General features: G+C 43.7%; 2 protein-coding genes across 2 annotated transcripts; one reads left to right on the forward strand and one right to left on the reverse strand.

The window, feature by feature from the left end:
- Positions 1 to 19783: 19783 nt before the first annotated feature.
- GPR39 (G protein-coupled receptor 39) lies at positions 19784 to 208277 on the forward strand. Its single transcript, XM_058548846.1, has 2 exons — positions 19784 to 20898; positions 207769 to 208277. The coding sequence occupies exons 1-2, from the start codon at positions 20043 to 20045 to the stop codon at positions 208275 to 208277; spliced, it is 1365 nt and encodes a 454-aa protein (XP_058404829.1). The 5' UTR covers positions 19784 to 20042.
- A 322-nt stretch (positions 208278 to 208599) lies between these two features.
- LYPD1 (LY6/PLAUR domain containing 1) lies at positions 208600 to 243573 on the reverse strand. Its single transcript, XM_058548847.1, has 3 exons — positions 243190 to 243573; positions 241718 to 241855; positions 208600 to 208934 (listed from the first exon to the last, which is right to left on the reverse strand). Exons 1-3 carry the CDS (start codon positions 243239 to 243241, stop codon positions 208699 to 208701), a joined length of 426 nt encoding a protein of 141 aa, XP_058404830.1. The 5' UTR covers positions 243242 to 243573; the 3' UTR covers positions 208600 to 208698.
- Between the last annotated feature and the right edge of the window lie 27491 nt (positions 243574 to 271064).

Raw genomic sequence — 271064 nt, forward strand, 5'->3', positions numbered from 1 at the left:
GAGACCTAACATGTCTAAAAATATCTTTACTGTGTCCTCAATATAAATGATGTTTTAACTACACATAAAATTCTAAATCTAATTAGAAAATGGTCAAAAGACTGGAATAGACATTACACCAAAGAGTATGTATGGATGGCAGATAAGCATGTGAAAAGATGTTCAACATCACTATCCATTAGGGAAATATAAATTAAAACTATAATGAGATACCACTACACACCTATTAGAGTATCTAAAATAAAAAATAATGGTAATACCAAATGTTAATGAGGATGTGAAGAAACTGAATCTTTCATGCATTTGCTGGTCAGTATCTAAAACGGTCCTCTGGAATATAGCTCAGCAGTTTCTTGTAAAGCTAAACATACACTTACCATATGACTCAGCAATTATACTCCTATAAATGAAAATATATGCCCACATAAAAACTTGTACATGAATGTTCACAGCAACTTTATTTGTAATAGTCAAAAACTGGGACCAACCAAAATGTGAATGATTAAACAAACCACGGTACATCCATACCACGCAATACTACTCAGCAATGAAAAGGAATAAACTATTGATACACACAACAACTTGGATGGACCTCAAGGGCATTATACGGAGTGAAAAAACAAACAACTTCAAAAGGTCACATGCTGTATGATTCCACTGACATAACATTCTCAAAGTGACAAAATATAGAGATGAAAATCAGATTAGTGCTTGCCAGGCATTATGGATGATAAGGGGGAAAAGGATGGGTATGACCATAAAGGGGTAGCTTAAGGGAGATCTTTGTAGTGATAAAATAGTTCTGTATCAAGATAGCAGTGGTACTACATGAATCTACACATGCGATAAAGTGGCATAGAAGTATTTTTTTAAAAAACGATCTATTATTTGAACACACGTGTATACACACGTACACACACACAATTCTAATATCTAAGTTATTTTCTTTCCACTTTTTGAAAACATTACTCAGAAGTCTTCTTTTCTCTAGTGGTGGTGATGAGAAGTGTGATATCAAGGTGATTTTTGTATCTTTGTAGGTAATCAGCTTTATTTTTAAATCTTCAATTTCTCTTTAATGTGTCTAGATAGGTGTTGAATAATAAAGAATTCGTCTAGTCTTTGTCCTGGGTTTGCACATGGAGCTTCTCAAATCCTTGGAATTTCCTGAGTGATAGATGTGTCTTTGCTATACTAATGAAGTGGCTCCTGGTGAGCACCTAGATAGCATCAGGATGGGGGCTGGTCACCAGAAAGACTAACCATGTCATTAGAGAGTTAGGATTTTGAGCCAGCCTTATCTCCAGGGAGGGGAGGCGTAGCTAGAGATTGAGTTCAATCCTGTGGCCAATGATTTAATTAATCATGCTCTGTAATGATACCCCAAAGAAAACTCGGGATATCAATCTCAGTGGACCATCCTGGTTGGTGAATGAACCAATATGCCAAGAGGGTGGTGTGCCCTAATTCTACACGGAGAATGCACAGAAGCTCTGTGTTCAGGACCCTCCCAGATTTCATCCTATGTATCTCTTTATTTAGCTTTTCCTGACCTGTATCCATTATAATAAAATTTAATTATAGTTGAGTGTTTTCTTGAGTTCTGTGAGTCGCTTTATTTATTTATTTTATTTTTCGTAAGGAAGATTAGCCCTGAGCTAACATACATGCCAACCCTCCTCTTTTTGCTGGGGAAGATTGGCCCTGGGCTAACATCCGTGCCCATCTTCCTCTACTTTATATGTGGAATGCCTGCCACAGCATGGCTTGATAAGCGGTGTTTAGGTCTGCGCCTGGGCTCTGAATCTGTGAACCCCGGGCTGGTGAAGCGGAGTGTGCGAACTTAACCACTATGCCACCAGGCTGGCCCCTCTGTGAGTCACTTTAGCAAGTTATTGAACCTGAAAAGATTGTGGAACTCCCATGTTTGTAGCCAGTCGGTCAGAAGTACAGGTGGCCTCGGGACCTCTTGAACTTGTAGCTGGTATCTGAAGTGAAGATAGTCTTGTAGAGGACTAAACTCTTAATTTGTGAGGTCTGCACTAAACCCAGGAGGTTAGTGCCAGAACTGAATTGTGGTACACCCAATTGGTGTCAGAATAATGAGGGTTTTTTTTATCATCTTTTGTGGCATTTACTCGACCTTTTTATTCTAGTGATTTTCCACCTTTTATTCTCGTATATTCTTATTAATTATTCCTTCAAATATTTCCTGTCTTCTATTTTCCCTCTTCTTCTGGGACTCCTATTCTAGGCACTGGGAGCCAAGCATGAGGTTTATTGGCAGAGTGTTTTTGGGTCAACACCTGGTGGGGAGTGAAGAGAGAAGCACTGGGCAGAGGGAGAAGTTGAGCTGTGATGTAGTCATAGCAAAGGACTCAGCTGATCTTGCTGAGAGTAGGGATGGCCTTTTAGAATTATCCTCAATTAAAGCAAGGGGGTTGGACTTGTATGCCCCATATCTACCAATCAGTGGATCTAGGCTGACCTCAGAAGGGAGTATGACCTTGAATGAAGCAGCTCTCTTCATGTGAGGACGGTACTTGGAGAGGAACTCAACTGACAGCTGTCAGTCACCAGTCCTCCTATTGGGGGAGTATTGAGGAAATGTGCCTTTTATTATTTAATGGGGAGAATTTGGGTCAGGAGTTGGAAAATTGCAGCCCATGGGCCAAATCCAGCCTACTGCCTGTTTTCGTAAATAAAGTTTACAAGGCGTTCTCCCTGTGTGTGTGTCTATCTTCACATAGTCCTCCCTCTGTTTGTGTTCATCTCTGTGTCTCTTCTCCTCTGCATATGAGAACATCAGTCATATTGGATTAGGGCCCACCCTAAGATTTCATTGTAACTTGATTATATCTGCAAAGACTCTATTTCCAAATAAGGTTACATTCACAGGTACTGGCCATTAGGACTTCAAAATATCTTTTGGGGAGAGGGCACAATTCCACCCAAGACAAACAGAGAACATTACCATTTGCCATTCAATGAAAATTCTGCAAGAGGAAACCTCACATCCACATTGTAGGCGTAGTAGTGAAGCAGCTCTTTCCCATTGGCAGGTGTGAGAGCTGGGCAGGCAGGAATTGCACAGGTGATTCTCTTGTCTGTTGCTTTAGTGGCCAAAGGCCAGGGGATAGCAAATAGATTTCTCTCCAGTGCCTGACTGCTGAAGCCCCTAGAGTTGCTTAAGCTTATCCACTAATCACCTCAGCAGGCTTGCAAAAGTTTTGCAACGTCCTTCTTAAAAAAAAAAAAAAGAGAAAATCCAGCAGCCCTCAAGCTGTCCACAGCAGAGCCAGGTGACTCACTGCAAGCAGTGCTCTATGTGTCTTAGGAAGTCCTTATCATCTTTCCACCAACACTTCTAATTATTTTCTAAAGGAGCGTTATTCCTCGAGGACCCATTTTTTATGTAACATCATCCACCCCAAAAGTTAACCCCTGATGGATACCAACTGAAAGTTCTCTCTAGTGGTGTGCTGGTCAATGTTTAAAAACCAGCTCTCCATAAAGAAAAAGGTAGGGGGGAGCCCTGATTGGTAGGTTTTGCCAATTTCTGTGGTGTAAGTACTCCCACCATGATTAATTTCAAACTACTTATGTGAAGTCAGTGAATACAGAGCTGGGAAGAGATGTGTACAATCAGTTCCTGTGAGCTGAGCACATCACTGAGTATCTCAATACGGGGAGAAAGGAGTATGATTTGGGACATCCAGGGAAAACGTTCTGGAGGAGGTAGGATTTGCATGAGCCTTGAAGGGTGTGTATGATTTGGTGCTATCTCTACCACTACACATCCACATCAGTTAGCAATTTCCATCTGTCTCTCTCTGGGACTAGATTATGAACTTCCTAAGGGCAGAAAATGTGTCTAATTCATTATAATATCCCTACAGTAGGCATTTCACAAGTGTTTGTTGAATGAATGAATAGATGAATGAATGAATGAATGAATGGAAAATAAATAAATGGAAAGGGGCTGGGCATTTCAGGAAGAGGGAACATTCATGGTGTGGGTGGGACACAGGAGGAAGGAACAAATGCATAGGAGGTCTTGGGTTCAGTCAGCTGTCCATTCTTGCTGGAGCACAGTGTTGGGATGTGAGGTGTTCCAGTTACTACGGCTTCATAACAAACCACCCCAAAACTTAATGCCTTAAAAGATCAACATATTTATTTTGATCATGAATCTAGAATTCAAACAGGGCTCAGCAGGGTCAGCTCATCTCTGCTGTACTTGGCATCAACTGGGGTGGCTTGAAGCCTGGAGGCTGTGATCATCCGAAGGATCACTCACTCATCTATCTGGCGATGGGGCTGGGATAACTCAAACAGCTGGGGATTGAAATAGCCGGGGCTCCTCAGACATTTCTCTAATTCTATGAGGTCTCTTTGCGAGGTCTCTCCAGTATGGCAGCTTAGGGCAACTGCACTTCTTCATGCTAGCTCCCATGACGTGTATCCTAAAGATAATGAGCCAGGAGGAAGCTGTGTCCTTTTCCTGACCTATCCTTGGAAGTCACCTACCATCACTATGCCATGCTCTATTGATCAAAGCAATCACAAGCACCCACCCAGATTCAAGGAGAGGAAACCTAGACCCTACCTCTCAATGGGAAAAGCGTCAGCCACAACGTAATAAGAGCATGTGGGGTGGGGTGTATATATATATTTCCCATATATCCTATATATATGTTGGAGTGGCCAGTGGCCTCCTTTGGAAAATAAAATCTGCCAGACGTGGTAGATGTAAGGTTGCAAAGTTGAGTGAGGGCAGGTTGGAACAGGTATTAAATGTCATACCAAAGAGTTTGTTCTTTTCCCCTTCTGGGAGTGATTCATATACTGGTTGCTGATTATCCTCCAGGGTTTCGTATGTATAAGTTCATCATCCCCAGCAAGCCTGTGAGACTGACAGGCAGCAGCAATTGTGTCTTATGCATCCTAATCTTCCTAAATTGTTGGGGTTTTACACTTGATGGCTCGTCAGTACATGAAACCCAAGTGCTTGTCTGCCCAAGCTAGCAGTGATGGCAAATCAGACCAGACCAACCTTGCTCCTTGCCTGCCTCCCAGCCAGCACACTCGAGCTGGTGATACTGAGGCGGCCCATGATGGGATAGACTGGTGACAACACTGAATATCAAAATTGTCAGAGCACATCCAGATTGACTCTGGGCTTAATGCCCAAAAGCTCAAAGAAGAGACCAAAGCTACAATGTTGATTCTTGCACAACATGTAACATCTAACGCTGATTCCATCTGCCAAGGAGTGCTGGATCCAGGCTGGATGCATTTTTCATAGGCATGGACCTCGAGCCACTAGTGGCTTCCATTCAAAGCCTTGTCTCTCTCCGAAGGGTCTCCATCCAGCCTGTTTGAAGGGTGAGAGATGAGGACATAATTGGCTTTGATTGTTTTTTCCGAGACAGAGATGGGGAGGTGCTGCCACTTGAAATTGGATTAGTGGCCTCTGTCCCCATCCTCCATTCTCTGTTGACTTCTTTCTTTGCAACAATGGGAAATGTGTTTATTGCTGTAAGCCAGTCATTGAAAGGAATCATGAGAGCATTTGTTCTTCCTCATATTTGTCAAACTGCAGATATTCCCCAATGGAGAGAAGATGGTTGTAAGGACAGGGGACATTGTAAATAACACAAAGTCTTTCCTTTTGTTCCCAACTTGAAACGGATTGTATTCAAAAGTTTGGAACTCAGAACAAACATTATCCCATTGAACAACAGTGCTGACCTGGCCCGTGAATGCACATTTCACCCCTAACGGAAGCTGAGGGAGGAAGGCAGGCATCTCTCAGCTCACAGCTTAGCCCAGCTGAGGTGCCTGAGGCAGCCACCTTAAGCTGGCCCTGCCTTCCACAGCTTTTTTCCTTTCTGTTCTTTTGAACCCACCTAGCAGATTCCTCATAAGCTGCAAGCTCTAATGGTAAAGGCAATGAGGCTCTGAGAGTGGGAGCATGGGGGTGGCCAGCACTAAGTACAGTCATGTGTAGGACAAGGTCTGTCTGCTCTTTTAAAAACAAGGAACTGGGGCTTTGAGTAGCCGACTTCAGTTCAGGAAATTGGTGTGCTTCTTGTTTGTTTGCTTGTTTGGTTTGTAATGCACCAGACGGTTTCACAAGGAAGCCTACACTTAAAAGCGGGGAGTAGCAGGGATGGTGCTGCTTGTTCTGAAGCCTGTCAAATAGGCTGATTAACTACACCATCACACATGGGATACTAATGTGACTAAGGTCACGCTCGCAATCCCTCTTAGAGTGGCCATTTGATTTTATACTTAGGAAAAACATCGTAAGGCCACAAAATATATGTTTATGCTGGCCTGTTGTCACTTGATTGCCACAGCTCTGCAAACCACTCGAAGCTCATTTTTAGTGAAGATAAAGTTAGAGAGTATAGATTCTCTGTTGTTCAGTAAATTATCTGTGTTGTGTGGTCTGTTTGAACATAGGGAGTTCTGCTGGATGAAATATCTGGTTGTTATAAAGATTCCTGATATGTCATACATGCATCCCCAATTTTCAGAGACTTTGAATCGTCTCTCCTTTGAGGACAGATGCCACATTTAAATGTCTGTAGCTCTTACTGCCGCCACCATTAACTTGGCAATTGCTGTCTAATAATTTACGTGCTCCTGGCTTGACTTGCAGATAAACTCCGTCAGAGAAGTGACTGTCTTACAGCCTTATATTCCCCATAGTGCTTTCCAGAAAGGATATGCTGAATCAGTTTTGAGTGAAATTCAGCAAGATGTACTTAGCACTCTAACAATCCTAGTGCATACAGTAATGGTAGCTGGAGTGTGTAGAATGTGCCTCAGGACCTTGCAGGGCCCCAGGTTCATCAGTATGAACAGCAGCAGCTAACGGACCATGGACTTGACATTAATAATGGTTCACTCCTGCCCAGCACTTTCCCTGTGCCTGGCGTTGTTCTAAGTGCTTTGTGTCTATTATGCCATTTGGTCCTATAAATAACCCTTTGAGATAGGCACTGTTATTTATCCTCAAGTTGACAGATGAGGAACCTGGGATGCAGAGAGATAAGAAAAGTGCCCCAGGTGAGACAGCTAGGGAACAGCAGATCCAAACTCAGGCACTTTGGCTGCAGAGTCTGTACTTTCATCCACTGCCCTATATCGCCCCTTTGACAAGAGCTAATACATATATGGGTCATACTATATGCCAGACACTTTTTATGTAAATTCATTTAATCCTCACAACAAACCCAGGAGATAAGTGCTATTGTTATCTGCATTTTACAGATGAGGAAACTAAGGCACAAAGACGCTGAGTGGAAGGGCCCAGATGTAAACCCAAGGATTCTGGCTTCCAAGTCTATCATCTTAATCACCATGTTATAGCATTCTCAGGAAAGTTGGTGGATGGATAGAATGTCAATCCTGAATTGATTTGTGCAGGTTTACATAGCAAGAGGTGGTGGATCAAAGACTACTTTATGTGAAGACACCACTGAAATTTCCATCAAGGCTGAAAATTACCATAACCTTGAACAATCACTGGGGCTGGGGACATGCAGGGTTTCTTCCTAAGTGGGCTGGGAAAATAATGCCAGGCACAAAAAGATAGTTTGTTCTTTGCTTGCAGTATTTTAAGATGAGGAGGTCAAGGCCCAAGGGTCTTTGTTTCTTCGTAAGAGTTTGGATGAGGGAAAAGCATGGAAAGCTGAGGCACTGCTGTTTGCCTGTGCTCTGAGCATGCAATGTGCAGGGCATGCAACTGGGAGCAGCCCAGGTGTTAGGCATTTTCTGGTGCATGTTGGCCTGCAGCAGCCATGCAAAGACATAGAGCAGGGAAAAGCAGGGATGGGTACATGGGTACTTTTCTCCCACTGGATGCCCCTGGACTGAATGGCCAATCTGCTCTCAGAGACTGTCCACCTCCCAGCGATGGAAAGCCTACAGGTAACAGGGAGACACCCCTACAAACGAGGAGTCCATTTCTGCAAGCTCAAAATATCCACATTAAAGGAAGAAAAAAGACATGTGCTGATCTAAAACCATAACTCACCAGCTTACCCAACCAATGGGACACTTTTTCTTTTCTTAATAGCTTTTGCTAGATGAGGAAAGAAAAGGAACTTCACATAAAAAGTGTTTCAAGAAGAGAATATGCTTTCCCAGGAGAGATGTGAAGCCTCTCCAGAGGGCTCCCCTAAGAATCAAGGTGGCGTGGCATTCCATCAATTCCCGTAGAAAGACTATCAACGCACTGAGCCTTCACAAACACATGCCATTTTTCACAGGGCCTCCCTCATCTTTGTTCTTATGGGCCAGGAAACTGGATCTTCAGGCTGTTTTCCAGATGGCATTCCAGGGGTGAAGGAAGGAAGGAGGAAGTCTCCAGTTTACATGTTAACGGTTCCTCAGGGTCCAATTTGTCATAGCTCCTACACTCATCTAGACAGTGAGCACTGCAAGCAATGTGGACAATCAGGCTTCAGGCTCCTGGCCATGGACCAAGTCCCAAGTAGACAGGAGAGGAGGCACTTGATGGATGATTTACAGACGTGTAAATAGGCATAATGGCACTCAACTACTTTGAGCATTGAACAAGCATGGTGTCTTGTCACAGTAGGTGTTTAATAATGGGAGCTCTTACTGGTATTGTTACTGTGAGAGTGATCTGGTTGCAGCACTGTCATCCCACAAGGTGAAAAGCAGGGTTGACTCAGTTGATCCAACTGGCTAGGTGGGTGTTCATCCTTTTTAATATCACAATATTATGAAATAGAACATGCACAAAGTCCATAAGACATAAATAACTGCATAACAAAAAATCACAAAGCAAAGTATCATACAATTACTAGCATGTAACTACTACCCAGGTTAAGAAATAGAATATTATGAGCACTCAGAAGCCCCCACATCCCTCCCATGGGCGCTTTCCAGGTTACGCACCTTCACCTACTCACAAGAGGTGACCTCCATCCTTTCATGGAAATGACATCTTTGCTTTATATATAGATAAATAAACAAATAAATAAATAGTTTTATTATATATATCCCCATATATATGTTACATATATTACATATTATATATGTGTATGTATATATATCCCCAAATATTATTGTTTTTTCTGTTTAAATGTCGTATAAGTGGACTCATGTATTCTTTTGTGTCTTGCTTCTTTCATGCATCATTATGATTGTAAGATTCAACCATATTATTTTTGCAGCTGTGGTGTGTCCATTTTCATGGCTATATGGTAGCTCTTTATATGAATATGCTGCATTTTGTTATCTATGCTCCTGTAGATGGACATTTGGGTGTTTCTTAGTTTGGGGTAATTATTGACAATATCGCTATATACATTCTTGTACTACATGCATTCTGGTGTGACATGAGCTGTAGGGTATATACCTAGGAGAGGAATTGCTGGGTCACAAGATGTGTGTATATCTAACTTTAGTAGAAGCTACCAAACTCTTTTCCAAAGTGGTTGCACCAGGGCCGGCCCGGTGGCACAGCGTTTAAGTCTGTGTGCTCCACTTTGGCGGCCCAGGGTTCGCAGGTTCGGATCCCTGGCGCGCACTGACACACCACTTGTTAAGCCATGCTGTGGCGGCGTCCCATATAAAGTAGGGGAAGATTGGCACGGATGTTAGCCCAGGGCCAATCTTGCTTAGCAAAAAAGAGGCATCTGATGTTAGCTCAGGGCTAGTCCTCCTCACACACACAAAAAAACAAACAAAAAAACAAAACAAAGTGGTTGCACCAACTTACTCTCCCATCTGCAACATTATGAGAGTCACCATTACCCCACAGCTTCATGGACAGACGGTATTAGTCGTCTTTAGATGTTAATCAATCTGGTAGCTATGTAGTTGTATTTAGTTGTGGTTTTAGTTTGCATTTCCCCAACTACTAAAGAAGTTTATTATTTATTGTCATATGGATTCCTCTTTTGTGAAGTGCCTGTTTATCTCTTTGGTGCATTTTTTATTTTATTTTTTATTTTTTTTTTAAATTTTTTGTTTATTGCAGTAACATTGGTTTATAACATTGTAAAAATTTCAGGTGTACATCATTGTACTTCTGTTTCTGCATAGATTACATCATGTTCACCACCAAAATACTAATTACAACCCATCACCACACACATGTGCCAAATTATCCCTTTCGTCCTCCTCCTTCACCCCTTCCCCTCTGCTAACCACCAATCCAATCTCTGTCCCTATGTGTTTGTTTATTGTTGTTATTATCTATTACTTAATGAAGGAAATCATATGGTATTTGACCTTCTCCCTCTGACTTATTTCACTTTGCATTATACCCTCAATGTCCATCCATGTTGTCACAAATGGCTGGATTTCATCGTTTCTTATGGCTGAGTAGTATTCCATTGTGTATATATACCACATCTTCTTTATCCACTCGTCCCTTGATGGGCACTTAGGTTGCTTCCAAGTCTTGGCTATTGTGAATAACGCTGCAATGAACACAGGGGTGCATGTACCTTTACAAATTGGTGTTTTCAAGTTCTTTGGATAAATACCCAACAGTGGAATAGCTGGATCATATGGTAGTTCTATCCTTGATTTTTTGAGGAATCTCCATACTGTTTTCCATAGTGGCTGCACCAGTTTGCACTCCCACCAGCAGTGTATGAGAGTTCCCTTCTCTCCACATCCTCTCCAACACATGTTGTTTCCTGTCTTGTTAATTATAGCCATTCTGACGGGCGTGAGGTGATATCTCATTGTAGTTTTGATTTGCATTTCCCTGATAGTTAGTGATTTTGAGCATATTTTCATGTGTCTGTTGGCCGTGTGTATATCTTCTTTGGAGAAATGTCTGTTCAGGTCTTTTGCCCATTTTTTAATTGGGTTGGTAGTTTTTTTGTTGTTGAGATGCATGAGTTCTTTATATATTTTGGAGATTAAGCCCTTATCAGATGTATGGTTTGCAAATATATTCTCCCAATTGTTAGGTTGTCTTTTCGTTTTGTTGATGGTTTCCTTTGCAGTGCAGAAGAATTTTAGTTTGATGTAGTCCCATTTGTTTATTTTTTCTATTGTTTCTCTTGCCCGGTCGGACATGGTGTTTGAAAAGATGTTGCTAAGACCGATGTCGAAGAGTGTACTGCCTATGTTTTCTTCTAGAAGTTTCACAGTTTCAGGTCTTACATTCAAGTCTTTAATCTATTTGGAGTTAATTTTTGTGTATGGTGTAAGGTAAGGGTCTACTTTCATTTTTTTGCATGTGGCTATCCAGTTTTCCCAACACCATATGTTGAAGAGACTTTCCTTTCCCCATTGTATGTTCTTGGCTCCTTTGTCAAAGATTAGCTGTCCATAGATGTGTGGGTTTATTTCTGGGCTTTCGATTCTATTCCATTGATCTGTATGTCTGTTTTTGTGCCAGTACCATGCTGTTTTGGTTACTATAGCTTTGTAGCATATTTTGAAATCAGGGAGTGTGATACCTCCAGCTTTGTTCTTTTTTCTCAGGATTCCTTTAGCTATTCGGGGTCTTTTGTTGTTCCATATAAGTTTTAGGATTCTTTGTTCTATTTCTGTGAAAAATGTTGTTGGAACTTTGATAGGGATTGCATTGAATCTATAGATGGCTTTAGGAAGTATGGACATCTTAACTATGTTAATTCTTCCAATTCAAGAGCACGGAATATCTTTCCATTTCTTTGTGTCTTCTTCAATTTCTTTCAGCAATGTTTTATAGTTTTCGGTGTACAGATCTTTCACCTCTTTGGTTAAGTTTATTCCTAGGTATTTTATTCTTTTTGTTGCAATTGTAAATGGGATGGTATTCTTAATTTCTCTTTCTGCTACTTCGTTGTTAGTGTACAGAAATGTAACTAATTTTTGTATGTTGATTTTGTATCCTGCAACTTTACCATATTCGTTTATCACTTCTAAAAGTTTTCTGGTGGATTCTTTAGGGTTTCTATATATAAAATCATGTCATCTGCAAATAGTGACAGTTTCACTTCTTCCTTTCCAATTTGGATCCCTTTTATTTCTTTCTCTTGCCTGATTGCTCTGGCTAGGACTTCCAGTACTATGTTAAATAGGAGTGGTGACAGTGGGCATCCTTGTCTGGTTCCTGTTCTTAGAGGGATAGCTTTCAGTTTTTCACCATTGAGGATGATATTAGCTGTGGGTTTGTCATATATGGTCTTTATTATGTTGAGGTTCTTTCCTTCTATACCCATTTTATTCAGAGTTTTTATCATAAATGGATGCTGTATCTTGTCAAATGCGTTCTCTGCATCTATTGAGATGATCATGTGATTTTTATTCTTCATTTTATTAATGTGGTGTATTACGTTGATTGATTTGCAAATGTTAAACCATCCCTGCATACCTGGAATAAATCCCACTTGATCATGGTGTATAATCTTTTTAACGTATTGTTGTATGTGATTTGCTAGTATTTTGTTGAGGATTTTTGCATCAATGTTCATCAGTGATATTGGCCTGTAATTTTCTTTTTTTGTGTTGTCCTTGTCTGGTTTTGGTATCAGGGTAATGTCAGCTTCGTAGAATGAGTTAGGGAGCTTCCCCCCCTCCTCAATTTTTTGGAAGAGTTTGAGAAGGATAGGTATTAAGTCTTCTTTGAATGTTTGGTAGAATTCACCAGGGAAGCCGTCTGGTCCTGGACTTTTATTTTTGGGGAGGTTTTTGATTACTGTTTCAGTCTCCTTACTGGTGATTGGTCTATTCAAATTCTCTACTTCTTCTTGATCCAGTTTTGGAAGGTTGTATGATTCTAAGAATTTATCCATTTCTTCCAGATTGTCGAATTGGTTGGCATATAGCTTTTCATAGTATTCTCTTATAATTTTTATAAGTCTTTATAGTCTTTAGATGTTAATCAATCTGGTAGGTATGTAGTTGTATTTAGTTGTGGTTTTAGTTTGCATTTCCCCAACTACTAAAGAGGTTCATTATTTATTGTCATATGGATTCCTCTTTTGTGAAGTGCCTGTTTATCTCTTTGGTGCATTTTTTAAATTGGCTTGTCTATCTTCTTGCTTAATGAATTTAATCCAAATGGATACTTGACTGTCCCAAATAGCATTTATTGTGAAGAGTGGTGCCCTGGAACTCACCAGAGTTGATTGTTAAAATTTGAGGAGTTTTGTGAGTAGATTGTTAAAGTGTGGGTAGCTTGAAATCAGCCATGGTGGGAGTATTTATACCATGGATATTGGCAAATGCTATAAATCAGGGCATCTCTCCCTTCCCAGAGAGTCAGTCCACTACCACAGCAACGGAAAGAACCATGTCTTCTGTACTGTTCCACAGTGCCATCTCTGTCATAAATCCTGTCCATACACATGTGGATTTATTTCTATGCTATCTTTTCTGTATCATTCTTTTATCTATCCCCATGTCAAAACCACACTGCCTTATGAACTATATATAGCTTTATAAAAAGTCTTGATATTTGGTAGAGCAAGTCCTCTCCCCTGCTAAAAGTATCTTGCTCATTTTTGGCTCTTAACATTTAAAATTTTAGAATCAGATTGTCTAGTTTTTAAAGAAAAATCTTTTGAAATTTTAATTGAGGAAATTACATTGATTCTATGGATCAATTTGGGGAATAAATTCAGATTTTTATGCACTTTGAGTTCAGTGTGGAAATGACTCATTACTGTGTGATATCTATTGCATATATTTTCTCTAAGTTTGTCATTCGTCATTTACTTTTGGCTACAGTGTTTCTTGCCTTGCAGAACTTTATTTTTATTAAATAAAGTTCATCAACCTTTTTCTTTATAGCTTCTAGAATTTATGTCATAAGATTAAAAATCCAATTTAATCTTTAAAATTCTCTTGTGTTTTATGCTATCATTTAATGATTTCATTAATGATTAAAATCCAAAGATTTTAATCTTTGATCCACCTGGAATTTATATTACAATAAAGTGTGGATGTAGGTATCCAACTTTCTTTTTTTTTTTTTTTACAGATGGCTAACGTATTGTCCCAATACCAATTATTGAACAATCCGTCTTTTCCTACAGATTTAAAATGTCACCATTATCATAAATGAAATTCTTATAAGTATTTGAGTTTTTTCTTAGACTTTCTCTTTTATTTCATTATCTATTTGTTTGTAGGATCACTGCTCCATAGAAACATCATGTGAGCCACAAATGCAAGTCACATATAATTTAAAATATTCTAGTAGCCACATTAAAAAAGCTAAAAAGTTGAAATTATTTTTAATAATATATTTTATTTAACGCATTATAGCCATTATATCATTTCAACATGAAATTGTGGGGGGATCAGAATTGGCCACCCAAAAATGTGTCTCTTTGCCTTAAATATTTTTAAGAACAATAAACTCTGAAAGAAACTTTGGCCTTCCCTCTAATTGCCTAAAAGTATTTAAGATAGAAGGCCTGTCCCAGGAAGGAGCTAATACCATGAGATAACTATAGTATAATGTAAAACAGGTGTGATAAGAAAGGCACCAACAAGCCCATCTTATCGAAAATCTGTCTCTTGGGCCACATCCTCTATAGGTGACCCAGTAAACAATTGTCTAACACACATTTGATTTCCATCTCCGTGTGAATTGACTTCCTTACCTTTGAAGTCCCAAACCATTACTCCCAATATCCTCCGTTGCCTGTACCTGAAGATGCTATTTAAGATGACAACCTTGGCCAGATGGCTGAGTTACCCAGTTTTTCCTGAGTCTCTCCCATGTATACATGCTATAAAGCTTTGTTTGATTTTCTCCTGTTATTGTGTCTCATGTCAATTTAATTTGTAGCCCAGCCAGAAAGGACCTAGAGTGGGTAGAGGATAGTCTTCCTCCCCTACGAAATCAGTATATAAAAACAATTATATTTAAATTCCTTTTTTATATAAAGTTTTCAAAATGTGGTATAAAATATATACTTACAACACATTTCAGTTTGGACTAGCCACATTTCAAGTGTAACTAGCCACCTGTGAGTAGTGACTACTCTATTAGACAGCTCGAGTCAATGTCTTTGTTGAGGCGGGTCTAGAGTAGCCTTAGCTCTGTGGCTACTGTAGTTCTACTGCTAACGTCTGGCCCTCCCAGGGTTGGTTCAATGAGGTCTCTTCACTCATTGGTTGGAGCTTCAGCATCTCCCAGCTCTTTGAGACTTGGGGAATCCTTTGGCTTACAGCCCCCAGTAGTTGTTCTTTCCTCAGCAGTTACGCTTTGCCCGGTTCCTGGAGTCCCATCTCCACACGTCCACTTAGTATTGAGCCAAAGACTCAAGAGAACCTCTGTGTGGACTCTTTCTCTGTATAGCTCCCTCCCCCAGAACTCTGCTCTGTAAGGTCCAGCAGCCTCTGCCTCCTGAATGCCAGTCTGCCTCCTCAACTCAGCGAGATAACTATGCTCTCCTTAAGGTCCCCTCCCTGCCCCATGTCTGGCAAGTGCCTCCAGGCAGCAAGTCTGGGTGATCCTAGGGCTCATCTCATTAGTTTCTCTTCTCTGAGGGACCACAGTCTGTGCTATGGTGGGGTGGGGGTGGCAGGTGGCCACTCTGATACTATTCTTTTTGAGAATTTTTTTTTTTTTTTTTTGCTGAGGAAGATTCACCCTGAGCTAACATCTGTGCCCATCTTCCTCTATTTTGTCTGTGGGTTGCCACCACAGCATGGCCACTGATGAGTCGTGTAGGTCCGTGCCTAGGAACCGAACCTGGGCTGCCGAAGTGGAGCATGCCAATCATAACCACTAGGCCATGGGGCCAGCCCCAGGTACTAGTTATTCTTGATGGCCAGAAGCAGAAGTCCTACTTAAAAAAAAAAACAGTTTTGGGGATTATTTACTAGTTCTACTATTTAGTTCTTTCATAATTACTTTGATCTTTATTAGTCTCTATTGTTTTCCTTAATTTTATGCTTTTTATAGCTTCATTTATTTTTATTCTTTTTTGTTTATTAGAGCAAATATTTACAGCTATGAATATTTCTCTAAGGACTCCTTCAGCTGTTTCCCACAGGTTCTGATATGCACTATTTTTGTGGTCATTAATCTCTAGATATTTTGCAATTTTGGTTTTTGTTTTCTCTTTGACCAAGAATTGTTCCAGAGATTTAAAATTCTTTTGAGATGGTGGAGTTTTATGTTCCAGTTTTCTGGTTCTGTTATTCCTTTTTAGTTATTTTTCATTATAAATAAAGTTATCTATACTGTTTACAATTTTTGAAAATTATTGAAGTTTTCTTTGTAGCTTAATGTATAGTCACTGTGATTTTACCATGAACCTTGGTAAATAAGGTGTTATCCACTTTTTAGGGTATAAATTGTTAATTAACTTTAAATGAATAAATCTTAACAATTTGAGCATACCAAATAAATTTAAATTTACAAAAATACAATATATATGTATGTGTAAGTGTGTGCGTGTGTGTGTGTGTGTGTGTGTGTGTGTGTATTTTTACTTTGGGTGTCAATGTAAAATTTTATATCTTTTTTTTTTTTTTTAATGTGAGGAGATCAGCCCTGTGCTAACATCTGCCAATCCTCCTCTCTTTGCTAGGGAAGACTGGCCCTGGGCTAACATCCATGCCCATCTTCCTCTACTTTATATGGGATGCCGCCACAGCATGGCTTGACAAGTGGTGCGTCGGTGCACACCCGGGATCCGAACCAGCGAACCTGGGCCGCTGCAGCGGAGCGTGCGCACTTAACAGCTTGTGCCACTGGGCCAGCCCCTAAAATTTTATTTTAAAAGTGAGATTTAGTGCTAAAAAAAGTGTGAAAGCCACTAGCCTAGATGACCTCAAAGGTCCTTTAGAATGTATAAAATGTGACTATAAATTTGTGTAGAGCCTAGAGTGACCCCTGAGCAGAGCTGATATGAAAGGTACCAAAAGTAGTCTTTCCTCCCACTTTTCATTCCTTTTCTTTTCTTCCTCTATAAAAGTATGATAATAAAAATATCTAGATTACACAGACCCAGGCCAGGTGTTATACAGTCTGCTACCAACAAGTGAGAGCATATTAAACAGTTTTTAATTGGTCTTAGGAAAAGCAAAGGTGAAGTGAAAATTTAATTCTCCAGGACCTTCGTCCAAAATGCATTTTTCCATCTCTACTGTAAGGAGCGAATTTTAATTAGCTTGATTCTCACTGTTTGGCCAAGCATTTGTAATCTTTGTTCACACTTTGGGAAAGAAAAATTTGATGAAAGAAATTGGACAATAATGGAAATCTTGCCTGAGCAGAACAAATTGGAATTATCAAATGTATTGCAGGATGACTGGCATGTCACAGTTGGGGAGAGGGGGAAGCCTCAGGGCTGGTGACAAAACAATTCCTCTCCCCAAAATGCCCCTATGCAGCCTGGCACAGTCTGGTCCTGCACAGAGAGACGGCGTTCCAGAGTGGCGAGTGCTTTTGTGACAGGCGGACCTGAGTTTGAATCCTGCCTCTGACTCTTTATGGTGGGTCACTTAATTCCCCTGACTCTCGATTTCCTCATCTGTAAAATGGGGTAATCACATCCACCTTGTAGCCTTGTGAGGACTGAAAGAAATGAATTATATGAAAGTGCCTGGCACGTAATAGGGACTCAGACAATGCCCAAAAAGAGAATTTCAAAGGAAAGATGAATCTATGGCTGGGCTGAGCAATATTAATGAGGTTCCTGGCACGTTTCCTCTCGAGAAGACAGACGTGGGCAGGGGCAGGGATGTGTGTGTATGCTGGTGCTGGTGGTGGGGTCTTCCTTCTTCTTCTCAGCCACTCTGGGACAGCAAACAACCAGGGTCTTCTGCAGAGGGGTCTGTTCAGGATTCTCAGCTGTAGTTACAAAAGCCCCGAGAGTCGGTGTTTAACCACATGAGCTTTGTGGGATAGCTATAAGGCCATCAAGGTCCTTTAGCTAAGCACAATGCACCAATAAGGAAATGAGTTAGGAGTTTCCCAGCCAGCAAGTAGGTCAAATAGCACATGTGGGGTGGGGGAGGGCTCTGGCAAAACATAACATTTAGGGTGCTGTGGAGAGGTGTCAGAGAGGGAGAAGATATAGTTCTTGGCCTTGGAGCTTGTAATTTAACAGAGAACAAGTAGGAGAGAAAATAACTACAGCCACATTTGGTGCTAATTGTAAAAAGGCCAGGTGGCTTTTTCTCCCCTGAGACAGTGTCAAACTCAAATATTCCCTGAGGTCCTCAGACCATATGTCCAGGGTTGGGTTCAGAAAATACAGTCCCTGTTATCTTTATGTGCCTCATTCAGGACTCATTTCCTGAGCACCTACTGTGTTTCCAGAATGCCCTGGCTGTTAGGACCGTAGATTCAGGCTTTGACAGATCTGGGTTAATTTTCAAGTCTCTCACTCCCTCTGTTATGGCCTTGGGGAAGCACCTATCCTCTGGACACCTCGGTTTCTTCACCTCTAAAAGGATCATATCATAGGGTGGTGGTTGTGATAATTTAAGGATGTTTTTAGCCCAGGCACAGCTCAAGGCCCTTCGGATGAACAGATCAAGGGGATCTATTTTCTTCCTTGGAGGCCGTGGTTCTCCACCTGGGGCGATTTTGACATTTGGCAGTGTCTGGAGACATTTTGCTCTTACTATCATGGCAGGGGCATGTAGGTGTCAAACTTTCTACAATGCATAGGACAGCCTCCCTCCTCCCCGCCCCACCATTCCCTCTGATTTTGGAATTAGGAGACGAAAATGGACTCATTAGAGGTTTTCCTCTCTCTCTGAAGAAAGGGGATATATGATCCCTAATGCCATTTTCACTCTGGCCCTGTTGGGACAGCAGGCAGCCTCCTCCTGCTGTCCTTGATGTCCTGGCTGAGCTTCCTCCGGAGGACGTACTTCCTACCAGGCGCATCCTGGGGGACTGTGGCATCCTCATCCATACGCGTGGCCCCAGTTCAAGACTTCCGCTGCTGCCGAGAAAGGGGTCCGAGCAGTGGAGTGAAACTGAAAGGAGGGACCCCGCGCTTCTCGGGTCCCTCGGCAGGAAGGCGAGGCAGGGTCCTGCGCAGAACACAGGAAGGCTTTGGGGAAAGGCAAGGCTTTAATAGGGATCCTATTAGCCTGCTTGGGGCCACTTCCTGAGGCAGCGTCTCTAGGCAGCGCACAGCCCAACCATTCACTGGAAACACCCCAGGGCCCCGAAAGCAGGGCACCAAGGAGGCGAGCGCTTGCTGGCTCTTCCAAGGCGGCGCGGCCAACTGGCCCGCGACGGAGGCAGGCGCCCGGGTCCAGCCGCCCCCAAACTGGTGGTGGCCCAACCTTTGAAGGGACCCTAGGGCAGCTGTGGCAGTGGGGGTAGGGCAGGAGAGGGGAAGTTTGTTTTTCCCAGCCTCAACTCTGGACCCCATCCCGGGAGCGCACACCAGCTTCCCCCAGGCTGCGCCTCTCTGGGACGCGCGTCAGGGCAGACCGTGACCGCTGGCTCCGCGGTGGCCTCGGGGGCGGTGGGGCCACCTGTCGTCCGGTGCTCGGGAGCCAAGATCTGATTTCGGAACCATGCCTGTGTGCTGAGTCAAAGCCCGCCGCTGGGCTGAGTCTGCAGCGGCGCCGCTAAGCACAGTCAGCGGTGGTTAATAATTAATCGCTGACCACCCCGCCTCCAGCCGCTCCAGGAAGGGTGCTCCCTGAGGGTGGGTTGGGGCCGGCAAATGCCAGTAGCCCGGAGGGGAGCGGAGGGCTGCAAGGCGGAGCGTGCCCGGGACAAAGAGGAGAAGTGTCGGCGCGCTGGGGACTGCAGGGCTCACTCCTGCCCGGAGATTAGATCCTCCTCCCTCCGCGCTCTCCCCGCCTCGCTCCTACACACACACAGCAAAACCCCACCCCCAGGCCCCTCCCGGGCCTCTGCTAGGTTGGGCTGCTCCAGGAAGTTTCCTTGAAAGGAGCTGAAATACTAAGTGAGCTTTCCAGGTGATCTCGAGTGAGAGAAAGTCCTGCGCCCACTTTGGTGAGTTACAGCCCAGAAGTTTGGGCTCCGCCGAAAGGAGGAAGAGAAATTAAGAAGGTCTTTTGGACCTGGTGGCGTGGCTCTTTTCCTCATGGCTTCACCCAGAGGGCCCCGCAGTGACTGCTCCAATGTCATCGATCACAGCCATGTCCCCGAATTCGAGGTGGCCATTTGGATGAAAATCACCCTCATCTTGGTGTACGTGGTCATCTTCGTGGTGGGCATCCTGGGGAATAGTATCACCATTCGGGTCACCCAGGTGCTGCAGAAGAAAGGCTACTTGCAGAAGGAGGTGACAGATCACATGGTGAGTCTGGCTTGCTCGGACATCTTGGTCTTCCTCATTGGCATGCCCGTGGAGTTCTATAGCATCATCTGGAACCCCCTGACCACGCCCAGCTATACCGTGTCCTGTAAGCTTCACACTTTCCTCTTTGAGGCCTGCAGCTACGCCACGCTGCTGCACGTGCTGACGCTCAGCTTTGAGCGCTACGTCGCCATCTGCCACCCCTTCAGGTATAAGGCCATATCGGGTCCCTGCCAGGTAAAGCTGCTGATTGGCTTCGTTTGGGTCACCTCCGCCCTGGTGGCGTTGCCTTTGCTTTTTGCGATGGGAGTTGAGTACCCCCTGGTGAACGTGCCCAATCACCGAGGTCTCACTTGCAACCGCTCGCGCACCCGCCACCACGAACAACCTGAGACCTCCAACATGTCCATCTGTACCAGCCTCTCCAGCCGCTGGACAGTGTTCCAGTCCAGTATCTTCGGCGCCTTCATCATCTACCTCGTGGTCCTGGTCTCCGTGGCCTTCATGTGCTGGAACATGATGCAGGTGCTCGTGAGGAGCAAGCAGGGCACGCTGGCTGGGAAGGGGCAGCAGCCGCAGCTGAGGAAGTCGGAGAGCGAGGAGAGCAGGATGGCCAGGAGGCAGACCATCATCTTCCTGAGTGAGTTCTGGGTGGAGGGCAACCTGGGAGCAGCCCCCACCCCCATCTGCAACTGCCTGTGGTCCTCTTAACCTGTAGTCTTGCCTTAAAAGCGTAAACTTAAGTTCTTGAGGCTGAAGAGGCATTGATCTGAGTCTCTGGGTTTTTCTTGTCTATGTTTTGGGGATTTAGATTATGGTGAAAAGAGCACTAGACCAGGAGTCAGAAGATCTGGGTATATGCCAGAACAGCATCTCTGCGACCTCCAGCAAGTCACAAACTATCTTGAGTAAAATGGAGATAATACTACTGAGAGATGTGAAGGTCAAATCAGGTAATGCAGGAGAGGTGTTAAGTCCTTTGAGAAGGACCAAGTTCTGTGGAGATAAAAAGGATTCTTATCAAGCCCATCCTTGCCCTGGAGAAACTTTCTCAGGCAACTAGATTTTGTTTCCATTTTTCTCCTCCTTTGGAGAAGCAAGGCTGTCAGGAACACACACTCTCCAGGCTGCTACTTTATCCCCCAGAAGTGATCTCCTACCAAGTCTTAAGAAACCGGAGCTGTCAGACACGCATTCTCTAAGCTAGTTCTTGAGTTTCTGCTGTGGTGGGTCTGTTTCTTATCTGAGCAGAGAAACATGGCAGGGGGGGCTGGACTGTCTGATTCAAACAATCTGGCTTCACAGATTCCTGGGACTTGACTGATCATTCAAAATACCCAATTCCCATGCTGAGAAAGCTATTTGTTTTCCAAACTTTTGTTGTGATGAAAATATTTAAAGTCAGGTCCTTCTGTGTGTCAGGAGGGAAGGACCCATGGTCCACAGGCCCCCAAGCCTTTAGAAGAGGGGCCTGGTGGCTGCCCTCTGGCACACGGGGCTTTTAGGGGGACACATAAAATGTGTGCGAGCAGAGGGTTTTAAAAAATATATTTTAGCAGAAACAAGAGAAAGATGTTGTCGTGGGTGTGTGAGTGAGAGTCAAGAGGGAGCTGATATAACACGTTTCCCCTTCTCCCCTCTCCCCTTCCAGTGTGGTGTCAGGGGCTGGAATAAATCCTGAAGCTGTTTGTTTTGGTGTGGGAAACCCGAGTAACAGGTTCCAGGGCCAGGAGTTAGACATGACAGGAAATTTGAAGGCAGTTGAAGAGAGATGGAAAGAACCTGGTCTTGTCCCAGCCCTGTCCCTGGCTGCTGGGGTGTCCCTACAGCTGACTTGACTTTACTCTGTGTCTGGGCAAAATGAGAGGAAGGAGTTGGCAATTTGGGGATGCCCACTCTGCATCGGGGGCTGTGCTAGGTGATTTATATTTCCATTTCATAGAGGAGGAATTGGAGGCCTAGAGAAGAGAAGACCTAGTTCCAATGCACATAAGTACAGCTCCCAGATTCTCACCTTGCTTCTCAGGGCAGGGAAATGAGTGTCTGCCTGTGGCTTTTACAGGCTCGTGGTGAAGGGAAAATGAGATAAAGCAGGACTTTGACAAGGAAGGTGCTGCCTACATTAGGCTGGTGGCGTTGCTGCCTCCTAGGGCCAGCCTTTCCGGAAGTTGAAGGAGTCGGTAGCAGGTAACGTCATCTCAGGATTTGGGAAGGACACAACCTAACTCAATCTTTTTCTCCCACTGGCTGCTGCCTGAAATATTCCAGGAAGCAATGGACATTGGATTTGCTTGAATATCTGTTGAAAGGCTAGTTCTCTCTTTCCTCATATACCTTTAGGCATATCTTAAACTTTTAGCAGTAATTTATACTTTAGGGTGAATGAATTTCCTTGCTTTTTTTTTTTTTTTTTTTTTTTTTTCAGTGCAAGACACTACTTCCCACTCTAATTTAGGAATTAAGGCTGCATTTGACCAAGTAAAAATTAATTGATTTATCTTTGTTCTCTATTGGGCCAATCTCTGTGGGTTTTTTATATTTCTCTGAATAGATGTCTCTTCTCCTCCCAGTGGGTATTGTTCCAAGTTAAAGTCAGTCTCCACTTTGTAACATAAAATGAGAATGCCACAGACTCTTATTTCGAGATGAATAGGACCTTGGAAATCATCTCATCCAGTTAGTAATCGCCTGGAATGAGTTTGTTCTCTCCGCTGCTCCCATTCTTTCCTTCTAGTTCGCTCCCTCTTTCTTACAACAACTGTGTATTAATCACCCACTGTGTTCCCGCATAAAGATTGTTGAATGGCAATCAGGTGCTCAATGCACAATAATGTCTTGGGGGAATTTACTGGTTGCCTTCAGCCCATTTCCTCTGCAGTCGGTTTTCAAAGCAGTTCTTGCAAATATCCCCCTCTCCCAACGAATTTCAAAGAACTTTTAAAAATAGGAACCTCACTAATTAACTCAAATTAGGAAATAAATTAGGGCCGGCCCCGTGGCTTAGCGGTTGGGCGCCGCGCGCTCCGCTGCTGGCGGCCTGGGTTCGGATCCCGGGCTCACACCAACGCACCACTTCTCCGGTCATGCTGAGGCCGCATCCCACATACAGCAACTAGAAGGATGTGCAGCTATGACATACAACTATCTACTGGGGCTTTGGGGGAAAAATAAATAAATAAAAATTAAAAAAATAAAATAAGTTAATGGAGTGAAGAGGAAGAAATCTTGGCCTGCATCCATCAGATTAATACAATGCAATTTAGTTTGTGGGTCTCATAAAACTTATGCTTTGGGGCATTTTTAATCCAGAACAAATAAATATATAAATTGTTTACAAGTCGCTGAATTTAATATAGTGATTTAGCTGTCTTTTTAGCATTTCAGTTAACAGATATATCAAATTAAAGCAAATATTTGTTCATTTCAAACGTCTCTTGCATTTAATGTGAAATGTAAATGACGACATAGCACAAGATGTCTTTTGAGTTCTTGAAGCAATGAAAAAATAATTAAGGATTTCCCCCCTCACTGTTAAAAATGCTAACTTCTGCATAACAAAAGTGAAGTTAGTAAATCTACCCAAGATGAGGAAGTCTATGTAGAAAATATTAATTTTCCTTTCTGCATCTTTTGCTGTTGCACTTCGGTCTAGTCGAAGTGCTGGGCTGGTGAATAATGAAAACAAATTGGGAACTCTGGGAGAGAAAGAGGTGCTGGGATGTCTCCTAGCTCTCAAGCAGTTTGCAGGAGAAAGCAATTGTAATGTAAAGGTGCACATTCCTGGAAGCATGAGTGTCTCTTCTTGCCTCTTGTCAGCTCAGTGAGAAATCAGTACTGGACTTCCTTCCTTTTGCTAGGTTACAGCTAATATGGCCACGGTAATACTTGTGCAATGCCAGAACAGAGGTTGGTGGTCTGGATTCCTGCCTCTTCTGGAGGAAAGGAACTGGTATGTTTGGCTCTTTAATCCTTAGATGTTGAGGATATGCAAAATGAGCCTTCCTTCCCAGAGATTTTTCCCAGACCTTCCATCTTATCTTTCTGAACTCTCACTTGGAGTTATTCTCAATGCATATGGCATCCCAAACTATGGACACCCATGTTTGTGTCTATCGCACATGTGGCTTGCTGTCAAATGTCACCCATTTAAAGTGGAACAGCAGAGTAGTTTAAAGGAAGTATAGTTGTAATTTGTAACTTCCAAGCGCATAAAGCGGTTGGGACTGGGTTACAGCTACCTCCTAGAGATCCGGCAGGGCAATGATTGGCTTTCAACTATAGTTATGAAATTACAAAACTAAAGAAACATCATAGAAGATTCAGGACTCTATAATAGGTACACTTTTTTGCATTCTGATTTGTTTTCCTGAGTCAGAGGGAAAGAGAAGGAGCTGCATATAGTGGCAGGAATTACACATCAACTTGGGTTGCTCATGGAGAATATCTTGAGTATGGACGTCATCCATCAGGTGTGTTTGGATGGAAAAAAGATTGAGAATTGCTGCCATAATGGACTACTCTGAAAAGAAGGTTTATGTATATTTAGATATTTGTGGGGTGGGCCAGGGAGAAGCAGGGAGAAGGAGACCAGAATCATATCGTCTGAGTTTTTAGACCCCAGATTTAGAGGTCAAGTCACGTGCACACACGAGATAGAGGGGAGGAGAGAGATAGAGAGAGAGAAGTCGACATGTTGGAGTGGGTTCTCTTTATCTGATGATAATCAGTACCTGAAAAAAGCTCTTAAAGTGAGTTCCTTAAAATGGAATCCAAAATTTCATGTGAAAAGAAGTTCAATTGGGACTTCATTGTGAAAAACAATGCTGAAAATTATGAAGACAAATTTGTCTTCTGTTTTATAAAACAAAGGTTATAATTATATGTTAACTCATAATAATTTTTCAGAAAGAAACAAGTGCTTTTTTGAGCGCATAATTTTTCTGACAAAATTGCATGATAGCCTTTGTGAAGAGGGCTTTCTCCCAAGGGCTTCTCTTAATTCGTTGCTATTTAAATCATCCTCATTGAAGTACTTGTTTTAGCATCATCCTTGTCAATTTTCCATTCTTTCAGGATGAACTGGTCTAGTTCAGCCAGATCTTCATTCGTCAGTAGCTTGCCACTTGATTTACGTGGTTTTGCAGCTCCCCTTTCATTGACTTCATGAAATTCTGCACCCCGTGTGCAGGCCATACCCCAAAATATAATTAATAGAAAAATCAATCTGATATACACATACATTTGTGTATATCAACTGATTACATGGAAAGGGATGCCTTAAAATGCTTCTGAAGTGCCAAAAGAATTTTTAAATAGTTGTTTTCTTGGCTAGTTTAAATATTGTCTTACAATCACATTTATGTCATTAATTTTCTTAGCAAAGGCTTTTTCTGTGATGTAAAGGGATATGCCAATTCAGTCTTTCAGGGAACTATCATCAAAATTAGTGACTTTTTTACTGTCAGATATTATTTTGAGTCAAATATTTGGATATTTCAGGAGAAAGTTTTGCCTCAAGTATCAGGTTATTGCCTCTCTTCTCTTCCTCTCTTTATTGGTGTAGACGTGGCTGTAATAAATGGTATTTCATGTTTATTTTTCTATTTGTGATAGCTGTCATAAATTGCAAGTGTCCTATGATCATCCTGGCAGACAAATATAATAATGCTGTTTTATTTTTTTAATCAGGCTGTCTCAGAGATTTCATTTCCCTCTTGGCGAGATGCATAGTTCCCTGGGAAAGGAATGTTGGAATTCCAGTCCTCATTCGTTAGCAAGCCCGTTCATTTGTCTTAGTTGTACGCCCCATGGGGGCTGCCAAAGTGTAATAAGACAGCAGAAGCCTTAGTTGAGCAAAGCATTCAGCTTATTAATGCTAAAACCACTCAGATTAAAAGCCATTTGTGCATAGAGACAGCACTGAGGAAGAATATTGAATTGGAAGTCAAGGAGCCCCATCCTGCCCCACTAGTCAAGGTCCCCTGATCTACCACTTGGATGACACTGTCATCTCTCACTGCCTTTTCCTTCTGTCCACCTCCCCTGCTGGGCTGCAACCCTGGAACAACCCAACTGACTCTCCAATTCTACTCCTTGGCTGCTTAGCACTGGAGAGAAGACTGGTCATCATTGCTACTGTAAATTCTTATAAAGAGATAAGTCTTCAGCCTCACCTGGGTCCTGCTCTCTGGTGGGCACCTTCCTTTGCAAACACTTTCAAAATGCTTGAGCTCCTGGAATGCCTATTCTACTTTGTTTCCAGAAAGTCTGTTCTCTAGGTGAGGGACCTTGACTTGACGTGTCATCCCTGGAGGAATGTCTGCATCTAGTCTTGCCTTCTCCAGGCTGTTCTTCATGCTGCAGCCACTGGATCTCATTGACGCCCCCGCTCCCAACCCCATCAAATTCAAGCCCGTCAGTGGCTTCCCATGGCTTCTATGTCCAGGATGAAAATCCTTCACATAAGGCCCGTCATGGTCAGCTGAATCTCCAACTTTATCAAGCGCAGTTCTCCCCTTATATTAGTGTGCTTGGGCCGCCGTAACAAAATACCACAGTCTGAATGGCTTTAACAACAGACATTTATTTTCTCACAGTTCTGGAAGCTAGAAATCTGAGATCAAGGTGCTGGCAGGGTTGGTTTCTGGTGAGACTTCTTCGTTGGTTTGCAAATAGCAGCCTTCTCACTGAGTCCTCACATGGCTCTTCCTCTGTGCGCATGCAGAGAGAGATCTCTGGTATCTCTTCCTTTTCTTATAAGGAAGCCAGTCTATCAGATTAGAGCCCCACCCTAATGTCCTCATTTAACCTTAATTACCTCCCTAAAGGCCCTATCTGCAAATACTGTCACATTGGGGGTGAGGGCTTCAACATATGATTTTGAGGGGACACAATTCAGTCCATAACACCCCTTGATTGCACTGCCCCACTGGCCCCCTTCAGTTCCTCCAGTGGACCATAGCCAGGCTCTCTCCTACAACCTGGCCTTGGTACACGTTGTTTCCTCTGCCTGAGATGCTTTTCTGTCTTATTCCATACTCTCCCTGCCACCAACCAGCTCCTTCACCAAGTTGCATCTTCAGATCTCCCCTGGGAGCTCAGCCCATCCTCCCTGACTTGATTAAACGCCCCTTGAAACTAGACTCACTCACAGTTATGATTTTACATTTAATTGTGAGATCATTCAATTGATATCTGTCTTCTTTCTAATTCCTTGAGGGTGGGAGCTATCCCTAATTTTGCTCAACACTGTACCTCCATCCTAGCATAGTGCCTGGTACACAGCAGATATTCAGTGAATATATGTTAAATATTCATTGACTATTCAATGAATATGTAAATGAACAAGCCTCAGCTTAAAATTGGGAGACGATGTTCTGTTTCCCTTTGGGATGGATTCCTATAAAAGTTTATCATTCCTCAAAAATTTTCTGTTTAATTTGAACCTAAAGATGCTCTCTTTCAAAGGAATTTGATTCCTCCTAGACCTCCAAAAAGTCAAGCCATCATGGAGAACACTTAAGATTTTATCTTCCCTGAGCAAAGGAACAGTCTATGTTAATCAGCCCTGAATATCAGCTTTCACCATATGTACCTGCTAGAAGTAACCATGAAATGAAAGTGATCAGGGTGGTATTTAACAGTCCTGGTTGAACTCTATTTAACAAGATGTTAATGCAGTGAGACAACTCTAAGAATGATTTCTGAGCAGGCCCTTTCGCCATTAGTTAGCAGGAGGATACTCAAGGTAATGGAAAGAGGACGCAGTGGGGCCAATATTTTGAAAATATTCAGCCAATATGTTTTTATTTCCCCCTAAAATTGCATTGACTTGTAGCCATCTCCCTCAAGTCTGAGCCATGAGCTTATCACCCCAGGGAAGAAAAAAGCTGCCTTGTACAAGGGTATTGTTGATCATTTTTGAGTCCAGAAGCTGGATTCCTTGACCTCTTTAGCTAGGCAATTGTCTTGAAAGCCAGGCTTTGTGAAGGGTGAAAATGGATCGCTCCACTCCTCAGCTCTCCCTTGAATGCATAACGAGCCCAGCCTGGTGGACTAGATCAGCCACCACACAGCCAGGTCCAGATAAGACCATAGCTAAGGGGTTTGAAATTTCCTCTTGGAAGCCATTGAGCGGTTTTAAGGAGTAAAGCAGCACACTTAAATTTGTGGGGCCGCCCCTGGGGAGACGGTATTTGTTGCATTGTAATTTGAGTCAAAATTCAGGCCTGGCCCACAGTGAAATAGACAGCCCTTCATTGGGACACAATCCTGGTAGAGCCACTGGTAGTGGCCAGTTCTTCTCGCCACTAGCCAGCCCTCTGGCTCTTGGTTTTCCCGTGTCTTGCTCCTGTCGCAGCCCTCCACGGCCAGAGGATGACTCTACTTCCACTCGGCATCTTGTGTTTTCCTAGCACAGAGGCCCCAGCCCCCCACATTGCTTAGGCTCTGGTTAGGAGGAGCTCCAGGGATCTGAGCTCTAACTTATCTCTATTGTGCAATGGCTTGCTCCCTCTTCAATGACGATTTCCAGTTCCCACTTCTTCCTCAAAGCCTTCCTACACTGATCTTCCCATGAATGATGAGCCATCTGAGACATTTCTCACATGAGGGCACAGGTGTTGTCTCCCTGACTGTCCTTGGAGCTCCCTGAGATCAGGGATGTTACACGCTCACGTTTCTTCAATTTTCCCTGCTGGGCTGGGGACACAGTGGCTGGGCACTGATCGGTAAGTTCAAGGATTGAAATCCCCCAACAGTGGCTGCTGGTCCTAGAAAGGAGAGAAACCACACAAACTCTGATCCTCAGGAAATCACCTCATCTCTACCTGCCTTTGCTCTCCTTCCCTGTGGTAGACAGAAATCTGAGATGGTTCCCGAGATCCCTGAACCCTGGTGTACACACACCTGCTCCCACTTATTCAACCAAACACTAACCGAGGTGTTACAGTGAAGGGATTTTGCAGAAGTTCCCACATCAGTTGACTTTAAAATAGGGAAATTTACTGTGTGGGCTTAATCAAGTCACGTGACCCTTTAAATCTGGGTCTAGAGGTCAGAGATGGGGAAGTCAGAGATTCAAAGCATAAGAGGGGCTTGGTAAGGGAGAAATTTTCCATTGCTGGCTTTGGAGATTGAGGGGGCCACTGGCAGGGAATGTAGGTAGCCTTTAGAGCTGAGATCCAGCAAGGAAATGGGGACCTGAGGGAGCTGAGAGGCAGATTTCCCCCCAGAGCCTCCAGAAGAGAACTCAGTCTGGGAAACACCTTGAGACCCTGAGCAGAGATCCCAGCCATGTGGTATCTGCAGTTCTGATCTACAGAACTGTGAGCTAATAAATAGATGTTGTTTTAAGCTACTAAATTTGTATTAATTTGTTATATAACAATGGAAAACGAATACATTTCCTGAACTCTGATAAAGGGGTTCCAAAGTAAACACATGTCCTGCCTTAGTTATATCTTCCAAATCAGGCCCAATATCTAGAAGCTTCTCTTTGAAAAGTCCCACCTTAAAAGCACTGCACCTATGGCCCAGCCATTCCTTGATTCCCCAACCATTTATTGAACACCTGCTATGTGCTCAGTAATTAGGAAGTTTGCCAAGTTCCAGGGCACCATGGACTTTTCTCTGAACTTTTAGACTCTTGTTTGGGGAATTCAAAATTTACAGGTTTGAGTCCCACCAGCTGTAATTTTGGAAGCTGATACCTCTGTTGTCAAAGAGGAAGACTGTAGTGGATTCGTCTTCTAATTATCACCCTTTTGATATCTCTTTTTCCATGTAGCCTGGCATTTAGTAGGTGCTGGATGAATGTTTGGTAAATCAATATCTATCTGGGCAGGTGCTGCTTCCTGGAGCCTTCTTCACCAGAGGAGAGAGTGCCTACATTCTTCTTCATTTAGCTTCAAATGGAAAAAGGAGCGGGGAGCCACCACCAATGCTGGAAGCACGTCTGAATAAGAGAGATGTCTTGGGCTAACAGACTTTACCATTTTCTGACGTTAGGGTTTCTGCCAATTGAGAAACTTGACACAATTTCCTGTTTGCACTTACTGCATGTAAGAGCCATTCTGGCAGGCAGAATCTTTTTAGACATCTTATCACACTGCTTTACACGTCTCAAGGGTGGCTGGGTGGTTGGAGAGCAGTGGCGTTACCAAGATCTGACAGACGGGGATCAGGAGGCAGGGCTGCAGCATCAAATTGCTATTGTACTTGTGAAATGTGTAACTAGCTATGAAACCAAAGGCATGCAGAAATGGGAGTCAGGCCCAGTTGGAGTGATGAGGTTCATTGAACTTGTAGAGAAAAGCCATCCTCTTTCTCTAGTGAAGGGGAAAACAATCTAGCTCACCTTAGAAGTAAAAGACTACATACAGGGTGTTTGGGCAGAGCCCAAGTCATTTGGTCTCTGGCTTTATGTACATTATTCTTTGGAAGACATGATATACTCAACAGAAACAAAGCTTTCTGGAAACGTATGCGTCTACTTTCTGTAGCTGCAATTCTGAAGGATTAAACATCACGTTGAAATGACAGTTGCATATTTTGTATATTTAAAGGACAGCTGATGGGTCGTCACTGTTTTTCAAGTTCAAATTGGTCTTGACAGGGGAGGCAAATGGGAGGCCTTGGTGATTGAAGGTTGCTTTCCAGAGGATGAAGGAGACTTACTTAGAAGCAGGCTGTTTTCCTTCTTGGGCCTGGGGTTTTCCTTATTGTTGGATTTCTTGAAAGCCTACTTTCTCCAGGAAGCCTTCTTGGACTGGCTTTACCCTGCTCTAATCACACCAGCAGGTCTTTGCATTTCATTTGGTGCTTCATTCATCAAGTATTTGCAAAAGCCTAAAATGTGCATGGTATCATTTGGACTGTAAAGATCAGGAGGCCGTTACTCCCCTTCAAGCAGCTTAATATTTCAACAGTTGAAGCATCAAAGTATAGAGGTGGAGCCTTGTAGAAGGAAGCTTAAAGATACCCTTGATGGGGGCCTGCCCGGTGGTGTAGCAGTTAAGATCGTGCGCTCCGCTTCAGCGGTGGCCAGGGGTTCGCAGGTTCAGATCCCAGGCCAGACCGCTGCACTGCTTGTCAAGCCATGCTGTGGTGGCATCCCATATAAAGTAGAGGAAGATGGGCACAGATGTTATCCCAGGGCCAATCTTCCTCAGCAAAAAAGAGGAGGATTGGTAACGGATGTTAGCTCAGGGCTAATCTTCCTCACACACACACACACCCGCAAATACCCTTGATGAAGAGTGGAGGGTAGTAGCCATCTGTGAAGTAAACTGGTTCTAGACACCAGAGTTTTTAATGGAGTGGTTAACTGGATTTCACCCATCCCAGAGACGATGTTTCCAATCTTGTTATTCACAGTGTTGTCCATGGATCAGCAGCATCAGCATCACCTGGGAAATTGTAAGATGCAGATTGTTGGGCCACGGGCCACACTTGCTCAATTAGGATCTGTGTTGTAAGCAGATTCCTGTGGTTCCTCTGCATGCTAAAAGCGTGAGAAGCACTCATTTACAACACTTGGAGGGGATTCTGTAACTCAAAAAGTATAGAAAATCATGAATTGGGAGTGACTAAACTCACCATATGTAGTAAGAACTACTTGTAGTTGTAATAAGAACTCTGTATAGTTGTGACAGGTGGGAATTTGTTCCATGACACTTAGGCACAAGAAACTTTACATTATTTTTAAAAGAAACTTAAATCAGTCTCCAAGCCTCCATTTGCAAGATGGGGAAGATTTAGTCTCAGTAAAGGTTGGGGGGAGGCCTTCCTTTCCTCAGGTTGTATGAAAATTCAAGGGGCCTTTGAGGAGCCCAGAAAATGAGGCATTTGGTCCTTCATTCAAAGTAGTTTTGTTCAAAGTGCTTCCTGTTGCTCCTTCTGCTCTAGGATTCTGCTACCAAGGTTGGCGAGAGCCCTGGGACCAGCCAGCCAAAAGGTCAGCCTTCCTTATTACGTCACCATCCTGAGGGTAGAATTATCCCCACTTTTGAGAATTGCCCGAGGTCATCACCCATTGAGATTTGAGCTGGGATCTGACTCCAAAGTCCGTGTTCTTTCCCTAAGCAGAGAGATGGGCTCTTAAAAGAGCATGTGCTCCAGCTGGGGGGCTTGGTATGGGTGCTGAGGGATGCGGAGGGAAGAAACCACAATGCCGAGTCTGGTGTATGTTTGTCTTGCTTTTAGGCTCCCCAGGAGCTTTTGAGTACCTTTCTTATGTTTGGAGAATTTCCCTCTCTTTGAGCCCGCTTCCCCAAGGTGGTGGTCAGAAACCTGCTTTCCTAGCATCCCTTGTGGCTAGGGTGCAGCACGTGACCTGGGCTGCATCAGTCATCTGCACTGGCATGAGATTCTCGTTTGGGAGAGAGTGATGGGAAAGAGCAGCAATCACATGGAGTCTCCTTGGGGACAGGGCCAATGTGTGACAAAGTGGCACTGAGAGAGAGCAAAGACAGGAGAACTAAGGGCAGTGTCCTAGGCCAGGTGTTGGCAGTGCCTCTGCAGTAGGGTCTCCATTGGCACAGTCTGGTGGGATTATATGGTATGATTCTTGGTTGCATTCCCAATTCTCTGGCCCTCTGAGGGATTATGTGAAAAAACCAGTGGCCTCATTTCCAGTTTATACTGGAGTGGACTTTGTTGTTTGCACTAAGAACTCTGTATGTCCAGATAATAGGTAATAAAATAATTGGCTTGGAGTGGGAGCAGTGAATACTGAATCTAGATTGGAAAGTAGATTGGGTCAAATACGGAGGAAGTTGATAGCTAGCCTAAAGGATTTAGACTGCATGTTGGAGGCAATGCGGAGCCGTGAAAGGCTTTTGAGAAGAAGAGTGGCAGGAAGGAGTGCAAGAAGACTAATGTGGCCATGGTGTGTTTCAGGCAGCGTGAGGAGTTCAGCTGTGGAAGTGTTGCTGTTGCCTTGGTTTCTGATGATGGTGAATGGACAGGTTTGGCTGTGAAGGGTCATGAGAGGTAGTTACCAGCCCTGCTACACATTAGAATCACCTGTGGAGTACTAAACACTACCCCACTCCATTTACATCAAAATCTTTTGGGGTGGGGCCCTGGGCATCTGTATTATTTAAGTTCTGTAGGTGATTCCAACGTGGGGCCAGGACTGAGAGTGGGGGAAGATGGAGTTGGAAAGGCAGGCTGGGCCTGGCCTTGGAGACCCTGAGTTTGGTGGCTGTGCCCCAGTTCTTTGACTGAAAGCCAAAAACATGATCCTGACTTATTAAGAAGAAAAAGGAATTTTCTGGAAGTATAAGGAGTAGCTCACAGAGTCTGAGAAAAGGCTAAAGAACCAGACTGTTCAGGGATCTAGGGGGAAGAAATTCACGGACAGCCTGCTTGGGCTCCATCATGAAGGAGCTATCAGCTTCAGGCATTTTCGCATCTTTGTTGTCACTCCATACAGGGTCAGATTCTTAGGGATGAGACTCTTGGGCTGGTTGGGGTTGTGTGTCCGCTCCCTGGTGAGGCTGAGATGAGGGCAGCATGAGGGACAGTGCCAGCCAGACTGCATGCAATGAGAGGCATGGTCCCCAAGGAGAGCTGATGCTGTGCCCAGGAAAGCTGTGCCAGGAGCAGAAACATCGGACCCCTTGCAGAGGCCTCATCAAGCTTAGGGATTAGCGCCGTCATTGTTGAGTTTCTTCACACCGTGCAGCCTTTCCCTCACTCTTCTTGTGTGGTTATCTCTCTGCATCTCCTCGCTTCCCTGAGTCCTCGGTGATATTTCCCAGGGGTCAGGTCAGCGTAGTGTGTGAGTCAGAGGTACGGGGGAGGAGGGACCAGCTGCAGGGCCTCCCCTCTCCAAAATTCGGCTATCAGGAGGCTGGTTAATGCCAAATCCATGGTGCATATTTCCTGCCTGGGAACCTGACTCATCCACCCAGGTCGCTGACCAGGTATTGGATTGTGGCTTTTCGTCACCACAAAGTCAGTTTCTGTTTGAACCTTGGCCCAGAGAGGAAAGGTCTCCAGCCATGCCTCAGGGTGAGAAGTGCCCTCCGCTTCTTTGGGCATTTTCCAGTTCTATCTTAATATGATATTGGCCTTAAGCCTCGTTTCAGATGTAAATCCCACCTTTGATGTCAGGGATATTTACCACACAAAATACGGGGTAAATGAGGTGCATTCATTGCCTTCCAGAAATTCAAAAAGTTATTGAAGAAAGGAAAAAATAGTAATTTGTGAAGAGTTTTGTTGAGAAAATGTTTTAGTTTCATGTTGAAACGCTGATTAATCTTTGATTTTTATATCAGTTAGATTCTCTCATTTGGGTAGTTCCTATTTTCTCTCCCTGCAAGTTGAGAAGCGAGGAGGCTGCTCTCCAAAGCAGTTCCTCCTAGTCTCCTCTTGATGGTGAGTCCTGAGTGGGAGGAACCTGACGTGAGCTGTATGCACTGAATAAGAGAGAGTATGGACTTCACGGTCAGTGGACGGGGCCATAAGTATATAAGTGCTCTGTCTCAAGTGGTGTGAGTGATGGCAGGAGTGGTGTCCATTTCCTGTGGCTGCTGGAACAATTACCACAAACTTGGTTGCTTAAAGCAACAGAAATTTATGCCCTTATAGTTCTGGAGGCCGGACTTCCAAAATTGGTTTTACTGGGCCGACATCAAGGTGTCAGCAGGGCCGTACAACCTCTGGGGGGTCTTCCTTTGAGTCTTCCAGTCTCTGGTGACTGCTGGCATTCCTTGACATGTGGCCCCATCACTCCAATCTCCAAGGCCAGCATCTTCAAATCTCTCCTTGCTCTAGCTTCACATCATCTTCTCCTCTGTGTGTCAAATCTCCCTTTGCCTCCCTCTAGTAAGGATACAGCTGATAGCATTAGGGCCCATACTATTAATTCAGGATAATTGCTCCATCTCCAGATCCTTCGCTTAATCACATGTGCAAAGACCGTTTTTCTTTATAAGATTATATTTACAGATTCTAGGGATTAGGTCCTGATTTTGGGGGGAACACTTTCCAGCCTACTACAGGTGGCAAAGGGATGCCGGAAAGTATATATGTAATGTGGTACGTGAGCATAGTCTCCTGACCTTCAAAGAAATGCTGTGGAACAGCACAAAAGGCATATGTTCCAATTCCCTTTCCATCACTTACAAGTGCGTGTGAACTCGGGCAAATTTCTCAGCGGCTCAGAACCTCGGTTTCATCATCTCTACACTGGATGTACTCTGACCTCAAAGGTTGATTTGATCTTCAGTGGAAAGTATATGGAGGCCTCCAGTGCAGTGCCTGGCATGAAGTAGGTCCTTAATAAAAACTAGTTTCTTATAGTGACCTTGTCATATTATAGAAAGAATTCTGGTTGAGGACTCAAGAGAACTTTGTTCTAATCCTCCTGGGCCACTGACTTGTATCTTCTTGAGCCAATCCCAACTTACTTCCTCATGGAAGCGTAAAGGGGGTGCACTTGAGGAGTTTGTCTCTAACATCTCTGTAGAAATAACACAAGAGGTGGTTCTAGTCTTAAGTAATCTGTGGAGCGGAAAGTCTATGAAGTCTCCTCCTCTTTATTGTAAAGATGTGTGGACATTTGTGTTTGATTCTATCACGTATCATTGCCTGATGCAATATAAAACCTTTTTAGGTTCCTTTTCACAGAGTAAAAGTGGCAGCCCCAGACAGGTAATTCTTGATGGCTTTGAGGAGCCTCTGGAATGCTCTCAGGTAGCTCTAGCTGTATGCTCACCCCAGACAGAAGGTTTAGTCTCAGAAGCTCCCTGAGATCCCTATGCTTTTGAAATGGTTTGCCTTTGACCTTTGTTCTTTGAGAAGTTACTGGAAGAGCAAGAGCAGCTCCAGGCCCTGGCAGCCCATTCTGGGTTAGAGCTTTTGATTAAAGAACATGTTGATTTTTTTTCACATACCTCTAAGGCCAGAGCGTTATTGGCCATGGCAATCGATATATCAAAATAAATTTTTGGAAAAGTGTCATCAAGCCGAGCTTTATTTCCAAAAACACAAAAACTCAGCCCCGAGGAGGGAAAGATGACTTTCATTGTGAAATAAACAAAGTTGATGGCTTAGACATTACTTACGTCGTGCTGGTCGATCTGAGATGTAGGCGTCTTGGTAACCAATTGTTCCCAGAATCCACGTTCCTGATGCCCATTAAAACTTGTGGCGCTAAAATTATGTTCTCTCCATTTTTCCCATTTTAATAATAATAATGAGAACGTTAAAATGACATTCTGAATTTATATTGTACTTGTCCGCAAGGCGCTCTAAGCACTTTATAGACAGTGTCTCATCAGTCCTCATCACAAAGCAGCAAAATGTTGGTAGCAGGTAATATTTGTAATTATATTCCGCTTAGTAAAGAGCCCCCTGGGCTGGAAGAAATTTCGGTGACATGGGATAGTGTTGCCTTATGGGTAGAGAAGAAGCTGGAAACTCGGTCCTGGTTTTCTCTGCTTTGTTCATCTCTCTCTGCCTCAGTTTCCCTCGCTCAAATGGGATACCAGTAGCACATCCCCTCATTCTGCAGTGGTGTCATGTGGATGATTGTGAGAACTAATCATATTAGCTCACTTTTTGTTTTTTTGAGTACTTGCTATGTGCCAGGTGTTCTAAGAACCTTTGTGTATTCATTCACTGAATTCTCACAAAAACCCCATGAGGTGAGCACAGTTATTTACTAGACAGATAAGCAAATTCAAGTAGAGAGTTTAAGGAATCTGCATAAGGTAACGCAGCAATTAAGTGCAGAGGTTCATTTGACCCCAGGTAGACGGACTTCAGAGCTCATTTTATTACCACTTCATTAGAGTTGCTTGAATTTTTCTATTGCAACACAGTACACACATGCACACACAGAACAAACGAAAGTTTCACTGTACAATGTTCACCCATCCTTACCGTAGAATGTGAAATGCATTTTGGTCTTTTCTATTCATTTCATTAATGAAAATGCCAGTCTTGAGCCACTAAATTGCTTTTATGATCATGAGTAAGTCTTGACCCACAGTTTGAAAAGCTTTGCACTACACCACACTCCTTCTTGGATGCTCCCGGGAATGAGCTTGGAAGAGAGACGCGGGGAGTGTGTGTGATGGGAGGGCACGAGGGTCTTGGAGGAGACCAGAAAGTGTGAGGTATGGCCCCTGGCTCTGCTCCCGCAGCATCACCTCCTGGGCTATCATTTTGTGTCTGAAGGAGTGGATCTGGGCCTGTGGGTGACAGGTGATGAGCAGCAGCTGCCTCCCTCTCCCCTCCCGCCTTGCACTGTAATGGTCTTCAGTGTCTTCTCAGCCGGCGTGCCTGGGCTTCACCTCTAAGTCAAAACGAGGCATTTGCTGAGCAGTTGTTATGTGCTGGGCCTGTATGTATCAGGCTCTGTCTGGGAGGGCTACAGAGATGCTTATGGCATGGTTCTTGATGTCAGGGAAATTGCAAGCCCTCAGGGAAGGAAGACAGACGTGTGAAGGGGGAACCAGGGACAGCTGAGTGGTGCAAGGAGCTAGATAGCCTTGGATTCAAGACCTATTTGCCTCCTCCTACTAATGTGACTGTGGACAACACACTTGACATGTAGGAGCCTTTCTCTCTGGCTGCAATTGAAGCTTGAGTGAGATAATGCCAATGAAAGTGTTTGGTGAAACATAAAGTGTTGTGAAGAGGTTAGTAACTGTCTTCATAAGCAGTGTTGCCCATATGGAGAGCCTGGTGTACTGGGGAGCATCGGGGGTTCAGGGAAGGGATGGGTGTGCTGCAGCAGTCAGCGAAGCCTTCCTGGAGGCGGCAGCATTTGAGCTTAATCTGAAGGGGCATTTTCAGTCCCTGGCCAGGAGGATCATGGTTGCACTCAAGGAGTGGAGAAAAACATATGCAAGATCTAACCAGTCGTGTATAATCCATGCTTATGTATGATCAGGCCATAGCTCCGAGTCAAACGGGAGAATGCTGAGCTGCTTTCATGAGTTTTACATGCTCGGTTGGCCTGAGGTCACTGGCAGACAACTACTTAATTTGCTTAGACCAGGGGTCAGCAAACCACACACGGGCAAGACTTGTTTCTGTACAGCTCACAATTAAAGAATTGTAGGAAAAAAGAAAAGCGTACGTGACTAACTCTGGGGCCTTGTGAAGCTTAAAACATTTACTATCTGGCCCTTTACAGAAAAAGTCTACCAACTTGTGCCTTCGACCCCAGTGTGCACGATCATTGTTTCGTGTTTAAGGCTTTACTGAGTTCTGAATCACCGTTTAGTCATTCTCCCGTCCTTCTGTCACATCTTAAGGGCACACAGCACCTACACACTGCAGAGGAGGGAGAAATATGCACGTAATTGCTCATTTCCTTGTTACGTGGCTGTCAGGAATTCCCCTGCCTTCTTCTCACAGCCCATTAATATGTAGCACTGAGCGTGTATAGGTTTAGTTCTTTTGACATGTGGCACATCAGTGATTAGTGCCACATGCCAAAATGCTGGGCTACAGCCATGATGCCATTTTTAATAACTTTCGTAAGAATACTCCCCTGTGATACAGCTTTCCATTTTTCCTGTGTAAATAACCTGGGAGGCCAAATTGCAAACATGATTTCTCTTCACGCTCCACCTGGCCGTTTGTAATAAGCACGCAATGTGAAATTTGACCTGAATAAGCAGTTAAACCTGGAAAACCACAATGTAGTCAAGACCATCATTTATTTTAAAAATCAAGAGAAAACCAAAGGTGAGTGGCTACTTTTTTTTTTTTTTTCAGTAACAGCATCTTGATGACAAGCTAATGTGCAGCTCAAAATAAAGGTATTGTGGGTAGAAATAGCCTTTCAGACGTCACTAAGACAATATGCCAAGAGGTTCTTGGCAAATGGCTGTGAAGGAGAACAGATTACTTTAACAGCTCTGCTGGAAATAGAGAAGTTATCCTGTGCAGGCAGCTTAGACATGGCTCTACTTGACAATGGTGGGACTTTGTTACTGGAAAATTAGATGCCTTTGGCTAGGTTTGAGATTGTCCTTATCTTTTCCATATAGCAAAACACTACCACTTAGAACAGAAAGTTGAAGGAATATCCTGATTGAATGCCTGCCAGAAAAAGGATAGTTTTGGGAAAAACACTTTAATTTGCTTCAGTTGATGGTTTAGGAGCTCATTCCTGAAGTGGTTCCATTCCGATACAGTCTTAGATGGCTCTGATGAGAGAGGTGATTTTTTTTTTAAATCTTTGGGAACACACAGTGTTTATTCATTTTCCTGAGTCCTAAAGTAGATCTCACAATGCACAGCCTGGAGGCTGGAGGTAGCCAGATTAAGTTTTGTTTGCTTGGCTCAATGTTTGTTTGTTTGTTTTTTAAAGAATTTGGATACCACTAGATAGCACACACTGTCCCCAGTTAGCTGCGGGATCCCACTTCCTGGGGTGCAGCGCCAGGCTGCTTCACAGGTTTGTCTACAAAGGAATTGGAGTTCAAGATGCGTGGTCAGGGTATGGGCTGTGCCAAAACGTGGTACCTGCTTACGTCCTTCCTACGCCATCGTCTTGTGACTACAGAACACTGGCCGCGAATGTTTGTGGGCAGCAGGTGACTCCTTGAAGCTCAGCCCTAATTCCAGAGAAACAGCCCAGTGTCGCACTGTGCTGACAGCAGGTCACAAACCCCAGCCTTCTCCAGAAGACAGAGTCCTTTTCTTGCTGGTGCTACTGCTGGAAGAAATGTCGGACGAAGAGCTGGTGACGGTTTTCTGACGGTGGTTAATTGCACTGAGCACTGTTGTGGCAGAAAGGTCTGAAAAACCGCTTCCACCTGCCCCGCCATAGCCTCAGCTGTGCTTCTTGGCTAGACTGAGCCAAGGGGGTGCTGAGTGGAGAGCATGGACTCTGGAGCTGGACTGCTGGGTTCCAAACCTCCTTTTGCTACCTTCCTAGGGGTGTGAACTGAGAGGCGTGGGCAGCATCTTAGGAGATAGGCATGGTGATTTGGGTGATAGATTGATAGAGGAAAGGAGAAGAGCAGCTGAAGATGCCCTGGACGTTCATTTGAGTCCCGGGAGTGGGCAAGTAAATGCCAGTCCACTGCTTGGATTAATGACTTGATGGACACTAGAGAGAGATCCACCAGTTAACAAAGCTTAACAACCACTGACGTCGGGGTCAATGGGAAGGAAGGAATTAATGGTGAGCACAGCTAAAGCACTTTAGAGCATATTCTGGTTTGAAATCTTTTCCGTCATTGGGATTTAAAAAATAATTAATGGTAGGGTTGTCATTAAAAAAAAACAAAAACAAAAGACTGAAGTGGCTCAGTTACAGCTGACATCAGAATGGAGATGAGAGACACATGTGCCCCGTGTAGGGAAGACTTGAAGCAACTCCAGGGAGATCAGAGTGCTCCAAACTAATGAACGTTCCATCTGGCCTGTCCTCCTGGAGGACACTCTGTTCTCTTTTTTGTCTATGTGGGTGAAGGCCTTAGCAAACAGAAATTACTATTTAAATTACAATCCCAGGCAGGCTTCCTTATAGTTCATTAGAAGCCTGCCTTGAGTGACTATCACTATTCTTCATTCCTTGATTCTTTCTGAAAATAAGTATGCTGTTCCTGTTTCATGCTAGCCTCTGCTCTAGGCCCAAAGTGAGGGGGAATACCCCTCACCCCTCTGTGCCCCCTAGGAGCTTCCGGTACAGGAAATGAGGAGTGTATGTAAGTAACTAGGAGGCAAAACCCTTTGAGGTTTGGTAGTCAGGGCAGGCAATTCTCTGCTTACAAATATGCTGCATTACAAAAGTTAGTTTATAAACTCTTGGTTTAGAAACTGGGTTCATTTTCCAGTAGAGACCTTCTTTTCATGCACGCATGCATTTTTTTCAGATAGCAAATATTTATTGAGCGCCTATTAAGGAAGGAACTGAGAATATTGGGAAGAATAAGACTTTGACTGTCTTTCAAGTTGGGGAGACATCTGTACTTAACAAACCAATGCAATGAAATGCTGGGATTGGTGCTGTACGTTGGAAGGGGCTGTGTAAGGGCACCAGAAAGGGCCCTAATAAATGGAGTAATTAATACACTCAAATTACTTCTTTTTCTTCCTCTTCTTCATCAGCTCCAAGCTTCCATTTCTTCAATTCAGCTGTTGTACTAGGTGTTAGGAGGAAAGCAACTTGTTTAAACTAATTTAAATTTACATGTGACTGGGACTTATGGGGGGGGGGGCATTGTCAATAACCTTCTGATAGGAAATTTTCTGTATCTTAATGATCTAAGACTCAGATTCTCCAAGATTTGGCCCTAGAAAGAGATTCTTCAGCAGAGGACCATCTTACCTTGTGCTCTGACTCAGGCTCCTGAATTTCACCTGCTTTTTGAGATTATTTTGCTTCAACCCCCATCACGCTTACTCCAAGGGTGTTTCTCCTTCATAGTGAAGTTCTCTCTGATCTGGAGACTAGGTTCTAAAGTCAGTATAAAGGTAAAAAGCCTGTGTAGTCACAGTTGCCCTTGAAAGACAGAAAGGCACCACACTGGAGACCAACTACCCTCTTTCATTAAGTCCAACCCAATTACTTTTTCCTTCTGTGTTGGAACAGATCATGTGATTGTTCAGTTGGAAAGCAGGCAAAATAGTTGTTAGGAGAAAAATATGAATCTTGAGACATTGCAATTGCACTCGGAGTGGTGACTGCTCACGCTCTTGGAGGCACATGGTGGCAAGAGCCCATAGAGACAAGTGTAGATTCCCATGTGCCATCTCAAAGTCATTCCATGCCTCAGTGGCATGGAGATTCTGCAGTTTGGTCCTTATGTTTGGGCCTGAGGGGTTCCAGCCCTGGGCCTGTGCTTTAGAAGACACTGCATATCACAGACACATACACAAACTCAGTAAACACATAGACGCCTTGCCACTGAGTCTGGTTCATGAGCCGTGACTTGAAACGTCCGCTCTCTTGACTGGGTTTAACACTGCTCAGGCCTCAGGGAAATGCTTCCCCACATCTCTTGCTCTGTGTCCTTGAAACAAAAGGTGAGCACGTCTGACTGTTGTGAAGGTTTTTGGGTTATACCAGTGCAAACAACAGAGTCAGCCTCTGCTTTGGAGTGCAGGAAGATTTGAGTGGCAGAAGTGCTTAGGTAGGAGGAAAAAACAAATTAATTATCTTGTCAAATTCTTCCTTTCAGGTAGCAGAGACACAGTGCATTCTTGTATAATGAACACTGGTTTCCCAGTAGTGCTGAGTGCCCATTTTGTGCTTCTCTTTTTGTTCCAATTTGTGGTTCCAGGGATACTCATGGTTTCCTAACAGTTGCACATGGTGGCTAAGGAACATTTTTCAATATTAAAAATTTCGTATCACTGAACTCTGTATAGTTTTAGGTGATAATTGATTCTTTACATTGACAGCTAGAAAGGCATTGACTGCTACAATTAGGGATAATTTCATTTTAAAAATATTTAATAAGATTTAATTTAGATTAGAAATAAATTAAAATTAGCTTTATTTAAATAACTGATTTAAATTGGTATGTATACAATATAATTAATATTTTGCCTTTTAATTTTAATAGAAAAATTGAATTTTTATATTTACTGTAATTCAAATTTTTGATGGAAAATATGTTCAAATTTTATACACTGAATACAATTACATTTTTTTCTTCCCAAAACCCCAGTGTATGGTTGTATATCCTAGTTGTAAGTCCTTCTAGTTCTTCTATGTGAGGCGCCACCACAGCATGGCAACTGACAGACAGGTGGTGTGGTTCTGCCACTGGGAAATGAACCCTGGGCCGCTGAAGCAGTGAGAGCATTGAACTTTAACCACTAGGCCATCAGGGCTGGCTCACATTTTATTTTTTAAATCATTTAGATCACTATTGGCAATAGAATACACTCAACATTAAAACACTTTTTTTCTTTTTTGGTGAGGAAGATTAGCCCTAGGCCAACATCTGTTGCCCATCCTCTTTTTGCTGAGGAACATTGGCCCTGGGCTAACATCTTCCTCCCATCTTCCTCCACTTTATATGTGGGACGTCTGCCACAGCATGGCTTGATAAGCAGTGCGTAGGTCCGTGCCCAGGATCTGAACCCACAAACCCCAGGCCGCTGAAGCAGAGCTTGTGAACTTAAGCACTACACCACTGGGCTGGCCCCTAAAACACTTGATTTTTAACAACATAAATAGTGTTTTTGCTGAAATGAAGGGAAGATAAATGAATTTTATGAAATAAATATATAATAATTTATGGATTATTTATAGTTTTATTGTATCATTCATTCAGCATTGCTGGAGTATTAACAGAACACCCAGACATGTATAATGATCAGCAAATTTGTTCATCTTTGATATTTTGCAACTTTCAATCATATAAAAAACTTGAAACATTTAAAGTTTTGTCTTTATGAAGGTGTGTTTGTCAAAGAAGGAGGATAGAACACATTTTGTTGAATAATTTGGTAGCTTGATGTAACTTGTAAATACTTATATGGGTCTCCATTTGTACTCTTGGACTGATGCCAAGTCAGAATAACCCAAATTATTCAATCATTCTCTAGTCTCACCTGCAAATAGTTGAATTCTGTTAGCTACTAGTATACAGGGTTATGCGATTCACACTAACACTGTGATAGAATTAGGCTTCCAACCTCATCCATGTGCTAGAGTCTGGATTATACCTTCTTGTGGAATTCAGAGCAAGGGTGTTTTGCAGCTGCTCTTGAAAATTTATTAGGCCTGGTAATTGTTTCCAAGCTCACCATTGATGAAGTGCCCAGAGCTATCAGCTGAGAGTGCTGTGAAGGAGGAGGAATGGCTTAGTATCTCCGGTTTCTTTTGGCTTTGCTGTAAGTTAGTTCAGAGGAGCAGGGGCCCTTCCGGATTCAAATAAACTGAGAACATCGGAAAGCATCCAGTGGACAAATGTTAAGTCAGTCCTTGTTAAAGAAAAAAAAAACCTTTGAGTGACTGACACATCCCATTTACGAAGAACCAGATGACCTGCATGTGGCTCTTAGCTCACAACTCTTAGGTTCATCTAGTGACTCCAGCACCCCACTCCCCATTCGTCTTTTTAAAACTGGATGGCACTATTACAGTTTTGTAAAATGGTAAAATAGTTATTTGAAAATCATTCGTGATTCATCATCCTGTCACAACTGTTTTCATTGTGACATATTAACTTACACACGCACACTATTGCATTATTCCAATCAGTACGTGTATATTATTTATATTCTGATTTTTTGTTTGAAATGTTATGTATATATTTTTTTTCCTGTGTTCCCATAGTCCCCATAATTTCCATTTCTAGAGTCTGTGTAATACAGTGGGGTGATTTTAAATGCCATTTTTGTTACATGGAAATTTGAGAGCAAAAGAAGGGACTGGTTTATACCTCTTAGGGAGCTTTGAGTTTTCATTAGTCCAGGAGCATCAAAACCACTCCTTCACACCCCTGCTGATTTCAACAAGGCAAGAGAATGATTTTGTAATCAACAGTTTAACTAATAAATGCACATATTAGAGTTAAGCATATTTATTTTAGGTCAAATTTTATGATCTAATAAACTTAACCTTGGTGAATGAAGCCCCCATATAATTGCTGTGTACAAGCCATTTAGGCCTGTTTTCTAGGTCTTTTCTTTCATTGTTTTATGAGGCTTTTAAACTGTATACAGAGATTTATTGTTGTGTCTTTGCTTCTATGACAAATTGTTGGTCATACCTGTGATTTATTTTTTATTAATTCGTTCTCTGAGAACAACCTTGAAATGTAACTCTCCAATACAACCTTCACCCTATAGGGAAATGAGCTCTGCTTTATGTTGATCTGCCTTCTAGAAACTTCTAGGTTAAAAAGTAGCCACTGCTGTATTTGTACCAGGTACAAGTCAAGGGCAGGGCTCCTGTGCTGATAAGAGTCAAAGATCAGTGTCCAAGGGGAGCCTCAGAAGAGACTGGGGATTGTCAGGCAAAGCCCACTACCATGAACCTTCATGCAATTGCAGCAATCAGCAGAGGGAAGTTTAGGCGAGGGATGGCAAACCAAGAGTGATGGGGGCTGTTTTGAGGAAGGGGATGGAGTGCAGAGATATGACTCATCAGAGAAGCATGTGGACAAGGCTTGAAGTAACAGGGACAGTTAGTGGATTAAAGCAAACTTTTAAATCACATTTTCAAAATTCTCTTAATTGGTGTAGAGACCACTAGATGAGAGCAGCACATACATTTATGGGGAATCTGTACCAAGTGCCCAGCACAGCTCATCACTCATCTGTTGATGAGCATCCTCTATGTGCCAGGCATGTGCTGGGCCTCAGAGGCACAAGTCCATTCAGAAATGGCCTCTGCCTTCTATTTTCTTCTAGTTTAATGGGATAGACAGACACACAGACACATAAACAAGATGTTACAATTCAGAATGAAAAGTGCTAAGACAGAGTAGTGGTGAGGTGCCATGGAAGCGCTCATCCATTCATCAGGTGTCTATCAAGTTTTTACTGTGCGCCACACACTGTGCGAGGTGCTAGGGATACAGGAGAGAACAAAGCGGGTAAAAATCCCTGCCAAGGGGAACTTACAGCCCAGTGATTCTAGAATTCCCCCAGAGAAAGGATTTTGTTGCCTCTGCCTGGGTCCTGGAAGACTTCCTGGAGGAGATGCTGCCAAGGCTAAGTCTGAAGGGAAGTAGGAGAGGAGTAGCAGGAATGAAGGTGGAGTGGGGGCAGGAGTGGAGTGAGAGGGTCAGAAATGGAAGAGGGGAGGAATGAAGGTGGGGTGGGAGGCGGGAATAGAGGTGGGATGGGGCAGAAGTGGAATAGAGTAGAGGTGGGGGTGGAAGGGAGGGCAGTGATGGAGGTTGAGTGGCGGCAGGGAGGGAGGTGGAGTGTTGGGTGAGCAGGTGTTTTTCTGGCACAGTGTGCGTAATGGCCCTGAGATGCAACACAGCATGATTAGGCCTGAACATATGTTCCATTTGTAAGCAAAGAAACGACCCAATCCTGGTCACAAGGGGTGTATGATGGTGCTGGGCAGACAAGGTGAATGCGTGGAACAGGTGAAGTACTGCATGGCCAGGTCAAAGGAGGTGCTGAATTTTGCAGCTCTGATTGTAAATTGTTCATCAGCAGAATCTCAGTAGCCAGCCTGCTGCACTAACCTCCAGCCTGGTCTCTATACCTCAGTCCTCACCTGTGCCTATCCCTCCAATCATTATTAAATATTTCCTAGCACCTCCTAAGTCCTAGGCACAGCAGATTCTGCCCATGCAGAGACAAGATAATTTAAAGACAAAGTCTATCCTTCGAGGGCCTCCTAGCTATTAGGAGACAAAGGTAAGTTTGTACCAAGGAGTTCAGAGCTTTTTCAGGAATAGAAAACAAATCTGAGTGGAACATGAGGAGCTGGCCGACATTTTCAGTAGGGCTTTGTAACTGACAACACGTTTTAATTTTCTTAGGCTTCATGTATTTCCTTCATTCTTGACTCTCATTTTTGCTGAAGCCTGCTTCCCACTGTCTTGCTTGTGGTGACCCTCCGCTGTGGTCTGACCACAGTCCAAGCTCAAAAATTTCTCAAAAGGCTTGTATTGTAATAATTAACTGAATGTGTCCCAATTAGACTGCGAGCTGCTTGAGGACAGGAGACCTCTTTCAGAGCCTTCACTGAGCACAGTGAGGTGTTACAAAAGATTTTTGCAGAATTGGAGTCGTTAGAGAAGAATTCATGAAAAAAATCTTTAGAATGTCAAAGTAAAAAGAGTATAGCTTGTTTTTTTGATAAAGCTATTAACCCTTTTGATTCCTTTTGTTGAATGCCGGCCCTGCAAATAACACAATCCGTTATTAAGACAAAGCTGTGTTTATTATTTGTGCAGTAAGGGAGAACAACACCTCGACAGCTTTGGTGGTGTCTAAGAGGGGGAAGGCAGGGTTGGGATTTGCTGAGAACTGGAAGTTTGGTTTAAGGCAGATCTGGATATTTCAGTGGTGGGGACTGGATTCGGATGGGTAAGGATCTTGATATAACAGTTTAGGATTGGTGGAAACAGCAAGGTGAGGGTCTTTGAGGCAAGGGATCCAAAGAATTTTAGGTTGCAAGCTGTCTGTTGATGAATGCTGTCTATGGAAGAGTTGATGGGTCCTGCAGAAGCTCCTATAATGAACAATCAAGTTATTTGCCTGAGCAAGAGTTTCCTAGAATAGTAAGCTCGCAACGATGACAGTGGAGTCGTAAGTCACGCTCATGCAGACAGTAAGCTGTGGGTAGTGTGGATAGCTTTGGATTTCGCTTGTTAGGCAAGCAGGAGGCCATGGATGGTGGAAGACACAACGACGGGAAAGCCTTTCTCTACAGTTTTGTTTGGGAGTCTGGATTTTTGCTTCAGCGCGTGCAGAGGCAAAGGAGGCCTTCTGTCCATGAAAATGTGCTCCATGGATGAGATGAGATTAGTTGACACTGAGGGCTTGTCACATGCACGTGGTCTCGTGACTTTCCACCCTAACTCATAGCTAATGCCAGGCCTGCTGGAATTCAGAGACGCAGTCTCTATCTTCCCTTGTTCCTGTGTCACGTCTTTCTCTTGACATTTATCCTTCTAGAGGATGTTTACTAATGCAGAGAGCCAGCCACCTGATGAGGAGGTCTAATAACCTCGGGATACTTTATTTCCTATTTCATTAGGTCAGAAAGCTGCAATGCCTCTTCTATTTCATGCCCACTGCCACCAACTCACCTCTAAGTGTACTGTGAGAATCATTTCTTTCTTGGATCATGTGGCAAAATCTCACCCAAGGAATCTGAAATTGATTTTTCTCCCCTTCTGTCCAGACAGTGCAGCCCCAGACAACTTTTTGGTACCCTCCTTGGTGAAATGGGAGATCAGACTCCTGTTATAAGGGTTGATGCAAATTTCAGGAAAAATAACTTTACCTCTCCCAGTCAGCTCTCTGCAAACCCCCGCAAGCTGTTTGCAAACTGCAGCTTTTCAAATACCACCACAGATGGTATTAAACCCTCTACTTGCAGCCCGGAGTTGAGCACTGAATAGTCAAAAACAAGCGACTGAGTTTCTGAGTAATAGCAGGTGGGCAGTGACTGTAGCCAGAGCTGCCATCAACACTCTCAAGATTTCTGCAAACCACCTTCCTCACCAACAAAAACTTCAGCCCCATCGGTGCTCCCTTTCTTAATGGAGCTGTTTGAATTTCCATTTGGTTATCTTGGGGTTGAGGGCTTCTCATCAGCCCTTTCTTGTTATTTTTACTTTTCAAAAACATTCCACTTCAGTTCTCATCATCTTTGTTCCTCACTTGCACTGAGAGCAAGTGTGTTTGTAATGAAGCACTGATTCTTTTTTTTCAAGTGTTTTTCAGTGAGCCTAGATGATTGGCATTTATTATCATTTTTTTCTCTGCCTTCTGCCTAGAATATCAAGGGACCTTAGAATTATTTTCTCTCTTCTCCTAGAGGCACAATGTGGTCTCACTTCTTTTTCTACATTTTGTCCCCGTATCCCCTACCTCTCTTCCTTCCCTCAATCTTCTAGCATCCCCTAGATGCTAATCCTTTCAAGGCTCTTCATAATCTTTAGGGAAGAAGTGACTGGGCTAACTCAGGTGAAAAACAAAGCAGACTCAGCAGAGAGGGTCAGTGGCAGAATTTGGTCTGTGCACTTGCTGTAGGTGGCTGTGTGGCATGAAGCTCTCAGGGCTCCCATATGATAACTGATGTTCTCAGTTTCAGCATCCTTGGGTCACAGCCCAGGTCCCGGACTGCTTAAGGAAGGCCTGATGTGACAGGCTCCTGTGCTGAGGTTTGCAGGAGTGTGCTGGAATCGAAGCCATCTGATAGGTGTCTAGATGGAGCTCCTCAGTCCCTAGGTTGTAATTATGCCTGCAAAAGTCGCCACCGCTGACCAGCATAGAATCATGCAAAGCAGGTGGCTTTCTGCTGTCGTCCTCTCGTGATTGTGTTTCATAGAATCCTGCGGTGAGTGGGGTTGACCTCCATCTTCCTGCCGGCATCCACTTTGTAATGGGCATTTGATTATAGAAGCTTGGCTGCCAGCCCTGTATGTGTTTTGACGTGTTAACCTTCTGAACTTCCATTTTCTTACCTGCATTACTGTTATTACCTATGCCCGGGGTTTGTAAAATTTCGGCAGGAAAGCATGCATTAAGTGCCTGTCGTGGTACTGGCTCTTGGTGGCCTCTCCATAACTGTGTATTCCTCCCTCCTGGCTTCCTTCGCCCACACCATCTGAAGCCCAGCCAGACTGCTGGGTGCTAGTGGGTGCCTAGGGAATAGACGCCGGATTGAGTGCCCTGGAGAAGAGACGAGAAAGCTTTCTGCGTCATGTTTGAACTTCTTCCCTCTCCTCTGCCAGCCAGCTGAGCGAACATAAGATCAATAACAGCCAACCATTTCCTTTTAATTGGTATCTCCAGTTCTGAGGCTTCAAACAGCTCAGCAGACTGTGGGGTTTAGTTTTTAGTTTGCTTATAAAATACTCTGGAACCAATTTGGTGAAAGGTGCTGAAGTTTTCCTTAGCAACCTGACTCTGTTTGCCATATGAGCTTGATTTTCTCTGATTTTCAGCCCAGATTTCAGCTTTTTCTAGCGATCACAGGTAGAGGCCAAAGGAAAAGGGCTGGTGAGACCATGAGCTGCCCCCACGAGGTTGAGCAGAGATGATGAGGTCAGAGGGGAGAGGACCAGGAGGCTGCTTCTCAGAGTGGGGCTGTGGGGAGCATGGGAGGCAAACGGAGAGCAGATTTCCACTGTGGAGGGTGTGCACACATGCATGTGTGTGTGTGTGTGTGTGAGAGTGTGTGTGTGCACGTGTGTGTGGGAGATAGTGAGTGTGTGTGTGCACGTGTGTGTGGGAGAAGGACTCAAATGTACAGAGGTGAGTAAAACACTCCCTAAATATGGAGAGGGAAACCAGGCTGCCTAGATCTGGGCCTGACTAGCTCAGGCACTTGCCAGGTCCTTATCTGCCTCTGGATCTTTGATGTTCCATCTTTGGGGAATGCTTTGCCTTTTGATATTGTCCAGGCTCACCCATCTTTTCTTGCTGGCCTCCGATACCTTCTCACTCTTAGCCTCCTGTCACTCTCTGTCCCCATTCTGTTTTATTTTTCTTCATAGTGCTCACCACTACTTGGAGTTATATTGCATAGCTATTTGTTTATACTCCTACATAAGTAGTTCCCCCTTATGCATGGTTTTGCTGTCCATGGTTTCAGTTATTTGCGGTCAACGGCAGTCTGAAAATATTAAATGGAAAAATCCAGAAATAAAGAATTCATAAGTTTTAAATTGCACGCGTTCTGAGTGGGGTGATAAAATCTTGCGCCGTCCCTCTCCATCCCACCTGGGACATGAATCATCCCTTTCTCCACTGTATTCACACTGTATACGCTACCTGACCCCAGTCACTTAGTATCAGATCCACTGTCAGGGTATCTCAGTGCTTGTGTTCAAGTAACCCTCATTTTACTTAATAATGGCCCCAAAGCACAGAATAGTGATGCTGGCAATTCAGATATGCCAAAGAGAAGCCGTAAAGTGCTTCCTTTAAGTGAAAAGGGAAAAGTTCTCGACTTAAGGAAAGAAAAAAAATCACATGCTGAGGTTGCTAAGATCTACGGTAATTTTTATTACAATATATTGCTATAATTGTTCTATTTTATTATTAGTTGTTGTTAATCTCTTACTGTGCCTAGTTTTTAAATTAAACTTTATCATAGGTATGTGTGTACAGGAAAAAACATAGTATATATAGGGTCTGGTACTGTTTGCAGTTTCAGGCATCCACTGAGGGTCTTGGAATGTATCCCCCGCAGACAAGGGGGGACTGCTGTAATATGTCTTCCCCATTACGTGTAAGCTCTATGAGGGCAGGAATCTTGTCCATTTTGCTCATTGCCCCATTTTCAGTGCCTGGCACATATTAGGTGCTCAATGAATAGTCGTTGAATGAGTGAATGAGCGGGTAGGTGAGTGTTTTGAGTGTCTGGGACAACGAACAGCAAGGTGAGAGGTTATTATATGAGATAGGCTTGACAGCAGGCTAAACGGGGACGAAAGCTGTCAGATTAACCTTCTCTTGGTACATTCTTCCTCTCCTTCCTTTACTCTCATCCCCTACTCTGTTTCAGTGGTTATACTGTTTTCTTAGGATTTTCCTTTGTGCTATTAAATAATTATGTTTATCAGCTTTTCATGATACATTTTTACCTCTCAGCTATAGGAGATAATGAATACTGTAGCTTCTTCCTCGTTTCCTCTATAACTGTTAGTTCTATCAGATCTACAGTGTAAGGGTTTATAACATTTACAACCCATTTTTAAATCATAAATCTCAACTTGTTTTAATCTTACTTCACAATGAAAGAGATTCAGTATTCTTCTCTAGGAGTTTGTCATTGTTTCCCATTCATCTCTTGGGTGGCTGGAAAGTTCTTCCTCTAATACTTTCTTCAGGACAGGCTCATAGGAAAAAAATGTTTTAAATTCTCACATGTTCAGAAGTGTTGGTTTGCTACCATTATAATGAATGATAGTTTTTCTGGGTGTAAATTCTTTTGAGTCACACTTTGTTTTCTTGAGAATTAGCTACAAAGGTATCAACCTATGGTCTTCTAATAGTAAATGATGCAATGTTAAAATCTGAGGCCAATCTCTCTCTCTTTTTTTTTTTTTTTTGCTGAGGAAGATTAGCCCTGAGCTAACATCTGTTGCCAATCTTCCTCTTTGTGCTGAGGAAGATTCACCCTGAGCTAACATCTGTGCCAGTCTTCCTCTATTTTGTGTGTGGGTCACCGCCACAGCTTGGCCTCCAACAAGCAATGTAGGTCTGTGCCCAGGAACCGAACCCGGGCTGCTAAAGTGGAGCATGCCGAACTGAACCACTAGGCCATGAGACTGGCCCCACTAGGCCAATCTCTTTTTACCCCCATCTTAAATGAGGGGTACCTGGCTGCCCAAAGATTCTTTCTTTATCTTTGAAGTCTTCTACATGTACCAGATCATGTTTGTCGGTTTTTTTCTGGATTCTCTGTGACCTTTGATGTATCCAAGTCTTCTCTTACTTCTGGGAAGATTTATTGAATCATTTCTTTAAATATTCTTTTATGTCCTTTGCTAATCTTCCTTATCTATCATTTTCTGTTTAATCTCTTTAAGTTCTTCATTTATTTCCATTTCATTTTTTTCTCGTTTTTCCTATCACTGTCTTTTCCTTTCTGTGTTCTTAGGTGTGTCTTGTTTTCCTTGTGCTGCTTTTAATGTTGCCTTTATTTCTATAACGGTTTTATGCTTTTTTTTTTTTAATTTTACTTCTTTCCGGATTTCTACTAGCTTATGCTTTAAATTTTTCTGTGTCGTACAACATTTTCCATGAGCTCTTATATATCTGCTTCATTGTGTATGTGTATGTGTGATTGCTTCATTAAGTTTCTAAAAATTCATGGCAAAGTATTTATTCACTTTTTTTGTATCTGTTCCACGGCAATATTTTTCTGGCAAATATCTTTTGCCATCATTTTTCTTGTTCTTTTCCTTATTTTTCTTGTAATATTTTTTATAGAGCCTATATTAGTTCCTTTTTGATGACTTAGTTTTGAATTAGGTGAATTTTTTTCCCCAGACTAGCTATTAATAATTTGTAGGAGGTTTGTATAGGGAAGAAATCAGTATTCAAGGAGAGATTTTCCTTCATTCTGGTGTTTTGTTTGAGTCCTTTTAGTCTTCACCTCTGTCTAGTGGATGAAGACCAGCAACTGCAGAGCCATTCACAGTGTCAAATCTCTCTCCTCCCTCATCATGTGGAAAGACTGCTTCCTGCACACCTGACATGTCTGTGTGGCTCCTTATTCAACTCATCTTCATCTCCTTCTCGGAACAGAACTGGGTCCAGGGAGGCTCAAGCTGACGGCATTTACAACCTATTTCCATGGTATTGTTCTAAACAAGGAATTTTGATTCTATACCTCTTGGTGTGCTCCTCACCTTAGAGTGGGTCTTTCCTGTTCCTTCTGAAATGGCAGCCCAAGTGTATCCTCTCTCTGCTTCTGGTCTCCATTCGTATTTTGTCTTCACACAAAAGATAAGAAAAAATAAGAAGTTCCATGTCTTTTGGGCTCATCAAAGGTAGAAGCTGTGCTTATGTCTTGGTTTAGGGTTATTATCGAAAAAGGGAGAATGAATGAAAACTGTGTTCTACCACATTTAAAGAGTATCTCAGCTGTTTTTGAGCAATCTCTTTTTTTATTAACATAAAGTCTATTTTTTCACATTTCTGATTCCCCAGGATGCAGCTGTTTTCTCCTCCCTTTCTGGCCTTCTCCAGATTTCCAAGTGAGGTCAGATTCTTTGTCACCAGAGGGCTTTACCCTGACCATCTGCCTCTGAACCCCCACTGTTTCCTTACTGGGTGTGGCATCTACTGCCTTGCATGGCACCATCTTTTTATATGTATATATATGTCTTTAAATTATAGGGCATTGGGGGGCATAGTCTGGGGGCACAAATGTTCTATGTCCTCTCTAGTACTAGCACAAGTCATTCTGTGTGGTACGTGCTACATTCAGGATTATGTATTATCTCCTTACTCTATGGTTTGCTATGATATTTGGAATGCTTTCATTGTGCCTCATGAATTCTGAGTTAGTGTATTTTCTTCCAGGGCATTCTTCTTACTGAATTAGATAGCTGTATAATTGGCATGTATGATATATGACATATACATAGTCATGAAGATTTTATGACACACACACACTACCTCTGATAAAGAACTGTGGATAAGCACCCTCCTTGAATTTAGATGCCATTGGTCAGTGTCATCAGAAATAACTTGAGCTTTTAGTTGTCTCGAGGATTATGTAGGTCAGTACTCCTTTTAAAACCACACTCCCTAGGTAGAGCCTTTGTCATCATGTGATGATGTTTCTTGTAGACTACATCTTATAAACATTAGTCACATTCCAAAGTGTCAGACCTAAAAGTAAACGGCATCACTAAGCCAATGATTCTCATAGGAGCTCTCAACCTTCCTTAGGTAGAGGCATTTAGAAACCTGGGATTGTAGGGTACTTGAAAACAAACAAAAATCCTCTATGTGATCCTGATAAAAACCTCCTAGGAATATGTCTCCCCATCTTCACCCCCACTCCCAGACTCTTAAAGATAACTGATTTAGTCCAATTCCTGTGCTTTGTGCACAGAGAAGGATGTGACTTGCTGAAAGTAACACATTTTCTGTGCAATTCTTCCGACCTGCTTTGCTGCTCTTGCCCTTCCTATGACAATCCACAAACCACAGATGCACGATTTCTCTGATGGATGGATCTGAGGCATCTGAAGGTCAGCTCATGCTAAAGTCAGGCTTGGTGTCTGGGCTGGGCTGAGCTGAGTGGAGGGGGAAAACACTATTTTAGGAAAAAAGGAGCTATTGAAGCAAAATGGAAAATGTGCATTTGACACCAATTAATGAGCCTGTGCTCAAGCTGAGATGTTCATATATGATAAAGGGCTAGAGAAGCTAAAATGGTAATTCAAACCAGAGCAGGCTCTTTGACCTCAACCAGTTGGAGACTCAATGGAACAAATGGTTGCTTCTCCAAATAAGAAAAAAGAGGAGGGAAAGGTTAATTTTCAATTTCTGGGAAGGTGTGCCTAAAACATGATGGATTTGAAAACTCTGCCCATAATTTCTCTTTTTCTGCCTTTTCCTCCCTTACCTTTAACTTCTCTGTTGCTGAAATACTAGTCTTTTAAATTTCATTTAATATCAATAAGGCAACTACTACTGTAACCCCAGATGGGAAAGAGATGCATAACTACAGAGCACAACCAGATCTGGACAGGGGATTGGTTCTGGGTCAAGGCTTTGGGTATATGGGTCAGCAAAGCCAATAACAGGCTACCAGGGTGGATCCTAGAACTCATTGGTATAGCTCATGCATACCTGGCAGGGGAGTAGACTGGAGAGAGGGATGGGGCATCTGAGATGCTTGGCTTGTGCTGGGTTTTGGGATGGGGATCTCAGATGTATGAGAAACAGAGTGGGGCTGACCCTGCCAAGAAAATTTCAAAACCATCTGGCTCCTTTGATGACTCTTGCCCTAGGATAATAATGTAGGACCCTTGTGGGCATTATTCTCATTCTTACAGATGAAGAAAATGAGATGCTGATAAATGAAGTGGCTTGCCTGTAGTTACAAAGTAGCTTCTGACAGAGCTCAGTCTAGAGCCCTTAACTCTGGGCTCTCACCTTACAGTCCTTCCCACAGTATATCACAGCGTCCTCTGTTTCTCTGTATTGCTGCTAGTAGGTATTTCCTAAGTACTTGCTAAATGCCTAGCATCATACTAGAGGTAATGCCATGTAAAATGTTGTTACAACATTAATTCCAGCCTAACAGGAGCTTATTTTAAAATATTATTGAGTATATTTTCAATTTTGAAAGTGACATACCACATTTCAGAAAATTTAGAAAATAGCAAGAACAAGAAACATTTAAAATAATCTCGGCTTCTAACACAATTGCTATCATCATTTTGGTCTATGGCCTTCTGGTCATTTTCCTCATACATTTAGCTTTTTAAAAAATCTAGTGAAAACTATATTGCACATACAATTTCATTTCTTGCTGGTTTCACATAGCTTTTTGTCAAAAGTAATTTCCCCCATAACCACTTTAATGGCAGTAGGATATGTAGGATATTTGCAAAGAGCTTAATCACAAAGCATTTACTAACCATAGTATTAAAGCATTTTACTGTATTAATTCAGTAAACATCTGTTAAGCGCCGTGTGCCCGGGCTCTCCTGGCAGCTATTGCCTTGGTGATAGTCACCTTGACATGCTGAGGGGTTGAAACGTTCGGAACCACATCAGTGGGAGCCCCACGCAAGTTAGTGGGAGCCCCAGACTTTTTTATGGCCCTTCCTATATTAGTGGGTCGCCTAATGGCACAAGCCACATTCAGGCTGGCTGGGGCCAAGGGGTAAGGCAGTAAGATCATCAGAGGTCCATCTACTATTTCCATCTCTAATTGATCCTCATGACTATTTTAATCACCTCCTATTCATCCCCTTGGTGAGGGAGGGATGGCCAAACACACAATACCTGTCACCAGACAGATGAGATCGATAGCAGTTTATGTCACATATACTCCTAGTCTGGGGGAGGAGGACACTGCCCACCACTCAGGGCCATGCAGGGGTGCACTCAGGAACAGAGGGAGCAACCAGGGGCTGTGGGAGGCAGACTTCATACTATCAAGAGGGTGGGGTGCCCCCACTTTTTGCAGGAGGATGTGATTAGCTTGTTTGAATAGTTTTGTGAACCAGCACAAATCTGAAACCTACGACTCGCAATAAACAGGATCTGTGTTTGGTCTGTTTGATAAAGAGGACCATTTGGTGAGAGAAATCACCTAACACTGATCCTTAATTTTAGATCTTACACCCCAGTGACAGAAACTGCTTCCCCACCTCCCGCCCCTCCATTTTCGCCAGCTCTTCCTTCCTGTGTTTGTTTATTTAACACTCTAGGCTTTGCTGACTTATCTTTAAGAGGCTGTATGGTATGGTGGTTAATAGTATAGACTCTAAGACTGACAACCTGGGTTCAAGTCCAGGCTTGGCTGTGTACCAGCTGTGTGGCATTAGGTAAATTACTTCCCTTCTCTGTGCCTTGGTTTCCTCATTTGTGAAGTGGAGGGGATTGTAATAAAACTACTTACTTGTAGGACTGTCGTGAGGAGGAAAAGTTAACATACGTAAAGCTTTTGGAGCAGTACCTGATGTGTGCTGTGTAAGGACTGATATTATTATTATCTTTACTTGGGTTTAGTGTATAAGTTTCATTGTGTTAAGTTTCTAATAATAATATTATTCTGTTCTCTTTAGCCCTTCTTCCTACTCTTTTTCTCCAAGGCTAGAGTTAGCATAGACTCATTTCCAGAAAATTGTACTCTGTCCATTCATTCATTCATTTATAAATTCATCCATTCAGTCAACCAATATTTAAGAGCCTCTGCTGGGTACCAGATGCTGTTACAGGTGGTGGAATCCGTGGAAGAACATGACAGACAAACCCCTTGGGGCCTGAGGCTCACAACCCATTGTGGGGGTGGTTAGGGGCGGAAAGTAGGCAAGTGAATTAACAGGAAGATAATGATGGCTGGCAATCAGTGCTCTGAAGGAAGAAAAAGAGGAAAAGGACACCATCTGAGGGATGATTTATTCCCTTGTGCAAAACAGCTGGGAGAAGGCAGGCCTTCTCTTTTATTTTGGGGGCCTTCTCTTATTAAGGGGGTGGTCCTGGGTCCCCAAGGGCCATGGGTTCTCTGTTTCTGCTCTTGTTTTGTGATAGTGACAAGATTTATTAATATTGTCTTTCCAAAGAGTATGTATGTTTCCTTTGTCTTTTCTGATATCCTCTCCCCCATCTCCCTCCCTCCCTGCCAGGGAGGGTTTTGTCTTATTAACCCAGTTTATGCATCAGTTTTGGTCCTGGATAAAAAAAAAGTGGACAGAGAAAGACAGGGGCACAGAGGTAAGAAGAGAAGAAGGACCTCCTTTGGGGAGTCAAGCGCGATTTATAGAATAAGAAGCTTTGCAGGAGTGCAGAGAAAGGCTCAAGAAAAACAAACCCCACTGTTATTTATCAGTTATTTATTGCTGCATAACAAACCACTCCAAAATTTACTAGCTTGAAACGACATTGATTTATTATTTCTCACAATTCTGTAGATTGCTAGTTAATTCCTCTGCTGGTTTTGCTGGGGATCCCTCATTCAACTGCAGGATCAGTAAGGCTGGAAGATCCCAAATGGGCTCACTTACCTTTCTAGAAATTGGTACCAGCTTCAGCCTGGGCCACCTTTGTTCTCTTCTTCCAGGAGGCAGGACCAGTTTTCCTCATGTGCTGATGATCTCAGCGCAGCATTCTAAGATGGTGAAGGCAAAAATTGCAGAGCCTCTTGAGTCTTAGGTTCTGGAACCCATACAATGTCACTTCCACCATGTTTTGCTGGTCGAAGGAACTCACAAAGCCAGCCCAGATTCTAGCTGGGGAGACAGATGTTAAATAAGACATCACATAGCTGTTGTTATTGAAGCAGTGGTAAGGTAGCTGGAAAAGCAGTGCTATGTTAGCATATCTACAAGGAGTGGCATGCCCACGGCCAAGCCATCAATTGGATTGATTTTCTTCTTCTTGGTTGAGACAACATACGTACAGACAAGGCTTTCAGTGTTTAGTTGTGCAGCAAAAGTTTAACCTAGCAGGCCTGCTGCTGGTCTCCTTAGAAAGGTCTGCTTGCAAGTTGGTCCTTGGCTGGCATCTGAAAACTTGGATTTCAGGAGGGTCCGACTGTTCCCTAACTCAGGAGCTTCCTCACTGTGTCAGGACTGTTTGTACAGACAAGATAGTTTATGCTAAACACCTGCTTTCCTTGTGGGAGTCTGGAATTTTGGTTATGTTAGGTGGAGGGCGTGCTTGTGACCAGCCCCCAATAAAAATCTTGGGTACTAAGTCTCTAATTATCTCCCCTGGGCAGCAATGCTGCTGCGTTTTGTTTCTGGAGGAAGAGTGGGCTCTGTGTCGCCCCTCCTGGGAGGGAGAGAGTAGAGGAAGCCTGGGCACGGATTGCCCCAGACTCCGTCTGTGTCTTTTCCCCTTACAATCAAGCTGTGTCCTTCCTACATCACTGTAATAAATCATAGCTCGAGTACAACTATATGCTGTGTCCTATGAGTCCTTCTAGCACATCTCCCAACATAGGGGTGGTCTTGGGGGGCCTGGCACATTAGTCTTATTCTCTTATAGATGTTGTCTTCTAAGAAGATAGAGCCTATTCCAGGTGTCATGGGACAACACCAGAAAATCACCTTGAGAGCTTTTATGCCTGGACAGGAAGTAATGTCATGTTTTCTCAGAGCCAGGAGGTCCTAGTAGGCCTGGTGGCTTTAGACCAGTGTTTTGAAATGATGCTTTGACTTGCTTATTAGCAAGATTTGTTTGGATTTGTGAGTGTGATTTATATAATTGGTAATAAGCAGGTGGTAATTTGGAATATGTGGAAGTGATTGGTTCCCTCTGTACAGCATCTTTAACTAAATGAGAAGGCATTGATTGAGACAAAAACAGAAACAAACATAAAAGAAGCCACTTTGCTCTGGCCAGAACTCGACAGTCACCTGGAACAAATCTGTAAGGACAGATTACTGGGCCTGTCTCCAAAGAGGTCCTCTTTGTCCCGTGCTCCTAAACCAGATGGCAGCTGGGCCGGCCCGGTGGCTTAGTGGTTAAGTGCGCGCTCTCTGCTACTGGCGGCCCGGGTTCGGATCCGGGCGTGCACCGACGCACCGCTCGTCCGGCCATGCTGAGGCCACGTCCCACATACAGCAACTAGAAGGATGTGCAGCTATGACATACAACTATCTACTGGGGCTTTGGGGAAAAAAAGGAGGAGGATTGGCAATAGATGTTACCTCAGAGCCGGTCTTCCTCAGCAAAAAGAGGAGGATTAGCATGGATGTTAGCTCAGGGCTGATCTTCCTCACATACATACATACATACATACATACATACATACATACATAAATAAATAAATAAATCTGTTTAAACCGGGTGGCAGCCAACACCCAGTTTGCTGGAGCACAGTGGGTGCTGGGACATGTGACTATGACAGAGGGACAGTCAGTCACAGAGCTGTCTCCCTGCCTCCCTGCACCCTGTTTCGAGCCCATCATACTGGTAGTGTTGCTGATGAAGGTGGCTGTGAGAGCGACCACACCGTCAGCTATCACCAGTCCTTTGTTGCATCCCTTGCTGTTTCCTGGGGAGTCCCTGGGGGGCGAAGAACCTGGTGGCCAAGGAGGAGGCATATGAATCTCCCTCAGCAGGCTTAAGGTGGAGCCCATCCAACATGCTAGGGTAGTCACAGCTCTTAAAGGAGCACTGCTTAATATTTGAGAATGGGAAGGGGGTTGTATAAAAAGAAGAGTATAGAATTTAGAATTTAACAGAGATGGGTTCATTTTCTTACCCTGCCACTTAATAACTGTGTGACCTCAAGTAGATTAGTTAATCTCCCTCATCCTTAATGTCATAAACTCAGAGCAGTCGTGCAAGAAGATAGTGTGTATAATGCATCTTAATTGGTGCCTAGCACAAGGTAAATTTGAATCTTAAATTTGATTCCCTTTCAGGTGATGGGAATCTAAATGATGCTTCTTTTTTTGTTTCTATGTATAATATTGGCCAAATTTTCTGTAATGAGCAAGTATTTCCTTTATAATGAGAAAAAGCTTAAAGTTTACAACCCATTTCCTTGCCATGCCTCACATGTTGTCTCTCGAGCTGAGCCTCTCCTGGGTCATCCATTCTTAGCATCCTCTTGACCTTGAGTCTCTCTGAGCAGTCCTTGTCCGTGAACATCAATAGGGACTTGGAAGGGTCCATTTCTTAACTTAGTGACTGGGAACTATTTGTCACTGACACAGGTAAATTACCTCAAATATTTTCTCAATTTTTCGGTAATTATTATTTGAATTGATTTTTCATCCAGAATCATTTTCTCTTAGCAGGTTTACGACCAGGATATTAAAAAAGAGGGGAAAAAGCCTATTCTTTCTGTAGGATTGTACTTTTTTCCAATTTTATTTTCCTTGTGATTTAGTTTTTGTTTCCCTTCCAGCCAGTAATGAAATGCACTTTGCAGGAAAGGTCAGAGAGGGCTCCAGCAAGCTTTGTAGCTCTGAGGACTGTTCACAGGGCCAGGGTCAACCGAGTTCTGTGGAGTCTGCTAAGAAAATCTCTGGGGTGCCAGGCTTCTGGTAAGTACAAAGAGGGCAGCATAACCCCCAGGCTGGTAGGTCTGGGCCCTTTTCGGGAAACTCACCACATAGGCAGGGTAAGCCAAGTGAGAATTCCTACCGTGTGAAATTAGTTGCTGAGTCTTCTCTGGTATTCTCTTCAAGTCTACAAAACTTTAGATGGAGAAGGACTAGAAGAGGATTTCAGGGTTATTTTTTTCCTGGGAAACTTTCAGAGAGCAGAGACTGGTATCTGCCCTCAGACAGCACTTGCCCTCTCCACAGCCTCCCTGAGCTGGCACCTCCTGCCTTGCTGTTATATATTTAGGTATGTAGGAGCTCTCCCTCCCATGTTAGACTATGAACTCACTCTTCTTGTATGGCAAGGCTGCCCACTGTCTTCATGTTTTGTAATTTTTTAAATCTTGAAGAGTATTTGTCAAAAAATGGTGTTTATATGTGTTTACTAATTGACAATGATGCCCTAGTAGGAGTTGTAGAAATGTTAAGCAACAGCAAACATCGCAAGAAATTTCTTCCAACCTCTTTTGGAGCCAAGTGGAGCCATTATAGTGTCTCAGTCTTTATGGGAAGCACAAGAGTTGTGCGTCAGTCCCTAGGCAGCTGTTGAGCACAACTCGTACCTAGCAGGGCATCGGCCACTGGCAGGCATTCAGAAGCTTCAGATGTAATCTCTCCGTAGTCAAGTTGGTGAAATATGGGTATATCCCATGAAACTTTAATGGATAATAAAGGCAACGTGTAATTTAGCACTAAGCTTAATGGTATTAAAGTCAGCGAATGCAGGGAACACAGTGGCCCAGATTAGGAAGGTTTCCTGCGGGATGCTGGACTAAACCTGGGATCCAAGGGTCAGGCAGTGTCTACCTGGATTAACTCTTCATATCCCTTTAGAGAGAACCTGCTTCCACTTCTCTTAAACCTCAGAGAATTTCCCAGGAGAAATTAGTTGATTTACTGAGTAGCCCTGAGCTAATAGAATCTAGCTGTCATATTCCACCTCTTTCTCACACTCTGCTGAGTATCTTGTTGTATGTCTCCCATTTCTCAAAGCCTCAGCCCCTGGTATACTCTCCTTAGAAGTCCTGTCCCCCAACGCTCTGCTAATCCTCGGCATGCTGGGAGATTCTTTTCTCTGCTAAATAAAGCCAATCTGTGTCCAAGCCCCACAAAAATAAACAATCTTCAAAATGAAATTCTGCCTAACCAACATTTATTAAGCACTTATGGTTTCTCTATGTGTATATAACCCAGATGTTTCCTGTTCTCAAAAGAGTTTATCTTCTAGACTAGGAGAAAATATAACTATATTGCAAGATAGAATGTGAGAGAAGCTATAATAAAGAAGGAAGAGATGAACCCCTGTGGGGAAAGGCTTCATGGAGGTGGAAACATTGGGCTAGTCCATAAAGAGCATATGAAATTTAAAAATATGGAAATTAGGATGAGGGCAGGAGTAGGGTTCAACATTCCATCCAGAGGGCACGTTGTGAACAGACACAGAGGTGACAGGAGTAGGGAGGGTATAGTCCAGGTTTGGCTGAGCCTAGGGATGTGAATGGGGGTCATGGTGGTGAAGAGTAGAATGATGAATGGAGTTTGGAACATGTGGCTGAGAGGTTGAGCCCTATCCTCGGGGCAGGGAAGATTCTGGCAGAATTTGGAGCAGGAAAGAGACATGCACTTTAGGCTGGTTGTTCTGGCATGTAATAGGCATGTGTGTGGAGTGGGAGGGGGTAGGGTTGTGCATTGAGGGTGAGAGGTGGCTGGCACAAGAAGGACAGGTCAGGGTTCCTTCTGGCAGTAATCTGGTCAGGTGATAATGAAGGCTGAAAGTAGGGCAGTGGCAGTGGGTGTGGAAGGGAGGGGACAAGTGACAGAGAAGGCAGAGGAACCTTGTGCTTGTCTTTGCTCCTCCCCGGGTAAGATAACACTGTCATCTAGCAGTCATTTTAGGATTGCAGGAATCAAATGCTTTTGCCTACAAAGAGAATGGTGCTCTTGTGATGTGACAAGGAGGGCAAGAGTCTGCTTTGCTGGGAAGTTGTCCAATTGATTCAAAGGCCTTAGGGAGCACCTCTGGGACAATGGGTTTCTTGGCTTCCTGTGAGCTGCTCCGTTCAGGTCTTCTGGATGATGCCACCCCCTCGCCCCAGTGTGTGGCCAGAGGCCCATTCCATCACCTGCAGACAGCCCTGCAGATGCAAGGAAAGGGTAGTCTTCCATTTTTATCTTAGAGCACTTTACAGCCCCTACTGACAGATCCTATTCAAGCTAAAATGAGTGGCTGGGGGCAACTCATACATAATTTCCCTCTAGTTAGTGACTTCCTACACCATGGGGTCTGCATGATTTCTGTTCATTTAATTAAAGGTTATATTGGCAAATTGTTATTCTCGGGAGTGTGGGTGTGCGGGGAGCACTTTTGGAATACATTACAGGGTAATTCCCTTTGCCCTTTATTGCCTCTGCAGGCCATGTGAAATTGAATCGCAAATAACACATTTGAGAAACAGGCAGAGAGACTGAGGCCTCTGCTTCCTTTGGCTTTAATAAGACAGCAAGCGTGTGTATGTAAACGACCCTTGGGTTATGCAGGGGAAGTGGAGGAGGCAGAGCTGAATAACTAATGGGAGTGATTTCTCCACCCCAGACAGTGAGTTCAGCAGCCTTCACTCCCACTGGGAGTGTCTGAATCCAGTAGCTGGCTCTGCCTTTGAAACATCCAGAGCGCCCATTACTGTTAATAGGAGCCTCTTCTGAGCACCAGCTAGAGATGCCCCACTTATGCACTAACTGGAGGAAAGTCAGTTGATGCAACTTTCCTTTTCTAATCTCCCCCTCCAGAGGCGGCTGCAACTCTCAAAGTGCTTGTACACGAGAAAAATACCAACAGGTAGACGCTGTTATGGCAAAGTTACCTCCTCTCAGAGCAGATGACAAAAGTCTCTAAAGTTCAGAGGATGCAAAGTCTTTAACTATTGGAAAGTGATGGGCGAGGTGGGGGCTGAAGGCAGACAGTGAGCACATGAGGTGCTTTGGCTTTTTAGAACACTTACCTTATGTGTGGGCAAGGGCTGTAATCATGAGAGGATATGGCTGCCTCCAGTCTAGGATGCATTCATTCCTGAGGCTGAGGGACTGGGTGTTAATACCTTTGTGCCCCATAACATCCTCACAGTCGGTGAGCATTTCTACAGGGGAGATGTGAGGGGCTGCCATCTTGTTAGCAGTGGGGTTGGAGAGTGCTGTGGAGGGAGGAGATGAAGGTAGGCAGGTGTTAATATTAAGTTGTGTAGTTAGGGTGGCCTCCTTGAGAAGGTGACATTGAAACCAAGTCTTGAGGAGGCAAGGAAGTTAGAGGTGAAGATGTCTGGGGAAGACTGTTCCAGGTAGAGCATACCACTGGAAGTACTGTCAGGAGAGAGCCTGGCTTCTGGAGGAATAGACAGTGTGACTGGAGCAGAGAGGGCATGGAGGAAAGGTCAGAGACATGGGGTTGGGGACAGATTACAAAGTGCTCTGTTGGCCGCTATAAAGACTTTAGCTTCTACTCTGAGTAAGGTTGGGAGCCGTTGTGGTTGTTGAGCAGTGAAGTGATTTGAGGCAGATATGAAAATAGACAATCCAGTAAAATGAGGCAAATGTTTGGATCCAGCTATGTGAAGGAAGCACAGAGAAGGGACACCTCTTCCAGCCCAAGAAAAGGAGACAGAGAGGACAAGGGAAGGCTTCCTGGAGGAGGTGTCAGCATTTGGCCTAGGTCTTAAATGATGAGCTGACCCACAACCTCCTAACCCTCCACCTCACTTTCTTTGTGTACGTGTCACCAAGGCAACAGGGGATTGATTTTGTTCTCTGGATTCTTGGGCTACTACGGTAGGCCTGCTTGCCTGTGATTTATCTGGGGTCTGTGTCCATTCTCTCTGTGCAGGACTCAATCCATGCCTGATCCTTAGGGCATTAAACTCTGGCTTGGAATACAATTCCTCCCCACTGCCTCCTGGCAAAGCAGTGCTCATGTAGATGTCTTACCTAGCCTCATTTCCTTTCATGCTAATACTTTCTTGAGAGCTGCAATCTCAGGACAGTGAGGGTTTCAGGGAGAAAGGAAATAAGGAAGGGAAGGAGGCAAAGTAGAAACAAGGATGTCTACTACCAAGATGGCCACAGCATCACAAGAAAATATAACTACTTTCTTGGTCACATGCGACATCTCTGGATGGGCTATACAGAACCACTATGCCTTGGATTATTCCATCAGGGTGGAAGACAAAGAGAGAAAAATTTACTTCTTGGCACCTTTCTGTCTCCTATTATTCATTGGTAAAGCTTAACCCACGAGGATTTCTTTTTTTGCAAACTGATCTACTGGCTTGAGGAGCCCCAAGTGACCTGGTAGTACTTATAGCTTCAAACTCAGTGGAACCCTTCCTGTGCCCTCTGGTGGGTGTGACCTCCCTTGGAGCTTAGTAGAGCCCAAGCACGTAGGGATAGAAAGCACAAAGTCCACAAATGGGTCAGGGGAGTGTTGGTGAGGGGGCTTCTGCTACTTCCATCACTTGGTTCCTGGATCAGTTGATTCTAGCTGTTGAGAACGTAGTGTCATATGTGCCATTGTTTCAATACCTGTACCACCTCTTGAAAGGTAGCATCAAGCCCTGCACAGTTGTTTTCAAAGAGTTGGTGCCTTCACTGAGCTGTCAACAGGCTACTATGCCATTCTGTCAGGCAGTCTGCCTCTGGAGATGGTAAAGACTAGTTAACCCCTGGTCATTGTTGTACTTCCTTGGCTATCAATGGGTCCTTTGAGACAGTGTTATTTGGATAACCATCAATAGACCAGGCATTTTATAAGCCCTTGCTTGGGATTTCTGACAGAAGCATTGCAAGCAGCATGGGCAAACCCCTATCTGCAGTATGTATCTCTTTCAGCGGGGATGAACTCATGCTCCTTTGGACGTGAAAGGGGCTCAATGAAATCATCTGGCCACCAGGCTGGTCTTCCCAAGGAATCGTGCCATACTGAGAACTCAGCATCCATCTGTGCTGCTAACAAACTGGCATTCAGCAGTGGCAGAAGCGTTGGTGAGAAGGAGCCCATGATCTTGGGCCCATGCATAGCCTCCATCTCTGAACAAGCACTAGGGGACTGAGGGGAGAAGCTAACTCATGTCCACTAACATCTTGTCTAACTTGGTTATTGGAAGCTTTTTCTGGAATGGATTCTTTCTCATGGGCATAAATGTGAGATACAAAGATTTTCAAGCTTTTTGAGCACTTCTATTGGTCCATCCAGACCTCCATTTTTTATTTCCAGGTTTATTCCTCTCAGCTCCTGATCTATCAGCCAAGCTATTTACCACTTCCAGACGTTTATGTCTGTACTCAGGCCACTTTTCCCTTCATACGAAGTGGATGGCTGTATGCATGCTTGCACTTTTGCCTCCTTGCATGGGTTGTAATACAGCAGCAATCCATTTCAAATGCCAGCATTTGGTGAAACTCACCTGTGAACCAGGCCGAGTCCATCCTCCTCCATTAGTTGGTCATAGAGAATCCCCCATGAGGCCATGGGTATGGATTGGAAAAAAAGTGTTGGTACCACAGAAGTAAGTGACATGGTAGTCACCTGACCACAGAATTTACCTTTTCATGCAATTTATTTATGCTTGCTAGATCTGCTTGAGACTGGTACCAAATGTACCACTTTAACCATATAGTGGATTGCTACTACACCAGCTTGGCCTTATAACTCTGTGTATGTAGTAATGCTTAGCTCAGGATGGACAGCTCAGGTCACATAGTCACTACGTGGTTTAAGTTGAGATATTAGTTTCAGCTGGGACCCAGTAGCACATGAGATGTTTTTCAAACAAAGTAGTTCTTTGCTGCAGAGGACATGGTCTTGCTTAAGAACCCTACAGATGTGCACTGCAAATCTGATATTGGACTTGGCCCAGCATCCTTATCCATGAGGAATCCCTCCGGCACCATCCAATTGGCTGTAACATACTGTTCAAGTGGTGGGGCAGCTTGTGCCATAGTCTGCAACTGCTGCAGAGTCTTCTTGTCCTCTGACAGCCTTCTGAGTCATCAGATAAATAAATTTGAGGAGTTTTTCCAAGTGTGCTAAATGCTGCCTTAAAATCCAGAGAATTCCAACAGGTACTGTGCTGCTTTCATAGTAGTGGGTGTACAAGGTGCACTAATTTCTCCTTTACCCTAGAAGGAGGTCCAGGAATACCCCAAACCCCTGGAAGCACTAGAAGTGGCAGGCCCCAGGTATTTGTAGGGTTTATGTCCCATCTTGCAGTACGTGTACATCCTTTTATTAAAGTATCTAAAGTGCTTGCCACATCCTGCTCTCCAGTGCAATTAGTATGATATCATCAAAATAATGGACTAATGTGTCAAAACATTCTGCAGAATGTCAAGTTCCCTGAGGACTAGATTGTGATGAGAGAATTAATAGAGACCTAAAGCTATTATGGTGAAGGTGTACTATAGTCAAAATTACTTTTGATTCAATCTCTAATGGGTATGGAAAGAAAAAAAGCATTCATCAACTCAGTAGCAACATACCAAGTACCAGAGTGATCTACTTTAGTAAAGATATTATTATATCTAGCCCATCAGTTGCTGTTGAGGCTACTGCCTGGTTAATTTCACAGTAGCCTATGTTCATCTACCGTGATCCATCTGGTTTCTGCAGAGGCCAGTGAGGTGAATTGGGAGATGTGATGAGGCCCACCATCCCTGCCTCTCTGAAGTCTTTGGTTATGGCTTTAATGTCTTCAGTTCCTTTAGGAATGCAGTATGGCTTCCAATTTATTATCTTGGTAGAAAAGGGGGAAGTTGCAGAGGTCTGCATTTGGCCCTTATTAACATAGTGGTTCTCACACCACAAGTCAGGGAGCAAACATGAGGGCGAGTTACTGAGTGTGTCTGTCCCCATTACACATGTGGTGACTGGGAGATAACCACAGTGTGGTCAGTGGGCTCATCAGGCCCACTGTGACTTAGGCTAAAACTGTGCTCAACACATGGCTTCAGGAAGCCCGCACTCTGACCAGAGGAGCACAGTGGCATTTTTCAGGTCCTTTGGTATTAGTGTCTGCTCAGACCCTATGCTTAACAGTACTTGAAATTTCTAGATTTTCCCCTTTCTCAAAAGCTAACTTACCCTGACAAATGGTCACAAGTCTATTTGGGGGAAGAATCAGAGGAATATTTTCTGCATATATTTGCACTGGTGTTGCAGAATTCTTCCTCAAGGAGACCTAGCCTCCTCTTCAATCTGCTCCCACTACCCCTCATGGCCTCCAGACCAATAACCAGTAACAGGACGTATCACGGCTTGAGCCCAGATATACGGCCCTATTCTGGGAAGTAATAGACTATACCTCAAAGGAATTGTAGGGCTTGGCTAATATGTACTTTGTGTGTAGTGCTTTGGGTGTGTGAACTGACTTAAATCTGGAAAATAGATGAGAGGACTGTGATTTTCCATTGTGGTTGACATCAACCTTCTGCTCACCAGCTCTTGTGTGTACCACTGTGTGTCAGTGTCTATTTTATTTTTTCAGTTTTATTTATTTATTTATTTATTTATTTTTTGGCAAGGAAGATTAGCCCTGAGCTAACATCTGTTGCCAATCTTCCCCTTTTTGCTTGAGGAAGACAGTCCCTGAGCTAACATCTGTGCCATTCTTCCTCCATTTTGTATGTGGGATGCTGCCACAGCATGGCTTGACAAGTGATGTGTAGGTCCAGGCCTGAGATCTGAACCTGTGAACCCTGGGCCGCCGAAGCAGAGCATGTGAACTTAACCACTATGCCACTGGGCCAGCCCAAATGTTTATTTTTGATTATACAAATCAAGCAACACCTTAGTCAGCTGCCCATCTATCTGCCCCTTGGAACACCATGATCTATTACCCATCACCATAGATTGCTGTCAGTCAAGGCATCCCAAATGCTACACCAGCCTTGCTGCACATTATGATAATTGCGTCCCACTTGCCTCTCATGGTCAAGTGCTGCTTTCTGGCCTTTGCCATTCTGAAACCCCCTTTATATTAGATACCTTGGTTCCATGGCAGCATATTCATGCAAACTCCTGCCTACAGAGGGCGGCCACCATAAAACATCTCAATGATTCCTGTGCCCCCATCATTAGTACATTTCTTATTGCCTTATTGAATGAAGTGTCCTTTGAGCTCTCCCAGAGAATTTAATCATGTGCTGGAGTCTCAGGTTTTACACAGTAAATCCTGTAAATCCTGTAACAGTTCCACCTCTCTGAGCTTTCTGACTCCTTCTTCAGAGCTGAGCCAAGGAAGTTCCAAATTCATCCCATTTGCTGGAGGCCATCATGATGCCGATGTTTCTAGGACTCATCCCAGCATTGTGTTATGACTGGCTCTAGGTGTCCTTATCAGCTCATTGAATTCCAAGTCTCAGATGAGTCTCATGTCAATCACCATCCCTTATCTGTCCACAGCCCTGCGGTCTGTCATCCATAAGGTTCACTTCTGCACATGTGCGAAGTCCTACAATTCCTTTGGTGTATAGTCTATTACTTCCTAGAATAGGGATGTGTGTCTGGGCTCAGGCTGTGGTAAGTCCTGGCACTGGTAATTGGTCTAGAGGCCTTGAGGGGTAGTGGGGGCAGATCCTGAGGAAAATCAATGCCATTTTGCCATGCACCTCTTTAAGGTAAGATCAGTACATGGTCTCTAGGCAAGTTTGTAGGGAGAGGAGGGAGGGAACTATTTTCCTCTGGCAAAGGGGAGAGGCTTCCTCTGTTGGCCCAGAGGGTCCAAGATTCTCAGGCTTAAACACACAAATGTCCCCATCCCAGGTTTCATAGTCCCACTCTTACCTGTTAGGGCTCTGATTTTGACATAGGAGACATGTTGAGGCTGCACATTTAATCTCCTTTGCAAATCTGCCACGTGTAAAAATCATATCCTGGGCCTGATTTTCAGCACAGTCTGCCTTGCAGTTGCAGGAGATGAGAGTCTCTTTTAAAATAACATAGAGTCTTAACACTTTTAGAACATGCCTTAAGCTGGCAATTAACTGCCCTGATTTCATTTTCTTTTTGCGAGGTTTTAAATGTCTTACAAATAACCATTTCACACTATCATCTTTATAGTGATCATCCCCATCGATCAAATGATGCAGCCATTTGACCTTCCAATGTCTTGTGCTTTACCTGCACCTCATCTCAATCAACTACAGATGAGAGCTTTCCTAATTTGATGTCACTGTATGCCAGAGATTGTAACCATCCCAGTTGTGACCAGCAATGGAGTCTTTCTTTTTTCAGACAAGTGGGTGTCAAAAATGGTGACGAGTAAGATTATACTCTAGTTGTAAGCCAACAACTTAGCCTGCCGCAGTTTCCTGGATGCTGGCAGAAGACAGTCTTTTTTCTTTGACTCAGTAGGGCTATGTCGTTTGTAAGAGATTCATGGAGAATTATCTCCCAACAGTAGCATTTTGACTCCAAAGTCTTAGACTGAAGACTTAGACTTAGATCCCTGGGAAACAAAGCCTGAGGAAAGTTTATGCCTTAATGTTTTATTCAGGAATATAATGCCAGGACACTGAGAATGTGGGGAAAAAGGAAGTGAGGTGGGGATGGAGGGAAATATATGATGCTTTACCAAGCTGGCCGCAATATCACGAACAAATGTAAAGTTGTCACTTTTTCAGTTGTGTGGGACAGGCTGTTATGGCCTAGAACAGTCAATTGTGGGGAGGAAGGGAGAGGTTGAGTCTGCCAATTCCTTTCCACAGAGGCATTCACTATCCTACCCTCCCAGTTGTCGCTGCCAGCCTCTCGGGCAGCCTCTGAAGAAGCGAGATTCAACACCCCACATATGGTTCTGGGTGTGGTAGGAGGAACCGCAGCCTTTTGTGGTCCCTTCTGCTCCTGTTCTGATCCTCAAGACGTACCACTTCAATTTCCCACAGACTCAGTAGGAATAATAATACCTGCATTGCATGTTTTGAAAGGTTGTTGTAAGACAGAAAAAATTTGACAGAGTATAAATGCTGTAGAAAAGCTAGTTATTATTTATTCAACAATTTCTTAAACTTGAATCAGAAAAGCAAGAGGGAGGACTTGAACAGGACTTTGAAGCACAGGTAGAAGGTGCATAGATGAGGGCACAGGGAACGGCTTCTCAGGTAGAGCATTTGGCAGGTGCCAAGGGCAGAGATAGGAGATGGTATAAAACAGGGCAAACTATGGCCTGAGGGCCAAATCTGGCTCTCCACTCCTTTTGTAATAAAGTTTTATTGGAACATAGCCAGAGCCATTCATTTATGTATTGTCTTTGGCTGTTTTTGTACTACCGGGGCAGAATTGAGTAGTTGCAACAGAGACCATATGGTCTGTAAAGCCTAAAATATTTACTATCTGGCCCTTTACAAACACCCGATGCAAAAGAATATACCAAGTATAATACAATGTGGGTAATTAATACATGTGAACTGCCTTTCTCCTTTCATCTTCGCTCTTTGTCTCACAAAGAGTTGATGGCATTATGGCTACTTAATAAATACTGATGAGAGGTCTCACTCTTTAGAAAGGTATTTGATACCATGAATTACCAAATAGAGAGTTAATCCCAACAAGTTTACAAATTTAAAATGAAGACCATAACCTACAAAGACTGGAAGGCAGTTTATTCTATCCCCTTTGCACTAACCATATTAATAACTGAGAAACTCTCTCAAACATAATTGGGTATAGGACAAACTATTTGAAATCTGACTGTTCTAGAAAATCTGGATTAATTTGGACTCAGCTTTATAATGACTCTTAAAAAAGTCACAAACTGTGGAACACAAAGGCTTGTTTCTACAGGCACCAAGTGTAAGCCTGAAACATTTCCTAGATTCCTTGAGAAGAGGAATCATATCTTATGTGATTTGGAATCCTCAATCCCTGGCAAAATGCCTGGCAAATAGAAGGAATTTAATAAAGTCTTGCTGAATAAACGAAGTATCTGGAATAATGCCTGGCACACGGTAGGTTCTTGGTAAATATTTGTTGAATTATCTGGCAAAATTATTCATTCATTTAAATGAATGAGAATTTTCAGGCCACGGAACACAGACCATTGCTAGGCCCAGACTGAAACTCTCTGTGTGGTGCACACAAATAATTTAAAATCTACATTTAATTTATTTGTCAGATTGTTGTACAACCATTGGTTGGCTCCAAATACTGGATGAGCTATCCAATCAATGCTCTCTAACGAGAACATCTATGTGGCAAAGATGCAGAGCTCAGTTGGGAGGGACCTCATGGCTACGCTGCTTTAAGGCCAATTAACTGGTGCCTGACATCTTCCAGTAAATCTAAATGAAATGTGGTCTTGTGAATTCTAATTTCAAGTGAGTTTAATTGAACTTGAGAGGAAGCTACAATTTAGTGAGTAAAATGAAAATGAAGTAATTGAATATTTTCCAGAATTGTATTTGAAATGTACTCCATCAGAAGTTGTTTCAGAGCCCAAGTTACCAGCTGCGTGTGGTTAATATTTGGAAAGGAAGAAGGAATATTTAAATGTCAGCTTATAGCCACTAGGAGGGTAAATGCAACAGCTGGCTGTTCAATTACTAGACTTGGGGTCTACTTGATATTCAAAAAACTTTTTTTTTAAGTTGGAAGTTATATAATGTGATCAAGAGAATTAGGATGAGTCTGGATGACTGAAAAACAAAAACTAAAACCTTTCCCTGCTCCCCAACACAAAAAAAGAGAGCAGCACTGTTGACTTGCAATTGTAGACACTTTGATGGGCTTAATCAACTGATAACACATTAAAATGTTGAGTCCTTTATTCAACAACTATTTATTGAAGGCCTACAGTCTTTCAGGCACTGTGGGAGATAGATGATTGAACAGGACTCAGTCTACGGCCGTAAGGAACTCTCTGATCAGTAAGTAAGATGACAGCAGAGAATAAATCAGTATGGAAAAGGTAAATATGATACATATCATAAGAGCAAGCACTGAGTGCTGAGGAATGTAGAGTTCTGACTGTGAAAACAAAGGACTCCTCTTAGGGGAGATGGCGTTTGAGCTATAAATATTTTCAGGCAGAAAAGAAAGCATGAGAACTGTTTGGAAGATGATGAGGCATTTAATGGGGCTGAAGTGGAAGATTTGTGGAATGAGATAGTATTAAACGAGACGGACATGGTGCAATTATGGAAGGCCTTGAAATGGATTTGTACTTTATTCATTAGAAAGCCTCTAAAAGGGAAGAAGTTTGACCAGAGATAGGGAATAATAATATAGATGTAATGCTCAACATCTCTTATCATCAGAGAAATGCAACTCAAAACCACAGTGAGATACTACCTCACACCCATTAGGATGGCTGCTATCAAAAAAAAAACAGAAAATAGCAAGTGTTGACAAGGATGTGGAGAAATTGGAACAGTTGTGCACTGTTGGTGTGGATGTAAAATAGTGCAACCACTATGGAAAACAGTATGGAGATTCCTCAAAAAATAAAAATAGGATTACCACATGATCCAGCAATCTCACTTCTGGGTATCTAGCCAAAAGAATTGAAAGCAAGGCCTGGAAGAGATATTTGTACATAATGTTCATGGCATCACTATTCACAATGGCCAAGAGGTGGAAGCAACCCAAATGTCCATCAATGGATGAATGAATAAACAAAATGTGGTATATACATACAATAGAATATTATTCAGCCTTAAAAGGGAGGGAAATCTTGTCACATGCTACAATATGGATGAACCTTGAGGACATTATGCTAAATGACATAAGCCAGTCACAAAAAGGCAAATACTGTATGAGCCCACTTATATGAGATATCTAAAGTAGTGAAATTAATAGAAACAGAAAATAGAAGGGTGATTGCCAGGGACTGGGGGTGGGGGAGGAGGAAAAAGAGAGTTGTTTAATGGGTATAGAGTTTTAGATTTGCAAGATGAAAATTTCTGGAGGTCTGTTTCTCAACAGTGTGAATATACTTAACGCTACTGAACTGTACACTTAAAAATGATTGAGATGGCAAATTTTATATCGTGTGTTTATTACCATAGTAAAAAAAAAGAATATAGATGTAGCAGTGTGGTGTGAGTAGAGTGAAGAGGACATGGAAAATCAGTTTAGAGGTGGTCCCCTTAGGCCTAGTGCAGGGTAACTAGGGCAAGGGCAGGAGGAAAGGAGAGGCGTTGTCAAGGTAGAATTAGCAAGATTTGGCACCTACTGGATGCTGGATTGAGGGAGCAGGAGTCAGAGATGTCTTTAAGGTTCCCAACCTGTGCTAATGAGAAAATGATGGAGCCTTTCCCAGAAATAGTGACTTATGTGGGGAGATAAGGAATCTGATTTCAGATTAATTCTGACTATAGCTTGTGGCCGATCGTGCTGGAGCTGGTCTGATGACACTGTTTTAGGAGCTGTTGGAAGCTCTTTTTTGTTTGTTTGTTTTACATTTTCTCTCATTTTTCCATGTGTTTGACCTTCAGCTACTTAGTTGGCCTTGCTCAGTGGTTTATTCCTAACTCTTCAAATTAAGGTTGGGTTGCTCATTGTAGAATGTGGGTCTTGGATGAATTCTTTCACCAAATCCCTCAATGTGAGATTGAATGTTCTCCAGGAGTTGTGAAAATTAGGGAGCTTTGAGCTTCTTTTACTGCGAAATCCTCTTTTTCTCTCTTAAAAAAGTGTTTTTCCAGTCTCTTTCCTTAGAAACTTGATTTTCAAGTTGGTCAAATGGACAAAATGCCCTTACCTTTTTTCTATGGCATCTCATTCATCTAAGCTGGAAGCAGCCTCAGAGGTGTGAGCTTATTTCACAAGGACCAGAGGTTTACAAATGTATTCATGTCAGTGCTTTATAAGGTCACCACCTCTAGATTCCCGGAGTGGTGGCAATAGCAGATTTGTAATTCCAAATCTATGTTTTCACAGTCAAGAGAATTCTGTCGAGGATGGAGAAGGAGAGCAATGAAATTGCCTGATTTCACCCTGGCGTGGATTGGTCTACAAAGATAATCACCTATTTGAGTACCTCAAAGTGTCTTTTTAATGCTTGTGGTACCAGGAGGTAAAAGAAACATTTGGAGTTACTTTCCAAGGCCAGAATCTGGGACCGTAATGGGATGCAATTTTATGGGCTTTATTGTGTCATCTGTGTCAGAAAGAATTTTTATTACTGATATTTGTGAGCAAATGGTTTTGAGTGCTGATGTGAGATTGAGCTTTGTTTAACACGTTGCATAAATGTTTCATCCCTGAAAGGCTCAGACTCTTAGAAAATTCACTGTAGGCTCTGGAGAACAGGCTATGTTCTGAGACAAGAGTTTTAAAAACAATATTTGACTAAGAAATTGTAAATAACATTTTTTTTTGGAAATTCCAAATGTAATACATATTTTTTTTTTTGTGAGGAAGATCAGCCCTGAGCTAACATCCATGCCAATCCTCCTCCTTTTTTTTTTTTTTCCCTTTTTCTCCCCAAAGCCCCAGTAGATAGTCGTATGTCATAGCTGCACATCCTTCCTAGTTGCTGCATGTGGGACGCCGCTTCAGCATGGCTGGACAAGCGGAGCGTCAGTGCGCACCTGGGATCCGAACCCAGGCGCCAGTAGCGGAGCATGTGCGCTTAACTGCCAAGCCATGGGACCAGCCCCGCAAATGTAATACATGTTAATTATAGAAATTTTAGAAAATATAGATGAATAAAAATGGCCCAAATTCCCACCACTCAGGAATAACTCCTGTTAGCATTGTTGAGGTGTGTCTGTACAAGTGTGTGCGTATTTTTAGTGTGACCATACTATGCATATTGGTTTGCAATCTGATTTTTTCTATTAATATATCGGGTATATCTTTCCATATGCCTGAATTTTCTCTTTTAATATCTTTTTAAAAAGTTACCTAGTTTTTATTTTACACATCCTCCCTGCTGGACATTTAGATTGCTTCCATTTTGCACTGCTGGTTTACACCTACTATCACCAGGCTTACTGGTTAATAGCATTTCCTTTTTATCTCTAAAGTGTCCCGCTTTGGGCAATAAAAAATATGGCTGCCCTGACCATTAAGAAAAACTGTGAAAACAGTCTTATAACTTAATTTTTGTGCATATCCATTAATAGTTCCTTAGCATAACCCCCTTAAAAATAGAATGTCTATGTCAATGGCATATACTTTCAAAGGCATTTGATACATATCAACAAATCGCCCTTCAGAAATGTTATAAGGAGCCTCCAACTTTGGCCAGTACTAATCTTCCCACTAAATATATATCATGTTTCTAAATACGTACTTTCTGTTGACTTTGTTCAAAGTCATTTTGATCTCTAGCAAGTAGGAAAATAAGCCTGGATATTGTAGAGTATGAGGCGTTAGTGGGGGGAGAAGTGTAGCAAACGTTGGAGGTCCATGAAGAGTAGAAAGAGTGTAATCCTACAGCTCTTTGGTGGTAAACTGTAGCACCTTTGTCAGTCATCATTATCATAATAATGGCAGCTCCATTTACTGAGGGCTGAACACTTTCAATAAAGTATTTACTTCTCAAAGCAATTCTGCAAATAGATATTATTTTGTTGTAGACAGGATTGAGGCTCAGAGATGTTGAATAAGTACATTGAGCTAGTGAGCTCCAGAACTGGAATTTGAACCCAGGAGTGTCCACCTCCAACACCCAATTTCGTTCCCTTCGGCAGTACTTCTCTTGGTTCTCCAATCTCTCCTATATTCTGGATTTCCTTATTTTTTGCCATCAAACATTACAGATGGAGAAGGCGAAAGGTTGAGAAAGGGAGCCCATGGTCCCCAACTCCTTGTACTAGAAGGTTGCTGTCCAAGGGTCTCTCTAGGCAGCCTCAGGAAACCCACTTCACTTAAAGGGCTACCCAAATTTCCCTATAGATTGTTAGCATAGAATACTTTTCTCGATAATTCTTTAGTAGTCTGTTAGAGAGGCAAGATGAGGGGGAGGGAAAGTGCCAAGGTCATTGTTTGGCTCTCTTCATTGACTAGTTTAGTTTTACACCTGCTAGAGGACAAATTGAGATTCTCTGCTCCTTTGAGAATCAAAATATTAAAAAATAATGGTAGAGCAGACAGATGTCATTGAAATAAAAAACAATTCAGATATGCCCTTGACAATCACAAGCAAGCATTTATTAGACTCACACTTAACAACAGGTTGAAGATTTTGAAGCAAAGCATCAATTAGGTGGTAGAAATGGATTTATGTGAGGAGTAATATAACATTGACTTATTTCATTGCATGTTGATGGAATATCTCTCATGGAAAATTGTCCTCCATTTACAGTCATTATCAAGTTAAATATTGTGTTAAAAAGGAGCTACTGAGTTATGATGTACAGAAAATGGTTGAAATGGGACCCTGAAATGGAGCAAAGTTGAAGGAAAACACTAAAATGAAATTCAGGTTATCTTTGGATGCACTTCCTATCCAACAGCCTTCACTCCACTGCTCAACCTTGGATAAGAATATGATACTCACGGCAATGTCCCAGCCACAGCTTGCTCTCCCAGGCCTTCCCCGTGACCTTGTCAGGAGGTGCTTCCCTGAAGATTAAAGCTGTAATTACAGAATCTGGGCCATGGGAGACTGCCTTATTTAAACCCGTTAAATATTGACGCACACAGCAAAACATCTCTCTAGACTGGACAGTGACTTGCGGATCTTCTCTCAGTGTTGCTGATTTTTCCTAAATAATAGATTTGCATTGACCTCTGCCAGTGTCCCAAGTGTAAGGGTCAGTGCTCAGCTTCTCCTCCTGCTCGTCTGCCTCTATTTGCTCTCAACTGATCAGCATCTACTGGCTGTTAACTGATTAGGTCATAATTTTGGTCAGACCATAATTTTGACCTATTTCCTTTTCTCCCTTTCAGCCTTATGGACTCGAAGAATTTTTATTCATTCATCTTGTCCCAGTATTACAGGTTTTTACATTCAATATGTCTCTGTTTGGTGCCCCTAAACTCCTCGTTAACAAGATGTCTCTGGCATGCCTTTCCCTCCGAGATCCAGAATCACCGTCAGTCCTTTTTTTCAGAAGTCGCTGGGTTTTCTTGGGGGAGAGAGATACTGGAGCCCAGGCCTGGGTTTGCACAGGTACATGGTGGCTATTGGGGACAGGCAGGCAGCACCAGTGACAGCAGGGCTCAGTTCCAGAATGGGGTAGGATCTTTCACGCATGATGGTCATTCATTTGTACATTTGTGATATAATAATTTTTTTTGTAAGTTACTTATCTATATCCAAACCAAGAGCATCTAAACTTTTATTCTTCTACCTTTATTTGAGCACAGGTTTCTCCTGTTATTCATGTACAACAGCCTTATAGCAGATTTGACAAGCTATCCTATATATTATAACCTTAATCTATGTATTTTGGTTGTCTATTGCTGTGTAACAGACCACCCTAAAACTTAGGGCTTTATAACATCCATGATTTGTTGCTTCTTGTGATTCTACGGCTTGGGCAGGGCTTGGCTGGTGATTTTTCTGCCCGATGGTGGTGCCACTTAGCTGCGGTTGCTATCTGGGCTAGGCTGGAGGCCCAAGAAGGTTTCACTCTCGTCTCTGGTGCCTCAGGGCTCCTCCGTATGTCTTCTCCACGTGGCAAGCTTGGCCTTCCTCACAACATGGTGGTCTCAGTATAGTTGGGTTTCTTAGAGGATGGCCAGCTTCCAAGAGCACAAAAGTGGAAGTTGCCATCCCTTCTTAAGGTGCAGGCCTGGAACTAGCACAGCATTGCTTCTCCCACATTCTATTGATCAAATCAAGTAAAATTTGGCCAGATCCAAGGCGAGGGAAAGAGCTCTAGGTCTGGATGGGAGAGGAATTGTGGAGGCCATCTTTGGAGAGCACTACACCATGTATTGATTTACACTCCTGCTCAAAATCTTTAGAAACACCAATATTTTGATACTAAACCGTTAACACCTTTTGGGTGCCTGTTGTACCTATATTTTCAAGGCTCCTGATTTTATTACTCTAGATTCCTTATTAGTAGTAGATTACAAATCAATTGGAGCAAAATAGTTTATAACAATGCCGGTTTCTCCTCTAGGGCTTCACCTTGCTTTAACAGAATTTAACCTCGTCCGTATGTCCCGTGGAAAGAAAGACTCACAGTGTAAGTGCTTAGTGACTATTTAAACTAATCTACAGCGTTATCTTACACACAGTATTTAGTTCTGCAAGAACATCGCTACATGGTACACGGCAGTATAGTGGAGCAATTGAAAGCACAGACTCGGGGAAAAGACTGCCTGATTCTGAATATGAACTGTGCCTGGTATGAGCCGTACAACTTTGAGTAAGTTTCTTAAGCTCTTTGTGGCTCTACTTCTGTATCTATAAAATAGAGGAAATAATAATACAACCATATAGAGTTGTTATAATGATTAAATGTGGTCAGAGCAGTAGTAGATACGTAAGTAGTGTAAAGGATGTGTCAACCATTATTATTGTTGTTGTTATGACATAGGTTGGTCAGCACTGGACATTTAGGGCAGGATGTGTGTGGGATGGTTGGAGCAGCCAAGGGACAGGGGCAGCTCTCATCCATCAGTGGAAGCCCATGGATTCTGGCCCACACTTATGACCTGCCCCTTTTGCCTCATCCAGCTCACTGGTGGGTGCATGGCACACATGTCAGGAATCTGGGCAGCCCTCTATGTTGGTGTCACTTCCATGTAATGATGGAGTGCTGCTGTGCCCCTTCCACATCGTGATAGAACTCCATCACTCAGGCTGCGATTGGCAGTTCTGGTCTCATGGTTATATGGCTAGTGTCAGCTTTTCGTGTTACACCAGAGCCCAATAACGGGCTGGTCCATGGCTCTCATGAAGATATCTAACCCTCAGCCATTACTGGCATGGTTTTACTCCAGGACCTGCCTGCTCTTCGGTCTTTTTGCCCATTGGATATCACCAGTGGCTCCAAATTGCATCCAAATTCACCACTGAGAATTCTAGCCCTCTGTTCTCTCCCAGGGCACACGGCCCAAGCCTCAAGAAGGCCTGTGGCGTCTGGAGACCTGCTTCCCGGAGCAGGAATAACAGCCTTCCTGTGTTCTTTGGATAGAAACTACTGCAAAATTCTCAGATTGGAGGTGGCTGGGAACATGCTGTCCTGGAAATCCAAATAGTACATCACCTGCCCTCTTGTTAGTTGGTGGATCAGAGTGTAGGAGTTTTTCTTGACCTTGATAAGAATGTCTCCAGTCAGCCCCATATACTTAACCCCAAGGAATTGAATGCATAATACAGGCTCTGGATCCTGCCTGGGTTAATGACCCATCTTCAGTCCCTTAGGCAACTCTAAAGTTAAAAGTGTACTTTTTAGTGCGATTTCACCTTTACTCATGATCACTGGTGTGTTGTACCAGCTACAGGCATGTGGCCAGCTCCAGACGCCAATGTTCCAGTGAATGTGCCTGTGGCCAACTGCAGGATGTTAACATATCCTTGGGGCTGCGTGGTAAAGAGAATTCTGTGTCTTCCTTATCCAGCTGTTTAGCAGACGAGAAACACTGACGACGACTTTCCTGCTTAAAAGAAGTAAAAAATGCTGGCTAAAGCATTTACGAATATTTCAAAAGGCTTTGATGAGCTGGCAAAAAGTAAAGAAGCTTCGAGGCCACAGACTAAATGAAAGTGGGTATCAGAGAGGTGTTGTGATCCTTTGTGGGCATTTGCCAGATTAGGTGAACTTGACCGTTGGTTGGAATAGCTGTGGGAAACAGACAAAGAAGCCCCAGATGGGAAGTCGAATTGGTCTGTCCAAAATGAGAAGTCTAATTGGAGACACTATCCCAACCTACATTAAGTTAGGACCCCAAACAGCTGTACCCTCAGAGTAAGGATGAAGTAGAAATAAGCCCCGGGGGACGGCAAGGAACGTTGGTGGTCTCAATTCTTGATTCTGAAAGGATGGAAAATATTCTCACACAAGAGTTCATACACCTGAATGCCCTCACATAGGCGTGTAGCCTGAACTCACACTGTATGGGTGGTTTGAAAAACCTCAGGTGGAAAATTGAGTTTTAATTTGAAGTTCAGTTTGGTTGTGCCTCAGCCACCTGGCAGAAGGAAACAGATCTTTGGAGGAACTCACCTGTAGCCCAGGCCTCAAGAAGTTCTCACAGATAATGTTCTGGGAAAAAATGAACTTATACTTTGAAAAGAATTACAAAATCACATATGGAGACAAAGTGCTAAGAGTGAGAGCCTAAAAACAACAGACAGCTGAAGCCTATCCACAGTGATTGCAGACAGTGGCATGATAAGACTATAAAATAACAATTTTAAAGTAATTATAAACAGATTATAAAACAATAAGTTTAAAGTAATATACAAAGTGACTCAGAGAATAAGAAAGCCCATGAGGTTTTAAATGATCAGGCTGATTTGACAAAGAACCAAATAAAAATTTTCAAGGTGAAAATTATAATAGTCAAAGTTTAACTATTATATTTAACAAATTTAACAGCCAATTAGACATAGCTGAAAAGAAGATTAGTCAACTGGAATAAATTTAAAGAAATTATTCGTAATGCAGTCCAGAGAGGCACAGAGATGAAAAAATGAGAAGTTAGGAGCCATGTAGGATAGAGCGAGAATTTCAGGAAGAGAAAAGAGAATATTGGGAAAGAGGCAATATTGAAAGACAGAATGGCTGTGACTTTTCCAAAACTGATAAAATTAATCAGACTTAGGAAACCCATTAAATCTCAAGAAGGTCAAATAAAAAATTCACATCTAGACACATCCCAGTGAAAATGTAATACCAAAGACAAATATAATAAAAATAGCTAGAGAAAAAAAGTATGTAACTTTCTAAAAATCAGCCTGTTTTTAGATTCTATTTGCTTTCCTTATTGGCCAGCAGGGAAACTGAATGGTCAGTAGATAAATTACTCCTTTCTTCTGGACTTTCTTGATTGTGTGGTTATATTCTTAATTTTCCCGGAGGACTTTCTGGTGACCATTTTAGAGAGCTCCATGGACTTCACTTTGACTTGGTCGTCCTGGGTGAGGGAAACAATTCGGTGTGTGTGTGGGAATGGGGGTGGACAGGAAGGATTGAGTGGAACACATTTATTTCATCAATAATCATTAAATAAGAGTATTGTTACTAGGTGGATCAAACCTTTGTTCTAATTCTTTTCATATCATTTTCTTGTATATGGGTACTACAGTGCAAGAAATTGTGCCATGTTAGAAGTGCTATATGTTTTGTCCATTTTTAATACAAATATAAACCTAATCTATAACTGGAAGCTGAAAAGCTACTACTTCAAAGAGTAGAAGAGACTCAGACCCAAATTCCCTTTGGACACAGGCCAGGAGCTCGGAGGCAGAGCGTTAGCTCTGGTGAGACCCCCCGTGAGAGTCGTGGAGAGCTATAGGTCTCAGTAGGTGGTCCTCGAGGCACCTTGTTCTGGCTGCTTGTGTGCCTCTCCTTTCTCCTGCTTTCTGTCCTACCCAGTCAGTGAGTCACGCTGTTCAGCTAAAGCCCAGCTCATTGTGGGTGCAAAGGCCTTCGCTTCAGCTGAGAAGAGCCAGAGGAACTCATCGTCTCTAAGAACGGAAAGAGAAGTGGAAGGTTGGAAGGGAAGGAGGCAGCCTATTAATGCACGTATACTTTTCTTTGCTTCACCCTAGTGTTGGAGACAGCCGGGAGATGGTAAGGAAGAGGGGAAGAGGATGTTCCCACTAAGAAGAAAAACCCACTAAGAGTGAGCTATTCTTCATAATGTAAATAAATATAGCTTTAAGGCCAAATCCTGCTTCTCCTTGGAAATCTCTCATCATAAGTTCTGGATTTAGACTGTTAAATATCAATATTTAACATATATTTAATAGACTTCCATTATATTCCAGGCACTATTCCAGACAGTGGGATGTAATAGTGAAAAAGACAAAAATCCTGACCTCACAGAGCTGACAGTCTAGTGAGGGAGACAGCACAAGCCAAGAGACTATAGAGTGGCCAGTTGCTGGTCAATGCAGCCAAGAAAGATAGAGCAGGGGAAAGAGAGAGGAGTGAGGAGGGAAGGGTGGCTATTTTAAGGATGTTCAGGGAGGCCCCAGAGGCAAGTGACATGAGCAGAGGCGTGAAAAAGGTGAGGGAACACCAGAGCACCAGTCTCACGGGAGTGGGTGGGTTTGCTTCTTACTGGACAGAGCCCACATAGCCTCTGCTTAGCCAAGGAGGAGCTGCCCTGATGGTAGGCTCCCAGCTCCAGGAGGTACTGTTGTGCTGGGGAGTTCCCAAACATCCGCCCTAGGGTGAAGGGAGTAGAGATCAATGTGTGGGGCCTGGCGGGCTGGAAAGGCTCTGTGGAGGGCCATGACCACGTAAACCAGGCCTGAGAGGGGAATTCATAATGGGGCGCCAGCTCAAGTGTGAACCACGACTGGAAGGAACTGCTCTAATTTTCAAACCTTGAACCAAGCTGAGCCCCAAATTAATCTTTTTTTTTTTTCCACTGTGCTGAGCACTGAACCAAGGATTTTTCAAAACAGCAACACCTAGTAAGCCAGTTTGAACCAGAACCAAGCCTATTCATTTTCTAAAAGTATTGAACTGGAACAATATGGGAATATTAAAGTATCTTTCAAACTAAGCCAGAATTGAACTGATCGTTCACAAGTGGCCGGCTTGAGATAGAAAAAAATCTTTTTGGAGAGACAATTCTGCTTATATTCAACATCTGGCTTGTGAGTCTGCCCTCTTCACCACTGAATTATTCTGCCTTGTGACCTCTTTTTTTAAATTGTGATCTTGAACTTAATTCTTATGTTTAACTTTTAATTTGTACATTTCTTCACAGTAGGAGCCACATTTTATATTGCCTGGAGATCTTAGCACAATCGCTGGCACATGATACCTGTGTGGGTGTATATGTGTGTGATGGAGAAAGAGGGGTGGGCTAGGGGCATGAAACGACCAAGAGCTTGAAATTTATTCTGCAAGCCAGAGGAAACCATGGAACGATTTTAAGCAGGAGGTGGTGAGCTCAGATTTGAGTTTTTCAATAGATCACACTGTGGGGCAGCAGTGTGAAGAAGGTGGTGGGGGGAATGGAAGCGGGGAGATTGGTTAGGAAGTGATTGCAGTCATCTGGGTGAGAAGTGATAAAACATAGTAATGGTATGTGGGATCTGAAGTCAGAAACTGTCTGGATTGGAATCCTGGCTTCACATTTCCTTGCTGTGTGACCTGGGGCAAGTCACACAACTTCTCTGTGCCTCAGTGCTCTCCCCTGTGGAATATGAAGGCTAATAACGCTTACTCCATTATATACTTGTGAAGTTTACATGACACATTATGTGTAAAGTATGGAACACTTAGAATAGTGCCTGACATTAGTAAGTACTCAATTTTCATTAGTAGACATGGAAAGAAGGTAATAAATAAGAGATATATGCAGATGGTGGAATCAATAGGATTAGATATGGGGAGGAGTGAGAAGGAGGAGTTAAGGATGAGTCTGAGATTTCTGATATGGGCAGTTAAGTAGATGGTGGCCACATGAGTGTAGGGAATTAGGGAGAGGAACCAGGTTGGAAAGGATAAATTTAAACGTGTTGAGTGGGAGGTGCCTTGACCTCATAGGTCTGAATATTAGCAGAACAGTGTAGGTTGTAACGAGAGACAGACATAGGAGTCATTTGTAGAGATCTTGGGTATGTTGAATTCATCAGGGAGAGGATGTACAGAGAGAAGACAACATTCAGGGTCAGGCTGATATTTAAGAAGCAAATTAAAGATGCGTCTACCGAACTGATGGAGAAAGGCTGGCTGAAGAGGTAGGAGGAAAACCAGGAAGAAATGGGGGTCACAGAAGCCAAAGGAGGGAATTCCAAGTAGATAATGATCAACAGTAACAAACACACCAGCGCTTTCAATCAAATAAAGACTGAAAGTGTTTCTGGTGGCAGCTTGGTTTCACTGGCCCCGTAGCTAGTATGATTTCTCTGGAGAAGAGGGGCGGGGAAGGCAGGTTACAGGGGGCTGAGGAGCAGCTGGGAGGTGAGGGAGTGGAGAGAGCATGGGTAGGAAATTCTTTCAAGAGTCTTGGTCATGGGAGATGGGGCAAATACACATCCCTCAAAGAGTTGCTTTCCCTGAATCAGGTTTTGGATCCACTGGCCAGACCAGGAGATGTTACAGAAATGGTCCAAGTCTTTACCTGGCTGATGCCTCCACATCCTTCTGAGGGAGACCTTCCTCTGAATATCTATCTCAGGTACCCCTCTCCCAGTCTCTCTATTGAACCAATATGGCATGGATATGTTTATTGCCTCACTCTTTTCTAGTAAAATCCAAGATCGGTAAAGGCAGGCATCTGTCCCGTCTGTTCCTCTCTGTTTCCCCCTCACTAAGTAATGCCTGGCATTATGTTGGCATTAATTCCTGTTATTCACTCTATTACTCTATCACACAGGGCTCCCATTGTGGGACCCAGAGGAGAAGTTTCCCTCAGGCCTTAACTCCAGGCATGACTGGGCTTTTTCTGAGCAGTGGAGTTGTTTTCATCACATAGACACTATGCCTTCTTTCATGTTTCCCTCTGATTATGTTCCTCTCTTTGGTCACCAGACAACTGAGTCAAATTTGCATCCCACTTCTAGCAGATGATAGAACATTCTGGCACATGTTTTTGTGTGAATTCAGTCAACACAACTCTAGCTTCAGTTTATTTTTCCTCACTTTATTTTCCATTTCCCTGATTTCCTTACCCTGAATGCATTTTTCCAAGTTTCTTCAAATACTTTTTGAAACAAAATGAGTTTCTACATCAATAATGGGAAAGATAGGATGGTAACTAGAAGAAACTGTGTGGAATTGGTTTTTGAGACTTAAGAGAAATGAAATGGGGGAGAGGCTGAGATTACAGATGATAGGAGGGGATCCACGGCTCTGGTGGGTTTCCAGGAGATTTCAGCCTTGTTGTTGACAAATCAGAGACACTTGGAAAGGCATAATAATGTAACAAGGCTATGTCACCATAAATGGTTCAAGTGAGGAGCTATAGGGGTATTGGAAAGGAGAGATCATCATGTGTGGTTGGCTTGTTCTAGAAGGCCTCATGAAAGCCTTGAAGAAGGAATAGAATCTAAATAGTGCAAATAAACCTCATATTTGTTGAGAAAGAGTTGAGAATGGCAGTAGCCGCTGAGCCAGGTGGCAGGACATCTGGATCAACCTCTGCTGGGAAGAAGGCACCAGCTGGAATTAGGCTTGCCAAGGTCAGAACAGACGGGACCTATTCTCTCTTGCTTGGCTGTTTGACCTGCCTTTCCTGGCCAAGCTTTCTGGATAAGCATGCTTGTTTCTGCCCATTCTGATCTGCTTTCTTCACTGACCTCAGCGTCAGTAGAGAGGCCAAGCTGGATTGCAATTCTACTTAAGGCACACAGAGCGCACCTTCCTTGCTGACTCATCAGCCAGCAATAAATGGAACTTCTTGACAGTTTTAAATTTCCTACCAGGGAGCAGCTGGTGAGTGTTCCTCTGGAGAAGCAGTCTTGGAGAAGTTTTATCTGTATGTGGCTAGAGAATGTATTTTCTCTCTCTCCTCCTCTCCCCTCCTCTTCCCTTCCCATCTCTCCCCTCCTCTCCCCTTGTCTCTCCTCCCTCTCTTCCTCCTCCACTCTCCTTGCCTCCCCTTGTCTGTCTTACCTTTCAAGACTTTGCTCCTCTTCAGTCTCTAGCCACTGAAAATTAATTTAGGGACAAGGGAAGGCTTTCTCTGCACAGCCTGCTGAGTTACTCGTTACTGTCTTTAAGATTCAAAGAGCAACCCTGATTTTCAAGGTTCTTTTAATGAGCCATTTCAGCATTGGACTTCCAATTTGCAGCCCTGCCAGACAACAGCCACTGGGAGGGCCTGGGAAGCCAGTCTCACTTCCAGAGACGTGCAGCTATTGGGTGGCAGGAGCAGTATAATTATTCCCCATTAGTGCGCTATGAAAGTGCAGATGGTGTGCAGAGTCCTGATACAGTTTTGCTCGCCTTTTCCCCCTGTCACTGAAACGTTTTGGTTTATGCCCCTTCCTTGCAAAAAATAAGGGTAAGGCCTGGCTCAGCATGTTGACCAAGCTCTCCTGCTGGACAGGTTAATATCAGAGTACAGTGTCATAAATTTCCTATATGGAACTCATAATTACTTGTTATTTACTAAGGCATATGAAGACACATATTAGCCTCCAGCAGGCAAATGTGTTAATCAGAACTCCCTTTGCTGCTACAGGAAATACACAATCCAAAAAAAAATCAGTTACCTTAAAACAAAGGCAGCAGCCTGAAAAATAGCGCGGTGGTCCTTGCTAACAAGGCAATTAAAACAGAAGTGTAGATGTCATCCAGGGAGGAGATTTAGGCCTTCGCCAGGCTCAGTCATCCCTTTTCCCAAACCCTTTGTGCTTTCTCTCCATTTGTCCCCAGCTCCGCGTCTGTTTGAGATTAGAAGTATTTCTGACATGCTGTGCAAATACATGCAAATTCGATGTGAGTTCTTGTCAACTCCACTTTGTCGGTGTGGCTGGGCTGCCTTTGCTGCATGGTGCTGCCGGCCTCCTGGAAGGGCAGCAGTGTGGCCTGCATGCCCCGTGCCAGGAGCCGTTAGCAGCCTGGATGAATCGGATTAGGGAGCTCTGACGGCTCCCCGGTGTCGCTGAGTAATGCTGGGGCCTTTAGTGTGTGAAATAGCATAAGGTAATGTCAAAGGCAGGAGGGAAAGAGCTGACTTCCACTGATTCTTAAAATATGTTTGATTTCTGAGGTTTACTTTCATTTTTATGCATCCTCGGTGGAAATTTGCTGTTCTGACAGGAACAATTATTTGATGACATCCCTATTCATACGTCTCTTTCAAAGCTGGTCTTACAAGCCAGTGATCACTGCTGAGATTTTCCAGAGGAAGATATCCTGATGTATGGGTGGTTAGAGACCTCTGTATATACACGTTAAGAGTGTCGTCACCACGAGGTCAACATCTCATTTTCATGTGTATTCCAAATAACCAATATGTGGTTCCTAAAATGGACATCCTCAAGCAACTGGAACTTTCTCTTGATTTTCTTGAGGTTGTCATGGGTCCTCCTTCTCTGCTTTCCTCTGAGGTCTTTCTTCCTGCTCTTCACTTGCCTCCATTGCCTGTTCTTTGTAGGCTGAATGAGAGAGGAAGAGTGGGTTCTGGTTAGGTGGCAGAGGCCAAAGGAGAAAGGGGTGGGCAACGGGAAGAGAATTTTAAGAACTCATATGACTAGTACCAGCTTCAAACACGACTCTTCTTAAACCAGCCCCGATTGAGAGCAGAAGATCCTTTACGGGAATCGTAATCTTAACTTTCTTGCCCATATATCTTTATGCAAAAAGTAAAAAGATGAATGTTGGTCTTGTATAGGACTTTTGTGTAATTGTCGTAACTAATTAAGAGTTGTAATTATCTCCTACTTTGGAACAAAGCTCTGTCTGACACTTTACTTCGTGTGCCATGGTCTGGAGTGCATGTGCATAAATTCCTGCTGCTGCTCTCCCTGAAGCTGCCAAAGAAGAAGCATGTCAACAAATCTGAGCCCTGCGTTTGGAGTTTCTGCCCTAATCACTTACTGACTGTTCTCGAGAAACAGGTACTCTCTGCATATGTGTGAGAGAGAAGGGAGTGGTTTGAAGGTCTCTGCAGTATCCAGGGAATATATTAATGAAGATTCCTCTAAACTCTGCCCTGTTGAAATGCACAGCTGTTACCTGGAAAACAGCCTATATTCTGGGTCCCTGCCATAGGCTGCAACCTGTGTCATGGGAGCAGCATCACTCAGGCTCACTCTTCAACCACAGGTGACAATTGTGCCAATCTTTAACATTAAACTGATGCATGGTTCTTTAGCAAGTGAAAGTCTAAAACCATTGTTTGTTTCCTCCTGCCATGGCATCTAAACATGCATTTCAGATGTCTCCTGACTGGCAACAAAATGTCCCTTGATGAAACTCTGGTTTCCATTACTTGTGAAAGAAAAAGAAGCCACTCCCAACTGGCAGTCACTGGGGCTCTTGGGCCCCAGTTCCCGGAGCTCTGGTGGCGGCTGCCTGTCTTGGGTGCTCGAATCCTCCCTGGGCTTGGAGCCCTCAAGAGAGACCATCTATCCCGACTAGCTCTGAAATGCTTTTCTGGTGCGTGTCCCTCCTGCACCCTCAGAAGAGCCCGTCTCTCCTGACTGGCCCCACGCGGATTCTCCTCAGACTGACTTCACGATTCTTGCATCCTTCTCAGTTTTAGCTCTAACAAGAACATTTTGTGTGTCATATATTCTTTGCGTTTCCAGATAAAATAGAATTAAAGCAGTGACTTCAAAGAATTTAAAACATTTGGTGTCTCCGTGTCACACCTGTGAAATTCTAGCACAATTAAAATTATATGTAATTCATTTGTTTAAGGGTTTAAGATAATGTTTTCTTGGTATAAAAGATAAAGTGCTCCGGGGCCGGCCCGGTGGCGCAAGTGGTTAGGTGCGCACATTCCGCTGCGGTGGCCCGGGGTTCGCCGGTTCGGATCCTGGATGCGCACCGATGCACCGCTTGTTAAGCCATGCTGTGGCGGCGTCCCATATAAAGTAGAGGAAGATGGGCATGGATGTTAGCCCAGGGCCAGTCTTCCTCAGCAAAAAAGAGGAGGATTGGCATTGGATGTTAGCTCAGGGCTGGTCCTCCTCACAAAAAAAAAAAAAAAAAAAAAAAAGATAAAGTGCTCCAAGGGAACTTTTCATACACTGCCTAGCCTATATTTGAAGTGAGATCTCCTCAACATACCTCTCCAAATTTGGTGAAATACTGTCCAGCTGTTTCCACGAGATATGCTCATAAATAGACATGTAAATAGACAGTTATTTTATTTATACATAGACATGAAATATAGACAAATACCTAAGAAGTAATATTAGACAGTGCTCAGCAAAATGTGAAAAGGTGTGGGTCAGACCAGAGGATTCTGTATTGGGTAAGACCTTAAAAGAGACAGAAGTGGTCTTTAGCAACTGCAAGACTAAAGAAAAAGAAAGACAAGGACATAAGTTCCTGTTATGCCACTCGGCAGGGGGTGGGTCTCAGTAATCATAGATAATATTTGTGAGCGATCACTGAGCATTTATAAGGTGTTTTCACCCTTAATTGCTTTAGATGTAGGTGCTGAGGGTTGGAATGGATAAGAACTTGCCCTAATAGATGGAACAGCTAGAAAGTTCAGTCAGGGTTTGAACCCCACAGTCTGCAGTACAATTCTGACACCAACTACCTGGAATTAGGTGAAATTTCACAGGTTGAGAACAGTCCCCTACAAGCCTACTCTCACTTCAGACACCAGCTACAAGCTTGGGGGGTCCCCAGGCCACCCACACCTCTGACTAATTGGCTATAAATTTGGGTGTTCCCATGACCCCCTCAGGTTCAATAATTCACTAGAATAACTCACAGAACTCAGGAAAGGGCTGTACTTATGCTTAGAGTTTTATTATAAAGGATACAAATCAGGACCAGACAAAAGAAGAAATGCATAAGATGAGGTCTGGAAGGGTCCTAAACACAAAGCTTCTGTATCCTCAGAATGTGCCACCCCCTGGGCGCAATTAACCAGGAGTCTCCACTGAGCTTGGAGTCTACAGTTTTTATTGGGGTTTCATTATGCAGCCATGATTGATTGAATCATTGGCCACATCATCTAATTCAATCTTTGCACCCCCCCCCCCCCCCCCGCAATACACGCTTCTTCCCAGTGAGGTCAGGCTGATATCACTGGGCTCTAAGCCTCAACCCTCTAATCACATGGATGGTCCTTCTGGCATGGCCAGCCCCCATCCTGGAACTATGGAGGAGCCCACTATGAGTCATTTCATTAGCATAAACTCAGGTGAGGTCTGAGGGACCCACCTTAAATAACAAAGACATTCCTATTACTCAGGGGAATTCCAAGGGCTTAGAGGCTGTCTCTCATGAGCCAGGAACAAAGGCCAGGCAGATGCTTTATTACACAACCCTGTCTAACTGCAGAGGCTCATCTACAGGAGCCTCCTAAGCACAATGTCAAGCCTCTACAGAGTGCCTCTTGTCTAAACACAGACTTCTGCTTCTGAGGTCTTGCCTGGGCCCCAGGCAGGTGCATAAGTAGGACTGCCCTGTGAGAACTGGAGGCTGAATGCTCAGGGTCCCATTAAGTTTCCTAATGAGAAGATGCAGAGTTCTCCTGCAAGACAGGAAGCCACCCATTTGGACAGCAAGCGTTTCTGCACATTTAAATGGAACCCACAAGCCACAGGGGCTTTTCCCAGAGACTAAGCACAGCATCTTGTAAAGTGCAGTAAAAATCATATTTATGTGCCACTGAGGGCGATGCTGGGCTGTCACCTGCTCTCAGCAGCTGGGAGCCCAGGAGAGGCCCCTGGTTCACCATTTTATAGACAGAAATGTTGGTGGAGGAGGATGGAGTCACAGACAGCCTGGGACAGAGAAATGCCTTCTCCGACCCTCTGTCCCCACTGTCCACCGGTGCACACACGGGAGCTGTGGGACCCAGAGCTCCTGGGGGGCAGGGTTCTGGGTGCTTGGATTAGCCATTCAATTCCCAGGGTCCTCAGCTTCCCAGGAGAGGAGAGGCAGACACAGAGGGAGGGGCTCTCCAGAAATCCAAGTGACCAGGCTGTGCAGGAGGAGGCAGGAATCAGAAACTGCTGGAGAGGGTAAGAGAGCTGGGAAACCAGGGGGAGCTGTTTCCTGAATCTTCCCGATCACTCTGTCTTCTCCGCAGTGTGATTCATCCCCTCACCTCCAGACCTCGGCCTGACAGCCCGAGAGGCGGGCTGACTCTGGCCGGGCTGTGGTGGAGAGTCGGTAAAGAGCAGCTTAATATGTGTTGCCTGTATTTGCAAAAAAAACCCCAAAGCTTTCTGATTGTTAAAATAATATATGAGCATTAGAGACAAGGTGGAGAGAAGTACAAGGCAGAACAAAATCCCTAGACACTGCCTATTCTATACCTCAAAGATAACCATTTGATAAATTTGGTATTTTTCTGTCTAAAACCAATACCAACCTAACCCCAGACACTACACACACATACACGTGTACACACATGCTCACACACACCCACATATGTGTGCACACACTCATGCACACACAGTTGTACCTGCACACACCTCCAAGTATGTTCACACTCGTGTGCACATACACTCACACGTCACCTCCTATCTGATTGCTCATTGTCTGAACTTGAGAACCCAGTAGATTCAGACATGCTTATAAATAGTATTTTACTAAGATTATATTGTAAGTATGTTTTCATTCCTTATGATTATTTGAAAACAAAATTTTGGATAGCTGTGGCCTTGAGCAAATCCCTTAACTGCTCTGATTCTCAGGTTTTTCATCTGTAAATAGGCATAATGATCCCGACCTCACAGAACTGGCTGATGGAAGGTCTTAACCACGTGAAAGTTGAGGAGGAGCTGGCACTGGGCAGGTGGCGTGGCAGGTGCCCCATGACCATTAGTTCCCTCTGACTCTGTCCCCATGTTTTATCCCAGCCCTGCCTTGGCTCACCTGTCTGCACACACCTGCCCACATCCTGAAGCACCTGCATGGGACATGCTGGGCAAAGCTCAGAGGAGAGAGGCCTGTATGTGGCAGTGGGAGAGCTCTCAGGAGGCTGTTGGCCATGAATGCAAGGAATGACACCCAGGATGGGCATGAGAGAGGCGTTTCCCAATCAGTAACTTTATTTTTTAAAATCCATATGTCCCCCAACTATGACTAAGAGGCCCCATGGGGCCGTTGGTGTGGATCAAATGAATGGGCTCACCGTCAAGTCAGTTGGTCGGGACGTTTGTACACACAGTCCTGACAGGTTACTTGAATTTTGATTCCTTGCAAGTTAGCCCCTATGGTGGCTTAGACTGCTCTACAGTGTTAAGTCCTTTTTTATTCTTATTTTTATTTTGTCTACTTTACTACCACAATAGATCTGATAAAATAGATAATAAACATTGATGAAATATATGAAATAAAGGAAGACCATAAACATGATAATTCTTCAAATATGCCTCAAGATGATCTTTATCAGATTGTACCTTGCATTCGTTAGATCACCATGCATACATAGTACATCAGAGTAGCTCCCCAACTCCAAAGCCATTGTTAAAAGGAAAAAATAGAGATGATTGTATCTAATATGGCTTTTCATTTCTTCAGAATAACGAGTTTCTTTACCCAAAATGTGTTATTTGCAGATATGCCTTTAAAAAAACAAAGCCTAAGAAATAGGCCTCCTTTATCTCATCATCTAAAAGGAAAACACAAAAATTATAAAAATTAATGAGTTTACTTTTAAAGTCCACGTCGCAAGAATCCCCTGCGTCACACGGTGAAAGCAGGGTTTGTGTGTTTCAGATGCGGCAATGCCTTTTAATACAGATGCGGTCCCCAACCAAACCTGAGATATTATTTATTAACACTTTGGAATTTATTGTCAACAAATCACATTTTTCTTACATAATGAATCTGGAGTAAATTAAACTGTGTGCATCACTTGGTAAATGGAAATAAGTACAAATTTGACTACATATGAATGTTATTAAATATAATTAAAAATAAAATTTATAATGCATTCTTTAATACTCTACTGATCTGAATGAAGTATTTTAAACTTGAATTCAGTTCTGTATGATATTCTAAACAAAAATGACAACGTGGTTTTTACAGTTCTGGAGGCGGTGGTAAGATTATCTATTACTGCGGGCAAGGCTCATGAGGCAGAACATGAAGTGCCGCAGGAGGGCTCTGGAACACTTTTGACAAGCTTGTGGATCAGCCAACCAGAGGGGGAAGGTGATTAATTTTTCCTAAAGTAGCCATGTTAGGGTCAGGGGGCATTTGCTGTCTTGGCAAATAACAGCAAACACTTTTTTAGTGCTTACTATGTGCCAGGCATCATTAATCAAGCATTTCTTAGTATTAGCTGTTGAATCCTCCCAACCGCTCTATAAGGCAGGTACCCTTGATAATGTCATCCCCATTTTACAGATGAGGAGACTAAGATACAGCAGTCCACGCAAAGTGATGACTCAAACCCAGGCTGTCTGGCTCCAGACTCCATACACTGAACCACTGTGCTATGTGCTTAGCACAAAGCACACGGACTCCTGGTCGACTTCTCATGGTGTGTGTCTTGTTTTTCCTCCTCTTCAACCCTTGGCCCCAAATCCAACACCCTGTCCTTGCCAGGTGTAAGAAGCTGGTCCTGTGTTAGCCTGGGCTCCATCTTTCCTCTCCCAAGGGAATTCACCTGTAACTTGGCTCTTTGTCAGTCTAGGGCTAAGTGTGCAACTCAGGGGTGATTATATATTTCTGCCTTTGTGGTTGGGCACATGTAAACTTTGCAGGAGCTGCTGAGCTGTAAGTAAATCTAAAGCCTACAGTTATTAGGATGAGTATTGAACCATTTACTGGGAGAACAGGCCTGGGTAACTAGGGCTGGCTCAGCACGCTACCCCAGCCCAGCAGTGGGGAAGAGTGAAGGGATTCTGGAAGAGATACTCATGCAGAGACAAGGACACCTCAAAGGATGCCCTCCTTCCTGGCATTCTCTAATGGCCTCTTAACACCCCTAATCTTCGTATGGGTGTGTTCTGGCTGTCCTTGGTAGTTATGGTTGGTCTTTGTGGAACTCCCTCAGGCAGAGCAGAGTTTGGGGACTCCAGTTTAGGAATCAGGTTGGAATCTCTACTCTGCTCTTTATCTGCTATGTGACCTTAGGCAATTCACCTGACCGCTCTGAGCCTTTGTGACCCCATCTGTACTCTGGGGTTAACAGTAGTTTTCACCTAACAGAGTGGTTGTGAAGATTGAGTGAAGTTATGATTATAAAGTACCTACTAGTGCCTGGCCCAGAGTAATTACACAGAGTACTGTCATACACCTATGTACACTGCACTTAGCTGTTTGCTGTCTGTCTCTAATATATACATATGCAGCAACATATATATGCATACACACGCATATCCATATATGTAGGTATGATGCATGCATGTATTTCTTCTTTTTTATCCCCCTGGTGCTTAGGAAACAAAGACTTGCCAATTAATATTTTCATTATTTATTGCTACATAACAAACCACCTCAAATCATAATGGCTTAAAACAACCACCCTTTTGTTATCTCTCATGATGCTGGGGGTTGCCTGGGCTCATCCAGGCAGTTCTTTTGCTCCAAGTGAAGTCAGCTGGGGCTGCATTCACCAGGGGGCTCGACGAGGCTTGTTCTGTCCGAGATGGCTCAATCACATGGCTGCACCTGTATGTGGCCTCTGTGTGGCCTGTGGCTGGGTTCCAGGAAGATGCATCCCAGGAGTAAGGGATCAAAAGCCCTGGGTGGAAGCTGCAAGACTTCCTGTGACTCAGCCTTGGAAGTCAGGCAGTTCTGACTGCATTGGTCAAACAAGTCACTAAAAACTCTAGAAGCCAGGGGACATGCATTCCACCTCTCTCTTTGGTTGAGGTTCTCTCACCGCCGTGTCTGGAGAAAGGGACAGCTTGGTGAAGGCTTCCCCACATCGAGCTGAATTTCCCCACATCCCTCCCACCTGAGCTCCAGGTCTTTGCTAGCCACCCGATTTCTTCCTCTAGTTCTGCCCCTCTGCCTCTCTCAGTTCTTCAGCCCATAGGGACGGGCCTCAGGCTTTGCGGTCCCCCTACTGCATTGCCTCTGTCCCACAGGAGCTCTGCTCAGAGCTGAGCAGGCATGGGTGGAAGAGGACTCCTCTCTACTCTGAGAAGAGACTATGATCTTAGTCTCTGGGCTGGGCCCTAGATATTAAATAAATGCCACAAAAATTTAGACAAGTCTATCTCTTGACAGTGTCTGCAGTCATGATTAATGACTCCACTAAAAAACCAAAAATCCTATTTTGGTGACAGAAAAACCCAAACAACTCTTTCTTTCTCTTTGAGTTCTTACTAGAACAATTTTAATATTCCAGCTCAATCACCCACAGCCCCTCACACCCCCAACCCTACAGGGCAGAATAGCAACTTCTGGCTGCCATATAAGACAGTGCTTTCAAGGAAATGCAAAGGGAAAGTACAGTGCCCCCCACACATAGTCCATAAATAGTAGCTCTGATGGTGGTGATGGTTATCCTCCATCAAGATCTTCATTCACTTCTTGGTGCCAGGGACCAGCTCTGGTTACTCTGATATTAGCCTGCCATGTGACTTCGACAAGCCACCTGTGGGAGGTGGTGTTTTGCTGAGAGCCCCACAATGTCCCCAAGGCCCCCTCCAGCCTGCTGTTCCTCATTCTCTGACTGTCACCTGGCCACAGTGACTGCCTGTGGGCAGTGGGTGAGCAGGGAGCTGCTGACCACCTGACACTTAGCAGAGCTCTTCTTTTATTTATTTATTGACTGACTGTCTCTCCAACTAGAATGTAACCTCCCAAGGGCTAGGACTGTCACTGCTGTATTCCTAGCAGTTAAAACAGAGCCTGGAAGGTAGTGTACCCTCAATAAATGTTTGTTGAATACTGAGCGACTGTTGACTCCCTCCCGCTGGCCCTCCCCAGGCACCTGTCTCACCTGAGCCTTGGTTTCCACCTCCCAGGGCCAGGCCAGCCCACAGAGGCCTGCTCCTGTGCCCACCTCCTGCTCACCAGGCTTTTGGGGGGTGTGTATGTGAGATTCTCAGTGTCATTGTCATCGGCTTCCCTTTACAGGCCTCCTTAGCAAGATGTGCGTCTTGCCAGAGTTGAGGTGGTGCCTCTGAGCAGGGTGGAACATTTTCTGGCTAGCTCGGAGCTTGTCAGCAGATGCCCATCTCTGGGGAATGAGGAGTGGGCTCTGCTTAGACTTTGGTAGCAGAAGGATGCCTGGAATGGTCCAGAATATGGAATGCTACCTCAGGCTGCTGGTGAGCCTCAAGAAGAGGGCTTAGGTGTCCAATACGGGGCAGGAAACTACCTAAAAATGATGGAGAGTGTTTACATTTCCTGTTCTGACTCTTCCCCCACCACAAGCGTAGAGCATAGAATGTCAGTGCTGGGGGCTTGTCCAAGGCTAAGTAGGTCGGAAGTTCTCTGAATTTTTCAGCTGGTCACACTCTGATAACCTCCAGGTGGGGTGTTCTCCCATCAGTACCTGCAGTCACTTCCTAGAAAAAAATAGTGTGGGTTGTGGGTGATTCGCTCTCTGGCTCCACATGTAGCTGTATCCTCCTTCCTCTGTTGACCTGTGATGGGCCAGTGTGACGTAACCTTCACACTCAGGTACCTTAGTGCAGCACCTGGCACAGGTAGACACACAGTGAATGTGTGTGGAGCCAATGAGTGAATGAAAAAAGGCAAAGGGAAGGAGGGAGGGGGGCAGGGAGAAGTAAGTAGGTAGTAAGGAAGCAAGGAAGGAAGGAGAATTATTTTATATGGATGATGTCAGTGCTGTTTTAGAAGTCCCTAAATTTTTTGCAATAGCAAAAGATTAAAAAGAACCCAAATGCCCATCTGTAGGGCCCTGGTTAATTAACTGCATAATGAGCTACAATGCAGCAGTTAAAAAAATGCAGATACTCTCTATGTACTGATATGAAGAAATTTCCAAGATACTAAATGCAAAAAGCAAAGTCACTCTGGTGTGTGTGTGTATGTGTATGTACTAGACTACTTTTGTGGAAAAAAAGGGAGAGAAAAATAAGACTATATATTTACCTGTGTCATATAGGCAAAAGAAACTCTGAAAGAATACACAAGACCCTAATAAAAATAGTTACCTTTTTGGGGCTGTGGGGAGGCTAGTGGGTGGGGGTCCATATATGTTTTATGACTTTTATAATTTTTGCACCTGGAAAATGTATTACTCTTTCAAAAAATGTCTTTAAGTCCCTCAAGTCAGGGAAGCATTCTGGTTGAATTTCCTCCATCTAGTGTCCAGCGTAGCATGTGACTGGAGCTCTCCCTCAATCATGACAAAATTGATTTCATAATTGAATCTGATCCTCTCATTCTAGCCAATCTATCTCATCTGAATTGCTGCCCTCCAGTTATAAGAGAAAAGAGAAGGTGGATTGGGTTGAAGGAAATGCTTAGACACTGATACATGTTTTTAATTCTCAGTTGGAGTGAATTATGTTACTGATCTCCAAATTTCTGGTCAGTTTTACCTTAAAAAACATTCAGTTTTATAAGTGAATGTTTTTACCTATCAAAAGAATTGGTAAAATTCAGGTATGGAGACCATTTGCCACACTTTCTGCAAAGATGGCAAGTCAGAAACCAGCCTCAGTGTCAGTGCCTTTTGTGTTTCTCTCTCCTTTTTGTCTCTATCTTTCTTTGAACAAGCATCAGTTCAACATCTTTTATAGGTGAAACTTTAGATAAAGAAAGTCAGATACACGTATGGGTATGTGGAAACCAGTGACATGTCCGTAGGAGCTTTTATTTTTTTTTGCCATGTTTGGGGAGGAATGGTAAAGTATTATTGCATTATAAATGTATTGGCATAATAAGTGGTTTATATTCTTAACTTTAATAACAATTGGTAATTTCCTGAGTCATTATAATCAGGTTTTAACATATTAACTCAGTGAAGACTTGATCAATGTTGTTACTGAGAAAATATGTTACGACCTAGCACATTCCCATCTGTTATAATGTTCTTGGTCAATAATCGTAATTTTTATTGTAATTATTGAAAGCTGGTTTCCCCTCTCGTGCAGAGCATTGTGAATGCAGAAGCGTGAGACTGTGCAGGATCAAGGTGTCATCGTAATAGCACATTCAGCTGGATTTATGTCCCTCTCCAATTAGGGGACAATCAAGCTCAAATTAATTTTGCTCACAGCTACTAATGAGCAACAGCAAAATCAGCTCACTATAAAAATTGTTATTCAATTTTATTTCCTTCAACATGATGCACCTCAGTGCACTGGGAGATAATGCTGGCTTGAGGTCTGGAGGTGAGGGACCTTGGGGTTGTCTCATTGTCCCGTCCGTGGGTGTCATGACAGCTCCATCACCTGGTGGAGCAATATCTAATGAGTTGTTAGAGGTCCACAGAGATGGACTTCCTCTGCCAGTGCATCTGTGATGGCTGCCTTTTGAGTGAATTGTGTGGTCTGGAGCACTGTCTGATGTAAATATAACGTGAGCCAAATCTGCAATTTAAAATTTCCTAATAGCTGCATTTAAAAATGTTAAAAGAAACAGGTGAAATTAATTTTAATTTATTTAACTCAATATATCCAAAAGATTATTTCAATGTGTAAGAAATATAAAAATATTACTTAGGTAGTTTACATTTTTTCTTATAGTAAGTCTTCAATATCTGATATGAATTTCATGTTTGCCTCACTCATGAATTCAGTCCGGCCTCATTTGAAGTGAGCAATGGCCACGTGTGGCTGGTGGTTGCCGTATTGGACAGGGCAGGTCTGGATTGCATTTCTTCAGTTGTAACAGGTTTTATTTCTGTCTTTAGGGGTCTGCAGTTTGGAGTAGGTGGGCTTGGGCTTTGGGTGCTCAATGGCAATAAAGAATACACAAAACATAGCAAGAATGGGAAGATACTACGTTTTTATTTTTACTGTTAGTCTTGCAAGTCATTGGCAAATTTACAATCTCTATGAATTGGCTTACAGCTCCTTGTCACCATCCACCTTCCACACTAATAAAGACAGAATAGATCCTCATAAATATCCCGTTTCCTTATTATCAGAGCTTGCCTTCACCAATTGTGGCCTCATAAAAAAGAGGGGTTTTTAATATTATTATTATTTGTTGCCATGAAAAAGGCACATTTTTTTGAAGGCTGACTCTAGTGCTGTTGCTCTGATATCAGACAGAGCATGAAGCATATTGTCAAATATATGTTTGGGGAATAAGGAGCTGCTGTGTATTTTATCTTGCTGGCAATGTTTCTGAAGAAAGCGCAGACCTAAATCTAGGAGAGTATTTTAATTGTTTAATATTATAAAAGTTTTATAGGAATTCAGAGGCATAATGCAAGGACATCATTTGTCACTGAACTTGATTACTACAAATGAGGAGACGTGTGAAGTGAGCCTCGAGCTCTGGTCTTTTCATCACTTGGAGAGCCTCACTGTCCAATGAAATGGGATGCCAGGGAGAGAGGAGGAGGGAGAGAGCCACCATGAGGGCTGCTCCAGTGGGTGTTGATAGCCACGAATTAGGCTGCTCGTGTGCAGGAGGCCCTCTGCTGCCGCTCTGACAGGCTTCAGCCTGGCACCATCTCATCACTGCGATTTCCACCCTCTTTCCTCGCAGAGTGAATAGGTAGCTGCCAGGTTCCTGACTGGTCTCCCAGTTTCTAGCCACGTCCTCTTCAAATTCATCCTCCACACAGCCTTCAGAGAGATCTGTCTATGCAAATGGCAGCCCATCACTCACAGCTACAAGTACTTCAGATGGCTCCCCACTGCCTTTGGGTTAGAGACCATGTATTTCTTGACAGTGGTGTATAGGCCGTCCTGTGATCTGGCCCCTGCTAACTTCCCTTCCTCTCTCTTTTCCTCCCTGCTTGCCTCCCTCTGACTTATCATTTATGCCCCTACAACTCCGCAGCCCCACGTGCCTCTACCCGAATGCTCTCTCAAATTCTCCTCCTGAGGCCTCTTCCTCACCAAGAATTTTAGCCCTCCTCCTTTATGAGACTCTATGTGGGCTCCACCTCCTCCGGAGAGCCGTGTCCAAGCTTTCCCCACTTCACTTCAGACAGGTTAAATGCCTGTGCTCTTCAGTGCTGTAATACCCTCAGCAGACTGTACATGCGTCAATCATAATGTTTGTCTGTGCTCCGTCAGCCACCTGAATAAGACCTGCCTCACTTGTTTTTGAATCTCTTGTGCCAAGCTTGGTGCCTGATGTGTAGCAGGTGCTCAATGGGTGTCTGCTGATGGGCTGGACCAGTCCCATGATGCGGAGGTTTCTGGGCTAGGGTACTGCTCTTCCTCTCTATTAGCAGATGAGGCATGATGTCTCTTGAGGGTCAGCCGTTCCCCCTCAAGAAGAGACTGGTGACGAGGAGGCTGAGTCATTAGCCCAACGCCTGCTCACATTCAACACATGGCAATGAAAGTGGATTGCTTTGGTTCAGTCCCATGTGGTGTTGGGACCCCACCAGGAATATAGTGTTTGGAAATGGAGAAGAGAGGAGAGGAGATAGAAAGATGATGCCTGAGAGGTTAGGAGTTTAATCTCCATCTTGATGGCAATGGGAGTCATTGAAGCATTTTCAGCAGGGAGTGGGAGGGGCAGGTTTACTGGACCAAGGTCTTGGAGTCCACCCTCCACCGCACATGCGTATCTCTGCCAGTCTCTGATGAGGGAAAGTGCAGAGGATGGGGCCAGAGATAGGGACTTGTATCAGTTAAGAATTGCATTACACTATGAGTAAAAGGCATTTGAAAGAACAGTGGCTTAAACAGGACTGGGGGTTATGTTTCTCTCCTCTAATAAAAAGCCTGAAAATGGGCCAGTCAGGGCTGGCGCAGGGGACCACAATGTATCAGTGTCTGTCCTCCTCTTCTGCTGTTCTTAGCAAAATGGACTTTGTCCTCAAGGTTACAAGATGGCTTTACCTTTCAAGCAGGAACAAGGGGGAAAGGTGAAATTCAAAGTGTGAAGAGAAAATCTCCAAGTTTCTTTCCTGGATGGCCACCCAGTGACCTCTGCTGGCACCTCATTGTCTGGGTTGTATCCCACAAGCACTCTTGCATGGACATTGCTGGCTGTAAAAAAGCCTGGGAAATGTTGCCCCAATGAAATTGGGGTTCTGTTAATAAAGAAGGAAAGAATGGATATTGGGTGGGCAAGTGACCTTAACACCCTGACTTTCCAATGTCTGCCTGTGAGGTCCATTTTTATCTTCTTCATAGCATTTAACACTCCCTGGAATTATCTTGCTTATTTATTTCCTTTTTTGTTGGCTGTGTCCACCACTAGAATGTGTGCTCCTTGAGGAAAGGGGCCTCATCACTCTGTTCGGTCCTGCCTATTTTGCCCCTGACTCACAGCGTAGAGGTGGGTCTCCTGCACCTCCAGGTCTCCAGATCCAGAATAAGAACTCTTAACTTGATTCCCCAGTGGGATATTTGGGAGTATCTCCCAAGGGATCAAGCTTTTTCTGACATTTTGCACACAATTGATTTCACCGGGCTGGTTGCTTCATCTCCGTCTGTGGGACCTTTATCTTTTTTTGTTCTTATTGAACAAATTAGCCAACGTGACACTGGATATTGATTAGCAATTTGTATAGTGATTTTTTAAAAATTGGCAGAATTCCATTGTTTTGCTCTTTAATTCTTAATTTACATTTTTAATGTACTGTGTCTTCATTCACATGATTGGGTTTCCTCTTCTGTGTATGTCTCTAATGGAACAAAGTGTTCTCCCCCCTTAAATAATTATGAACATTGAAGAGTTACTCAAATTATTCTGTCTTGTATAATGTGAGCTGAGAATAATTATGGTCTTGCCTCTCCTTCCCTTTGTGCCAAGTTAATAGTTGCTTGTGTCAATGTGGCTCAAAATGTGGAGTGGGGTTCTGCTATTTCCAGAACATTCTCTATGGCCCTGCACCCTGGGGGATTTAGAGTACTTGTCCTGTAGGAAACCATCCTTAGCCTTTCTGTCAGCCCTGTACTGTGATGTAAATGGTCAACACGTACGTCCCCCCCTCCAGGACGCCTCTCATGTTGCCCTTCCTCCTAGCTCCCATGTTATCCTGTGCTTCTACAAACATAGTTTTTCCTCTATAATGAGATCACTCTTTATTTGTTCAAAGGAGTTTCTGGAGAGGAGAGACTTTATCCTATCCATCTCTGTCTTCCTAGAGCACCTGAGAGGATGTTAGGCATCAATAATGATTGTGAAGAACTGAGTAATAATAAAAGCCAACATCCAAGTGTATTCTATATGACAGGCACTGTTCTTAGTTGCTTTAAATATATTAATGCATTTAATCTTTACAACTACTCCATGAAGCAGGTACTATTATCCTGATTTAATGGATGAGGGAACTAGGCCAGAGAGAGACATTGAGCAGCCTGCCTAAGGTTACGTGTCCAATATGGGAGAGATCATGATTTGGCCCCAGGATGTGACACCAGAGCCCACCTGCCTACACGCTGCACTGCACTGCCTTCTGGTGTGAGTGGAAGCCACCACTTGTTTATATGGCATTAGGACCAGGAAGCAGAGCTTTCCTCTGTCTGACTCAGGGGCCTCCAAGTGGGGATACCAACCCACCCCCTTGACTCCAACAACCAGCTGAGAATAGAAATAAATGCAAATAGCAGGAAGTTGAGCTGATACGGACCTTCCTTAATGCCCGAGGACTGCCTGGTGGATGCCGGGTCGGATGGTGGAGAGAAAAGGTTCCTCACACTTCCTCTAGGCCTGTGTCTGTGGCTAGCAGCAGCCCTGGGAGAAGGAGGCTCTAACTTCCACATGGGCCCTCTGAAGAACGTGTGAGAGCCGATGGGTAGAGGATTGGCCTAGGGGGCATGTGGCTCTGCCACCACCTACTCACATGAAGAGTCACTCTGAGCCGTCATTACTCTGTAAAATGCAGGTGCCCCTTGGGTGCTGGGAGGCAGCGTGCCCGAGTTTCACAGAGCAGCATTTTTTTAAAAAAGAGAAAGGACAGAAATTAGGTCTTCACCTGTTTATTTTGCCAAGTAGGAACATTAAAAAAGGAAAAAAGTAAAAGCAAAAGACCATCTCTTGCCAACATACTTGATAGAAGCATTTTAACTCCCTAAAATAAAAATAGGATTATTTTAGAAAAAAAGGAACAATCCGTTAAATTGAGTTCAGATGGTTAACATGATGAAAACTCACATTGTTTTTGTTTTGTTCAGTTCGGATCTGTGAAATTCTATCAGCCATCATTGAGGGCCAGCTTTTGAGAGCAAGTAAGGTAGAGAAAAAGAGGAGCCCGATCCTAGCCCTGCTGCCCCCTGCTTGTGTGAACATAGGCAATTTATTAGCACTTTGATCTTCAGTTTCCTCCTCTATGAATGGGGGCTGCTTTCCAGGGGCTTTGTGAAGCTTAAATGAGGTGCACGTTGAGTACCCATTACCTGGGGGCGGAGTTTGGACCATGCTTAGAGTTTTTAGAGCAGTAATTCTCAAAGAGTGATCCCAACAGGCAGCATCAGCATCACTTGGGAACTTTCAAGAAAAGCAGATTGTTGGCCCCCACTCCAGACCTGCTGCATCAGAAACTGTGGAGGGGGAGCCCAGCAATCTGTATTTTAAACAGCCCTCCAGGTGATTCTGGTGCACACTTGGGTTTGAGAACACTGCTGTAGGGGGCGCTGCCATCTTTGTAGAGGTGGCAGCCGCTGTGGCGTAGCTGGGCTATGACAGAGCTCCCAGAGCACCTGTGAAGAGGAGAATGGAGAGGGCCTTGGGTTTCCCTTGTAATTATCCAGGTCAAGCTGCACGACCTTCACCAATCCATCACTCCCAGAACGAGGCTTTACCTGGTCGTGTTGATCATTGGTATCCTGCCTGCCAGTCCCTGTTAGATTCGTTGTGGGGAAACTTGGGACACTGGTGCCCACATTCCAGCCCAGCACTGGGGCATTGCTCTGCAGGGAGTAGGGGCCCCCTCCCATCTGGCTGTCTCTGACTTCCATGTGCCAGGAGCTGGAACAAGCTACACCCTGCACTTTGTTGTTGGCTAGCTTCTCCCAGCGTGTCTCTCGTCTCCTCCCTTGGATGAAGCTTGTAGTAGGTGTTGTGGCTGGTCTCCCTGTCTGCACACTCATTCTGCTCTAGTCTGGTGCTACAAGACACTGTCACAATCCTTGTCCCAAGGTACAGCTTTGGCTGGGTCACGCTCCCAACAAAGTGGTCCCTTCACAAGGCACCCACAGAATACATCCAAAGTCTTTAGCCTGGAACACAAGGGCCTACAAAATCTAGTGCCACGGATTGAATTTCTTTTAAAATAAATTTTGAAGCCATAGAAAGCACAGAGACTAGTATAACGCGTATTCAAAGTGACACATGTTAATATGTTGTCACATTTTAATTATTTTGTGTGTGTGTGTGAGAAAATCATTTACAGATAAAGCCTCCTTTCCCTTCACTCCTTCAAGTCACCCTTAGGGCATTCTCTTCTGCAAGTCACCTTCATATAACCTACACTTGAGCCTGACTGGACCACTAGGAATTTGCACTGGGAGCTGGTGCTCTCCTGCCTCCCTGCATTTGCCCCCATGGGACCCCTGATTGAAATGCCACCCCCTGCCATCAGCTGCCCCATCTGTGCTTGCTCAAATCCTGCTTGCCCTTCAAGCAGCAGTGCAGATGCCACACCTTCCGTAAGGTCCCTGATTCTCTCTTCCCACGTCTGTCATACCCCCCGGCCCTCCCACTCTCACCCTCAGCTGGGGAAAACTTCTAAATCCCTGACTTTAGAGCACAGGATTAATTTGGAGCACAAGCTTGAAGGCTCAGCTCAGCCATTACCTGAGTATTGTGTCTTTGACAGACTCAATGTTCTCATCTGTAAAGTGGGGATAATCATGTCTTCCTGACAGGCTTGTTGAGAGAGTGGGTCTGACAGCAGTAAGGGATTGTAATGCAAGTGATTTTATATTTAATCCGAGGTAAGGGATAGTTTATGTCTGTTTAATGCTCCCTGGTTCTCATCATCACATATGGAGCCACATCCACATATGTGAGCTGCCTGAGGGCAGAATGAATCCCTGGTTGACTCATCTTTTGTGTTCCCAGGTCTTGATGCTATGTACACAGTAAGGGGGAGGAGGGAGTGGGATTGTAAATACTGAGATTGTTTCTGCCCCATCTTGTTACAAGATGGACATATTGAACTTCCTTTCGGCCATCAGACGTGTAACAAGTGCTGCCTCTGTGCCAGGCCCAGTACTAGCTGGTGGTGGAGGCACAAAGTGGTTCTAGACATGAGACCAAGGCCAGTTGGAGACACAGGGCATGTGTGTGACAAAACACATGTGTTCCTTCGTGTTGTTCCTTCATTGTCTGAGAAGCAGCCAGATGGGGAGAGCTGACGGGGCTTTAAGGGGGGGGGAGGGCCGCTCCCTGGGAGCCTCTGAGATAAATGCTCCAAGAAAGCAGACATCGAACATTTCACAGCATCTGTCTTGGAAACATCCTCTTCGGTAACATCTTGAGAAATGGCCTCGGTGGGAAAACTGCCCAAACCTGAGTGAAAAAGGTCTACTATCCCAGACCCAAAAAGTTCTGGAAACTGGAAATTTACCATAACTTATTTGGCAGTAAAACCTGGACCATCCTGGTATGAGGCTATTTATGGTATTTATCAAACCAAGTGTGAAAATTCATGCCTTTTGCTGCAGAAATGTGTGTGTGTGTGTGTGTGTGTGTGTGTGTGTGTGTGTGTGTGAGATTACAGGACACTTTCCCGGAAGCTGCAGGGATGTGTTGTAGCATACAATAGATGCACAGTATCATCTTTCTAAAATCTGGGAAATTCTGGGTGGGCCCCGTGGCTTAGCAGTTAAGTGCGCGCGCTCCGCTACCCTCGGCCCGGGTTCGGTTCCCGGGTGCGCACCGACGCACCGCTTCTCCAGCCATGCTGAGGCCGCATCCCACATACAGCAACTAGAAGGATGTGCAACTATAACATACAACTATCTGCTGGAGCTTTTGGGAAAAAAAAAAGGAGGGGGATTGGCAATAGATGTTAGCTCAGAGCTGGTCTTCCTCAGCAAAAAGAGGAGGATTGGCATGGATGTTACCTCAGGGCTGATCTTCCTCACAAAAAAATAAAATAAAATAAAATCTGGGAAATTCTGAGTTCCTAAACATGCCTGGCCCCAGGGTTTTAGCCAAAGACTGTGGACCTCTATAGACCTCAGCAGGAAGGGATCCCCCCACCCTGTCCACTCTGCCCCCAGCAAGTTTTTGTTCCTATAGGCCTCCAAGCAAATGGTTTCCTTCCTCGTGGGGCAGGCCGGCCCTGGTATCTTCAGAATGCAGGCAGAGCCCAGCTCAACCTGTAGCTGAAGCCCAGAGCCGTTGTTTACTCATTTCAGAAGTGTATTTTTCTTAGTGTTCAAGACAGGACCTGGGCTAACAGGAAAGGGGGCTCCGTGCTGCTCACAGGATCCTCTGGGTCTTACTGGACGGCTGTGCCCCGTGTCCTACCCCAGGGCTTAATACTCCAGGCTGCTCCCCACACTCGACACCCGCGTAATCTGGGTTTTCTCTCCTGTCTCCCCATATCATGGTGTGTGGGGGAAATGTCCCATTTTCTGGGGGTCCTACTAGGTCCTAAATTAACTGCGCAGGTGTTGATGGGTGGTAGAGATATAGGCTCTGGGTTTAGATCTCTAGATGCCACTTACACGTTAGCAAGGATACTTCGTGCATTAACCCAGAGGGCTGACTAATAGAGGGTTTTCAAATAAGGTGCTAGACAATTAGGGAAAATATTCTGGGGCAGAAGAGTTGTTCTGATTATTTAGTGCAGCTTAATAAACTACTCCCAAACCCAAGTAGTGGCTTAAGGCAACCATTTTATTTTGCTCACAATTTAAATGTGAGGAGCGGGATGTGGGGAGCGTGTGGCTGGGTGGTTCCTCTCTGATCCACGTGAACTTAGCTGAGATGGCTGGAGCATCCACTTCTATCATATTCCATCCCTCAAAGTGGTCACTGGGCCTGCCCAGATTCAAGATGGAGGAAAATAGACCCCACCTTCTGATGGGGTGCGGCAGGATCACAGGGCAGGAGTGTGAGGGATGGGAGATACCTGACCACTTTTGGAAAAAGTACAGTCAGCACGGGAGGCTACCAGGCAGATCAGATGCCCGTGTTGAGGAATCTGTAATCCTAGGCCAAAGAATTATGACGGAGGAAACTTGTAGTGCAGAGAAGCCAAATACAGGATTGTTTTTCTTTACCTCTCTATGGGCAGAGAAAAAGGAAGTCAGTGTTACGAGCACCAAGAGATTCCATGTGCCTAACCCTCTGCTACATCCTACCCATCGCTGTCTCCCACACTTCCTATATATCCCCCATCCCCCACACTTCTTGCACCGCAAGCTCAAGGTGCTGAAAACTCCTCTAACACGTGCAGAACACTTTTCCTTTCACTGAAAAGTATAAAAGTTAGAATTTACTATTAAGGCCTATTAAAGCTGATAGCAAGGGCTCCCAGAGTGTTGGTTGTGAGAACAGGAAGGCAGCATGAGCCCCAAGGCCCCGGAGAAACAAGGAAAGGGACCCCTGGGGAGGGAGACGGTCAGAAAGGAGAAGACCCAGCTCTCCCCATCTCACAGGAGCACCGAGGGGGTACTGCCGGGCCAGCTCCTCGGCTCCCCCCCCACCCCCCACACTGCCAGCACCTGACTCCTGTGGGAGACCCTCCCACCCCCCGCCCCGCTTCTGCCACGTGGGTTTTAGGATCGCAGGTGTTTGTGAGCTGGAGGCTAGAGCATCACGTTCCAGAATCTTGGCTAGATTGATGGGCAGGGGAGAAAACCACCAAGGCTTTTTTTATTTCAGCGTGTTAAAACAGCCCTCGTCTGGCCACCTGGGCTTGTGGGTGTGTAATTTTATCTCAGCTGCTGCCCATCACTGCAAGTGTGCTATTAAAGGCAATCTTGCTGCCACCGCTGTGAATGCCAGCTGAGAGCTGCCAGTTTCCTGGCTGCCCAGTGACTAGGGCTACCACATCCTTTCACTCCAGAGTGTGGTGTGAAATCAGAATGGGGTTGGGGCTGGATTCCTTCCTCCAGATGAGCTGCTTTTGAAAGAAAAAGAATCCTTGCAAAACGGGGGATCCATCCAACTGGTGATGCTCCCAGGCAGGCGGCCAACTGCAGTCCTCCCCGTGGATTATCTGCTTGGTGGTGTCTCTGGGGTGACCCGCCTCAGCCTCTCCTGGGCTCCCCCTTCCCTCTGTAAATGGGGTCAGTTAAGGAGACATGGGCTTTTTCTATAACAAGTCTGGGCCTGAACTGGGATAATAGACCTTCTGGAAAATTAAAATCATATCCTGAATTCCCAAGGCAAAAGAAACACATTTTGGATATTCCATGGTTTTCTATTATCCGCACCACTAATTCTCTCCTTCATCGCTCACAACATTCAACATCGTGGAAAAGCTAAGGAAAATGATGTGGGTAGGCCAGTTCTGAGGCAGAGGAAGGGGCAGGAGTGTGGGTAACCCCAGAAAGAAACTAGGCAGAGGAGGACAGGGTGGTTTAGGGTGGGGCGGGGCAGAGGGCTTGGACTTTTTATCTCACTGATTGCCATGGCCATCTTGAAGGAGGCAGTGGCAGTTGGACTTGGTTTTTTTCCACCTAGGGCTTTGGTGTCCTCATCAGCCAAACAGAGATAACAGGACTATTTTCCTTGTAGGGTAGAGTGGAAGATTCAATGAGACAAGATGTGCAAAGAGCCAAGAACAGTGACTGGAACTGTCATGTGACCTTGACAAGTTCTTTAACCTCTCAGCCTCAGTTTCCCCTCCTGCAAAACAGGAAGATTGGAATAGCTGGTTTCTAAGCCCCTCCTGCTAGAAATGTTATGAACCTGCTATGAAAAATGCAAAATCAAGTAGGACTTCCTATCATAGATCTGGAAAGGGGAGGAAGAGATGTGGGCAGGGACGGGAGGGGAGACGTGAAACCCAGGGGTTGGCTTGGGATTCCAGAAGCATCTGTGTCGTCTCTGGAGTCCTACATGAATAGTCTGGGGCTAGGCAGCCAGGCCCTGTGTGGAAGTAGACAGGGCTGGCTGTGGTTTCAGCAGGACGCATGTGTGTGTGTGTGTATGTGTATGGGGGCCAGTCAGGATGGCTGCCTGGGAAATGTCCTCCAGTGAAAGCTGTCACTACAGACTGTGCCGTTGTTCTGAGACGCTTTACACGTGCCCTCGATCATTTGGTCAGTTTGCCTCCCCCTCACTGAGCACTGAGTGCCTCCGTGGGCTCAGGTCCTTTCTCCATATCCCCATGGGGTGAGCTGTTGCATCTAAGAGGCCAGGGGCCAGACTGTGAAATGGCCCCTCAGGCAAAAGGTGATGGAAATGCTGGGTCTTGAGAGTTGCAGGGAAGAGGAGGCTGGAATGGGAATTCTGTGGCCAGAGAAGTAATTGATGCAAAGCATAGTCTAGAGAGGGCCAAAGGGGAGAAGATGAGGGGGCTTCACAGCTGGAGGGGCCCATGGCTTCCCCAGCCCAACCGTCTTGTCACCCACATGGGAAAACTGAATCCCAGGTGTGGAGCAGCTGTGCAAATCTTCGTGTTCTGAGGTAGGTCTGTATGTGTGTGTAAGAGTTGTGGGTGCAGAGGCTGCAAAGCTCAGTATTTGTTAATGCAAGGGGTGGTGAGTTACGTATGCAGGGTGATCAGGTGTCCTCCCCTCTACGTCCTTGTCTTGCTCTCCTGTCCAGTCCCCACTCTCCATTATAGCTTTAAAAAAAACAAAAACAAAAACAGAGATGCCAAGCTCCCATGTGGCCTCACCTAAATGAGAAACATGGGTATGGATAGAGACTGTCCCTCAACATCCATGCCCTCTGCCTCCTTTTAGTAATAGAATCCCTTTGTTTGACCTGGACAGAGGGCCACCCAGTTAGAGTCTGCATTTCCCAGCCTCCCTTGCAGCTCAGAGGCAGATGACTGAATCCTAGCCAGGTGGATGTGGGCAGAAGTGATGTGTGCAGCTAAGGGCCCCCCTTAAAAGGATGCTGCTTGCCTTCCACCTCATCATTCTACCTTTTCACTACGAGAGCCCGAGTAGGGTGGTGGAGGTCCAGTTTCTACCCTGTGCGTGAGACGACATTGTAAGGATGGTGAGCTTGGGGCGAGAAGAGCCATGTGGGTCACCTGCCTGCTCAGACTTTTTCACGAGAGAAATATAAACCTTCTGTTTTGTTTAAGTCCCTGATAATTAGTCTTAGGCTAGGTTTTAGCAGCCAAATTAATATCATTAATACAGGGATGATATGGGAGGTGGGGGTGGGTAAAGAGTAGGGAAGAGGAATTTGTGATTAGCCTTGAGACAGTGCTAGTATTTAAAACAAAGCATGGCCCCAAGTTTGGGTTCTAGCCCCTGATCTGCCATCGCAGGAAGACTGGGTTGGGGGGCATCAGTGGTCATTTCACTTCTTGTATCCTTGCCCCCTCATCTGTGACATCGTGGGGCCTGACCTCTAGGACATCTCGGTAACTTGAGCTCGGTCTAGATTCCACAGGAGTCACTGTTAAGTTGATGGCCCTTCACTCCCTTTCCCAGAGAGGTTGAGAAATCAGCCAGGCCATCTGTGCCAGGCAGCTGCTTTATAAACTCTGAGAGCCTGGTCATTTGTAATTGAGAATGTGATGGCATTGAACGGCCCCCATCCATAAACTCTCTCAGATTCCATTGCACACCATGGGGCTTGAAAACACACTATCAGAGTTTATTCCCAAGTTCAGTCATTCTAGTCTTTATAAGTCCCTCGTTAAAAAAATCCTGGGGTCGACCCCGTGGCCAAGTGGTTAAAGTTCTACACGCTCTTCTTCGGTGGCCTGGGTTCACGGGTTTGGATCCCAGGCATGGACCTGCACCACTCGTCACCCATGCTGTGGCGACATCCCACATACAAAGTGGAGAAAGATTGGCACAGATATTAGCTCAGGGCTAATCTTCCTCAAGCAAAAAACAAAAAAAGAAATCCTGTGCCCACTCTTAGCCTTCATTCATCAAACATGTATTAATGCTGAGAGTGAATCTGTCTGGCCCCGCTCTAGATACCAGAGACTCAGAGTTGAATAAGGCCCAGACTGTCCTAAAACCACCTCACAATGCATGTGTGAGGTGTGCATATGTGTGTGCATGAGTGTGCAGAAAGCATCCCACTATGACAATTCTCCCCCTTCAGTGCTCCCATGAGTCACCTGGAGATCTTGCTAAAATGAAGATGCAGATCAGCAGGTCTGAGGTGGGGCCTGGGATGCTGCATTTCCAGCTGGTTCTCAGGGGATGCAGATGAGGCTGGTCCAGGACCACCCTCTGCATAACAAGGTACGACGAGACTCTGTGATGACTGTAGTTACCCAGTGCAGAGAGCTTACACAGGAGAGAGGGAGGGACTGCATTTTCCTGGCCAGCGGCTAAAGGATTAGAGAAAGGGTTCCCAAGAGGTTTCCCATTCAAAGAGGCCTCCGAGGATGAATAGGCCATCAGCATCAATAATCGGCATAAAGACTAATCAGACTTACATTTCTTTTCCCCATCAGCATTAATGAGATATAGCCAAGACACGTTTTTGTTGGGAGCTGGTGTGTGGAGAAAGATGGAAGATATTTATAGCAACAGCTCTCCAACTCGAGTGTGCATCAGAATCTCCTGGAGGGCTTGTGAAACCCAGATTACTGGGCACACCCCAGAGTTTCTAATGCAGTTGGCCTGGGCTGGGGCCCAGGAATTTGCTTTTGTGACAAGTCCCCAGTGAATTTTGAGAACCACTGGTTTATAGCAGGAGGCCCCTCAAAGGGCACACAGGCCAGGGGGAACTCACTGGGGTGGGGTGATTACTGGGCATAGCAAGGGCAGGCAGAGAAACTCAGAGAGGGGTTGCTGGAAGGGGTTTGTTCAGTCTGGTCCTAGACCTGAGTCTTGGCCAGACACAGCTGGTATGGACAAGATACTGAGCGCTGACCGCTGAGTTGTAAGCTGCCTGCGAGTGGTGGATGCTTATCGCTTGTATTCCTACCACTCAGCACAGTGGAGACATGGTCATCCCAACCAAAATTATTTTTCTTCCTTCCCTCCACTCTCTGAAGCATGCCACCTTCCAGGAGCCTGGCTATAAAAATGAAGACCTGGTCCAGTTCCACCAGGCACCTTGGGGGCTCATTGACAGCTCAGGGTGCTCTGGAGCTTAGGCAGAGCCTGCATCTTAAGAGGCTTTGAGATGGGTTGGTTTCCAGGGTGCAGCAGCCTCATCAGTAAGAAAGAGGCATCATACACAGATATCAAATGAAGGGGCGGGAGGGAGAGCCTGGCTAACATTTTGGCTGCCCCTGGATCCTCAGAAGAAAAACTACTAGTGCTTGAATTAATGTTAATTCAATGGAATATTTTCATAAAGTGGTCCTTGGAGTAGCAAGGAAATGTATTTCATATTTTCCACTGCCTCTGGCAAGTCATGCTGATGGAGGGTCACTGGGGTTGCAGAATGAGGAATCCCATTAATTGCATTATAAAGGATATTTGCCCACTATCTCAGATGGAATTGTCTCCTTACAGAGTCCTGTGGGGAGAGTGTTATTTCAGGTGGGGGATGGGAGGAAAGGGAATTGAAAGTAATTGAAATTTACAAATGGTATTTCCTTGGGCCTTAGACAAAATGGGTTCCATATGTCCAGCAGGGGGCAGCAATGCACAAACGTTAATGCTGGTCATGTGAATTGGGAGCTGGGAGTTGTCTCTGAAACAGCAAAGTAATGAGCATGGCTTATAGATGATTTCCAGCGCTGGTAAAGCTGGGCCTATCACAATCCCCCTTCCCCCACAAGCAAACCTTTGATTTTTCTCAGTATGCCGAGAAGTCAATAAATGTTTAGGTCGGCTGGGTTTTAATTCTGGAAATTTTCTTTTAATCTTTTGGCTGCTTTGTGTGATTTAGAATTTCTGCAGCCTGACTGAAAATTATAAGTAAACTAGGATTAATAAGTTGGCTTTATTAACATGATAGTTCAGTTAATAGACATTTAAAAATTGTAGTGCAATCCATCTCCTTCTGTAGGTTGAAATTTTATTAGAGCTATAATTGGTATGACACCCACACACCAAGTTGGGCAACTTCTTTGTTGATATCCATTTTAAAGTCGAGGAAATGAGACTGACAAGATGCAAGAAAACAAATCTCAAAGAATAGCCAGTTTTTTCTGATTTAGAGATAGAAAAGACCTATTAGTTTGTCCATCCTAAAACCAGGAATGTGGTCCCTAATATATTTTCTTAGCAATTTGTCAAGTTTGCTTGTAAATGACGTTAATGATAGATGCCTTTGCCTGCTTTGCTGGGCTGGAAAATTCTGCAGAAATGTCAAAGGACATTTCTCCTTTGGGAAGCTTCTCGAATCTTGCATAATATTTTTCCCCAACACCCGCTGCCATTCCCCTCCCCACCAAGGTTAATTTAATCCTGTTGTTCTTAAATGAAACACCCTAAATCATCCTCCTCCCCTTCCTGTCTTTCTCCTCACTGTTTAAACCCTTCAAGGATGTAACAGTCTGGAAAATATTCAATCATTGTGTCTCCTTTTCAGCTGGCCAGTTCCATTTGGTGTGCTCTGTGGCTTGTGCTGAAGTGCAGTTTTTCACAGCATTGTTTTTAGTTTAAATAACATGCAGTGCACAATTGGTAAAGGTCTTTGGAACATTCCACTTGGGGCTTGCCGTTCAATAATATTTTGTTGGAAAAGTAACCCAACTTTCCATAGAAGGAAATGCTGTTGGTTCCTAGCACTAATTGGCTATAAATTTAGCTCAAGGTCCATCTGCCTTGGGAGTTAGACCATCTTCTTTGAGCTCATAGTGCCCTGCATTAGATGTTTAATGGATAGACTTAGTGAATAAATATGTATTTGTAAGTGCATCATTTAGAAAACAGTCAAGTGAAAGGAATTTGACTCTGCTAAGCCAGCAAATGTAATTTTTCTTCTTTCTTTCAGTATCTTGCTACATGTCAGCTCCTCAATTTACCAGCTCTATGACCTTGCCTGTATTACTCAGCCTTGTGGAGTCTCAGTTTCCTCAATTACAAAAAAAAGAAATCAAGATCTACCATATAGGTTTGTTGTAAGGATCAAGTGGGGGGTACAGTGTTTAGCAGAATATAGAGTAAGTCTCCGAGACATAGCAGTGACTTTTGCTGCTATCATTATTGTTGTTCCTACTCCTCCTCCTATCAGTATGCAATCTAAATCCCATGGCTGGCTATCTTTCAAAGTCCCCACCGGCCTATACATTCTCATTTCTCAACACACATGACTTACGGAAGCCTTCTCTCACCCCCTAGACTAGGTCAGGTCCTTCTGTGAGTCACTGCCGTTGATATATATATATCTTCTAAGCATTCATCCCAACTGTAATTAAACAGTGGGTCATACCCATAAGTAGATGTAAATCATTGGCGATGTTCCAGGCTTGGGTTGGGTGTTGAGTTTCCAGGCATTCAGTAAATGCTTTACAAGTTGCATTTATGAAATATTTTTTGTATGTATCAAATACTGTATTTTAAAAAATTAAGAAACCAAAAACATGGATTTTGTAATTAATTCTTTTCTGCCTGTATCCTCTTTAGAATGTGAGCTTAAAGAGGCCAGAGGCTGAGTCTGTCTTAGTCATCCTTATGGTACCAGTGCCTAGAGTAGTGTCCTGCCATTAATAAGTGATTGAACAGATGAATGGATGAATGAATGAACTGGAATCCTTCATTCTAGTCAACTGGGCTCTTCACTCTCCCCTGGGCATGTCATGTTCAGCCTTTTTCCTATATCACCACCCTCAAGTGTTCTTTTCTTTCTAAATCCTATCCATCTGCCAAGTCTCAGAACAGCTGAAGTCTCTTTTTCTCTCCTTAATAGTCGTGTCAAGTGTACCCTCATATTCCAAGCTAGACTAGGAACTTCTTGTGGGCAGGAATCAGGGCTTTGCCTTTCAGCGGAGCCTAGGTTGGCACACACAGAAATGGACACACACAGGGCTGCAGGGTCTACTTGTGGGGCTCTCAGATGGTGATATCTTTGGTTCAGGGCAAGGTCTTACTCATCTTTGGTGCCCAGAGCATGTCACACCTGGAGTCTGTACATGGAGGGCATTCAGTGGGGGTTTGCTCTGTTGATTAAGGCTGCGTGTTTACCAAGCTTCGCCCCTCCATACATAGAAGTAGGTTTCCTTAGGGATCCCAGTGTCTATTTTAATATTTAACATGACTGAAAAGCAACAAGACCAAATCCCCACCTTGTTACTTAATCCTTCCATTTTGACTATGGACCATTTCTTTAATTAAGAGCTTCAGAATGACTTTCTAAGATACTTGCCCTAAGAATCTCATGTAACAAATCGTCCAGAACATGACTTCTTTTTAGTTTACCTACATTGGTGCCAAGAGATCAGTGTGCCTTTTTGTGATGCTCATAAACAATCTGTTTAATAATCCATTTTACATTTTTAAGGAAGGCTGAGGTCAGGATGAACTGCCCACGCATTCTGAAATGGGCGTTTCCCTGTTTCTGGACCTGGGGCATTTGCTAACTCCTGTCTCCTCCAGGAGCTTGTGGGAGTTACTAACAGATTCTCTGAAGTTTTTCTTGAATATTCCTCCACACTTCAGATGTCATTTTGCTAATCTGACACCTGATCACGTTGCCATAGCTTAACAATTTCTTCCTATCTCCCGGCTTGATGGGGACTTCAGCTGGTTTCTAAGACACTGGCTCTCCACTGCCAGATCCACAGACTCTTCTCATTGCTAGAGAAGATAATGGCCCAGTTGAAACTTTAACACTTTGTTTTGTGTTACCTATTAATTGTACCACACTTTCACCAATCGTTGGGTCTGTCCCTTTGTTCTGTTTGCTCCAAATATCATTTAAAAACCTTCTTTTGATGTTTTCTTTATTTCTCATGAACCTCAGTGAATTTGGGGATTTTATCTGGATCAAGGTCTTATAAGACCTTGACATATTTTTAAAATGCATCCTGACTTGCTTGCCTCTCTTTCCATCCTTTGCTCTTGCCTTTGAAACACCCAAGCTGAGCAGAGGTCCTTGCATGGCTTTGTTGCTTCCCTTAGAGGTTGTCCTTCTCCTGCCTTTTCTACTTCCTGACTCAAGAATGGCGGTGTGGTCAGAATTACATTTAGTAAGCAGGAAATTCTGATTACTGCACAGTGGCAGCTGGAGCAACTTATCCATGTGGTCTTCCTGCTCCTCCCAAAGCAGCTGCTACGAGGGTGATGATTGTGTAAGCAGACACAGCATTAATTTTCTCTCCAGGTGGGCTTATGAGGAGAACAGGAGAACAAATGAAGTTGATCATGTTTCCCTGGAAGGAGAAATAAAGAAGGCAGTGTTCAGGAGCAGTCAGGCAGAGGAGGGATAGCTACAGCAGGTGCCACGCCAGGCTCAGTCTCCAAGTGTTGGTGGCCCTTGGCCCTTCCCCACAGTGCAACTGGCAGGTGAGGTTTGCACTGGGCTTCCCTGCCAACCTTCATGAGGGCTGCTTACAGATGCTAGCAGTGGCCATCCCTGGCCCCAGCGAGTAGAGTCAGGAAGGTAGCACAGTCCTCCATTCACCAGAGTCTCACCTGTGCCTGTCACCCAGTGGGGCTGTCAGAGCATGTGGATGTAATTCTATTACCATCCCCCCAATGATGCCCTGGTGTCTCCAAACTGCACTCACATACTTTCTCACATATTGGATATTCCTTTCTGTTTCCCTTTTTTCTCCATTCTTGGTTCTGTATGTTTTATTTTTTCTTCTCATAAGGCCAGATGCTTCTCTGGGTGTACTTATAGTCAGGGTAAGGGTCACCCAGAGTGTGCAAACCTTCATGGCTCCAAGACCTATGGTCCCCAAGCTAAGAACCCTCCTCCTGTTTCCCAATCTCAGACTCTTTTTTTTCTCCACCCTTGTACCTACCATTGTCTTCCCAAACCAAGATATGTAGTTTCAGCTGAGAGATGCTCCTTAATTCCTATATCAGGAGCCACTTCCATGGATGCATATTTTTGTATTATTTCTTCTGCATTGAAGCTAAAATATATGAGTAAAGTGGCAAGGTGGAAATAAATGTGGAAGGAATGATAGAATTAGATAATCCCCGTTTTGCAATCCCTGGGGAAATAATTGATTCAGGCAACGATCATCGGTGGGTGAAACCATTAGTTAAAGGTTGATGGAGAATTTTACATGGGGAGGAGTTGGCTGTCACCTCCTGAACCCGCTCATTAATGATAGCATCACTAAGAGAGGAACAGCCGGTCACTGTGTGCCTCCTGAAATACAAACCATTCAGCACCACCTAAGAAGTATTCTTGGCAAAATAAAGTTGAAACTGGATTTAATCAACCTGCAAAGCTAAGTTCCATTTACTAAAAATACAGGGAACAGAGGAACAAATAAAATGACACCACAAAGAGGCAAGCTGACAAACTCAGAATGTAAGTCATTCTCCATATGTCACTGCAACAGTCAAAGGCGTAAGACTTCAGAGGCATAACAACCAAATGTAGCCAAATATAATGCAGATCCTTGTCTGGATCCTCATTTGAGCAATCTACTTGTGAATCCAGTTGAGCAATCCAATTGTGAATCCAAATGTGATTTGTGAACTAGTAATCCAATTGGGGACATTTGGAATTATTGCTAATTTTGTTAGACAGATTAATCTGGAATCAGGGTGATGAGTATATAGGAGTTTCTTATACTGTCCTCTCTTTTTCAGTATTGTTGAAAATGTTTATAATAAAAACTACTTTTTATAGATTAAAAAATGAAGCCAGCTTGCCAGTTTACTTTCTAAGAGAGAATGGCTAATGTAACAAGACCAAAATGAATTATCTTTCCTGATTTATATCCCTCTATTTTTAACAAATTAAGATTCTGGTTTCTAAGTTTAAAAGGGAAGGGAAGTAGAAATTATTAATATTAGTAGAATGCTTGGAGTTTTCCAGTAAACATGTTTGTTTAACAGACCCCTGGTTTTGTGATGGAACTTGGGGACCATACAACTTCTTCCAAGCAGACACCACTTGGTAGAATAGAGTGTCTGAAGATGTGAAGTGGCCTGGGCATCCGTTTAACCACCTTCCCTCCGAGCTGGACCACCGTAAGCTGTCAGGCGGTGATAAGAATAGATGGTCCCATAAAAGTCCTCCAGAGAGGGGAATACATCACCTCCCCAGTCACCCAAGAGTTAACTGCACTGTCAGGGAAGTCTCCTTGAGATACCAGGTGTTCCACGAAACCCTCTCAACCCAGGCTTATCCTGTCAACAAGGAAGAGGAGGAAGCCCTTCTCTCCAGGAACACTTCACAGCCTGGAAAGACTGGCATTAACCACCTGACCTTGGGCTTCCCTTCCTTCTCTTTTCCTTTTTCTCTCTCCTCTCTGGGGTTTATTGTCCAGCCTTTAAATCATTTGGGAGGATCTTCTCTGTGACCCCCCTGCTTTCCTTGACCCTGCAGAGCTGTGGGCTGCCAGCATTGAGAACAAGGTGTGAGTTCCCTGCTGGTCTCCCACCAGCCCCACGCCTTCTGGCCACTGTCTTTAGACTTGCCCTTTCCTGACTACAAGGCTCTTCTCAGTCCTCCCGGGAAGCCCCAAACACTCATCCTCCACTCTGCTCACTTGGAAAGTGCCGATGCTCTGCAGGGCCTCGGTTGTCTGGATCCTATACTTCCAGAATCCACAGTGTTGTGAAACAATCCAAAAAGTAAATAAATTTATAAACACAAACCCTTTTGGCTGTAAGAAGATGGCTTCCAGGTCCCTTCAAGGAGTACCTGGAACACGTGGGAGGAGGGCCAAGGTGGGTCCCGGGTGTGGGGTCAGATGGTCTGGAGGGAGCAGGGCAGCCTGGTTGGCTGGTGGTGTCTACAGAATGCTAGCTTTCCCCACACAAGCTGAGACTACTAAGGAAGTGAGAGCAGGCAGGAAAATAGAGAGAATAGAGGCAAGATGGGTGGGGGGCGGGGGAAAGGAGAGGGGTTGAAACATCAGCAGTCATCCTCTGTGAGCACGCTGGAATTTGCCAGCATGCACTATACAAACTCTCCAGATAATAGTCTTCCATTAGGGGGAGGAGGGCTGCCCTGACCCCCCTCCTCCTGTCTCCCCCATTCAGTTAAGTAGCCTTCCTCTGGGCTTACGGTGCATATATCTACTTCTGTGCTGCCCTAATAACCCTGCAGCACAGTATTCACTCATGTGTGTCCTCCACTTGACCATGGGCTCCGGAGGTCAGGAGGTACCCCTTTGAGCTCTGATTGCCCGGTGCTCAGACCATACATGGCACGATGCCAGCATCTCGGTGCAGTGGCTTTGATGAGCTTCACGCACCGAGTCTGTGGGTCTGTGGGAGTTGATGAGGGAGAGAAAAGGAAGGGTCATCAGGGTACCCTCCTGAAAGCCCACCAAATTATTCAGCCCAGTTGCCTAGTTCAGAATTCACCACACAGCACAAAACAAGCTAAATCATGGAATAATAAACACACTGGACAATAATGAATATGCAAGCAGCATAAGAGTGAAGTACTGAGAGAGACATCTATTGTGGATAGTTTAATCTTCCCTTAGTGAAAGATCAAGGACAAAAGCACGAAAAGATCGTGCTCATTTTAAAAAGAGAAATGGGTAACTAGCTAACATGGGAAGGATGGATATAGGGAAGTGTTGAATCAGTTCATCCACGGTTCAGCAATTCTGGGAGATGGCAGGCCTGAGTCTTTGGATACTGAGGAACAGCACTATACTATGGGAGGTTCCTTCCTTCTGTAAAACACATTTGGACTCTGTTGCATCTGTGGTTTGCGTGGTACGAAGCTGCTACTACCTTTGTTCTAATGCGCTTTGAAAAGACAGGATATATTCATGAGGAAATGCAGATGGGTTTGTCCTTCCAAACTTTCGTAAGGCATTAGAATGTCAAATACAGTGTCTGGAAAGCAGCCAGCAAATTAGGAAGCCACAGAAGAATTTTGTGAGTTTTTAATTTATTTCAATTCACAGTTTACATGGAATGTCAAATCTGAAGGGGACCCCAGGGTTACCCAGTTTAACTCCTTCACTGTGTAGATGAAAAATGAGGCCCACAGAAGAATAGTGACTTGTCTAATAATGTTAGTAGTAGTTAGAGCTTGAATTTATGGTCCCTGATTGACATATCAGTGATTGTTCCATTATACCCAGCTGCATTTCCTTCCAGAACATTTTTATAATGCTCATTAAGCTGGGTTGTTTTGGTGAATGTTACCAACATTAATCCTAGATTTCACCAGGGTAATTTTGGAAAAGTGGCTTTGTTAAAGCATTAAAAGATCTACTGTAGCAGTTTCCTCTGGTTTAAGTTGAGGAAGGGCACCATGTGCCTATTCTATTGTGATAAGCTTGTGGTTGTAACATATTGCCATCCGTAATTTTCTGACATCATTTTTATGACATAAGAAATCTGTATGTAGGAGGCTTTGGCTTTGGTTCAGCAACTCAATGATGTCAGGACTGATGTCTGATTCTCTTGGCCTTTCCCTCATGGTCACAAGATGACTGCTGCAGTTCCAGTTATCATGTCTGCATTTGATATAGGAAGAAAGATGAAGGGGTGGAACCAACTGCATCTTCTTTGTCACTGGGGGAAAATAACTTTCCCAGAAATGCCCAAAAAGTCTTCTGCTGGGATCTCATTGGCCAGAATTGGACCATGATGCAAAGAAGTTGGAAAAAATGGAGAACAGGATGGCCCTAATAGGCTTAGACCAATCATGATCTATTCTCTGGCACTAGACACATAACCAGGGCTTTCTAATGCTAAGAAAGAAGAGGGAAATAGCTATGAGTATTCCATATCTCCCTAAAACTCTCAAGGTCCCTCATGTTTATATGATACTTTAAGAGTACAAGTTTGATGCAAGGATAGGCAGTGGGATTTTTTTTTTTAGTGTCTGATTCTATAATCTTTTTATATCTTTAGTGAAAGCTTATTTCAGTACCAAAGGCTTATCTGAGGCCAAAGGCTTATCTGAGGATAACAAAGAAATCCTATTGCCAGACATTTATAGAACTCAACCTGTGGAAACAATAAATGTCTGGAACACTTTTTACCTGCATGGTAGCTCAACTTCCAACCTAGGCTAAAGGAGAAATTTTATGAAAAGTTCATTAAAAGGAAATACTAGGCAGGTCTTTAAATCTCAGAATATAAACGACATAATTTTTTAATGTTGCTTGTGCCTAGAATTCTGTTAAGTCAAACAACAGTAGCATATCAATGACGCTTTACAGTTTTCAGAACTCACTCAACAGATATTTGGGCACAACCCTGAGATGGGCTTTCTTGTAGTCACTTGGGATATATCAATGAACAAATAAGAAAAGAAATTCTAGGCAGATGAATGGATAAATTGTGTCTATACATACAATGGAATACTACTCAGCCGTAAAAAAGAGGAAAAATTTGCAATATGTACAACATGGATGAATCTTGAGGACATTATGCTAAGTGAAATAAGCCAGTCACAGAAAGACAAATACTGCATGATTCCACTTATATGAGGTATCTAAAGAGTCAAACCCGTAGAATCAAAGAGTGTAATTGCCAGGGGCTGAAGGGAGGCGGAAATGGGGAGTTACTAATCAATAGGCATAAAGTTTCAGTGAAGCAAGGTAAGTTCTAGAGATCTGCTGTACAACATTGTACCTATAGTCAACAACATATTGTACACTTAAACATTTGAGAAGCGGGTAGACCTCATGTTAAGTGTTCTTACCACAATGAAATAAAATTTAAAAAGAAAAAGAAAATTCTGTCTTTGTGGAGTTTACATTTGGGGGTGCAGGTCTTGGGGAGTACATCAGTCAGGTTTCTTGAGAAACAGAACCACTAGTGTGTATACACACACACACACTCTCACACACAGAAAGAGAGAGAGATTGATTTATTTTAAGGACTTGTCTCCCATGATTGTGGGCTTTGGCAAGTCCAAAATCTGCAGGGTAGGCCACAGGCTGGATGCCCACGTTAGAGTTCATGTTGCAGCTCAAGTCTGAAGGTCATCTGGAGGCAGAATTCCCTCTCAAACTGAGGAATCTCGGTCTGTTTTCTCTTAAAACCTTCAACTGATTGCATGAGGCCTACCCACATTATTAGAGGAGAATCTGCTTTACTCAAAGTTTACTGATTTAAATGTTAATCTCATTTTAAAAATACCTCCAGAGCAACATGTAGACTGGTGTTTGACCAAATATCTGAGTACTATGGCCTATCCAAGTTGACACACAAAATTAACCATCATTGGGAGCCAGACAATGAGCATAATAAGTGAGTAAAATTTGTAACGGCTTAGAAGATAGTAAGTGCTATAAAAAATAGAGCAAGGTAAGTTACAATTTAAAATAAGGGAGTTGTGGCCTCAGGAAGAATGCTTGAATGTATGTAGAAAGACTTTCAAACAGTCTTGAGGGAGTATTTACTACATGTCCAGTGCTCTGCTGAGGAGAGAGAAATGGGGAGAAACACAGCCTTGCCCTCAAGGGATGCCAGGTGAGATTAACAAGTGAGGAGACCTCCCAGTGCTGTGAGTGGTGGGTCTCTGGAGAACACAGGGCACACGGGGTCCAGGGACAGGCATAGCTGTCCTCACTGGCTCTGTTATCCCCCTAGGGTAGGCCCGGCACAAGGTCCAGAGAGCTGGACTGATTTAGCTCAAGTTCACTGACCCGGAACCTGCACCCAGGCCACCTGGCTCCCTGCATCATTTTCTGATAAAGAAGACCGGGCAGCATTGGCATAAACCCTCCCTGAAAGCCCCAACCAGAATCTTGGCCAGGGGAGGGAGAGTCCTTTCCACTGCATGAAGAAAAACAATACCAGGCATCGAGGAGAGTACCCAGAGGGTGACGTCAGGAGCCTGGGGTCCTCGCGGCTGGCAGTGCTTCGGCCACAGAGGACATTGGTCCTGTCAACCCGGAAGGTGCTCGTTGCCACAGCAAACAGCATAATACCTCTGGAGACAGGCTGCTTCAGCTTCTGCGCCCCTCATTCACGCTGCCGGAGGATAGCCTTTGCCTTTTGGCCCGGGGTTAGGAAACTGCAGTGCTTGACCCAGCTCTTGGGAGAAAGACTAGGGATCGAAACACAAGCCCAGGAGAACGTCTCTAGGCGGACACGTGAGAAGCTGGTCGCCATGGTGACTTCCAGGGAAGAGAACTGGTGGCTGGCGGGGGACCCTGACTTTTATATCTTCTGGATTTCGTACAATGAACATGGATTACCTTAAAATATGATGTTACACGAGCTGACATCAAAGACTTTTCTGAAGATAGTGAGAGTTCGTTGAAGGCCACTTGCTAGATTAAAGCAGCTTGGGCCTCTGAGTCAGAGTTTACAGCTCTGCCACTTATTAGCTGGGTGACCTCGCTTTTCTGCTCCAAGCTGCAGTTTTCTCACCAGGAAAATGGGACAATCGTGAGTTTGTGTAGAGGAATGAAGGAGGGGATTTACAAAGACTCCAGAAACCAGAAGTTGGTCTTGTCTGTTACGCCCTAGGTATGCTGAAGGCAGTCACTGATATGCAGCCCTGGATCCCCAGCCAGCCACCTGACACTGTACTGACAGCTAAGATGGCATCTTGTGTGCCCTGTGTAACTGGTTTTCACAACAACCACCTTACCTCATCAACAACAATCACTTCCTCTTCACCCTGCTTAAAAAGCTGAGGAAGGATATAGTATATTTAGAAAGGGAACAGATTAAAAAGCTGTTCTGGGGTTTAAGGGGGCTGGGAAACTTGACTTTGCAGCATAATTCATTTTTCAAAGGATTTGCCTGAGCCTTTTTCCCCTAGACTTGTGATCTCTTAATAAGTAATAATTCTTTTAAAAATTTTACTTTTATTGCATATGTATCTTATCTCCTATATAAGCTGTAAGCTTCTTTTTGGAAAAGACTTTGTTTCACACAACTTTGTACCATTCAAACCCCACATACGGCTTCCTTCAAGCATTTTTGGTACAGTGTGTATTGGTTACTGATAGCTATATAACAAATTACCCAAAACTTAGTGCCTTTTTCTATAGGTCAGGAATTCAGGAGGGCTTGGTGGGGTGGTTCTGGCCCAGAGTCTCTCATGAGATTGTGGTCCTATGTCAGCTGGGTCTATGGTCATCTGAAGGTTTGACTGGGCTGAGAGGATCCACTCACAAGGGGGCTCACTCACATGGCTGGAAGTTGGTGCTGGCTATTGGTGTCTCAGTTCTATTCGCACGGGCTTCCCCATAGGGCTACTTGACTGTCCTCATAGCATGGTGGCTGGGTCCCCCCAGAGCTAGTGACCCAAGAGACCAAGATGGAAGCGAAAGGCCTTTTATGACCTAGCTTCAGAGGTCACACTTTAGCATTTCTGAGCACTCTGGTCACACAGACCATAGGTGATTCAATGTGGGAGGAGACTAAAGTGCATGAATACCAGGAAGTAGCCTGGAGGCCATCTTGAAGGCTGACTGTAACACAGATGTTATAGGTAGCACACAATGGTACTTAGGGAGTACCTGATAATTTGTTAATTACAAGGCATGAGTGTGTACAATGTGCAAGTAACATATAAATGGTAAAAGCCAAAAGTTTGTTTCACTTTTGGGGGAGGGTACTCTAGTTCTGTGTCTCAAACTTGAGTGTGCCTCACAGTCATCCGGAGGGCTTGTTAAATCACAAATTGCTGGGCTCCATCCCTAAAGTTCCCAATTCAGTAGATCTGGGGCGAGGTGGGAGAATTTGTATTCTAACAAGTTCACAGGTGATTATGATGCCCCTGGTCCAGGGCCACACTTTGAGAACAACTGATCTAATTTGTGTAGAGATGCTGGTGCTCTTTAAGAAAACCTGCTTCGAAGCAAATGCATCCTTGGTCTCTTAGCACTAAATACCAAGTGGTTAAATTCATTATGCATATCATCTTAAGCTTGAGGTTTGCTGAATGATAGAATGTAAATGAACAAATCAGAGAAAGGACAGTATATGGGCAGTGCTAAGCAGTGGTGTGCTGCCAACTCTCCAAAAAGAAAAAGCAAAAGCTTTGATTTATGACTTTTGCCTATTTCCACAGTGTAAATGCTCCCACCATGGCCAATTATTACCAGACTCCTGAATGTTTCATAGCTGACCCTCCTTAGCTGGTACACACTGGCTCTAGCATGCCACGGCTCTAAGCAAGTTCTTTCCTTGTCACGTGTGATTCTGAGAAAGCCGTGGACCCGGTCGGGTCTGGGGATCGCCAGGTGATTCTAGTAGCCAGTCCTTTGTATGCTAAGGCTGTCAAGCACCAGGCTTGATTTTCTTCCTACTTAGAATGAGACTTTCTGAAGTAGCTACAGTGACAGGATATAATTGTGCAGTTAACTCTATATGGCATAGGCAAATACAAAATGGGACTTTTCAAATTCTCCACCTCCACATATATCACCCCCACCTGTACAGTCAATTCCAATGACCACTCTTCTAATCAAGCTCAACCTCATAGAGACTCCTCTTCATCAAAGCCTTCTCTGGCCTTCCCTTTCTTTGAAAACTCCCCTCTCCCACGGCTTAGTTCCTCAGGGTGGGTGACAGGTGCTACTTTGGTGAAATTCATATTTTGAGCTGCCAGGATTCCCATTGACAGTATAATGTCTGAGGGCCTATAGAAATTAGTTAGAGAATTTCTTTGGCAATTCACCTTGTAGAGGGCTGGTGACATCTGTTTACCACTCTGAACTGTTGTTTAGATTTGAAATTGCTATTTCACTTGTAAGCTTCTTGAGGGCACAGTTTTGTTTTTTTTTTTCCTGTGTTTCCCATAGCATTTACCATGGGGCCTTGGGTAAAATAAACACTTAATAAACATTTAATGAGTTCTAATTTGGAATTCTCTCCATTGCAGAAAACATTGTCATCCTGACAGAGAGCTTCAGTTGCCTTAATACCCAAGAGTGAGTAATTTGGGAATTTTAATTACCATGAGACAGAATGGAATAAGATTTTTTTTGTAGGAAGTCCTTTTGGGGTATCCCATAATGCTTCTTTTTTGTTATATAGAGGACATGTTCTTAGAAAAATAGGACTCATGCCAATTCAGTACAATAAAAAAAAAGCATAGCTTTCGAGGTAGGCAGAACATGACCCCTATGGGAGCAGCATCCTTGGTAGCTGTAGTACTATCATATTCTCGGTAATTTTCTTAGCTTCTCTCAGCCTCGGTTACCTGGTCTGTAAAATGAGACTAACGATACCACTTTGCAGGTCTTTTGTGAAGATGAAATGAAATAATCTGTGAAAAGTGCTAGAATGGAGCCTCGTGAGGAGCTGACACATGTTAATCCCCCAGCTTCCTTATTTGAAAGAATCCCACATACCTGTTCCGGAAGCACCAAAGGCCCCATGACTCTGGATCTTGACAAATTCTCATTTTCTGATGGCACATGCTTTTTTTTTGCTGTGAATTTCTCAATTTTTGCAATTTCTAAGGCAACGTTAGTGACGCAGAGCTAAAGATCCTTTCCCACACAGTGTGACTGGCAGGTCCTAGTGGGCTGGGGTGAGGGGGGAAGCATCTTGAGTATTAGCATTTCTGGAAATGTTTGTGGGGGGAAAGAAGTTATTTCTTCAGGGCCTAACTTGATTAATAAGGTGGTGGGTTTGAGATTGTATGGCAGTGGATTTCTCTGTTTTCTTTCTGCTTCCCGAGGCTCCTGGGTCCCCAGGTTATTTTAGTAGTACAGCACATGTTAAGCAGTAGTGATCAGCCATGAGTCCTAGGTTTGAAAAAGACAATTCCAAAAGAGAGGGGCAGACCTAGAAGGAGAAATAAACATTTAGTAGCATGCTCAGCAGGTTGCCCCACGATTAATCTATGTTTCTTGGTCCAATTTAGCTGTGAAAAGTAAAGTAGAAAAATAGTTCCTCTTCAGTTGATCAGAAACACCTCTATTGAGCACCAACTATGTGCCAAGCCCCAGAAGGGATAGGAAAAAAGGCAAAGGACCTGATTTTCATACCCAGGAACTTACAGAGTAGATTAAAAGGCCTTACATGTTTGTAGTTTAGTTGACCTTCCTTGCTGTATTAGAAAACAGGTTTCCTACTCAGAAATAAGTAGAGGGGGTTTCCACACTTGGAAAATTAAGTAATGAGTGAACTTCTGATGTTGTTAAATACTGCATTTCTTTATAGCCACTTGGGAAAAGAATTTGCCCAAGGTTGGGACCTGAGACCTGAGCTTTAAGTGGCATGTAAAGTAATTTGAAAGAATGAGATATGGCTTTTTGAATTTTTACAGAAAAATATAGAAAAACATAATGTTTTCCCAAGTTTTGGGGCAATATCAGGCAAATACAAGGTGAGGAGTTTGGGGCTTAATTTATAGCACTAATTATTTTTTTTCAAACAGGCATGACTTTCCATGTGCAGAAAGTGGTCACAATGCATGGGGTAGGACGCAGAGTTGGGAATGAGGGACCTGGGTTTCAGTCAGTGAACACACAGGACCTTACAGAACACTGGCTTTATACCAGGCACTATGCTGGAGGCTGAGGATAAATGAAAGCAACATGGCGGCACCCAGATGAAGTCTATGGAAACACAATCAAGGCAGCAAATAGTTCTTCCCAGCAAGGTCTTTTTCTTTCTTTTTTTTTTTTTGAGGAAAATCGGCCCTGAGCTAACATCTGCCAATCCTCCTCTTTTTTTCCTGAGGAAGACTGGCCCTGGGCTAACATCCATGCCCATCTTCCTGCACTTATATGGGACGCCACCACAGCATAGCTTGACAAGTGGTGCGTCGGTGCGCGCCTGGGATCCGAACCAGTGAACCCCGGGCCGCCGCAGCGGAGCGCGCGCACTTAACCACTTGCGCCACCGGGCCTGCCCCCTAGCAGGGTCTTGAGAAGAAGCCAGAGAGAAGACTGACACACTTTTAAAGGAGGAGTAGAACTGGCTAGAAAGAATGAGAGACCAGTGTTCCAAGCAGAGTGAACAGCACATGCGTTTCATGGCGTATTTGGAAGACAGCAAGAACTGTAGTTGGAATAAGCTAGCAGTGGTTCTCAAATGGTAATGAGAATCCAGTCACCTGGGGATCTTGTTACAGGATCTCGGTGACACCTGAGCTAATACATTTCTAACCAGTTCCTGGCTGATGCTCAGGCTGCTGGCTGGAGCCCACACTGTCCAGGGTGGTGGTGGAACATGGGGTGTAGAAAAAATGGAAGCAGGATGGAGGGAGGGGTGAATGGCCAGGGCAAAGGCCTATCACTTTGGGCTGATTGCTGCACTCTGTTACATTTCTGCTATCCCCACGTTCATATTGCTTATAGCATCTGTGCCACTCCCAGCCTCTGCTGGGCACCCAGTGCTGCCTGCAACCCTCAGCCAGCTCCCTCTGCCAATTCCAGCAGCAGTGATACTAAGTTTTTACTACTTTCCTCAAATCTCCCACCCACCACCTGCCATCATGGTCTCAACAAAAAGTCTTGCCTTCTAATTCATAGAGAAAAGAAAGGTTGTCAGACAGAATTTTTCTTGAGGTATGCCCTTCTCCCCACCTAAAGCCCACCTCCTCTTCCCCTGCTTTGCCTGCCCCTCTTCATTCTCGGGCAGAGATGTTCTTTCCTCCGCCCAAGGCTGAACCCTCTGCTGTGCTTTGGAAGGTGTCCCCTCTTGGCTGTGGCCCCCTGTGGGCCCTCTATTCATCCGTCACTCTCCTCTTGCACATACCTCCCACCTCTTCCTTCCCAGCTCCGTTTCCTCTACTATAAACATGCGCAGGGCTCTCCTTTCTTACATCCACCCCCACTGAGAGAATGGCCTTGATCCTGAATCTCCGTCTAGCTACCATCTGACCTCTCACCCTCCTCTCACAGCCTGATTTCTTCAAAGAGCAAGTCCACACTTGCTGTTTCTCTACTTCTTTTCATTTATTCTCTGCCAACTACCACCATCTGACTTCTGCCTTTCCCACTCCTCTGACATGGCTTGTCTGATGTTAACTGTGGCCTTCCAATTGCCCAGTCAAGAAATTTGAGTCCTAGGCCTATTTGTCCTTCACAGCACCCTACAGTGGTGATCACGGGTGCCTGGAAGCCGTGTCTCCCCATGGCTCTCCAGATCCTGCCTCCTCGGTTCTTTTGGGCCCTTCTCAGCCTCTTGGCTGAGAACCTCTTGGTTCCTCTTCCTGTGTCCAGTCTTTACCAGTTAACGTTTCCCAGTGGTCTGGTCTCAGCTTTAATCTCTTCTAACCCTAAACATCCTCCCTTGGGCTTCTGGGCCTTGACCCACTCTTTCTATGCTGTTGACAAGAATCCAGCCCTTCACCCCTGATCTCTCTGCCTATTGGTCATATCTACGCTTGTGCCTCACATTTAAAAACTTGTTCTTCCTCTTCTCTCCTAGACCTACTTTTCCTCTGAGTCCCCCTCTGAGTGAATTATACCCCTACTCTCCCCTTCTCTCAGACCCCAAATGTGGGAGTGATGCTTCACTCCTCTCCTTGCCTCGCCTGCCATCAGCAACAGTCCTGTCCTCAGCCCCCTTCCACTGCTGCCTCAGTACATGAGATACCTTCAGTCATTACGCAGGTTACCACCCTTGCCTCCATCTGACCTCTCTGCATATACCTGCGGCTTTCAACCCGGCCGCACATTAGAATCACTTGGAGGACTTTGAAAGATCCTGATGCCCAGGACACACCTCAAACCAATTACATTAGAATTTCAGGAGGTGTGACCCAGATGGTTCCAATGTGCAGCCAAGGTCAAGAGCCACGGCTGTAGTCTCTTCTCCCCCAATCCATCCTCCACATGGCCACTGAAGCATTTTTCTTAAAACTCAAATTGGATTATGTTTGGTCCCCCATTCAGAATTCCTTCACTGACTTCCCACTGCCTTTGGAAAAATTCTTTGGCATGTTATACCAGCCTTTTTGGGTTTGTTAAGCAAGACCTTTCATGAACGGCCCTGCCTAATTCTGCAGCCCCACCTCATGTGGGTCCATCCAAGGCCCCTTACCCAGGCCATTCTGATCCACCTCCCCAGGCTCTCTGCATGTGCACAGACTCAGTTCTCTGTCCAGAATGCAAGCTGGCCCACATCCCCAGTCCTGGCCAATTCCTCTCTCTGTTCTTTAAGATCCTGTTTAGGTGTCATCACTCACAAAAAGCCTTCTGGAACTCCCTCAGACTAGGTTAAATATTCCTTCCCTGGGCTTCCTAGCACCTCAGCTAGTGCTTCCTCCACCACAACACTTTCCCTCTGCTTCCACCAGTAGAGTGAGCCGCTTGATGGCAGGGACCATCTCCTATTTACACAGCGCCCAAACCCAGTGCACAGAAGGCACTCAGTGTATGTAGAATGAATTCATCCATCCATCTCTTCCCACATCTCGAACCTTGTAACAAGCTCATGCAGCAAAACAGAGTTGAAAGCTCACTGAGTTTGTAGAGCAAAAGATTTAAATCCACAATATATGCTGTTAGGACATTTCTCATTTTACACAAATGTGAACATTACATGGGTGAAAATGCTCCCTTTTAAAGCAGCCATTTCATAAAGGCTGGCAGAGCAGTGTTTGCTGCCATGCCGAAGGTGGTCCTGTCCTCTGACCCTGCTGTTATAAAATTGGTCCCGCTACATTAGATGCCAATGTTCGTTCTGATTCCAGAAATGAGGTTAAGATGGAGCTCATGTTAAAAAGAGTTTAGACTACAAGAATGCAAACGCCCTGAAGCATCACTAGTTCAGAACACAGAGTTTGAAAACAGACCAAATGTTGAGAGGGGGTGATCATATTTACCAACAAATTCTTAATTTTACTAAGATTATCTGCCACAGTACTCTTTCAAACTGATGCTTCCCTCAAGCACTTAAAATTAGCATCCAGTTTATGAAAATTCAGGGCATATGCAACTGCTCAGGTGCACATTCCTCACAGAGAGATCCCGCTGGACCATCCTCCCCCACCTTGTGCGGATGGGCGTAAGAATCACCCACAGAGCTAATAAAGCAGGCAGGGGCCCAGGCTCATCAAGGTAGGACAGGGCCTGGACCTTCTTCCCCAGTTCCCTGGGAGAGTCTGACCCCCTCCAAGGTTATGGTGAGGGTGACTACCACCTGGCTGCGATCAGCCGCCACCCTGCAGCCCACTGCTTCTCACCCTGGCTGCATATTAATATCCTACCTGAGGAACTTTCAAAAATCCCAAGATGCAAGCCTTATCCCAGGTCTAGACAAGTATCTCTGGGAGTGGGATGCTGGCATTGGTAGTTTTAGAAGCTCCCAGAAGATCGTAATGGGTAGCCTGGGTGGTTGAAGATCACGCCTCTAGTGTACTGGTTCTCAGACTTGGCTGCACATTGGAATCGCCTGGGAGCTTCAACAAGCACCCCATGCCCAGATCCCACCTCCAGATATACTGTTGTAGTTGATGTGGGATGCAGCCTGGCATCCACATCAGGGTTTGTAAAAGCTCCCTGGTGATTCTCATACGCAGAATTAGAGTGTCAGAACCACGGCTGCAGCCCATCCTCCCACAGGTCCTAACAGAGCCCATTTACCTTGAAAAAAAATCTATTGTCGTGAGAAAGTGAGAAACACAACCTGTCAGGAACATATTTATCCTCCTGGCTGACCTGAAGTGGCTGAGGTGGGAGTTCCCCACTGGAAAAATAGTTATTATCTGTGCTAGAGGGAGAGTAGCAGTGTTAGTTTATGGATTAAACTCATTGACACCAAGGACCCAGCTGAGTGCCACCAACTGAGCATCCCTAAGTTCTCCGGCTGCCTGTGTGACTCCAGTTGCCTCAAGAGGTGGCCATCCCTCCCTGGAAACATGCAGAGTGACATTACAAATAATGAATGGATACAACTAATGGACTCAATTATTGTCAATTTCTGGGTCATTGATAATGGCATTTCCTTCCCTTCTCATTTCACCCTGTGTTCAAAGTGATTTTCTCTTTTGAATTCCCTATTAACAGATGTCAAACCTGAGTTAGTGCCCTGTCCTGGGTAGGCAGGCTGCAGACTCCCCCTCCACCTCACCTCCTCTTTGTGGCTTGCGTCAGGTTGGTAGCTACCAGCACCATCTTGAAAAAAGGCATCCTGTGTTGTGCAAAAAGAGTTCAGGAGGCACCACTCTCTATCTAGTCTTACAAACTTAACACTTTGGGGGTATACTCTCCAGCAACTGCATGGTTCATTGATGAGGATTCTCATTATATACATTAAAAAAAAAAGTAATTGAAGATACTCGTGGGTTTACTTGGATCTTGAATGTAGGATAGTGTTTCTCAACTTTGGCTACACATTGGAATCACCTGGGGGGCTTTAAAAACCATTGATGCCTACGACTGGCTCCAAGAAGTTCTGATTTAATGATGTGAAGATCAGCCTGGACAACTGGGATTTTTTTTTTAGAAGCTTCCCAGGTGATTCCAGTGTTCAGCCAAGGTGGTACCACTGATAGTTGTCAATAAGAGGGACTGAGAAAAGAGAGGTGGAAGGATACGCATAGAGAAATATCTCTCAAGTCACAGTCTTCCTAAGGACTCTTCCCTATGAACCAATAGAGGCATTTGTCCCATTTAGATTCTTTGTGAACACATATGGTTGGATGAGTTTCCTAGGAGACCAGAAGCAGGTTTAGGCCACAGAACAATCTCAAAATGTTTCTTTTCAGTGTTCTTTCATCTGACTAGCAGAGTTCTCAGGCTGCTCTCCAACTGCTCTCACTATCCTCTCCCTCCCCCAGGACCCATCAACCTTTTTGCAATATTGTTTGGGTACCATGGATGCAGTACTGTGATGAGGATGGGCCTGGGAGGAGTGGGTGATACATGAGATGTCTTGTGATGTATGAAATCTTGGAGGAGTTGAGGATGAAAGCTTGGGTCCCACACACTGTAATACCCTCCACGGAGACAATCCCTGGTCGTAGTCTGTGGTTTCTTCCTCCCTCAGCTTTTCCTCCAATCTACTTTCCTTTCCATGAACATTTTCCTGTCTTGTGTTCCACACCTTCAGAGTCCTGCCATCGGGACTGGCTGTGACAGCCACAGTTGATGACCTACCCAGCACCTATCTCCATCTGCCCTCTTTCCTGCCAGCAGAACCCGGAATTTCTGCAGGCATCTGTCTCAGCACCAGGTCGTGAATCTTGATGAGTCCAGACAGTGCTTTTCCACTTGGCTGCACATTAGAAACACCTGAGGAGTTCTTAAAAAATGCTGATACTTGGGCTCCACTCCCAGAAATTCTGATTTAATTGGTCTGGAGTGGGTATTCAAAGCCCCCAGGTGATGAAAATGTGCAGCCATGATGGACAATCACGGTATCTCAATTCTCTTTCCATGTGGTCGATTTAGGATTGGGCAAGTGATACCATTTTGGCCAATGAAACATGAGAACACAGGGATGGGGGTGGGGAAGATTTAGAAAAAGATTTCTTCACCTTTAGGAAGGGATGTTCCTTCTTTCCCCTTCATGGTCTTTGGAGTTGTTGGATAAGGATGAGATGCTTGGAGCAACAGCATCTTTTGACTGTGAGTATCCACGCCAGAGTGTGTAGGTTTCTATGATGATAATTGCAGATTGCAATGTTGAACAGAACCTAGGTTTTAACAATGTCATTGAGCTGCTAAATCAGTCAAATGGAGAAGTCCTCCATCCTCCAGGCTTGCTTTGCAGGGCTGCCTGTTCTATGCAGCCTTATAGCAGGCCCGGGCCAGAAGCAGGTCACAATCCCAGGCTCGAGGTTTCCAGAGGGGCCTTTGAGAGTATGCCCTGCTAGGTATGCACAGCACCTTTGCTGAGTGTAAAGCCCCCCAACTCTGATGAAGCTGCCCACCTACCACAGAGGAGCCTCCAAGAACCGGTGACCTTGCTGGTAGGCCGTCTGGAGAAGGACTAGCAAAGGTGTGCCTGCTGCTGAGTGCTTTGTGAAGCGAATGAAGACAGGGACGTCTTGCTGGAGTCAGGCAGGTTCGGGCTTGAATCCTGGTTACTAATGGTGTGAACTGAGTCAGTCAAACTCTGTGTGCCTCGGTTTTATCATCTGTATGATGGGGTTAACATCTACCTCAAAGATTCATCGCTATAGTTCATTCAATGGATTTAGCACAGTACCTGGCATGTTGTAAGTTTTTACTATTAGTGGCTGTTTTTACTCTTTTGGGTGTATTCACTCTCTTTATGCTGCAATACTCAAGAGGTGAAAGAGCTGAAAAGAGGAAGAGAGAGAGTACAGGCCTGACTGCTGCTGTAACAGTTTAGAGAGACTGAACAGGTTTTTCCTGTAATCCCCTCTGCCTGGAATCTATCAACATAATTTGAGGTTGATCTGCCAAGTCAGCACAGACGCTGGGTCCGGTGTTAACTGAGCTCTATTTCCAGCTCAGCCAGCTGATGGGCTAGATTGATGCCGGGAGCTGCCTGCTGCTCGTTATGCAAGCGCAGCAGCTGAGCCGTGGGGTGACGCCTTCCCTAGGCTGCACCCCACTTGGGCCAGGAGCTGTGGTGGGGAGAGGGGCTGGGTAGTCTGTCAGGGATGGGGTCCTCCAGTGTTGAGGGCTGAGCCCTGGATTTCAGTGTCGCCCAGATTCCGAGTGCTGGCCACACCGGGGTGTCCCACCCTTCCCTGCAGCCTCCTGTCAACCCCACCTCGTGCCTCAAAGCAGGACTGGGGGTGTGGGTATCAGACCAGACACTCCAGTTGGTTCTAAGGGGCTTCACCGGGGCTCACCAGAAGCCTCACGACCGTTATCCCCTCCTCACCCAGACTTTTCTCTCTCCCTCCGTGTCTATGATGCATCTGAGTGTCTCTCCCTTCTCGGGGCTTCTCCCCGGGCTCAGCTCAGTGACATTATCTCCTTCCCACCTTCATCCAGGCTCTGACTGCCCTACTTCCTGTCCCTCTATCACTTCTGCCCCTGTTGGGAGTCTCTCTTCTCCAGGAAGCCTGCTGCTGGCACTTCCATGAGCACCTCGCTCCTGGCCACATGAAATGTCCCCACCCCCCCGGCGCCCACCTCCACCGCTCAGACTTGATCTTCTCCTTTTGAGCTTCATCTCTGCTCCTCTGTAGTTTCTCTACTCTTGCATCCTCCCTCCCCCAGCGGCACTGCCTTGCTTGCTTGTTTTCATCATTCCTGTTCTGTTCTTATATTCCCTCTACTGTCTCTACTTCTGGTCCATATTTAGTTCCAGCACTTTCCCCTCTCACCTTTCTAGGGATCTAGTACTATCACTTTATCAACCATCCTTTCTCCCCAAAACTTTTAGTCTTTCTTACTAGTTATTCTTTTTCATCCATTTTTAAATATGTTCAAGCTTCTATCTAAAAAAGAAAAAGGGGATACCCTTTCTCTGCTAATGTTCCCATCCCACTCTTCTCAGGGCCTCTCCTTTCTTCCATGGTTAGAGTTGTCCAGACTCACTGTCTCCCCTTCCACACCCCTCATTCCTCTCTACCCGCTTTAATGTGGCTTCTCTTCTTACTTCTGAAACTTCCCTCCAAGGGCACAATGACTGCCTGTGCCTCTGTTAGCATCCTGGGCCACCACTGGGGAGAGGTTTGACCTCGGCTAAGTTCCTTCACTCTTTCAGTAGGCGTGACCCTTCTTGAGGGCAGGGGCTATTGTTTTTCAGAGCCTAATAACAATGGTAGTGAACATTTACTGCAGGCACCACAGGCAGGCCTTCTACTCTGTGGGTACTGTGGGCTTTGTGAGTGGAAGCTCAAAAGTGTTTGCTGAATGAATTTTGCCCAAATAGTCTTAATGAGATACTTTAAATTCCCACTTCCACATTCACCCCGTTCCATTCACCAGGTCCCTGGTGTATCTTCTGGTTAGGAAACGATTAAACAAAGGCTGTCATCCTAGTGTCCACATTTGAGCTGTCTTTTGAATTAACATCTTGCACAGACAATCTGAATCTATTCTATGACCCAGTGGAAGGAGGTACTTTTGGAGTGTCTGTTTATAGGAGAGTCATGTCTTGATTTGGTGTTTAAATTCAGGATGGTTAAATAAATATCACTTTGCAGTGAAAAGTTGATCATTCTGGTTGTGTGTAAAAAAAAAAAAAAAAAAAAAAAAAAAAAAAAAAAATCTTAAATTCTATAACCTGGACTTTCCTCTGCAATTTGTGAGAGTAGAAATTCAGGGGTTAAAAAAAATCCATTTCAATGTCCTAGAGTGAAGAGCTTTGCATGGGAAGGAAACTTATTCTGTAAAGATAGGCAGGTAGACTAAATGGGCAATTAAAATCAAAGAGTTGGGCGTCTTAATTGAAGTTTCATTACCCTTGTCCTTGGAAGTAAGTGCCCGTAAATGCTCCAGCTGGGAAGTGGGGAGTGGGATCTTAATCAGTGGATGGTAGGGATGGCTGGGGGCCTACTAAGTGCATGGCCTGGGGTGGGGGAGCATGGACAGCACCTAAGCAAGGGGAGCAGAGGCCTGGTTTTCAAACAAGTTACGGTCTCTTTGAGAAGATTAAACTAACCCCGTAAAAAGCAGAGCATTTGATGCAAGACTATATAATTAAGTGCTAAATCATGGCACAGATGCTAAGTGCTAGCAGAGCCCAGATGACAAGAGCTATGAGGCCTGGAATGGCCTGTAAACTCCTAGGGAGGAGGAAGGATTCGAGCTGAGTCTTGAGGAATGAGCTAAATTCCCATGACCCAGGCTGGACAAGCCAAAACAACAAGTGAGGGGTGCTAGGCAGGTATCTTAAGAGTCATAAACAGTAAATCTGTGGTGGGGGGCCCTCCTAGTGAAGTGATTGGAAGGAAGTACCTCCCAGCCTCTCCCCTGCCAGAACTTGGTCCACAAATCCCTCTGGGATGCTCATGTGTGCATCTTACCTTAAGCCTTCCTGGCTATCCTGGGATAGCTTCCTCTCCTGACCTGCCTTCCATGGCAGCAGGTATGGGCTACTCCAGTGACCTTCTCAGATCTTCCAGCCCAAGCAGGCTCATACCGACCCTTTGCCCCTTTCTCTAGCTGCCCCCAAGCCATGTGGGCCAACCACTTCAGCACCTCTTTCTCTTAACCCCCTAGCGATTATAAGTCCCTTCTTCATAGGACTCGAGGACAAGTCCCTGAGGGGCTGGAAGTTCAGTGAAGAGTCTCCACCCGGTGCTTGATTTGCTCTTCCTTCTCTGTGACCCCAATGCATAACTATCCAGATCAAGCTTGGGTACCACAATTGGCCCATAGGTTAGTGGTTTCTCCTGAGAGCTTTATTAGCCAAAACTCTTTGGGTTAGAAGAGATAAAAAACTCATTGTAAGCTAGATTTAAAATAGGAGTTCACATATAGCTGAATCCAGGTGATCCCAGATGTCTATAGGAGGCTGTTGTGCTCTATCAGGCACAAATCTCTCGGGCCCTTTTCCCAAGTGGTAGCAAGAATGGCCACCAGCAGTAACTAGCTTCTACTCTGCCAGCTAGCCATCCTGCCTAAACAGTCCTCTTCCCCATAGCCCTAGGAAGAAATCATAGAATTGTGAGTTGTCTGCATTGAATCATTGACCCAACCCTGAATCATTTTGGCCAAGGAAATGAGATATCATCATTGACCAGGACTGGGTCACGTGCTCAGTGGGGGTGGACTCAGGACGAAGTATTTCCCTAAATGGAAGATGTGGGTTCTGTTACCAGAAGAAAGAATGCTGATCAGGCCCAAACTGGTGTCCACTATAGAAGTGAGATGGTGGCCCTTTCTCCCCACGGCCACCAACTGTTTTGTCCAGTTGTTGTTCCCCTACTGCCCACATGTGAGGCTGTTGCTCCAAATCTTAATCACCCTTCAGAAACATTCAGAGGCAAGCCTGATGTTTTTAGTTAGGAAGTGTATTCTAGCTAAGGCATAGAGACAGATTATGTTGGGAAATTTGGAAAATAAGATTACTTGCAAAGATTTTGGAAGACCTTCAAAAGCCTCCATTTCCTCCTTTTTCCTCTGCTTTTTCCTCCTCTGTGGCAGTAACTGAGCAGGGAAGCTTTTGTGATCGCCCAATTAACTGCTCGTTTCTCGTTTTGTTGAGTGACATCTTGGATTCCCAAATAAGAAAAGCAATCGGGAAGGTTTCAGAGTGATGTGGAGAGGTGGGAAGGAGCGAGGGCCAGGCGTTTTCAAGCAGAACATTTACACAAGGGCACAGTGCCAATCTCTCAGCGAGGTTGGCAGACAGGGCCTCCAGCAGGTAGAGTGACAAGAAGGTAATCGGAACTACTTGCCACTTTCCATTGAGGCAGACACAGGAACTAAAATGGAAGTAATGCCTGGAGGATAAATTGTTTTTTGCTCTTCCTTTGAACTTCAAGATCCATCCCTGTGGGTTCCTCCCATATGGTGGATTGATTGACAAGCTCAATGGGCATGGAGAGGATTCCATATCCAAGAATCGGAGCTGTGTTAGGGATTCTCGGAAGCTAACTGAATGCGAATGTCAGCTGCCACTGATAGAAGGAACAGGAGAGGAAAAGAATCACCTTTAGCAAGGGAACTTGCAGGAGCTGAGAGAAAAACCAAATGGTAAGAAAAGCCTCTTGAACTTCAATTAGACATCTTTGGAACTCCAGCAAAAGTCAATTAAACACCAGGTTTTAATTATTTTTCAAAGTATTTATTGCTTTTCTACAATCAAGAAATTCAAAACTAGAGAGCTATAAAATTTTAATTGGGATAGTTTTGTACATTCAGTTTTACATGCTGACATTTTTAGTATATCGTGACCATTGTACACCAATGACATTTTTCAAGTCATCATAAATGGCTATATAATAATCCAGGATAAGGATCTGCCACACTGTATTTCAACATTTCCCCCTCTTTGGTCATTTTAGTTATTTCCAATATCTTATTCTAAGTTGTTCCAGCTTATGTTCCTACAGCAGAGTAGAACTGTGTTTATTCATTCTTGCCAGCATGGAATATTATTTTAAAAATCTGTTGCCAATTTGATAGGCAAAATGGCCTCTTTAATCACATATCTTTAATTACTAATCAAGATAAATATTATTTTGCATGTTTATTAGTCGTTTGTATTTCAACATCTGAAAATCATCTTTATGCTTTTTACACATTTACTTAATGGTGATCAAGATATAAATATATTAATATATATGAAGGATATTATAATATCCTTTAGATTTGTTGCTAACATTTTACTTTGTTCCTTGTATTTAAAACTTTTGTAATAAAAGATATAACTATTTTTCCAATATTATTTAATAAATAATTTGTTTTTCGAAGAGTGGTACATTCTCATGCTTCAAGATTAGACAATACCAAAGAGTATTCAGTGAAGTGTCTGCTCTGCAGTCTTGCCCTCCTGTTACCTAGTTCCCCTCGTGAAATCACTCATTGTTACCAATATGGAGAGTTTATTCTACATATTAAAAATTTATAAATAAACTCTATATTCCTTTTTTCTTTTCACATAAATGGTAAAGTAATATCTGTACTCTTCTATAACTTTTTTCTCTTGGATTTTGGAGTTCATTTTCTATCAGTGCATAAAAAGCTTCCTTTTTATGGCAGTATAGTATTCCATCGAGCGATTTATGGTAGTGTTTTTACCTACAAAAATTTTGAAGAGTTTTACAGTCAGATCTGTCAATCTTTTCATTTATAATTTTTTTTTCATGAGGAAGATCAGCCCTGTGCTAACATCTGCCAATGCTCCTCTTTTTTTTTTTTTTTTTTTGCTGAGGAAGACTGGCCCTGGGCTAACATCTGTGCCCATCTTCCTCTACTTTATATGGGACGCCGCCATAGCATGGCTTGCCAAGCAGTGTGTCGGTGTGCGCCTGGGATCCAAACTGGCGGACCCTATGCCGCAGCAGCGGAGCGCGTGCACTTAACAGCTTGTGCCACCAGGCCAACCCCTTCATTTATAATTTTATCCATTTATTTTTATGCTTAAAATTTCTGCTCACCCTGCAATCATTTAAACACTCATCTGTGTTTTCTTCCTGTGTGGTTTTAAATTAGATTTTTTATTTTAAGATAATTATAGGGTCACATGCAATTGTTAGAAATAATACAGAGAAATCTCTTGTACCCGTTACTCAGTTTCTCTCAATGGTAACATCTTGTAAAACTACAAAAAATATCACAACTAGGATATTGACATTAATACAGTCAAGACACAGCATTTCTCTCACCTCAGGGATCATTAGTGTTGCTCTTCTAGAGCCACGCCTGCTGCCATCCCGCCCCCCCACCCCCACCCCGAGTCCTTAATCCTTGGCAACCCCTAATCTATTCTCCATTTCTATAGTGTTGTCATTCCAAGAGTGTTACATAAATAGAATCATACAGTATGTGACCTCTTGGTATCGGCTTTTTTCACTTGGCATAATTCTCTAGAAATTCATCCAGGTTGCTCTGTGTATCAATAGTTTGTTCCTTTTTACTTCTGAACAGTATTCTAGTGTGCGGATATACCACAGTTTGTTAACTATTCACCCACTGAAGGACATCTGAATTGTTTCCAGATTTTGGCTGTTTTGAATAAAGCTGCTATAAGCATTCATGTGCAGTTTTTGTGTGAACATAGGTTTTCATTTCCCTGAAACAGATGCCCAAGAGTACACTCATAGGGTTGTATGTTTACTTTTTTAAGAAACTGTCAAACTGTTTTCCAGTGTGACTGCACCATTTTACATTCTAACCAGCACTGCATAATGATCCAGTTTCCCCAAATCCTTACTAGCATTTGGTGTTGTCACTATTTTTTTATTTTAGACATACTGATAGGTATGCAATGATATCTCATTATGGTTTTATTTTGCATTTCCCTAAAGGCTAATGACATTGAACTTCTTTCATGTGCTTATTTGCCATGCGTATATCCTCTTCACGTGCCCATATTCTAATTGGATTGTTTGGGTTTTTTTCTTTTCTTTTTTTTTTTTTTACTGTTGGTTTTAAGAGTTTTTTATATATTTTAGATGTTAGCCCTTTGTTGGATATATGATTTGAAAATATTTTCTCCTAGTCTGTAGCTTGTCTTTTCATTCTCATAACCAGATCTTTCACACAGAGCAATTTTAATTTTGATTAAATATAATTTATCAATTTTTCCTTTTATGGATTGTGCTTTTGGTGTCAAAACTAAGCCTAGCCCTAGATCTCGAAGGTTTTCACTTTTTTCCGCAAAAGTTTTACATTTGAGTCAAGTCTCAGATCCATTTTGAGTTAATTTTATGTAAGGTGTGAAGTTTAGGCCAGGGTGTTTTGTTTTGTTTTGGCCATGATGTCCAGTTCCTCCAGCACCATTTGTCAAAAAGACTATCTTTCTCCATTTTGTTTTTGCCCCTTTGCCAAAAATCAGTTGGGTATATTTGTGTGGGTCAATTTCTGTTTTCTCTATTCTGTTCCGTTGATCTATGTGACAATACCTTGTCGATATCAGAGTATTGATTATTGTAGCTATAAAAGGCTTGAAATCGGATAGACAGATTTCTCCCACTTTCTTCTTTTTCAAAATTGCTTTTAGGTATTCTAGTTCCTTTGCCTCTCCATATAAGCATTAGAATAATCTTGTCTATTAACAAAAACTTTAGTGGGGATTTAGAAAAGAACTGCATTGACTCTATCAATTTGGGGAGAACTGACATCTGTACTATTTGAGTCTTCCAATTCATGAACACAGTATGTCTCTCCATTTACTTAGATCTTTGATTCCTTCCATCAGCATTGTATAGTTTTCAGCATACAAGTCTTACACGTTTTGTTAGATTTACATCTAAGTATTTAATTTCTGTGAGTGATTGTAAGTGGTATTGTCTTTTAAATTTTGGTTTCCACATGTTCATTATTAGTATGTAAAAATGAAATTGATTTTTGTGTGTTGCACTTGCATCTTGTGACCTTGCTGAACTCTCTTACTAATTCATCTGCAAATAGGGACAGTTTTACTTCTTCATTTCCAATCTGAATGCTTTTTATTTCCTTGCTTGCATTATTGCCCTGGTCAGAACTTCCAGCACTATGTTGAGCAAGAGTGGTGAGAACAAACAGCCTTGTCTTGTTCCCCATTTTAGAAGGAAAGCATTCAGTCTTTCACCATTGATTATAATTATAACTAAAGGGCTTTTGTAGATTCTCTTTATCAAGTTGGGGTAACTCAATCTCTGCTTCTATTTTTCTAAGATTTTTTTTTTTTTTAATCATGAATGGGTATTGGATTTTGTCAAATGCTTTTTCTGCATCAAATAATATGACCATGTGGTTTTTCTTCTTTAACCTGTTAATACTGTGGATCACACTAATTGGTTTCAAATATTCAATCAGCCTTGCATCTCTGGAATAAAACTTATTGGTCATGGTGTATAATTTTTTAAGTATACTGCAGAATTCTATTTGCTAATGTTTTGTTAAGCATCTTTACACCTATATTACATGACTGATATTGTTCTTTAGTTTGCTTTTTTTATACTGTCTTTATCTGATTTTGGTATCAGAGTAATGTATCACAAAATGAACTGGGATGTGTTCCCTCCTCTTCTCTTCTCTGGAAGAGATTTTGTAGAATTGCTGTTAATTCTTTAAATATTTGATAGAATTCTCCAGTGAAACCAGTGTAGATGTCTTTTGGGGGGAGTTTTTAAATTACAGATTCAATTTTCTTAAGTTACTGGGCTATTAAAATAATCTATTTCATTTTGGGTGAGTTGTAGTAATTTGTTTCTTGAGAAATTGACCTATTTCACCTAAGTTGTTAAATGCATTGTGTAGACTTGTTTGTAGTATTTTCTTAATATCCATTTGATGTCTGCAAGGTCTGTAATAATATCCCCTGCTTCATTCCTGATGTTGGTAATTTGAGTCTTCCATCTTTTTTTCTTTGTTAGTCTTGCTAGAGGTTCTTCAATTTTATTGATATTTTCACAGAACCAGCAATTTGTTTTCATTTATTTTCTCTATTGTGTTTCTGTTTTCAATTTCATTTATTTCTGTTATTTCCTTCTTTCTGCTTGCTTTGGGTTTATTTTGCTCTCTTTTTTAGGTTTTTGAGGTAGAAGTTTAGATTATTAGAGACTTTTCCTCTTTTCTACTCTATGCTTTTAGTACTATAAGTTTTCCTCTCAGCACTGCTTTAGCTGTGTCTCACAAATTTTGATATGTTGTCTTTGTATTTTCAGTTCAATCAATGTATTTTCTTGTTCCTCTTGAGACTTCCTCTTTGGTCCATGGATTATTTAGAAATGTGTCATTTAGTTTCCAAGTGTATGGAGAATTTTCTGTTATCTGTTATTGATTTCAAGTTTGATTTTATTGTGGTCAGAGAAACTCTGCATAATTTCAATTATGTCAAATTTGTTGAGGTTTGTTTTTTGGCCTGGGATATGGGTTATTTTTGGCATATGTCCTATGGGAACTTGAAGGTGTATTTTGCTGGTGTTGGGTGAGGTGTTCTATACATTTTGATTAGATGTTGTTGGTTGATGGTGTCAAGTTCTGTATTCTTGATAATTTTCTCTCTAGTTCTATTAATTGTTGAGAGAGGGGTGTTGAAGACTCTATTTATAACTCTGGATTTATATATTTCTCCTTTCCGTTCTATCAGTTTTTGCTTCACATATTTTGCTGTTAGCTGCCGGACTTCGGCAGACATTTTAATTGTATTAGGAGGTGGTCTACAACACTCAGTTGACTAAAAATTGAGTTTTCATTGTTATATTTGTAAGCAAATGTTTTTTGAAATCTGTTGAGTAATTTTTCTCCCAATTTATTCTGAAATAATGGCTTCTTTAGCATGAAGCATATTATATTTCTAAATTGTTCGTAACTGTTAACATTCAAAGTTCCAAGAGGGGAATGAAATAGCTGAGTTCTCTGTGATGAGACCTAAGGATTATGAAATATTGGGATACTGGTTGTAAAATGCCTAAAGTTATAGTTTGTTACAGAAATGTTGGCTTCATTCACTTTAGGTAAAATGTATATGCATCTACTTCTGTTAATTCAGAGCTTTGGAAATTGTGAGTTTTACAAAAGGCGGTGTTAGCAAAATGATTAAAAACACGGGCTTTAGAGGCCAAGTTTGGGCTTTGAGTCCTGGTTACACTTATTACCTCTGTAGCTTTAGGATGGTTGTGTAAATTCTCTAATAGTTTCCTTTTCTATAAAACGAGAGTGAAACTGCTCAGGATTATTTAAGAATCCAGTGGGTCACCTAGTGCCTAGCTCTCATTAAAGGTTTGCTTTTATTGCTTTAGTTGGAAAAAGGGATGGTACCAATGTGTTTGGGATTGGCTTTACTTCCAGTCCTGAAAAGTTTGCCCTCAGTAGGAACTGTTCCTTTTAGTCGACACAGATGTAGTCATAGGGACATTGAGCAGGAAAGTGTAGGGGGTTATGAAGTAGTCTGTCAATTTTACCAATTCATGTTTCTTATCATGGGTCAAAAACATGGTCTTTAGAAAGAGAAAATATATTTACTTGTATACTTAATCACACTAATTGGCCGTGGTGCAGAGTATCTGCACGTTTCTTTGGGTACATCTTAGTCATAGAGAGGTTCAAAGCCAGGTATTAGAATGAAATACGGTGTGGGATATCCAAACCCAACTTTAAAATTATTCCTTCTGATCAGGAACGTTGAAAATTAAAGGCAAAACTGACTTTTCCTTTAAAGTAGTATAAAGATTTAAAAAAACACCCAACATTACTGCGTCTTTGGTTTAGAAGGGGCAAAAAGGATGACAGTGGCTGGGAAACCTCTGAGGCTGAGCAGTTTTTATGAAAACCCACTAAGGATCTTAGTTTTGCAATGACTTTCTCTCTGTGGGTTTCACTTTGTTAAATCATTTTGATTTAACAGGAGACAGAGCAAGAAAGGGCAATTGGCAGGAAACCTTTAAATCCTCTACTAGATGTTTGTTTCCATTTGACACAATACTCAGTTGGGAGTCTTCATAGAGTTATCAGGAAAGTAATGACTTTGTTTTCCCCCTAAGAATAAAGAAAAATAAAAAATCCTGGTTAAATTTAGCAAAACACTTAATAGGTCCAAGGATTCCAGAAGCCATGTAATGGCTTTATAAGTCCTTACAGCTATTTTTAAACATGACTTGGGGACAAAAACTTGCCCCTGGGCTAATGACCTCATAATCTTTTCTCATGCCCCTTTCCCTACATCTCTCTATTGCCTCCCCCCCCCCCCGCCCCCTCCCACCCCACCCCCTGCAGATCAAAGTCGAGAAAAGAGAATCAAATGTCTGAGGCAGACACTGACCTCACAGCCCCCAGGCATGACTCCCAATATTCATGGGAAATGGAGTCTGGGTCACTAGAGAGTGAGACTCTTAGGCCCATGGGCTAGATAGATAGATTGATTGACTCTCAGACTACCTGGAGGGAGGCAAAAATATTTAAAGAAAATATCGTGTTTTTCACAGCCGCGCTCTTTGGGGAAGGAATTATCACCATCGAGAAGCTTTTATTAAGTGGCTAATGAAGTATGGTGCTCCCAGGGCCCATCTTCCTGTGGAAGTTATTCATTTTTTTTTAACTAGTTAGCCAAGTAAGAGTGCACGTGGCATGAACTCCAGTTGTACTGAGTTCTTTCATGGCATTATTTACTGCAAGTGTTTCAAAAAACAAAAGGATTAAACAAGCTAAGACAGATGGCCCAGTGGTTAGGAGACAAACTACAGATTGGTTTTGCCTGCTGCTGCTGGAGTCACCTGGCAGATATCTGAGCAGGTGATTAAGTGATAGGCGTGCCGGGGATGGAGCCAGCCATCTGTCCTTGGGCCTGTTACACACTGTCTGCAGGTGGCCACGACTGGGTGTGAGTTAAAGCTACAGGTGACGAGGAGGAGGCTGGTTGGGCTCCTTGCAGTCACCTCCAAGGGCCCTTACTGCTTGGGGGAGGGAACGTGCAGGAAAGAGGCTATGCTGGAGATTCTGAATAAAACCATATTCCTGCCTCAGTAACAGTCTTCAGTGTCAAAGATCCTAGTGAGCGATGGTGTTTCGATTCATGACTCTATGAGGAAGAAAGTGCACAATATAACTCTTAAGTGATTTGCAACTCGCCTTTCAGGCAGCAGGCTTTATTTCAATTCTGTATGAAGTCTCGTCTCAGAGCTGCTCATGGGAGCCAATGAGTGTGTGCTGGCTCTGTTCTCCAGGCTGGAGCTGGGGAAGATCAGTGTAGACCAAGTGGCAGGACTTGGTGGGCCCACCCTTAGAGCCTCACAGAGCCCAAGTGATTATCAGCGGTGGTAAGAAGGCCAAGTTGGCTGAGCATCTCTGAGGCCTGGGAGTCCAGCTGGCTGGGACTCTCAGCTGGGGGAATAATATGGCTGGCCCACTGCCTCCCTGACTCCTCCCAGCTATGGCAGGTTCCCACACCTCTCTCTGACCTCACTACTTAAAGCAGTACTTTTCCAACTGTGGGTTGCAACCCACTAGGGAGTTGTGAAATTGATTTAGTGGTTCACAACCAGCATTGGAAAAAAGTGAAATTGAAGAGAAGATCAGAATTCTTCACAAGTAGTACATACTGTTTCTTGAAGTATATTCCAGGCATGCCAGGTGTTTGTTTACATGGTAATGATGTAAAATGCATCCCTTTACTGTGAGTCAAAAAGTTTTAAAGCTTCTGGACTTTTCTGCTAGTAAACACCCTTCCTACATGAGATCCTTCCAGCATACGCATACCTCTCAAAACGTGTTACCAGTCCCCTAAAGTTGGGCACATTTAATCTACCTTAAGAGAGTGTTGTAAGAATACTAGTTAACTTGTCAATTAAGGTAATGTCTTTCTGGTGCCCCCTGAATTCAGAAGGGCTGAATGTTTCTGAGGAACAGACTGATGGGGAAGAGAAAGGATTTGGGGACATCTCAGTTGTTATTGCTGTGTAATAAACTTTCCCAAAACTTAGTGGCTAAGTAAGTATGGGCTCATTGTATGATGCTGATGAAGTATATGGGTTACCTGTCAGGACAGGGTACAGCAGGGATGACATATCTCTGCTCCTTAACATCTGAGGCCTCAGACAAGAAGACTTGATGGCTGGGGGTGACATGACCCCTGGGGGCTGGAATCATCTGGAAGTGTCTTCACTCACACAGCTTGCAGTTATGCTCCTTGTCAACAAAACTTCAGCTGAAGCTGTTGTCCAGAGCACTACAGTGGCCTCTCCATGCAGTCAGGGCTTCCTCAGGGCAGGCGGCCGACTTCTTACATGGCGGTCCAGGGCTCTGAGCGGGTGTTCCGAGAGAAGCAGGTGGAAACTATGTGGCTCTTGCTGATGTAGCCTCAGAGGTCACTTCTGCTGTAACTATTCTTCGAATAGTTAGAAGTGTCAACCTAAATAAAGAGGTAAACTGAGGCAAGTTTGAATCACCAGAAATTGAGTTTATCTGGGAATAGCAGAGAAATTGAAATTTGGGAGACCCCAGCTGCAGCAAGCTACAGGCCAGTCCATTGAAGGTTCAGGGTGGGCTGTGTTTGTGGGCAAGGAGTGTAAAGAGGGAGGAAGTCCAGCCTGTCCAAGCAGTAAACGTGGAAGATGTTTGGCTTTTTCATCTGATCGGTTGCCTAGTGGTCTTCTTCCCTATTTGGATCAAGGTAGCTAAGTCAGAGGAACAGGGAAGTCCAGAGATGGCGTGAACAGACTTGGCATTTGGGGATTGGCTGATTTCTGAGAAGAGCTGTAAATTCCTGTAAGGTTAGGTTAAGTTTCCTTTATGCACTTGCGTTGACCATCTCCATTTTGTCCCTGACATAAGTGACTCCATTTTAGTTTGGTTCTATACAAGTGAGTCATGGAGGGAAAAGACATAGGCCACACTTTTCCAGGGAGGGAGTGACAAAGAATTTGTGGAAAGTTTTACAATGGCCACAGGTAGTTGAAACTTTTTTTGGAAGGGTGTGAATTTTAGTAGCCTTTGAAAGAAAGGCTGTACTTGAATCTGGAAGGACAGTGCCCATCAGGCCAAGGCCAGAAGGCACACAGCCTCTGTGCAAAGGAAGGGGGAGTGATGGCTATAATGGAAGCCCTGGGGGCAGAGAGCTGGGATAAGAGAACAATTTATTTTTGAAATGTTGGAGGGAAGGCATCCCTTGAAAGGCCTGAGCCTTACTGTCTAAGGCAAACAGACTGTCAGAAAGCATTTAGTTAATTATTAGACAAACCAGTTGTAACTAGACTGAAAAGTCCCATCACCCAGGTTCTTGGTCAGTGTAAGAGAGGAATTCAGACACCAACACAACGGCAACAGCAAGCAAGCAAAGATTTATTAGAGGAAAGGTCAGATACACTCCAAGTGAGGAGCCAGCAGTGCCAGAGAACACATTTGCCCGGTGTCTTGAGTTAGTTTTATTTTTATTTGGGCTGTTTGGAAGGGAATTTGCATTATCTGGTTATCCACCAATAATGGTTTTTCCTCCACCCACACGTCGGGAGGGGGAGTTCTTGACCTTCTAGGGGAATCTCCAGAACTGTCATGGCAGTCATTCCTTGTGGAAGGGGGCTGATGCCTATGGAATTTGTATGTAAACTAAAGAAAGGTCAATGTCCTCTAGAGGTGCAGAGCAGAAGGCTTTGTGTGTGTTGTTTGTGCGCTCATTACTTTTATTGTCGTGGCTGAAGGTCTCAGACTCTGGTGGCCGTGCCAGGAGGGTCTCAGTTCCCCTTCCTCTGCATCTTGTAGGATGCCAGCAAGACACTCCACTCATGCAGTAAGGTCTCCAACTATGATCCCCGCTCATGTGTACTTAGCTACCTATCTCACAGTGAAGAATACCCACTGCTGAAGGCCTCCTCGTGCGCGAGCAACTGAATGTTTTGTAAAATGAGGAAGATTCTGAAGAAGAGATGACGTAGAGGGTACCTAGGGCTTTACTCCCTTCCCAGAAAAGCCTGGAGATATACCCAGAGCAGTAAAAGTGGAGTTCAGAGGGGGAGGTCAGGACTCTCTCCCCCATTCTGGGGGCAGCCGGTGCTGCTTGGTTCTGCCCAGGAGAGGAGGGCTGCCCAAGTCTCTAGTTCTTTCAGAAGAAAAAATGGTTACATTTCCAAAGGGAAGATAAAAGGATTGGGGGACTCACCTACTTCTACAGGCTTCTAAGAAAGAATATCCTATTTTGAAAAGCAGACAGGCTGCGATGCAAATGAGGCTTTCAGAGGCAATTTGGTAGGAAATGGGATGCCTATTACATGATTACCAGACAGTGTTCACTCTCCCAAACTGGAATAATCCTTTTAATCTAGCTGCATTCATTGGGATAATCTGTGAAATCCTGCTTATGGACTTTTAACAACGGGAGAGAGAATTCCCGGAGACTGATTGCCACAGATCCCAACAACCTCGCCAACGATCTGGGCTTGGGGGAGGGGAGGCCACGGATGAGGCCAGGCTGTCCTGTCCCCCTAGCCATCAGGACCCAGTGGTGGGCCACAAGGCTATTCATAGAACCTCTGAGAGACGACTTAACACAAAAACACACCAATGTTTTGCACTGCTTTGGTATCTGGGTTCTTTAATATACAGGGAGCTCCTGTGTGAGTCAGGAAGTAATAAACCCAGCGCTCTCACAGCCTTCAGAGGTATTGCACCTGTTTAGGATAACGAGTCCCATCCCCCACCGCTTTTCCCCAGCTACTTCTGCGCTCTCCTTGGACCCTTGGAGAGGAGTCACATTTGCCCTTACTACGCTCGCGGTGGGGGTAGGGGAGGGGTGTCCCCGTCCTTATCCCCTGGCCTTCCCCTAATCCCCCATTCCTCCCTTCTCCTCCAGAAACCTTTGGGCTCTCCTCGGGCCCTTGGAGGGGAGTCACCCCCGCCTCGCAGGAGGTCCCTGTCCTTCCAGCGGCAGCCCCTACCTGGCTGAGGCAGAGCCCGCTAGCCAAGGCCGCATAAATCGAAGCGCAGGGATTTATTTCCCTCTGAGCCTTCGGGTGATGGACATGAACTACACTCACTCACATTTCCTGGAGTCGCCAAGAAACAGCTTTCTCTGCGCGGGTCTGCGTCTGTGGACCTGACGGGGGATGCGGGGCTGCACCCCGCGGCACTACTACCACCGGCGCCCACGCCAGCTCTACTTGCTCCCGGGAAAGCCCTCTTCCTCCTCCACCTCCCCTTCCTCCCCCTCCTGTGTGGGACACCCTCTGGGGCCCTGGGGGGTGGGGAGGAAGCAGCAGGGATCAGCCTGACACACTGGTAGCAGCTGGAGCAGGACGACAGGATGCAGGACAAGCCGGGCGCTGTTCCCTGGGGCCCGCGGAGGCCGGACCAACCGATGCTTTTTCATTAACTCCCTCCTGCCGCTGAAGATTTGGAAACGCTATTTCAGGGTGTGATCCAGCTGCTACCTCTGACTGCTGTGTCCCGCAAGGCCGGGGCTCCGGAGTTGGGCTTTAGTTGCTGTTACTTTGGGGTGGGGGGGGGGGTGAAAGAGAAATCAACCCACAGCCATCGGGCTCCTCGATGTGTTTTTAATGCTTCTCTCAGGAGGGACCAATTCCACTGCGAAACTTCATTAACACTCCCGTTAGTGCTCTCTGATTCACGGCTGCGGCCGCTCTTGGGAAGCTGGGGCAAACAGGCTCCAGCTACTGCATGTGTTAATAACACTGCTGTTGTAGCATTTGGTGTTCCTCAAAGAAAGACAGTAAAATATCACTGCTGTCTGCGCCAACAATTAAAACAAGAGGAGGGGAGGGAGCTACTAAACAGTAAAGCCGGCCACGTGCAACATTTATAGTCAGTTTGCAGATCAGAGCAGTCAGTATGTTGGTGATGCTAACTGCACCACTCCAGCGTGCAGACCCTGCGCCCTGCGTGGTTCCGCGAGCCCCAGTGCAAAACACGGTTTGATGTGCAGGCACGCACTGGCATCTGAGTTTGAAAGAGCACGCTGACTTACAAGAGGGTTGCTCCTGTCCTGTCATCCCCTCCTTAGGAGGAACTTGATGTCCACCTGTGTTTGATGGCGCCCCTGAGGATTCACCCAGCTGAGGCACCCTTAAGGGGTTCCCTGGAAATCTTATGTGGCGTCAATTAGCAACTTTTGCTCCTGCTTTCTTGGATAGAGATCAGTTTGTTTCCACAGCAAAGCTGCTGGAACTGTCTGACAAGCATCACATTCCATATTTAAACCACAGGGTTATAGCCTTCTATATCTATATCTCTATAGAAGAGAGATATTCTAGGGGACATGTATTGCATGGTGCACAGAACACTGGGTCTTGGAACTGGCTGGAATTGTAGATTTGTGCCTATTTATGGGTTTCTTCATTCGTTTCTTCCTCTACCTGGCTTAAAATGACTTTCAGTAATATTTCCAGCTTTTTCAGGAAACAATGGTTAGTTTGGTTCTTTAGACTTGCTTATAAGTTACAGCCCATCAGGTGGACAGGAAGTATCTCTGACATCATTAATTGGCTGCAACGGAGAGTGGGATTTTAAAACTTGGGCACCTCTCAAATTGTAAGGAAAGTTTGTACATTGAATCTGGTTTTTGGGTTGGCAGCATTCAAAGATTGAAGATATGTTCCCACAGTTAAAAATTTTTAAAGGCCTCCAGTGGAGACTACATTTAAAAGCTTTGGTTCCAGAGGGATTAGGATGGTCTGGGGCGACTCTAATCCAGGCTGATCATTGCGGCATTTCACCCACACTCCACCTGCTGAACTGGAAGCTGTCAAGTGTTTCAATGGAGTTGTGCTATATTTAAAAAAAATAAAAAGTCTCCAAACACACAAAAGCATAGACACTAAGATTCAATAGCACATTAGGAGACCTGTGGCTCTTTGGCCATTCCTTCAGTTATTTTTAGCTAACTCTCTGTCATAATAGGCCAACAACCAGGATGCTATTATAAAATAGCTGCATCTTGTAGCTGGGGCCAGTGTTAAAGTTAAGGTCCTTCATAAAAGTATAAATTTTTTCTGTCATTTGGCCTTGAACTGTAGTCAGATACTTGAAAAAATGGGAACATCTTTGCTTTCCTGTTTAGGTTTGTCTTTAAAAAACATTAACATCAATTATTTTTCCCTGGCTATGTACTTTCTGCTGATGGAAAAGAGAAGGCAGGTTATTACGAGCATAAAGAGTTGTGACAAGATTAATGAATGCAAACCAGCTTTCTTAAGGTTCCCAAGTTTCATGCTAGTGGTGCCAAGGTCTCTTACCCAGAGCTTTAATTTGAGTGTAGCTCATGAAGTATGGGATCTTGGCACCCTCCTGTAGGCTTCAAGATTTAGCCTAAGGTAGATCTGGTGACTGGAGAAGAGGGAAGATGGGGGGGGGAGAGGGTTTGGTGATGGTGATGAGGAAGATGGTGGACTTCATTAAGACAGGAAGTGGCCAGCAATCTTGGGATCAAAAGCCTTTGGGGACTGGCCAGGCTCCTATCTGAACCCCTTTTGTGGGGGAGTTCTCTCTTTCATGCTTTCTCCCTCTCCAGGAAGGGGTAAGATCTCTGTACCCTCTAGATCCCTCTAGGGGATAGGAGGGAATGGTGGCTAAAGGAAGACTGTTTCTCTACTCATAACACTTCTGACACCAAAATGTCTGGGTTTTCCACACCAAGCAATTCTCCAGTTCTCTGTGGACACCAACAGAGTGTCCTACAGTTTAAATCAATTCTGACACTAACTACCTGGAGTTAGTGCAAACCCCTAAGGTTAAAGGCTCAGTCCCACAAGACAGCCCCCTGCCCCCTGCTTCAGACACCAGTTGCAAATAGTGGGTTCCCAGATTACCCACACTTCAGTCTGACTTGGTTAGGGGTTCCCACAACCCCCTCTTCACATTAAATAATTTGCTATAACAGTTCACAGAACTCTGGGAAACACTTGTTTATGCATTTATTATAAAGGATTATTATAACAGATACAAATGATCAGCCAGATGAAGAGGTACATAGGGCAAGGTCTGGAAGGCTGTGAAGCAAAGGAGCTTCTGTCCCTGTGCAGTTGAGGTGTACCGCCCTTCCAGACATGAATGTGTTCACCAACCCAGAAGCTCTCTGATCCCCATCATTCAGGGTTTTTATGGAGGTTCCATTACATAAGCGTGATTGATTGAAGCCTTGAGGCCATTGGTGATTAACTCAGTCTCCAGCTCCTCTAACTTTCCCAGAGGTCGGAGGTAGGGAGGGGGCTGAAAGTTTCAACTCTCTAATCACTTGATTGGTTCCTCTGGCAACCAGCCCCCATCCTCCTAGAGTCACTCATTAGCATGAGCTCTTATATGGCTTACAGCGGCTTATTATGAATAACAGAAAACACTTCTTTCACCCCTGTCACTCAGGAAATTCCAAGGTTTTAGAAGCTCTTCTAGGAGCCAGGACAAAGACCAAATATATATTTCTTATTATATCACAATATCATAGTGGCTAAGGGTCTTATTTCAGTTACTATTGTTGTAAGACAAACTACTCCAAAATTTACTGGCTTAACCCAACAACCAATTTATTATACTCATGGTTTCTGTGAGTGAGGACAGGGCACAGTGGGAATGTCTTGTGTCTGCTCCATGATGTCTGAGATCTCAGCTAGGAAAACATGGAGGCTGGGTGCTGACTTGATGGCTAGGGGCTGGAATTATCTGGAGGCTGCTACACTCACTTGTCTGGGACCTGGGCTACTGGGACAAATGACAAGACTACTTTTCACTTGGCTTCTTCACAGCATAGTGGCCTCCAGGGAGTCAGAATTAAGTCTTCTTACATTAAGGCTCACAGCTCCAAGCTTGAAGGTTTCATTGAACAAGGCAGAAGCTCTGCCATGTTTTATGCATTGCCATGGAGCTCACACAGTCTCACTTCTACCATACACTCTTGGTAGGCGTAGTCCCACGCCCACCCACGCTGAAGGAAAGGAGGATTGGACTGCACCTCTTGATGGGATTGTGACAAAGCCACATTGCAGAAGAGCACGTGGGATGGGAGATATTATTGCAGCAACTTTTGGAGAATACAATCAGCCACAGGAGGGAAGATAGAGCAACCAAGCAAAAAAGACTGGAGGGCAAACCTGGCATGTTCTTGCTCCAGCCTTACCTTAGAACAACTCTGTGCAATGCCAAAGCAACTGATTGGTGAAGTTGATTAAATTTTAAAAAAATCCATCGGATTAGTCATTTGGAGTTGTGTAAGCCAGAGATAAATTAGCTGACCGAGAGCTTTTTACCTTGCCTGCGACTGTGTTGTGTTAGGTAGGTCCAAGTGGGGAATCACAGAGCTGTGTCTGCAACAGAAGCTTGGAGGCCTTTCTGGCAAGTGCCTCCTTGGTTACTAACCAGTTACCTGGCAACCACATTTCCTCAACATCAGCTGCGGAGCCAGCAGGCTCAGCCTCCCCTCTCCCTGCTCAAGTCTCCCATGGATCACTGGGGACAGGATACATAATGACATTTTAATTGTCACGTAGTATCTGATCTTTTTTTCTTCATGCTTCTCTTCTAGGCAGAGATGTAATTTCAATTAATTTTGCTTATCTGATAAAATTTTCATATCCTTTAAGCTAATTTCATTTGAACTAATAGGCACCACGCTCTTTGAGTTCCAGCCTGGGTGTCTTATCTAGAGCAGAGATCTCCTGCACACTCTGTCACATCAAAGAGCATCTGGGCAGTGCCTGTGGAAGTGGCCTCTATTTCTGGACTGAGCTAGTTTGTGGGTTCTTTTTGCTTTTCTTAAAGAGCTTTACTAAAAACTTACTTGGTTTTATTATATTTCAGATCAAGAGATCAGTATTTCCCAAACAAAAGTGCCCATTGCTTTAAGTGTCAGACTTAAAATTATACTTGAAGTAGTTTTTCCTTTTCTCCCTGCTTCTGCAGGATATGAGGCAGCTCTGTCTCAGTGAGGAGTTTGGGTCTTTGTCTTATTAAGGGAAGTGGGAAGGTGGGAAAGGCATTGTACTTTAATATGTGGGGGGAAAGGACTGAGGTGATTTCTCAGTTATCCTTATGGGTGTGCCAGCTCTTGTTAAAATTTGTTTGAACCACAAATATGCCTTTGTAAAAATTAAGCTGCTTCTATTTTTTTTTCATACAGTGGAAATAAACTACAAACTGAGTTTATCATTTGTCCTTTGACATAGTACTGAGTTTGGTCAAAACCAAGCAAAAATTTGAAGCTATGGAGGAACAGAATGAAAGTCAAAGGCAAAAATGCTGAACGGTAATGCTTAACTAGAGCACACATTGGCCTATCTCTGGTTTTCATTGCTAGCATTTTCTAACTAGCAATTTTTATCTATTATTATATCAAGAAGTGAAATCTAAGGAATAGAAATGAAAGGGAAAGGTTTAGGCAGAAGGAGAAAACAGAACAAGTGAGGGTGAAGATATACACTCACACTCACATACACACACACACGCACACACACAGGGATGATGGTCAGTTATCTGTATGACCTTAGACAGCCACTCAGTGCCTTTTCCTACGTGGGCAGAATAAAGAGTGGACCAGGACCCAGTGGAACTATGGCGCATTGATGTCTACCAATCTTTGATTTAAAGCCATGTGACTGGCGTTGCATTGGGAACGCAAGGGCAAACACGGAGTTAGGGACTTGCCTGGGGTCAAGAGATTGAAGAAAGTGAAACTTGCTTTGATGATGGCACTCAAGTTGGAGCACTGTCCCTCACCTTACTGTCAGCACAATGAGAGTGGGTCCATCTCTCAGGGATGGACTCACCAACCACTTGGAGAGAGCGGTGTATAAAAACTCAAGTGCCAATTTGATTGTTTATAATGGAAATGTAGAATAAGAAGCACATCTGTACGTGGACTCCAGTGTTTGTATCAACACATTCACGATGGGTAAGGGTGCTGAGGAAAAGCTCAACTGTATTCTTCCATTTACCTGTTGAGGGACATCTTGGTTGTTTCCAGGTTGAGGCAATTATGAATAAAACTGCTATAAACATTTACATACAAGCTTTTGTGTGAACATAGCTTTTCAGTTCACTTGGATAAATAGCTAGAAGTGGGATTGCTGGGTTGTATAGTAGGTGTATGCCAATGCCAATGTGTGATTGGTTTATAGCCAAGCTGTCTTCCAGAGTAGCGGCACCATTTTGCATTCCCATCAGCAATGAATGAGAGCCTAAATTGTACTCATAAATTTACTTGCTGAACAGGAACTCATTCATTTGTGCAATAAATATTTTTGAAGGTTCATTAAATGCTAAAGGTTTTCTAGAGATTGAGAGCAAAATAGACAAAACTCCTGTCATCATGGAGTTTATTTTCTAGTTGGGGGCATAAGAAAATAAACAAATACTACAAATATTACGTATAGCATGCCAAATGGTGATTAGTGCTGAAGAGAAAATTAAAACATGGCAGGGGCCAGCAGTTAAATTTGCATGCTCTGCTTTGGTGGCCTGGGGTTTGCCAGTTTGGATCCCGGGTGCAGACCTATGCACTGCTTATCAAGCCATGCTGAGGCGGCATCCCACATAGAGCAACTGGAAGGATGTACAACTATGACATGCAGCTGTCTACTGGGGCTTTGGGGAGGGAAAAAAGGAAAAAAGGAAGAAGATTGGCAACAGATGTTAGCTCAGGGCCAATCTTCCTCAAAAAAACAAAAACAATTGGAGCAATTTTAAACAGGGTGGTCAGCAAAGGTTCACTGAGAAAGTGACATTTGAGCAAAGACTTGAAGGAGGTGAGAGAGTGAGCCAAGTGGGTATCTAGGGAAAGAGCATTCCAGGTAGAGAGCACAGGAACTACCAGAGCCCTAGGCTGGGAGCATCCCTTATGTATTCAGTGAGGCTTGTGTGCTTGAGCAGAGTCAGGGAGGTAGGAGGAAATGAAGTTAGAGGAAAAGTAGTGGTGAGGGGACTAGATCCTGGAGGGCCATGGTAAAGACTTGGTATTCTTCTTGGAGTTGGATGGGGAGCCATTGGAGGATTTGAGCTGAGTAGTGAGATGATCTGACCTGACTAAGTGTTTAAAAGGCTCCCTCTGGATGCTGTGTGGAGAATAGCAGAGACTAAGGTGCAAGAGTAGAAGCAAGGAGATTGGTTAGAAAGCTAATGCGGTAATCCAAGTGAGAGACATGTGGCCTAGGCCAGGGTGGAAGTAGTGGAGATGGTGGCAAGTGATCAGATTCTGGAGATGTTTTGAATTGGAACCAACAGGATTTCTTGGCAGATTGGATGGGGGATGTAGAGAAACAGAGGTATCAAGGTGCTCCAAGTTGGGCCAAACTTCACAGATTAAGGGCACAGTCGTCTACAAGACTGTCCTCGCCTCAGACACCAGATGAAAATTCAGGGGTCCCAGGGCTACCCTCACTTTTGACCAGCTGGCTACAAATTTTGGGGAACCCATGACCACTCGCCAGTTTGATAATTCACTAAAAAGACTCACAGAACTCACTGAAAGCTCTACACTTATGATTAGAGTTTTATAACAGTAAAAGGATACAAATTAGGAGTTGCATAGGGTTAAGATTATGTGGACTCCAAATGCAAAGGCTTCATCCTTAGGGACACATTGCCCTCTCAACATCCATATATGATAATACTCAGTATCACCAACCAGGGAGGCTCACACGAGCTCAGTGTCCAGAGTGTTTATGGGGGGGGTTTCATTTTACAGGTGTGATTGATTGAATCACCGTCCACATGACTCAGCCTAGCTTTCCTTCCCTCCCCCTGGAGGTCAGGCTGACACCACATGGCTTAAAGTCCTAACCCTCTAATCATGTGGTTGGTGTTTCTGAGTTACTCACGAAGATACTTCTGTCACTCCAGAAATTCCAAGCGTTTATAGGTTAGCTCCCAGGAGTTGCGACAAAGGCCAGCCAAATTCCCTAACACCTACAGGATAACTTCTAAGTTTTTGACCTGAACAAGTTGGAAGGATGGGGTTGCCGTTAACTGAGGTGGGGAAGAGAAGAGCAGGCTTAAGGTTGGGGAGCCCAGGAGCTATATTTAAACATGTTAAATTTAACATGATGACTAAGAATCTAAGTGAAGATGAAAGTGTGCAGTTGGATAATAGGTCTGGCGCTCAGGGACAGGTCCTAGCTGGACGAGAAGAATCACAGGAAGCAGAGGGGATCTACAGTAGAGATATACTTGAGGCTCTGAATCCTGGGATCTTGTGGCATTGGTGGATGGACACTCGCTCCATCTGGTGCTTTGGGCAGCCCATTTCTATCCTCCAGTCCAGCCATTCCCTTTGCCTAAAAAGTCAGCCTTCCCATCTTGCCCCCCTGATGTTTCATCCAGGTCACCTTGATTGGAGGTCCAGGTGGTCCCAGTTGGCTGGTTAATTACAGGCGGCATGAGTGAGTCTTACCTGTTTAGTGATCAGAGGATAACCTACTGCCGTATCATTGGGGATACTGCATACTCACCGTGTGCTGCCTTCGAACTGCTCATAACCAGGGGAAGAGGGATCAGGTGACCCTGACAAGTCATTTCCGTCCTCTGGGGCTGTTTGACACAATTTGTAAAACAAGAGTGTTGGATCTGATGATCTCCCAGGTGCCTTTTGGCTAAAATGATCTCTAAGTCTAAACAGAGCCTTGGTGTTGCTGTTGATTTTATGTGGATTTGTGTGAGTGGGCCTGTACCTCTGTGTCCTGTCTCCCAAGTAGATAGTAACATTCTTATGGCAGGAACGTTAAGGGATCCTACAGCAGGGTAGACCTGACTTTGCTTGGTCCCATCTAGTGTTTCTTTCCCATCCCTCTGGGCATGGAAAGTGGCACATAGTAAATGCTCACTTAATATTTAATAGTGGTGAATTGAAGCTTAAATTTAATTCCCACCCATTCCCCCACCTCCCATCCAAACCAAACCAAACCAGACACTTGGGCTCTGGGTCCAAAGGATTTCAGGTTCTGAGTAATCTGTATAATAGCATTAATTTTCACCTTTATTCTGTGTGTGTATAGAGATTATATATACACCCACATGTACATATATTACATATGTATACAGAGAATATAGAATATAGCTCAGACTATATACATAGAAAGAATATATATATAGAGAGAGAGAGGGAGACAGAGAGACACAGAGAGAGAGAGAGAGAGAGAAACTTTTAAAGGCTGGATAGAAAGATGGATTCTGGAGTCAGTGTGTCCAGCTGGGTTTTAACCCAAATCCACCCTCTACTTAACTCTCTTGGGGGAATTACTTTCACCATTCTGTGCTTTGGTTTCCTCATCTGTAAGATGAATCTAATAATAGAACTTATTGCATAGGGTTGATTTGAGGATTAAACAAATTACTATTTGTGAAGCACTTGGTGCACGGGGAATAGTGCATGGACCATAGTGGAGGCTGTATAAGTGGTCGTCACTGTGGTTGCTCAGAGGTGAATTGTCTTCCCTTTTGGTCTGAATGGAGCAGGACTAGCCAGGTGGGCAGTGACACCTGTAGCACGGACCTCGGGCAGTTAGCACCCAAAGCTGAGGTTTCCAAGGGCTTAAATTTGGTTCTTTCAAGTGGGAGATGAGTTCCCGTTCTGTTTCTTCAGAGCTGCAGCCTGCAGGTCCCTGTCCTGGATCAGGGGGGTGACTGTGGGTGAAGCTGTGTAGCAGACCTGGAGCAACAGAGCACCCCCACCGACACCCCCAACTGAAGCTTACTCAGAGTGCATCTCCTGCTAATTGTGGGTTCAAATCATTTTCTTTAGGCACAATTTTTATGAAATAATTCTTTATATGGGGAGAGTGGGAGCCAGTTCAGTAACCAGAAGTATTAGCATTTCCCCCTCATTATGGCCCAGTTATTACAATGTGCAATTCTTTGTTGTGATCAAAGCAAATTTCTGCTCCGACTGAGAGCCTGAGCCATGAGAAGCAGCGCAGCAGCTCTGAGTTTACTGCCGAGGTATAAACCACTAAAACGGGTTTCTAATGAAAACGCTAAGGAAACTTTAATTATAACTGTGCTCTTGGGCTCCCTCGGCAGCCTCTTCTTTTTTGATTGTTTTCAGAAAAGGAAACAAAATGGAGCTGCTGTTAAGACTTCATTTTAGGGAGCCTCAGTGAACTTGGGGCTTTTCAAAGTGGCCAAATCATCCACCCCCATGGAGAAGCAATACCTCCCAGGTCTTGGGAGCCCCACTCGCTCTCCCCGGGGGCCTGCTCCCAACACAGTGCAAGGAGGAACGTCTTCAGGATGCTAGAGACTAATTGCATGCGCAAAGGAAAAAAAGCAAGTTGGGTTTAATGAAAAACCTGGGTTTATTGCCCCCATTGAGATTTTATTTAAATTGGTTGGTTACAAAATGCTGTTGACTGGGCATTTTGGGACAGGTTGTGTGTGTCTGCTCGATTCTCTTCGTTTTTGCTATGGAAATTTCCTTCCTTTTGTCTCTGTTGCCTGGTCTAGGGGCTCTGCTCTCCTCTTCTCCCCTCCTCTGTCCCCCTTTCAGTTTTATCAAGGCTCTAGCACAGTGGGCCTGGCACATAGCGCTCAATAAATAGTTATTTTTCCTTCCCTGCCATCTGGATCTTGTCTTAGTTTATTTGTTTTCTCTTTCTTTTTGTTCTCTTATCCTCATCTCTACTTTCCTCTCCCCAACCATCTGTTTTATCGCCATCAGTCTGCTCACCCCCCTTGTCTCATTCCCCCCGCCTTCTCCTTCCTGCCCTGGGTGTCTCTCGCTCTTTCTCTATTCCCCTTCCTTTCATTTAAATCCCCTCCCCTTCCTTTCATTTAAATCCCCGTCTCAATCTCTCTCCTTCCTTTCCTCCTTCCTTTTTCCCTGTCTCTCTCTTTCCCCATCCCTTCATCCCTCCCCTTTTCCCTCCCTCCTCCCACCTCTCTGCTTTCCTTCTCTTTGCCTCTCTTGTGGTCCCTACCTCTGTATTTTCAGTGTCCCTTTGCCTCAGTGCTTCTTAACCTTGGCTTGGAACATTATAATCACAGGAGAAGTTTTTTAAAAAAAATCCTAATGATCAGGCTGAACCCTAGACGAATTAAATCAGGGTTTATAGGAATGAAACTCAGGCATCAGTAATTTTTAAAAGCTCCCCAGTTGGTTCCTATGTGTAGCCCAGGCTAAGAAGCGTTGCCTTGCTTCTGGTTGTGCAGAACCAGCTTTATATTGCCGTGGCTTATTAAGGATGTCTCCAGGGGTTTACTTGATACACTTCAATCTTGCATTTGGTGAAATGCATTTCCTCTCATGCTAGTTTCCACTGTATGTCCTGTGGTCTTTGCCCCTCCATCAAGATCATAAAGAGCCCAGGTTAGAAGTGAAGGAGAGATGAGTCAGGGCTTTGGTCAGGACGAGAGGAGTACAGAAGCTTGGGATGGGGCTGAGAGACTCTGTACTCTTGGCCTCATCTAATGGTATGTCTAAATGCAGAGGGATAGTAAAGGCACAACCATGGACTGGACCTCTAGCTTCTGGACATTTGAGTGGAAAGCTGGCTTGGGTTGGGGTTAGTCTGCACTGAATGGGATAAGCTCCCTTCTAGAATGTCAGCTGCCCTATCTGGGGTGGGTGGTGCTGGTGCACAGAGCATGCCCTTCCTGGTGTTCTCTTCTCATGACAGAGGGTAAAGGCATTTGCACCACTTGGACGATACCCCAGAAGACAATCAAGCATTTGCTCAGTGGACTCGGAAATCACTAGCGCTTTGTCAGGTAGAGAAGGAAGCAACGGATCCAGGAAATCTCTTGGAAACCCTGCCTAGTGGGCTGATATTCTGGGGGTTTTACCAGGCTGAGTGTGTGAACCTTGCTGAGCACTGTAAAAGGATGGGCATTGGATGGGTAGTTTTCCCCATTAGGCGTGTGTTCATTGACCATTTGTAAATCAGTTGATAAGCATCTGGTAGCTGGGGGGGGAACTCAGGTCAAGAAGGTAATATGAAAATGATTGTGGAACTTTCTCTACCAGGTTACATGGGTGGGGAGCTCCAAATACTATGGACCCACTAGGCAGAAATGTCCTCAAATTCAAAATCCAGGAGAGAGAATCTGCCTGCCTCTTGGTGGCTCACATAGAAGAGCTCCCATCCCATGCCTGACGCCCAACGCCCATGCACGTGAACAGCTTTGGCTCCTTTGACTTCGTTGTTCTGTGCTGAGCACGCTGAACCAGCACAGCCCAGCTGAGCTCAGCTGATTCACCAGTAAGTTAGTTTCTGAGACTGACCAGCAGCAAGTTGGAGCAGCAGACAGCGTGGGCAGGCTTCCTGAGGGCTGGGCAGCCTGCTTTGCTGCACGCTGGCCTGGAGCTCACAGGCAGCAGGAGGAGTTGGTGGCAGCCCCTTTTGGGGCTGAGAATTTGCTCTCCTTGCAGAATTTGACCTTATCTTTAATTAGTATCTAGGCACGGGCTGATGCGTACAGATCGGTTTAAGGCTTGTATTACTTAAGGCATTTACTTGCATGTGTTCATTTAATCAGTTTTGCTTGAAGGTGGCCTGGTGAAGCCTAGTGGCTCTCAACTCGAGTCTAGTCTAGCTGCACTTTAGAATTATCAATGGGGGTTTGAAAAAAAAAGATAGTGGTGCGCAGGGCCTGTGCCTCACCCCCAAAGTTTCTGATTTGATTGGCCTGGGGTGGGTGTTTTTTGATTTTTTTTAATAATAGGTTGTTTTTATGTTTTTTTTTAAAGGCCCCTAATCCTAATGTGAATCAAAGATGATTCCCCCTGATATGGGGGAAAGCACATGGAGAGGGCCCAGGACAACCGAGTTCAGGTTTGCATTCCCGAGTTCCTCAATGTGGAACTATGGAAAGGTCAGGTTGCTCCTCTGTAAAGAGAGGGGCAGACTGGATAGAAAACTTCAGTGAATATCAGAATTCACCAGGGAGCCTGGAAATTATGCAGAAGCTTAGAATCCAAGTCTATTTTTAATTTTTTGCAGAATCTCCATACTGTTTTCCATAGTGGCTACACCAGTTTACATTCCCACCGGCAGTGTATGAGGGTTTCCTTTTCTCCACATCCTCTCCAACGCTTGTTATTTCTTGTCTTTTTAATAATAGCCATTCTGGTGGGCAGGAGGTGATACTTCATTGTAATTTGATTTGCGTTTCTCTAATAATTAGTGATGTTGAACATCTTTTCATGTGCCTGTTGGCCATCTGTGTGTCTTCTTTGGAAAAAACGTCTGTTCATAAGTCAGACGGAGAAAGGCAATTACCATATGATTTCACTCATGTGGAAGATAACCAGATAAGGAGAACAGATTGATGGTTACTAGATGGGAAAGGGTGGGGGGAGGGCGAAAAAGGTAAAGGGTCACATGTGTACATTGACAGATGGCAACTAGACTTTTGGTGGTGAACACAATGCAGTCTATACAGAAGTCGAAATATGACGTACACCTGAAATTTATATAATGTTATAAACCAATGTGACCTCAATAAAAAAAAATTAATTTAAAAAAAAATAATCTAACTCTAGGTGGGCTAGGATTGCCTTTCGTGGGGGTGGGGAGGGGCCGACAGGCTCTGTGGGTGAAGTTGGTCCATGTCAGCATTTGAGAGCCACTGGACAGACAATCTCAGGGATCCCTGTGAGCTAGAAAGTCTAGGACATGGTGATTTTTCATAAGCAGCACCTTGCTTGTGTGGGAGACCTAGACATCCCTGTCCTCAAAGTACTGAGAATGTAGTTGGCACAAGTGGAGCATATGGAGAGCATCTGAGCACAGAGAGCAAGGGACAGGCAGCCAGAAAATGATGTAAGTGCAAAATGAAAAAACATTAAGGTCAGTTAATAAACAGGAGGAAGGCTGAGGGGATCTCCACACCATCTCATGACTGAGCGAGATGGTTTACTGGAGGACAATGAGTTCTCCGTTTCCGCTGAGAGCTCTTAAGAGTCTAGGTTGTAATGGGAGCGGAGGAAGAGGTTCCTGCTGGGGCGGATATGACAGTCTTGGGAGGACTGTGTTATTAACAGGCTTCCAAAGGAGCTTATGGTTTTCTTCCCCATGGGAACTTAGAAATAAAACTTTTTAAAAAGTAGAGGAAAAGATCTGTTTTTCCTTCATATGTAAAGGTGCTTCTGCTGACCCATCAGCAGAAGAACGTGGTAAAACATTTGTTTTGACATGTTTTTCCGAGAGAAGGGATGTCTGGGTTGTTTTTCCATCCTGTTCTGTCCCTTAGTCTGCCCTTGCAACAGTTTTTGTGAGGCACCTAAGAAAGGCTAGAGGTGGTATCGGTGGCTGGGCAGAGAACTTTTCTCTGCATGGGATGAAAACTCCATTTTTGGACTGTGTGGATTCTAGTCTCAGCATTACAAACTAAATTGTGGGATTGTGGGCAAATCATTCCACCTCATGGAGGTCTCAGTGTCCACATCTGGAGAAAATGAGAGAGCTGTTTTAGGTGGTTCCTGAGGTTCCTTCTAGTTCTGATATGTCCTCACTCAGATATAAATGCGCTAATTACTTATAAAGAGCTAAATCTGGAGGCTGTGCCCTATGATGGGATTAAACATGGGAGCAAGGTGTGCTGGTGGGGGGGCACTGGTGAATTCTCCACACCCCCTCTGGATTTCTAGTGGGTTCGGGACTGCAGGACCATTGCATGTGTCTGTGCAGGTTGGGCCCTGCCAAGAGGCCCAGTCAAGGGGGTGAGGGGAGGTTGGAATCCAGCTTCAACTCCCCTTGCCAAGCCGGGCATGCCCTGGTGGCAGTCTTCCCAAGGAGGTGACATTTGAGGTCACTCTTATAACACCATAGGTCTATCCATGGAGGAAGTATGGGTAAATGGATCCTTCTTAGATACTGTGCGTGTCTGTCCAAGAATGCTGTCCATCCACGTCATCCCCCAAGCAGGGGGCCATCCACACCTGTCTGCATTTTGGAGGCTCCTGCTCTCTTGGCTAAGCAGAAGCCCCATCAAAAGGTAATTACAAAGGGTGTGCATTTGTGGGCTTGTCTATGTGTGTATGAAATGGGTTATTGAAATCCACTGAAGTCAGGAGTTATTCGTCAAAAGCTAGAAATGTTGACATTCTTTTCAACAAACTCTTTTTATGCCTACAGCGTTCCAAGTGGTCAAGGCCGCAAATTCATGCCAAGGGCAGAGTAGACACTGGTATTTAGGCCTGAGTTTTAAATGATGCATTATATTGATGGCAGAATGTTGGGTGTGGGAAGGGAGAGAGACAGAGAAAGATGTGTGCATACTTGTGGGTATGTGCATGTGTGTCAGTAAGTGTGTGTGTTTCTGGAAAGTTCCTTCTGGAACGTCTTCCTAACCCAGCCATACTGAGTTTGCATCCATCCTTTCCCTACTGCATGCACTTCATAGTGTGTGTGATTTTGCTTTTACTCTGAGTCTCAGGCTATTCTGTGTATGTGTGAAATAACATATCACACATGAGAAGATCAGGTCAGGGCACTGCCCTCTAGCTGTCAGGTCTGTTGACCAGGCAACTGGTCTCATCATCTGTTGCACTCCCTCCTTCTCTCTCCTCACTGTAGGCAGCCCATATCTGTGCACATGATAGATGTTCCATCAGCCCTTGCCAGAATGATAAAAAAAAAAAAAAAAAACCACTATACAAGTTTTTCGTTTGAACTACTGTAACTCTAAGAAATGCTTATCAGAAGCTGTGGTTGTTGAGGGCATTCATTATCACCAACAAAAACCGTTGAGTTCTGAGCTATAAAGACATAAAAACACTGGCCTTGGCATCACAAGAAGCTGAGCCTACATTCCTGGGGAGAGAACACAACCCATACACAGAGGGATCCAATTAAACCCAGCGTCCAGCTCCGAGCTTGGTACTGCAGACACAAAGATGAGCACAGCTCATCTCTTGAGAGGTCTTCAGTTTGATGGCAGAGACCGACTTTTAAACGACTAACCATAAAGCAGAGGAGTAAGGGCCTCTTACGTGCGAGGTTATGTATAACATTTTGTGGACTCATAGAGAAAGGGGCAAGTCTATCTGGGCTGCTTAAAGAAGGCCTCTCAGAGGAAGGGTTATTTGAATTGGACTTTGCAAGATGACTAGGAGTTTACTAGGCAAAGAAGTAGTGGAAGAAAATTTTAGGCAGAAAGAACAAAAAGAAGACAAAACCTTTAAAAATGCACAGTGTTTGGAAAGTGGAGAACAGCTTAATGTAGCTGAAGCCAAAGATACATTGGATAGATAGAGTATGGAGGGCAAGAAATGAAATTGTGTAATAATAATTAACATTTATTGAGTGCTTACCATGTATCAGGTATCATACTAAGCACTTTAAATGTTATCCATTCAATCTTTAAAACATACATATGTTGTAGGTACTAGTTGCCTCACTTTACTTTTGGAGAAATGGAGGCACAGTAAATAAGTACTTATGAAAGAAACTTTCCCAAGGTGACATAGTTAGTGAATGGTGGAGCTGGGACATGATCCCAGGCAGCCTGACATCAGACCTTGTGCCTTTCACCACTTTGCTGTTAGTTTGTGGATGTTATACGAGTCCTGAAGGTTCTCAGTGGATGGGGTTAGGGAGACATGGCTTTGGGGAGAAGAAGGTATCAGAAAGACGTAAATGAAGAGGAGGTAGGTGAGGGTGGGGTAAGAGGAGGTGGGAGGCCATCACAGGCAAGGAGGGATGCTGTGATCAAAGATGCAGATGCACAGGGGTGCATGTACCTTTACAAATTGGGTACACCTGAAATTTATACAATGTCATAAACCAATGTTACTGCAATAAACAAAAAATTAAAAAAAAAAAAAAAAGATGCAGATGCAGGAATGAGCATGTTCTAGAGACGTTGGCCTGGACCGTTGGTCTGGTCGATGGCTCAGTTTTTCTTGGCACAGCCCAAATGAACATCTTGTTGGAAGTCCCCAGAGCATCTCTGCTCTCTAGAAAGGTCCAGGAAACTCAGGTCTGCTCAATTTCTCTCTGGTCCCTTCCTTCCTTCTCACTGGCCTAGGAAGATGTAGTGGGTGTACAAAGGAAGATGGATGCCTGTAGGAAACCCATAGGCTAATCTTCCCCTCTGTTATGTGTGGTTTTTAAAATGTGTCTTCTGCCAAGCGTTCCTGGGTGAGGACTGGTGCTATTTGGCTGTGGCATTTAATGAATCCAGCAGTGCCTTGCTCCCCATTATGAATCCCCAGGGGATGTTCAGCCTGCTGAGCAGTGGAAGGTTCCAGCTGCACACATTTAAATAAGAAAGGCATCAGGGCAGGGTAGCAGAGGCCAAAGGGAGATCGTTTCCCAAGTGAAATTGAATTTTCTTGGAGTTAAATTGAGATGCTGAGTTGTCTTTTTACAAACGTATTCATGGGCTCGGATGTCACTTTCATTTAGCGAACTTGTCATCTGTGCTGTGGCAGGCTGGCCAAGACATGGCCTCCTCTACCTGAGAATTCAAAGCCTCACCCCTGAGGAGCTGGGAGCCCGGGGTGGGGTGGGGAGAAGAGGATGTGAGGAGAAACCAGCCAGAGGAGGGTCTTGTCTGCAACCTGCTGCTTCCCCTGCCAGGTTCTTCTCCCCCAACTTGGCCAAGGAACTGCAAAATCAAAATTCTAACATGACACAGAAGAATAAGTGTTCTAGTCCCGCAGAAGAAGGGGGAAGTCCTGGTTAGGTCCCATCAATAGCGCTGTGGACATAGGTGACTTATTGAACCCCTTTGTGCCTCAGTTTCCTCATTTGTAAAATGGGCTTAAAAATAGTATCGCTCTTTAGACTCCTGGTGATGGCTAACTGAAATAAAACATGCCAAGTGCTTAACAATGCCCAGCTAGTAGTAAGTCTTTAATAAAAGTAAATTTTTAAAAATCGTGTTTGCTAAATGAGTCCTATGCAAGGGTAATTAGGAAGGCACTTGTATTTCATGATACCTACATACCGCCATTTCTGAAATGTCACCCTTCAGAATACAGTCCTCATCCTTAGGCATTGTCTCGTTGAGTCTTCTTTTTAAAGTCGTGTTTGCTTGGGGGGAGCTATGAATCATTTACAGTAAGAATGAGGCAGGGAGCACTAGGTGAGTGTGGCATGGCGGGACATGAGTTAGAAAGGGTGGGAGAGGCCGGTGCAGATGGAGGAGGCGAGACAAACTATGATTCTATGGAGACAAGGCCCTGGGTGGAAGCAGCAAAGGTGGGGGTTTCCAGGTTAGGAAGTTGAGAACAAGGGCTATGGAGGCTCCCCTTGTGGGTTTCTCGGGTTTTCTGTAGAAGATGGAATTGAGGGTTTGGTGAACTGAGACATGGTCCTAGGTCTTGAGAAAAGGTCTTCAGGGATAAAACTCATGTGATGAATTTAGGGATGGTCTGGGGAGTGGGTATGGGGGTCTTTAGGGATGGTCTGGAGAGTGGGTGTGGGGGTCCTTAGGGAAGGTCTGGGAAGTGGGTATGGGGGTCTTTAGGGATGATCTGAAGAGTGGGTTATGGGGGTCTTTAGGGATGATCTGGAGAGTGGGTGTGGGGGTCCTTAGGGATGGTCTGGGGAGTGGGTGTGAGGGTCTTTAGAGATGGTCGGCGGAACGGGTTTGGGGTTTTTAGGGATGATCTTGGGGGCAGGTTTGGGGTCTTTAGGGATGGTCTGGGGGGATGTGGGAGTCCTTAGGGATGGTCTGGGGAGTGGGTGTGGGAGTTCTCAGGGATAGTCTGGGGAGCGGGTTTAGGGTCTTTAGGGATGGTCTGGGAAGTGGGTGTGGGGGAAGGAGGCAGCAATGCTTTCTATCTATAGTTCTTAGTGGTAAGTGCTTCTTTCTCTTCCAAGGGTGGCTGTTAATGGAGATGGTGTACAAGCGATGGCTTGACCAATGTCACGGTGAAAAAGGCAGCTGGCAGTGTTGGGATCCTGGGACTTGCTTCTAGAGTCACAGCCAAGAAAACCCAAGGCCAGAGTTCTCTAGACCCGTGCTTTGTGACCTTGGACAAGTGCCTTCTGCTCCCTGGGCCTTTGTTCCTGTGTAATGCAGGAACCAAATGAGAACCAGGGGCCTCATGCTGGTGACCAAGGGCAGCAGAGTGACCATGCATGCCTCTAGAGGGGACAGGCACTTTCTGTCTCGTTCAACATCAGGCTGAAGCTCTCTCTCTTGCCTTACTCCTCACCCTTCCCCAGGCATCTGGCCTCAGAAGGCACTTGAGTTTGTGACCTTGAACTAGACTGACTAGAGGACCTCTGAGGTCCCTTTGTGCTCTGCTATGCCAACATTCTAATGCCTTACCACAAGCGCCCTCAGCCCTTAACTTGAGGGTTCTTAATCTGGGGTCCTATGAGCCATAAGTGTTCATGGGATAGAATTTAGGGGGTTCATGAATTAAGGATATAATAGAAAAAAATCATATCTTTATTTCCATAAACTTCTAATTGAAACGTAGCGTTTCCCTCACTTATGAATCTAGGTAACAAACCACAGTTGTATTAACAGTACCTGCCACTCTGTCACCAATAGAAATCACAGGTATGTTCCTAATGCAGTACTGGCTCCCAGTTTCCATGTCCTCATATAGTCCCTCCCTCACAAATCTGGGTTGGGCTGGTGACATTTTCTAACCAATAGTATGTAGCAGAAATGATGCCATATCAGTCTTGGACTTGGCCTTAAGAAAGCTGGCAGCTTCCACTTTTGTGCTTTTGGGGGCCCCTGAGAAACCATATAAAACATCTGGCCACACTGCAGGAGAGACTACATGGAGAGGTCACATGGATAGGCTTTGTGGAGACAGGGAGGCCTTGGGACTACATGGAAAGAGAGAATGTCTTACCATCCCAGGGCGCTAACTGAACTCACCCTTCCAACCATCCCCACCAAGATGCAAGATACGAGAGGCAGCTGTCTGGAATGTTCCAGCCCAGTGCAGCTCCCAGATGAGTCCAGCCCTAGCTGCCATCATGTGGAACAGAAGAACCACCCAGCCAAGCCCAGTCCATCCACAGAATTGTGAGATATATTAAAATGGTTTTCATTTTAAGCCACTATGTTTTGGAATGATTTGTTATCCAGCAATAGGCAATTGAAATAGAGCCTTTTTAGTTTCACTATATATGACTAAGTTGAGTCCCACAGTGTCTGTACAGGTTTTTGACACTCTTCATGTGCCAGCAGGGTGTGCCTACCACTGGGGACTTCCAAAATGAGGATATGATAACAAGGTTCCCAGTGGACCATCAGTTGGCAGATACTCCTTGAGCCCAGCTGGCACGCTGTTCAATGAGGAGCACCTGGAACTCCCAAGATATGGATACTTAGAATTTAGTTGGAGAAACAGACTGTTTACAGCAGGGCTTCACCCTGACCTTCACAAGGAAGGGCCCTTAGAAGAGAGAAGACTTGAGCCTGACTTGGAAGCAAGGGCAAAATTTGGAGTAGTTGGGGAAAGTGAGGAAGGTATTCATAGCAGGAGAAGAGCTATGAGTGAATTCATAGACGAAGGCTGTGATGGTTCATTTTACATGTCAACTTGGCTGGGCCATGGTGCCCAGATATTTGGTTAAACATTATTCTGGATGTTTCTGTGAGGGTGCTTTTTGGATGAGATTTATATTTAAAACAGTGGACTTTGAGTAAAGCAGATTCTCCTCCCCAGTGAGGGTGGCCTCATCCAATCAGTTGAAGGCCTGAATAAACCAAAAGGCTGACCTCCCCCAAGCAAGAGGAAATTCTCCAGCAGACTGCCTTCAAACTTCATCTGCAGTATCCACTCTTCTTAGTTCCACAGCTGCCTTTGGACTCAAACTGCAACTTTTTCCTGTGTCTCTGGTCTGCCGGCCTCCTCCATCAGATTTGGGACTCACCAAGCCACCACAATCACGTGACCCAATTCCTTAAAATAAATCTAATTCTCTATATATACACAGCCTCTTGGTTCTGTTTCTCTGGAGAATCCTAAGTAATTCATAGGAGAAGAAGAGCTATAAGCAAATTCACAGACCAAAGCCAAGCTTGTTCAGAGTTCAATGCCCTCTCTTTGGAGTGGAGGATTTGTGTTGGCCAGTGGAGAATTGTGTGGGCCCAGATCATAGGGTCTTAGGTTCCAGGAGTTTGAGTTTTTTCTGTTGGTGGGGGGAACAATGGAAGGTTTGAATAGCTCAAATTTAATTGAACATATCCAGTGGATACCCAGTTTCCTTGCTCTCCATTTCCATTCTTATGACTCAGATTATTTTATCCTGTCTCTCCTCTTTGGTCAGCCAAAATGGTCATGTTTAACCATCAAGTTTTTCCTAGGATCCTGGAGCCCCAACTTTCCTTCTGTTATTCGAGAAAGTTCTTGGGGGGTGAATGCAGGGGTGGGCCCCAAGGGCAGAGGATGCTGTCACTCTCTTCCCAAGGCACTGGTTTGCTACCATCAGGGAAAGACAGTTTGGTGGGACCTTGCTCTGGTCTTGATGTATATTTTCCCCACTAACTCCGTATCTGAGAAAGCTATTAAAAAGCTAGGGGTGATGTGGATGAGAGCTCCATGGGGAGAACCAAAAGGAAGCAGAGACTGTATGCATGAAAAAGTGATTTGGGTCTCATTCGGTATTTCAAGTACGAGCTTGCTCTGGGCTGTAGATTTCAGTGGGTGACAGTAATTGCAAAATTTGCAAGATGTTAGTTCTGTTTGGTATTTTTAGAAATTCTAGCTTGTCCTTTTCTATCCTTGCTAAGTTTCTGTATTCACTCATTCATTCTTCATGCATTCATCCTAGATTGAATGAACCCCTGTGTAAAATTTATTGGGTTGACCATAAAGTCAGTCTCTTGCTGTGCCCTGAAGGAATAGGAAACCCACAGTTAGAGGAAAAGGAGAGGCGGGGTAGCTCTAGGCTTTGCAGAAAAGTTTCTAACGGCCTAACGGCCTCAGGGGCCAGTCTGCGTGGGATTCGCCCTTTTCAATTGATGCTTCTCTGTAATTTAGAGAACCTTAAGGGAGGTTCTCTCCTGCAGTCTAAAGTTATCCTTGAGGTCTGACATCAGCAAGAGGCACATACTATCTGGGGAAACTAGTCACTCATCCAAAGGTGATAACAGCTGTGAGCAAAATTCCCCCAATGCTGGTCCTGTTGACTTATGTTTCAAAGGAGAACAATTTCAACATGAAGTTGCACTTTCCCTCTAGCTGCTGATGCAATAAAATGGCTGTAAGTGCAAAAACTCTTTCAATATGGCACGTACTAAACCTTTCAGAGGTAGTGCTTTGATTTTTAATTTTACCCTCTTGGCAGGCAATCAGGGTCTTTAATAGCATGAAGGCCAGAGGGAGAACGTTTCAAAACAGTGAGGATCTTATCATAGTGTGAAATTAATGAATAATTATTAAAACCCAGATATAGCTGGAAGAGAAGGCAGGAGGTGGCAGAGTAATTCTCTGGTTTCAGGCCTATAATGAAACCTCCAGAGAGGAGAAACATGATATACAGTTCTGTGCAATTAAATCTTCCGCTTTTACTTCACTGGAAGATCAGCGATTTAAGGAAGAAAAAAAATGCCCCTCACTTAAAAAGAAAAAGTAAAAGTCATTTGCTGACAATGATGCATTTGTTCAGTTGGATTTTCAGCATTTGAGTTGTAATTACACTTAAAATAATAATAACAAGAACAATGAAACACCTCCTTGAAATCAGTTTCTGAGAGTGGACATCAGAACTGGGGCGTGTTGGAGGCACCAGTTAGAACGGTGAAATTGTTGGACAGATTTACTGCATGAGCTCTCCAGGTGCCCACTGTCATAAAGAGCCCCTGCACATGTCCTCTGGGCACACAATCCCTGGCTTCTGTCATTTCCAGGCCCAATTTGGTCAGCTCCTTGCTGTCAGGATCTCTCCTGTGTAGGTCTCAATCTCACTGTTTCTTTTTGACTCAGCTCTAGAAAACCTTGTCATCTGTCAAATGACTGTTTGCAGTTCAAACACCAGCCTGCTCAGTGGTCCTGTTACCGGCTGGCATTTGGCCCCACTGGCCACCGCTAAGCAGATACAAATGGCCACCGCTCCTCAGAAACAGAAAACCTACCCAGCGTGCAGGCAACGCGACCACAGATAGTGCATTTATTAATTTCTCAGCCACTTTGCTGCCCTGGGACCCCTGCAGGGGCGCCGAGAACATCTGGGTTCAGCTCACCTTTAAGCAGCCATTAGCTCCCTCCGCTGCTAAGCTGGGGCGGGTGCCGGAGGAGAGCGGATGGAATCAATGAGCACTTGAGATGGCATTTTCCTGGCATGAGGTAGCTCATTACTGAGCGCCTTGGTGCAGAGCTGGCTTTTCATGATTGATCTCTCAGTGGTATTTCAGGAGGGCCACCAGCATCACGGGGCCAAATACACTTTTGAAATAAATAAATAAATAGATGGCTAAACACATAAATAGGGGTCGGGGGTGCTGTTGTTTAGAGAACGATGAGAGAGGATGCTTTCCAGTGTGTGACATTGTACAAAAGCACTTGGATGCCTTATTTAAAATTCAGCTGTGGGAGAGGATATGACGGCAGATAATGGATTTGAGGTATGCAGGCCATGGGACCCATAGACAGAGATCAGTGTGCTGGACTTTGCCCAGATGATAGGAATAGGGGTGGAAGGGAAAAGCCCAGTTGTAAGAGATGGGAAAACAGCTCAGAGAGGTGAAGTCACTTGTGTAAAGTCATACAGATGCGAGCCAAGGGGTGCAACTGGATTTGGAACCTGGATCTAGTTTAACTTCCAAATCAATGTTCTTACTTAACTATTCTAAATAGCTTCTCAGGCAGAGGTGCAGCCTGCCCCTTGCAGCCTCCCTCCAGCAGGGGGAGCTTCTGGTATATTGAATGCAGCAGGCTCTGGGCTTCTCACAGCGAGTTTAGTTGCCTGTCCTCATCTCTGCTCAGAATCACTGCAGGCCCCTCCTGGCAGGGGCCCTGTCACTACTCTCTGCCATTGTACCCTCTATTCTTGCTCTGCCACTGGCACACTCAATACAAGTCTGTTTGGTCCCAGTCCTCCCTTCACCCAACCCTGACAGGAGAAGGGCCACACCTTTCAGCCTGGTCTTGGAGGCACTTCTATTGTGTCCTTGTTCTAGAATACCTCTCCAGAGTCACCTCTGACTACACTTTAGCCAGATTGACCTTCCAGCTTTGTAATTTAGTGCAAGCCCTGCTTTCTTGGTCTACAAGGCCCTCCTCTTTCCCCACTCTACCCTCATCTCTGCCTGGTACCTGCCAGTTCATCCTTCACGACTCAGTTTAAACATCCCTTGTCTGAAAGCCTTTCCTGATTTTGCAAGACGTTAGTGATTCTACTATAATTCATTGCATTATGTTAATGGTCTGGTTACCTGCCTCTCTCATTCACTGGACTATTGAATGAATGGGAATATTTTACCTCTGTCAGGTCCACACAGAGACTCTAAATGCTTATCTGCTCCTTGTGGTTCATTCTTTTCTTTTGTTCAGTGCTGACTGGTCCAGAATGGCCTTGGCTTCAATGTCAAAGCTGTCAAATTAACCAAGTGTTCTAGACATCATTCAGGAAGATTCTGGATCAATTAAGATAATATTAACTGCTGTAACAAACAACTCCAAAGTGTATCGTGTATGATGGCTCAATAGAATTTATTTCTCACTCATGTAAAATCCAAAATGGATATTCCTGATTGTCAGGAATTGTCAGGAGGCATCCCAAAATGATGATTCAAAAATGTAGGATCCTTTCATCTTGGGGTTCTGCCACAGTCAACATGGCCCCCAAAGTCACTGAGCCCATCTGAGTCAGAATGGCAAACGGGAATGGGCATGGAATAATAGGTGTGGGAAACTTCCAGGGCCAAGACTGAAAGGGATGCATTCACTTCTGCCTTCATTCCATTGTCTAGATCATAGGCCACTGATCTCTAGGGAGGCTGAGAGAGTAGCTCCTGTGGGCCAGTGAGCTGGTCTCTTCACCACAGCACAGTCTGCAGAATTTTGAAGCACCTAACCCCCTATGTTCTGAGTCTGGGCAAAGTGCCTCTTCTTAATTCCTTATGGGAGAACATGGTGCAGGAAAATCCCTCACTTCCAGTTTGCTCCACCAGTGGCTGCATCCCATGATTTTTCTTTTCTTGCAACCTAAAGGGCTGCAGAAGGACTGGCTTCTGGATTTATTAGGCCTCTTTTACTTGGCTGTCAAAGATTCCCAACCATGCCAGGTGGTGAAGATTGATTGCCAAGTTGGCAAGTTGAGAGTAATTCAGGTAGAGCACTCTCCCAGTGCTATTCTCTAGAAGCAGTCTATCACTTGATTTAGTTTTTATTTCAAATGACAGAGTAAGTGCAAATTTAGGTGAGAAATCAGTAAGCCTCAGAACTCTAGGGAGAGACTAAGCCATCTGCATATCTCAGTTTGGCTCAATTAAGCTTCTCCATCCATCTTTTGTGGTTGTTATGACCAATTTTCTTGTAGGAAATTGCTCCAAAAGCTGCTTGAAGACCTAGTGTACTGATTTGGCAAAACAGGAGCTTCCTTCAAGATACGGCTCAAAGCACCCCTCCTCCAAGAAACTTGAACAATGCCATTCTACCCTCAGAACACCCAGAGTCCCTGTGCCCTCAGCACATGGGACCTGAATTATACAGTGTCAATTATTGAAATTGACTTGCATTTGTTCTAAAGTAATTTCCTTCCTTGGGCATCTACGAGTAGTAAACATCTTATATTTCCCTTCCTCAAGAACAATTAGTGAAGTGTTTAATTTGAGACATTAGCCTTTATCATGCTGAATCAATTAAATGCCCCTATGACCAAAACTGAGCTTCTCATCTGCACACAGACTTAGATTACAGAATTATCAGCCTAAAGGCACACTGAGTTCAGTGTGCATTTCCCTTTGTCCAGAAGCTCCTCTTGCTCATGGTTGCTCTAGTGTCTCTCTCCATCCATCAGTGTTGCAGTGCCCTACATTGACTTTCCTAAATCACCATGTTAAGCTCAGGCTAGATAGTTTTTTGCTCCAAGAAGCAATAACCAAACATCTTTTCACCTTCCTCAGCTTTCCTTCCTTCCTAGAGTCAAATTAAAGTTTGCTCTCCGACTCAGGAACTTCCCCTGGACTCATGCATCTCTTTCCTCTCTGGTTTCTGCTCCTTTGACTCTCCACTAGTCTCGGTTGCTTTGTTCTTTGCTGACATGAGAGATGCATTCCTAATTTTTGACCCTATGGTTTTAATCAGGTTCTGTTTTAATCAGTTCCTGAAAAGAAATCTTTGCTTACGCCAAGGCAAGCAGGTGCTCTTCTATACTTCCTTCTAAAAGCTGACTTTCACACTTAGATCTGCAATCCTTCTGGAACTGACTTTTGTGTATGGTTTTAGGTTAGAAACAAGATTTATTTTTGCCATTTGGAGATCCAATCGATCAAGCACCATGTATTGAAAGGTCTATTCTTTACCTACTTCTCTGAAGTGTCGCTTTGTCATAAATCAGGTGACCATATATGTGTAAGTAAATTTATGGATTCTCTGTTCTGTTTTGTTGGTCAGTTTGTCTATACTTGTGCTAATATCACATAGTCTTAAGTGTTATACCTTTATAATAGGTCATGATATCTGGTAGTACAAGTCATTTATTTTTGCTCCTAATATTCAAGATTACCTTGGCTCTTCTTATCCCTTTGCATTTCTATAGAAATTTTAGAATCATCTTGAAATATATACAAAATATCTACTCAGATTTTGATTGATCAAAAATTGATTTGGAGAGAATTTATATCTTTATAACATTGAGTTTTCTAATCCATAAACATGGTATAGGCCTTTTTATTTAGGCTTTCTTTAATTTCTCTCATATTTTATTGTTTTCAGTGTAGAAGTTTTGCTGATATTTTTTTAGATTTATTCCTAGATATCTTATTTTTTTAATGCTATTACAAATTGTACCATTTAAAATTGACTTTGTATCCAGAGACTTTGCAAATTCACTTATCAATATTAACAGTTTCTCTGTAGATGCTCTTGGATTTTCTGTATACAGTCATGTAGTCTGTGAATGAGTTTCATTTCTTCCTCTTCAATCATTTTTCTTTTTATTTCTTTTTCTTGTCTTATTGCACTAGCTACCTGCTTAGCTTTGTCACACTCCAGATAGACACCTGTGCAAGGATAACAAACATATCGGTAAAACTTTTTTTTATCTCCCCTATTATGCAAGGTTTTCTGTTTTATTTTGGTTTTTTTGGTGAGGAAGATCAGCCCTGAGCTAACATCTGTTGCCAATCTTCCTCTTGTTGCTTGAGGAAGATTGTCCCTGAGCTAACATCTGTGCCCATCTTCCTTTATTTTGTATGTGGGATGCTGACACAGCATGGCTTTGATGAGTGGTGCTTAGGTTCACACCCAGGATCTGAACCTGCAAACCCTGGGCCACCAAAGCAGAGTGCATGAACTTAATCACTATGCCACTGGCCCAGCCCCTGTGCAAGGTTTTCTACGTGCTGTTACATCCACCCAGAAAACTCTCCCTACCTTCATTTTGCTTAGGTAAAACTCATGAACCCTTCGGGTCTCAGCTTAAACTGCTCAGTAAGACGATTTCATTGATCCCTCTGAGAGAGTGGGAATTGCCTATCATCTGAGGTGGTTAAGCACAGCCCTCAAGACACTAGGCTGAAATTGCTGGTTTATGAGTTTGTCTCCCCTGCTGAACCATAAGCCCTTCAAAGACAAAGACTCCACAGTGTTCATTGCTATATCAACATCACTTAGCACAGTGCATGGCATATCATAAGCACTGCATAAATGTTAGCTTTTCATTGTCCTCATCATTATCCTCATCCTTGTCTTTGTGGGAGATCAAGATTTGGCCACCCTGAAATATGTCTCTTTGCCTTGATTGTTTTCTCTGACGGACATTTGACCTCCCCCACTGCCTAAAGAATTTAACATAAAAGACCTGTTCCAGGAAGGAGTTACTATCATATGATGGCTGTAATCTAATGTAAAATAGATGTTACAATAGGAAAGGCACCAACAAGTCCCTCTTTTAAAAAATTCTGTCTCTTCACAGCCACGTGCTCTAGGTGGCCCAGCAAGGCGTTTCCAGACAAACATTTACATTTATAAGGGAAATCTCTATTTGTAGAGGTATCTCCTTCTCTGTACTGGGAAAAGGGAGGATGACCTCATCTCTAAAAACTCATCACTGTGAAAGGTGAGGCCTTAAATTTGCATAATAACCTTACTCTTGCTTACCGTGCTTTTCTGGTAATCTCCCATAACTGACTTCCCATACCCCCAACATCCTCCTTTGTCTTTGGCTGAAGATGGTATTTAAGATGAGAATCTCGGCTATTGTGTTGAGAAACTCAGTTTCCCGGTTTCTCCAATGTATACATGTTATTAAACTTGCTATTATTTTCTCCTGCTAACCCGTCTTGAATTATTTGGCCAGCCAGAAGAACCTTAAGGGAAAGGGTGGAGGGGGATTCTCCCTCTTCCCCGACATGTTCATCCTCCTCCTCCTCATCTAGATACTGAAGCATGGTCCTCATCAGTATCAGAGTCTACTCCAGTTGTTAAGTTATCTCTCTTTTCCTCTGGACTGATGTTCTCAAGGGTAAAAATCATATCTTTTATGCTTGTATCTCCAGTATTTCACACAGTGTCTTCCTCTTAAGAGACACCTAACAAAGGTGTGAGAGAGTGAATGAGTGAGTGAATAAATGAGTGAATTGATGGATGAGTGGTCCTTGCTATATGAAACTGAGGTCCATGCAGAATAAGTTGGGTAGCAACTTATGGTACTCATACTGCAGAATTATAAGCCTGAAGCCAAAATTAATGCCTTAGTTCAGTGTGAATTTCCCTTTGCCCAGAAGCTCCTCTTGCTGTCAGTTCTTTTAGCATTCTCTCTCTCTCTCCATTCATCCAGTATTGCAGTGTCCTGGATAGCTTTCTTAAATCATCATCTTAAGCTCCAAGAGCTCCAGAAAACTCAGGCCAGATACTGTTTTTTGGTCCAAGATTCAAGACCACTTATCTTAATTTTTAAAAATCTTTGGCTTTCTTTCCTTCCCAGAATTAAATTAAAGTTTGCTTTCCATCTTGGGAACTCTCCCTGGACTCATGTACCTCTTTCCTCCCTGGTTCCCTTCATTTACACCCCTCCCCACCCCAGTCTTGTTGCTTTGCTGTTTTGAAACTTCAGAGGTGAATTCTTAAGTTTTCAGACACCATGGATTTAATCGCATCTGCAGGGGCCCAGAAAGAGCTTGGGAAAGACCTATTTTTCATGATCTGTCATCAGGAACTGTGATAACTCAGCCATAAGCTCACAACCCAGAGACTTGCATTGCACGCATTTGAAAACAGAATGAAGCTCTGCAGGGCACTTCTCCAGAATCCCTCATCTCCAACAACCAGGTGATTTTCCTTCCATCAGTCTCACCTGGAGACCCACACCTTCTTTGGTGTTATCTTCAACTTGCATGCCTTTCTGAAGGCATTATTGCACATTGCCTTTTCAACTGAGAACAGTTCCACCCCACTGAGATGGGCCAGGCAGCAGGGAAGCTCCAGACAGAGTCTGCTTTATTGGAGAATAGGCCTGGAGTATGTTAATGCCAGCTGACTAGAGAATTGCAGGGAATGGGGTGGGGCCCATTAACCAGTGAGATTAGGGCCTTGTAAAAGCAAGCTCTTGCTCCAGGTCCCTATGTCACTAATTGTAACTGCACTCATCCCCTTCTCCTCTCTTCCTTAAATAAGTACATTTATTCAGCCAGGGGAATCAGTTGCTTGCTTCTCCCTGAAGCAGTATCTCTATTTAATTCAAATCCTGCCTCTTAGAGGATCACTTCTAAGCCACTGTTTTGACCTGGACCAGGACTAGAGTCAGGCAAACTAGGCACCTAGCATGGAAAATTTAAGGAGGCACTCATTCTCAGGTGCTGACTCAGCACTTACAAAATTTAAGTTCCTCCTTAAATTTTGTGCCCTAGGCACCTCACTTGTCTCACCCCAATCCCAGCCCTGGTTTTGACCCAGAAGTTTTATCAGGTGATCCTTCAGCACAGATTAATCATGGTGAAAATCACACAGGAATGCAGAAAGCCCCCTCCCTTCCAAAACCTTCCCTGTGATCTTTCTACTGAACCCTGAAATATTTTCAGTCCATATCTGCCTTCCTCCTCCCTTTCCCAGATAAAAGCTACTATATGTTGAGAGTTTGGCATATGCTGAGTTCTGAGCTAGGTCCATTCTTGATTATTATTTATTGTTCTCCCAACAACCCTATGAGGTTGATGGTGTTATCCCAATTTTGCAGATGAGAAAGTGGGCTACAACAGGTTGTTCTCTGCCCAACCAGGAAGAGGCAGAGCCAGGGTTTGGCCCAGATCCATCTGACTCTCCAGAATTCTATACTCATTGAGCTGCGCTTATACCCATGAGGGCATCTACCACCATGCAGGGTAAAGCCATTGAGTTTTTCTGTGGCAGAGATTTGAGTGTAGGGGAGGGCAAAGGGTAAGAGAACCCAGGGGCCCAAGAAAGGAGTGTAGAGAGGAGATCCTGGGAGCGATGCAAAGGGACAGTTGGAGAAGCCCCACTCTCCAGTCTGATCTGTTCACAGGGGGCTTTAAGCGTGACCCTGGCTCTAAGTGTGGGCCAGAAAGATGGGCCAAGCTGAGCCTCCATGGATTCCTTTAGCAAGGGGCTGCCTTCTCTCTGCCCAGCCCAGCTGTCTACATCTCCCTCTGCCTGGCGGCAGCCCTGCCCTGCAATGGGACTGACTGAGCTCTGGCATTTGTAGCTGGGGCCTGGACCAGAGAATGAGCAGTCCCCTTGGCTTTGCTCAATGAAACGTCTCTACATTCTCTCAGTGCCTAGCTCATGTCCTCCCTTCCTGGACTCCTTTTTCCTTCTTTTCAACCAGCAAAATCCTACTTCTTAAGGCTCATTGTGAGCCTCACCTCTCTAAGAAACTCTCTTCAGCCTTTCACTTTCCCCCTTACCTTCTGCAGAATGAAATGGTTCTTTCTTGTCGTGGATCTTCTTTCTGATTTTGTAGGATCTCCTGTTATAGGGCTGTTGGTGTCTGAATGCAGGTCACTTTCCGATCCAGTATGAGCTCCTTGAAGGCAGACTGGGCTTGCGTCAGTGCTTCTCTGCAGTGTTCCAATGGTACCATGCATAAATCTAGAATATCTTTTGCCATCTTCCTAGAGAAGGCTCTGTTTTTCCCAATAAAGTTATTTTAAAGAATCAAAACACATAAAAGTATATGAAGTGGAAACTGAGACTCCTTTCCCCTCTCCCAATTCTACTGCCCAGTGGTGTCTACTGTTGAGCATGATGCCCTTTCTTCCAGAAGTTTCTGTATACAAACACAAATACGCAGACATAGATCCATCTATAGATGCATTTCCTTGATTTTTTTTTTTCCAAGAGTGCAGTCAAACTATGCATATGTTTTGTGGATTCCTTTTTTCTGCTTAACAGTGCAACGTAGCTTTGGGTTCATTTCAGTGCATACAGAATTGTCTCATTTGTTTGACAGCTATGTGTAGATATACCATAATTATTAAATAACCTTTGTTGCTGGATATTTGGGTTGTAATAATTTTTTATGGCAGTGAACTTCCTTGTACTAAAATATTTGCATATTTGAGTAGGTATTTTTATGGCTTGGAGTCCTAGAGATGGAGTTCCTGGGGAAAATGGTATGTGCCTTTGGATTTTGGAGGATATTACAAAGGTGCCTACAAAGAGTCTGCGTAGGTTTTCTCTTTAAACAGTGAATGAGAATGCTTCTCCCACACTTCCATACCCAAACCTCACTAATACTGTATATTACCAATCTTTAAAACTTTTGCCATTATGAAAGATGAAAATAAGAATTAATTGCTGTTTTGATTTACATTTCTTTTGTATATTGGTAAAGTGAATTATTTTTTGATATGTTTATTGCCATTAGTATTGCCTGTTCATGTCCTGTGTCTGTTTTTCTTTGGGACTAGTCATCTTTTCCAATAGGAAAACTAAAAAGTATTTCTAAAAGTATTTTTTATGTTGGGTAAATTAGGCATTTGCTTGTCATATGTATAAGAAATATTTCCCCCAGTTTATCTTTTCATTCGTTCTGTGGGTTATTATTATTATTATTTTAATGAAAACCTTTTTGTAATTGAATACTCTTTAAAAAGTTCAGATTTTCTTTACTGTAAAATAAGAGCATAGGCTTTAAACTTCCATCTGAATTCAAATACAGGCCACACAGCTTACTCTGTGAACTTGCATGTCTCTTCACCTCTCTGAGCCTCAGGGTCCTCATCTGTTACTTAGGAGCAATGCTGGGAAAAAATGAGATAATGGCACAAAGTAACATTGACAAAATGGGTGGAATTAACAGAGAACCACTTCCGGAAGTCAGAAGGCGGCTCCCTCTGGCCCATTGCTGCCCCCCGCCCCCTACCCTACTGGGGTTCTTCTCCAAAATTCTCCTCCTTAGTCTGGGGAAATTGCTTCCCCCAAAACGTGCCCCATCTTTTCCCACTCTGGGAAAAGCCAGAAGAGAAGATTCTGGCTGTCTCCTCTCTGATTAATAGGGAAGGTGGGAAAAGAAGGCATCCTCTAAGTTAAATGTCTGTTCCACTGGCCAGGCCATCTGGCCACCTGACAAAGGTCACCCCAGCATTCTCCCACTTACATTACCGAAATTGACTGAATCTCATCATTTCAAGCCTTAGATCAATTTGCTGGATGTTCATTTAGTTTTCAAGTTGTTCATTCCCTCTTTCACTCAGACTAGTAATTTCAGGGGCTGTGTTATAATTTTGAGATGTTGCTTTAGAAGCATTACAAAACATTAAAGTACATTTAGCCTTGAATTGTCACTTAAGATGATTGCAGGAAATAGGGGTTTCTGGATCATAAATGTGACAATAGATTGAGAACACAGCTTCTGTTATGACTAAATGGGGACAGAGAGTACAGGAGTCCTAAGTATACAGCTACTTCTTGTGTGGGCCCCAAGGAACCCAGGGAAATCAAGGCCGCTGCTGGAGGAGGGGGAGCTGGCCTGGGCTGGGGCACTCGGGAGGGGTATGCGCCATCACTCAGCGAGGGGTGCTCAGAGCCCCCTCCCTACCTGAGCAGCATACTGGATGGTTCTGGAGGGTGGGGTTGCAGACTCGATGGGCTGGCCTGAATTTTCTGATCATTTCCCACCCCATTCCCACCCTCCTCTATTTTTATCTTTATGTCTATCTTCAGCATCACCCTCACCCAACCTCGCAATGCCTTTAATGGCCAGCTTCAATTAATGCGGGGCTCTCTGCGCACGGCCGCTGAGGTCCCCATGGAACCGCGGACCTTTAGAAGGTGGAAGAGAGTCCAAGGGCACCGACAGCCCCTGCGACCAGTATTGGGGGCTGAGGGGGCCCTGCTCCTGTGTCTCGCTTTGGTTTGGAGCAGACATTCCCCAAGGGTACCCGCGGGCTCCTCAGAGTCTGCAGGCTTTGCAGCTGGTGAGGCACATCCCAGCGGCACAGCAGCCGCCCTCCTGCCAGAGCGCCCCCTGCAGGCAGCGGCCGCAGCCATGATGGCCTCGTCTGTGGAATGGGCTCCTGGCCCATGGGCCCGCTCACAGCGCTTCTGCTCTGAGACACTGGCTGCTGCGCCCTGCCTCGGACTTTTCCAGGGTGCTGCGTTTAGGATTCCGGTTCTGCCGCCCAGTATGCTTTCTTCTGGACTTAAGGCCAACTCAGCCATATGCGAGGTCATTGAGGGGCACATGTAGACCTTCTCGTGTCCTGGGGTCAGGGCTGAACTGTGGGCGAGATTGGGCCACGGGTGTCCTCAGCAGCCACCTACAGTGGCAGCAACTTCAGGCACTGGGCAGGATGGCTGAGAAATCCAGGGAAAGATCTGGCAAGAGTGAGTAATGTCCTCGCAGCAGGCTTCTTAAGTGCTTGGTTGGCATGAGATAGAGAGGGTCTCCAGGCCATGGCAGCCGCTGCGTGGTCCCAGCGGGGAAGGGGAGCTTACCTCCTCTCCTCCAGCCTCCAAGGGCCCAACCAACACTTGTGGCAGGCAACATTAGCCCATTTTACAGATGAGACACAAAGAGGTCAAGAAAGTGGACCAGAGAGTGCACAGGCCAGAGATAGAAGAGCTGGTGTGGCCCAAGGGCTCTGTCACTTATGTGTCCTAGCTGCGCAGTCACCTCAGTGCTGATCCTGTCCTGCTGCAGGCTCCTGCTGCAGGCTCCAGCAGCCTTCAGTCCCCATCCCTTGCCCAAGTGAGACCAGGAGCTCCTAAGAACCCATGGGTGGCCGATGCCTTTTCTGGAGGGTGAGGAGGCAAGGGGCCAATGACTCTCCCCACTATGAATGTAGTCCATGACTCTCTAGCTATAGACCAATCCCCTTGGAATTCTTACCCTCTGATCCATCCACTGGCTGTTCATAAGATGTCCTGCTCCCCTACCCCAACCTCTGCATGGGCCGGAGTCCCATGGCTCTGGGTGGGGCAGGGAATGGGGCAAGCAGTGCCTGGCACTGGTGTGTTTTGAATGAATAACTAACTGGATCATGCCCTGTCATTTCAGCCCTTGTTGGGAGTTGATGAAGCTTTGCCCTGTCATCAGCTGACCGTGTCCTGCTGTCATTTGAGCTCACATATCCTTTTAGGACAGGGACATGTTCTGCTCCCTGTAGACTCTACTGTATCGGTATACCTGTCTATGGAGGATGTTGGGGACCTGTGCCTGGGGGCCTCCTCTTGGGGCCTTCTGCGTCAACCATCATCAATGACCTGGGTCCTTAGAAACTCTTAAGCACTTGGTGCCCAGGGGCCAGATGTCCAGCTGGACATTCTCAACAAGGAGTTTCCCTGATGCTGGGGAGTAAGTGGCCTGCTCTTCTGTGCAGTACCCCTCCCCCACCAACACAGTTCCCTCCTGAGACCAGAGGCCCCAGCTCCCTACACAGTTGGTCCCAAGATGTCAGCAGCAGGGCCTCAGATGGGTAAACCCTTTGGATTAAAGGTTTTCCCAGGATGGCTCCTGATGCTCTGTGCCAGGGTTTCTCAACACCTTTTGGTATATGACACAATCATGCAAAGGACATTCTGGGGAGGGAGGAAGGCTCCAACTACCCCCTTGAGCATCTCCTCCCTCTCCCCCCATCTCCCCGATCATTGCAATTTCCTGGGACTGTGAAGCTCAGAGGCCATGCTGTCCCCAGGCTCGCTGCAAACACTGCCCCACAGTGCCCATACCTCACCTCTTCCGGGACTCATGAAGCTCAGAGCCCCTCCTTTCCCCCTGGGTGCGATCAGTTATTCTGATATATCAGACAGGGAAGGCCTGGAATGAGGATTTCTGCTTCTGCAGGAAGTCTTCCCTGCCCCCCGTCCAGTGTCTCTGGGGGCCAAGTTTGCTTTACTTCGCCCATGCCCAGACACTATCCTCACCCCTCTCTTTTCCTCTTTCTCTCCATCACCAGTGGGTCCTATTTAACTCCTCCAACCACAGCCTTTACATTTTTGATATATCCACTCTCCAGAGAAATCTGGAAAGGCCTACTATGCATCTCTTCTGCTTGAGTGGTTTTCCTTTGGTTCCAGCCCCCAGATCTCTCCAAGCTGCCACTGGAATATTTCCAAGTTCCTGCCTCATCTCTGGAGCTGGCTGGCTGAAAGCTGGTCCCTGAGCTCCAGGGAATTCTCTTAGCTCATTCCAGAGTGTCTCTTAAAGAGCAAGTGAACAGGGAAAGAAGAGTTTTGTTGGCATTGCTGCAGATGCCTGTGCCTTAGAGCTTCCAGTTCCCTGCGCCGGTGCCCAGAGCTGCGGTGCCCAAGGTCTGAGCAGACGGGGTCAGCCGTGCATTTTGACTTGTGATAAGTACTGTTTTATTTTGTTTTCTACTTGAGTCATTCAAGGGAGGATATTTTGCCATCACCACTGCCAGCTCCTTGTGGGACAGGCAGCCTGAGAGGTCTTTTATCACCTGCAGTCCTGGGCACATGGCCCATCTACTCTAATACTTGCCAAGTTGTCATTTTGAGGTACAAATGGGGGCAGTTGGGGTAAGCAGAAGGGGCAAGTATGGTGGAGGCCGAGAGACCCAGGATTAAACCCTGGATCCAGCCCATAGAGCTGGTGTCTTCGGCAAGTTGATGTTATCTGTCTACTAAGTGGATTGAGTGATGCTCAGCTTCCAAGGTTATTGTGAGGATTGAATTTGTAAGGACTCACACTGGACCTTGGACAAGTCAATCCATCATAGCCTTTTGGTTCCCTCATCCTAAATAAGAAGGCTTCTTGTCTGTTTCCAGCCCCTTCCATAGGGTGCTGGGGTGCGGGTGTTAGGGAGGTCCCATCACAGAGCTCAGGCTGGAGATGGAAAGGAGAGATACACTGAGAGGGCCGCTCCTCCAACCAACTCTGCTCATGCTCACAGGCCCCCCTGGTCCCTGGTGAGGGGAACGGGGAAGATCCTGGGCTGGGGATCTGAGAGGCTTGCCCAGCCACCCAGAGGGCAGGGGGTACCTGATGAGCAGATGAGGAAGCCTCAGCACAGATTTGCAGTGTCTTGCCTGAAGCCACTCAGGTGGAAGAATGCAGCACCCTGGACTCCAGGTCCCAGACACTTCCAGGAAATCCTGAAAGGTGATGGTTGGGGGAAGTGGAGAGTAAAGAAGGGATGGTGGGAGAAGAGAGGATGGGGAAACATGGGGACAATAAAGTTGTGTAGGTGCTGCGCCAAAAGGCAGGGACAATGTTAAGCTTGTAAAGGAAGCTACACTCTTCCCTCCACACCTCCTCCACGTCCTGCCCTCTAAACAGAGGAAGGCAAAAATGATTCAGTGCACAAGCCCTGGTCTGGAAATCGGGGTTGGGGGCAGATTTAGTCCTGGCTCTGCCACTAAGTAGCTGTGTGAGTCTGGGAGAGCTTCCTAACTTCTCTGGACCTTTCTTTCCTCGTTTATAAAATGAGAAGGTTGGATGAGATGACCTCTGTTGTCTCTTCTAGCTCTAAAAATTTCTGTGATGATTCAAGCAAAAACCCCAGAGCTCTGACTGTTGTGATTGCTTTGAGATGGAAGCCAGCACAATTGCCTTAGGAAGGAGGCTCGCTCCCTTTTTCTTCAGCTGAGGAAGGCCCTTGGAAGATGGAAAAGCCAGAAGCAGCCTGGCAGCTGATGTTGGATAGAGGAGAAGTCCCCACCCCCCTTACCACCCCCTTCACCTCCACTCATGGCAGCCCAAGCCTCTTCTACCTCCCAGGAAAGTGCTTAATCTCACTACCTTGCGTAAAAGGAAGCCAAGAATAGCCAGGGTCACTCTGTTAGTCTCCTAGGGCTGCCATAACAAAATACCACAGACCGGGTGGCTTAAACAACAGAAATTTATTGTCTCACAGTTCTAGGAGCTAGAAGTCCAAGATCAAGAGGTCAGCAGGTTTGATTTCTTCTGAGGCCTCTCTCCTTAGCTTGCAGATAGCCACCTTCTCCCTGTGTCCTCATGCGGCTGTCCCTTTGTCTGTGTCCTAATCTCCTCTTATAAGGATACCTGGTCATATTGGATTAGGGCCCATGCCAGTCACCCCATTTTAACTTAATTACCTCTTCAAAGACTCTATCTCCAAATACAGTCACATTCTGAGGTACTGAGGGTTAGGGCTTCAAAGTATGAATTTGTGGTGCGACACAATTCAGCCCATAACAGTGACCATGACATTTATTGTCCACACTGGAATACTTTTTAAAAAAAATATTATTGAACTTTTCAGTATGTATGTTATACTTCAATAAAAAGTATACATATTATAAGTTTACAGCTTGAGCACATTCACAAAATCAGATTAAGAGACAGAGCATTACCCCTACCCCTAGATCTCCCACTGTGTCCCCTTGCACTTATCCCCCCAAGGGAAACCATCGTCCTGACTCCTAACAGCATATTAGCTTTTCCTGTTTTTGTACTTTGTGTACACAAAATCATGTAATGCATAATCTCCTGTGTCTGCCTTCTTCATTCAACATGGTGATTGTGAGATTCACTCGCATTGTAGGGTGTGGCTGTATTCTGCTGATTCTCACTGCTCTATAGAGCGTACAGTATCCCACTGTGTGAATCTTCCAGTTTCTCCACACAGTCTACCATTGATGAGCTTTTGTGTAGTTTCCAGTTTGGGCCTGTTACAGACAAGTTGCTATGAACATTCTTATATGCGTCTTTAGGTGGACATATTTTGTGCATTTCTGTTGTCGAATCCCTGGGAGTGGACTTGCTGGGTCACAGGGTATCCACATGTGCGGCTTTAGGAGAGACTGCCAGGTAGTTTTCCAAAGTACTTGTACTAAGTTACATTCCCACCAGCAGTGTATGAGCATTCCAGTTGCTCTGTATCCTTGCCTATGTGTGTTTTTTATTTCTGTGTATGTTTATTTTAGTTATTCTGGTGAGTATGTGGTAATATCACATTGTGGTTTGAATTTGCATTTCCCTGATGCTTCATTATGTGGAACATCTTTGCATTTGTCTGTTGGCTGTTTGGATGGTCTTTTTTGCGAAGTGCTTGTTCAGGTCTTTTGCCCATTTTTTCCTACTGGATTGTCTGCCTTTATCTTGTTCTGTAGGAATGCTATATGTATTCTCTATGAGTCCCCTGCTGATTCTGGGACAATTTTGAGAGTAAGAGGAGGGAGCTAATGATAAATTGGGACAAGTGTGTAAACCAAGATCATCCTAGACAAACTGGGAAAACTCAAACGATCAACACGCAGTGTGTTCCAGTTTTAACAAGATTTAAAAAGGCAAATCTGAAGGCATCAAGGGCTCATGTAACAATAAAGAAGAAGAAAAAAGTAAGCCATGTTTGTAGTACATGGATTTGCAGGCCTCTCAATTCCCTCTTTTCATGCATCTTTCTGAAGATGTTCACCTTCAGAATCCAGTATTGGGATGAATTTTTATTCCCATGTGGTGCTGATTCAGCATTCAGCTGTCTGTCTGTCCACCATCTGCCTTAGGTTCATTAAACTTCTGACATTTTATGATACTCTTAGTCCAACCTCTAATTTTATTAACAAAAAAACAAATCTTGAGTGGTTAAATGACACCCTCAAAGTCACACAGCTGGTTAATACAGAGCTGGAACCAGAATCCAAGGCTGCAGTGCTTTCTTGAAAGGCATTTTGGTAAGTCCTCAATATTTAAATCAGCCCATAAGTACCTTTCATTGTCTGCAAGGTCATTGCAAGGTGTTGATATCTGGTGAAATATTGTGGAGTGGAGGGAAGGCACCGACCCAGAAGTCAAAGACTTGGCTGTTGATGGGGTCAATCTCAGTTCTCGCCCTCTGTTTTCTCATTGGCCAAATAACAAGGCTCCACTGGAATGTCCTCTGACATCCTTTCCAACTCTACATTCTACAGCCAAAAATACCTTGCATGAAGAAAGAGAAAGCGATATTCAAGAGAAAGAGAAAGTTTTTTGCAACAGGAAACAAAGTATAGATTTCCTATGAAAGGAAAGGATTGGGTTGCTTTAGTCAGTAAAGACAAAGGAGAGAAATCAGGCTTCAAGTAAATAATGTCTCAGTGGTATGAGTGGTGGAGAGCAGGCACCACTGTCTCTCACTCTCTCTTTTACTTCAAATGGGCAAAAGAAAACGTTTATTTACAGGAGGAGGGGTTTAAGTTATACCTGAGAGACTGAGTGATGTTACCTTAGGAAGCGGAAGAATTTCATCTGCAGGTCACTAAATTAAAGAGATTTATGTAATTGGGATTGTTATGGTTGGAAGTAAGAGAATAACATTCAAATTGACTTAAGCAAAAAAAAAAAAAAAAAAAAAAAATTAGCTCAGGTAATTGAAAATTCCATGGTTGGATCTTATTTCAGGCCTGGCAAGATCCAGGCTCAAATAATGTTGAAATCCATCCCTCTCTCTCTTGCTATGTCTTTGTCTTGCTTTCCTTTCCATTGGCATCAATTTCAGGGAAGGCTCTCCCATATTGGGCAGTCATGGTCACAGGCTTACAGGTTTATATTTTCCTGGTTTAGCAGCTCCACCAGAGTATTTCTTTCCCAGTGGTTCCAGCAAATGTCCCAAGGCTGGCGCTGGTTTTGACCTAATCTGGGATCCATGCTCATCACTGAACCAGCCACTGTGACTTTGATTGTCCACTCCTTCATTATCTATCTACCTTTGTGGATGTAGAGTAGAGTCAACCCCCAAGGTGAACTTCAGGGACTGAGTCAGGGACAGTAATTCCCCAAAGGACTATCAGGTGCTCTTACTGGAGGAACGGAGGACTAATTCTAGGCAGGCACAAAAACTGGTGTCTACTGTACCATCTGTGATATTGTGATTTATGATAAGAAATACCATGTGGTCTTTGTCCTCCTGTCTGTCACAGAGCTACTAAAACATTTGGAATTTCCTGTGCTGAGAGCAATCAAGGTGTCTTTTGTTATGTTAATGAGGTGACTTTTGGAAAGCACTTCTGGATGGGGAGCTGGATGCCAGGACAACCAACCATGTGATTAGAAGGTTGGAACTTTCAGTCCCACCCCTGACCTCTGGGGAGGGGAGAGGGGCTGGAGGCTGAGTTCAATCACCAATAGCCAGTAATTTAATCAATCATGCCTATGTAATGAACCCTCCATAAAAAACCAAAAGTACGGGTTTTGTAGAGCTTCCAGGTTGGTGAACCTGTGGAGATTCAGGGAGAGTGGTGCCCCAGAGAGAGCATGGAAGCTCTGAGCCTTTTCCCCATAACTTGCCCTATGTATCTCTTCCAACTGGCTGTTCCTGAGTTATATCTTTTTATGATAAATTGGTAACCTAGTAAGTAAAATGTTTCTCTGAGTTCTGTGAGCTGCTCTAGCAAATTAATGAAGCCCACGGTTGGGGGTCATTGGAACCGCAAATAGCTGGTTGGTCAGAAGCCCAGGTGACAACCTGGGCTTGTGACTGGCATCTGAAGTGGGATGGGAACACTCTTGTCCGACTGAGCCCTTAACCTGTGGGATCTGATGCTGTCTTCAGGTAGTACACTCAACTACAATGTTAGTGCAACCCCAGTGCCGCAGTGTGCAGAATACCATGCTTGAGGCAGGATGGTGGCAAAGATACTATTTTGTCTTTCCCTCAAACTCAGGATTCTAGGAAACATAAAGGAAGGGAAATAACATTTATTGAGTAACAATATGCCAAGTATTGACATATAATCTCATTTTCTATTCCAATCATCCTGTAAGGAGGATATTAATTTCCCAATTTTGCAATCAAAGAAAATGATGGCAAGAAGATTAAGTAACTTGCTCCTCAGGGTCACACTACTAGTCACTGAAGGAGCCTGGTTCTCAGCCAGGGGGTCCTGATCCTGAAACCACCCTCACTACACAGTGCTGCCTTCTAAATAGGGCTTCAGTGCCTAAAGCGGTATGAGTTAGGAACATCAGAGTTGAAAGAAAGAGCCTTGGCCGTGGGAAAGGAGGATGGGTCTGGCTTGGGTCCTGCTCCTTTCCTGGTAGGAAAGGGCAGCCATATGACCTTGGGTGAGTCTCGTACCTGCTCTGGACCTCCCTTTCCTCATCTGTAATATGGTGGGGTTGGGCAAATCTGTAAGGTGCTCCAAAGCCAAGTGTGACCAGTCTGTGATCAGGTGGTTAAGAGTGCCTGGCTGTGCCGGCTCTGACCTAGGCAGACACATCGTAAGGTGGCTCCAGAGTTATACTTTGGGCTTCTGACCATGCTCAATTCTAATGCACCAGGTCAAGTTGGTCCCCCACTCCCACCATTCTTCTCCTGGTGCTTTCTTTCTCTTCCCCACCTTAGATGCGTCTCGCAGCGTGTTCTCCCCCTACCACACACACCTGGACCTTGCTCCTGGCACTGGCCACGTTTAAGTAGAGCTTTGCCCTAGGACACACAGAGCTGGTGCCCAGAGACCTCTGCCACCTTCTGCATTCTAGCCTGCCTTTCCTGGGGTAGGCTGGTTTGCTTGAAGGGGCTTGGTCTCCTGTATCTTTCTCCATCCCCCCACCCAACTCAGCTCAGGATGCTCATAGACTTGTCACTTTCAACCTGAGAGACCTGCAAATTCTAGCCTCGCATGAGTCAGCACCCTGGCAGGAGAAAGGAAGAGTCCTGTTCCTCACCCACCCAAGGCCAGGAGGTGGCCTTCCTGGGGAAGAATGAGGCTGTCCCACTGCCTTCCTGCCCTGTCTCTATCCAGGTTCTAAAACAACCTGAAGCCACTCTATTCTATGCACATCTTTCTAGGGTGGGATTGGGAAAGGTAGTATCTGGTTTTTCTCCTATAAGTCCAAAATCATTTTTCTAAGTACCATTACTCTAAGCAGTAAAGTGATGTATATGTAGATATATGTGTGTGTGTTTATATACGTATATATATCAGTACAGTAGGATTCCAGTTTAGTCAAAAATTCAGGATGGGACCTTGGCACATATTTTAATGGGATTAAAACTTTTTCATACTTTCAATAGACGTGTATCTGTGCTATACTAGGCATGAGTTGACAGCAGGGACGTGGGCTTTGCTCTCCAGGTGCTCACAGTGAGCCAGGCGTGGAAATCCGTCACTGAAATAGCGTGGTTGCACTGCATGCAAGCAAGGACGAGGTCTGGGGAGGTCCCTTTTCTTTGAACGGTCAGGGAGCCCTTCCTAGAGGAGAGGATACTTGAGCAGGTAAGAGTTTCCTAGAGTCCGTCTTGGGCAAAAGACCTGGTATGTCCTAGAAATGTGAGTCATTTGGAAAAGCTGGAGCAGGGGCTCAGGAGGAGGAGAGGTGGAAAGGCTCAAAGGACAGGTGGCAGGTAGGGGTGAAGGGCCTGGATGTGATGCTAAGAAGCTGGTACACTGGAGCGGAGGCCACACGTCAGCTGCGCTTCTCGTTAAAATGCAGATTCTGAATAGCAGGTCTGGGGTGGGGCCTGAGATTCTGCATTTTTAGCAAGCCCTCTGGGAAGGCAATTAGGCATCACTGAGGACTTTACATAAGGGAGTGATTTTATTCCCTTGAATTAGTGTGCCTGGAAATACTTAAAAGTATAGGTATAGTGTCTAATTTAATTCCCTGTGAAACGTGATTCGTATAACCCATAATTTTTAGATGAGGATCCTGGAGTACAGGGAAATTAAATAACCAGAGTTTTATAGCTGAAAAGGGCCTCTGAAATCTAAGACAACCCCTCATTTTACAGGCAAGGAAACTCATCTGTCATCTCTGAGGTCGTTCCAGGTCAAAAGCCCATGTGTCTCTGATTTGAATGTGTTGCTCACAGTTACACAAGTCCTTCAAGACAAAGGTTGGATGAAAATCTTCATCCAACCTTTCCCCTTTCCTGGGAAAGGCCTCACACTTGCCTCTTTCTCTCAGCTAAGCTCAGGGAGATGGTGTGGGATTGGATCTCTGGAAGAGAGAGTTACAAACATGGAGACGTGATGCTGGGGATGATGTATTGAATTTGTGAGCATCTTTGACTGGAAGATCCCAGGTTTTAGGCTTCTGTCTTCCACACATTTTCTTTGTAATCTAAACCAAATCAGTTCAATGTAATGCGTGTCACCCTTTTCATCAGTAAAAATAGGGCTAGCAGCCCCCACCCATCTCCTCACTCTATGTTGAGGAGCGTCAAATTGGCAGGTCTTCTCACACGTATTGTGCACCTACTATGTGCCAGACTGTGCCAAGCACTGCAGACGTAGAACAGGACAGACCCAGCCGCTAACCCCATGGAGCTCACATGTCTGAGAAGACTGACGTGAAAGACACACATTCCAAGTTAGATACATCCAAGTGTACGGAGTATGGCCAGGAAGTACAGTGCGATGGGGGCTGAAACGTGAGGTCTTGGACAGCTTCCTGGAGGAAGTGGTCTTTCAGCAGAGAACTGAAAAATGAATACGAATTAGCAAGGTGAGGAGAAGGAAGCTTGGCTGGGTGAGAGCCCTGACGCAGGAGGGAGTTGGCTGCATCCAAGAAGCAAGAAAGGGGTAGGTGTGGGGAGTAGACATGGCCAGCAGGGAGGGTAGTTCCAGGAAAGCCTGAAGGAATAAGCCAGGTCAGATCCTGTAGGACTTGCAAGGATTTGAGACTTATTCTAAGGTCAATAATAAGCCATTGAAAGGTTTTAAGCAAGGGGGTGATGTGAACTTTCCAATTTAACAGGATGGTGCTGAGTTGTGTGGAGAATGGCTTGGGCAGGAGTGATTTGAACAAAACCAGTTAAGGAGCTTCTGCCTAGTCCAGGCGTGAGATAATGGCAGCCCCAATTAGGCTGGTGGCAGTGTGGATCGCGAGAAGGCGATAGATTTTGGAGGTATAACTGGCAGGCTTAGGAATTGATTAAATGTGGGAGTGGGGGAGGGAGTAGAATAGGATGACTTGCATGTTTCCAGCTGGAAAAACTCAGTGAGTGGCAGTCGAGTTTATTAAGATTGGGAGCAGTGGAGGGAGAGCGGGTTTGGGTGGGTGGCTGGTCATTAATTCAGTTCGGACCTGTCCCATTATAGGTGCAGATGAGCTATCCAAGCCATGATGTTGAGTAGGCAGTTGGCTGTAGGGGTCTAGCTGTGGATGTTTACTGAGGCTGACAACACTGATTTGGGAATTGCGTATCCCTAGAGATGGTATTTCAAGTCAGAGGCGTGGAGGAGGTGCCCTGGGAGAGGGAGTGAGAAGAATGTATAGAGCTGAAGACAGCATGCAGGGGTGCTCTGCCATTTGGTGATCAGGCAGAGGATTCAGCAAATGAGATAACAGATGAGGAATAGCTTTAAAAATTAAAGCAGGATGTTATTATAGGACTGGACTGGATTTACTGTGTATAATAATGTGCATCTCTGACAGTTACTTCTGCACTTGGATAGAAGAGATTATACTGAATGTTTCTAAACTGCAAGACTATTTCCTCAAAGTTCTTTTTGTCCCTGTTAAAAGAAAAACCCACCAGGAGGGGTTTATTCTTATCATGTCATGCAACAGTAATTTCATTTTCAAATCATTAGCAGGAAGGCATCCTCATCTGATCATTCTTGATATAAAACCCTATCTTAGAAGCCTGATACCATCTCTTCACCTTTCCTGAGAGCTTTGCTGATTTCAGTTGAGAACCTCAACTCTAAATAAAACACAGTATGAGGCCTGCTCCTTTGTGAACCTCTTTTGGTATCTCTCCCATCAGCTGATTTCATTTTTTTATCTCCTGTCTTGGCATTTGGCTACAGATTGTTCCAGGAATTTCATTGCTAACTTACATGATATGAGCAGATAACGGGGAGCTGAACTCATTTTCTAATTTACTTTGAAACTAAATTCTAGATTGTATTTATGGGGAGGGGAAGAGCCAGTTTATGATGGGTTAGGATAGTCTTCAACTTGGAATGTAAATGAATCTTCATAGGAAAGTATCCTTCCCCAGAACTCTTCCTGTGCATGGAAGAGGGGGTGGGGTAGAGGTTCTTTGTTTTTTTTTTTTTAAGAGGTTCTTGCTTCCCATAAAATAAAAGCAGACATCCTGCAGAAGTCTAGCCTGCCAGACTCCTATTCAAAGCTGGTTTGCTGCTTTGAATTCCATCACGCTTCTCCTAGTAACAGGAAAGTTTATTGTGTTCACTTTAAATGTAAACAGGCCTTTCAAGATGCTACCTCTCCTTGTCATCGAGATGTGTTAAAGAGTGTCTTTATTTCTTGACAGCTGAGATTCTGTTCTTCACTATGAGACCCACAGGAAGAAATTTATTTCTGAACTTGTGGCTGTTTGAATTGAAATACCTTAATTTGAATTTGGGACCCAGAAAGCATTTGATCTTTGATCCTCCCTAGGAGCTTGCCAGGTGAGGGTGGTGGCTAGGGCAAAGTGTTCCAGAGCATGGAGTCGACCAGGCTGCCTGGGTCTAACTTACGGCCCTGCCCTTGTCAGCTGTGAGTTTGGGCAGGTCATTTAACCTATCGATACCTCAAATTTGTTATCTGTTAAATAGCAATGAAATTAAGTAGTGGCCATCTTGGGTTTATTGTAAGGTTGAAATAAGCAAGTGTGTGTGAAGTGCTTAGAAGAGTGTCTGGAATGTACATGCACTATGTTAATTTTAGCTGGTACCACTGCCAGCCTGGGGCCGCTGATTGGTGACTTACATGCATATATCTCCTTTAGCTTTTCTTACAATAACTAACTCCACAAGGCAGATACTATTATTTTATCCATTTCACAGAGATGTAAGTTTATGGTCACACAGCTGGTAAGTAGCGGGCTGTGATTCAAAACCAGATCTGACTGTCTCCAAATCCCAGCTCTTACCGCCTCCCTGTACCATAGCTCAGTCTGTGGTTATGTGGCCATTGGGCACTGCGTGTGGGAGTGGATGTGTGCTGAAGGGTGTAGTGGAGAGGGAGGAAAGAAGCAAGGATCAGGGTCATTTGGCATGGAGGCCTTCTTAGCCTAACTGACCGGATGATTAAACAGTTATGGAGCCTCCTTGCCCATTGTCATTCCTCCTGGAGAGGAATTGTGTGGACACAGGAGTTGGGGAGATGCTCAGGACTCCTGTCTTCCTGGGATTTGGAATATTTTCTTCTTCTTGTAATCCTACCTTCTATCAGTTTCCTCCTTTATTATAGCCTCCACTCCTTTCCTAACTCCTTTAACCCCCAAATATCCATATGTGTATATTGAGGGAGGGATAAATGAGTCAGGGCCTTAGTGCAGAGTGGTGGCATCTCTGTTCTCAGGTATGGGAGAGAACTTTGGCCTGGAAATCAGGATACCTCTGCCTCTGATTAGCAGGATAACCCTGGTAAAGTCAAGCCATATTTCTGGACGTTATCTGTGAGTTTAGGATTGAAAGGTGTCTGACATCCTGTGGTTTTAGTCAGCCCTCCTCAAGCTCTCTGACCTCTAGGAGCTGTCTTAGTGGCAGTGAGGATGGTGACGATGGTGGAGGAGGTGATGGAGATGGTGATGATGGTGGAAGTGGTGGCAGAGATGGTGGTGGTGGTGGAGATGGAGGTGGAGGTCATGGTGATGGTAGTGGAGGTAGTGGTAGAGGTGGGGATGATCATGGAGGTCCTGATGGTCATAACTAGCAATGGGCTCTTACCTGGCACTGTACTTAGCACTTTATATCCATTATCTCATTTAATCATCCCAGCAGCTGCTGTTATTTCCGTTTTGCAGATAAGAAGCCTGAGCTTTAGAGAGTAAAACTGAGCATCTCTTGGTGGGTGGAGTTGCCTAGGTCAGGTGGAGGCAAAGCCTGAAGTACCAGGGAATATGTTATTGGAAAATTGTTATAGGCATAGAGCAGGAGAGGAGTCAATCTGGCCATCTTCATGTTCTGCTCTCCCCAAACCCTCTCCCTCTACAACCAAGTTGTGCCCAGATGGAAATTCAGGATTATAATTGCATTCAGGAAATTTCATTCTTCTGAGGCCACACTGCATATAATGTAGAAACAGTCTCCCACCACCTTTACCAGATGCTCTTCTAGGAGTTTTCTCTTCATTTCTCTGTAAGTTTCCCCCTTTGGCTGCAGACTCCAACCCTTATGCTTTGGGTCTTTGCCTGCAGCTTCTCTGACAAAGACTTATAGCATCTTCTTGGGGGACTGTGACTTAGAGGGCCCCTGAAGTGAATTATTTTGGGACAAATGAATGTCTTCCAACATGTCTCTGGTAAACTTGGCTTTTCTATATCTTGTTTCATCTGTTGACCCTCACCTGTACTCTTTTTGTACCCCATGAGGCCATCTTGGAAAGAAAGAGTAAAAGAAATGAATTTTTAGGGTGGAGAACCAGGGATAAGATAGAGGGGAGGGAAACTAAAGCTGCTGGCCTCGGAAGGCACTTCCAGAACCCAAGACTCCTCAACCCCTGTCTAGACCTCCTCCTTAGGCCTAGGGGTTCTGGTCTTGCTTGAATGAAAAGGTGACCCCTTCTTTCAATTTCCGCTCTCTCCTTCTCTTCCCCTCAGGCTGGAGGATGGAAATAATCCAGGCACTAGGCCCCTTGTCGGGAGGGTTGGTATTGATCCCTCTGGACAGGGAAACTAGCTTCAAATTGATTCCGTGTACTTTAGATGAATGCATGTTAAATGCCCTCCTACTCAGCCCTCACTTGGAACCTCCAACACCCTCTCTCCCTCCTACACACGTTTATTGAGCAATCACCATGTAGAGATGTTCTGTCATGTGCTGAGGATACAAGAGTGAAGATGGAGCATCCTGCCCTCATGGAGTTGATGGTCTAGTTTACACTGCAGTGTTCTGATGCCAGGGGCAGGAGTAAAAGGTGCTGTTGAACTCATAGTGGAGAACTTGATAGAGCCTTGTGGAGACGAGGAAGGGCTCCTTGAGGCAGTGACACTAAGCAGAAACTTGTAGAATAAGAGCCGCACAAAGCATGGGCAGTTGGGGTGAGAGGAGGAGGGAGGAAAAGAGAGGAGCAGGAAGAGCAGAGGAGGAGGAAGATGTGGTCCAGGCAGAGAGATCAGCATGTGCCGAGGCCTGGAGACCAGAGAGAGCAGACTGGGGGGCTGCTCGCCCGTCTAGGCCTGGCCTACCTTGGTCACAGGCACTCAGCGCTGGTTCTCCCAGGGTCCCTGGGTCCCGCTGCAGGAGGGGCCAAGCAGGGGCCTTGGAAAGGAGAGCGGCAGGGAGCAAGATCTTGCAGGCATGTTCGCTGTCTCCACACTCCTGAAATGCCCGTGTTGCCTCTGCTGCACAGGCTTGGCAGAGTTTCTGCTGCTTCTGAGGGCTGCTTGGTTTCGCAGGGCTCTGAGGGGAGCTCACGGCCAGTGCAGACACCACCAGACTGGGAGCCTCTATGTTTGGATTCCTGAGCTGTGTGAATTTGGGTACTTCATCCTGCTTCTGTGGGGACTCGGCTGGCTCACAGTAGACTCATCTTGAAGGTTTTTTCAGCGCTAGCATTCTAGGTTTAGTTCTCTGCCATTTGCAGGGAACTAAATTCTATTAGAAACTGCAGCATTTCTGCTGTTAATCAGTGTTGATGAGTGGATGGCCAGTGCTGAGTGGTGTGAGTTGATCCACTGGAGGGGATGGTCTAGCCATCACGTGGTCCACAGCCTCCCTGGCAGGCGTGGAGAGCATCATGGCCCTCATTACTACCACCCACTCCTGTGCTGTTTCTAGGGAGGAAGCATTTGGCTTCCCCTGTCTTGCTGAGAAACAGCTATAGGCTTTGGTAGCTATGCCACACTTGGAGACTTCACTATCGGTGGATTCAGAACAGACTGCATAGAAACCACACAGCTGCATATAGTTGAGATCCACATAGAAAAATATTTATTTCACGGATTCCAGTTGATCATTTACCATGCATTCATAAAGGAACAGAGGCACTAAACCACAATGACAACCCTAAATGCTGCTTACTTTGAGTGCAAGTGGCTGTCTTACAGCTTCTAGACAGGACGGCTTGTTTTAGAAATATATATTTGTTGTTGTGGCGATTTATAGTCTTTCTGCTTGCACTGAAGCTTCTAGAGCAGAATGAGATGGATGAAATGCTTAGCAAATTGCAGGCCATTTGGAATCTGAGTCTTTGGCCTCAACATGGTGGATGGAGCCACAGTGGGGACACAGTCCTTTCCTGAGCTCCATCAAATAGCCAGGGCGAGACGGGACATCAAACCGTCTCTCTTCATGGAGAGAAGCAGCCATCTGTGGCCTTTACATCATTTTAAAACTGTGGCCTATGCCCTTCTCTGAAAACCAAATCCCAACAGCTCTTCTGCCTTCTCCTAAAGAACATTTCTCAATAGGAAAGAGGGCAAGAAGGTCATTAAGCTGATGGGTCACTGGAAAAGTGACTGCAAGGTGTCCAGGCAAGCCCTGCTAGGGTCAGAGGACATGGGACATGGAGCTCCCTCTCAGTGGGCGGGGTGTCCAGGGCATGGCCAATGCCCATGTCCCTCACATCCCATCTGTATTGCTTCCAAAACCTCTCCATTTTCCTTTGACAAACCTAGCAATGAGTGGTGACCGCTCTCCCAGGAAGCCACCTGTTAGCTCTGAAGGAACTCGCCTGCAGCTGATGCAGTCACCTTCTCAAAGCCACCCAAGAAAATAATGGAAAGGGAGAAGGTGTGTGCTGGCAACATAAGCTAGGGCTGTATATGGCTTGGTCTATGATGATCTTGAGAAAAGATGGAGAGGAGAAATAAAGCAGAGAGAAGAGAAAGGAGAGATGCCATTGCTTTGCTTACTGGAGATACATTTAAAGAAAGAGCATAAAGGGATAACAAGAAAGCAGTATTGAGAAGGGAGAGGAAAGGGAGACAGAGGGAGAAAGGAGAGGAGAAGAAAGGCAAGAGACGGGGCCAGGGTGGAGGGCCATGCTGGGGAATGAGAGAGACTGGCAGGGTGGTTGTCAAGGAGGGGAACAGGAGGGAGCGGGTCTCAGTTACTGTCAGCTCAAGCTTCAGATGTTCAAAACGTGATGCTTCAAAGGCAAGCATGCGACAGTGATGGGGCTCCACAAATGCCCACTGGTCCAGGCTCCACTTCAATTTGTGCTTCTCTTGGACTAGTGGTTCTCAAACTTGCATGAGCATCAGAATCAACTGGTGGGCTTGTTAATTCCAGACTGACGGGTCCCACCCCCAGAGTCTCTAATTCAGTAGGGCTGGGGTGGGCCCTGAGACTTTGCATTTCTAACAAGTTCCCAGGTGCTGCTGATGCTGCTGTTTTAGGAACCCCCATTTGAGAACCGCTGTCTTAGAGGTTAGAGACCGACCCAAGGTTAGTGCTGATTTGGGCTCCTCGGGTTGGACAAAGTCAGTGAGTAAGATCAGTGTCTCAACTGGCTGGCAGAAGCAGATTGGCAAACATAAAGATACAAATGGAGAAAGTGCTAAAACCTTTTATTGGATGTATTTGTCTCTTCCTGGCTCTTCATTCAACTAACCATATGCTTACTTTCCACTGGCAATTGCTATTTCAATGTCAGTTGACAAGCAGATGCTCCTCTGCGAATTAATTTATTGTCCACAAAACCTGATGGAGTGTTCTCTAACATCCTCATTTCCCACTGCCTCCACCCACCCCATTGTTCTGGCCACACTGAGCCTTGCAGTTCTCAGAAGGTAAGCCACGGTCGCATGCCTCCAGCCCCTGCCCATGCTGTGTCTTTGCCTGGCTGCCCTTTTCCAGGCTAACTCTTCCTCTCCTTTAATTTTCTGTCTGAGTGTTCCCGCCTATGGGAAGGTCAGCCAGCCCTTCTCTTTGCTGCCATAATACTCTGCCCAGACTGCTCTCAGGGCCCTTTGCAAACAGTCACCAGGCTGCGGCTGCCCCGTCCTCCTCAGCTTTTTATCATCAGTGCCTAGGACAGGGTCTATAACAGACCCCAGCCAATCCAGAAATGTTTGCTAAGTGATTAAATGAAATCCAGAGAACTTAAATTGGGGGTAAAAAAGGGAGGGGGAGATAGCTAACTCCTGCTTGCTCACTGTGGTCAGGGTTAGAGAGAAGTTGGAATATTGGGGCAGGAAAAGGATGGCGAGCTATACTAATCACAGAAATCCTGAATTGTCGTCAACATCCCCTCCGCACCCCCAAGGCTTCAACAATTCAGTAAAATGGAACTCCAACACCAGGGGGAACAGCAAATCTGTAAGATTTCTTTAAATCATACAAAATATCTTTGCGTGGGGAAAGATCAAATTTCCAGATCTTTTCGGCTTACTACAAGCTATGTATTCTTTTCTAGCAGGTACTGAGGTAAGATAGAAGGGTGAATGGATAGATGAACAGGACAGACAGACGGCTAGATGGAGAGACAGTGGTGTTCTTATAGGTTTGGTCGTGAGGTCATGACCTGGAGTCATACTTTGTATTCCAAACATTCTTCAGCTCCCATTGGCAGGACTTCACCTTCCTTTCAGGGAAAAATGTGCTCTAGAGCTTTGTTGTGTGCCTGTTCTTGAGGGACCTGGTTCTAGAACTGAATCCAGACAGTGTATAGAGAAGGTGCTGTGCTGACTTAAGCTAGGGTCTGGGAGGACCTGCCTCTCATTGCATGCCATCCTCTGAATGCTCAGCACTTGACCCTGAAACTGAAAAAATTACATTTAAAAATAATGATAGGCTTGTAAATCTAGGGTAGAATCCAGTGTTCTGAGCAGTATGGCAAGGCAGAAAGGGTCCTGCCATCATGACCCCATGAGGTCGTGGGCGAATCACTTAGCTTCAGTTTCATCATTTGTAGGACAAGGGAGTTCCATGGCCAGTCTCCAAGGTCTCCTCCTGCTCTCCCATTCCCTGATGACTCTAAGATGACTTCTGGGCAACACACAAATAGTTACCTTCACGTCAAAGGTTAGAGGGGAGAAAACAGTGTCAGGTGTTTGGATGCGCTCACGTCTCAGGTGGCACAGTTTACTGCTCTTTTGAAGACTAAACCAAGCAGGTTGACGCAGATGCTGTTGAAATGTCAGGCTTCAGGGAGGGCTCTTGTTGGACATCTGCAGGACTTCTGTTTTTTAAACAACATTATTCTGCCCAGAATAAATCTGTGTCATCGTCTAACGGCTCTTGTCATTTCAGTGTAGTGATCAAGGAGGAAAAATGGAAGCACTTTATGTGGAAAAACAGATAAGATATGAAGGTATTTCTTAACCCAGAGTGCAAGGCTGTCTGGAGGACAATACAGATCTATCAACACTTCAGTTAAAACACTTTACCTGCTTTGCATGACTGAGTTCAGTTCACTGATCTTCATTCAAGTTCACACTAAAGTTATTTAACTGCAGGCTGCACATTACACCACACAGACCAAAGCATTATAGATTTTCCAAAGTAATATACAAGTCCAAATTGATTGCAGCCAAATGTAAATTTAGTCAGATCTTTAATATACTCTATTAAGGCGTGAATAAGATTTTAAAGCTTTGTCTCAGCTACAGAGTAGCTGGGACTAGAGCTGAACCAGTTGTAAACAGCCCGAATAAAAAGTTACCTTTGGACATAGTATTTATTCTCAAGAATATGTCATCTAAAATAATGAACTTTTTTTCAAATGTAAAAATGAGCAATTACCTGTCATTGTAAAGTGACCAATTTTACAAGAGGGCTGGTTTGGTCCCCCCTTCCTCCCACCAGAAGCCGACCTCTATTACATTGTCCACGGGCACATGCCTCACATTTGCCATTGGCTGTACCTGTATGCCCAATGCTCCATTTTCCTAGAACAAAATTATCTTTCAAAGCACAGGAGGAAAGGTATCAGCCATTTTTCCCACCTCTTGTGGAGGGGAGAGAAATACACTCCAAAAGCCTTGCCAGGTATTTGGCACAATCTGTGTTATTCCAGAATGACTAAGCAAGGTTTAGAATGAGAAATGCCAAATATAATTTCCTGCTTACAGAATTATTTAGGCTTTAGATAATTCATAGTCCCCTTATGTGTAAGGCTTTATGTAAAAAGACTGGATAAACCTGTTCTCCACTAGAGCCAAGAATGCATACTCAGAAATATGATCAGGAATTAACCTGGGTTGCCTTCTCAGAATCATAGGATGATAAATACAGGCTAGGGGGTTTCCTTGGTTTGACAGGATTCTCTGAGTATGTGGCTGGGAAGGAGGCAATTGGGGGAATAAGAAGAGGAGGAAACAGGGAGCCTTGCACTGTGGGAGAGGGGCTATGAAGGATTACTTCAACCTGTGCTGCCAGTACTGTAGCCCCATGTGGCTGGTGCCAAATGAAATGTGCTCTAAGAGTAAAAGCCACACTAGGTTTCAAAGACTTAGTATGGAAACCAAGAATGTAAAAAATCTCATAAATAACTTGAGATTGATCACGTGTTGAAACTGCATGTGAAATGGCATTTGGGGTATATCACAGTAAAGAACATATTATTAAAATCGATTTCCCCCGTCTCTTTACGTTTTGCATGTGGCTTACGTTATATTTCTAGTGGACAGCGCTGCTTTATATCCACTTGGTGGAATGATGGCTCATGTTTACTTTCTTGCTTGTATTTTCTGTATTTTTCAAACTGAAACTATGAGAGACGATACTGTGTGTTTGAGAAAAAAATATGTATCATAGATTTTGGGGTCTGGCAAGCATGAGTCCTTGTTATAGCACGTGGGCAACTGACCTTCTCTGGGGCTCCACGTCCTCAGCTGTAAGATGAAGGTGATAACAGTTTTGACCTGACCATGCTGTTGTCAGAAGTGAGACATGCATAGGAAATTAGCAGAGTGCTTAGCACAGAACCTGACGCAGGGAAAACTCAATAAATATTTGGCATTATTCCTGGTTCTCGCTTAAGACCTGTCTGATGCCTGGTCTTTAATCCCTGTCCACCTCTGACTCAGCTCCTTTCTCTCTTGTTCTCTAAGTTTGTATTTGCTATCATATCTACCAGCTTCTACACCCGGAAAGCCTTTCTCCCATCATTGAAAAAATCTCAGGTCTGGTTCCCCATTTTCTGTTACTTGTTCAGACTAAGGTACCCCCCTCCTGCCCCGGCTTATTTACTTCAGCTGATTTCCAATTCAGAGCAAGAATTCTCTCCTGGCTAAAACTGCAAACTAGGCCACAACTCTTCATCTGTTCCTTGCCTCACGCTGGGATGCTGGGTCTTGCTTTTTACCGAACTTTGCTGCTTTTGATGGGATGGTCAATCAAGGACATGATGCCAGGCAAGGGAGTGAAGGCAACAGAAGAAGAAAGGTCATGCGAACAAGAGATCAAGAGAACAGAAGCAAAGAAAGACAGAAGAAGAGCAACTTGATAACATCTCTTCTCTTGCTCCACAACACTGCTTTCTATCCTCATTGCCTTTCTTCCGCTGGCTTTAAAACCTGTGCTGTGTTCCACTTGTGGTAAGTACAAGGCGGTTCTCGTCGCCTTTCTTGATTCTTGCCGCCTGAAGTACAACCTCCCACGGTGTAGCACAGCACACATCTAAAACCCTGTGCTCCATTTCCATATTCTAGGAAACAAGTCCTCAGATGAAGATGGTTGTACTTGTTCTCTGAAATTCAGTGGCAGGGAAGAGAAAAAAGTTGAAAACTTGGTGAAGACATGTCATTTCCCTAGGTAGAGGGAGCTTCTTAGCTCCTTCACAATTAATGAGATGAACCTTTCAGTCAGGGATGCAGGAGATAAAAACAAGGATAAATAACTTAAGAACACACTTGGAATAGCACAGGTCGTTTGAATCACTCATGCTTCTCAAAGCAGTGGAAAAAAGTCTCCAACTTCCTATTCAAGTATTTTTTAAAAAATCAGAAAAATGTTGATTTTTGTTCCCATCCAGCAGCTGTGAGTAGGTGATTCAGAATATACTTGACTTAAGGTGATTTTTTTTTTTTTTTTACCTTTTCATCAGATCAACATGTCACTTTGCCTATTTTATTTTTAGATTCACTGAGTGTTCTCAGGGTTGCAAATTCCAAGAAAAATATGCAAATTAGTTTGTATTTCAAGCTTGGACTGAGGTTTAACAGAAGAAATCCTTGGAAATTAACATGAGAACAGAGTTTCCAGGGCTCTCTTTGCTGACAGCTGGGATTTGTGGAGGATTTGTTATTGGGAGAACTGGGTTATTTCAGTGCCAGAGAAAACACCTAGGGTTGCTCTGCCACCAGGCAAGGGATGCTCAGGTGTGTGCAGGAGGGCCAACTCTGGATGTGTGAACGTGGCTGTTTTTCCTGGAGCGTTTATTAATGAAACATTTACCATCGATCAGAGGCAGGAAGGGATCATTGCCAATAATTGCTTCCCGGGGTTTCCTAGAAAAATCAGAAGGTTTGAAAATGAATTTTCTGTATTAAGGAGACGGAGGAAGCATTTCTTGAAATGCTAATAATTGATAATTGAAAACACACCTTTAAGATACCAGTTCTCCACATGAGAGCTTACATTCTGGTGTCTTGGCTCCCTTTTCTTGGTTCGTTGGTTTTTTGTTTTTTTTTTTTTGATTGCTGTGGATAAACACTCAGGACACTTGTGATATCAGTTGTCTGTGGTCAATCATCGCTATTTCTATAGCATTGATTAAGTTGGAATGCAAATATGTGGGCATGCAAACATATGTCCATACAGGCAACCCTTGATCCACTTAGGGGGCCACTGAGGGGTGTCTCTTTAGGTCCTGATCATTTCTGGGCTGCTGCAGCTGCAGCTCAGTGCCAAAAAGACAATGAGCATGTTACTGGCTGAACCAGAAGGAAGTTTTATATTTTCCATTGTTTTTGGATAATTGTCTTTCCCCCCCATAAAGGTGGATGAGATGATATATCTAAAAACATTTGAAAAGAAGCAGAAGTGCTTTTGCAGATAAGAGCATTATGATTATAAATATGCACACCTAGTAAATATATGTCCAAAAAACATTCTCAGTGACAAGCTAGCCTTGATTTTGCTTCCCCTGAAACCGAATGCAAAATCAGTGTCACTAAATATGCTTCTTCATTACCAAAGGGACACCACTTCCATTTGTCTTAAAAATATCATTGGGTCTTCTTTATGCAGACATAGCTGATATGGCTATACTGTGTACATCTATTTCTTTAAAACAAAACCAGATTTATGGACTACATTAAATGCTTCCTGGATACACAAACAACAATGAAAACATTTTAAAAATTAACAGGCATCAACAGGTATAAATAAACTGTCTAAAGCATTTAATGGTCTTCAACATAGTCAACTCCCTCAGCACTGGAACAGTGTTAAGTTCTTTTCTGCTAGTGGCAAAAGCAGCTGTGAAGCACAACATTGAAAAATTGGTACCATTTCTTGGCCAGTAAGCACAGATCTGAGGGGCTAAATATTGTTTTTTGTTGTTGTTGTTCTCATGCTGTTTATTTTTTTTTCTCCCTCGTCCTCTTGCCTGCTCAGGGCTGATTGTTGTGACCTTGGCCGTCTGCTGGATGCCTAACCAGGTTCGGAGGATCATGGCTGCGGCCAAACCCAAGCACGACTGGACGAGGTCCTACTTCCGGGCGTACATGATCCTCCTTCCCTTCTCGGACACCTTCTTCTACCTGAGCTCGGTCATCAACCCGCTTCTGTACAACGTGTCCTCGCAGCAGTTCCGCAGGGTGTTCGGGCAGGTACTGCGCTGCCGTCTGACGCTGCAGCACGCCAACCACGAGAAGCGCCTGCGCGCCCGTGTCGCTTCCACCATGGACAGCGCCCGCTCGGCGCACCGCCCATTACTCTTCAGGGCTTCCCTGCGCAATTCCTCTGCAAGGAGAACTAATAAGGTTTTCTTAAGCACTTTTCAGACTGAGGCCAAGCCCGAATCTCAGCCTCAGCAATTGAGTCCCGAGTCATCAGAGCCCAACTCAGAGACGAAACCAGCCAATTTTGCTGCAGAAAATGGTTTTCAGGAGCATGAAGTGTGAATGTCAAGTAAGGAAGCCTTGAGTGCTAACCGGCCGTCCCCCTAGGAAAGCAACATTACCTTCACGCAGCAGTGACAAAATAAACTGTGCCCCCACCAGGAATACGAGTGGAAGCTAAGGGCCTTGGAAAAGGCAGATGGACACCCCACTGTCTTCTGAGGGTTGAGTCTGGTTAGAGAGAGCAGGGCTAACTAACTTTCACTCCATCCCCTTCCTTCCTTTAAGTATACACTGAAAATTCAGTCAGACTGAATTTATTCAGAGCTTACAAAAACGTTTTACACTGAGCTCTTTCATTATTTGCAAAGGAACTGAGAGAGAGAACCCAGACTCCCCTCCCTACCCAGAATAAACGGACACCCAGGAGAATCTCGGGGAGTGTGGGGAGCAAGGGCCAGGAGAGGCTGGCAGCTTAAGATCTTCAGCAGTGGGCCAAGAAGAGGGCTAATTTGAGGAGCATGATGGTGGTGGGGAGGCCCGGCCAAAGGGCCGAGGCAGAACTGCTCCTTTTCTTGGGCCGGGGCCCATTGCAAAGAGGGGTGTTGCAGCAGCTGATGCACACCGAGTTCAGTTTCCCTGGGGAGCAGAAGGATTGGTACCCAGCAGAGGCGATGAGGCAGGCCGCCGACGATGCACACGACTTGCGGTACATGATCCCTGTAACACAGACCCAAAGGAGCTGGGTTAACCTGTGCTGGCCAAAGGACAGCGTCCCTCTGAGCCCAAGTCCCAAGAGACAGCTCTGCCTCACTCTTCCCGCAGCCCAGACACTTGGTGGCACCAAGGAGGTGCTTCGGGTTGTTTCATTGAGCCCCGCCCCACCCCCACCCCCAAATACATGAGCTCTAGGGTGAAGAAGGCAGTCATTTCACTTCTATTGACAAAATTGTTTCAAAAGCTATTTGAGATGCTAATACCAGTGAATAAAGAGCTGTCAAAAATCAAAGTTCATTTTTTTAAAAAGTCACACTGTATACTAGACACAGAGCTTTTTACTTTTAAACTATCTCATGTCAGAGAGGATCAGAAGCTGTGCTTCTAGATCTTATCTCTACTTTATAACTAACCCCAGAGAGATGGCTCTCAACTATATGTTTATTAAATCCTGGCATTCTCTGAATAAAGATAAACTCCAAATGGGAATAAATCAGATCCCTACTGGAGGGGCTGTGATTTTTCCCAGGTTTGAGGGGTCCACTGGGTTTGGTGAAGGGGTAGCCTGGCTGACAGTGTGCCCAGGACAGCCTTTTTCTCAGAGATGATTTGCCCTTAGAACATATGACCATTTGCCAAGTGAACATCACACAGCCAGCACTTGATAACACAAGGTGTGGGCACATAAAGGAGCGTCTTGGTAAGAAAGACTGGAGGTCCCATCTTAAGGAGCACATGTGTCATGTCCAAATTTTATCATAATCATCAAATTAGGGTGTGTTGGATAATCATTTGACTTCTTAAAACTAGATTTGACTCAATTCAAATAAAATAATAATAGCTAAGTTTATTTAAGTGTTTTCCCGTATGCCAGGCACTCTTCAGAGGGCTATACTAGCTCATTTACTACCCACAACAACTCGACAAGGGAGGCCCCCATGATAGTCCCCATTTTACAGACAGGGAGCCTAAAGGCAAGAGAGCTTTAGTAACTTGCCCAAGGTCATACTACTAGAAAGTGGAGCAGCTAGGATATGGACCTAGTGTTCCGGCTCCATACCCTCAAGTCTGCATCATTGTATAGCAAAGCAGACAGCCAGTTAACCACAAAAATGTGTGTTTTGGTGGGGAAGCTTTACTCTGAGGATAGCTTTTGTTGTGTGTAAATGTGTATGTAGCCATTTTGTATCAATAAATTTTTTTCTTTTATGGAGATATTATGTGACAAAAGTTATTTTGTCAATTACATGTATGACTAAAGCTGGACCTGGATGTGAATGGCTTTAGCCTGTTTGCTGGCCTGCACAGCCGAGGAACACAACACCTTCCACCAGTAGCCAGGGCTCCTTTCCCTCTCACTCCCTGCAGGGATGTGTGGTTTCAAGGTGTGGCTTTGGTTTGGGTGCTCTTCCTCCCCCTAGAGAACTGCTGTTTTGAGTGCAGGAGAAACAGTAAAGAATCGAACTGCCTAAAACTTCCAAGTGGAAAGTAAAGAAATACTTTAAATTTACATGAAAACATGCAATTTTATGTCATTTTTTTTCCTATAACTGCACCTTTGTAAGCATTGATTTTCCAACACTGTTAAAACATCCTGGAAGGTAGCTGCTTTGCTAAGATGAAGCCCTTGGACAGAGGATGTGTGGGGGGAGGAAGGAGCGCTGTTTGACTTCTAAGGAACATGCTACAGGGCATTGCCCCTTTATAGATTTCCCATCATCTCTATATTTTCTATCCATTGCCCATTTTAGGAGATTAAATTTTACTATCTTTTTATTCTTAAATATTAAAAGCACTGTCATTTGCCAGTTCAACTTCAATGACCTTTTTTCAGGTGAATTTTAAAAATTCAAAAATATTTACTGAATATATTTTTCACTGTAAAAATTTCAGACAGTCAGATAAGGTGAAAATGCCCCTTGACCACTCCTCTTCCAATCCCAGGTCCTCCTCAGAGGTAAGCAATCTTATCAATTTGGGATACCTCCTTCCCAGTCTGTTTCTATATATTTACATATATGCCCATGGAGAAATAAAGTGTGTGTGCGTGCATATTTGTTAATAGCATCACATCCTATATGCTGTTCTGCAATTTGCATTTTTACTTAGTGACATGGCTGGGGATTTTTTATTTTAAGCCTAACTTTGTAGGGCTAAGGATCAGTGAAGGACTAGGTTAGTTAGATAAATAATGCATGAGGGGAGCCCCAAGTTTTCTGACTGCCAGCCAGGGGACACCTGCAAATTGCCTGGCTCTGGTAGCCAGTGGGGCTTATGCTTGTGTCCCACAGGACTGTATATATTTGCATTCTTTAAAAGCTGCTGCCTGAGAGTCTGGCTTCCAATCAGCCTGAATCTAGGGGCTGACTGAGATCGTCTCCTTTGGGATACTGACTGTTTGTGGCACACCCTAACTACTGGGAGCTATTAAAAATAGGCTGCTTAGAAAATCACAAAGGTTTGAGAGACAACCAAGAGCTAGGGCAGGGTTGAACAATAAGGTTCATCTCCTAAGCAAGGCCAACCCTTCAAGACTGGGAGAGGTGGCTGTTTCATCTAATGCATAGAAACCAAGAAAGAGAGTCAAGTGAAATGCAGAAACAAAGGATTATGTTCCCAACAAAAGACCAAAATAAAACTACAGAAAAAAAGCCTTAATGAAGTAGAGATAAGAAATTTACCTGATAAAGATTTCAAAGTAATGGTCATGAAGATGCTCACTAAACTCCAGAGAAGAACGGATGAACACAGAACATCAACAAAGAGATATAAAATATAAGAAGGTACCAAACAAGTCATAGAGCTGGAGAATACAATAGTTGCAATGAAAAATACACTAGACGGCTTCAATAGCAATCTAGATTAAGCAGAAAAAGGGATTGGTGAACTGGAAGACAGGGCAGAGGAACTCAATCAGAGCAACAAAAAGAAAAAAGAATGAAAAAACATAAAGATAGATTTAAGGGACAACATCAAACAGAATAACATTCACATTATAGGAGTCCCAGAAGAAGAAGAAAGAGAGCAAGGGGCAGAAAACTTGTTTGAAGAAATAATAGCGGAAAACTTCCCTAACGTGGGGAAGGAAACAGACACCCAGATCCAGGAAGCCCAGCGAGTTCCAAATTATAAGAACCCAAAGAGACACATACCAAGACACACTATAATTAAAATATCAAAAGTTAAAGACAAGAAGAGAATCTTAAAAGCAGCAAGAGAAAAACAACATGTTATAGACAAAGGAACTGCCATAAAACTATCACATTTTTCAGCAGAAATTTTGCAGGCCATAAAGGAGTGGCATGATATATTCAAAGTGCTGGGGAAAAAACCCTTTCAACCAAGAATACTCTCTCTTGAAAAGTTATCATTCACAATTGAAGGAGCGAGAGAGTGTTCCAAACAAGCAAAAGCTAAAGATCTTCATCACCACTAAACTGGCCTTACAAGAAATATTAAAGGGATTTCTGTAAGCTGAAAAGGGCACTAATTAGTAACAAGAAAACATGTGAAAGCATAAATCTTAGATAAAGGTAAAGGTAAATATATAGCAAAGGTAGTGGATTAATCACTAAAAAAGTAGTATGAAGGTTAAAAGACAAAAGTAGTAAAAATAACTAACTACAATAATTATTTAAGGAATACACAAGGTAAAAAGATGTAAAATGTGACATCAAAAACATAAAATGTGGTAAGGGGAGAACAAAAACATAGAGCTTTAGAATGTACTTAAACTTGAGTTATCAACTTAAAATAGACTGTTATAAATATAAGTTGTTATATGTAAGCCACATGGTAACCATAAAGCAAAAACCTATAGTAGATACACAAAAGATAATGAGAAAGTAATCCAAGCATGCCACTAAAGAAAGTCATCAAACCACACAGGAAGAGAACAAGAGAAGTAGAAAGAAACAGAGGAACTACAAAACAGCCAGACAACAATGAACAAAATGGCAATAAGTACATACCTATCAATAATTACTTTAAATTCAAATGGACTAAATTCTCCAATCAAAAGACAGAGTGGCGGAATGGATATAGAAACAAGAGCCAACTCTATGCTACAAGAGACTCACTTCAGATGTAAGGACACACACAGACTGAAAGTGAAAAGATGGAAAAAGATATTCCATGCAAATGGAAACCAAAAGAAAGCTGGGGTAGCTATACTTATATCAGGCAAAATAGACTTTGAAATAAAAACCATAATAAAGACAAAGAAGGGCATTATGTAATGATAGAGGGGTCAATCCAACAAGAGGATATAACATTTGTAAATACTGATGTACCCAACATAGGAGCACCTCAATATATAAAACAAATATTAACAGACCTAAAGGGAGAAACATCAATGGATAGATCATCCAGACAGAAAATCAATAAGGAAACATTGGCCTTAAATGACACATTAGTCTAGATGGACTTAACAGATATATATAAGATATTCCATTCAAAAACAACAGAATATACATTCTTCTCAATTGCACATGGAACATTCTCCAGGATCATACGTTAGGCCACAAAACAAGTATTAACAAATTTAAGAGAATTGAAATCTTATCAAGTATCTTTTCTAACCACAATGATATGAAACTAGAAATCAATTACAAGAAGAAAACTGAAAATTCACAAATAGGTGAAGATTAAACAACATACTGCTGAACAATCCATGCGGTCAAAGAAGGAAACAAAAGAGAAACCAAAAAATGTCTTGAGACAAATGAAAATGGAAATACAACATACCAAAACTTACAGGATGCAGCAAAAGCAGTTCTAAGAGGTAAGTTCATAGTGATAAATGCTTACTTCAAGAAACAAGAAAAATCTCAAACAACCTAACTTTACACCTCAAAGAACTAGAAAAAGAAGAACAAATGAAGCCCAAAGTTAGTAGAAGGAAGGAATTAACAAAGATCAGAGCAGAAATAAATGAAATAGAGACTAAAAAGACAATAAGATCAATAAAACCAAGACATAGTTCTTTGAAAAGATAAACAAAATTGAGAAACTTTTAGCTAGACTCGCTAAGAAAAAAAGAGAGAGGACTCAAATAAATAAAATCAGAAATGAAAGGAGACCTTACAACTGATACCACAGAAATACAAAGGATCATAAAAGACTGCTATGAACAATTATACACCAACAGATTAGACAACTAGAAAAAATAAATTCCTAGAAACATACAACTGTATAAGACTGAACCATGAAGAAATAGAAAATCTGAACAGACCAATTACTAGTAAGGAAATTGAATCAATAGCCAAAAACCTCCCAATAAACAAAACTCTAGGGCCAGATGGCTTCACTAATGAATTCTACAAAATAATCAAAGAAGAATTAATATCAATCCTTCTCAAACTCTTCCAGAAAATAAAAGAAGAGGGAACAATTTTAAACTCATGTTAAGGCCAGCATTACTCTGATACCAAAACCAGACAAAGACACCTCCATAAAAGAAAGTTATAAGCCAACATCCCTGATAAACATAGATGCAAAATCATCAGCAAAATATTAGCAAACCGAATTCAACAATACATTAAAAGGATCATACACCATGATCAAAGGGATTTATTCCAGGGAGGCAAGGATGGTTCAGCATTTGCAAATAAATCAATGTGATACACTATATTAACAAAATGAAGGATAAAAATCATATGATCATCTCAATAGATGTAGAAAAAGCATGGGACAAAATTCAACATCCTTTCATGATAAAAACAAAGTAGGTATAGAGGGAATATACCTCAACATAATAAAGGCCATTATACATGACAAACCCACAGCTAACATTATACTCAACAATGAAAAGCTAAAGCTTTTCCTCTAAGATCAGGAACAAAACAAGGATGCCCACTTGCACCATTTTTATTCAACACAGTGTTGGAAGTCCTAGCCAGAGCAATTAGGCAAGAAAAAAAAAAGGCATCCAAATTGGAAAGGAAGAAGTAAAACTGTCATTATTTGCAGGTGACATGATATTATATATAGAACATCCTAAAGACTCCACCCAAAAACTGTTAGAATAAATTAATTCAGCAAAGATGCAGGATACAAAATCAACATACAGAAATCTATTGTGTTTCTATATACTAATAACAAACTATCAGAAAGAGAAATTAAGAACATAATCCCATTTACAACTGCTTCAAAAAGAATATCTAGGAATAAATTTAACCAAGGAAGTGAAAGACCTGTACACTAAAAACTATAAGACACTGATGAAAGAAACTGAAGAAGACACAAATAAATGGAAAGATAGTCCATACTCATGGATTGGAAGAATTAATATTGTTAAAATGTCCATACTACCCAAAGCAATCTACAGATTCAATGCATCCTTATCAAAATTCCAATGGCATTTTTCACAAAAATAGAACTAACAATCCTAAAATTTATATGGAACCACAAAAGACCCTGAACAGCCAAAGCAATCTTGAGAAAGAACAAAGCTCAAAGCATCCAGCACCCTGATTTCAAACTATATTACAAAGCTACAATAATCAAAACAGTATGGTATTGGTATAAAAACAGACACATAGGTCAACAGAACAGAGAGCCCAGAAATAAACCCACACTTACATGGTCAAATAATTTATGACAAAGGTTCAAAGAATATGCAATGGGAAAAGGACAGTCTCTTTAATAAATGGTGTTGGGAAAACTGGACAGCCACATGCAAAAGAATGAAATTGGACAACAATTTTATACCATACAAAAAATTTGCTCAAAATGTAAGACCTGAAACCACAAAAATCCTAGAAGAAAACATAGCATGCTCCTTGGCATCTGTCTTAGTGATTATTTTTTGGATATGGATAAAAGCAAAAATAAACAAATGGGACTACATCAAACTAAAAAGGTTTTGCACAGCAGAGGAAACCATCAACAAAATGAAAAGGCAAACTATTGAATGGAAGAAAATATTTGCAAATCATATATCCAATAAGGGGTTAATACCTAAAATATATAAAGAACTCATACAAGTCAATAGCAAAAAAAAAAAAAAATCTGATTAAAAAATAGGCAGAGGGTCTCAACAGTTATTTAAAAAAGACATACAGATGGCTAACAGGTACATGAAAAGATGCTCAACATCACTAATCATCAGGGAAATGCAAATCAAAACCACAACGAGATATCACCTCACACCTGATAGAATGGCTATTATCAAAAAGACAAGAAATAACAATTGTTGGCAAAGATGTGGAGAAAAGGGAACACTTGTGCACTATTGGTGGGAATGTAAATTGGTGCAGCCACTGTGGAAAACAGTGTAGAGGTTCCTCAAAAAATTAAAAACAGAACTACCATATGATCTAGCAATTCCACTTCTGGGTATTTATGTGAAGAAAATAAAAACACTAATTTGAAAAGATATATGCACCCCCCTCCCATATGCAATGTTCATTGCAGCACTATTCATAATAGCCAAGATATGGAAACAACCTAAATGTCCATTGATGGATGAACGGATAAAGAAGATGTATATATACATACACATACACACACACACACACACACATACAATGGAATACTATTCAGCCACAAAAAAAAAAAGAAATCTTGCCATTAGTGACAACATGGATGGACCCTGAGGGCATCATGATGATAAAAGAAGTCAGAGAAAGACACATACTATATGATTTCACTTGCATGTGGAATCTAAAAAAAAAAAAAAAAAAAAAGCTCATAGATACAGAGAACAGATTAGTGGTTGCCAGAGGCATGGTGTGGGTGAAATGGGTGAAAGGAGTCAAAAGCTACAAACTTCCAGTTATAAAATACTTAAGTCATGGGGATGTAATGTACAGTATGGTGACTAGTGAATATGGTATCGCATATTTGAAAGTTGCTAAGAGAGTAGATCTTAAAAGTTGTTATCATAAGAAAGAAAAATTCTATATGTATGGTGACAGATGTTAACTAGACTTATTGTGGTGTCATTTTGCAATATATAGAAATATCAAATCATTATGTTTTATACCTGAAACTAATATAATGTCGTATGTTAATTACACCTCAATAAAAATAATTAACAAAAATTTTTATTAAAAAAACCTGAAGAGCCAGCCCTGATGGTCTAGGGGTTAAAGTTCAGCGTGCTCCGCTTCAGCAGCCTGGGTTAGGTTCCTGGGCGTGGAACCACATATCTCATCTGTCAGTAGCCATGCTGTGGCAGCAGCTCACATAGAAGAACTAGAGGGACTTACCACTAGAGTATACAACTATGTACTGGAGCTTTGGGGAGGAAAAAAAAAATAGAGAAGATGATTGGCAACAGGTGTTAGCTCAGAGCGAATCTTTCCCAGGAAAAAAAAAAAAACCTGAAAAAAGTGCATGAGGTTACAAAGAGATGTACCCACAGAGCCACAATCTGTACTTTTGCCGAGACCCTCACATCTTTAGTCAGAAACAATTTATCTTCATAAGGGAAGTGTGTGTGGAGTTGAGGGGGTTGGTGTAGATCTGTGGCCAGGTACAAGCCCTCAAGTTGGTGGTTCATGAACCACAAAAAAGACTCTCTGAAGGGAAATGTTCAGAGCTCCATGATAAAGGGGGCATTTACTGGACTGAGAGAGGGGGAAAAGAGAAGGGGATCTGATGCCAGAGAGGTGTGTTGATTAACTGGCTGGCTGCTCCAAGCCACGGTACCATGAGGAGGCCCAGGAGTAATGAGAGTGCCAGAATGATCCGTACATGAGCCCTGAGGCTTAGGGCAGCTACCTCGCTCACAGGCCACTATAAGCCTCCCACGAGGGAAGTCCAAATCTTAGAGACTAGAGCTAGAAATGCTGTGGGTGAGATCGGATGTGATTAAAGAGGTTCCTAAGTGGATGAAAGGAAATGTGGACACAACAGACTCGAGGTAAGTGAGGGCAACTGGCTGATGTTGGGGTACGGAGGCCTTGTGCTGGAGATATTCCGGAAGAGCAAAGGAAAAATGCTCTGGTATTAAACTGTTGTTGGTGGTAGGGAAAGCAGGTAGGAGGTGTTACACTAACAGAAAGGGGGAAATTCAAGATTAAAAAGGGCGTGGAGAAACAAGAAAGGCATCTTACTCATCTTTTTGATTGAAATCGAAGTGGTGGAGATGTTCAGGTAAAACTGCCTTTGAGAGACATGGGATGGGCTGAGCGGTGAGGCTGGGACAGAAAGGCTGATCATTTATAATCTGAAAAGAAGTGGAAACAAACCGCCTCTCCTAGGGCCTCAGGTAGAGAAAGAAGAGGCTTCCGGGTCCATTCTAGGCTCTTCAGCAAGCGGGACGGGAAGGGGAGGAGGTCCAGGGACAAATAAGAAGTGGTCTTGGGGAATAATGAGAACTTCCCTGGAAGGAGAGTGTGATGGAATACCACACAGGCGGCTGAGCAGCCTTCAGAAAATGCCCCTGGGTTTAGGCATGGAGAAGTCAGGTGGCCTGGAAAGGTGGAACTGGTGAGAAAGCCACAGGAGAGAATCTGAAGCAGCAAGGTGTAGATGCATGTAGGATAAGACTCAAGCTGAAAGGAAACAGGTAAGTTCCTAAGTGGGGAGGGCCAGGTCAGGGCTTAGAACTATTTACCTGTTCCATCACTCACATGCTTATCAGGATAAGTCCAAGTGGATCTAAGATCTAAATGTTTAAAAAAATAATAATAATAAAAGTACTAAAAGAAACTTTGAGACCTGGAAATTTCTCTTATCATTTAAGAGTAGTGAAGGCTATTCTATGATACAACATCCAGAAGCCATTAAAGAATAGATTAACAAATTAGACTATATAAAAATACAAGGAAAAAAAAAAAAAACCTGTCCAGTAAAACCACTTTAAGTAAAAAGACAAGCAAAATATTGGGGAGAATAATTCTAACTCAAACCACACAGAGCAAATTTCCTTAATGTGTAAAAAGGTCCTAGAAATCAGTAAGGGACAAATAATAGCCCAAACAATGGAGGAAAGCAAATGAACAGTTTATAGAAAGGGAAATAAAAAGGGCTTTGAAACACATGAAAAGATAATCAGTCTCACCCATAATAAAGAGAAATACAAATTAAAGCTACATTGAGATACCATTATTGTTTATTGCTTGGGCAAAGATCAAAAACTTGATCAGCGCTGTATTTTGAGTCTTAGCCAACAGGCCCTTTCCCTCATTGTCGGTTAAGAGGGTAAATAGGTAGAAATTCCATGAAAGCAACATGGCAATAGCTATCATTATTACAAATGCACATAGTTTTTGACCCAGGATTTCCACTTTATGAATTTATCCTACAGACATATTCAAACATGTGCCAAATGTCTATATATAAGGTTATTCATTGCAGGGTGGTTTGTAGCAGCAAGACATTGGACAATCACATTATTCATCACCAGGGGAAAACAGTATGGTGGTTCTTCAAAAAATTAAAAATAGAACTTTTTGTTTTTTTTTGCTTGAGGAAAATTAGCCCTGAGCTAACATCTGTGCCAATTTTTCCTCTATTTTATATGTGAGTCACAGCCATAGCATGGCCACCGACAAATGGTGTAGATCTGCACCCAGGAACCAAACCTGGGCTATCAAAGTGGAGTGTGCCAAACTTAACCACTAGGCCATGGGGCCCGCCCCCAAAAATAGAACTTCTATATGATCCAGCAATTCCACTTCTGGGTATTTATCAGAAGAAAATGAAAACACTAATTAGAAAAGACATGCACCCCCATATTCACTGCAACATTATTTACAATAGCCAAGATATGGAAACAACCTAAATGTCCATCAACAGATGAATGGATAAAGAAGATGTGCAATACATATACAATGGAATACTATTCAGCCATAAAGAAGAATGAAATTTTGCCATTTGCAACAGCACAGATGGACCTTGAGGGCATTATGCTAAGTAAAATAAGTCAGAGAAAGACAAATATCATATGATTTCATTTATATGTGGAATCTAAAAAAAAAAACAGATTGGTGGCTGCCAGAGGCCGAGTGTGGTGAATGGGTAAAATGAGTGAAGGGAGTCAAAAGCTACAAACTTCCAGTTATAAAATAATTAAGTCATGGGGATGTAATGTACAGCATGGTGACTACAGTTAATAATAGTGTATTGCATATTTGAAAGTTGCTAAGAGAGTAGATCTTAAAAATCCTCATCACAAGAAAAAAATTTTGTTGTAACTATGCATGGTGACAGATGTTAACTACACTTATTGTAGTGATAATTTCACAATATATACAAATATCGGGGAAAAAAAAACAAAGCAAAGTCTAAGTGGACAGTTCTTCTTCTTCCCTTTTTTTTTTTTTACTCTTTATTTAACATGAGTCCAAGCTTCTTACTATATTCCAGATACAATGTTTAGAGCTCTACAAACAATAACTTATTTAATCTTTGTATTAACTCTAGCAATAATGTCCATTTTGCAGATGGACCTGAGGCAGAGAGAGGTTAAGTAATTTGCTTAGAGGCCATGCAGGTAATTATATGGTAGAGCTGGGATTTGAACTCAGGAGGCCTGGCTTTAGAGTCTCTGTTCTTAACCACTCTGCTACATTGCCTACCATGGTATAACATGCTTCCGTTGGTGGAAAAAATGGCAAAAATTACACACACACATACATTTTGCATAAAAATGCATAAAATATTTCTGGAGGAATACACAAGGAGGAGAAAATATCAGTTGTCTCTGGGGAGACGTACTGAGTGGCCACGGGATAGGGGTAGGAAAAAACACTGTAGACCCTTTTTTACCATTTGAAATCAGAACAATGCACATGAAGTACCTTTTTTTAACCTTCTAAAGTAAACAATGCCCCCAAAGAACCATGTTATCAGATGCCTTCTCTTTCCCAGTGCAGCACAAGTCACTTCCTAGCTGTGTCCACCAGAGGGCTCCTGGGAGTGAACACACCCTCCAGAAGAGAGCCACAAAGAGTTGCCCCAAGCCCAAGTCTCAGGGTCTCAGCGTACCTGTGTCTGTCTGTCTATTTTTCCGTTTTTCCTTTAACCCAGGCCCCATGAGCTTAGGTCTGGGCCCAAGAGACGAGAGGCTGCAAGTAAACCAGAAAGGGCCCTCTCAGGGACTGCTGGTGGGGTATAAATTGGCATAAGAGCAATTTGCAAGGATCTGTAATAATTTAAAATGTACAGATCCAACAGTTCCACTTCTTGGCATTTACCCTTCAAAACCAAACACACTTTCACATGTGCACGTTCTTAAGAGGAAAATGGGACATTGTACTATGGAATGTTAAGCAGTTGAAAGTGCAGAGCTCTATACTGATCTGGCTCAACATACTGATTATTGAATTACTCCATATATTGATCTGGTTCTCAGTGACTGGGAAAAATGAATTTCCAAATGATATATAAATGTACCATTTATGTAAGAAAAAAACACAAGGCAATGCAATACGTGGTCTTACATCGTGTGTGTGTGTGTGTGTGTGTGTGTGTGTGTGTGTGTACAGAGCTAACTGTGTGAGTTTATGTCTCTACGTAAAATCAGAGAGATCCAGAAGGCTATACACTGAGCAATGGTAGTCCCTTTAGGGATGGGCTGTAGTCAGGAAGCACTTTTGATTTATTTGTGATATTTGAATGTTTTGCAGTGGGAATACATTTATGGATTGCATCTGTGATGACAAATTAATAGAAATGAAAAGTATAAACTGAATGAGCTGCTTCACTGAACCCTCTGAGACCTGGCACACACAGCAGCATGTGGCACCAGCGTGGCAGACAAGGGTCCACACCACCTGAGCCAGAACAAAACCCAGCTTCGTGGCATTGGGGCTTCCCTGGAATCTCGGACAGGTTCGGCCAAGAGTGCCAGGGCTCTGAGTGACTCCAGCAGCACTGTGGGCAGGAAGTGGTGGCTGGGCTGTAGTGGCCATGGGTTTGGTTTCCCTGCACCTCTATGGCTGCCCTGGAGCTCTCGGCAGCTGCCCGCTGCAGGCGAAGGCAGTGTCCAACAGCAGGAGCGAGACACCTTTTGGAGACTTCCCCAAATAGCTGAGGGATGCCCCTTTCCTGCATGAGGTTTCTCTTAATCACTTCTAATATACTACATATTTTCCTATTGTATTTTTATTAATAGAATGTAGCTCCAGCAATTAGAACAGTGCTTGGCACAACATAGGGCTCAATAAATATTTATTGAACAAATGAATGAATGAGGGGAGGAAGGGGAGAAGACAGAAGGAAGAAGGATCATTTGAAGTGGGCCCAGAGGCCCCATGACAACATGTCCTTTGCTGACTAATTGTAACTGAAATTTTGTGGCTAGGCTGGTGGGGCCTGGGAGACAGAGGTTACATAAAGCTGAAGCAAACCTCCAGGCCTTGGTTGATACAGGCAGGGCTGTGAGAGGCTATGACTTGGGAATGGGGATTCAGATCCAGAGTGAGCAGGCTCGGCAGGTTGATGAAGAACTGTCTGTCAACCACGGCTAGGCTAATCCCAGCTTGGGCCGGCTCCCAGCCGCTCCACCGTGCAGGGGCCCAGGGATGTGTCCTGCCAATGCCAAGTCATTTCTCAGGGCTCTAATCTGTAGACCACAAGTGTGCTTGTGTGGAACACACCACCTGCTATCATCAAATTAATCAAGACACCCAGCGTTTAAAACTTTAATCCTCTTTAAGTCTTTAGAGAGGTGACAGCCTCCTGGAGGCTCTTGGATTTAAATGGGTGGCTATGCTTGCTTTAAAAATACCACAAATCGTTCTCCCTGAGGAAGTCATTCGTATTAATCTGGCTTATTTAGGATGTGAATGATGGGCACGCTGAGGAATGAAGGAAAAGGTAAATAAAATGCTAAGGTTACTTCCAGGGGAGGGCATTCCACCGGAGCAATTGTACCTGTTCCCTGGGACCTGTGAAATTAGACTTGGAAGGCAACTCTGCTTCCAAGAGTTATGCTGAAAACATAAAAACATGGAAATAAAGAAAAAGGAATTAGATCACCGGTACCCTTCACACTGGAATTAAGTATATATTTGGATTGAAATTCACCCAAATAGATGATATAAAAACATTTCTGTACCATTGTGTGTCCTGTTTTATAGACACTAACTGATCCTTCCAAGTGAACTACATTAAGATAGCAGGAAAAGTGCCTGACACACAGTAGGTGCTATGTGTTTGCTGCTGCTGTGGCTATTATTATTATTACCATTATCATCTGTCAGTGGGGCATTTTCTGATCATGCCCTTAATTCACGGTTACTAGTTGAATTTGTGCACGCCATGGTGTGCCACTCAGGGGGGACAGTGAGTTCAATCACTGATTTCCTCTGACATTTAAAATGACTGGCTCCTCTTTTCCCCACACAGCTGTTGACACTCTATCCCTGTTCCTCTTGGACTATATTTGGGCCACATTTTAGCAGACATGTTTGTTTTACATTCAGATGGAGGAAGAGCAAACATGGACCAGAAGACAGGGCAGAAGGAAGGAGAGAGAAAGAAGAAAGGAGTGTTAGAAGTTGATGCGGATGCTGGATGGCCCCTGTCTTCTTTGCAGCAAGCACTCCATCAGGTGTCGGGCTTGCTTTACAGGGCTGAATTATTGATTACACGGGGGGAAGAAGAACGATGGTGTTTTCTCTTTGTTTGAGTCCAGCTCTTTTTCCCTGCTCCTAACACAGCTGGGTCACCGCAGATTGAGCAGGCAGAATAAAAAGCACCTGGAACAACTCCGCTTGAAGTCAGTCCAGCCCAACAGTGGTTGGAATTCCACGTTAGTAAGAGTTAGAAGATGGTTCCAAGGCTTGTGTTCTGGCCCAGAAGCCTCAAAGTTGACCTGGCTGGTGGCACACAGGTACAAAAACTCTGTAATGTACTGAATTGCTGGTGTGGTGCTATGACTTTGGCCAAAACCCTCCTTCATCCAGGTTCTTTTCTGTGCACTCCACTAATGGGCTGGTCATAAGGTACGCCCACTCCCCAGGTAGGAAAGTGCTAGAACTCCAGCAGGCGGGAACTGCTCAAGCAGGGGTTCTCAGACATCAGTGTGCAGAAGAGTTACCTGGGCATTCCTTAAACACACAGATTCCCAGAACCAGCCCAGATGATTCCAACACAGATGGTGTAAACTTCCAAAATGCCACTTTGGGGAGAGAAAGAGCACATGCAAACCCTAAATGCACACTGTAATTTATCCAGGGAGAAGTCTTTTTGCTATCTGCAAAGATTTCATTCTGCATTACAACCCACTCCCTCTCTGCTCTGCAGCACAGGGAAGCCTCTGACACACCAGATGATCCACTGCTATGGAGAGGGAGAGACGAGCTAGTTTCTTCCTCACTGCTTTCCATACTCTTCCTTGACCACATTTGTTTCCCTTCTACCCACTGTCATGACTGATCTGTCCTATCAGCTTCCTTAGAGGACAGGCCTCCACCATGGGTCTGCCCTCCATGGACTTAACTGTCGAGGGTAGGAATCTTCACTGTCACCCACTTAGCTCACATGTGGGGTGACTGGGTTAGAAGTCCAGACACTCCTGGAGGTGATCAGACCAGCGCTAGTTTGGCCACTGCCCACTAAGGTGTCTTCCTCCCTTTGGTCCTTTTAATATCCCACTGGGGTGGCTTTTCCTATTCAAAACCTATGCCGTGTATATGGTTTCTATTCCAGAGGTTGGCACACTTTTTCTATGATGGGCTAGATAGTAAATATTCTGGCCTTTGCAGGCCAAATAGTCTCAGTCACAACTACTCAATTCTGATATTCTATCACGGAAGCTGCTGTAGACAACATGTGAACATACGGGTTTGGCTGTGCTCCTATAAAACTTCATTTACAGAAACAGCCTGTATTAGTCTGCTTGGGCTTCCATAACAAAATACCCCAGACTGCATGGCTGGAACAAAAGAAATTTATTTTCTCACAGTTCTGGAGGCTCGAAATCTAAGATCAAGGTGCAAGCAAATTAGGTTTCTGGTGAGAACCCTCTTCCTGACTTGTAGACAGTCATCTTCTCGCTGTGACCTCATACACACAGGTCCTTCCTCTGTGTGTGTGCAGAGAGGGTGAGAGCTCTGGTGTCTCTTCCTTTCTTATAAGGACACCAATCCCATTGGACCAGGGCTCCACCCTCATGACCTCATTTAACCCTAATTACCTCTCAAAGCCCCAGCTCCAAATACCACCACCTTGGAGGTTAGGGCTTCAACATATAAATTTTAAGGATACACAATTCAGTTCATAACATAGGCGTTGGCCAGATTTGGCCAAGGGGCCCTGTTCTATCAAAATCCAATCACCTTTGCATTATGAAATCTACCCCTTCCACCCAATCTTTCCTCTCCATTTATACGAGAGAAGCAAACTACCAACAGCTTGGAACATTTCCATTTTGAAGAATATCAAAGGATCTTTCTGGATTCCAGGAGTGTCAAAGCTACTCTACCAAAGGCCTTTGCTAGTTTTCCAGTATTTGTAGAATCTTATATCCATATTTAAAAATATTTTTAATTTAACTGTCTCTATAGAAAGTATGCTCTTCACAACACATACGAACCCTGCAGTTGGCTTGGAATCCACAGGAGTGGAGAGCAGTGGCTACATTCTAACGGGAGACACAGCCACAGCTTGAAGGGAAAATGAGGAAAGAAAGGCCAAGTTGGAGCCACTACCTGAATGTTGCTTCCAGCATGGGCAGGATGCAGGTCCGTTTAGTAAAACTTGCATTTGGGTGTCTTACGGTTCTGTTATATTTAAAGCCAAAAGCCTGCAAGAAAATCAGAGCAGACCCCCTCCCTGAGGTTCTGTATCCGTGCAGCTGTCACTAGGAGTTGACCTCCCTGTTGCAAGTTCCTGGGTCCTTTCTTCAGTGTCTCCAGTATAGCCAGAAGCCACCTCCTCATCTGTGCAAGAAGCCTCTTTAGTTTCAGCAGGTCTTGTTTTCTGTCAAGTCCTTGTTTTAACCACGACGGATCCAGAGTGTTGCTTGGGCTCTATTGTTCTCTCTTATTTTCTGCTTGCCAGAAGCAAGGGAGCCTCTTAAGGCACAATGTAAATATTGATGTGGTAACCTGCTCCCCTTCTGAGCTTAATTATAATTTTCTAGATGTACTTTCAAAAATTTTATGATTTTCCAAGTCTTCTTAAAAACATCATACTTCAGAAGAAAAAAAATTAATGATTTTGTTTCTTTCAGAAAACACCATTTTCAAAAGAATTTCTATTGCCAAAGAGATAATTAGGGAGTTCAAGTGGCAATGTCGCTCACTAACAAGGTATTTGGTAGTATGAGGGGTGGCTGTCCAGTTCTTTCTTTGATGCCTTATTTCTTGACCTGTTAAAATGATCACTTAGGCACAAAAATCCCAATCATAGTTGCTGGCAAACCCAACAGGGAATGATATTTGATCATAAGGTAAGCAAAGAACATTTCAATAAGAACTGAATTTGTTAGTCATTTTACCAACAAAAATCACCTGGGAAGAATTACTAAAAGTATTAGAATGTAAAGAAATGCTGGGCTGAGTGCCAGAAGATCAGGGTCTTCCATTAATTTCTTCCATCAAGTTCTGGGTCTTGAAGAAGTCTTGATCCTTTCATTTATTGGCCTCAGTTTCCTCATCTATGAAATAGGGTTTCATAGCAAAATATTTCATTTTGCTTCTGAAATAATTCTTTACCTGGTGGAAGGAGCATGAACCCTGGAGTCCAAAAGACGTAGACTAGAATTCTCGCTGATATAATGCACTGAACTTCTCTAAGCCTCAGTTTATTCTTTTGAAAAGGGAGAAACTATACATATCAGTGGAAAATGGTTATATTTAAGATGACAATGCATGCAAAGCACCCATGTCTGTGCCAACCCATAGTATGTGTCTAAGAAATGTCAGCCTCCTTGACATTGAGCTTTGTTTTGTTTTAAATTCAAAAGACACGGCTATTGAGAAGTGATAGGTCCGGGGGATGGAATATTCAAAATGTGCCTGGAGTATCTTATCTCGCAGTGCAAAAATAATGAAGTGTTCAAGAAAGGATGAAGCATGTTGAAGGACACAGAAAGCAACCTACCAGTGGACAGCTGGAGCAATCTGAACAACAAAATAAATAACAATAGTACTAGATTAGAACCCAGAGAATAAAGTGAATATCCACGAGCTCATACTTATATAGATACATAGTTGAAGAAATAAATATTTGGAAGAGAAGGGACAGCTATTCCTTACAGAAGAATTCTAATAATAAATGCAGAAGGAGAGAAATAGAAACTGAGATTAGCACACTACAGTAATAATTGATGAGGGAGAGGTCCACTGACAGGTGCTGAAATTATTGAGCAAAGTTTGAGGAGAAACGGGATATTTGTATAGTTTCCAAGTATCTCCTTCAAGTTATTTATTAATTACAAAGGGAAAAAACAGTCATTTTACAGTGGAGAGACCCAGTAGACACCATCCTAATTAAGTGATCAAAGTTAACATCACCAGTAATAAGACACGTTGATATCACACACCTCTTGACATGATGCAGTGAGAAGTGAAGACATTGCTTCTGAGTATTCTCATAACCTCAATCTAATCATCATGAGAAAACATCAGACCAACCCAAACTGAGAGACAGTGTACAAAAAGCTGACTGGTCCTTTTCAAAAGTATTAAGATCATGAAAGACAAGGAAAGAATGAGGAACCGTCCGAGATTAGAGGAGAATGAGACACCACAATGAAATGCAATGTGTGCTCCTGGATAGGATCTTGGAACAGAAAAAGGAAAATCTAGTGAAATGCAAATACAAACAATGATTTAGTTAATAGTATTGCACCAATGTTAATTTCTTAGCTTTGATAATTGTACTATGGTTATGCAAGTTATTAACATTATTGGAAGCTGGGTGAAGGGTATATGGAAACTCTATACTATTTTTGCAGCTTTTCTGTGAGTCTCAAGTTATTTCAAAATAAGAAGTTTTCATAAAAGACATTGGTATGGGTGAGGGACAAGTCTATATCATTTTTCTATGTTCTATCCAAACAAGTGCTTCAATGAAACACGCCTGGCCACTGCTCACGCCGATGACCAACATCGTGAGTGTGTATGTAGTCTGTGTATGTGACAGACACAGCCACAAACATCCATGCTATTTAATTACTTCATTCATGCCTCAAAGGCTGTGGGGGCTCCTGAAATGACTACTTTTCAGTGTGACGAGCTTGAGGGACGATTAATAGGGGGATGTTTTTCTTCCCTTCTTGATGCTTCCTCCTATAGGAAGGGGACTCAATTAGCGTAACTCCTGGCCTCTCTCTACCCCTATTCCCCCTTCCCCAAGGGAGGTGGAATGACATATCTGATTGTTAAATTTGCGAAGAATAAACAGGGCACACATTTCTCATCCTCTTTCTTTTCCTTTTTTTTTTTTTTTTGTGAGGAAGATCAGCCCTGAGCTAACATCCATGCTAATCCTCCTCTTTTTGCTGAGGAAGACCAGCTCTGAGCTAACATCTCTTGCCAATCCTCCTCTTTTTTCCCCCCAAAGCCCCAGCAGATAGTTGTATGTCATAGTTGCACATCCTTCTAGTTGCTGTATGTGGGATGTAGCCTCAGCATGGCTGGAGAAGCAGTGGGTCGGTGCGCGCCCGGGATCCGAACCCGGGCCGCCAGTAACGGAGGGCGCGCACTTAACCGCTAAGCCACGGGGCCGGCCCTCTTTTCCTTCTTGGAGTGAGTGGCTCATAGCAAACAGGTGTTCTGCCTTGCTCCTCAGGGAGAGAAACTTCCTCTCTCTGGCCTTGTCTGTGACTGGGTAAACCACTTAATTTGGAGATGCTAACATAGAATACTATTTGACTCGCATCTCAAAGCTATTTCCTCCAACTTAGTCTTTCTCAGTAACAATGGTGATATTTTTGGCCTCATCTGCCTTGTTTCTTGTTGTTCTCCTCAACTTGCTCAGAACCTGGGTAGGAAAAAAGGCTGACACTCTCTGGACCACACCAGGTTCCATCTGTCCCAGTTTGCGCAGTGTCCTAGAACTTAATTCTATAGCAGTGATTCTCTGTGGGGTCGGGAAGCATTTTCCAACTAATCTTCTACTCCAAATAGGACTCTGAGAATCATAAACAATAACTGTCTAACATTGCCTTGCTGGGTGAGTTGAACTGTATTGGGGCAGAAAGAGGATCCAGAGCATTGTGCCCCCTCCACCACACACACAGATGTACATGCAACTCTGGGCCATCCATTTCTATGATAACCTACTTGCTATAAGCCTGCTTTCAACATAAGTTATTTTCCTAGTTTTCTCACTTTAGTCTCTGCCCCAATAGTCAATTAAAATAGAGGCATAAAGTGTGTGTTCTCTCCCCTTTATGGACCATCGTGCAATTATGTTTTCCAATAGTTTCCTTTGCCTCTGCTCTCTTTGCTGGTACAAAGATAGAAATTTCTGAACAGACCCTCTGACAGTCCATTACGTTTCACCCCGTGTTATGCAATTTAGTTCTAAGTGGAACTTCTATGGTAAACTGCTGCTTGTGTGAATGCCCATCTGGGAGTCAGACTAATCTTCCTCCACTTGAAAAATAACCAACACTTACTGCACCGGAGTTATGATTACATCACAATAAATATTCTATGCAGGACTAGGAACAGCTCCTCAGAGAAAAATGCTTGGAAACAGGTAATTGGAATGAACTATATGCATTTTCACTGAGCTTTGAAAGAAACTGTGAGAAAAAAGATCTTCGATCTGTTCTCAAGTTTGTTTTTTCTCTTAAAGAACACCTTGGGAGGAATTTTGACAGTCTCTGCATTCTAATGTGAACAAATTCGAGAAGAAGAGGCTTATCTACACTTTTGCCATGAGGGGCACTGTTTATCAGGCATAGAGAGGAGAAGACCTAAAAGGTAGTTCTTTTCTGGACAACTTTGTGTCCTGGCTCTTAAGTACTTCTCCTTGGCCATGGATGTGAATATATATTTTTTTCTTTTTTTGATGACGAAGGTTCGCCCTGAGCTAACATCTGTGCCAATCTTCCTCTATTTTGTATGCAGGATGCTTCCACAGCATGGCTGATGAGTGGAGTAGGTCTGCACCCGGGATCCGAGCCCACGAACTTGGACCACTCAAGCAGAGTGCGTGGAACTTTAAACACTTGACTGTGGGTCCGGCCCCAGGATGTGAATATTTTAAAAGGCAAAGAAGCCCCTTCCATTTGAGCTATAGGTGGCCACAGGAACCAAACAAAAATGCTAATAATCTATTTTTTAAAGGCCAAAAAAAAAAGAGAAGTGCCCAGTTCTGCACTGTACGTCCATACTGATGCTGAGCCATCAGTCACTCTTGGCTAACTGGTAGAAGTGAAAATTGAGAGCAATGCTAAGAAGCTGCAATGACCCCTAAGAGTAAAAATAAACGTGCCTATTAAAACAACAGCCACCACAACAACAAAACAGACATAAAACAAGATACCGCAAGAACATTCTTTTTCCTCATAGTAGGGATGTGTTAACTTCATTATCCAGAAGGCTTTGATTACCCTTTTCAAAAATTTTTTTGTTGAGTTTAATTTTCAAGGCTGTTAACCACTGATGCCAACTTAATTATAGCAAACAACCAACCAACCCATAATGTATGATGCCAATTGTTAGCTTTATTTTAGTTTCACGTTAGGTTTGGACTTCTCTGCTCATTTATAACTTTCTGAGCCAAGAAGGTTTCTGCACAGTCACTTGCTTTTCCTCAGCTGCTATCTTTGTTCCCCTGTTTGCCATGGGGGACTGAGGAAACAGATATTCATGACTTATTATCTCAATATTAACAGTGTCCTTCAATGACTTATGAAACTGTGCTCTTGCATTTTTAACCTTGAAGTCCTTCTGATTATTGTTCTGCAATGGTAAGGTGAGCATCATGGGGCCCAAAGATTCATAGTCAGTTTCTTGCATAGAAATTCACCCAAATGTAGGAAAACTAGAGGCTTTGGTGGCATAATGGCTCCAGATGGGATGAGCTAAGAACATCTAGGCATTTAACCCAAAGCACCCTTATGTTTGTTGCTGTGAATATGGTATTCTCTTCTGTAGAAAATATCCTCACACTAAAATTTAGTTATACTCATATCTCAGCATTTGGTGAACCAAAATTCTGTAATGTCATATATGTCTTGAACTAAACTTCAGGACCTCACTTGCTATCATATGTGTTTCTTTCTCTTTTTAAAATGTGACAATGATTCATGATGAAGGTCCTTTGACAATGCATTTCAGTGTTCATTTTAGGCAAAAGAGTGGTTGATGTTCAGGAGAGGGAATCATCCTTATTCTTTTTCCAGGGGCCTCTGGAAGCACTGTGCTTGAATTTTTCCAATTTTGCGCATGGATTTCTCAAAAGGTGATTTGGTAGACACTGACAGTTGGCCACTCAATAGCCACCCTCTGCCTCCTTCCTTACAGCAAGTAGTGGCCATGAGACAATGTTCTGACCACTGAAAAATAAGTAGAATTCTCTTGGGGGGACTTAGGGAGAGCTTTTGTTTTCTTATTAAAAGGAAAAGCTGAAGATAAAAGCTCCCTGGTGCTATTTCTTCCCTTTAACCTGAATATAGCAGCTACTTTGTGACCAAGAGGCAAAAAGCCTGAGGACAAAAAGCCAACATGCTTAGGAAAGTGAGTAGAGAAATGGAGAGAACCTGGGTCCTTGCTGACATCACTGAGCTGTGGGAATAACCCCAGGACCACCTATTTCTGCACTATCTTAATAGGTAAATAATAAATGTCTTTACGGCTTAAGCCCCTGTTATTTGCCACCAAAAGCCTTCTTAAGTGATACAGAAAGTGAGGTCTAAGGTGGAGGCAAGAACATAAAGGAATCTGGCAGCAGCAATGGCTGGTTAATTCTCTCTGGAAGCTGCACCCCATAGACTAATGAGAGGGACAGACGGAAATGCTTCTTGATGCCTAGGAGCTGTTGCAGCCAGAGCTCCTTGGGGCTTCCACATGAGAATGGCACCCGGGTTGTAAGACAATGATATTAATGATATTCAGTAAACGAAGCAAGAATACAAGCAGTTAGTTATATTCTTAGAGCCCGGTGAAATAGTGTAAGTGCAAGACAGTAGGAGAGCAAATATAGTCTTTTTTTCCCTCTGTTTCCTTCTGTGGTTTAATTTGCCCAAACTAAATGGTTTAGAAGTACATCCCTCAACTGAAAGTCTAGATTGCCTCTGTCTTGTGGAACATACCCATTTGTATTTTAAAGTTGCATCCCTTGTGTGGGAGAGGTGGGGGGAGGGCGGGGGCTGGCAGAGGTTTGGAGCAGGAGTATGACTATGTGGGGGGATTTATCTTCTTCCTAATGGAATTCATGACCAAGGTAGATCTCTTCATGTGACAGAGTTCTAAATACTTAAAACTCCAGCTGACAGGATTGGCTGGGAGGTACCTGTGGACAAGTTAGCTGGGTGTTGTAGAGGGGTATACGTATGTGTGTTTCCAGAAAACACTCCTATTCAAAGCACAGCCAGCTCAGCCTTGCAAGCAAGCTGACAAAGTAGAAAAACAGGTGGATTACACTTCAGAGTTGTTCCTTAAATAACAACTGTTACTAACAGGCATTAGTTGGCTATTTCTTGTTTAACTAAAAAGCAAAAGGTATATTAAATTTATCTTTGTTCTATTTTTCTTCTTATGTTAAGAGATTTAAGCTCTCTCATTTCTGGTATAATATTTTTTAAATGCCAATAAATCTATTTGTTTTAGCTTGAAACTTGAGTTCTTCAACTATACTCAGTGAGCAAGTATTTATTGGGTGTCTGCATACCAGCAAGTGAGCGAGTGAATCTGTGTGTGTGCACGTGTGAGAGAGACAGAGGGAGGCAGTGAGGGATAAGGACAGGCAGAGAGAGAGGCGTAGCCATGTCCTTTCAGGAGCTGGTATACAGAAATGAAAACCAAGAGAGGACTCCAGTGAATGAAGCTCTAGTTCAATTTGATTAGGAAAAGACACGCTAAAACACCGAACGGATCCGGCGTCAGGCAAACTGCTGGAGAACACTGAACAAAGATAAAATTGTCAGAACATCCTCTGTCATCCTCTTGTTGGCACCTACACCAAGAAGGTCAATTCTAGAAACGCTTTTCAACAGGCACAGGTAAGCAGGGCCCCTGGTTGGTTTTTACACAGAGACCCAGGTTTTACAGGGATTGGTTTAGTCTCTCGATCTTAACCCACTCTTAGGTAAACCGTCTGCTTCTGACTTGCTTTATTCCTCTCTCCCTTCCAACAGCCAGTGACAAGCTAAGCAGAAAGTTGTTGGATCTTTCAAAAAAAGTTACCTAAGGCTTCACTCTCCAGGTGTGGCTCCGCCCACTCGCTGCCTTTCCCTCTGAAGGCGTGGAAATTCTCGAAACAATCTCAGACTCACTTTGAAGTCTAGATTCCGTTGCACGTCCAGTTTGGGTGGAAAACTAGTCAACATGCCTAGCCTCTTATTTCTGAACAGATTCTCTGAAGTTACCGGAGACCCAAGTGGTTTGCTAAATTTTGCATAAGCAATAAAACAGTGCATAAAACCCATCACCCAGTGTCACTTAATACACTTGCTTCTACTGATGCCCTTTGAAGAAGCCTCAGTGGAGGGCACGGTAAACTGCTCTGCATATTCGCATTCATGCCGAGTACTCCACGCAAGGGCTGCAGGCTGAGTTCTGCGCGCCTGGCGCCTTCCGCCTCTGGCACTGTCTCCTGTCGTTCCCCTGCTCTCGAGAACAAGTCCAAGAAATAGAAAGACATAAAAAGCTATTGTCCATGTCCAGCGAGAAATGAAATGCACTGGACCAAGTATCACAACTTCCTTAAAATAATACAACACTTCATCACTTTTGCCTCTGGATCCCTCTCATGGTTTGCAAAGTCATATAGCTCGAAATCAGCATCTTGAACCATCACTGCCTTATTCTATTTAAACGCATTCTTTTAAAAAAGCAATTTATTACAAACTCTCTATGGTTTCACCTTATCTAAAGCACTTAATTCAGTCCATCTCCTGCTTTGCTTTGTACTGTTGGAGGCAATCGGAAGATTGGAAGCAGTTTATTAACACGAGGACATGCCCTACAGCTCTGGCCTGTGAAAACAGTTCCCGAATCACAACATAGCCCGAACCTAAAGTTCACCACAGATAGAAAGAATTCCTGGCATATATCGTAATTCTTTTGTTTATTCGCAGGCTGATCCATCATAGATTTGATTGAAGCTCCTAAGTTATGGATATGGCCTTTTGTGGAGTGCCGAGGGGGGAAAACACATTGTCTTCTACCAGCAAGTACCACTCCCCGCTACCCACACCCCCCCCACCTCGCCGTCCACATACAATCACTTCTACCACAAGGCAAAGAAGAATCCAGCTTAGGCTTTGAGAAGGAAATAGAAAAGAAAAAAGATTTACCACTTTTAAAGGAGTCAATAGTTCTGCCTACATAAAAGGTATAATCAATGATTTGGTTCGGGAGAAAAAGCCTCGACTCACGCATTTTCCCCGTACTCATTATAGATGACCAGCTCAGGCCAGAATCGGATGTCCTTCACCAAAATCTCTCCCCAGAATCCCTCTCAACTTGCTACACCTTCCAGTCGTTCTCAGGGGAAGGAAGAGAAATGGACTGATCACAATGCTTAAGCCTTCAGGAAAGAAAACTCCTTTCTGCACTCCAGTCTTTTCGTTTGTAAAATTATAAATCAAGATCTCTTCTAGATTAAAAGGTGCATGATTCTTGAGGGCTGTGGCCTGTGGCTGAGGTCAGATTTCGGCATGGCAGCTGGGATCACTGATAAGAGCTTCAGGCATCAGGAATAGCCCATCCAGGTGCCTGAGGATTCATATGGTTAACAAACTAATTCAAGATCTCATGGAAAAACAGATCAACTCTTTTTTTTGTGTGTGTGTGAGGAAGATTGGCCCTGAGCTAACATCCATGCCAATCTTCCTCTATTTTGTATGTGGGTCCCCGCCACAGCATGGCTTGATGAGCAGTGTATAGGTCCGAGACCAGGATCCGAACCCAAGAACCTGGGGCCGCTGAAGGAGAGTGCGAACTTAACCACTACACCACTAGGCCAGCCCCCAGATAAACTCTTTAATGGATGGCGATGGATGGAAAACCCAGTGCTCAGCACAAAGCAGATGCTTGACGAACATGAATTCCTTTGAGCTTACCGGAATGACTTGCTTTTGGCACAAGTTTTTAGTTCAGCTCAGCAAATTGGCTAATTAGCCAGTGGAGTTCTAAGGTTCATAACCATGCTCCATCCCACCCCATCTCATTCCACTCCACTCCATAATTTAGGGATCTGTCAAACCTGAGCTTTCCCTTCAGATCCCTGTACAAGCCAGAGGAAAGATGCCTCTCAAAATGGGAAGTGAAATGGATGAACCTTGAAAACATTATCCTAAAAGAAAGAAGCCAGTCACAAAGGCCACATATTGTATGATTCCATTTATATGAAATGTCCAGACAGAAAGTAGATTAGTGGTTCCCAGATTAGTGATTGCCAACGGGTACAGGGTTTCTTTATGGAATGAAGAAAATGTTCTGGAATTAGATATATATCTGCAATTAGATTATATTCACAACTCTGTGAATATACTAAAAACAACTTTAAAAGGATGAATTCTATGGTATGTAAATTATATGTAATAAAATTATTAAAAATGAAAAAAAAAGAAATGGCATTATAATGATTGAAAAAAATCCTGGGCAAGAGAAAGGACTTGAATTTCAGTCGCATTGGCTGTATGGTCTTGAGCAAATTGCTGAACCTCTCTCCATCTCAGATTCACCAACTGCCAAGTGAGGATATGATCTCACTGTGAAACTTCTAGGCTAATTATTAGAATCCTATTATAAGGAATTAAAGGTTAAACTCAAGGACTCCTTCAGTCTGAGAAATGAGGAAATAGTGTACAAAGTAACTCAGGCTAAGATATCTGGGCCAGCCTTTAGAAGCAGGTATGGAGAGTGGATAAAGCAATTCCTGGGGAGCATTCAGGGAGGCTTTCATTTTTAGGACTGATTCCTTAAGATGGTTATACTGACAGCATTTCCCATTGTCTTGCTGTATCTCACAAGAAAACAGGTGGCCTGTTTCTACATTTCACAGGGAAGGAAGCTAAGCCCCTGGGAAGTTAAATCACCTCTTCAAAGTTACCAAGCATGGGAAGCCTGGAACATGGGTGTTCTCTCCCCAAATGGAGCTGAACACCTCTTCCATTCGACAACTAAAAACAGGGGCTGGGGTGTTGAATACTTCAGCATAGCGTGCCAATAAACCTTTGCCAGGTTTGGGCATTAGAACCTAAGTCAGTCAATCATTCCAGAAGTATGAAAGAAAAAAAAAAAAGAAAAAAGAGAGAGAAAGAAAGGAGGCGGCAGAGAGGAAGCAGGCTGTCGATTCAGATCTTTCTGTTTCAGGAGTATATAAGGGAAGCAGATTTCCTTTTCAAAGTCGAAAGGAAACGGTGTGTTTTGTTTTCATACTTGGTTTCATTTTTCACTTGGGAAAAAACCCCAGCTTTGAAGCCTCTCTGTTTAAACTCATTAGGAAAACCATCAATGACAGGAGCTTTCATGAAATCGTAGTGGGAGGAATTAGTGCTATGGGAGAGCCAGATCAATCTCCCAACGTTTCATCTGTGGAGGTTGGAGGTCAGCACTGGCTGCTTGTTCAGCTGGAAAGTTAACATAAACAAATGCTTCACTTACTGGAGAGTCCAAGGGACCAAAGACATTTGATATTCACCCTCCAAATGCTTCCTCAGAAGCCAGCTATGCCTGCCACATGAAAGATACGGATGCTTCTCGAGAACTAAGTGAACAAACTGATGGGCAAAATGTCTTGCCCAGAAGAGAAAGGTGTTCTTTTAGTGTCCCATTGGAAAGGAGACAGTGATATTGACATTCACGGCACAGGATCTTTTCTTGTGTAATTCATAACTTTATCGAAGTTGACACAGAAACTTTTGTAGCAGGGCTCGTGTTAATATACGAGGGTATCTTTCTTGACATCTGAATCTTTTTTATTTTAAAGTTTTTTAAACTGTTGAAGTCTCCCTGGCAAAGTTAAAATATGACGATTTTTTGATTTTTGTCTTTTGCTTTATTCTTAGAGCATAGTCGACAGCCCATCTGACTGATTCAAAATGGATTTGAGGGTGAGAAAGTAAGGATGGCAGGCAGGATGTCTAAAAGGGAGACAACAGGAGAGAACTGGTAGGAGAAAGACAGACACGGGGCAGACAGGGGACACTGGGAGACTGACACATATCACTGGTACTCCTAACAATGCTGTTCTGGAAAAAAAAAAAGTTCATGTCTACAATATGACACAGATTAAGTAATTTACGATCTGAACATTTGCAAAGAAGGAGGACTTAATATTTTCATTTTTTCTTATAAGAATTATATATGTATGTATGTAAATATATACAGGTAAAAATGTAAAAATATACACACATACACAGATATGCTATGTGTGGGCGTGTGCACATGAACACACCTTACACAAAAGAATCCAGATATAAAGGGACTGTGATATAATATTGATTAGCAGAATTGGCCCTTCTTCCTGCCAAGCCCACCCCAAAGACAAACTAGGACCTACTGTTTTACATCTTGGTGAAATTAAGTAGACCACAGACTTAAGAAAACATAGGCTATGGTTAGCTTTCCATTTCTTTCTACCAAGAGTGGATGACTGATTATTTTAGAGATATCAAGTCCTCACTTGCTGTCCTTTATTTAACTCATGAGAAAATAAGGCATAAAATTAACCTATCCAAGGCATCATAGAGCCATCTCTGCCTAACTTTATGAGCAACTAACTAATCCAAAAGGAGAATAGCCATTACTTATACAGCCATAATGTAGATGCAACATGGCATATAAATCAGTAATTCTTGTATTGCAGGACAGATAGATTAATGCATGTCGCAAAGGATGGGTGAAGAGATCGATTAGGTTACTGATTCAGACCATGAACTTTCTCTCAATATACTGCATTTAACTTTTAAATAAGGTTTAGGAGAACCTGTAACATTTTGCTCACTGACAGAGCTATATTTTACTAAGGGCAGAAATTGGCTAGTCTATAAAAATTAAATCATGCCCCTTTCACTGTATCTAGTCAAGAGGAAAAACTCTAATTACAAGATTGCACTGTCAAACAAATGCAAATTCACATTCTTTATACTCTGGTTTAAAAATTTATACTGGGTGGAGGGGCTTCTATTCCGAAATGAAAATCAATACGTGAAATATTTTGCAGAGTGCAGTGATAAGCAAGAGCAAAAAAATGTCATTATAAAGGGTGCTGGTAAGTAGATGCTAACTCATTAAGAACAGAGCTTTGAGAATAAGTCATTCATTATGCAAACATTTAAATATCAATTAGTATGGAAAACGAAAGAAGTGGAACCAACCCTTCCCTGCCCCACAGCCATGCCTTATTACTCCAGAAATGACTGAGGGGAGAAAGAGCAGAGGAAAAGAATCTCAGCACCTAATAGGAACACCACTCTGGGGTAAGGGAAAGGTTAATTTTAAATATACTTCCCAATGGAAAATTAAATGTACCTGCCTCAAAATTCCTAAGAGCTAAGTGTGCAGACTTAATCCAGAAAGGACTAACTGAAGGCCTGGGCAAATTGCATTCTGGTATTTTTTGGAAAGAGAATGCCTTTCATTACCGCTTAATGTCAAACTTGCTTGGTTCATTGAAATCTCTTAGCCCATTTAAAACCCTGGTTTTTCTGTACCTATGTAAAATGCCAGTCCACATAACACTCAAATTTTAAAAATCCTCCTGGTTGGTTTTCATATTCTTTCAATATCCACTTCCTGGCTGTCCACTCAACCAGTTCACTAAGCTTGTTAGGTGAATTTGGCAGACGGGAAAATTGTCTAAGTCTTTAGCACGTTGCCTGGATTATCTTTTCAGGCAAACCTGGCAGTATATTTTACTATTTAAGGTGCTGGCCCAGGAAGCAGGTGCCTCTTATTAACTGTTGGCTGGTGGACTTGGATCAGATATCTAACTTTTCCAGCCCTGTTTTCCTCCTCAATAACACAAAAAGGTTGGCCTAGATCAGTAGTTCTCGATTTAGGGCACCCCAGAGTCACTTGAGGAGCTTATAAAAGACCCATGGCCAGGGATAATACAGACTTACGGAATTGGCTCCTTCTGGGGGGGAGCAAGCACGTGGATTTGAACAAAATTTCCAGGAAGATTCCAATGTACACCCTTAACTCTGAGTCATGGGACCCTTTCAGCTCTAACACATGAAGATTCTCGGAACAATGTATGTTATTGATCAAATGAAAAGAATTCTGACTTTGATTCCTAATAGTATCATTTAACAGGCATGACTTTCTTTCCCCAGAGTGGAAAAGTTGACCCCGCAATAGAAATAAATACTGGTGGATTGTGGCCTGGGGGCAACAAGGGTCTCAAAAGAGGTCTATCAGATTTCATGAGATACTCCACATAAAAGCTCGAAGGAAAGAGACTGATGCATAGGGCACACAACGAAAGTCAGCTATTAGTCCTGTGATGACTGTACTACATTGCGGTCACTTAACAATCAGAGTGTTAGGTTGGTTCTCCATCCCTCCCAACAAGAGGAGAGTTAAGAGTCACTTAAATGGATTGGTCTCTAACAAGTACATGGCCATGAGAATAGAAGTGCCTTGGAAGCTTCAGCCGCCTTTAACATCCCTCTTTTGACACAGGAACATGCATTTGCCTAATTTCTATTGAATTCAGGCTCAAAATGCCCTGTTTCCACATGCACAAAACGAGTCCTTTCCCTCATAACTGGTTTTTCCTTTGAGTCCATCAACTGTTTCTGTTTCTCAAACTTCACAATTGAGATTGCCTTATTCTGTCTATGTCCACCCTTGACCTTTGACATATGGCCAGAGGAACCTGGTTTGGAGACAAGGCGCCCACCTTAATGGAAGTAATAGCAACTTCAGTCCAGGCACTTATAGACTCTCTGTGCTAAAGGTTCACATGGATAAGAGGCATTTTAATGCCTGCTCTGCCTTTTTTACAGTGTGGTTTGGAGGAGGAATGAAGCAAGATGGAAATCAGCACTTGGAAAACAGAGTGTGTGGTATTCATCTTAGATACACTTTTAAAGAGGAAGAAATGTCTCTCAGAAAAAGGACACCTCTTCTGTCTATAATTTGGTTCATATCTTTTGCTCTCCTTGTTTTAAACCATATCCCAGGTTATACGACATAATACCCAAGTAAGCCTAGAAGTGGCCTAGAGGATTCTGAAGAAGTTCCTAATGTGTCCACAGTACATTCTCATTTGTTCTGGCTCTAAACTACTGCCTGGAAGAAAGTTGCAAATATCTGAAAGAAACAATCAAGTGTTCAGAGTGATTCTGACTGAAATCACAGCAATCCCTTTGGTAGAAGGGCAGTCAATTTTTGCTCAAGAGCCAAACACAGTTAGAAAAGAAACAACTTGTCAAAATCATCCATATCCGTATCGGCTAAAGAATCATTACTAAGTTTTGCTTCGCTTTTTTAATAGCCGGAATCCCATGTGACAAAACAACGCACGCTGCTTTTCTTGGGACAGGTTACTCTTGAGAGCAATGATGTCTCAGACTTCCCAGAAGAGCAATTTTGGTGGAAAGGATCCACATCTTGGCTGATAATGACCTAAACAACAGCCTTAAAACCGCACACATATCACACACATCAAAGCATGGTGACGAGCTCTCTGCTCCCCAATAACCATGAGGTTAGCAACAGAGCATTTCCAGGCCCTTCTCTGAGAAGAAACTACTTTCTCAAGGTGTTGGCTTTAAAACTACAGCCCTTGCATTAACCTGCCCGTGGGTTAAGGGCATCACTTGACAGTCCTGATACCATCACCAGACTCTGTGGGCAGCCCAGTTCAGCAAACTAAAGAGGAGCAGGGCTGTGGTTCATTTACTATAATCACAACGTGATGCTATTTCCCATATTTTCAATATCCTTATAATGGCAAAGTCTCTGCGTATGGATTTGACCTTGGAATTGAAGCTACAGTTCTACCCATTCCCCCAAAGTCCCAGTTGCATTTTAAGGGGAATTTGATGTCTGACAAGACTGTTGGGAGGGGCTGGAGAGTTCCATCTCAGTGAGAAGACTGGTCAGCTGGAGTGAGCGAGTGAGGTTTGCTCTCACAAGACCCCCTTCTTTCCTTGCATAATGCCCAAGCCCTCTCACCAGCCAGCCAGCGGCTAAGCCTCTGCGGCTGGGAACCACATTCCTTTGAAAGATCTTGGCAATTTGTGCCTGGAATTTGATGCATTAGTTCTAAAATTAAATAAAGATCCTGTAGTGGTCTTCAAAGAAATATGGTGTGGCTCTATGACAAAACACATTTTTCAAGCTCTGACCTCTGGGAACTTCAACTAGCTTCATATTTCAGGCTGACATTGCTCACAGGCTACTGTCTAGTTGCCCAGGCGGAGCTGGTTATCCATATATTTTCCAGCTTCCTGATCAGCTTTTAGCAGAGGGAGGTGAGGGGACTGACTAAAAGGAGGAGAGCCACTAATTTAAATGCACTTCCCCTCCTGAGTCCCTTGGGGAGAAGCCCTGATAATTAACTCTAATGAGATTAAAGTAACTTGGAACTCTTCATTTTTCCAGCATTGTAAAAGTAAATCTGCGATAACCAGCGTGTGTGCGTTAAATCAAAGTCAGTCCCTTTTCCTATAATTTAACGGCCCCCTCACTCCCACCCCCTGCCCAGGGTGGAGGGGGAGGGGAGGGCTGCCGAGCTCTTACCCGCACTTTGCTCCATCACTTCTTTCTGACACATGTCTTGAACGTTCACCGTGCAATTCACGATGAACTCAGGGGAGGAGCAGTCGTTGTTCAGCTGGAATTCTTCACACTGGTAACACTGGATTTGCAGCGCAAAGCCTGCGGGACAGACGCAGTCGGGTTCAGATCCAGCCTCTACAGAGTCCACCCCAGAAACCACGACCCTCCTCTGCCTGCCGCAGATCCAACCTCTGGGCTGCTAGGAATCCGCACTCCTGGGTCTGCAAGTAAGGCGGATGTGGCTGAAGCCTGCAGGGGGCGGCGCGGGCACCCGGGGTCCTGCGGGATAAAGTGGAATTCTGCCCGCGACCCTCGGACCCACGCCCCGGAAACAGAGAGCCCGTTCAACACCACACCTGGCCTTTCCCCATGGAAGTTGAAAGGAGGGGTGTACCACCCCAGAGCGAAGTGGCTCCACAAACATGCGTCGGCTTCAGTCTACGGCAAAGGATTTGCCTAATTGTTAATTGGTTACAAATTACTTAATTACTATTTTGGCACCATTCGCGATTGCATTCGCAGACACCTTTTTAGTTTTATTTAATTCATTTTTCAAGTCAGCATTCCTGTGCTGTGGCTCCGAGGCTGCCTACGCGACCACCCAGGAGGAAGGGCCGGTCGCTAAGCGCGGCTGCGCCCCAAGTCCCGGGCCTGTCTCCGGGACGGTTCTCGCGGCAGCGGGGGTGGTCGCGGCGTGTGGGAAGGGGCGTGTGTGTGTGCACGCGCGCGCGCACCCTGGGCCGCTACTCCTCAGCCCTTTCTTCCCAGCGTTCGGGCTAACCGCTTCGCTAGGGTCCCTGGTCGCGGTACCAGCTCTGCAGAGCTCCGTCGGGAGCCGGTCCCGTACTGGAAAGAAGAAGCGAGATGTTTTTGCACCTCTCATCGCTCCAGCCTGGCTGCTCTGCTCGGATCTACGAGCTCCTGTCTAGACCTAACTCCTCCGGCTCCCGAGCAGATGAGCCCCGGACTCGGCGCGCTCCCCTGCCAGCCCCACAACCTAGTCCCGGCGCACCGGGGCCATAGGCTGCCCAGAGCGCCGCTCACCTGTCGGCGGCGCCACTCCTACGCATTGCTAGAGACGCCTGACAACTTGGCGGGGTTCGGCGGCTATCGCCCCCTTTCCCTTGCCGAGGCCCCAGCACCGCTAGAACCCTCTTTCCTCCCCAGGCCAGCTTCTTCTCCCGACCGTGCAGCCCGAGCATCTGCAGCTCGAGTCCCGCAAATCCGCCGCTGCCGCCTCTCCTCCTGCAGCGCGGGGCTTGGAGACTTTCCCATCTAGCGCCTCTGGGCACCAGTCGCCGCCGCCGCCAAACTCCCGCCGGGCAACCCCTGCGCAGCATGGGCCCGGACGCAGGCGCCCTGGGGGTGAAGGGGCCGGCGGATAGATGGGGTGTGCGCGACCGACCCGGCCGCTGGCCTCTTCGTCTTTTTACCTGGAAGCAAGAACAATCCGCAAAAAGTTGCTGCGATGCCGAGGACCCACATCCTCCCGGAGCCGCGGGGCCAGGATGGGCAGGCGCATCAGAGGCGGGGACCGCGGCGGAGGCTGTCCGGGCCGCAGCGGCTGTGGCTGCCGAGGCAGCTGGGGCCCGCGCTGCTGCCGCCGAGGTGACCGCCGCCGCCAAGAGGAGCCGCAGGTGCCGCCGCCGGCGCCTGCATCGCCCGCGCCGGGACTCCCGGCTGCGGGTCGCCGCTCCTCTCGCGCGCGCTCCCGGGCAGAGCGCGGCGTCTTCGGAGTTGGCGGCTGAGACTGAACGAACTACCCGCGATCCAGAGCACCCAAAAAGTCTCGCCTCTTCTCCCCACCTCCCACTCCAGGCACCACGTGACGGCTGCCGAGTTGGGGAGAGGGTGACGGGCGGGGAAGGCTGGGACCGTCTTTCCACGTCCCCACCCCCTTCCTATCGCCCTCCTCTGCCGCCTCCGCACGTCCGCGGGACAGGGACGCCAGGGGGAGAAGGAGAGTGCAGTTTTCCGGGGTTGGAAGGCTGGAGATTGAGGAAGTGTGTGCAGGGCGCAGCAGGTGCCGCGGAGACCGGCCGGGCGCTGACTACCGGATCTACAAGGGGGGACGGAGGTCTGCATGCCAGGCTGGCCCTCTGCGCGCAGGGGCGCACATCCCACGTCTTCTGCGCCCCCCGGGGCTGGCCGGTTTCCCCGCGGCAAGGTCCGGTCCACCCAGCTGGGGCTGCGGTGCTGCGACAGGCCGGCGGGAGGGAGGCGCGCTCCCGTGTGTCTGGCAAAGTTGCACACCTGCAGTCTCCCTAGGTGTCCCGTGCAGCTGCGCCTTCTCTACCTCCTAGAAGCCCCTCAGTCCTTAGCAGGCTTGGCTTCAGCTGTGGCAGGGTGGGCGGGGTGTGGTGGGGATCCTGCCCTGACTGGCGCGCCCGCCCAGGGAAGCCCTCCCTTCGTCTGCCTGCGCGCACCGCTGGAGGGTGTGGTGACACCGCCCTGGTAGGCTACCCCAGGAGAGTGCCGCCCCGGGGACGACCGTCGCGAGCTCCCACTAGAAAACAAATTGGGGTGAAGAAGGGAGTTGCTCTCCTCTATCCCCTTCCTCCAAAAGGCGGAGCAGCTGCATCCTGCTCTCCTCGAAGCTACGGGTTATCAGTGCATACTCCCGCGTCCTCACCTGTACCGCGGCTTCCCAGCCCTGGACTCGGTCGCCAGCTTCCCGGCCCTCTCCCTCTCCCCTCACCTCATTCCTTCTCTCTCGGCCAGGCGACCCACCTTAAGTAGTCCTGGGGACGCCACGGTGCTTCTTTTGCTATGTCTGCTTCCTCGCTGCCTTGCAGCAGGTGGTACCGGAGCCTGCTTGCCTGCCCAGAGAGCCCTGGTGCTCCCGCCCCCAAGTCCTCACATTCCCACCCCTGTCCCCCAAATCCCTAGGGAGCATCCATTTCTGTGGAAATAGCTTCGTAAGCTTTGCCCCTCTTCACCCTCCTCTCCTCAAGCCACCGCTTGGAGGATGCTCTCTCAGGCCAGGACGCTGATCATTTATTTTCCCATCCTGCTGGCAGAGAAGGTCTGGAAATGAGCTTAAATGACTTTCTTGTAATTCCTCTGCACAGATCGTTCCATGTCTGCCTCCAGCTCCTGCTCTCCCTCTGCCCCCTCTTCCTTTCATTTCTAGTTGGCTTAACCCCTTGGGGAGACTGAAATGCTTTGACCAGTGCTCGCTTGTCTGCAGACCCTGATCTTACAATCGGCTGAATTACTATCTCTGGAGCAAAAAGGCCAGTTTATTTATTCCTTTGGAGAATTTGTCATTGGAGCACGTGTGAGATTCAAATAACTAACTGGGCGGAAGGGTCCTTGAACAAGTTCTCTTACACTTTCAGAGGGTGCAATTGTGATATGACTTTTATTCAGAGATGAAGCAAAAGAATTTTTAAAAGTCTGAAGGGCAATGACACTTTACATAATTTTCATTTAAGATAACAAAATTCAAATATAACAAATTGCACAAATTAACCAAATAACACTGATCATACAATACTCTTTAAAGAAACAAGTATGTACTAAAGTAACCATATAGATCCTAAAAAAAATTCTATTATGCCTAGTTTACAAGCTCCTGTACAAAAGCAATTATAAATAGTTCACGTCTAGTAAAAATACATATAACCTTTAAAATAGAATTTATCCTTACATATAAACAGACTTTGTAGGAAAAAAAAAGGATATTACAAAGTGAGAATTTTCCATAGCACCAACCATTTTGTTTTTTAAAAAGTGAACATTGCAAATAGGAATTTGCTTTCATTTCTAAATTACCCAGATTTTAATAAAAAGAGCAGGAAGATAAAAATCAACAAATAATGTTGAGGATCATAGAGAAGCACTAAGTAGAAGAAGGGTGTAAGGAAATGTTCAGAGAGAAAACCTAGAAAATAGAATTAAGTCACTTCTGATGCACATCCCTTCCGATCAGTGTCACTGGTCAGTACTCTACATTTTTCAGTAGAAGCAGAATTACACGTATTGCTAGAACCCGAATCTCTCTGGCAACAATTTTGAAATTGCACTGGAATTAAAGTTTATATCAAATTGAGATTGCGAGATGGAGATTACAATGAGCCTTCTGGTTTTTGGCAGGCCCTGTTTTAGCTTTACAGAGTATACCCACAAATAATGTGAGGACTAGGACAATGAGCTGAACAAAAACTGTAGTTGGAATTTTTAAAAAATATATTATCATCAACTTCTAAGACTTAGTACATCATTTCAAGAGCATGGCACTGATTCAATTTATTGCTGTCTTTTTTTTTTTGCTACAAATATAATTTCTTTTTCAAAAAGTTTACAACTTCTGTACAAGTATTCAAAAAAAAGTGCAAAATTAAGACTTCTGTATCATGGGTGTGTTTCTCATCCTCATGAAACACAACAAATGGAGTCTATCATTGCCTTGTCAGAGAAGTAAGCTCCAGTGAGTGGCTTGCTGTGAATCTGACAATGTAGGCTCTGGTGTTGCAATAGTTTATTGTTGTCATCTCCGCCTGACCCCTCCCCACCCTTGTTTCCTAAGTGCTCCATTTCCAACGCACTAAGGGAAAACAAGTCCTTTATACATCATTTGAACCCTGACTTGCACAAGAAGAGAAGCTATCGTATAAAGAATCACTCAAAGATTCCAAATTGTCTACCCCAGGCCTGTCTGAGCTACTCAAAGACGCCTCTTCATTTTTTTCTTTTTCTTCCTTTTGTCCTTCAATTTTGTCCAGAGAGTTCTTCTCTTTTTCTAATAAAATCACAGTATTGCTGTTATATTTATTGAATGACTCCAGGGAAATTTTAGATAATCTATTCTCAGGATCTTCTTTTGTTTCTTCAACTTGTTTCAATTTCTGCAATAAAATGAGGAAAATATTAGAAACATATTTCTTCGGAAAATCAAGTTATTCTGTCTAATATTCAATTATTGTCTGTATAAAGTACAGTTTAAAGGCGTAGAGAGAACCTACAAGTCTTTAACAATCTTCTAGTATAATTAAATGTAATAATAAAGACAATTTTAGGGATAAATCAAGACTTTAATCATTTTACTGAGATAAGTAGGTCCCAATTTGCAAACCAGTTAAGTGCCACTTAATTTCATTTTGAATGGATCCATTTGAAATTTGTTCAGGTAAAGTACCTTATTTTTCTTAACCAAAGTTTCCAACTCCTCTCTTTTCTTACTAAGTAATATTAGTTGTCCTGTTTCTAAATATGGATAGGGATTGAATTTCACCCAGAAGCTATGGTTATATGTAAAAAAAGAAAAAGGGGCGTACAATCCCTTAAATTGCCATAAAATTTAAGTATATGGTACACAGCTGAGAAACATTGTCATGTTTGTATTTTGTCCCTTTACCAGTTTTAAGATATTTGAAAGAGATCTCCAGGTCTGTGGGTATAGATTCTAGAAGGCCAAAGGCTTAAGAATCATAGTAACAAGTCTGAACCTTAGTAACTTCTCCCCTCCAGGAGGTTGTAGTATACCAGTTTAAACAGGGATATTTTTAGGATGCTACTGGTAGGTTCTAGGACTTTATAAAACACAGCAGTCATGTTCAATAATGTTCAATAATATAGGTAAACCCTATAAACATGGATATATTCAGTTGCTCAAGAGTCTCCTAAGGTCTGAGGTGAGAGAAAAGAGGGAGGCACAGACGCAAAAAGCAACAAGTGTGGAGGTGTTAAAGCCACTAATAGATCTTCATCTTCTTTCCCTCTTTCAGGCAAAAATTCCATCCAAACACAAGAAAGAAGGTGGGACAGGGGCTTAGAGCTGATAATAGCTACCGTTTATTAAGCATCCACCATGTAAAAGACAGTGTATTTTATCTACAAGTCTTTTCACAAAGGCTTAAATACGTTCAGTGTCTTACATGGCCCCATTTTAAAGAGGAGGAAAACAAAGCTCAGAGTGACAGGGTTATTTGTTCAAGGTTGCTCAGCAAGTGACAGAGAACAGGATTTGAGTTCCTGTCTGGCTGCCTTCCATGCTCTTGTTTCTACTAAACCATGCTCTTATGTAATAAAGGACAAGATGCTCGGTATTTTTTTTTCATTTTGTCACCCAAATATTCCACTTAACTTGCCAAACCACCTCTATTGCTACTTCCAAGGCTCTAACATACGCAGTTCCGTTCCCCAATCCACCCTCACACGTTACAAGGGATGTACAAAGGTGCAATGAGGAAATTATGTTTTGATCCGGGGAAAAACAGACATAGACAAAGCCTAAAGATTCTCACGTGCTAAATATTTAATAGAATGAGAAAAGAAAAAGATACGGAAGTGGATGGCTTCGGGCTTCGTGTCCTAAGAGCAGGCTCAGAGTTTTCTCTCTGCTATGGGAAATGGCATAATTCTACGGGAATAGTTGACAATCATACTTGAACTGGTGCTTATTTCATTATACTATTAACGTGCAGCAGCATTACTCGTGGAGCTAATTTTCAATCTCAAATGGCTACCTTGAAACCAGAGGCAGGCTGAGGAATAGATTCGTAGCTGATGACAGAAAAGTGGCTCCATAGTTAGGAATAACTCCATGCAAGAGCCCCTTTTAGTGCCATGTCCATTTTTAGACTTTTTTTAGAAAGAATTATATAGTACAATACTAAAAATACATGGAGAGAGTGGAAAATGCTTTGCGGTACCAAATGTAGGTAAATAAAGGCCATTCAGTGCAATTTTCTCCTCATCTGAATATCTTCTCCCTTTTCCTTCATTCAAGAACCACAAGCATTTTCCTCGCCTATTTCTGGTCAACGTGGATCACATTCATTCAATAAATACTCATTAGAGAAGCTACCATGATGCAGGTAGAAGGTTTTGGTGCTGAGGATACACAGCTAAATAAAATCATGTCCTGTAGGGGGGAAGTCGAGGCCCTGGAGGAGACAGAGCTGAGCTCGAATCACAGCTTTGCTCTTGCCCTGGCTGTGTGAGTCCTGTGAGCATCCTTCCTCAGATGTAAAATGGTGATAAGACACACCTTTATTTCAGAATTGATGTAAGTATTAGAAATAAAACACCTTAAGAATCTGTCACATAGAAGTAGGTGCTCAATAAATGAATAATAGTAAGACAAGATTCTTAGACTAGAACAGTGGTTCTCAAACTGTTCTCCAGACCAACAGCATCAGCATCACCTGGGAGCTTGTTAGAAATGCAAATTTTGAGCCCCATCCAGACGTACTACATTAGAAACACTGAGGCCCAGCAAATGTTTTTAACAAGCTCACCAGGTGATTCTGATACACGCTAAAATTTGAGAACCACTAGTCTAGAAGAACTTGTAGTCTTGGCGGGAAGACAAACAGGTGACAAGTTTAAGTCAGTGTATTAAGGTAGAGATGAGGAAAGAGTGATTTACCATTAAAACACCTGCTGTCTATGGGACAAAAGTAGTGCATCCCGTTTTCTAAATGTTTCATGCTTGTAGGTTTGTTTCTTCAATTAATTATAACAAAGGCCTACACTGGCCAGAGAGGTGATGGAAATGAAGGAATGGCCCATTTTAAGAAAATCACATGGCCTCCTCAGTCTCCCTTTTAAAGTTTTGATGAGAGATGGGTACAGAAATCGTTCTTGACTATAAGAACAACATCAGGACAAGAGTGACGATGAGGGCAAATTGGCATTCAGCCTCAGTGTTGGGGAGCAATAGGGAGTGAGGAGGACTGTGGTCAGCTCAAGACCGTGTGCCTAGTCTAAAGCCAGGAGCGGCTACCTAGATCTAGCTTATTGCTGCTGTGCAGAAATGTGGGTCCAGATCTTTCCATTTTAAAGGTGAGGCCAAAAACCTAGAACAATATTTGCTTATATTTAAAATCCTCTGATTTTTAATTCTTTGCTTATATTAAGAGAAAACAAGACAATAATAACAAAAGCCCCCACTACATATGTCAAATCACAATCTTTGCATTGTTTGAACTTCTGAGCTAGAGACCATGTTTTCGTCTTCTTTTCTGTATACTACCTGACTTCCGTATGCCCCTCCCCCCTCCAGCTTCCTCCCTAAAGGCCTAGCCCAATGCTAAATCGTCAGTAGATTCTCAGTGGAGACTTGATGACGGATTCAACTTTCTCTAGCATCAGCAAATTCTCAACTGTTGGCTTGGGTTTCTCCACGGTTCCTGCCAGCTAAGAATAAAGGCACCAGAGTAGCTTACGTCTCTGCCTCCAATTAGAAGCATTCTGAACCAGCCTCAACAATGTCTTGTCAGATCTCAGGTATTTTTAAAATTTTGAAGCTACGTAACATTTAAATTTAAAATAGTAGAAGTGATTGAGGCCAAACAGTAATGTGCTAATGATGTGTCTGTCGAATGGTAACAAGATAGCACACATGAGTTTGCAGCCACTCTATGTGAAGGTGCTTTGCAAACTAATCATGGTAATAACAGTTAGCATTTAATTGAGCGCCTGTTCTGTGCAGATGCCCTGCTAAGCATATTGCATGGATTATCTGTTTTCATGCTCACATCAATTCTATGGGGTAGGTGTTGTTAGCAGCTCCATTTACAGGCAATTGAGGCTTGAGGAAGTTAAGCATCTTGTTTAAGGTCAGGTAGCAGCACATGGTGAAGTCTAGATTTGGACCCAGGCAGTCGGCCTGCAGAGCCCAAACTCTTAACCTCTATCCTGAAAAAGAACTTTACAAATATCAGCCAATATTATCTTTATGGGGAGCATCTGAAATAAAATTACAGAACAACAACAATAATATTAATGATAACAAACCCAGTAAAGATTAGTGTTTGACAAGTATTGTGTGGGCTCCATAAAACATCTTCATTTCCTTTATATATTGTGCTTCATCAGAATTATGATAAAATTAATATACTATATTTGTCACCTATAGGTGGCAACAGTTGTACAGTTCACTTTTTGGTAGGGCTTTTTATTGCATTTGGGAACAAAAGTAGGACTAAACAGGGTAGGCGAGAATATATTTTCAAGTTTAAAATAAACAGCTCTGCATATCCTTAAAATAGTTTCCTGTCTTTAGTGTAATCATGGCATTATTAGTGATAATTCAAGCAAGAAGTAGATAGTGACATAGTCTCCATAAATCCCTTGAGAATTTTACCCTAACTAATTTAATTCCTTGTAGTCCAACAGTTAATCAATCAATCAAACCAATCTACGGTGTGACTGGCTTTGAGTGAATAATTGTGTGGTCTTGATTCTCAGAGTAAGTTTCATAGAAGAGGGGGATCTTGGAATGAGTTTGAAGGGTGAATAGGATTAAGATATACAGTAAGAAAGAGGAGGGCATTCCAAGAAATTTCCATTTAATATGCCCCTATTGCATCTGTAGACCATTCTGTAGACAACTTCAGGTTCAGTAGTCGCCCATTTAGTCCACGCCCAGTAGTAGTCCATTCGAGTCCATTTCTTGCCCTTTTAGATTCTGTAAGGGACAGAATCACTGTAAAGACAGAAACACAGATAGTCATGTGCCTATTCCAAGGGATTCTAGAACCCCAAGCAGACTCAGGAAAGTATCAGGCCAGTACCTGGGTTATAAATAATAAATAGCTTTTATTTCCAAAGAGCTTTCCAATCTATGATCTCACTTTGCTCTTACATCAGTCTGGAAGATGAGGGAGGCTGGTGTCAGCTGTACTTTACATGGGGTATTTATGGAATTTGTGGTTCACATAAATTGAAATCCAGGGGAAATTAGACCTAGAAACTTGGTTTCCTGGGTTTCAATACAGAAACGCATACTATTTTTTCCCACAGTCAACAATAATCATGGAGTAGAGATTCTGCCTAGGCCAATGTGTATCCTGAACACTAGGGAGGATAAAATAGAAGGCAATATGGGCCCTTGCCATAAGGAAAAGAGGGGGAGAATACATAAGGTGATACAGAAAAACTCAAATGATAAACCAGAAAAATATATATGCCTGGTGATGTCAGCTTCAAACAGATACTTGTTAAACACATACAGCCAGAAACTCTCGCCCATAGTTGGGGAGAAACAAGTAGCAAATTCATGAAATAGCATAATGGATTAGTGTTCTCTGATGAAGGCTACTCTTTCACTGTTTCAAAGAAGTTTCCATCCTTTGATTATATCTTGAAAATATTGGTTAGTATGTCTATTATAAAATGCCAGAAAGAGATTCAAATCTATTTGTGAAATTCAAATGCTGTATCATTCCTCAGCTGGGCCCTAAAAAGAGGACTGAAGATCTTAACACAAATGAATGTAAATAGTATCTTCATTGACATAATTTCTTATTTCTCTATTGCTATAGAGATTTACTGCCAATCAGTTCAAGAAGACATGTGGTAGGAAAATAATAGCTACATTTATAAAGTGTTTTTACTATGCGTCAGGTCCTGGGTTGAATGCATTGCATGGACTATCTCATTTAATCCCTAAAGCCACCCTATGAGACCACACTATTTTCATCCCCATTATACAAATGGGAAAATCCAGACTAGAGAAGTTTAAATATTAGGCACATACACATCGGCTACTAAGTTAGGGAATCAGGATTTAAGCAGAAGTAGCCTGACTACAGAACTGGGGGTCCTAATCACTGTGCACTAGCCCAGGTATTTGGAAACCAGTGTTCAGTTTCTGGTAATGTGCTAATTAGCTGTGTAACCCCTCTGAACCTTAATTTCTTTACATTAAAGTTTTTTAGAATCTTTTGCTCTATAAAGCTCTATGACTAAAATATTCTTTTTTTTTTTTTTTTTGTGAGGAGATCAGCCCTGAGCTAACATCCGCCAATCCTCCTCTTTTTTTTTTTTGCTGAGGAAGACAGCCCTGGGCTAACATCGGTGCCCATCTTCCTCCACTTTATATGGGACGCCGCCACAGCATGGCTTACCAAGCAGTGCGTCGGTGCGCGCCCGGGATCCGAACCAGCGAACCCCGGGCCGCCGCAGCGGAGTGTGCGCACTTAACCGCTTGCGCCACCGGGCCGGCCCCCTAAAATATTCTTAATTGGGCATCTTCTGGCATCTATTATTGGAATTTGAGGTGGCACAATAAATGTCTTCCCCACCTTAGTTCTGAATGAATTGACGAATAAGATAAAAGAAGAAGGCTGGTGGGAGGCTAAAATATCAGCTTTATTATTGAGAAAGCTTATATTGGAGAATGAAGCTTCTATCTACAAAGAAGTGGGTTTCCTAATGCTGGTCATAGAAATAGACAGGCTTAGTAACTGGCAGCCCTGGGCTGGGGGGCAAGTGTCTTCCCATAAAACCTCTGGTGTGAAGGGACAGAACAGAATGTGTGCTTCTCACAGCCAGCCTGACTCCACAGAAAGGATGAGAAGAGCAGGAGATGGGCCTAAACACTCCCTGCTCCCCTCCTAACTTTCTAATTAAACAAGCCACCTCTCCTTCTCTTGAGGAGAAGTGAATGAGGGGTGTCCAGAGATACCAGGAGTGGTCCCTCCACATGGAAAGAAACACTGAAAACTAGGAAGAAGTGTTACCACCACACCCCCTACCACCACCCAACATTTCCCATTACGTACGATGATGCAGAATTTAACTAAACAGTCATATGTGCATTAGGGGCAAGAAGACACAGGAAGCAAAAATTGAAAAAAAATTCAACTTCATGAATGCTTTGCCACTTAGTTGTAATTAAGAAAAAAAAAAAAAGAAGAAGATGCAGAAAATTCAGAGAGTGCAGTGATTTAGGTTGGGCAGAAAAACCTCTCCATGGGTGAAGAAACAGGAGTGTGGTGATTTAGCAGATGTGAAAGACAGGAGAGCTTCCTTTCCGAAGCAGAGAATCAAATAGAGGAGACAGTCTGGCTAATCCGGGGCCTTGGGTTAAAGTTGAAGTTGTGATTTCCCCCATCCTTTCTCTGATGAGAAAATACGGGGCACTGGAAAGATGGATTCAGGGCAGACTTAAGTGTTATGCTCTTGTTGTGGGGATGGGGAGGAGGTATTTTAATCCAGGGTCTCTTAGTGAAAGATTTGTGCACATTGCAAAGTCTACGTTAAGTGATATTTGCTGGGGGCAGGCCAACCACAAGGGAAAAGACACAGCTGATGTCATTTCTCTTTTCTCAGAGGCACTAGTTAGTCTCTTCTTTAATGCCACCTTTTCCTGTATTCCTAGCAGAGCTCCTTTCTGAATGAGACATAGAAAATAGATAGATTGGCCTTTGGGGAACACAAGAGACCCTCCAGGCTTTTCTCTATAGTTGTGGTGTTAACCCTGCTAACCCAGTCAAATTCCAACTTGGATAATGACTTCCTCCTGGTGCTCAATTCCCTCTATCACCTCAACTGGACACATTACTCTTCACTTGCCCTTCTGAAGAATTAATGTGATGTATTGGTAACAGAGAACCACTTTCTCCATCCAACCACACACTGGGAGGTGTGATTCGGCACTTGGGGGCACTCTCTGTTTCCTTACTGCGGTCCTGAAGATTCTTCAGTATCTCCAGGGCAAACTGGTTTTATTAGGAGAAAGAGTAATTTTCAGCTGAGATGTGCTCTTATGACTATATTATCAACTATATTGCTGTCCTTTACCATGATCATTGACTTTCAATGACCTTTGCTGGAACTCCTGAACCCACAGGGGGTAAAAAATGAGCTTACTTTTTGAAGAAAAAAAAAAAACAAAGCAAGCAGAGAGAAGGTCAGTAGGAAGCTTAAGGTTGCTAGAAAATAATGCACCTTGTGGAAAGAAAGGAATTCCGCTTGGAGATAACCAATGGCCACAAAGCATATTTAAGACTAGATCAAAAGGATAGAAGGAAAGAGAAATTATTTTATCAAAGAGATGGGAAATGTTCCCATATATGGAAAATGGGGGAAGATGTGGGGTCAAGTCCCTCTGTGGGAAGAGAAAAAAGAAACACAAAGAAAATCCCAAACTTTGTGTACGGGAGAAAAAAGCATTTGGGAAGCGGAAAGGCATGTAATTATAAGTTTGGGTAAAATTGTTATATGACTATGCAAAGGACGTGTTTGGAATTTCTGCAAACTCTAATGTTAGTGCCATAACTTCAAATGCCCATTTGAAAACTTGTTTTTTGATTTTTGTTTTTCAGATGGAGGGTGGATCCATGAATCTAATTTAAAATGCAGGTTGATCACATTAAATAATGCATCAGATGTGATCAATATTGGTCAGTTTCTCCAAAAGTAAAATCTGCACTGTTTTATACTGACTTAGAATTGGGAAAACAAGCCAGCTCATTGATAATAACCTGTATAATTAGCTTAACTAAATGGAACGTGCTTATCTGTGTTGCTGGATGCCTTTCTCTTTTTCTAGCACAATAATACTAATGAAAATTTTATTCAGGAATGAGAATTGAGTAGGTTCTGGGCTGGGAGCTTCTCAGTCTGTTCATTCGAGTGTCAGGTTAATGATTCCAGCTGATGAGAGTGAGGGCATCAAGCTTTTCTGTCTTTAATTTATAGGTGCCATTATGAATAAAAATGGATACATATATATGCTACTTGCTTGACTTAAAAGATTGATTAGACTTTTCTCTTTGACTAACCTTTCCATCATCCCTGTCTTCAACATGATATCTATCTGTCCAGCAAGTTTGGGCCATGTCTGGCTTAGATGTCAGTGTGTTTGCAGCATCAAGAGCCCACGAAGTTTGTCAGAGGAAAATACAGCATGGAGGAACCATCTGTATATTCCAGCACCATATAGCTAGGTTTTCACTTTGGAGTGATAGATTTTTGACAGCTTTTACAAGAAAACAATAAAATGCACTTTTTTGGGGGATAAGATAAGTGTAAAAACGATTACACTATTTTTTTTCATGGAGGTTCTCCTTCCAAAAGAACATCTCCAATATCATCATAATGGTGGACATCATAAAAATGTACCTGAAAGTGCTCAGTTTTTATTGTGAAGTATGCTGTGAGTGGCAAAGCCAGGGAGAAACATTCTATGTTACTAATTACTATAAATAATTAGGCAGTACCTGCAATTACTTCTAACAGGGTTTAGTAGACCATTTAGGAGCCACGGTGCACTATGGCATTCAACATATTAGGCACTTGAGGCCATGGAATCAAATGGGACTCTAAGCTAAGTTTCATCCAGGAACACACTGATATTTGTGGATGTTAAGAATGTTCACTCTACTCATCTTTAAGCTCTTCATCTCCTAATGCAATTCATGTTTCCACTGTAGGGCTGGTCAGTCTTTGCTTTGGATAAAGTTATTTTCCAAGGACATATTGAATCCTGAGAGCAAGGACAACTCAGAATTGGTGCCAATTTATTAATCCTTGTTCTAAAGAGAAGATTCTTTGGTGGGAATTGTTCTAAAGATTTAGAGACATTAAGCTTTACATTCTGTGTTGCATTCCAGTTTATAGTGGCAATGGTAAGACGCTCTTAGTCCACATTACCCAGTAAGCACTGGGGGTCCTAGAATGGAAGGATGGGCTAGTTGGGAGAACGTCAATGGGAATCACTTTCATTCTGGATTCCATCCCTTGCTCTGCCACAATATGACAGCAACAATCATTACTTCAACTCTTTACCCAGATTTCAATGAATATTTAAATAGAGATTATTCTGCCTCTATCACATCATTTATTTATTCAACTGATAATTATTGAGCACCTACTATGTAGTAGACAGTATTCTAGACACTGGAGATAACGGTGGTATATGAGACAAAGCTACTCCTCACATGGAATGTACATGTTAAGGATTCTTTAATATGATGTCAATATAGATCAAAGCTTCAGATATATTAGGAGATGAATCTCTGAGAACCAAATTAGAAGAATCTATCCAGCCTGCTATTTGGCCTGATAGCAGCATCTAGAACACAAATATCCCGTCAAACTCAAAGTTGTGGATGTGCCGCTTTACCCCAATCCTATTTTCAAAATAACTCCCTAAACTTGCTTAGCTTCTTTTGATCTTCTTCCATTTTTAGCTAGAAACATCATTAGGGCAAATATTTTTCATAGGTTAACCAACTACTGTTTACATTCACCTTTCGTAACCATTCTGGGCTTTATCTCTTAAATTCAACATGTTTAAATTGGAATTTCTTCTCTTTTCTCTAATTCTATGTTGTTGTCAATAGTAATCAAGTTTTATAACTTGATCCTTTTTTTAGTTATTAAGAGCTGCTTGTTCTGTTTCTACAATAGCTCATCCATAGGGATCTCTCTCTCGACGAATTCCTGGCCTAAATGGCCAAATTATCCATTTGACCTTGAACTTTTATCCATTCTATTTTATAGGCTCTTTTCTTATCAATGTCTCACTTTTCAATTAGATTACACACTTCTTGAGGCCATGGACTAGATTTTATTCTGCTTTCCTTCTCAGTTCTGACACTGTGTCTTGTATCTCCTGGAGTTGATATTCATTGCATGTCAATAAATATAGTCACTATAATAGATCTATCTTCACTATATCACTTCCTCTGGAACTCATAGACTTGACCGAGTTTTTTATAATGTCTGCTTTTCCATGATGAAGAGACATAAAATAAGATTATTTCAGCCTTTCACCTAACTCGTGATAGCATAGCTGCTTTCCAGCCCCTAGATGTACCAGCAGTGGCGTGGTCTCCCGGGTTCCAGGTCAGCATCAACAACCAGGGCAACCCTCGGATTAATGGATGTCTGTTGTTTACTTCAGCAAAAGCCATTTCCTTTCTCTGTCAAGAGCAGAGATGTGTGCACTCACATCCCATGGCCATCCTGGTCAGGCAGCTCTGCTCTAAGTCATCTGGGGCTTTCTTCTGCACCTCCACGTAGGCTTGGCCCGTGGCTGAGTGAGGTAACAGCTGCCATTGCTTCCTGGAAATCCAGGAGCAATAGCCAAGACAAGAAGTTTCTCAGGGAGTGAAATATTGAAAAGAGTAGGCCCTTGATAGATGGTATAGATATTGGCTCTATCCTTTTCTTAAATGCTTCCTTCAGCCAGCAAGTGCCTTGCCTGATCTGAACCAGTCCCAGGCAATTTGCTCAAATTCAGATTCTTATCTTCTTAAGACAGAGGGAAACTTGGTGATGTGAGCGAGAGTGTAAACATGACAATGATGACGTTCTTAGGGGCAGCAACCAGATGCACTATTCAGGCGATAAACCCACAAATATTACCAAGTGTATCAAATCAAGAAATTAAACTGCAGGGAAATTAAATTATAGCTGCCTTAGTACAAAATTCTAGTACCAAGCAGCATGCAGATGCTTTTTATTCTCTCTGCCCCACCTGCAATATATTCAGTTGGCAAACTGACTCTTGCATTATAAAAGCTATTCTCTTCATGAACCACCAAGGCTGGCTTAATGCCATTTATGAGGGTTAAGTCAACCATCCGCTACAATAAAAATAAACTTTAATTTGTCTCACATGCACAGAACAATTTAATTTTTAAATTAATGTAAAAGTGAAAGGTGCCTTGCTCCATGTGAAGTATGTCTGCCCCACACGACTGTGTAAACACAACACGATTGCTATGAGAATTAAATGTGGATCAACAAAATCAATAGTTAATTGTGTAACTCAGGGTCTTTCATTTCAGATCTAATCTGTACAGCAGGTCCAGGGGATGTCTGCTTTTGATTTTCTTAAAATATTATTTAAAACCTTTCTGTCAGGCAAAAGAGTTCACAGGGTCTTTACGTTATTTCCATAAGTTATCTGACTTGTGAGTAGACAAGGTCATATTGATCACTCAGCCTCTCTGGTTTTCATTTTAAAATTCAGTATCTTTATCAGTCAAGCTGCCTCATGCTGGGTATCTGGTTTGCACTAATGCCAAACAAACTTTATTGCAAAAATTACCCAACTTAATGGGTGTCTTGGTACCAGGCATGGATGCACTGGTTGTATTAGAAACTACGTTTTGGTCTGTTTCATGATACTGTTCATAGCAGTCAAGCAGCCCCACCACCACTCCCCCATCAGTAAAATATATTGTGCTATGAAGAGGCATGTTTTTGTGTGACATGGCAAGAACATGGGGTCAGGTTGAGCCTGCATGAACGAATATGCTATATGTTCCAGCATTCCAAAAGGGACCGGGGCGGGGGGGGGGGGGCGCTCCTTGAATAGAACCTAAAAAAATTCTTCCAATCTCATTAGTCCAAATGGATGAGAAGGGAAGGAGGGCAGGCAGGCCTCCCTTGCAAAAGCAGTAGTACAATAACATGCGGAAGACCACGGGGTAACAGATGGACTGCCTTGACCCTAGTTATCTCACAGCGGAGCTACAAATGTAACGTTTGAACTTCTTTTCCCTTTAAAGTGTAACCTTTCATATAATAAGTTAAGCCTTGCTCTCTCTTACATATTGTTAGAAGCCTTCATCCATTTTGGGGACTGAAGGCAAAATAATTCTTGAAATAATGAATCATTTTTCTTTCACCAGCTTCTCCAGAAATCCCATGATTATTTTGCTGTTGCAGACAATGACCTTCTCAAAGGAGGCCTCTCAAACACTCAAGATAAATAATGAGACGGTCTCTTTCTCCAGCCTCAAGATAAAAATTGCACAGAGGGAAAATGTTTGTGAAAGCATCAATATGATCATTCCAGGATGGGCAGCAGCACGCTCCAAGTGAAACGGGGCAGTGCGTGTGTTCATGTGTGACCAGCGGCCCCATTCAACAGGGTTCCCGGGGCAGTGTCCTTGGAGGCACCTTGGGGGAATCACCTAAGCCCTTCACCCAGTAACGTTGGAGACAGATGTTTTGCTAATGACAAGCAGAGCAAGTTTTAACCTCTTGACTTGTGAGCAAGTTAAGTAAAGGAAAGGAACTCTGATTAATGCTGCCTTCCAACAATCTAGAAAACACGTTTTTGTTTAATAGGTCCAGGAGCTAAGATTAATCATCATGAATTCCTCCTCCTCCCACATCTCCACCTTCCCACCAGGCAGCAGATACTCACGGGGTGAAAGGAGCCATTCTCTTGTGATTCTCCCCATGAAAGCAAGGTCTTAGAAACTAGGTAGAGAGCAGCAGTTGAAATAGCAACTTTCCCGTGATTCAAGTCCTCTGGGGATTCACAGGGGCCACCTTCTTAGGGCAAGAGTCCACTGTCCATCCTTTTTTTGTGTGTGTGTGAGGAAGATCAGCCCTGAGCTAACTTCTGCCAATCCTCCTCTTTTTTCGCTGAGGAAGACTGGCCCTCGGCTAACATCCATGCCCATATTCCTCTACTTTATATGGGACGCCACCACAGCAGGGCTTGACAGGCAGTGCGTCGGTGCGCGCCTGGGATCCAAACCGGCAAACCCCGGGCCTCCACAGTGGAGCACGCACTCAACCGTTTGTGCCACCGGATCGGCCCTGTCTCTCCTTTTATGGTTCTTATACTTAAGTCTCTGTGGACAACTGAAGACATAGACCTTAGTTTCCGGAGTAGGTACAAGATCCTTCCCACATACACTCCTTCGGTCTCCTTCTTATCTTTGTTGAAACTCCTCCCTTTCTCCATAGACGGCTGATGGACGGCCTGGTTCTAGACTAGGGGAAGAAAATTTGTTGCCAGTGGAGCTCACAGCCAGGCACCAGGGAGGTCCGATATAAGGACAAACGTGTGGATGGTGTGAGCGGGTAGTGGAGGCTATAGTGAACTGGGGTGCACCCACCCAGGAGGGGCAGCTACTGCTTATTACCCAATATCTATGTAGCACTTGCTATTGCCCCAAAGACTGGACAGAAGAACTCTATCAGGCAGGCACCCTTACTTATGCCACTTAACACATAACAAAAGGAGGCACAAGGAGCTAAGTTTCTTGCCCAAGGCCCCACAGCTGTGAGGAGCCAGGATTCAGAGCCAGGATTCAGAGCCAGGAGTCTAGCTGTGGAGTTCCCACTCTCCATCACTACTGCCCCTGCACGTGTGCTAGCTGAGTCTTCTCCAGTGAAAATGTGCGCTCAGTGCTGCCAGACTTCTGATTTTTCAAGAGCAATGGAAATCTGGAATTCATATATGAAATCTCCCAATCTTTATCTAAAACAAATGTGTGGGTCAAAAAAACCTGTTTGTAATTAATTTGTGACTCTTCCGTATTACAGCCTATCAAAATCTGGTGATATTCAAGCATTCTGCTTGAAGCTACTGGCAGAATGAAAATGAATAGACATGCTGTCCACCCTGGGGCCAGCGCATTTTCAACCCACGTTAAATACCCTCAGAATAATACTTTCAAATTCCTTGCTTCTTCCCTTCCAAAAAAAAAAAAAAAAAACCCAACAAAACAAAACAAACATAAACAAAAACTTCAAAAGCCACTCTTTTAGGACTAGGAATAGCAATGACAATTCTTTTTTTTTTTTTTTTTTGGTGAGGAACATTGTCCCTGAGCTAACATCCGTGCTCATCTTCTTCTACTTTATATGTGAGATGCCTGCCACAGCATGGCTTGACGAGCGGTGCATAGGTCCGTGCCTGGGATCCGAACCTGCAAACCCTAGGTCACCGAAGTGGAGCACACGAACTTAACCACTACACCACCAGGCTGGCCTCAAAACTTTCTAATGTCTGTAAACTCACACCCGACACACAGGCCACTGCTTGGTCTGTCACCACATAAACAAAGTAAGTAAATGGAAGATGCTTTTATTCCTAACCTTACGTGGATGTTTTACTCTTTGCTTGGCTGGAATGGGTGGGGAAGGCCATGTCTATTGCCACTTAAACTATCATCAGCAAACCATATACTTTAGGATATTTTTCCGGAAGGGGGGTACAAGTTACCAAAGTTGGTTTTAAATGGGGCCTTTCTTCAATAAGAGTTTCTGAACTTAGTCACATATAAGATAAGGAATAATCAAAACACAGTTTCACAATAAAGATACTGTGAGTTTCCACAGGCTTCTCTTGCACCTGTCACTGCTGGGCATACCACTTCCTTCTAGAGTTTTTAAGGCATTGGATTTAGGTCGATACCTAGGAATATGGCAGGTTCAGTTTAGCATTTTTTTCTGTGTCAAAATGAAAAGCCAGTGATGAAATGGAAACACATTTCAAAGATACAGAGTCCTCTATGGAAAGGGAAGGAGAATGGGGAGGAGAGAAAGAAAGTTCTCCATTCCCAGGCAAGCTCACGAATCAGGGGCTCACCAGGCAGTATGCAGTGGCAATGTGGGGGTGAAGGGGAGAAAGCAATCTCAGAAGTCATCAGGATACAAATGATCCGGGGCTTTACAGATAAAATTGAAACCACTCAGCAGCACCTTGAAAACAAGTCAGTGAGCATGCAGATAGGTATCAAGCACATTATTTAGCCAGCCAGCTGAGGATGGCAACAGGCTGAATTGTGAGCCCAGAAAGGCAGTTAGTGTCTCCGTGTTCCGGCTCATGTATCTTCCTCTCTCTAGGATGTCCTTCTCACTTTTCAGGCTGGCCAATACCCACTCTAGAGACTTGAGTGGAGGAAAATCTCCTATGAATCCTTTTCTGACCAGGATCCTTGACCACTGCCCCTCTTATTTTCCCTTCCCTGTGCAGACTGTTACGGCATCCGTGAGCCTTTGTTATGTATACTGTTGTGATGGCTCAGTCTACCACATGGGTACCATGACCTGATCTATCTTTGCAACCTTTGTGCCCAGAACACGCCTGACATATAGGAGGGCCATAAATGTTAGTGGAATAAAGGGAGGATGATAATTATATTTCTTATTTACTGGCCACATTTTTTTTGCGATAATTTTTCCTTATGTTGCTCCTCTCCTAACACCCTTGATCGTCTTTGAAAGTGACTGAGTTCCAAGGACAAGATGCTGTACGGCCTGGTGGGGAACATGCATTTATTTCCTGAAGGGTAGTTAAGGGTCTAATCACACAGAAGACATTTAAGTTTCCTTCACTCAAAAAGTAGAGATAATAACTTCCCCAGTAACTAAACAGGAAAATAGATTTTGATTTTCAAAAAATTTGATAAACATATGACTTTCAAGGAGCATTTCTATTGCCATAAGCCAAGCTCCTTGAAATAATCAGCAGCCCTAAGACTGCAAGATTAGAGACTAAAACACATGAAATAAACGGGGATCATATTATGTATTACAAATGGGGAAGGCTGAATATATCCGTGAGGCTTTTTAAACATCCAAGTAGTTTTACGTGAAGGGAAAAAAAATTCCTCATTGTTCACAAAATAAAATGGGAAATTGCCTTACAATGAAGGTTTGAGAATACGGGGATGAATTTAAAGAATACTGGATGTCCTTAAAGAATATAAGAGATTTTCGAGACGCCTGGAGTGTCTGCCTTGCCCGGATGCAGGACAAAGTGAAACCTCAGGAGAGGTGTGGCCTGGGCTGTGTCCTTTGGCGCGCAGAGGAGAAATGCACAGGGGCAGAAGCAATGTAACAGGTGGCAGTTTTCACACTTCAGAACTGGCACCAGCTACAACAGTGAGTGTGGAAGCAGGAGGAAGATAATTATTTTTTATTCAACTCTGTGAAAACCCAGAGTTTCAGTTAGTTAAATGTGGGTGGGCTGGTGTTTCTCTGTGCTGGATTCAGTGCGTACAGTTTCTCTGTCATGTCTATCTACAGTTCTCTTAAGTGACTGGAAAAAATACTTTTTCTTAAATTGGTATTAAAGAAGTCACTGGCAAACTGTCCCTTAAATCCTTAAATATGCCTGTTGGGTGATATCAAAAGGATTACTTAAAATCACAAAATGAATCCAAAGGCTGCTCTTCATTGGAAAATGACTAGGAAAAAGATGTCTAAGTCTAGGCCTGCTAAGCATGGACACCTACACAAAGACAAAGACACAGACACACACAGACACACAGACACACACCCCCTTCTCCTAATGCTTTCAGGGGATGGCTACAGAAATGTCATTTTAAGCAAGGAAAACAAAAATAAGAATCACCCCTCACAAAAATGTTTACATGCATTTTAGTCTTTTGGTTAGGGCCAATAAAGATCTCTTGCTGCGAGCAAGCTAGAAGAGAAACGTGGTGAAGGATGTTACACTTTATGTGGTCTGAATGTGGTTACTGATTAGTGCTGGGAAACTCAGTCGCTTGGGAATAGCAATCAGGGTTTCTCTCCTGCAACTCCGAACAACTACAAAACACACTGGCTCCCGTCCCATCCAATCTTGGGATATTAACTGAGAATCTAATTAATCTGTGAATGAATTATGGCCTAAGAAATATACTATTTTATAATCAATTTTAAGTGAGTCCCTAACAGAGGATAAAAAAAAAGTGGTAAAATGATAAGAGGTTGGTACATTCTGTTCACTATGACTGATGATGTTAAGGGGGATAATTTTATAATCCATCAAATTTTTGTCATTTCAAAAATCATGCCTCCCAATGTATGCTGTAAATTAATTTTAAAATTTACATATTTATTAAAAATTGTATTAAAAGCAGCAGGAAGTGAACCCTATTTGAATAACAAAATAACTTCTTATTCCACTGGAGATAAAAAAACAAAAAATTTTAAAAGATTTTTATTTTGAGGTAATAATCACAGAAATTGCTATCTGAATTAGTTAAACCAAGAATTTATGTTCACCAGAGGCATCAACAGAGTGTTAAAGATAATCTCCCTAATTCTCATTTGGGGGAGATAAAATTGGTCTCACAACACACAAAAGCCATGGGAAGACACACAGGGAGGTGAGGACCGTGGCTCTTAGCCTGCAGGGTGTGCATGTTTGAAGTAGGGCTATAGTCACCCTGAGGGGAGGTGCAGACAGGCAAACCCATGGCCTGGCTCTTGGGTGGATGAGCACTTGACTTCATTTAAGAAATCTCTTTCCAAAGAGATCCTTGACTTTACTTCACAAAGCCCATTTGGCTGAATTTCCCATCCAAAATGGAAGGCTTGCCTGAGGTACAGAACATCCCAGAGGTCTACATTAGCCGTGGCTGCCAAGGGGCTGGTCACTTGCAGGGGTTGACTCCAGGGCACAGAGGGAAATAACTGGAAGGGCATGGGGTTGTAATTAGAGGGCAATGCCACACTACATCTGAGTGAACACACGATTCAGTCTAGATTAACCGCAGAGTAGACCACCAACTCAAAGATCTGGCCCCAAGATATGAACTGCCTGCATTCATCTGCAGAAAGATGAGAGGCCCAAAGAGAACAGAGCTGGTGTGAGTCACCATGTGTATTTGCTAGGGTAATGGATAATCCACTGGGCTGATTCAAGGAGATGTTCTCTTCAAATTCCTGGGAGGAGGGGGAATGAGAATATCTGTTTTCCATGAACTTCAGTGTAATCATGGCTCTTTCTTTCCACAGGGGATTCATGATAGGCTGTTACCATTATCTTTAAGAGAACAGAACTGTTTATGAGGTACTGTAGGTGAGGGGCTTGGCTCACATTGCTTTTGCTATGCAGAGTTCATCGCTTCAGTGCAGACACAGCTAACACCTGGCACTCACATGGCAATGGCCTTCTCCCATGCCCACAGCAGGCATTGCTTACCAATTTCTGTAATACACCTCCCAGCACCCCCTGAACCTGGATACAGCCTCAGAATCCTTAGTACGATAATTCAGGCAACCTCTGCTCATTGAATGTCCTTAGAATTTGAGATGAAGGCTATTTAGCATCCCTGCTTAGTGTGTGTGTGTGTGGTGTATGTGTATATACATAGACACTAAGTGTATGCTAAGTGTATATATATTTATATATCAGAGTACCTATTTGTTAACGGGGTAAATATATCTCTTAGTATATGTGGCTAATATGAGATATGTATATCCATGTCTTAGTATATGGAAGCTTGAAGTTATCTTGGACTCCTCTCTTTCTCTCATCCGCAGGTCCACCCCAGTCTTCTGGTAAATTGCCTGTTTGTTCTCAGATGCATTCTTCTTCTTTTCCCTGGTTGCTCTGCATCATGAGGAATTACATTTCCCAGGCTCCCTCTTTGTCTGGCTTCTGGGGAGGTTCAGCCAATGGAAGGCAATGGCAGAAGCATGGATGGCAGGAGGAGGGGAGAAAACAAGGTATTTCTCCCCTTTTTTGTGACTTGTGGTGTTCCCGGCAGCAGCTGCTTCTCCTCCGTGGCTCTATCTCCTGCCAGATAGCCCCTCCCACCCATGGTTCTCGTTCCCATTGGATGGCCCAGCTTCTGGGCTTTAATGTCATCTGCTATTGTCCTTTCATCCCTAGGGAATGATTGTGACTTCCTGCTTCTGCTAATCTCTGGAGTGCCTGACTGTCCCCTCAGCTATTCCATTATCTGGCTAAGTGATTCCCTGTATTAAATTCCTTCTACAGAAGGACCTGGAATGGCTCTCATTCCATGCTAGACCCTGACCGATACAATCATCAAATTCTGTTTGCTCTACTTTTGAAACATACCTAAATTCAGTTACTTTCCATCATTTGTTTTCTACTACCATGTTAGGCTAGGCTACCACCATGTCCTGCCTGGATGATCACAATGGTTTCCCAAGTGGTCTTGGCACTTCCACTCTCACCTCTTGACAGCCTATTCTCCATACAACAGCCACAACATTCCTTAAAAACTGTAAATCAGATCACATCACTCCCCTGTTCAAAATCCTCCAATGGTTTCCCTTTGCTGAGAATGAAACCTAAAGTTATTGCCACAGCCTACAGGGTCCTATGTGATTGGCTCCTGGATTCTTCTCCACCCTAATTTCCTCCCTCTCTTTCTCTCTGTTTCAGCCATCATAGTCTGAGGACACAGCAAGCATGCTCCTACTTCAGAGGCTTTGCACTTGCTGTACTCTCTGCCAATATGCTCCTCTTTGAAACAACCAAATTTTGATGTTTCACTTCATTCAAACCTCTTCAGATGTTCCTTTTTAGAGAGACCCTATCTGATCACTCTCTCTGAAGTGCTGCCCTCATTATTTCCTATCCACTCATCCTGCTTTATTTTTTAATAACATATATCACTGCTTGACATTATATTACATTGTGTTTACTATCTGTCTTCCGACTAAAACATAAAATTCATAAAGGCAGGGATTTTGTCTCTCTCTCTTTTTTTAACTTGCTTTATCTGCAATGCCTAGAATGTTGCCTATTAAATAGCATGAAGTCTATAAATATTCTTGAATCAATGAATAATAAGTGATGAACCCATATCGCACTGTGAGAAACAAGTGGCAAAAGGAAATAATTAGTTGTATCACTAGAACAAGAACACTTTTATAAACACTTTTCTAATTAAATCAATATACAATGTACAACATGGAAACCCACCGCAAACCAGGGTATTGCCTGGTGTTCTGCTACAAGCTGAATTAATGAGTGCACTGCGATCAGGGAGAAAGTCTCCATGATTTTATTCTTCCCCATTTTCGCAGCCCTGCCATCCCTCCTTCCCAGGAACTGTTCCTCCATACCTATGTTTAGTGTGCTTGCAAGTGATGTGGAAATACTTTGAAATTCAGATGTGTCAAAGGCAATCAGTTTGTGAATAAAGTTCTTTGATTTGCTTGTTTTAATTATATAAGGTAGAAAAATATATCTGAGTTGTCTAGGGTGATTGGCCTACCAACCACTTCTTCTGGCCAGGAATTACGGTAGGAATGACTGCTTGTTTAAGGGACATGATACCGATAAATCCTAAGAACTCAGTAGGTCAAAGCTGATTTCTTCCTACTGAAGTCAAAAGTCTAATTAATTTCTTTACTCTGTCATCTTCAGTTTTTTTGGCTGAAAGTACTCTCGTGGGTCGAATTGTGTCCCCTAAAAAGATATGTTGAAGTCCTAGCCCTTAATTCCTGTATATGTGACTGCGTTTGGAAATAAAGTCTTTGCAGATATAATTAAGATGTAAGGTAAGATGGGTCATACTGCAATAGGGTGGGTCCCCAATCTAATACGACTGGTGTCCTTATAAGAAGAGGAGAAGAGGGACAGGGACAGAGGCAGACGTGCACAGAAGGAAGGAGATGTGAAGGGAGATACACATAGAGAGGAGAATGCCATGTGAAGACACAGACACACACGGAGGGAAAGTAGCCATGTGGTGACAGAGACAGACATGCTCTGTCTGTTGTATGGCTACAAGCCAAGGAACGCCAAGGATTGTCGTCAACCACCAGAAGCTAGGAGAGCATGCATGGCCCTTCTGACATCCTGATTTCAGACTTCTAGCCTCCAGAACTGTGTGAGAATACATTTCCATTGTTTTAAGCTCACCCCAGTTTGTGTTACTTCATTACATTACAGCAACCCTAGGAGACTAATACTCTCGAGAACACCTACCATCAACGAGAGCCATTTTAAGACACTAAAATTCGAGGTTTTACAAATATATACTTATAAGGTTTTTTAACTGATGGGAAGAAGGAAGGCAAGCTTTTTTGTTTTTTTGGCGTTTTTTTCTTTATTGGACTTAAAAATGGGATGAAGATAAAAAAACTTTTGTTTAACTCTGTGCTATGTGAAATTATGAAACTATGATTAATTAGATACATTAATTCTATAAAATATTAAAAAATACTTCACTTGAAAAGGAAAAATAATCAGAAAGGAAATGAAGTTATATTGAGAATATCAGGAAGTGAAGGAATGCAACATTTCATGGGACATTTCTTTTCTTTTTTTTTTCTTTGGTGAGGAAGAGTCTCCCTGAGCTAACATCTGTGGCAATCTTCCTTTTTTTGCTTGAGGAAGATTCGCCCTGAGCTAACATTGTGCCAGTCTTCCTCTATTTTTGTACGTGGGTCACTGCCACAGCATGGCTGCTGACATGTGGTGTAGGTCTGCGCCCAGGAACTGAACCCAGTCCACTGAAGTAGAGTGCACCAAACATTACCACTAGGCTGTGGGGCCAGCCAGGGACATTTCTTTTGATGTGCATGTTAGCACATTGGCTGTGCTAACATGTTATTTACACTGCTCCCTTGTTGGCTCACCCCATGAGTGGTGGAAAATTGTAGTCAACATTTCCTTGAAAATGTGTACTTGACCCAAAACTTTTTAAAAGTTTTAGTCCCAAGGTTTTCCTTTCTTTAAAAATAAATTCAAATTCAATCCCTCTCAAAATTTTAAAGTGTTGGATTTAGGCCCAGGATTCTATTCCTAGCTACAATTTCTCTGTACAATATGCTAGGGGAATACACCTGGTGGGCTGTGACTATAAATGGCTTAACTTCCTTCACCCGCTTAGGGATGATAACCAAGTAAGTTATGGACAAAGTTAAATTCATGCGAACTGGGGGGCCATCTGGCATAATGAACAGAGTATGACCAACTCCTCATTTGAAAGCTTTTCCTAAAATCAAGTAAAATATGAATTGGCTCTTTATAGGGTCCCTGTTGTGTCACAAAAGTTAGGTTGGTCCAAAAATTTGGGTCAAGGATGAGCTCAGGTGCCATCCCCCAGTCTCCAGGATGGTCCTCAATAAAGTTGTGGACCCGTGTGGGTAATGTCTATGCTTATGATGAAGGAAGAAGTCTCTTCCTCAAATGGAAAAAAAACATTTGTTATTTTCTTGGTAAAGAGCAAAAAGTTTCAGAGCGAACAGCGGCATCTCTGTCCTGGAAGGTCTGTCAAGAGTGACACCTGGTTCAGTGATGGGGAAAACAGTCTGGGAGGATGGAAAAGTCAGAGCCTACCATGTCTTTATAGGAAGAGTGACCTTTTGATCCTGGAGCTTCATTTTATTCTGTGCTTGATTCCTGGCCATGACTCCTACCTTGTGCCCCATAATCCCTAAATAAATGATAGCTCATGACAAATTCTCAATGGAATTGCCTCTTTCAGGAGGAAATGTGCCAGTCTTAATTCTATAGGTTTCTTACTATGACTTTTGGTGCATAAGGTGGGAATGAATCCAAAAAAGGAAGGCTTGGTCTGATCTCCATGCATCCTTGGAGCACATCCTGACAGGCAACCCCAAAGACCAGCTCCTCCAAGGTGACTGCTCTTATGGAGCAAAGGCTCCATAGAGATTTGGAGCCTTATAACGTAAAATTATGCCTTTATTTGGAACAGGATACAGGACAATTTTTGTCATTCCTGTCACCTCCAGCTCAGCCACCATCATGTACATTTGCATTTCCCCCATTTGACTCTTTGACTCTTTTACATACCATACAATTTTACATCTTCCCTGATGATCTATTATTTTTCATTTAACCCTAAAAACCTTTAAAAGCATTTCATTTCAGAGATGTATACTCTTCTTCCTAGCTTCGTTGAGTTTCTTTTTCTATTGAAGATGACGTGTTTCCAAATACCATCTACTCTAGCAGTTATCTTTCATGTGAGTATTTCAGCTTCCTCCAACCCAAAGCTAATAAATCCTAGTTCGTTTTAAAAGTTCAACACTCAGCGAGATTGGTTTGCAACAAATGTGACGATGCATACGTTTATTTTAAAGTAGCAAACATTTATTTACATAGACATAGTCTGAGCAAATCAAATGCATTGGCTTTGCATGTAAAAATGAGGCCATGATGACCCCACAGAAGGTCAGTTTTCATGGCTTCTACTTTTCAATAGTGAGTATAGATTTCTGTTGGTTGATCCATTCTATAGATTCTAGTCTTCCTTAGACCAGGAGATCATACCTACAAAAGGCTTGCTAGCATTGAGATGTTCCAATTTTTGTGAGCAGTTAATACTATTATTTTTATTAAAAGCTAACTGGTCCATGTGGAGTTAGCAATTATAATACCACTTATTGACCACTTCCTGTGTTCAAGGCACCATGAGAGAGGATGCCTATACATCATCTCGTTTAAATTCCCACAACTTTATGGAGGTAGCTTCTCTTACGTCCATTATAAAAGTGAGAAAACTGAGGTTCAGCAAAGTTAAGGAGTTTCTGTAGGGACAGAAAGGGCTTTCCGATTCCACAGCTCATAGTCTTTTTATTGGGATCATTAACAGAAAGTTTAATCACTATATTCGCTGGTCATAAATGTAGACAGATTTAAAAAGCTCTCCGAATTGAAGGAGAGAAAATCAAAACTAAGGAGAAATTCTCCTGGACTCCTAGTTGGCAACTTTTTAAATGCTCAGGTTAACTATCCATAAATGAGGACACACTAGAGTAATTAAAAGAGGGCAAGATAAGATAGAGCCCAGGGTGGCCGAAGGTCTCATGTCTCCATGCTTCTAGCAAGGGTCCCTTAAAGAGCAGTCACCTTGGAGGAGCTGGTCTTTGGGGTTGCCTGTCAGGATGTGCTCCAAGGATGCATGGAGATCAGACCAAGCACTGTTATATGTGCCACTTGAGTTTACATCATACTTTGGATATTTTGTGCATTTAAATTGCAGAGTTGTAACTTATACAGTGTCCAAATCATCTTTGTCATTCTTTGTTATTAGGAGTGCTGAACCATGTGAGAGGATGTCAT

The sequence above is a fragment of the Diceros bicornis genome, chromosome 10, assembly GCF_020826845.1.
Source record: "Diceros bicornis minor isolate mBicDic1 chromosome 10, mDicBic1.mat.cur, whole genome shotgun sequence".
NCBI lineage: Eukaryota > Metazoa > Chordata > Mammalia > Perissodactyla > Rhinocerotidae > Diceros > Diceros bicornis.

Excerpts from the sequence above, each read along its gene's own strand:
- GPR39 (XM_058548846.1), top strand. The coding sequence starts at position 20,043 with ATGGCTTCACCCAGAGGGCCCCGCAGTGACTGCTCCAATGTCATCGAT. Across the intron at positions 20,899-207,768 it reads GCAGACCATCATCTTCCTGA|GGCTGATTGTTGTGACCTTG; the intron begins GTGAGTTCTGGG and ends TTGCCTGCTCAG.
- LYPD1 (XM_058548847.1), bottom strand. The coding sequence starts at position 243,241 with ATGTGGGTCCTCGGCATCGCAGCAACTTTTTGCGGATTGTTCTTGCTT. Across the intron at positions 241,856-243,189 it reads CGGATTGTTCTTGCTTCCAG|GCTTTGCGCTGCAAATCCAG; the intron begins GTAAAAAGACGA and ends TCTGTCCCGCAG. Across the intron at positions 208,935-241,717 it reads AGTGATGGAGCAAAGTGCGG|GGATCATGTACCGCAAGTCG; the intron begins GTAAGAGCTCGG and ends TCTGTGTTACAG.